This window comes from Nesoenas mayeri, assembly GCF_963082525.1.
Source record: "Nesoenas mayeri genome assembly, chromosome: Z".
In the NCBI taxonomy this organism is placed as follows: Eukaryota; Metazoa; Chordata; class Aves; order Columbiformes; family Columbidae; genus Nesoenas; species Nesoenas mayeri.
In genome coordinates this window covers 59,731,530-60,019,887 of record NC_137542.1, presented here as the reverse complement: position 1 = coordinate 60,019,887, position 288,358 = coordinate 59,731,530, and the positions used below count along the sequence as shown (strand labels likewise).

Genomic DNA, 288,358 nt, shown 5'->3' with positions numbered 1-288,358 from the left:
AAATCCTTCAGCACTCTTACTGGGTAGTTTAGAACCTGGCAAATTGATACATTTTTAGCATTTAGAGGTTATAGGAGCAAGTAGTATGCATGTTTAACAATGTATTCAATTGTTACATGTTATCAACATTAATTTTGTATCATACTTTACTTTTTCTGGATAATTTCTATTGTATGTTATCAGAGTTTTTAAAAAATTACAGCTTCCAAGTGTTAGTATTTATTTTATGTCTACTTCCCCCCCTCCTTTCTCCCAGCTTTGACATAGAAAATAGGGTTCTCAAACTGGCCTTACTATTGTTAAATTTCAGTAATTTTACTTCCCTAATTCTGGCTCAGTGTTAAGGTTCATTATAGTGCAAATAGGAATTCAAATTATATTTATTATATTAATATTAGACTGAAATTCAATTTAAATTCTAATATTCAGTTTTTACAGGTACTTAATTTGAATTCAGTTACTCCTGGTTATCTATAGTTTGAGTATAAAAAGTCATTTCTCTGTTCAAACTAGTCTTTACAAAGACTCTTCTGTGTTCCTTCTTGGTTTTCAGTCTAAAATATTTAGATAGTACACCTTAATAAAAAACATTCTAGTACATTCTCAAGATGATAGGGGAAATAACTTGAGATATTATAATTGAGAGAATGTGTATATATACAGAATTGTATATAGTAATTGCCATTGATCTTCTTTTGCTGAAAAATATGTGAGCATGTTTATAACTTCATTGAGGTATTTGGCTTTGATTTTTTTAGAATTGCTTATTGTGAGCGTTTTTGCATAATTGCAGGTTTGGGAGGGCCACTTAGGCCTTACACAACAGAACATATGAAAGGATATCGCACACACGTGATAGGATAAAGGCTTGTAATTAATCAAGCATTTTATTAAGAGACAGTGTCTTCAAATCGCTATATTCCAAAAAAAAAGATAAGAGTAATAAGTATCTGGCATTTAATCTTTACAGTAAAGATGAGCCATTTTGTTGCAGCTATTGTGTTGCACAAATATATGGCAGTTGTGGTGTTTTGAGGTGGAGTGTGTGAGACATGCATGGTTGTACTATGAATTGTGGAGCTTTTGTTAAACCCCCACATTTTTGTGTTAAGAGAAAAAAAAAAAAAATGTTTGAAAGAATTGAAATAAATGTTTTAAATCCATTTAAGAATAATGGCCTAACTGTATTCTGTATAGCTTATACTGTTTTTCAGCAAGTCAATTCTATGAGGACCAGGTAGCCTCTCTTTATTTTATGATCTGTTCCCAGAGCTGCTTTTACTAGCTGAATAAGGAAGTGAGTCACAGCTTTATAAATAAATAAGTGAAATTATACTTCTATTGAGAATCTGGTGACTTTTTTTTTTTTTTTTCTTGTAAGTTGCAATTCAGTGTCTGGAGAGTGTGTTTAAGATTAACCTGGAAGATACTCATCTTGCACCTCCACAGCATTTGATAGAAATGTTCACAAATTCTTTTCAGAAGGTAAGAGTTTAATTTTTATTCTAGAGTTGCTCTGCCAATATGTACTAACATTTCATGTTGTGTTCCCAATCTTGAAGAGCTGTATTGGTCAAAATGACATAGAAACTTAAAGAAAACATGAAAAAAGTGAAATTTCCATAATAGCTAGCAGAATGAGAACCTTTTGGGGCAGAGGGAGGAATTAATTTCAGCTAAACAAGGAAAATTCCATATAGAAAATTACTAAACAGTGAATGTCTCATTCTCACTTGAAGGATTTTATCCTTCAGTTAAGCATTTTGCAATTCCCAGAGATAAATGTCTGTGAAATGCAGACCTCAACTCCTTTGCAGTTTGCTGATGCTTCTTATGCCCTTCTGGAAATAATGTAGTTTTCCAGTGTTAAAAACACTAACCTTAAAATAGGAGCTTCGAAAATGTGTACTCATTATACATGTTATATGGGATCCCGAGTACAGGAAGAACAAGAACTACCAGGATGGCAAAGAGGAGAGTGAGAAGGAAGAAAACCAAGACTGTAGAAACATATCAGCGCTTTTTCCCCTTGGCTTCCTTAAAGTGTGTGAGCCATAAGGTTTTTTGAGTAGTAGAAAGCAAGTCATCTTTCTCTTCTAAGGATATTTTAGTGATGTGTAGTTCTTTCATACTTCCTGTGCTCTACAGGAAATCTGGTTGCTTGTTGATATGATGCTGCCCAGGGCATATATTTTGTTGAAAAAAATCTTGGTTTGTTTACATACAGAATGACATGCTGCCTCTCTCAGATCCTTTTCCAGAGGATGTGCTAAAGGCTGACCAACTGAAGGATGAAGGTTTGTAATAAACATAGGAATTAACATCTTATGCCTTTATTAAGATTTTTGGTTATCATGGATAGTGGTAGTACAGCAGCTGAGCAACACACAAATGGCACAAAACATTAAACTTATATTCTCTGTTGATTGTTATGTTGTAAGAGGCCTAAGTGATTTAGGGTTTAAGAAAATATAGTCTATTGTCTTCCTCACTCAGGAGGTTGCTTAAAAACTAAGGGATAACACGTGAAGTCCTGGGCAACATTCCTGAGTAGTAGAATGAACAATTATTGTTCGGTATACTATAGACGTATATGTTTGTCCATAGAACTTGTATACAAGTTTCTACTTTATATTGAAAAGGTTATGGGATGTCAAGTATTATGTGCCAGCTGAATATTAAAACTTTGGTAAAAAGCTGACCCAGCTGAAGCCAACAGACAAATTCTTGTGAACTTATGAGGGTTAGTATTTCACATATGTGAAGTAATTTGTATGCTCTGTAAAAACTGCAGAAAAGCCATTTGTTTATTTTCCCTTTGATATATGTTATTGCTGTTATGTGAGGAAAAACAGCTGTAGCATAGAAATCTTCACTAATGCTACCCAAGGAGGAATCCATTTTATTTCCCCCAGAAAAGAAGCGGGGGGAAAAAGCATGTACTAATAACGGATATGAATTATTATCAGGTGGATTGATGCTCAATAGATCATGTTTTTATGACCTGTTGGATTTTCAGATATTTAAGTTTTATAGAAAAAATAAGTAAGTTTCTAATTGCAAAGAAGATGGAATCCTCTTAGAAATACCTATAGAAATTGGCTAATGAATAGCAAAACAGAATAAGATAGCTGATTTTTCTTTATTGGTCATTATGAAGCCAGGAAATAATATAATTTACTTGCCTATCATTGTATATCACTTTACACTTTGGCTTCATGTAAGCTATGTAAGAGCACATATTATGTGTAAGTTTGTATAGTGTAACAGTGGCTTGATACTAAAAAGTTCTGGGTATTACCACAGACGATAGGTAGTATTTTTGTTATAGAGGACACACATTCATAAGTATAACCATTTGTGGGTTTATTTTTTCTTAAGAATTTTTGTCTGGTGCTAAAATAAAATATTACAGTTGCTTTTCCCTCTGTCCTGAATTGTGTAATCTCAGCAGAAATAGTAAGTCTAGCTATTTTCTGTTTTCCTTTAGCCAATATTGAGCTGGAGAGAGAGAGCAAGAAAGGTACCCACTGACAGTAGTTCTAACTTAGTCCTGTACCCCAGGTCATCTTTAGTTCAGAGCAGTATCAGAAATTCCAGCTTTGATAGTCATTGATGGCAGTTTTGTTGTAGAGAAATGTTAACTGCTTCAATCTTGTTGAGTGCAGCGAACTTGCAAGTCTTTATCTGACAACATGGTTTAGTGTACAGACCTTTACCTTAGACCAAAGGAATGATGTGTCGATGGTGGGCCTGTGGAAATGAGACAGATATGGTTAAATTATGTGTGTATTTTTTAATTGTGCAATTACAGTTTCACTTTGCCTTCTCATTGCCAGGGATTGCTGACTATAATTACAGTCTAGTATACCACTATTGGGAAGAGGTGATTTTGTAATACCTTGATGATAACTTAGTTATTTAAATCTGGTTTTGTTTGTTGAGCTCTCCATGTTCACAAAAACATTCAAGAATAGTTGTTTTCAGTTAGCACAGCTTGCTCCACAGTCTTTTGCTTTCTATCAGAGACAAAACATTGCACTGACTGAATTTTAGCAGTCTGTCTTTGTGCAGTTGCCTACATCTGTAGTAATCTGTTGACTTACCTCTTCTGTTGCTTGTTTTGGGAGAAGGCTGAAATATTGTACCAAAATTAAAGTAAGTCAGTGGAAGTCTGTCATTTTCCTGATGATTTCTTGTCATTTCTGGGAAACAACAGCTTCTTTAAGATCTATCAGGCTGAAGATCTGTAGTCACAGGATCAGGGACAACCTTAAACTTGGGCATTCTGAACTAGGAATTTTTCTCTACTATTCTGTCATCAGGAAAGAAAGAAACTACCAGGACTGCCCTGTATTGGAAAGGAAAGAATGTGTAAGATATCTTTTGTTTTGAAAGACTTTACTCTAGAATTTTCTTTCTATAGAAAAGTTATATTTTTCTAGTTTCTTCACCAGACTTAAATAATATAAAATATAAAACTTCATTGGACTAGAAGTTATGAGCTTTGTGGATGAAAAATGTTACCTCTGAATCATTTTAGATTGCCTGTGCTATGTATAATTTTCATTATCTTAATGAATGAAATACGTAGCATCACAAGGGCCTTATGTGCTTTGTTTTGCTTTTGTTTGATTTTCCGTGTTATATGGATAGTTACAAGCAAGTTGTTGAGACATGTGAGAAAATGAGACCAAAAAGGAATTGACACATAGCCTATTGGATTATGAGGCTTTCAAAGATGATAGCTAAGACTGATTAATCTATATTAGAGTGGAACTGCAATTAAAATTATACTTCTGAACAAAGTGATCTTTGCTTAACAGCAGAAACTAGCTGGAAACGATGAAATAGCAAGATGAGAAGGGGAAAGTGTATGTGGTAGACTACAATGTACATTAAAAAATAGTAGATATTTTATTTGCATTATTTCATGCCAGTTCTATTTAAAATAACTTATCTATCTCAAAAGAGTGCAGTCATAACAACCTCATATAGAGGCTATATTGTGGCTGCTTTATTTCTTTCATGCATAGCACTGTATCTTTTGACTACTTAAGAGCTTTTTATAATTTATTTCAGGTAATAATCACATGAAAGAAGAAAATTATGGTGCTGCAGTGGATTGTTACACTAGGGCTATAGAACTGGATCCAAACAATGCAGTCTATTACTGCAACAGGTAAAAACAAAATAATACACACTTTTTGTTCCCGAACTTCATTATTTTAAAGATAAATTGTGAAGTAATTCAAAACAACATGAGGCTGGAAACCCCCACTATTCAGAAATGTATTATGTTGAATTTGTAAAAGACCTAAAGTGAAAATAAGCTCATTCAGCATATCTGTATGAGTTGAAGGTGTAATATGGGCTTTTAAATTACTTGTAGCACTTGAGATCAGGTTTTTGAGACTTAGGTTGTCCATATCAAATCATTATGTAAGCTATGATTCCCAGTCTCCTGAGAGTGGTAAGAGCCGTTTTTTCTGTTTTTCTAGTGACGCAGCTGCCATCTCTATCTCCACTAGTATTTACTTTCCCTGGAAAAAAAATCATCCATGTAGGAATATCATTTTTATGAAGACATGCTGAAAAGTAACAAGGCTGCTGTTGTAGTTTCATTGCATAATCTATTCTTCACCATAGTGAAGACACAGTGACATGGGAGCAGATGAAGTCTGGAAGGGCACATTAACCCAGTAGTAGAAATATGCTCTTTCAGTACATGGACCTGAAGACCAGCGTGAGAACAAAGGCAATATAGTCTATGAGCCCTACTGGAACTACCCTGCCTCTAGAGCCACTCTGCTCTACACCCTTCAGTGCGTCCGTTACCAGAAGGATATATTAATTTAAGTGCTGTCAATCTGGCCTTGTGACACTGTACCCAGTGGATTTTTCTATTTTTGGAGCTGTACTTCCATTACTCTGGAGTTTAGTGAGTGATAAATAGAGGTGAAAGCTTCAGTGTTATGTGGCAAGCACAAAGAGAAAGGAAATGCACAGTTTACTAATATTTTATGTCTTTAAGATGGCAGTTCAAAGTGTATATAATCTCTCTTCCTTGAGAAAACTGATCACAAAAGTGATTTTAGGTACAAAATGGAAATGTAAGACCAAATTCAAAAGCCTTCCAAAATCACTGAATGCTTCCTCTGCAGAATGGGCTTAAGCACCAAACTGGGAAGAGTAGAAATACTTCACTCTGTGTGTTGTATTGTCACATATCAATTTGTGAGAACCAAAATGAATCTTGATGTCAGTAAGCACAGTACTGCATGAAGTTATTGAAAAGAAGACAGGCAGATGCTTGGAGTTTTGTGGGTGAAGTGGTATTTGAATAAATATAGGCCTTATCTTTCTTGAGCTAGTTTGGGAGCAATGGAAATATACTGTCTTCAACAGTATTGCTTTTTACTCACAGCAGTGAGAAAAAGAGGGCTGAGATGCTCTTAAAGTTTTAACTAGCTTAATAATCTTTCTGTAAACATGGAAAAAACATTTTCTGTTCAAACACCTGAGAGAATAATCATTGTCCACAGCTTTTATCCATACATCTTCACTGGCATCTGTGGAGCTGGACAACTGCTAAACAACCTAAATATTTAAAATATATAAGTAGTCCCATTTGGAAGAAACTTTAATCAGAGTCAGAAAAACCTTGCAATTTGGAGATTATCACAGGAGAAAGGGTTGAATATAGTTATGATTGTAGCATCTGACTTTCCTAATAAGAATGCTTTATGCAGTGGAAATACTGTTATTTCTACCATAGTTTTTTAAATCAAGGAAGAACAAACTAGAGTGTTTCGAGACCTTCCGAACTGGGCAAGTTTTTATTATTAATCTGTCCAATGTCCTTTTTAATTTGGGCAAGTCTTAAATCTGGTTATAGAAAAGTCTGCAGCACTTAGTAATTCTCTAGTATAGAGATGGAATTGTAATTTAGTAATTCAGAGATTATTGAGAAGTGTTATCCTGATTTACCTGCAAGCATGAGTAGCCTGATAAGAAAATACGTAGGGGAAAATCACAGCATTCCTTTGAAAGGCAGTAAAACTATACTTCTTGATGGAAAACCCCAACTGTGTAAAATACTTCTGCTTAATGATTTTATGTAAACTACTACTTGAGAGTTTCATTTTTTGTAACAGGTTTTATGTATTTTGTGCCGAGTCATATACTGGATCTAAAACAGTTCCTTATAATTATCTATGCTTTGTGTCCTTAAAGGTGAATGTGTGTTCTCCAGAGCACTTGAGCACATACTTAATTCAGAACATTTGCCTGTCCGACTTAATTGAGGAAAGCTGAGGCATTGCTTAAATAGTGAATGAAAAGTCAGTAAGGTTAAACAAGTCTAAAGTTAAGTCATGGACATGTGAATATCTAAGCTTCGTCTTTGGTTCTGGGGTTTTTTTGTGTGTGTGTTTTTGACAAAATTCTCTCCCTTCCCTCCCTTCTTCCTCTTAGGGCTGCTGCTCAAAGTAAGCTCAACAATTACCGGGAAGCAATAAAGGATTGTGAGAGAGCCATAGCTATAGATCCAAAGTACAGCAAAGCATATGGGAGAATGGGGTAAGCTAATACAAATCTGAGTAAACATTGAAAACCCAAGTGTAAATCCTCATAGGTGTTCTGAAATAAGTGGAGCTAGGTTGTTTTACTTAGCTGACATTCTGGTTCTGAAAGTGTAGCAATTTTCTGAATATGACCCTATCAAGCTGTCAGTTTTAAGTTTTATACATGGTTGATCTCAGCATGTTCAGATCATATTTCATCAGTTTATGTTTTTTTTAATTTCAGTTTATCAATTTCGCAAATTTAGTTTAGAAAGTCATTATGTGTTTTTTTTCTACCTCCTACATAGTTATGAGTAATCAAAATTCTGCGGCTGGAATAGTGGAAGTGTTAATGATGCTGTTAGATAACAGAATCCTGAAAGTACAGGGATAGCAGGAATAGAAGCTTAATTTTTCGGTTCAATAGCTCTTTGGAAGCAGATAGTTTAGCACAACTAAGCTATGTCTCTTCGGTAGTTTTCTTTGTCCTGGCTGTTAACAGTATAGCCTCTCTAGGCTGTGGGTCTGATTAAGTACTACCTGAAAAAAAAAAAGGCAGGAATGTTCTGAATGGTTGTCCTGGTTAAAAACCAGGACAATGGGATATCTATTTGAGTGAAGGACCGTTTTTATAAGATGTGTAGCTTTAGATTTTCAATAATCAAACATATTGTGGGTGTATGGCTTCATGCTGCATAAGGCTTTTGAGGTCATATCTATACTAGTAAGTTAAAAAATGCTTGGGATTGTTTGGTAGGTCAGCTGGCACAAAATGGCTAATATCTATGCTATGAAAGTCTGGTTTGCAGTATAGAGCAGCCACATCATGCCTATTGCTAAATTGCATTGGTCTGTGTTAAATTCTGAACCATGCCCTGAAATCGTCTGGGTAATGCTTGTTTGGCTGGAACAAAATCATGCCAAGGGACATTCATTTAAGATAAATGATGGTTGAATTCTATCACTTGAAAACTTTTCCCAGGACAGTTTATTTTACTAATACAAATGTAGCCTGTCTTTGAGATGAATAATTCACTTGAAATTCTAGGGACTGTTGAAGTGGTTTTGTTGTATTTAACTGTCATTAGATAGTTTCTTCATATAGGATAATCCGAGATCCCCTGATTTCTATGAGGTGGAGCGAAGTTACAGGCTGATTTAATTGGAAACTGGAGGTTATCTTAGATTTTAGGTGTAAGACCAGCATGCCTTTTGATACACAATATAAGTGGGATCATTCTTGGGCAATCACGCTTCTCATTTTTTGATTGTCTAGTTGTTTTATAGAGGATATATTTTGAGCTACAAACCATTGTTTAAATTAGCAGATGGATACAATAATACATTTGGTGTAGACTGAATGAGGAAACTGTGCTTTTTTAGTAATAACTGGGAAAGAAAAAAAGTGCAGTATTCACCTTCTGAACAAAAAATCCTTATGAGAAAGCTGTGGTTTCTGACTGCATTATGCAGGCATATCAGTTTTTCTCAGGGTTAGACAGAACTCTTTTTATGTCACAGAAAGATGCAGAAGTGCCACAGAAATATGCAGAGAATGGGAGCCATGTAGACAGTTACAGTGTTACTTCCAGCATGACCCCAAGAGAGGACTGTCTGGGTAGGAATTGTGAGCAAAGAAACTGTCACCCACTCTTCTGACTTGTACTGTGTTCCAAGAAGCAGAATTTTACATACTAGCTCTGTAAAAGAGCCACTATTGCATCACAGAAATACCTGATTGCATTTCTTGTCTGGTCAGAAACTATTTGGGCAAGTTAATGGGCCAAAAGTGAGAGTGTTTTTTATGGGAGTAACTGTGTTAAGACAGAAAACATCAATATTGTGTGGGTGCCTCCAGGAGCTTTACTGGAAACTCCTGGAGTTTCATACTGTTAGTGGGTTCATCATCACTGAAAGTAATGACTCTGACTGATACATTGAGGTCTCTTGCCTGAGGTAAGACTGAAGTCTTGTTAGTGGGCATTATTAGCACAGGCTTATCAACACAGTCTGTGTAGCTCAGCACATACCAAACAGGGACTGGAGCTGAATGTAGGTTACACAGATCTTCCACAAAATGTGGAAAAGATCTGTTTAGTTTTGTGGTCAGTATAAATTGAAAATACAGTAGAAGATAGAACTGCAACTGCAATCAGATGGACTTCTGGAATAGCCCCAAGAAAGATGATGTTTTAAATGTAGTAGCTAATTGAATCTGAAAACAAATATTGTTTCAAAAGTAGTAGATCTTTCCTGTGCTCTCCTGAACTGCTGGAGAAGAATCTTTTTCAGAACATTAAGCAGACTTCCTTGATACAAGGGTTTCTTACAGCATATTACAGATGTTACTGCTATCCTATATAACCCATTTGTCAAGCTGTTGAAGATCCAAAAAGAGAATCTTGCACTGATCCTAAGACAAAAGTTGATTATGCTGAAACTTGTAGGTCCAGTAATTAATTTCTTGAAGCTGCAGAATTCACGTTGAGAGTATCTTCACCCTACTTACCGATGTACCCTTCTGAATAAGCTCTTGGATCAAAAGGACTGGAGGAAACATTTAGAGGAATTCCTGAGCTTAGGCAAAAAAGTCATGGATGCTGGATCCAGCTTGTGCTTTCAAAAACAGACTAAATCACTTGGTGATGCCAAGGAGTTTTTAATGTAACTTGCACATATATGGAACTGACAATGCAACAATAATTCTTGAGATATCATATCTTCTGCAAAAATAAGTGCATCCACTAAGTGGTAGTAACACAATAGCAAAACTTGTTTTAACTTAGTTCTTAAGCTAAAAACTAGTTTTGAGATACTGTTTTACTTAGAACAGAAAATATCATTGTCTTTTGATGGTCATTTATGTTCTACCCAGGGTTTATTTATTTCACATTAGGTTGGCTCTGACCTCAGTGAATAAATATGAAGAAGCAGTTACCAGTTACCAAAAAGCACTGGACCTCGATCCAGAGAATGACTCTTATAAGTCAAATTTGAAAATAGCAGAACAGAAACTAAGAGACATGTCCAGTCCTGTAAGTTCTCTCTGTATCTTTATTTACAGTAGTTTTAACTGAGATTTTGTAGGTGAACTTATTTTCAATTGCCCTTTTTTCATTTGTAGACTGGAACTGGACTTAGTTTTGACATGGCAAGCTTGATAAACAATCCTGCCTTCATTAGCATGGTGAGTATATTTAAAGCTTTACATTATACTGTTTTTACAACTGAAGTTTTAAGAACAGTTCTTGTTTAATAACACAAGCAACTTTAATGCTTATTATTATAATGGCAATGGTTTCATTATACTGAATTTAAACTTTTCTAATTCATTTTACACTCAAAACAAGAAGTATCAATCTCCTATAATGCCTCTTATTTCCAATTCATTCTATCTTACTTATGAAAAATAATACGCATAAATTAGATATGCTGTTTTTATAGATGGCATAATAGTAAAACACTTGTCAACAGTGTGGTGAAAATGTCTTTTCTATTTTCCACATAGCAGTTAACAATTAATACCAAGAAGTCATATCTTAAGTTGATTCAGATGCAGTCTACCCAAGAGTAAAGTAACTCTACTTAGGGACAACTACCCAAGAGCACTTTCCCTTCTTACTCTTTCACATGATTCCTGACATCCTTAAGCATGCAAAACTTCATGAGATGTGCACACAGTGAATATAAATAATATATAGTGCATTCTTTTACTTCCAGTATAATGGCAAATTGTGGTTTTGATCCTCAGAAGTTTTTCTTAGCTCAATGGTATGAATTAACTTTGAAGAATGAAATTTGGAGAGAAGAATGTAAAAATAATGTATTTCCTTTGAGAACTCAGTGAAAACTTTACTGCCTCTCTGGCAGCTTCATTAGGTCAGGATATTTCAACTAGTGTTTCTGTGTGGAAAAGCAGTCCTTGAAATCAATACATCTGGTCCGATACCATGGTCCAAACAATAGAGATGGTAGGCAAAGAAGCAGTGAGCGAGTTCTCTAATGGGTTTAGTGATTAAGTAGCACTGGAACTCTGTGTTCACTGGCCACATAACTTACTCAGTCTGTATCTTTTTAGAGTCCAAGATATACTTTTAAATATGGAGCTAACTATGGAGAAAGGATTTTTTTGCATCATTTCCAAACAACCCCTGGTCAAGTGCATATAACACAGAGCATTCAGCCATGAACAAATGCATTATTTTCCTGTGGTGTAGTTTTTTGGTTTGATTTTAAGGGAAAAAAAAAATGACTCACTGTATGACCTTGAGAAAGTTATTTCTAGCCTCCATTTTGGGCATATAAGCTACATCAGATTTGTTACTGATGGAAAGAAATGAAAGATCCTATATTACCCATAGAATTGACCTGAATTTGGCATTTCATATCATTTCATATCCAACTGTAGACCAGAGAAAAGAGTTGATTAATTTTTAAGACATATAAATGTGGAGATATATCAACCAATAAAGTGAATATTTGTATATATAACTTTTTTTGTAATTCCCTTAAAAAGATAGTGAATAAGCAGATACTGCATTGTGCCTATTGATCTTGTATTCACACAGACACTGATTTCTGTAAGGAATTATGGTACTAGCTTTAAAACATGAATAGAATAGAATAGAATAGAATAGAATAGAATAGAATAGAATAGAATAGAATAGAATAGAATAGAATAGAACAGAACAGAACAGAATAGAATCATAGAGTTGTTTTGGTTGGAAAATACCTTTGAGTCTAACTGTTAACAACACTGCCATGTCTACCTCTAGGCCATGTCCCTAAGAGCCTCATCTACACATCTTTTAAACACCTCCAGGGATGGTGACTCCACCACTTCCCTGGGCAGCCTGTTCCAATGGTTGACAACCCTCTCCAGGAAGAATTTTTTCCTAATATCCAATCTGAACCTCCCCAGGCACAACTTGGGGCAATTTCCTCTTGTCCTATCACATGCTACTTGGGAGAAGAGATCAACATCCACCTCATTAAAACCTCCTTTCAGGTAGTTGTAGACAGAGATAAGGTCTCCCCTCAGCCTCCTTTTCTCCAGGCTGAACAGCCCCAGTTTCATCAGCTGTTCCTCATAAGATTTGTTGTCCAGACCCCTCACCAGCTTCATTGCCCTTCTCTGAACTTTCTCCAGCACCTCAATGTCTTTCCTCTAGTGAGGGGCCCAAAACTGAACACAGGATTCAAGGTGGGGCTTCACCAGTGCTGAGTAGAGGGGGACAATCACTGCCAGGGTCCTGCTGGCCACACTATTCCTGATACAAGCCAGGGTGCTGTTTGGTTTATTTTATAGTATCTGTCCATAAACACTCTTACACTATGGTAAATACAAAGTGATTTTTGAGGTATGTTACGAGAAATTTAAATAGCCTTATGCTTACTACAAAGTAAGAAGACCTGTAGTTACCACAGAAGATATACATTACCACAAACCATGCTACAAAAAAAGTCCACACTCTGGTTTGCTCTGCACTATTTTGTGGCTACAATATTAGCAGCTGATAGTCAGTGGTAACAGTAGTTGCAAACCCGATTTATCCAGGCTGGGAATCAAAAAAAGACAGACCTTCCTGCAAAAAGCCAAGTAGAACACCTTTGTCCTTAGAAGCCTTAAGTTTGTGGGGTTTTTTGGGTTGGTTGGGTTGGGGTTGTTTGGTTTTTTTTAGTTTTTTTGGTACCAGAGTTTTATGTTTAATGTCATATTTTTCACGTCTGAATCTGTAATCACTATTTTTTATCTAATATGTAACAAATTGTCTCAGCTTCATATCCTTGAAATATTTTTTGCTGGGGACCATGTATGTCTGTGCACATAAACTTAGCTTAATTTTGTAATAAAACATAGAATACAGCATGTGGATTTTTTTGTTTCTAGTACAACCTAAGTAGTAAATGTGTTATAATTTCAACTATATATTGTCTATTCTAGGCAGCAAGCTTAATGCAGAATCCTCAAGTTCAACAGTTGTAAGTATTTAAATGGACTAATGTTGAAATAAATGTCTTTTAGGAGTTTGGTAAGATGAAAGGTGGATAGTACTGTATTCCTGAAAATGTAGTTTTAGTTTTGCATGCTGTAAATAAGACCTACTGCAGTTTCTTCTTGCAGCTTATTTCTTCCCAGCAATTCAGAAAAGAAGTACAGTTTATTGCATATTGTAAAGGTCCATGTATATCCCAATGCCAACACTGTGCTAACTGTTCCAGGATGTCGGGGATGATGTCAAATGCCATTGGTGGCCCTGCTGCGGGTGTTGGTGGCCTGTCAGATTTGTCCAGCCTGATCCATGCGTAAGTGTCATGAATTACAGTTTTAACTGTTCCATTTATAGAAGCATCATTGTTCAACATCTATTTAAAAGGGATAGTGTCCAGCCAATTATACTGTGGCCTGTCCCTATTGTATGCCTGATTATTATTAAAAGAGAGAACTTGAAGACTCATTTTCCAAGATCTTTTTTGTTTGCTTTGTACAATTCCATCAATTGGAATGACTGAACTGTGTGCTCAGTTCCAATTTCTGTTTCTCATACACTGCTTAGTTTCTAAATGCCACTTATTAAAAATGCTCCTTTAAACCTTTAAGTACTCCTACACATGCTTGCAATTTGTGTTGATAAATTTACTATCTGATGTCCTAGACACTAGTTAGAAAAGCTACAGATTTATTTAGCACAGGTTGCAACAATTTCTGCTTTGGCATTCCTCCATTTTGAGGCTTCAGAGAACTCAGTAGTGTCCACAAAAAACAGGACCCAAGTCTTTTATAGTATAATGATGGTAATCCATCTGGAAAAATCTGTACAAAAACACGCAATTTGTTTATATGGCATGACTTCTTAAAAGGCATACAATTTTACTTTATTTCAGCATTCCAGTCTATTTCAAACTGTCTTTAGGTTTTACTCCTTCAGGGCAAGAGGTAATTTATAATTCACATCACAGACAGGAATGTGCCCCTACAAAATCATGGACTGTTTTCACAAAAAAAACATGTACTACACCTAGATCTGTGAAAATGGTGGCTTGCCTTCATCCTGCACTGTGGTTTGAAGAAGTCTTGATAATTTGCTATTTGGGCAAAATACAGAAGTTACCGAGAAGCCATGCCAGGCTATTCATGAAGTAGTATGTTTTACTTACCTGCTATTTCTAGTAAACTCGTGTGATGCTTGTCTTTTTACATAGAATTAATCTCACCTATTAATTTAACTCTTAACCTACAACAGTTATGGAGATGGATCTATCATTATTTCTGTCATACAGGACATAAAGATGTAATTTTATGCTTGCTTTCTAATGATGTCTTGCTCACAAGTACAAGTTGGCAGCTCCACACTGTATTTCTGGAAAAAATAATAGAAGGTTGCACTTCAACTGCAAGAGTAGTTTTCTTAAACAACTAGAATGGATCCTCTCAAAAAGAAGGGAGTAAATCACTGTGGTAGATTTGTTATTCAATTCTAGTTTGATCAAGTAAAGCAATACTTTGTCCTTCATATGATTAAACAGAAGTAATAGTCTGAAATAATGAAAATGAAGATCTGATGTTAATCCTGTTTGGAGGGACTTTAACTAGATAAATTCATAACACTATAGATATCTCAATTAAGACTATATAGCAAGTTATCTTTAGTCTTAACTTCCATATAATGCAACCTTTCTGTTGTATTAGGTTATCCTGTTTTCTAACAAATGCTGCTTGTCAGTTTTTTTCTCCTGTTGACTTTACTTAAAACTGTTCAACACAGGGGGCAGCAGTTTGCACAGCAGATACAGCAGCAGAATCCTGAGCTCATAGAGCAACTGAGAAATCATGTCCGGAGCAGATCTTTTAGTGGCAGCACTGAAGAGCATTCCTGACTTACAGAAGGCATGTGAATTGAAATGGTATATAACCCCCAAATGCATACCATAGTTAGTAGCAAAAGCACCATTGTAACTCTTCTGCTTGAATAGAAGACAGAAAATTCTTTGTGCGTGTTTGCAAATGAGAATAAATCTGTTAAACAGATCTATTGCACATAACTCAGAACATATCATTTATGTATAGTTAACTCCTCTGAAAATTAATACACTAAATAGGTGGTTTATTGAAATCTCTTTAAGTAAAAGTGATTTTCAGTATGTGCATTAGATTGGTCTCCAGGGCTACTGAGTGTGGAGTTTTGCAGTGGGTGATCTTGCATAACAGCTTGATTCTAACATCCTAGTGTAAAAGGCATAGTATTCTTATGCTGAAAATCTTATAGCTGTACTCCTTGTCAAATATTGAAACAATAGGCCCATCTGGTGTGCCCTTTCATAATGAGCATAAATCAGTGGTGGAGTATAGAGTGTACTTAAAACTAATGATTAAAAAGCTTTTCTTTAAGCCTGTGGGAGGGGCTGTTGTTAGTAACATGAAATAATATTCAACTTCATTGGGCAGGAGGGAGGGAGATGATTGCATTTGAAGGAGTACCACAAATTGTAGAGAAAGAGGACACTAATCCCAAGTAGGACAATACAGATAAACCAAAAATGGAACTTGGCTTGGGAAAGAGTATTAAGAAGTTTTAGGCTTTTCTACTGCCATGTATACCCTCAAATCATGATGGTAGCCCTGGAGGTCAGCATTATGGCACTATTTTCCTAGGCATGGCAAACTGTATTACATTCTGTATGTATGCAGTGTTTAACATAAGCTTAAAATTCTTAACTGTAATAAGCTGAAACTGATCCTATGACTGTACAAATAACTAGTACTGAAAATTTATCAGAAAAATAACTGCCTTAGAAAGAACGATTCTCTTTCTATTCTTGTGCGATAAATCACTGGCTTAAATAAGGAATTTTTTTGTTTGTTTCATTACACATACCCATTTTAAGTGATGGTTATATGGCCAAGTTAAAGATTTTTCCACTCTGGTATTTCTGTTCCTATCTATCTGCATATTTCTGTTCTGGTACAAGGCACATTTGTTTTTACTCCAAGGAAGTTCTTAACACTCACACATTTTTCTTGGTTTATCAAAACTAATTTGAGATGCTTGCTTTGGTTCCTAAGACAAGGTGACCTCTCCTGGCCAGTTAGACTGGAGAAGGTATGTGGAGAAGAAACAATAGACTGCCAAACAGAGAAACGCACAGGAACTCCTGGACCTCCGACATGATAGCTGACTCATCTTGTGGTCAAAAAAAAGCACCTCAGGTAGAAACAATTGCAAAAATTTGGGGATAACTTATGTACTTGACTCTAACAAATGCTACTTGTGCATCTATTATATTAGTCTTCCCCTACTAAAAAGGGGGAGCAATGTTGGAGGAATGCAGCTGGATCAAGAAAAAATGAAAACTGAAGAAAACACAAAAAGAAAAAATCCGTATTACCATCTGTTGAATAAAGACATAAAGCTTAATAGAGCAACTCAAACAACTTTAAGACATTTCATACTTTATTCAATAGAGCTTGCCTACACACAGCATTAAAATACTTTTTAGAATTCTCTATGTAAGTTGATGTAGCTGCCTTTTTGAGGCTGTAGAGATACTTAAGCTTTACATTAAATGCATTTCCAAGCAACGGCTTCTGACAACATGTGAGGACAAAGAAAAAAATCTTAACAGGCTTTTTTTTTCAGAGGTAGTTCAGATCCTGAATCTAATCCATTTAAGAGAACTGCTACTTAAGTTCAGTTACATTTATTACGATTTACAAGAAAAGTCTATGGAGACTGTAGGTGGGATACAACTACTGTATAACATTGCTTGGAGTAGTGTGTTGTGTCAGGAGAGAAGCACTGCTCCTAGCATATCTCCTGTTAAGTTTCACGGTTCCTCTTAGTTCTATTTAACACTTTCAACTGCTCAAAGTGAGCTTTACTAACTTTGATAAGGGGAACCAATAAATCCACAGTAGACTGGACAGCACTGCAGTCTCTCTCACTGAACTTATCTCTACTTTGTGAGAGAAATCTTCAAGCGGTCAGTTGCTCTTCTACTTTAAGATGAGAAGAGTGTGAAGACCCTCTTGAGACTTCCTTGAGAACTACAAAATATGGTAATATTCAAAGACTGGCTGTAGAAGCTGTACTGTCAAGTACAAGCGCTATAGCTTACTGGATTTGTGGGATAACTATCCCCAAGGTTAAATGGATGGAAAGCATTGGTTAGTTATCTGAAAACTGCTACTGAAATCAATGTTATAGAGTGATAACTTTCATTTCATGTGCTACAATATTGTCATGTTCAGGTTTTATTCCGGTACAGATAATATGTAACCAGAGTATTTATTAAAACATTGATGGCATTAGCTAACCAATTAGGAATGTGCTGCAACTGGCACAACACTTAACTTGTAAACATTCTTTGTTTCTTGTATATTGTCAGAAAGGGCTTTATTGCCTAAATAGAAAACAGTGAAACCAATAACAGGAGCTGTCATTACATGCTTTTCCATTTAAATCAGGAACAGAGGGATCATTTATGCTTAAGTCTATTTTGCCTTGAATAAGCTAAATTGTTTCTCAGTCATGCAATATGTCTTAATCACAGGGTGAGGAAGGAATCTTTTCCTGTGTAATAACTGCACTTTGTTTTGCACTAAAATTTTTCATCCTGCTAGATCAAATGGTAAACCACAAACTCTCTAATTTAATTTTATTTTAAGGTCAATTGCCGTTTATCATTCAACTGAACAAACAGGCATTTAACACCTTGTTAGTTTTGTGTTATCACTGTGCCATCAGCATATAAGTGTGATAATTGTTAGAGAAGAAAATGTTTTGCACTTAAATTGTAAACTCTTGTAACCTACTTGCATGGAAATATATTCTTCTAACTATGCCTGATTGTAAAAACACCTAATGGAATATTTGGCTTAGAAATTGTTTCAGTTGAACTTTTCGTTTTGTAAGAAGTACAAAGTAAAATCATTCATGCATACTGTGAAAGAACTAAGTCTGCAGCTTTGGATTCATACACTGTTACAAGGCTACAGAAAGTCATACTGGCAAAATGCAACTTGTCTACTATTTCTGTATCTCTCCTACCTCTTAACTAACATGGTTACATCTCCTTCAACTTGTGTCAGTTTAACTTGAAAATAGATTATAAATAAAGTTATTTCCATTTTTTTGTGTGGATAGTTGTTTTACTGTTTTAGTTTGTTGATGTTATCTAGAGTAACAGGCAAATAACATTATTTAAAATACCTGTTTAGGTTGGTTGCTCTGTATTTTATTAGATGTGGAAGATATAGTTGCGTTTGGGGGTGGTGTTGTTTGTTGTTGTTTGGTTTGTTTTCCCCTGTATGGACTCATTCCCTCAATTTAGTAAGCTGGTCCTAAATTTATCCAATATTATAAGATTTAATTTTATACTTAATGATTTTATACACAGGAAAGCCTTAAGTAAAATACTGTCAAAACTAAGGTCACCAGTATGGTAGCTGAGAAATATGACAAGCCACTGAGTAGAATCTTTCACGCTAGTTTAACTAGTGTTAAACCTTTGTGTGAACTTAGATATTTCAGCAAAAAATATTTCCGTCTTTTGCCAAAAGAAAGCTGGAGAAAAATCCATTTCAGTGCTTAAACAAGTCCTGAATTCTTTCCTGCATATGCTTTGGAGAACTTGATGTAGGGTGGCCATGCAGGGCTTTTCTCCTCATTTTCCTAAAAATCTACTTAAATGCCTCTGGCATGGGAAGAATAATTTGCACCACCTCAATTTAACAATTAAAAAAAAGTCTTGAGTTCTGCCATTTTAGTTTTCAGTTCCCTACTAATTGGGAAGGAACGTCCCTGTTCACAGCATGCCCTGTATTGCAGGCATGCACGCACAACTCTGCAGCTCATGGCGACAGATTTGCTGTGTCTGAAGACTGAGCCATAACCAGCACATGCACTTTCTAGCTGCTGGCACCTCAGCAGTGCCAGCTGTACTCTCACCTCATGCCTTTATCAGGCTCTGCTTCCTATGGCCATGCATGTATCATGCAAATACACACCATACCCCATACCCTGAAGTATTTCCTTTAGGGGTTTGGGTTCTAGGAACTTGTCTGTAAAAGGCCACTTCCTTCAAACTGAAGCAGTCTTGTCAGAACCACAGTTTTAAAACTGTTTAAATATTTTAAAAATAACTAAATAACAAAAACAAGTAAAAAATGCTACTATTTTGTATCAATCTCAACCACCTGCCCCAAGTTTATGCAATACAATTTGCTGGAGCTACATTTTTTTCAAAGGCTTTATTTTCAGTAGACAAAATGCATATGCATGTTTTTATAAGATTAAGAACATTCAAAAAATTATCTGAGAAATTAAATATGCATAGTTACATTTATAGATGTATAGGGATTTGGGTTTATTTGTACACATTTTAATATGACTTGGCTGCAAAAACATCGAGGTTGGTCCAATTGAAAAAAAAAAAAGCCCGGCAGAAACACAGAATATTTTCTTCAGCTTTGTTTGACTTCTGAAGAAACTACACAGACTTGTGCAATATCATCGTACTCATATGTTCTCTTCAAAAACGTGTCTGTAAGTCTTAAGCCAGAGACACTCTAGAAAGGGAAAATATTTGTAAGAGTCGTTATTAGAAAGAATTGCTAAGCTTATAATACAGCTATTTTATAACAAAACTATGCTACAGAGACTTACTTGCAATCCCTGCACTGAAGACAGCAACGTAAGTGCAAGATGGAGGGATGAACTTGGGTGCAGCTTTCCAAGTTGCCTTCCTGAAACTCCACACCAGTGGATGGAATTGGTATTGCACATTTCTAAAACCAGATCCATAGTCCTTTCACTGCTAGAGAAAATTGAAAAAAGAAGAATAAACCCGTGGGCTTTTTCTAAGCATTCAAGGACTGCAGACATGTAAAAGCTTGATTAAGTAATTCAAGTTATTATTCGGGCACTTACACATAATTATAAGGCAGCAAGCAGGATTTACTGTGATGCACAGTAGTTCAGTTGCATATGGCTTTGTCTGACACGAGCGTTCATAAAGCTGCTCACATTTTGGATGGAGCACAAGATTTTAATGAGAAGTATCTGCAGACTAGATACATGCTTTAGTACCTAGCTTCAACTTCTGTTTAAAATTACTTTATTTAAATGTCACTCTTGCAACCCTTTTATAAAAGTTACGGTAGATCCTACTGTAGACACAAATCAAGTCAAAACGTGGGAAAAGACGTACAAAAAACTACGGTAACAATGTTTAGCTGGCATCCTAGCAGTGGTCCAAAACCAGCAGTAGAATCAGACTCGATAGAACTGGTGTTGTTTATTCTGCTAAAATGACTTGTATTTAAGAAAAATTCTATATATATAAATATATAAAAATATATATTAATATAATATAATATAATATAATATAATATAATATTATATTATATTATATTATATTATATTATATTATATTATATTATATTATATTATATTATATTATATTATATTATATTATATTATATTATATTATATTTATAATAAATATAAATATAACATATATATATAAAAATAAAAATAAAAATATTGCAGTCAGTTCCATTGAATTCCACTACAGATTTTTGGCAATCACCTAGTTCAAATAGTATGAACAGATCATGATGGAAGTTTGTTTGTTTCGAGTTTTTAAAAATAATTGTGGTCCAAAAGATGTGTTTCAAGTAATAGACCAGTAGTTTAATGTTGCTGCAACTCACAATAAAGACCAGGTTTGAGTTGTTTCAGGTGAGAGTATTGAAAAATAAACAAAGACAGCCACAACTTACCCACTTAGGAAAAAGCACAAGAATCACATAACGTCATTACCTGCAATTTGTTATTTTACATGTAATGTCAAAAGGTTCTTCCAAATTTACGGTGTCTGGTATTGTCTCCAAAGAAAGCCTTACATCCCCATAACCAGGAGCCTGAGAAGGTACAAGAATGCATATTCTCACATGCCAAATAGTGAAGTTTTTACTATTCAAGTTTTTGTTTACTGAAACAAGGTTAGAATAACAGGAATTTGAACAAGATGATTGACTCTTTGTGCTTTTGATTTGTACCCAAATGACAGCAGTGCTCCATCCACTAGTGATGACCACCTTCTTGATGGGTTTAACAATTCATTAGACAAAGATGATCTGTGCAGTTTATTTATAGGAAATTATACACACTTTATTACTAAGTTTTTCAGATAGTTTACATCCCTAAATTTTCAATACCCATATACAATTCTTGGAAAGATCAGCTTTCTTCTAAGACAACTCTCTCAGATCACAGACATACTGTGGACAATGTAAGTATAGTTTTCCTGCATAAACCATTATTCCACATTCTAAGTAAGAGATTGTTCATTCTCCTTGCCATTTCAGTCCTCTAAGCCTCTGCCAAAATAATTTATTTCCACCAGTTAGAAAGGCACATGATATGAACACTTGTCAACTATCCAATTCTGTCAAGAGCTGAACATGTTTCAGATGGTCTACTAACAGATGTATGATGAATACCCTAATTACTACCAACAAGGGCTAGTTCAAGATGGTAACCTGTACATAAAAGGGTTTAGATTTTCAATCCCCACAGATGGTCAATTGTAAGGAAAGAAACGAGAAAAATTTGTCCTGCCTGACAAGGCTTAGTTGTGACACACGTTCCAATTCTGCTGATAGAAGGATACTGCAGTAAAAGTTATATTTACAGCTTTTAAAAATATATTCCTGAAGAGAAAAGCTGGTGACTGACAGGCTGGGAACAGGTTTTAGTCATATATAGTTCATCACAGACTGAAGACAGATGACATTTTAGAAAGCGTATTAAACCGGACATTAGGAGGAATAACCGCAGGCACCAGTACAGGTTAGGGGCGGACCTGCTGGAAAGCAGCTCTACAGAGAAGGACTTGGGAGTTCTGGTCGACAACAGGTTGACCACGAGCCAACAACGTGCCCTTGTGGTCAAGAAGGCCAAGGCTATCCTGGGGTGCGTTAGGAAAAGTGTGACCAGCAGGTTGTGGGAGGTTCTCCTTCCCCTCTACTCTGCCCTGGTGAGGCCACATCTGAAGTATTGCGTCCAGTTCTGGGCTCCCCAGTGTAAGAAGGACAAGGAGTTACTGGAGTCCAGCAATGGGCTACAAAGATGATGAGAGGTCTGGAGCATCTTATGAGATAGAGAGAGCTGGGTCTGTTCAGCCTGGAGAAGGCTGAGAGGGGATCTCATTAATGTTTATAAATATCTCATCGGTGAGTGTCAAGAGAATGGGACCAGAGTCCTTTCAGTGGTGCCTAGCAACAGAATGAGGGGCAATGGGCACAGACTGAAGCATAGGAGGTTCCATCTGAATATGAGGAGAAACTTCTTTACTTTGAGTGTGCCAGAGCACTGGAACAGGCTGCCCAGAGAAGTTGTGGAGTCTCCTTCTCTGGAAACATTCAAAACCCACCTGGACACATTCCTGTGTGATCTGCTCTAGGTGAACCTGCTTTAGCAGGTGGGTTGGACTGGATGATCTCCAGAGGTCCCTTCCAACCCCAGCCATTCTGTGATTAGAGTAAGCAAAGGGATGTCAAATGGATGGAGATTTCAGACCAGTCACAGAACAAAAGTTCGGAACCTTTAATGAAAGTAATTATCCAGTAGTGGAAAAAGGCACATATATTCAGCTGTATTAGGTGACGGGAAGAAATCTACTGGAACAATTAAACCCAGCTCCCTAAACAACAGGTAGTTTGCCATAAGTTTAGACTCTTCTTTTTAAGAAAACTTTTTTGTTAAGAAAAAACCAAAACAAACCACCTCCCCTCTTCCCACGCCCCCGCCCCCTCAACAAAAAACAACAATAAAAGCAGCGTTTTACAAAATAAACTTAGCAGAAATTGACCAAGTCAAAACAGGATCAGAGTAGATGAGAAGGCCTAAACCAGCACATGCTTACTGGCCTTAACAATGAGATATTTGCAAGAACTGATGGCTAGAGGTAAAGGCCTTACAAAATACTAGAAGGAATGTAGTTTTCATCCAAAATGAACTGATTGCTCAAGAGTATAGAATCAAATAGACCATTCCTTACTTGTGCTACTCAATAATAATGTTCTTTAACTTCAGACTGGTTCTAATCTAGTCCTGCATTGAATGCTTGTGAGCAGGTGGACCACCCTTGGCATACTGTGGACATGCATCTGTCTGGTTTAATGTCACCCAAAAAGAATGTAGCTGTGAATTCCAAAACCACTCCACAAAAACCCCTGCATTATGGTACATGGGGGTGATCCAGGATACTTGTTTCAGAAGCGCGTTCCTGATCTGAACCAAAACAATGACAGAGGGGCACAGTACAGGTAAAGTTCTGGTCCTGTGGTAACAGGGCTGGTAAATGGGTTAGGAGGAAAATTATGGAAGGTGAACGGAGCCTAGAGATGAAATAATGTGATAGCACTTAAAAGATGAGAAGACGAGAGGGAGTGGCACTGCAACTCAAAGGGAAAAAAAAAAGAGCCAAAAAATTGTTTGCTGCTCTTCCGAACACAGTACACAAAATAGCTCATATTTCTCTGTTAATCACTAGCACAATACAATGATGAATGACTAAAACTAATCCTGGAGTGTGGAGGTGTGTTAATCACCACAGTGTTTCTCAAAAGTTCAATAAGAACGAATGCAGTGAGAGACCACTGATTCAGGGAGGGAAAAAAACCTGTCTTTAAAGAGAAATGATAGAAAAGGTCAGCTGAAAATGAGATAGCTTATTAATTACAAAACAAGCAACGAGTTTCAAAGCAACAGGAGTAACTAAGTTTAGAAAAAAGGCAGTTTCTAATTTGATGGGGTTGTACAGATACTTAACACCTCAATTGAAAAAAAAAGAGAAGTTTTAGTGACTTAGCTGTGAATTTCCAGGATCCAAGTTCACTTGCCTAGTTCCAAGTCAATGTGATTTCCTTAAAAAATTGCTTGATTTACAAGAAGATGGAAGTGGGAGGAAGAGACAGAGGCAGAAACCCACTTGGAAGCTTTGTAAACTCAGACTAAGATTCAGTTGTCAAAGCTTTTTCACTTCTCTCCCACATTACACCATCCTCAATTGAAAAAATACAAGCAAGGTTTAGGCGTTAGAGTAGACAGGCTGTGCAGCTAACTTAGCGAGCTAGTAATTACAACTTAAAATAAATAAGCAACTGATAAATCAACTACAATAGAATAGTTTGAATCAAAACTGTGGACAAGAAACATAAATAGTGTTATCCTATACATAAAAATTGTTACTCGAAGAAGATTAAATGTTTGTATGAATTAGGGAGCAGACTTCCGTGTCAACAGCTAGCATACTTAGAAGAGTTCTTTTGTCAATGCTTTTTTCAGTTTGTTGCCAAATGGCATCCAAGAAGTCAATTTGATTATAACCAATAATACATAGGTTACTTGATGCTGGCAATTTAAGTGCACAATCCATTAAGTTATGTTTTCCAGTGCTGTGAAAAAAGGAGGCATGTTATGTGCCAGAAAACAAATCCTCAAGAAAACAAAAAATGTTGCCATTCACATGTCCAAAAGGAACAAGAATGCTTTTATTGAGATACAGTCCCTTGGAATAGTGTTTTTTCCACACTTCACTGACTAAATGTATTAAATACCTTTTTCAAATATATTTAGAAACATGTGAATTCAGAATGAAGTCCACAAAGGAAGCAGCTTGAAATTTTCCTTCAAGTCATTATTAAATTGCTCATTGAGTTGCCTTAAAAACAGATGCTGAGTCAGACTGATGCCTAAGTTACACTTACCATTCTTTGGAGCTGGCTAGTTTGCAGCCTTCCTCGTTCACCCAAATTAGTTTTCCATACAATGTCTAGTTTACCAATCACTGTTACACCTTTTATTACTCCAGCTTTCTCTGCAAATTCTTGCTTTGGTTTTAGGCAGTATAAGTATTGACGTGTATCCATAGGTTGTAAATAAGTTCTTGAGCCGAAAGTAGACTCACTGAAAGAAAAAAAGCGTTGGGTCTTAATTTAAACAGTTATTTTTTAAGAAGACTTAAGAACCCAACTGTATTATCATCCATCACCAGTCTTACTGTGTGTGTGTATTTTATTCCTGGCAAGACACAGAATATTTTTGTTTTTTCACATCAGAAAACAATTCTAACATTTATGTAGTACCAGAGACCAAAGTGAAAAAAGGAACCATCCGAGCCAGAGAGAAGTGAGGTGGAAATCCATTTTCCTACATCATAAATTATTATCTGGCATCTTAGCATTTAAACACTGCAGGAAATTTTACTTCTACTATTTGGTTCCCTCCCAGTAAATCTCAGTGTCATGAGCCTAAGACTCCCACTCGGGACAAGAACCATTACAGCAGCTGCAAACTCCTTTTAAGAACAATGTTCCACTGCTCTGCAGGTGAACCATTCCACAGGCAAGGAGCTTCAGCCCACACTGCAGAGCACCCAAACATCACCTCTTCCAAAAACTAGAGCAACTGCAAAGCACAAACAGCCCAAGTTAACTCCTACCCAGATATCATAAGCTCTTGTATCCACAACAGTTTACTGAACACAGCAGACAAGTCCTCTGGTATTTGGCATTTTACTAATGGACAATATTCATTTCAGCATGGCAAATTTTTCTTTTCTAATATCCTATAAGGGCACTCCACTGATTCACCCTGACTGCTGCCTTCCTAGATCATGATTAGAACAACTGAATGCAGCTACCATTCTACTAGAAAGAAGCAAGGACAAGTCAGATGGGTCCTGTAAGGCTAAATATGTATACACAGATCAAGTCAGAACCAGATGTGGACTGAATTTTATATGGGAGATACTGAAGAAATAGTACGTTTTCACGTAACCATGTGATCCCTATTATTAATGATTTGAGGCTTAAGCTGGGCATTTCTCTACTAGGTAGAATCACAAAGTTTTAATAATAGTTTCTATAAAAAGAAAACTATAACAGTTTTTCCACCCGAATATGTAACAGGAATTTGATCTTTTTAATCAACCAAAGAAGTACAGTCCTTCCGTTACAGTCAACCCACTAACTATAATGGTTATATCTCATGAAATTCTAATACAATTTCAAAATCAAATGTCCAAAATCTGAACATACCTTTCCCCTGCTGTGTCAACTGTGTTCAGTTCTGCAACGTTGTACATCATAGATGGCTCTAAAGAAACCTTCTCCATAAACATTGGAGAGGTAGTGATATTCTGAATCTGAGCTTCCAGAAACACTTCATCTGTCTGAAAAAGAAAAAAGTGCGATTTCATGAAAATGTGATTAGAGCTATTAAAAAGAGTAGACAGTCCTATTGTTACAAAAAAAATAAAGTCACATGTGTTTAGTTCATGCCTGCAAATCAAATTAAAGTAATTAATGCAAGAAAAACCTCAATCCCAGTAACAACAGGAGCAAAAGTGTTAGTCAACAGATATCTTGCCAAACAATGGATGTGGGATAATTTTGCTATGTTCTGGCTATTCCTTATTTGTAATGCATCAGATCACCAGTTTCCAAGACTTTTGTCAAGTCAATAGCAACTCAAGTTTTAACTATGTTATTAAAAAAGTAAAAATACAATAAATGGTAAAGAATTGCAGTGCACAACGACATGCCATGCCAGATTACTAGTGCATCAAGCTGTATAAAAAAATTAAAATGTGTGTGGCTTTCTTTAACTGAAGTAAAATAGTTCAGGTACATGCTCTGAGATGTTATGATTATTCTGAAACATTTATGTACTGGCTAAAAAGAAAAACCAGGCTCCTCTCTCACTCAGCTGCATCATGCCAATGGTTACCAACACTATGCTCATCCAACAATTTAACTGGTGTGCTACCTTCAAAACATCCTGTGTCTGTTTAATGAAGCCAATACCTGAAGATGGTACATAGGGACCAATTCTAGTACAGGAATGAAAGCAACAGGCTGTTAAACCTCAGAAGATGAAAAAACACGGAACTAGGGGTGTTTTTTTCCTCACTGCTTCTGTGGAATTGCAGACCAGTGAGGTCACTTTGCAGACCGAAAAATCTCAGGATAGAATAATTATGGAAGGCTCAGTCTACTAGAGATACGAGCTCCTGGAGAAGGAAAAACAATCCAAGGAAGTGCCAATTGAAAAAAAATAAGGTATGTGTGTACCAAATCTGCATTTACAAGAGAGTTACTGATTGAGGCAGCTGGACTTGATGGTCATTGCAGGTCCCTTCTGACTGAAATATTCCATTCTATAAGTTAAGTATGAAACAGTTTAGATATTTTGATACGATAAATCTAAAAAAAAAGAAATATTTTTATGGGGAAGATGGAAGAAAGCTTACAGTTTCTTTTTAATCAGCGTAAATAATTGACTTCATTATACAAAGGGAGTCCTGCTTGTAAATTACAAAATAAAAGGGGGACAAAATAGTAAAAAATATTTTTAGTCTCAAAAGGCATTGTGTTAGGAGAAATACAGAATGTCACTGGAACTATTTGTTGTGTCTTATAAACATGTTAAACACAAAATAGATTATACTATATACATAGTAATGAAAACTGTGCAAGCTCCACGATTTACGGACAGACCTTACACTTGCAGAAGGAGCTGGAAATAACCTCAACTAAAACACAGCTCTTTGTAATAATTACTCCTGCCACCTGACTGTCACTTAAATTGATACTGCTTATATCCCATAAATCCATTGCTCAAAGTGTCCATTTACCCAAATTTTAGTCGTTTTCAATGCAGCAACCGTAGGCAGAAATTTAGAAAAAGCTAATTTGAAAGTGAAAAGAAAAAAACAAGCAGCATAATGAAAAAGCAAGTTAGTTCTGTGTTATTCCTAAGTTGGTTTAATATCACTTTGTGTTTGTTGTGGTTTTGTTTGTTTGTTTCGATAACCTTAAGTACTTCAGAAGAATGCAGTTTATTTTAATACAGGGCACACGTTACAGTGCAATCAGACTGCAGAGGTATCACACTGACTAAGCAACTGCTCCATGCAGTTAAAAGGCAGACAGTGCAGTTCCAGCCAGCAAAAGGAAGGAAGAACATCCAACTGCTGCTCTCTCCTCAAACCCACTGTCTCCACCAACCAGACACAAAAAGTCTTGTCACGGCTTACACCAGCACTGCTATAGTAAAACCTACATTTCCATGGGTCAAAAGCAGGAAAATTTTAGCAGGGATTAACTCTCGTTTTCAAATTATGAATCCAGTCAGATTTGGATGAGGTATTTTATAGGAGACCACCACAAGCAAGAGTCTGTAATAATAAACTTTCAGTTTCAACAATGGGTATTAAAGAAAGAGCTAACCATTTAAGTGATTAGCTGCACATTTAAAGATGAGAAAACATCAGTTCATGATATGCAGAACAAACATTGCTTTTCCGTTATGTTTTTAAAAGAATGTCAACAACAAGCACAGAGACAAATAGGCAATTAAAAAAGCATACATATTTATAAAAAAATAAATAAAAATTACCACAGAACTGAGGTCACTCTAATGGGAAAATAAAAAAAGAACACATTAGAGAAATTAGGGTTAAATGTTAAAGAAAAAGGAGGCTAACTTTCAAACAAAATGCATTTCTGCATTTTTTTGCACCATCTAAACAAGATAGCATTAGTAAGACAGAAACATAAATAAAAATGGATGCAAACAAAGATGACAACTACGTTTCTAATAAGTTATAGCTATTATGTTTACATGGTTTACTAGCTTTGCTTAAGAACCAATCCAAAGTAGAGCCTAAGGTACAAAAGTCGCAGATAAGATATGTCAGAACAAACGAACCCCCAAAAAAAGAGTTAGTTTTGAGCAAGGTTGCAGTTTGTCCTGAATTTAAATCCATGTAATGGGTTGTATATAAAATGGAAAAACAGTCCTTGTCATTTTACAGATAATTTGAAGTATTCACATATATAAGGTCTCAAAATAAAAATAATGTGGTAACATGTTCTAGGGAAGCTACACTACTGCAGCTTGTAACAAAATCTAGCATAACATAATTGGGAAAAACTATTTTTTGAATATCCATTATTCAAAAAACCCAACTTTAATTGCAAGCATTGTTTTCTTAAATGTCTGTATATTTGCCTCCCTATGCATGTTTGCAGGAAAATAACCTTTTACAGAGCCTTTTCCAAGTCACACCAGGGTCAGTGAGAGTCTTTCTATAGGTCGAGGCGACTAATTCACCCTCAGGATTTCAGCAGGTTAGGGTGACAGGGCATGCATTCTACGCACAAATGTTGGTGATCAACTTGATTTGATTACTACTGCAATATGAGCAACAAGCAAGAAAATTAAGATTCAGCATCATTCCTTGTCTTAGAAAAAATGAAATTATGGATTAAAATTTCTAGTAGAAAATCATTTTAGTGACAGACTTCATTAATAGATAGCATCACATCTGTAATATTAATGGTAACAGTTTAACTGGTTAGTGAACCTTTAATGACCTTTAGTTAACTAATAATGGATACATACTGATTTTTTTTCTCCCTTGCTCCCAAGGATAACAACAGTTCTTCTTACTACTCAGGATTAAGGTCTCAGTGCTTTGATAGCAATGTAGTATCACATACAAACATCTAACCAAATACTAATTTCTAGGTTTTTAAATTTTATTTAACTTCTGTGGTTACACCACATAGCAGCACTTCATATACATATGAATGGTACTATATCAGTTTGTTAGGCAAACTAAAATTGCTCAATTACTACCATCCAAAATATTTTTTTTCTATCAATTATATGAATACAATGGTAATGGGAGTTGCATAAATTCCTAAACAGGAAGAAAAAAAGACATCAGAGCAGGCTTTAAAAATCTTTATGGGGGAAAAAAACTCAAAACCAAAAAAACACAAGTACCAGCTGAGACACCAAAACTTCTCATAGGTCTTTATGATGAGAAACTGGTGGCTAATTAAGGAATGGAGTTTATGAAGTCCCTTATCAAGGCGAGTCAGTAAAACAATTTTGTAAGAAAATAATATTTTTTATTTATGCCAAAAGTTTGCTGAGAATTTACCTTAAAGAGATTTTATTTCCATTTGTTACAAAGTGTTTCAGCACAAACCAAAATTTACATATGAAATACAGAGAGACAGCAACATTGAAGATATTTGTCCCTCTTTCCCCTATCACGTATTTTCTACCTGAAACAATAATAGAATCTATTATTTTTTATCTTAAATCACACCAGAAGACATTTCCAGACATTCCCATCTATGGGTAACACCAATTCCATAAAGCACTCAACCAGTGGTATGTGCTTATATTCCAACCCTACTCAGGTATCTCACAGCTGGTCAACTTAAGGACTGAAGCCTGTGGCCCAGATATATGTACCAAGATATTTTTAGGATTTTTTTTTCTTTTGTGCTATGGTATTTGAATTGCTTATGACCTATGCCTTGATTTGCTCTACATTATATATATTAAATGTATCATAATTTACACGCTATGAATGATATTAACTCTTCGTGGAAAGTTTCCTGCATAACTCTGAACAAGACAGAGCTTTGCATCTGTAGTCCTAATTTGTGGAGCAGAAATTCTTATCTGTTATTTCTTCTTTCTGTTTTCTCTATTGATACTGTCAGGAAGGGAAAGAAACATACCTTTCACATCTCTGCAAGTATCAGTCTGCATTTCATACAAAAAATACAGATTATGATGCTCACAAAATTAAGCTACTTGCTCCCTGTCACAAAACAGTTAAGTGACAGTGATGGAAACAAATGTCCTAACTTCCTATGTAATGAGATATTGCTGACGTTTACACTACAACAGGCCTCTATAATACATATATCCACAGGGAATGTCTACAAATAAAAATAATGCTGTATATAATTTGTAAGAGATTTCACTATCTGTGTTACCTTCAGCTAAAATTCTTCCCACAAATAGCCAAAGACAGATGCCTAAGTATGTACAAATAAATATATGAGACATATATAAGGTCATTTAGTTTTGAAACACCATGTATAAATTCCAGAAACCTAAAAATTAAATTATTTAATTATTATCTGTTCAATAATTTAGATTTAAATTCCCCCTATCTGGTAAATTATTATCTGGTTTGTGAATAATTAATGTCCCTTACGGTAAGGACTCTATCAGACTAAACATACAAGCAAAAACTGAAAGCGTTTGAATTCATGGGGAAACAGAAAATATGCAAAATTGACAGTCATTTGCATTAACGTCCTGATGTCTGCCTTAGTTACCATCTCTTTCCACTCTTCATCAAAAGTATATCTATTTTTAAACTAAATTATATAAACCCATCTCCTATTTTTTCCCCTTTAGAACTGATTATCTTTCTCAGAAACACGTATACTTAAGAAGCTGTTCGAGTTAAATCTAACCGCCTAATGTGAAGTAATAAACCCAGGACACAAAACCAAACCCAAATACACACAGCTCTCACTTACCTCAGCATTGTAGAATTTAGTTTTCACATCTAGTGGTTTAAGAACCTGAATGAAATGGAAAAAAAAAACAGATTGGCAATTGGTTTCTGAGACAACTTCAACATAAACCGTTTATAAGCAGTAAGATATTTACTGAAGTCTTATTCTTCTTTTTGATCTTACACAGGACAGGTGCATGATGGAATATATGATACAATCAATGCAGCTAAAATCTCACAATTCAGAGTATACACACATTGATTCTTATTTGCACCCTTGACTGCTTTGCTACCAAGCAGCTTTTTCAGATTGAAAACAAATACTTCTCCATATAAACATTGATCTCTTATGAAAACAGGCAAATCCAGTGCACTAAGTAGATTTATGTCTTTAAAATAACACTACATCCATATTGTATCCTGAAGTGGTCTGCACTTGCTTTGAAGAGTGAGCAAGAATCATGTAATATATACAAGTCCCTCAGTATTCTGCAGCAAACAAAAGTTGCTGAGGGCTTCTCTAAAAATAAATGAGAGAACTATTCATGTGATTAGTTTAAGCAACAAACCATTACAGGCTTCACTTCCTTCTTGAAAATGCAACTGTTACAAGAAACAAAAAAGCCAAAAAGTAATTTTAATTGCATGAGTTTAAATCAGCAAGATAAAACAATTCGATGATATGAAAGGTGGTAATAAAGTATTGGTTCTTAAGCACTTGAATTTTGTGCATAAAGCCACCACAGTTAATACATCCAAATATGAAATGGATATATACTGGTGTAACTGAAATAATATTCTGTTATGCTTTTAAGGAAATATATTTAAATTATCTTCCTGGAGACATTTACTTCCCTCTACACAGAGAAAATTTTCCTTTAAGTAAGTGTACTGCATCCTGAGAGACCACTAAAGGTCCAATCATGAACAAATTTTTTAACAGCGAAGAATTCAAGATTTAAAACTAGTCTTCACAGATATTTTTGCACTGTAGCAGGCATAATGTTCAAATCTTTCAGATAATCATAACTCTCTAACCAGGAAAAAGTCAGAATATTAATTTCGGTGTTTCTTGGCTGAGTGGGGTTTTTTTCCACCAAATATTTTGCTTCAGTGAGCTTCTTATTAATCTCCCTAAATGCTGATGTTTTCTCTCTCTTTCTAATAAGCAATGTCTTTAAATTGATTCTAGTAAATTTTAAGCGGTTTACAACCCACCTCCCAAAGCCAAACAACCACCAAACCCTAGAAAGAATCATAATGGTGTTAATTAATCAGGGGAAGCTTTGGACCAAAAAGGTACTACACATTATTAAACCACGTATATAGGTTGAAAAAGAAGCTGTTTAAAATCAACTGTAACACCAATTCAACTGAAAAGACCCTAGAAAACATAACTGAAAAAGTTGGAAATGTCCAAGAGAAAATTTTTCTTTTTTGTTGTAAAATGGAAGGTGGCACCTCAATCACTAGCAGTCATCAACTCCCATTGTAAAGACATTGTTCAGTTTTCTGTACTATTTCTTCTTGTTTGTTCTCAGATTTTTAGCTGGTATCTCCATGTCAAATTTCAAAACTAACAAGCAAAATTGCTCAGTGAAGTGTTTTTCTCATAATGAATCAGAGAATCGTTACAGAATGGTGTTAAGCATATTATACTTTTGAGAAGCTCTTATGCTTCCTCTTTTGAAGGAAGAGCTTCAAATTTGAGAGACAGCTGGCCTTAGCTATTTTTACATTAAAGTTGGGTTCAGTTAAAAACCACAGAAATTACAATATGCCTGCAGACCCCTGAAAAATGTGCACAAATACATTTATATATCAAATCTGAAGGAGACAAATCCATATCTTGAACAAGGTAGGGAATGGAGAGAAGATGAGAAGTGGAAGCCTGCAGATGCTTACGTTAGTGACCCAAGAAAGCGTGATGGGGGCAGAAGGGAAGAATACTGAACTCCTTGGGGACAAGGAATGGAGAAATTGAAAGGGAAGCATTTTCACAAGGGGAGCAAGGCAAAACACACAAAGTTGAAAATCAGCTTCAGTAAAGATGAAGAAACACTGCAGAGTTTCTGGGTTCAGAGGAGAGTATAACATGAAAATGGATAAGGAATGATTTTCCCTAGGATGGTCTGGAAACAGCTGCCATTTCAGGACCCACAAGTACCAACAGCGCTCGGGTGTTCTTTGTCAGTAGCACATGGAAATTTAGCCTTCTAAAGACTGAAATTATTTTGTCTGAAGTATCTAGATGTGAAGTTTGAAGCAACGTTTTTTATCACTTTTCAAAGTCAAATGGATTTTTAGTACTTAAAAGTGCTTTTGGAGTATAAAATATTTTAAAATGGTTCTCCAGATTCACCCGTTTATTAAAAGTACAGTACTTTGTGCAATACCTGAAATTTGAAGAACTTTCTGAAGTACATCTTCTCTCCTGTCTGCGTAGTGTAACTTACTGCACAAACTAAGCTGAAAGAAACAATTAAAAAAAAAAAAAAAAATTTTGAATTCCTTAAAATTTTGTGCTTATATTTAATCATAGAAAAATTTAAAGCCTTACATGTGTGTTCCTATCTCCTTTACTTCATGATGGATCACATCATCAATGCAACAGTCAGGTTTAAGTTCTGCCACTGCAGCACTAGAAGCTGAAAGGTTCAGGCGCTGAGAACTTGTCTGAAGATCGGCCTAGGGATGGAAAAATAAAGCATTGGCTAGAACTGCAGCTGCTTACAGCAACCTAAAGAAAAATAATTTATGTTATGAAGTACTAGGTTTCACTGAGCATTTTGTACCCTGCATGGTTTCATACTTGTAACTAAGATATGTTAAGATGATGAGATACATGTCAAAGCTAAAGACAAGTTCTAAAATAGATATAAGCAGTCCAATCCTTTAATATGCAGCTCATAAAATCTCTGTCTACTTTTCACATCGAGTTCCACAACGACTTCTGGAATTTCTATTTTCAACATATTATTTGTTAAACAGAAAATGAAAAAAAAAAAATGCACTAGAAAAGAATGCATTTGAAATATAAGCAAAATACAAGTCAAAGAATGCTTTACAGAGACTTGCTTTGATGACCTCATTAAAAGTGCAAGCAAGTAAATATAACTCACTTTTTTAGCTGTGGAAGTTTTGCTACACCAGTTTTCCAGAGAAGCTTTATAACACACCATTTGTTTTAATCCAATCCTAGTTTTTCACTTCAATCTTTAAAAATTTCAATAATAATTTCTATTTTTACAACTTATTGTTTACAATTTCCAGGTATATTTTCTAGACTGGAAAAACTGACAGGTGTTTCCTCAAGTCTATGTATTAGCATTAAACATAGGATACTGCCAGAAAACATACTCGACATATTTTATCTTTTTATAAATCCAGCAAGTAGATTCATCTTCACATACCTTCACCAGTATGTCCTTGACAACTTGATTACTGTCATTGTGTACACTAATGTAACTGGAAAAGGTCTCTCCGAGAAATATGTTTCTGTGTTTTAAAAAAATATATGTAGGTTTAGTAAGTTATTTTTAAAAATACAGAATATTTCACTGAAACCCCTTAAAGTTCTATTTAGCATATATGTATACATATACATCACACATGTGTTTTCCAGATGCAACTTCCATTGGCAATTTCAAACCCATACTTCTAAATGTCATTCCTCTAAGAGAAACAACTTTGAAAGAGAACAAACAAATCAGAATTATTTCTAGACAACAATGTGAGAAGAAATATATGTACCCACAAAAATCTCTGTAGTAAACTAGTGTAAGATGTGATTTATAGTAAGTGCATTACATTAAAAATTTGCCTACAGGTGCAACTTTCTTTCAACTTGCAATCCTTATTACATTCAGAATCAGGCTACAGACAAAGATCAGGCAGCACACATTTCTATATGGTGTCACATTACATATCAAGTGACAGATTATCTTAAAAATGATTGAGCATCTCAGTGCGTAACAATGAAAAGTAAATGAAAGAAGATTAATAAACACAGTATCACAAAATGAATCCTAAACCTTATGTATTATAGTTACAATAATTCATTCTTACCCAAAATTTTGAGGCAAAGTCAGCATTTCTCCTAGCATCAAAGTTTCTGCTCCCTTTACAGTAGAAGGATCATCTTTCATGAGCTGGTTAAACAGATTACCTGTAGAAATACCAAATTGGTAATATCTAAATATTTGCTAAGTCTAAAGCTTTGTCTACATTTAAAGTTATGACTCTTAATCACTTATTTAGACGTAATATATTTTAGACATACTTACTTTACAAGCAACTTGTTAGGGGATGAGATACATATCTATAGGCCTGCCTATACATTGTAACTTACTTTCAGGCACTTTGTGTCCAATAAATCATTCAGTATGCATACTGGATGGCACAATCCCAAAGGCATTGCTCAAATAAACATCAAACTTCAAGTGAAATTCTGCCCAAGTAAAGCACACTACATAACAGAACTAAATACCACAATTTCTTCTTGCTTGCTTTGTATTTCCACAAAATCCTCATTTCATTATCTTTCCTTTGCCTCTTTCTTAACCTGGACTTCTAGACTGCAACTCTTACTGGGGAACAACCCAGGACTTCCAATTTATGACTGTACACCACACATAACACAATTCAGAATCAGTGATTCTTGCAAAATAATTTTCCAGAGAACAGTCACATATTGGTTCTAGTTACCAGGGCATTTCCTCCAGATGAAGATGACAGTAACACCAAACTTTCTACAACCACACACCTCTCACAACTGCCTTCTATCTTGTGTGTTAATTGCTCAGACTTTGAGCTGACATGACTGCAGTATCATCACCAAGCTTTCAAAGTTGTAGGTCAAGCACTGTAGAGTGCACCTTGGTATTTTGCTATAGCTACCAACAAACATAAAATATATTCTGTTTCAGATTACTGTCTATGGGAGGTCATAAGATGCCTCTGATATCTAAGTCTCAGAGGCTCACATTTCTTAAACCTGGTAATACATACATAATAATCAGTCAGTAGAAAACACATACCTGGCAAATCTCTTTCTTCACAAGTCACCGGAATATTAGTGAATAAAGTAGGTTTGGTTAGCCTCATCACTGCAAAAATCAGAAAATAAAGCATAGATCAATGAAACAAGTATTTTTAAATTCCTTTTTTTTTGCACAACCACTAAAACTTAGCCTGGAAAAGGGTAGCACATTTTGGATCACCTGGTCTTTTTTCAATGTAACAAATTCCCTGCTAATCTGAGATCCAAGAGCACTGGTGATGCTATTGTTCCCTCTTGTTTTATTCCCCTGATGCACTAACATCTACTGCTTTCAATCTTACATGTTGAAGGTCTTAACACCTGTTAGAACGTTAAGTGCTTTGTGGACTTCAGGAGGAGTGTACTGGTTTCATTTTTTTGGTGGACTTTTCTAGGCTAAGTGCCTGTTCTGTGATCCTGGTTGCACTAGAATGGGACATGATGACTAGTACAGACCCTTTCAGGCGAACTCCAGGCTATGAAAAGTTGCATTTACACCCTAATCTTCAAAACATACACAAGATAGAGCCTAAATTATTTATGCAACTGCTTTTTCTTTTAGTCACAGAGTTTAAACTCAAACCAGAAAAAAACATCACAAAACCTCAGGAACATACAAAAAGCCTGTTTTATTGATACTGACAAAATAAAAATAACGGAGATCTTGCTATTAAAAAATCTCTACTTCAAGAAAGAGGTATTTTCAAAGGCTACTTTAACCCAGAATACTCAAAATTACATTTCTGTTTGTATTACAGATTTAAGATACTGCTTCTTAAAACAATTCCTCCCCTTTCATATAAAGCAATGGCCCTAATCTTGCATATAGCTTCTCATGAAAGCATGCACATGAAACAATGTTGACCATTTGTAACTTTAGGCACTGACCTGAATATGTAAAAATCACTGATTTACTTTTCTTTGAAATTCAGCAAACATAAACCCGTATAATTTCTGAAAACTAAAACTAAAACTATTTCTCTCAACTGCCACAAGTTAATCAACATCCTTGCACTGGCACGTGTATGACACTTTTATTTTTATTGTACTTTTGTAAATCTTAAATGTCTGGTCAGCATTCACTATTTCCACTTGTGTAAAATATCCAATTATTTCAATATACATTTGGGTGTAGTGGACTGTATTTGTTCAAAAGAAATTACACTACCATACAGCAGACCTATGCAAGTTAACATCAGCTGAAACAAACCTCTGTTTTCACATGAAAAGGGTGATACATTCTCTTTCTTACGGTATAAAGTTGAAAAACATGACTTCTGAATGCTTAGGTAAATAAAAAGCCCCAAAATATACAAAACAGAGTAAATGGGAAACCAGATTCAAAATCGAAAATGAATTGTACATGCATATGAACTAAGCATTTCTGAAACAATTAAAAATGAGAGTCTGGATTTCAGCTTGTACCTTGGTGCTACCCAGGAGCATAATAATTCTGTAGAGAAACCAAATGTGGTGTTCACTTTTCATTAGACAACAGTTAACCAACTGGGGCACTCACAGCTGGCAGCACAGGTAACATTATTTGTATACAGGCCAAGATAAAGCAGCAGAACATGGACAGCTGTCACTGAATAGGGACACCAACCTCTCCCTCTGTTTAGGAAAATGTTTGTTTAGCTCTGTTGTCGGTATATGAAATAAATATAGTTTTGTATTATTGTATTATGGCAATTACCCAATTTTACTCTTTCTACAGTAAGCCTACATAAGCTAGTACTTGTTGACTGTTTCTAAAGGAACACTTAGAGATAAAGTTTAGTCACATTCAAGATGATGAATGAATAAAAAAAATAACTGAATGAAGTCAAAACGCGCACACACAAAAAAAAAGATATGCAGATTATCATATTTAATGGGACTACTAAATAAATATTATAAAATATTGTATTTTTGCAGGACAACCTCTCATCTATTTTCTCCTAAATTCCTAGACCCAAAATACATTAGCTAAAACTCAAATCACACTGCATTTTACTACATTATATGTTTTAAAATGCTGATGCACAAATGAACTTTGTTACTATCAGTGTTAAGCTCAGAACAATAATTTCAGTGAAATTATTTGGCTATACATGCTAATAACGACTCTCAGCTACTCTAGACAGCATTTTACATCAGTTTTGCTATGTGGTAATACTAAATGTCACAAACACCTCAAACGTCAACATAGGAACCTCTTAACCTTCAGTCAAAGTTTAGAAATACATATTGACGATTCATATTGAGCAACATCCTTAATCTTCAACTACAAAAAGATATGCAATGTCTATAATAAAATATAATTATTCCAACATAAGGATATCACCAGAAGAAAAACGTATGTAAAAGTTCATGGGGATTTTTAGTTTTTACACAGAGGAATCTCCATTATGCTTATGTACACTTTTATTTGATCACTGTTAATGATAATGGAATAGTCTGCAACTACCATTTGCTTATTTCCCCCTTTTCCAGATGCCACAGATCTTGAACTCCACCTGCAGCAAAATTGGGTGGAAGTAGGAAGGCTCTATAGAGAGAATGTCAGGAAGATGTGCCAGGGGAGGTTTAGGTTGGACATTAGGAAAAGGTTCTTTGCCCAGAGGGTGGTGGAGCACTGAACAGGCTCCCCAAGGAGGTGTCACAGCCCCAAGCCTGACAGTGCTCAAGAAGAGACTGGACAACACCCTCAGACACATGGTGTGAACTGTGGGGTTGTCACATGCAGGGACAGGAGCTGGACTCGATCTTTGTAGGTCCCTTCCAGCTCAGGACATTCTATGACTTCTGTGATTCTGTGATCTGGACAGGATGGTTCGTTGGGCTGAGGCCAGTTTTATGAGGTTAAACAGAACGAAGTGCCCGGTCCTGCATTTGGGTCACAACAACCCCAGGCAGCGCTACAGGCTCCGGGAACAGTGGCTGGAAAGCTGCCTGGAGGAAAAGAATCTGGGGGTGTTGATTCACAGCTGGCTGAACATGAGCCAGCAGTGTGCCCAGGTGGCCAAAAGGCCAACAGCATCCAGGTTTACATAAAGAATTCTGTGGCCAGCAGGACTAGGGAAGTTTGTCCCCTGTACTTGGCACTGGTGAGGCCCCACCTTGAATAGTGTTCAGTTTTGGGCTCCTCACTGCAGGAAAGGCATTGAGATGCTGGAGAGAGTTCAGAGAAGGACAACGAAGCAGGTGAAGGGTCTGGAGCACAAGTCTGATGAGGAGCAGCTGAGGGAACTGGGGCTGTTCAGCCTGGAGAAAAGGAGGCTGAGGGGAGACCTTATCACTGTCTACAACTATCTGAAGGGAGGTTGTAGCATGGAGGGTGTTGGTCTCTTCTCCCAAGTAGCAAGTGATAGGACAAGAGGAAATGGACTCAAGTTGTGCCAGGGGAGGTTCGGCTTGGATACCAGGAAAAGGTTCTTCATGGAAAGGGTTGTGTGGTGGAGTCACCATCCCTGGAGGTGTTTAAAAGATATGTGGATGAGGTTCTTAGGGACATGGTTTAGTGTTAGAGTTAGGTTATGAATGGACTGGATGATCTTGAGGGTCTCTTCTAACCAAAATGATTCTAGGATTATCTGTAGTTAGTAGCTGTCCCTAGGAGAAATACATAAGTGTAATCATATAGATCCCAGTTTAACTGCTCTACTGACCCTCCAAACATTGAATTGAGCAGGAACAACATGACCTTGAAACACTTCATGCTTTCAGGTGACAAAAAGTCATGCTGAAGTCAGTCTTTTACCACCATGAAAGACATTCAAATTCTCAGAGAGCTTTACCTTCCATGACAACGGAGGTTTATGGATAGAAGTTTGATTTCTTAACTTCCTGACCTGTAGCTGGAAGTTAGTGTTTTCTTGTTCCCCAATATAATTAGAGACAAAAGACCAGAAATATCAGGAGAAAGGAAATCTTATTATCCACGTCATAAAACAGCAAATGCTAAGTTGTTCACTTTTTCAGCTGACAACTTCCATTGAAACTTTCATTATTATTTCTGGGAAAACATTGCTAAAGGTACCAAGACAGCCTATACATGCAATAGAAAGCAAGTCTGTATTGCATGAGAGGGCTATGCCTTCATTAAAAAAACCCCACACACTAATTTCAGGAAATGATCAAAACTCAAAAGTCTCAGTGTCAAAAATAATTACAGATCCTTACAGTGATTGTAATAACTCACTTTAAAACATTTTTCCTTCTCCTAATTTCAAACAAAGAAGCACAGTGAGGATGTACTTTGCTGGACTGAAAGCATAAATTTTATTATCTGACACAGCTTGCCTTAATACTCTGGAATTTTTATTTTATTTTTTTTCCTTCAGAACACCAACATAGGGAAAAGCTATAAAATGTACTACTAAGCCAAACAGAAACTTGCTAATCCTAATACAACCATTCATAAGTCTCCTGGCAAAACAAAGTTAAATTAATGCATTATTACTGTTAAAAAAAACTGTGGCAAAGTAATATTGCGTAGTTTTCTGCTCATTAATTCATCAGTTCTAAAGTTTGTATATTCTAAGCTGCTTAAAAACTCTGGTACTCAGACAGCAATTTTATTGTGAAATTCTATCTTACCATTACAAACTAAATATAATTCCGAATTTATGTACAAGCAAATTCATTTTATCAGTTAGGCTTAGCTTTTCCCTAAGAATATTTCTAACATATTCACAGTATAATATATCACAGAAAATCCATATCTGCCCCACAGATCTTTGGATAGTAGCATTGCAAGATGGCAATTCATTCTGCTTGATGAGTCTATTCAATTTTATCCAGATGTCTTCCAAATTCTGATTATTACAAATAGACCGTTCAATTGTCCACTTTGCTCTATAAAATGCATGTAGTTTTAGTCTTTCCAAATTATTTTGCAGTTCTTGAGATAAAGGAAGAATCTTTTCTTTAAGCTTAGGGCTAGGAACAGAGACACTCCAAGACCTTTTCAACTTTTGTTTTCCATTAGATGGTGGTTGTTCTTGATCCTCCAAGTTAATTATTCTGTGAACAGTTTGTGCTCGGATTAAATTTTGCTCATGTTTCATGTTAGACTGAAACTCAGAAAGATTTTTTGTGCAGTCATAATCAGGAGATCCTGTAACATATTCTGAAGGTGTAGAAATTTGCTTCAATTCTTCTGCTTCCTCATGAGAAATAACAGGTGGCAGCTTTTTTGGTTTGAGGGGAAGTCTGTACAAATCATTTGGAAACCAGGGTGCAAATCTTGGTAATCGACGAATAGGAAACTCCTTCACTGCTGCTTCTGCAAATTTCTGCAGTTTTATTAGATCTCTCTGATGTGGTCGATAATGCAAGACCACTTCCATGCTTGTAGAGTAGGAATCCATTTATTGTTAAGAAAAGGAACAGCTTCTTGATTGGGATTCTCAAATACAGATTGAAACATCTTATTTACTAGAATTTCCTTGCCCCATGCTGCAAAGATCAGTAGAAAACAGGACCTAAAGCAGAAGTGTTATAAAAAATAAGAGACTACCATATTAAGAAAAACATGACTAGGATATTTTACAAAAAAGCAACATGTAGTAAAAATAGGCTAGAACATTCTACTTTATTCAGGCTGAATGTAAGTGACTGTCTTCCACCATTACCAGTGTAACTTCAGTACACTGAACATTACCCATATGCACACAGTCCCTCCCTAGAGTACCCATCATCTCCTACTTGCCACCCGCCATTATTATTTCGGTATTTTTGTGATGCTCATTAAAAGACATATACTTACTACTGCCTAGTTTCTTAAACTTACCAGACAAATCTACCTTTTTAAAGGCGTCTTCCTCCTACACTTCAACATTTTAAGCCAGGGCATATAAAGCTACTAGAAAACATGTGTTACAAAAACCCTACCTGAAATAGTACTGACCAATACAGCAGTTTTTAAAATCACAAGTTAAAAAAGAAGCACTACAGGCACACTAAATTTCTCATATCAGAATTACACATTTAGTTTTAGTCTCAGAGCTTCTGAGTAATACATGTGGCTATCCTTTCAGTCCTTAAGGACTTGATAACTCCTTAATTTATTAGACTTTTAGAACAATTAAAGGACTTGCTAAGTACTTAAAGACTTTATACTTTCATACATCAATGCTTTCTTTCATACAAAGATTACATTAAATGGGAGGGAGAGGAAGAAGAACTACAAACACAACATAACATAACATAACATATAACATAACATAGAACATATAACAGAACATAACATGCACACTCTTGCTGTCCCGTTTTTCCCCTCAAACAAGTTTGCAATCATTTCAGGTTCTCTGGGAGAGATCAGCAATACACAATAATACTAAAATCAATAAAATCTAGGATTGCTTAATCATTGCACTGTCAAGATTTAGTTTAAAATAGTCACAATGCAAAGAAAGCCTGACACCTTTCTCACTTCTTTTGCAAAATCTACAGCCTGGACACTGCACCAAGTTCAATACAAGCCCAAGGATTCTATTGGTTTCTTACAAATGATGCATCAAAACCTTTTTGCATTGAATTAATTACTATAAAAATGCATTTGTAGTGTCAGCTGATGATGTTTCACATTCACAGGATTTGTGTGCCAACGGCAAGTTGACCACAAGCCAACAGTGTGCCCCGGCAGCCAAGAGGGCAACTGTGTCCTGGGTGCATCCAGCACAGCATTGCCAGCCAGGCAGGGAGGTGATTGTCCCGCTCTGCTCTGCACTGGTGCGGCCTCACCTGGAGCTCTGTGTGCAGGTCTGGGTGCCACAAGATGACAAGATATAAAGCTACTGGAGAGTGTTCAGAAGAGGCCTATGAAGTTGGTGAAGGGTTTGGAGAGGAAGCTGTATGAGGAGTGGCTAAAGTCACTGGGTTTGTTCAGCCTGGAGAAGAGGAGACTTAGAGGAGACCTCATGGCAGCCACAGCTTCCTCACAAGGGGAGGAGAAGGTGCAGGCACCAACTCTTCTCTCTGGTGACCAATGACAGAACCCAAGGGAATGGCAGGAACATGTGCCAGGGGAGGTTTAGGTTGGACATTAGGAAAAGGTTCTTTGCCCAGAGGGTGGTGGAGCACTGGAACAGGCTCCCCAGGGAGGTGTCACAGCTCCAAACCTGACAGTGTTCAAGAAGAGACTGGACAACACCCTCAGACACATGGGGTGAACTGTGGGGTTGTCATGTGCAGAGACAGGAGTTGGACTCGATGATCCTTGTGGGCCCCTTCCAACTCAGGACATTCTATGATTCTATCTGTGTGTGTGCACATACATACATGAAAAAGGCCTTGTCGATCTTTGAATTATGGGTAACATTAATTTTTATTGTGGCATGCAGAGACCATTAAAAATTCGCTCTTAGAGTGCTTTGAAACTAGTAAATGGGCAGAAGATGGGCTCTGAAACCATCTACATACCTGCACTACTTTATCCATCTGAGCAGCCTCAGTGATTTAGAATGCTTGCAGAATTGAGGTTATAACCAACTCTTAATTACTCCTACTTAACTAGAAGCATTTATTTTATAAATAAACATGGTTAGAAACAAAGAAAGCAAATATTATGTCTGTTAAGTGAAACAAAGTGAAAGAAGATTCAGGCTTTTCTGCGTATCATTGCTGACTTGTGCAACTGGTATGCAGCTGCCAGCACAAAAGATGAAATTCTTTACAGAGCTTCTTTAATTTCTGTATTAACTCTGCAACGTATGCGAGAGACATCCACATTTTTGTTTTCGTGATTCGTGAATCAACGCTGCAAACCCAGTAGTTATGCATTAAGGACGAGGTTAAAGGGGCACAAACCATTAAAGGGGGAAAAAACAACCAAATGAAAAAAGACAGCAGGGAACTGGAAAGTTTTTTAAAATATCTGCTTGTAACTGCTGTAAGCCTTGTGCAAACCTCAAAGGGATCGAACCGCTCCGATGGCGCCACGGGGCAGGACGCACAGCTGTGCGCAGGGCTCTCCCGCGGGCCCCTTCCGCCCGCCGGGCGCTCCTCCCGGGCCGCTCCCCTCTCCGCCGCCTCCTCAAGCGGAGCGAAGAGGCGGCCTCGCTCCCGGAACGGACACGCCGTTTCACGGCCGGATCGCGCCCCGGATCCCCCGCCGCCTCGGCTCCCCGCTCCCGCCCGCGGCGCCAGGCCCGACCGCAGCGCCCCGCAGGGCCGGCCCCAGGGCAAGGAGGGGGCCGAGGGCAGGGCGGGCGGAGGCGCCGCGGCAGCAGCGGCCCGACAGGGCGGGTGGCACCGGCGGGCCCAGCGGGCCGCGCTGTCCGTACCTTTCAGAGCCAGCAAGTGCTCCTGCTTGGGCTGGTTCACGTCCATGGCGCCGACCTTCACCCTACGGGAGGACAGACGGGCCAAAACGCTGCTGGCGGTGGAAAACGCGAAGCCGGGAGAGCAGAGGTGCACCTAGGCGCAACGCCCGGCCGCCGTGCGCACCGCCGCTCCCGGAAACAGCTGTCCCAGCATGCAACGCGGCACCGTCACGGCAGCGTCGCGGCGGGAGAAACTACAGAGCCCAGAAGGCACTGCCTCCCGCTCCCCGCGGAGGGCGGGCACCCCGCGGGCGTCCTGAGGAGCCACCGCCTCCTCCTGTGCGTGCCGGGACGTGCGCTGCTCCGGAAACCCCAGGGACGTCTGTGCGGCGCGATGGGAACCGTAGTTCTGCTGTGCGAGCCACAGGCGGCGGGCGCAGACAGCGCCGCGGCGGCGGCCGGGCCGCGCATGAGCCAGCGGGCGGGGCCGGCGGGGCGGGGCCGGAGGGCGGCTGCCGGCTCCGTACTTCTTCCTGCCGGCTCCGTGCTTCTTCCTGCCGGTGGCCGCTGCGCTCCCCCCTCCCCAAGATGGCGGCCCTGGGTGTAAACAAGGTCGGGGCTGGCGCGGGGCCAGACGGCAGCCGCGGGCCCGGCGGCAACGGCCGCGGTCCGGCTGGTGCCGCAGTGAAGGTGAGATAGGCTGCCCGGCCCTTCGCGCCGTCCTGGCAGAGCAGGCTGTGGTGGCCGGGGCTGCGCCGTCAGTGGCCCGGCTGGAGGAACGGGGAGCGCGGGGTCTTGGGTACAGGGGGCGTCCCCTGAAGCCGGGCCAGGAGTCCGCTTCGGAGGCTCTTGGCCCTCCTCGTCTGCCTGCAGCCGCGATGCCGTGGATGCCTCGGGGCGGGAGGCCTGCGAGTGAGGGGAAGGGAAGGGCGGCTGCCTCATGGCGAGGGGCTATCTCGGGAAAAACGGAACGAATGGGCTCCCAGAGGCTGCTGCCTTATGGATTGTAGTTTGGATTATTTTTTTTTTCGCCTGAACGGCAATAAATGTTGCTTTTATTAGCGGTTTAAGACGTTCCGGTCCCCGACTGATTGTTCCTGCTACCTCGATCTGTTGGTAGCTTTGTAAATGCTAACTTGTTATGACTGACTTTTTGTGTGCATCGGCTATGAATGGAAACTTTCTCCACCGGGTACCAGTCTGCTTTGGCAAGGTCTTGCCCCTTGTTTCTTTTCCCGGCAAGGACGTTTCTGCTTACTTAGTTGTGCTGCTTGATCCGTGGGCTTTTCCTATAAAAGTGCATAAATGAAGTGGGCAAGAGCCAGCGGTGATCAAGGGAGACGCTGAAGAATTAAAATGTTTTGTTGATGTCTCTTTAAATGTCCTTATGGTCATTATTTGTGTGTACAAAGCAAAATTAGTGACTCAGCCTATCTGCTATGATTGCAGGAACTTCTGTAAAATAAACTGTATGATTTACTATATGAAGTTTTGCTTTTTTATCAGCTCAAAAACAAATATAGTCTCTTTATAAATTATAGGTTCTTGAGTGTGGAGTCTGTGAAGATGTATTTTCTTTGCAAGGTGACAAAGTTCCTCGTCTGCTTTTGTGTGGCCATACTGTCTGCCACGACTGTCTTACCCGGCTTCCCCTTCATGGCAGAGCAGTTCGTTGTCCTTTTGATCGACAAGTTACTGAACTAGGTAAGAAAATGTAAGGCTGAAGTTCTTAAAACCTACTTAGCCAAGGATATTAGAAGATAATTCTAGATATAGGTTCTTAACGCTTCACTTGGTGATAATATTTTCAATTAATGAATGTTCAGTTTTCCTTTTAATTCTAAGAAGCTCATAGCACTGTTCAGCACTAGTGAAATAGGTATCTTAGAAAATGAAAGTCAGGATCTTGTCTTTATCGTCTTCAACCTGGGCTTGCAAGCTTTATACCTTGGAGTCTTCTTGTACACCCATATTTACAAAGGTATTACTCTCTTTTAAATCAGTGTCTGTGGGTTCCTGAAGGGTTATGAGTTTCTTCTTGTCCTAAACACAAAATTAAACATGCAATTAAATAGATAGTTTCTTCGACTAACAGATTGGGGGATTGGACTAGATGATCTTTTGAGGTCCCTTCCAATCCCTAACACTCAGTGATTCTGTGATTTGTCTGGATTTATGGTGAAGTGATATAGAGGGAAGTAACAGTGGTAACAAACCTGGTTTGTAAATGTAAAGTAATACTCTATATGCAATAACTGATAGTGGCAGGCTATCAACAGGAATTCCTCTGATGTGGGAGTGTCTGCAAACAGTATACAAAAGGATAAGATATAGCTTTTATCCAACAGTGATGGTTTATATTAGGCAAAAGATGACACATGCTTATGATTCCTTCAGAACAGGAATTGCCTTTTCAATGTAGGGTTACAGAGAAGACAAGTTATCAGAAGAATTTGTACTGAGAACTTGTTAATAGCACTGGCTCCTGCCATTTTGAATAGCACAGGGTAAAAAAAGCTGTTGGAAGGAGAAGAATCCTTAGAGGAGATCTTTAATATAGTAATCAACAAAATAAATGTTTAAATATCAGATTCAGTCAAATAAGAATTTACTGTGCAGTAGGAGAATCTTCTAGAGTCTAGACCAAGCTGAGATTAATATTAAGGCACTCTGTGGGATGCTTTCATGGAGATAGGAGCCAGGAAGAGAAATAACAGTCTCATATCAAAGGGGGGTTTGTTTTTGGTGGAGAGGGAGGTGGTTAGTCTGAGCGTCATGACTGATTGCTGATCTAGAAGATGTGGTTAAAAGAGTCATGAGTTTTACTCTTTATCTATGACTATAGCTACACAAGATTTTTGAAGTATACTTTTAAGGAGGAGAATGTTGAAGCATAAGTCCTGCTTTTGTGAAACATTTCTGTCCAAGACCACTTCTTGTATATTGTAAAGTAAAAGTAGCATTTTTATTATGATAAGGAACTTGTCAGTTTGAAGATTTTATTGTGCTTCCCCCCCCGCCCCACTATCCTATAATATTTTTTGTGGGTTTCAGATTTAACAAAAATGAAGCTTCATAAAGACATTTTATTTTTTCCATTTTATGTAATACTGAGGAGCTTCTGGTGAAACACCATGAAATGTTATTAAACTTTTGTAAGGCTACTACAGAAAGGAAGAAGGAAGAAAAGCTTCAGCTTTTGTGTCTAGGATAACAGACTTGCTTCCTGCTGGCTACTATTAGAAAGAGGGATGATATGTTGTGACCAGCAGTTGCTCAGAAAACTGATACGTAGAAAATTTTAGCAGAACAGCTTGAAAGTAAAAATGCTTCTGTGAATAAAAATGTTCTGCCTGGTGATTTGAGCTGGCAGAGGGTTGTAGCCTCTTTTCCTCTTACCAGGTCTGTAAGAATTGTCTTAAGAACTATTCTTGCTTCCAGCATGTAAAAATAGGGGTGAGGGTGTGGAGTGTAGCTTGTCATGGCCCCTCTTGGAGGAGTCTGTGCTTTTGTTGTCTTGCTCTAATCACCTGGTAGTTACTACTGTTGGTTAAATCTGCTGTGCTTTTATTTCTGTTGGAGTGTAGCTGTGGGGGAGACATGGAAACTCTAGCCCCAAGTAGCTTCTCATCTTTCCCTCCATTTGAGGGCATGTGAGAAAGCAAGCTCCATTTTCACCCATTCCTGCAATTGCTATTCTGCCATTTAATGAAGCTGTTCAGTATCTGAATCTAGGTTATAGAATCACTGCCAAGAAAAAATACTGTTGAAAGAAAAGCTGTATAATCAGGGCATAAAGCTGCCTGTGTTGAACAAAGTTCCTTAGTCAGTAACTGGATTTTACAGTTGTTTTTATTTGGTCATTTAACCTGTAACGTTCAGCAGATAGACTTGCTTGTTTTCCTTTGCTCTTGTTACTAACTCACATAATCCTATATTCATCCAAGTACTCCCCAGGAATTTTGGGAACTTTTTAAAATAAATACTCAGAGATCTGTCTGTCTGTCTGTCTATCTATCTGTTTATTTCTTGTGTTCTGAAGTGGACACTTGATTTAAACTTACTGGCCTGTCTCTTTTATATATACGTATTTATATGTATGTATGCAACTGTATGAGAAGGTAGGGTTAGAAGTACTTTGTCAATCAGGATTCCTGGGAATATGAAGTCCGCAAGTGAAAATTGACAGCACACCATTTACATGTTTATCAAAATCTTCTAATAGTTCATAAAATTTTGCTATGAGAGATAGTATTCAGCAATGAACTAGTGAGACTAACGCCTGCCCAAACCATACTACTTTGCAGAGTAGACTAAACATAGATTTTTGAAGGTTTTTTTTGAGGCTTCTTTAACAAAGTTGCCTGTGATTAATCTTCCAATGGGTAATTTTAAATTAGTATATACATGTTGAAGGCACGTGAGCTGTCTGGTGGCTATCTTTAACTAGGTTAATGTTCTCTAACCAAAAAGATGTAATGGAAAAGCTTTTTTGATTTTCAGAATTTTGAAGCCATATATTCTGGAGATTGTGTTAACCTGGGAAATATATTTAGGGGAAAATCTATGAAATGGTCTTTGTAGAAGAAGAAACTCCTCTTAAAGCATTCTCCTTAAAGAATCTTGATTTGGGAGAGAAGCTGGATCATTTATTGCAAACTGCTTTCTCTTTTCTTCCTGTGTTAGATTAGTGTTTTGTTTGTTTGTTTTGTGGGATTTTTTTTTAATACGTGGACCAGGGAGCTGTTGGGAAGGGTGTGCTTATGTAACACCTTTGGAGGCTCTGGCTTTTGACTTAGGCTGAGCAGCTCTGCTAAGGAAGTCTTTAACAGTTTATGGCCCAGGTGAACTCTCCCTACCCATCATCACATTACAGGGCTGAAACTATTTTCTGTCATTAGAACTTGTTGAACTGATGTATCCTTCATGGAATCCATCCCATTGGAATTGTTTACATTTATATATTCTATTGCTAGTGTTTGAGTGCTAAGACAAAACTTTAAAACATTGTGTGAGAAAATGTGGCTATAACGTAACATTCTCTCAGCGTTGTTCAGACATTTAGACAAAACTTGCCCTTTTTTTCCTTGCTTTATTTATAATGCTTTTGCAGACAAGCCTCATAGTTTTGAAAATGACATTTGTATTGTTGGCTGGAGTCAGTCTTAATATCTTCACTCTGTCACTATTTCATTCTTGGCTGACACACTTCCTGCTATTTGTGTCTTATTCTCCTTTTGAGAAGAGACAGTCAGATTGTGTAGTGGTTTTGTAATGGGCACAGACATCCCTTTTAGGCACAAGGATGAGATCACTAGACTCTTTTACATTTGTGAACCAAAGCAGAATTTGAGCTGAAGTCAAAGAGATTAAATAGATCTATTTATATGATTCATCTTGTAGTGTTTTTAAATATAAAATAAACACTTTATTAGATGTGTTGAGAATATGTATGTTGAGTATGTAGTAATTTTGTAGTAGGCTTAGGGTAGAAAGAAGCAAAGTGGCTTTTTCTCAAATATGTGAACTTTATGGTAGATACCAGTGAAATGGGACATGACTTTCTGTATGATAACATATGTTTTGTAGGGTGCTTACTGGTTATAAATACTACTTTAGTAGATTAATAGTTGATGTGTAGGCTTTGCCTTTTTTTCCATCTGTGTCCAAGACTGACAGTGCACTGACAATGTATTACATGTTTTAGCAAATCTCAGCATATATTATAAAAAGTTAAAAAACGTAAAAGCAACGTAGCTTTGTTTCTCCTGACAGCTTTAAGTTATGAACTAGAAAATAAATGCAGAATATCTAAAGGGGTATCTTTTCTGATCTTTTCTGTTGATTGCATGTCAATAAATTAGTTCTGCTTTGACGTTTCTGGCTTGGCTTTCTCTTCATGTTAGACATGGAACAGAACTGACCTGATTAAAATCAGATACAAGAATGTAAACTGAGGAGAGCACTTCTTAGTTTGTTTTTTATAATAAATATGTTAAAACCTGTGAAAGAAAATACCTTTTTAAGAAACTCCGTAGTAATGATTGAATAGCTTTTTCCTCTCAGCCTTTTTCAACATTTGTTTAAATGCTAAGACAATATTTGCTTAAAGGCTAATTTGCTGTAATCTGTTTCATAAGTAGATTTCTCCTTTTGGTGTGTGTACATCCACATATACTCTGCTATTAATGGCTATCCGGATTAGTGGCTTATCTGGAGATATGAGGTCTGCATTAGTATCAACAGTCATTATATTGGTGTTTTGTTAATGTGGTATTTTGCATACTATAGTAACTGAAGGTTATATATGGCTAGTTTGCTACAGGACAGCGCTATTCTAAACACTGTAGGAGAGAACCTCTAGCCACTTTTCTATCCTTTGCTTTCCAGTAGTTACTATCTAGAAATCTGCCTAGAGACAATGTCAGCAAATCCAGACTCCATTTACAAACTGGTTTGACATAATTTAGGAGGTCTCTTGCTCTCTGTGTTTCTTCATCTTGTAACAGGGGGTGACTCTTCCATGCTCTATGTTATGAAAAACACTGTGATCCTGCTAGGAATGCTAGAGCTAAAAAATAACTAAGTGCTGAAGTCAGAATTTATCAAGGCAGATAGCTGTGGTATTGTTAACTGTAATTGTGAAGGACCAGAACATAACATCTGTAAACTCCTTCAAGATCTGTGGCAAACAAAAGTTAAAATACTTATTTTCTGTCTTCAATTTAGTTTGTCGAGTGCACTGAGCTTAAACTGGTTTTTGATAATGCTATCTGTATCAGAGAAGGCTTTAACTGTGGAACTGATAACTGCAGAGAGACTGTCATGCCTTTACTTTACACCTAACTTCAAAGATACTAACCAGTACCTTGATAGGCCCATTTTCAGAAACAGCAGATTCCCCCAAATGAATGGTCTTTTACTGGTAAGCATCTTTTAAACCACATAGTCAGTTTGTTTTGTACCAGTTGAGGATGTTGAAGGGGAGAATAGCTATAGCTAGAAGCATGTGTAAGCTATTGGAAGACAATATTCATCCATTTACCTGTTCTCTGAACTCTGCTTTTTGCCCATGATGTGCATAATTTCCATTTGGAGTTTAGCTACTGAGATTTTTATGTTTGATGATTTAAACTGTGGGGGAAAATGGCTAGGAAAGAATGTTTCATGTAGCAAACCTGGAAGCTGTACAAACTGGTAATGTATACAGTGTGGATATGTTGATTCCTGTTCATATCCCTCTTCAGAGGTGCTATAGCATTGTTGCCTTTGCTTTACCTAGATGTGGCATGCATCTAGCAAAACTAAGTATTCTGCTTCCCTTAATGGGAAAACAGCTGGCATGTGGGCACTCCAGTCTTCCACTTATTTGTGCCTAGCTGTGTAGTGGAGCTCTGCTATTTGAAACAGTACTGCAGGAAAAATGTTGTCAGATGGTGAAAGCACTTGAATGTATTTCAAGCAAGTTTTGAAGCCTTAAGATTGAAAGCCAGTCTCATGTTTCTTGTTTCATAACTCTGGAAGTAAAAGAGAATGTTGAGGTTTAACCCCAGTGGACAGCTCAGCTGCACACAGCTGCTCACTTACTCCCCTGCAGTGGGACACAGGAGAGAAGTGGAAGGGCAAAAGCGGGTTGAGGTAAAGACAGTTTAATAGGTTAAAAAAAAGCCATGCATGCAAGTGAAACAATACAAGGGTTTCATTCACCTCTTCTCATCAGCAGGCAGGTGTTCAGCATCTCCAGGAAAGCAGAACTTCGTTGCCAGTAACTGTTACTTGGTAAAACAAATGCCATCATTTCAAATGGTCTCCCCCCTTCCTCCTTCACCCTGGCTTTTATTGCTGAGCATGTTATTGGCTACAAAATATCCTTTTGATCAGTTGGGGTCAGCTGTCCCAGCTGTGTCCCCTTCCAACTTCTTGTGCATCCCCAGCCTATGGGGCAGTGTGAGAAACAGAAAAAGGCCTCAATGCTGTGTAAGCATTGCTCAGCAATAACTAAAACACAGGTATGTTGTCATCACTGTTTTGGTCATACATCCAAAACGTAGCTCCATACCAGCTACTATGAAGAAATTAACTCAGTCCCAGTCAAAACCAATACAGAGAATAGTTCTTAACGAGCTAAAGCTGAAGACAGGAAAGCTTGCAGTTCAGTTTTTGGTTGGTATTTTGTTATTTTGCTTTTGTGTACACTTCTTTAAAAACAATATTGTAACATATCTAGCTCATAAAAGTGTTGCCTTTTATGCAGTGAATATATTTGAACAATGTTTCTGTAACTCTGCAAAGAGTCTTTCTAGCAGTGTGTACTCTATGTGTTGCAAGTCTAGACTCCTGTGGTAACTGAAGATCCATGTTCTTAAAACCATAAAAAAGCTGATTGTTGTGTGTACCAAGTACACCTGTACTCATGTGAAACGTGACTGACTATTTGAGATGGCTACTTTGTTTTGCTTGTTTTCATAACTGCCTGCTGGTCATAGTTTGGAGCAGCACTTTTGCTGTAATGATACACCAAAGTCTGTCGTATGTTAAATCTCAGTATTGAAGAAGGAAGACCTAGTGTCTGTATAGGATCACTGGGATGACTTCTGAATTCCAGAAGGATTCAGAGGGCATATAGAATCATAGAATCATAGAATTATTTCGGTTGGAAGAGACCCTCAGGATCATCGTGTCCAACCACAATCTAATCTTAAGACTCAACAAGGATTGTGACAAAAGATGCCTTCTGGACTACCACAGGGCAGCATAATTTAGGAGATATGAAACAACACTCAGGAGAACTAGACAGCTGATGTAGCCTGGTCTTTCTCTTTGGGAAAATGAGTGGAATACATTTTCTGTGAGTTCCTGTCCGATGCAGACTTCTGTCAGACACCAGATGTGAGGACTGAAAATATGAAGAGTTTTTAGGCATCATGTGGAACAAGCCTTGGGGTCCAGTTGCTGTTCTGTTAGTCTTTGCGTCTGGGTTATGAGAGGCAGCCCAGCCTTTTTCCAGATGCGGCATTGTTTTCTAAAATTGTGTTTTCCAGATCATGCGTGAAGCAAAGCATAAACTGAATAAAGCAGTTACTTGAACTTAATCAAGAACTGTAGGTTGTAGGCGTTTTGTTTTTGTTTTTTACGGTGAATAGCAAAACTTCAGTGAAGGTTTGGCTCATATTTATAGATGGGTATGTTTACTTGAAGTATGGAACAAATATTTGAATTACAGAAGCAGCATGCATGTACAGTTTTGTCCAGATAGTGGTGTCCTACACTCCAAAAAGTAATTGCAGCAAACTTTTCTTGTCTTACACAGTTCAAAAGTTCCCTCATTAAGACAGATTAGTCAATTTCAGGCCTACAGATTCTGTTTAAATACAGTGTGGCATTTCCAGTGTGGCACCTTCTTTGCTCCATAAGTGTATGTCTGTCACTACCCTGGGCACTACTGGTAATATACCTTCTATCATTCTGCTCAATGAAGTTAGGAGATTCTGTACAGTAATGTAAACATCTGACAAAGAAATAAAGGCAATGCTATGTGATGAAACTAATGTCCACATCTTGCCTTCCTTTCAGTGCAGTAAAGAAGTGCTCTGTTAGTATTCAGCAGTAATGTTGGATATAATTAAGTAATTACTTGAGGTTGTTTTTCTTCTCAGATATGTTATTTCAAGAGCTGGTAAAAATAATGTTACAAGATTGTAGGTGTTCATGGCGTTAACTCAGTGGTATCTGTTAGGAAAACAGGATGTTTGGAGGTTTACTGAGTATTGGTTAATGCATCTATTTTCTACCGATTTTGGTGAACTCATTGTAATAAAATCCCTGTGACAACAACAGAAGAGCTCATCATAGCATTGGGGTGGAGGAAAAGCTCATGCATTTCTTTACTTGTCCTTTCCAAGTTAGGAATTGTTAGCAACTGGCATGTATTGATACGACGTATGAACAGCCTTGTTAGTGTCAATTAAGAGTTAAACTGATTATAAACTGTGCAATAATAAGGATTTAGTTTGGGCAGTAAACAACTTCAGAAGTTGGTCAGCCTCTGATTTCAAAGAATGAAAAAAAAAAAAACCCAAACCTACTCACAGAAGTGACACTTATTCTGAAAATTCATCTTGAATTCAACATTAAGCTCCATTTAAAAACAGCTCTTTGTTACCAGATCATCCGTCTGTAATTTCTGATTTCCAAAAGTATGTAGTTGTGATTCAGTGATGGTAGTCAGCCTATTGCAGTGCCGAGGGTTTAGATTGCAGAGTGACAACAAAAACCCTGGCAGATATATTGTTAACCTCCTCTCCCCGCCCCCATTTCCCCCTTTTGCCCCTCCCTCTCCCCACTCCCCACTAAAGACAGGCGATCGGGAGGGAAAGAAGGATAGAGAGAAGAGAGTTGGAAAAATTAACAATGTTTTACTAATGCTACTAATAAGAATAGAGAAAATAATACAAAATATACAAAACCAATCTTGAAAGTCTCAGCAACTGCAGAGCCGGCACCCAAAGTCCTGGATTGGACTCTGCAGCCAACCGGAGCTGGATTCAGTCTCTCACTAGGCCTCAGTTTGCAGGGACGACTAGCAAGGTCCTCTCCTAATGTCGGCCATAAGCAGAAGGGAAAAGGAAAAAGGGACAAGATCCTCGTGATCTCCCACTTTTATATGAAGTATTCCTGTGAATGGAATGTTATACACAGTTGGTCAGTTTCTTGGTCACTTGTTTCTCGTCGCCCCTCTTGCGAGATGTCCATTCGTGCTTATCAATAAGTTTGCCTTCCATTGCTAGGTTTACCAAAACATGTGTCTGGTTCTCCAGGAAAATGCAGCTAATATGAAGGCTTTAGCTGACAGGCAAATTCACTAAAAGAGAAACTTGTTTTTAACAAAACCAGGACATGCAGTTAATGAAATAGAACTTTCTAGATGTTTTATACTGAGGAAAACCTCAGATTCTGTGCATGCAGTCCTTGAAAATGGCAAACATCTCATTTGAGGAATGTCTGACAGCATTCTACTAAAATATGGTTTTTTTTCTTTTATATATCTCCAGAGGTCACTTCCAACCTCAACCCTTCTGTGATTCTGTAATACTAAAAAGTAATGATCCAGTACTCAGAGATGATGCTTCATCTCTTGAGGCACCTTCACCTTGCAACGGAGAAAATGTCTTTATGTTTATGGCAATGATGCTGGTAAAAGTCAAGTGATGATACTTCAATGAAAAAGCAATCATTAGAGTTCTCATATGCTACATGGCCTATGCAGGTAGCATTTAGCAACAGTCATTGGGAATCAGTTCTGGTTTTGTTTCTCACATTGCTGCATGTTAACCTCTATAAAATTAGGATATTGCAAGAATAGACGACTTCAGCTTTGCTCTGGGGAGTATGAGATATATTCTTTTTTGCTACTATATCAAATAGCCTTGTATGTGGGTCTCTCTTTCTGAGTGTTGTTTTAACTCTTATTCCAGTTTTTACTGGACCATGATCTGCAGTAGATGTTGCGTCTTTTGATTCAGGGGAATATGAGGTTTGTCAGTGTGAATGCTTCACAGCTTCTGTTAGTACAGTAGAAATGTTCACTGTATGTAGTTATGCAAAATATTAGTTTTTATGATACACATTAGAGTTTGTGTGTTCCTTGTAGTCTTTAGTTATTGCTATTGCAGATTATTTTACAGCTGTTTTCACCAAGATTTTTGTAAATTTTTAATAATAGAACTTTCTAGATGTTTTATACATATAGTGGCATCATTTAAGTAGGGAAAATCTGCATAAATATTAAATAGTTCCATAATGGAAGGAAGGAAGAAGATGTAAAGGTAGTGTGAGATTACATAGAAAAAGTGGTAGTTGTATCTTACTCTAGTTAGTATCTCTGTAGTTTTAATATTTGTCAGAATCTCCACTGTTGTTTGTGAAACTTCTCATGATGGAATTTGCTTTTTCTTCCTCTTATCCCCTTCATTTAATTCTTCCTCAAATACAGGAGATTCTGGTGTCTGGGGCTTGAAAAAGAATTTTGCTTTGTTGGAGCTCCTGGAACGGTTGCAGAATGGACCTACTGGGCAGTGTGGGGTGGCAGAGGAAGCCATTGGTCTATCTGGAGAGGTACTGAATATATTTTAAAAAAAAAAAAAGTTTGTTACATTTGTTGAAAATTATCTCTAGATAGAAAAAAGTGAAAGTAATTTCTTTGCCAAATGTGATTTCACTAATAATGCTGTTGTTTCCTTTCAGTATATAATATTAAGGCTTCAAATAATTGCTTCATAATTAAATGCTAATATGTACCTACTAAAGCAGAAAATAAAAAGGTATTGCCAAGCATGCATACTCTTTCTCCCTTTTTTAGGCTTTAAAAGATTTCTTTATAAAGGGTTACTCATTTAGATATTTCACTTATAGTGATTTAAGGACAGTTTTCTAAAACTTAGAAACTCTTCCTAAAGACTTCAACTCTTCTCCCAGAGTAATTGCTTTTTATAGTCATCTGATATCACTACATCATGTGATAGTACTTCATTACCAAAACTATCTGCTTTAATCATTTCAGTATTAACTGGTACACAAAAAGTATCATGCGGTGCCATTCTAGGAGTAGATAAGTGTTCTAATTACCTATTTGCCTATTGGTGTTTTGTCTCTCTGTAACTTTGTACTTCTTTGTTCTCTGATGGCTGCCTTGGAGGAAATTACTGGAGCTTGAACTATTTTAGCCTCTAAACCTCTACAACTTCTACTGAAGTTTGGATTTATAAAATCGCTGAACATCTCTAGAATAATTTATTGGAATTGACTGTAAATGAAACAGGATTTTATTTTTAAAAAATTTATTGGGACCTTAAAATCAAGTTTTCAAAGTAGTCTAAATTTTTACTAGCATGTAACCTTCTAAGGGAAATCTGTTTTCAGGGTTATATTGGTGGCAGGTATTCTGATTTTCCTCAGTTGTTGGGATTAAATGTTAACCTCAGTTTTATCGTTTTCGTTGTTGTTGTTAGAGTATCATTCGTTGTGATGAAGATGAAGCCCATGTTGCATCTGTATATTGCACTGTTTGTGCCACTCACCTGTGCGCAGACTGTTCACAGCTGACTCATTCTACAAAGACGCTAGCGAAACACAGGCGCGTACCTCTTGCTGATAAGCCTCACGAGAAGACCATGTGCTCCCAACACCAAGTACATGCTATTGAGTTTGTTTGTTTAGAAGAGGGCTGTCAGGCGAGTCCGCTTATGTGTTGTGTCTGCAAAGAATACGGGAAGCATCAAGGTCATAAGGTACTGCCAAAAATCTGTTTCTAGTTATGCTGTGGGGTGGCTTGCATAATGATTTATCTAATTAAAGTATGAAATATTATCAAGAAAGGAGGCTGGATTCTTGATATATCTTTATATGAGTAACTTTGTACTGTTCTTTCATTATCCCATTCCATCCCATCTTTCATTATCTGCCATTACAAGAGAAAAAACATTCTTTATAAGACCACAATAAGTTATTTATATATTAAGATGGACAGTCTCTTTATCTGATGCATTTCTGAACTTCTCACAGCATTGAGTCACCAACTTGGTGCAGTCCAACCACCTGTCTTTTTAATAGTTCATAATAGTAAATAGACAAATTTGTGTTTACTTGTATAATTGCTAGATGCCTATCTTAGTCTCAGCATAAGCTGTTACTACTGATGGCGTTTTAAATTGCAAGATGGTTTTAAATTTTTACTTGCCTTTCCTATATATACATATGCATTTGCACATATACATGGAAACACATATATATTAAATATGTAGTAAACCAGAAAATATTATTAAGGAAGATATTTATGATTAATCTTTATGTTGCTTTTAATTCATAGCATTCTGTCTTGGAACCAGTAGCAAACCAGATTCGTGCATCCATTTTAGACATGGCTCACTGTATAAGAACTTTCACAGAAGAAATATCAGATTATTCCAGAAAATTAGTTGGAATTGTTCAGCATATAGAAGGAGGAGAACAAGTAGTTGAAGATGGAGTTGGAATGGCCCATACTGAACACGTATGCTTGCTTTTCTTTTTTTTTTTTGCCAATAACCAAGATAAGGAATTTCTTTTAAAAGTATACATAGGTTTTATAAGACAAGGCCTTAACTTCTTATCTCTACCAAATCAATATTGAGGATTAGGACAGCAGATAGAAGGGAACTTGTAGTCTGTTACACTGGTTTTAGGCTACTCAAAAGTAAGAAGGGAGTAGGGGAAGTTGTATAACTGCTAGTACAGCATTGAAGTACTGTAACAGGTTGCATCTGTTCTCAGGTGTTGTGGTACTGTTGAGGCTCTTTTCCCTGGTCGTTTTTAGTAAGATGTGTATGCATATGGGTAAGCTGCTTGATTATTGGAGTAATTTCTTGGAGGATGTTATTCTCAGGGTTGATAAGACTTTCTGTATAATGAGGGCTTGAACTGTGATGTAGCCAAGCAGATGTGAACATAAGTTAGAAACTGGAATAAAATGAAAAATATTCTTCTGTAATTAACTGGTGTCCTTAATCCTCTGGATCTCCTGACTGCAACATTGTAGGTACCAGGGACTGCAGAGAATGCTCGCTCATGTGTCCGAGCCTACTTTTCAGATCTTCATGAAACCCTTTGTCGTCAGGAGGAGATGGCTCTCAGTGTTGTTGATGCTCACGTGAGAGAGAAGTTGATTTGGCTTAAGCAACAGCAAGAAGACATGACAATCCTCTTGTCACAGGTTTCAACAGCTTGCCTTCATTGTGAGAAGACTTTACAACAGGTAGGTTGGCAAGTGAGCTGTTACATATGACAGAATATGTGGAACTGCAAATTAAGTTTAGGTTACAAAGGAAAAAGTTAGGTGGTACTCTTGATTTATATTTCCTTTACAATGTTAAAACAATAATGATGTAACATGAGATTGAAGTATTAATTACAAGGACATACTAGATAAGGGTAATCAGTATGAAAGCATCAAGTGTTCCAGTTGCTGGAAATCCTGTGGCATGATTCTCTTGTCTAGAATAACTTCTGGTTATTTGTGAGGTTAGTGGGAAGGAGAGATGAAAATGAAGCAAAAAAAGACAAGATGTGTGGAAAGGGTTTTATAGTTGCAGTTACCAGTATAAATGTTTGAAGATAGTTGTCAAATGAGGCTGATAGGAAAAAGAATATTTTTAGGACTGAATAACTTTCTGCAGCACTTGCAATATGGTGAACTCAATATATTAAATGTGTGAAGAAACCGGCTATATTAAATTATCTGGTTAGTCTGTTACTCATTTAATTTAGTGGCAGCAAAAAGTAAATACGTATGTAGTGAGCAGTAAACTGTGTGAGAAATCACCTCATTAATAGGTTATTTCTACTTTTTTTTTTTTTTTAGAGTGTCTGAGTGCTTAGTCAGATGTACTTTTAACTATGCAAATGTTTCCATCCTTAATGCATGTATATTAATCTGTGTTAAGTGTGTTGCTTGTATGCTGCAAAGCAGCAGCTCTACTTCAGCAGCTGGAATGATATATGTATGATATAAATAGTCTTGATATATAACATAACTGTTTCATATAATTTATATTCTTATTCCTACAGGATTAAGAGGGATCAAAGAAAATGCTTTTTAAAACTGCAGGACTATTTAGTATCTATTAGTATCAAGGAAGAATGACAAGGCCTTCCCATTTGTATTGCAATTTTAAATAAATCTATTTTGTAAATGTGAGTTTCTTTAACTAGAGCATTTCTATTTAAAATGCTTTATTTACAGCCATCATATTTACATTTGTTTAGTTATTTTAAGTAATTTACTAAAGGAAAGGCGTATTTTTGTTTTCTTTGTCTGTTTAGGATGACTGCAGAGTAGTGTTGGCCAAGCAGGAAATTACAAGATTGTTAGAGACATTACAGAAACAGCAGCAGCAGTTTACAGAACTTGCGGATCACATACAGCTGGATGCTAGCATACCTGTCACTTTTACAAAGGTATTCTTAATATAGCTAACTACTTTATGACATCCCAACTATAATTTTAAAGAAAGCAGGAATAATGTATATTCATTATGATGCTGTATTTTTTGCAGCAAATGTAGGCAGTCCAGTATCAGTTAGAGCCAGAGTGTCTTATCATATGATGATGTCATCAAGTATTTGAGCAACAAAACCACTGCTGTTATAATTAGTGTGAGAAACATTTGTTTGACTGCATCAGTAGCTTTGCTGGAACCTTAGCTGCTTTCTTTTAAATATGTAAGATAGTATCTGTGAGCTCTGGAAACACCTTTCTTTGAAAACATCCCTGATTTGTTTTGCATTCAACTCAGAACGGGAATCTATCTCTTGTTTTTCCATGTCTTTTTGGCTTTTTCATGAGGACAGCATAACTTCTGCAGAATTTTTATTATTTTATTTCCTCAAAATTGCACACTTATTTTTAAATGGAATAATGCTACTATAACTTTCAGGTTATAATATTAAAAATAATTTAATTTCAATTAATTAAATTATAATTTGTCTTATAGTTGCTTTGTATTCATTGGTAGTTTAGACACAGTTAATCTTCTAAGTAGGTTCTTTATTGCTTTAATTTCATTTCAATGGCACCTGTTCTTTGAAAGAGATTAAATTATTTGGAGTTTGATAATGGTGATCCTTTTCACATAGGAGAGTAAATAAGTTTGAAACTCTAAAGAATAGGAAGTACTTTGATACCTGGGTTTTTTGGATCTGAATGGGTGAAAAATAAATAGGATCATTGCTGAGATGAAACTGACGGGATTTAATTGTTGCTGTTGAAGCTTTTATTATAAGGAAATGGATGCTTCCATGGAGATTCTGTGGTGATCCTTGTTGATGTCAGAAATTCGATTTCTTCCAGATAATTTGTTTTGTAACCTTAGTATATTTGAATTTCCATGTAATAACTGCATTGCCAATGCGACATTTTCACCTCTGCCCCTCCTTTCACTATCCAGCAGAGTTCACAGGGTCAGGAAAACCTTTTCTGCAAGTCCTCATTGTTCCATGAATGAAGCAGCATTTAAATTTCATAGATGATTAATTGGATTCTGTGTATTCAGAGTTTGATGATGCTGCCATCTGACAGGACTGAGTCAGAGAGGCATTTTGGATGTCTGGTTTTGCCTTTAGGAGCTGTTAATCTGACTTGGAAAAATTTGATTGTGCATTTCTGAGCACTTGGAAAGTGAATGGTTGCAGCCAGCTAGGCTGTAACAGAAGATCTGTAATAGTTCTTGGCTTGGAGGACCCAGAATTCTTCCAGTGTCTCTCTACACCTCAGCTTTCTTCAGAAAGAAATGGGGCTTCTATTGTTTTTCTCCTGTGACAAATTGGTATTTTTGTGAAATCTTCTGAAGCTTAGTTTCTGAATTTCAGAGGAGCCAAAGCAAATGTGTTTTTTCACAAAACCCACAGCAACCATGACAAAGTAAGATGAAAATGAGTACTTCAATCTTTCATTTTTTATGTTTTCTCACTTAGAAATTTGAGGGGTGGGAGAAGTCCTTTTCACTATTGAAAGTGAGTAAGTTTTGTCTACTTTTTTTGTTTCCTTGGTGATGCAAAAACATGGATAGTGCTATGTCCTCCTCCTAAACCATCAAGGGAAATGCCACATACAAATCTTTGAGAGCAGGATTTGGAGCATTCCAGGACAAGATGCTGAAAATGTTTCAATAAATATGTTACTATAGAATAATTTATTTCCCCAAATGTTGTTAATAGATTGTTTCCAATGGATCCGCCTTTACCTGTGTATTTATGAGGACTTCAACCAAAGAAGATTGACATGTCTCCATGTACTTAGCTTGTGTCAAGGAAGTGGCTCCTATCCAGGAGTCCAGTGGCTCCTATCCTTACTTGAAGAGAGAGAGTGCTGTTTTTTCCGGGTCAAATGAGAGCAGTGGCTGCGGCATGTTATATACAGGAATAGCAATTGGACATCCTAAATATTTGTGTGTACGTACTGGCGAGAAGGAAAATGATTAAGACGACAGTACCTGAGATAGTAAAGAGTGCTTATCTATCAATGTTGAAGCAAGTATGGGGAACTGTTAACCCTTACCAGCACCAAGAGTACCAAGAAAGAAGATGGTAATTTATCAGAGGGAAAGCACTTAACAGAATCTTTAAACCTATATACAGCTTTTGTCACAGCAACAAATTTCTTGAGAGAGAAAGGGCAAGGACAAAAAAAAAAGACATCACAGTTGCCGTGTGAGTTTTTCTTCTGCACTTTCTGTACTGACATGTAAGAAAACACCAAGTCTTACTTGAACAGAAGTCACAGGTTACCTGTTTTTAAGTAAGCTATCAAGTTATACACCTGCCAGAAATGCAGTCATGATGGGGCTTTACTGGCCAGATGTTTTTAAATAACATTTTTGATTAAAGGTGCTGATATAGTTGTTGCAGGAAGATTTTTTTTTTTCATGAGTCATTTTCTAGTTATAAGCAATAGTCAGTTTTTCCTGACTTGTACTACAGGTGCTATACATTGTTCTGTGAGTAGGAACTTTTCATTGAATCATAGAATCATTTTGGTTGGAAGAGACTCTCAAGATCATAGAGTCCAGCCATAACCTAACTCTGGCACTAAACCTTGTCCCTAAGAACCTCATTTATGTGTCTTTTAAACCCCTCCGGGGATGGTGACTCCACCATTTCTCTCAGCAGCCTGTCGCAATGCCTGATGACCCTTTCGGGGAAGAAATTTTTCCTAATATCCAATCTAAACCTCCCCTGGTGCACCTTGAGGCTATTTCCTCTTGCCCTATCACTTGCTACTTGGGAGAAGAGACCAACCGTGCTGTGTTCCAGCTCAAGTGGCTAGGTACCTGGAGCACAACTGTTCTGACTATTGAAGACTGAGGCAAGGAAGGCATTTAGCACCTCAGCCTTTCCCTCATCTTCCGTCACTGTTTCCCCAACCCTGCTTCCACCAGAGCGTGGAGATTCTCCTGAGCCCTTCTTTTGCTGCTGATTTATTTATAGTAGCAAGTCCATGACCTGCAAGCTGCTAGACACAATGAGAGTATTTAGGGGAGTTATCACTATGTGCTTTCTTTGTTCCTTACTTTTACATGTACCCATGTTTACCTAGTTTCAGACAACATGCTAGATTAGGTGGACATTTGATCTGACTCTTAATGCTTAAAATCTTGATGTTGCTGACCTTTGCATTGTGCTATTTGCATATTTTTAATTTTTTTTTAGAAAGTAGTTTCTCAAGTTGTTTTTACTCTCTTTGGAGATTGCAATGGCATAAGGTTATCGAATTAATCTGTATTGAGTGTTCTGGAAGTATGCTACTTCATCTGTGACAGAGGGTAGAATTGAGGGTAACTCTCTTAATGCCATATATCCAGGTATATAATGGATCCTGTATATATTTCTCTATGTGTTTGTATAAGTGTATGTCTCTCAAGTCACATGATGTAGAAGTGTATACATCTGATCACACTGGTGCATGTTGATCTTGTACCAGGAGAGGCTGTGGCATGTTTGCACTCAATAAATGGCATTTCTAATGCAAGAGGAAATAAAAAGCTGTGTATAGAGCAGACACAGGGTTTTGTGTACTGGTTGCTCAGCACAGTGCTGTCCAGATTTTTGCAAGGAAACAAATGTATTGCCACATAGTTCTGATGATGGAAAGTCTGGTATTTCATCAGGATAGCATTTCTAAGTACTTCAAAATATGTTTCAGATACACATAGTAATCTTTACCTATGTTGTTTATTTTACTATTTATAGTTTGCTGCTTTATATGAGTTGTACCACTTGATCTCATTGTTAGCATCAGCTTGTTCAATATACGTGTTTGCTTGGTCTAAACTACCAATAGGAAAATTATTCTCTTTCCTTGCCTCTAAGCAAGACTTGTGGACTTTTCTTTGTTTTTCTTCACTATTTCAGATTACTGCTTAATGCTAATAATGCTACTGTCGTAATGTGGTAAAGGGAGTGGCAGTGGCTTTAGGTGAAGAGGCGTAGCTATAGAGTCTCTAGCAAGAAAATAGTTCTGTAGGTGGGTGCATTAATAACGTGGCAAAACACAGTGGAAATCAACAGAGTTCTCTGGTCAGAGAATTCTGACTAATTGTGACAAACAACTCATGTGGCTTGAGCCAATAGTGATGAAAGAATTTGAAATTTTATCAGGTAGAGACATACTAACATGAGACTGGCTGTCTTTCAAAAAGGTGTGTGGTAACTCAGGCAAAAGCTACAGGTTCACTACAGAGATTATTGGATATTTTAGTTTAAATTATTGCCTGAGGTAGCTGATAATTGTGGCTTGTGTTTTTGGAGTCCATCCATTTCACTTTACAAATAGTGACAAGGTAACTCCTTAAACATAAGGATTTTGTATTTTGAATTGCCTAAACCTGCTTTTGTTTTGAGTATGCTCTTTCTTCCAGGACAACAGGGTACATATTGGACCAAAAATGGAAATTCGAGTTGTCACTCTAGGCTTAGATGGAGCTGGCAAAACAACTATTTTGTTTAAGTTAAAGCAAGATGAATTCATGCAGCCAATTCCAACAATAGGTTAGTAAGAACAATTTCATTGTAATGATTTTTTTAAATGTTTGACTTAGTGGTACAATGTTATTATTTTATATTCATATAGAACAAGAGTATAAAACATAATTATTTTCATTCTAGGTTTTAATGTTGAAACAGTAGAATACAAGAATTTGAAGTTTACTATTTGGGATGTAGGAGGAAAGCACAAATTGAGGCCCTTGTGGAAACATTACTATCTCAATACACAAGGTGAGACTAATATAACTTTTAAACTGCATTTGTCTTCTTTTTGGCTTTGAAATGCAACCTAGATTATGAATAGAAAAAATTTATAACTGCAGAAAATTGTTCATCTAATGAAAAATACAGCTGCCAGATTCATGAGCTAAGACATTTTAATACAGTTGGTCATACTGTCCACTTCGTGGTAAAGGTACATTCTCCATAAATCCATCAGACAGTTCATGGAGCCAAGTAAAATTAGAATCTCCATTGAACTGGTTCTAGCTGACAACAGACAAGGTGCAGCTTTCCAAAGTTTGCATAGTGAGAAGTAGTACTTGCCAGGTATGAAATTTAAATAGCACTTGAAAACAGTCAGCCTTTAGGAGCCTTTATTTGGCCATGGAAAAAAATCTACAAAGTTCTGTAACTTCTGACATAGTATTGCGGTGTAATATCTGGTCATAGACTCGATAGAGTAGATTTCTACTGATTTTGAAAACTGATGGAAATGGTGCACATCTTCCTGCCATTCCCTTGGGTTCTGTCTTTGGTCACCAGACAGAAGAGTTTGGTGCCTGCCCTTCTTCTCCCCTTGTGGGGAAGCTGTTGACTTTGATGAGGTCTCCTCTCAGTCTCCTCCACGCTGAACAAACCCAGAGACTTTAGCTGCTCCTGTTAAGGTTTCCCCTCCAAACCCTTCACCAACTTCCTAGCCCTCTTCTGGACACTCTCCAGTAGCTTTGTATCCTTTTTATCCTGCGGTGCCCAGACCTGCACACAGTGCTCCAGGTGAGGCCGCACCAGTGCAGAGCAGAGCAGGACAATCACCTCCCTGCCCAGCTGGCAATGCTGTGCTGGATGCACCCAGGACACAGTTGCCCTCTTGGCTGCTGGGGCACACTGGCTCGTGGTCAACTTGCCATCAACCAGAACCCCCAGATCCTTCTCCACACAGCTGCTCTCCAGCCTCTCGTTCCCCACTCTGTATGTACAGCCAGGGTTGCTGTGTCCCAGGTGCAAAATCCAGCACTTGCCCTTGCTGAACTTCATGTGGTTGGTGATCGCCCAGTTCTCCACTTTGTCCAGATCCCTCTGCAGGACCTCACTGCCCTCAAGAGTGTCAGCAGCTCCTCCCAGTTTTGGGTCATCGACAAACTAACTTACTATTCCATTGAGCCCTGAGTCTAAGTCATTTATGAAGACACTGAAGGGTGCCAGCCCTGCAGAACCTCACTAGTCACTGATTGTTGCCAGCCCAACATAACTCTGTTTACTAGAACCCTTTGAGCCCATCCCATCAGCCAATTGCTCACCCACTGCACTGTGTGTTTACCCAGCCGTGTGCTGGACATTTTGTCCAGGAGGATACTGTGACAGACAGTATCAAAGGCTTTACTGAAATCCAAAAACATTGCATTGATGGCCTTCCCTTGGTCAACTGGGGAATTCAGAATTACCAGAAGTACTTTGGCATGACAAACATAAGTTTGTACTTAACTTTGTGCATTATTTCAGCCTTCATTGTAAACTTTTAATGTTTCAGATTGTTTAGCTTTTCAAACTTTTAAAAATTGTATTTTGGGGTTTCTGTTGTCCTCCTAAAATGTTCTGTGTAAGCACCAGTAGCCTGGAATCCTGTGTGCCTTAAAGAATTTTATGTTGGAGGGAAAGTCTAAGCAGTTAACCTGGTGCATACCTGCAGGAAGTGTTGTTTAGTTTTGGTGGTGGGGTTTTTTTATTGCAAAATACATGAGTTTAAATTCTGTCCTCTAGCTCTGCCTCCCTGACTCTCCAGTCTTTGTGGCATCTTGGTTACTCTCTGTAGTGGACACCAAAATCTGCTGCTGCGGTGTCAAGCCCATGGCAATGCTCCTTGGACTGCATAGTCTGTAGCTGAAGGGAGCTGTGTTGATTTGGCTAAACCTGTGAATTTTACAGCCAGTTAAGGGAAACTAGAGTAGTTGTGTGGGAGCTGATTGAGTGTAAATGGATAATGGTTAATGAGAGACTCAATCCACACATAGTAAATCTGATTTTAGACCTAAGTATTTAAAATATTACAGCATTTATGTTAGGCTAGACAAAAAGCTTCAGATTTTTTTCCCTGTTTTAGGATGAATTCTAGATTTTTGTCAGAAGTGTAGAGGTATGTAAGACATTTCTCAGTCCTCTTGGATTTGAAATTGAAGATATGCACTGCTGAAAAACTTCATATAGAATACTGCTAGAAAAAAAAATAGAATTGTGGAAGTTGAAAGCTAATTTTACAGAGTTTATATTTGAATGTGTGTTAAACATTTTTCTCTTTCTTTCATAGCGGTGGTGTTTGTCATTGATAGCAGTTACAGAGACAGGGTCAGTGAAGCACACAGTGAACTTGCAAAATTGTTAACAGAGAAGGAATTGCGGGATGCCTTGCTCTTAATCTTTGCTAATAAACAGGTACTTGTGATTTTTTTTTTTCTTTTTTCTTTCATTCTGTTACTCTTTTCCTCAGTTTGTGTATCAAGTTCCAGCTTTCTGAACCCTCTGCTATGGGTAGAGACTGGTAATGTGTAAAGCATTAAAAAGTAGATGTTTTCCTTATGTTTAATGTGCATAAAATACATGATGCTACAGTTCTTGTTTTGTGGTAAGAAGTAGAGAAGGCATAACTTTCATTTGGCTTTTGTGTTTGGAAAGCTTGATTATGATCTGCAGCTACAGTCTGAGCCATCAGTTTAAAAAGCTTCAGACTAACACAGAAGAATAATTGAGTCTTTGTATCTGATTCTGTTGCAGGATGTTGCAGGTGCACTTTCAGTGGAAGAAATCACAGATCTGCTGAGTCTCCACAAGCTCTGCTGTGGCCGTAGCTGGTTTATTCAGGGTTGTGATGCCCGAAGTGGTACAGGACTTTATGAAGGACTGGACTGGCTTTCGAGGCAGTTAGTAGCTGCTGGTGTCCTGGATGTGGCTTAATTTTACAGCAGCTGCAATTTAAGGTTGTAGTTTACTGTTTTGTGTTGTTTGCACGATTTAGGATGTTGTAGCCAGGTCTGCTGTCTGAAGAGGCGACTTTACTTAAGTTGGTGGTTACAGAAAAATATAAGCCTTTATCCTAGATTGGATAATTGGTTTAGTAAACTTGTGGAGTTATAGTGGTTTTGAAATGCTATACGTTTACAAGTAATCGAATGGGCTAGTTACAAGGGTGCCTTGAAATTCTTTTTGGTGAAATTAGGTTGTTCCCATTTAAAATTATTTCCTGACAAGATATGCATTGGAGTTAATATAACAACTATAACAAAGTTACAGTAGTTAATTGGCGTCAGAAAAATTTTATGTGGTTTAGATGTATTTTCCCAGGAAGCTATTCCGAAATCCATCTCAAGTTGTTAGGACAGCCGTCTCTCTCTATTAGTCAGAAATAAATGGTGCTACTCTTTAATATCTAAAGAATTGACCTAAAGGTGGCATTGAAAATTACATGCAAATACACCACAGAAAGAGAATGTTTCCCTCCATTATTTATTAGCTTCCCTGTTTGTTAATAGAAGGCAGCATAACTGGGCAAAGAAAACTTCAGAATGGGAAACAGTGTTACAGGGCTAGGGGGCTGTGGCATTGTTTAGCTAGTTGTTTTCTGGTTGTGGGGGTAGAGGTTAGTTTGTTGTTGTTGTTTTTGTTATTGTAGCACATGCTAAGTTATTTATGGACAGACTATAGTGATATTGAGATGAAACTGTTTTGTGCATGCCTGAGGACATTATCTGCCTTTAGAGATTAAGCTTACTCCTCAAGAAGTCAAATAAAGAAAAAAACTTCTTAAAGAAGTAGTGTGGTGTAATGTCAATCCAGCTGTATACTCTTATGTAGAAGTCGTGCTTCCAGATTAAGGTAGTGGCCTTAAAGTACTAAATAACACAATGTAAGAGCAGTGTACACTAACTATAACTCTTACTTAGAAGAGCAAATGATAAAATGTGGTATAAACCTTCCATAATTAGATTTTCAAATCTTAGATGTTCCTGCTCTGGCAGGGGGATTGGACTAAGATGATCTTTTGAGGTCCCTTCCAGTCGCTAACATTCTGTGATTCTATATGGAACTGTCAACAAAGCCTCCATTTTTGAAGATTACTTGTGCACAAACCTCTAAAATATAGGTGTAGCGCTATTCAAAGACAGTTATGACTTAGTGATATCTCTTTTTCTGCTGCACATGCAACTGAGATAACAATTTTACCTGTCTGGAATGCGCATCACAATCTTCTGACCTCCTCTTTAAGTGCACAGCCATTGCCTGTTGAAGAAGCTGTGCCATGGACCGCTTCATGTTGGTAGAGGAGCTCTGAGGAGCATAGCCAGTAGATAAAAACTGCATATCATCACCTTTCTTACTGGAGCAGAGGTGAATAGGGAGGACCAGACAGTGGAAGTGAGCAGTGTGATTTCACAGATGGGGAGATATTTGTGTCATGCTGAAAAGTGTGTTTACCTGTGTGAGCTCTGAACCTCACCTGGCAAAGAAAATGCATCCCGTTATCTGTGGCTATGGCTTGTATTGTAATGTTATCAATTTTATTATGTTTTCCCACTACATACCTTAGGTAAAGCCAAGAATGTATAAACAAATAATTTAGTACGTTTGCACCTTTCTTCAAGAAGAAGCAGTTAACTATTTCTCTTAATGACACTTATTTGTAGTTTTCTGTTGTTACTTACATTTTGTGCAAATGGTGTTAAATGCAGTTTCAGTTTTGGCAAATCTGATGAATAGTAGCAGAAAGAACACTAAGTTTTAGAAGTAGTTAAATGTTTGTGAAATGGGATTCTATGCCAACAAAGGGGGTTTACTCTTTCTTCAGACAACCTGATAAATTTGGAAATAGTTTTCAGCAGAATGAAGGGTGTGTTCTTGCACCTACTGAACTAAAAATGGTTCATCCTTCCCAGTCTGTAACTTCGAGCACAACAGAGAGCTGGCTGCTGTGACTTCAGCATCTGCTTAGCCTGTACTGCAGAGCAGTCCCAGACCACAGCTCTTTTTAAGATGAACAAGTTCTGCTAAGTACAGTGGATACCTTTTCCTGGAATATTTTTAACAGAGAAGACATGCATTCTTGAAAAAAAATCCTGGTTCTGTAATTTTATTTTAGCAGGCTTATGCTTCAGTTTTATGTGCCTCTCTGTGTAGTTCTACTTTAAGATGTTTGGGGTGACCAGTTTTGGCTTTTTGTACTAGGTTGGTGCAAAAGTAACAGTGGTATTGGGCTGTGGATTTTAAATCATTTTAGCTAGGCTTAAACACATCTTTATTAATCAAAATAGGAACCATTACAATCAACACATTTTTGCCCATGAAAAATAAGGTTTTTTTATTCCTGTAGCATAAAAATCTGTGCTTTTGGATTCAACAAACTCTTGGAAAGCATTTTCTGCATCCTGCTGGGTGTGGAAGCATTTTCTCTGCAAAAAGTGGTTGAGAGGCTTGAAGAAGTGGTAGTCAGTTGGCAAGAGGTCAGGGGAATATGGCACACGAGGCAAAACTTTGTAGCCCAATTTGTTTAGCTTTGGAAGCCTTGGTTGTGTGACATGCTGTCAGGTGTTGTCATGGAGAAGAACTGGGCCCTTCCTGTTGACCAATGCTGCCAGCAGGCATTGCAGTTTTCACTGCAACTCATCGATTTGCCGAGCATCCTTCTCAGACGGAATGGTTTTGCTGGGATTCTGGAAGCTGTAGTGGATCAGACTAGCAGCAGACCACCAAACAGTGACTGTGACCTTTTTTTTGGTGCAAGTTTGGCTTTGGGAAGTGCTTTGGAAGTTCTCAGTCCAGCCACTGAGCTGGTCACTGCCGGCTGTCATATAAAATGCACTTTTTGTCACACCGCAATCTGGTAGAGACACGGTTTGTTGTTGCTGTGTAGAGTAAGAGAACATGACACTTCAAAAGGATGATTTTTTTTATTTTTGGTCAGTTCATAAGGCAGCCACTTATTGAGCTTTTGCACCTTTCCAATTTGCTTCAAATGTGCCGCGACCATAGAATGGTCAATGTTGAGTTCTTTGGCAACTTCTCATGCAGCTATAAGAGGATCAGCTGCGATGATTGCCCTCAGTTGGTCATTATCAATGTCCAATGGCCACCACTATGCTCCTCATCTGCAAGGCTCTTATCTCCATTGTGAAGCCTCTTGACCCACCCCTGCACAGTCAGTTCATTAGCAGTTCTTGGGACAAATACGTTGTTGATGTTGTGAGTTGTCTCTCCTGCTTTACAGCCCATTTTGAACTCAAATAAGAAAATTGCTTGAATTTGCTTTTTGTCTAATATTATTTCCGTAGTCTAAAATAAATATGAAATAAACAGCAAGTAGTAAGTAATTAGAAAAAAAAAAAGGGCAAGAAAAGCACATTATGTATAACCACCACGTTTATATGAGAATGTATTCAAACATTAAATGGCAAATTTCAACAATACGAAAACTGCTATTGCTTTTGTACCAACCTCATTGCATTTGAGTGCAGAGGAAAAATGCTCACTTGTGCATATTTTTTACTACAAAGGGTTGCTTGTAACACATGGAATGCTACCACAAAAGTGTTTTTAAATGGAATTTATTTAAAATGACTTGAAGTAACTGTGACTGTGTTGCATTTGTCTGTGAACTCTTCAGTGTAAACAGGTACACTAAGAGGTTTATTTGTATTATAAATTAATACTACATATAAACTGCTTCAGTTGTAAATCTAAGCTTGTTTCACCAGTTTTACTGAACTTTATTTTTTAGTGTACTAACTTACGCTATATGTAATTGGAATATTTCCTCAACTAGGAACTCATTCAAGCATTACTAACTATGGGGATTATTTGAAAAGCCTGAATAACTTTTCATAGGATTTTGACTTAATTGTGAAATTGAGTAAATACAACATCCTGTGACTGTGTTGTGGCTTTCTATAAAGAATTTCAGCTCAGTATGTCTAGACTAACTGAAAAATCATGTTTTATCACTTTATATGGTGTTACTGTATGCTACCTTCAAATTTATTGTGGAATATGTGGTACATGAGGATTGTATTCTGAAACAGTTTTATTCTGAACTGTTGGATGTTATGAAAAGATTTCTTGAAAGAAAGTGCTCTTTTAGTGGAAACAATTCATGAGCTGCTGCAACTTGAGTTGCCCAGAAAATGAGTTATTTTCAATAAAAGTATCTAAAACTTTGAAAATTAATTTTAATAAACTTGCCTTTTTTGTTAAGTTTATCTCAGAATAGAGGTGTGCCTCATTTAACTTGCTGCAGAATTTTTCTTACAGATCCCTGAAGATAACCCTTTATCTCACTGAAGCTTCTTAAGGGTAGCAGCTTTCGAGGAACTCAATTTGATTAGTGTGCATCGCATCTCACTTCCTGGATGCAGTTACCAGAACTGTGATCTCCTGAGTCTTTTATGAGTGCAGTAGTGTTACATGAGCATAAATGTTAGTGTATTTAGACTAGACTTAGCCGTTCAACATAGTAACAGAACCATATCTAGCCCCAGGTTCACAGCAGCTTGAGGAGCTGTGTGAGCTCTCATTGCAGACTGCATCAGAAACACCTGATGTGAATGGCATCATTTATTTTAAGCTAAGTATTTCAGCTAAGAAGTAGAAATGTTTGAAGGACTTTGGGTAATGTTGAAGCCAGAAGTAGACTCCTTAAGCTAAAACAATGAGAAAACAAACACTGGGGGGGGCAAAAAGAAAAAAAAAAGTATTATTGGCAATGCCAAACATATTGCATAGGTCTTCATACACTGGCATTGTAAGAGTTGATTGCCAGCGGTGGAGGAACAAGCCAGGACGACTCAATGCGAGTGATAACGCATTGTTCAACTTTATTGCCGTTAACGACACCTATTTATAACAGGTTACAGTAATTATGCATACTTGTCACCTGCTGATTGGCTTAGATCCAAAGGTTACATTTGCCTGACCCTCCTATTTGCGGTTAGCTAGCCGTGTTTTGCACCTCCTCAGCTCCCACCTCCCCAAAGTTGTTTCCAATACTTGTCAAGGTCACTGTGCCCTTGCCGTTTCTCCTAATGACCAGCAGTTTCCACTGAGGCCTCATTATGCTAAGCTCCTAAATTATGACAAACCGCTAACTTATCAGAACACAGCTCTTATTAGAACAAACATTAGAACAAAACTCTTCTTAGAACAAACTCTGGTCGTGCAACTGCTCCATGGATTCATGTCCTTTATCTTTAAGCCACTCCCTAACAGTTGATCATTGCTCTTCAACACAGAAGGTATGTATGTCCACAGCCTTTTTTAAAGGACAGAGGTGGATTACATACCTTGTCATAGCAAACACTATCATAACTTAATCTCATGTTTGATGCATGTACGTATGATGGAAGAGTTCTCTCAGGCTTTCTGACCTTTTCCTCTGTCAAAGATTTCAATGCTGTGAAAAGGTTTAATTAACTATGAAAGATGCAAATGAAACATGAGAAAGATACAAACTATACCATGATCCCCTTTTATAAATGGTATCATGAGACAGGGTGTGGGGTTTTATATTGAGTTTTGCATAGAAGCAGGGGAAGAAAACCAGTAGACATAGTAAGAAACAAGCAGAGGTTTTTATTTTAAAAATACAAAGTTACCAGAAATACAGACATTGGGTACTTCAGGTACATTAAAAATAGTAAAACTGGTGATTGCTCTGTGTGGCAGGTACACTCACTCAACACCACCAGAAACTTACAGACACCATGGTGTCCAGCATCAGGCACATGCCCCTTGGTTGACAGACACGTCCCTTAGCCAATGAAATGCCCCAGTCAAGAGACATTTCTAGACCACTGACCACAGATCAGATTTGACCAGGGTATAAATGAAGCCCCACTGGTGACTTCCTCAAAGCAGCAGGTCTGCAGCTGGGGACTTCCCCCATAGGATGGGACACCACCTAAGGAAACACCTCAGGGTTGAGCACAAAGTTTGAGGCTCCTCGGAGGCTCCTCCTCTTGAACCTGCTGTTTACTAAATATGTGTCAGAGCCTAAAGCAATTTTGCTTGAGAACACATTTGATTATTGGTTAATCAACAGTTACACAATTTTGGTCAGAAAGAAAAATAAAATCCCCTTTGAGTTTGCCATCTGCCTAATTTGATTTTAGCGTGCCTCTGAAACACTCTGTCCCGGCACTTCTCAAAAACATTTCTGTTCTTTCTAGGTCCTTTTTGGGTCCTATCATGTGGAGTTTTTTTCTGCTTAAGGCTGGAACCTTTGAATCCTTGCTTACTTCACTGTGATATTAATGATGCTGATATCCTCGTAGGGTTTGTCCGTTTTGGGATTGACTTTTACATTCGAGATTCTTTGAACAACTTCCATTCCTTTAGTCACCCGTCCAAACACACTGTGTTTGTTGTCCAGCCATGGCTGTTTGAGGGCACATAAGAAAAGAGAAAACAAAAGAAAAAGCAACTTATTAAAACAGAAAGCAGCCTCTAGTTTAGGTACCAAACCAGAAAGAGACTGATGTAGAGTAAGCATGGATACATTTTGTATGTTCAGACTATGAAACTTAACACCATATAAATACTAGCATGTCAATAACTATTAGAGTATGGCTAATACATGTTCATATGCATTTAAACTCACTTTCTCAATTCTTTTCTTAAAGTACTACAGGGGTCAAGTCCTAGCAATGCAGTAGAATTTCATAATTTATTTTAAAGTGTATTCTCAGTTCACAGAAATGCCTTTTCTGTCTCTATCTCATGGTATTTTCACAGCTGAACTTTTAAGTGCCAGTCCAGAATACTATTTAATTCAAAGTAATATACAGTATGCCCAATTAACAACCTGAATACAGGCACTGATACAACGTAGTAAGCTTCAAAATTATGGCAGATGACTGCTTTCTAAAAAAAGGCACATGATTTTGAAATAAGTGCTCTAAGAATGCAGTGTCTACAAATGTTACCTCTAAGGATTTGGTTTTTATTTGCTAAATTCATATAGCAGTGTTTACCTTTTTTTTTACTCTGAAATGGTACACAGATGAAAGGAAACCTGAACACTGGCTTCTTTGCATAGCTATAATTAGGCAATATTAAGGAATCATCCCGGCACCATATCCAAAAATTTCAAACAATCTAAGCAATAGATAGATTTCCATCATCTTTAAAACAGTATATTAATACAAAATACTCTAGTAATACACAATTAAAATGAATCTGATTTACTAAGAATTTGATATTGCCCTTACTCCAATTAAAGGCAAAAGGCCTCTTGATCACAACTGACAAAAATACTTTTCTGTTTCTTCAAAGACTGTTTCAGTGAAGCCTACACAACACACATAGTTATGTGCAGTGTTCATTTGCAAAATAACAAGAAAATATTATTTAGATAGTGCTGTGTTCCTTTTTTCACCAGAGGAAAAAACCAATATTTTGCTATCTAAGTTACCATCTCAAGCCATAAATCAAGCTTTTAATATTACTCACAGTTGGAACTACTGTTATAAAAAACTGGGATCCATTGGTATTTGGTCCTGCGTTAGCCATGCTGAGCGTGTATGGTCTGTCATGTCGTAAAGTTGAATGAAACTCATCTTCAAATTCTCCTCCCCAAATACTTTCACCGCCCATTCCTGTACCAGTTGGGTCACCAGTCTGAATCATGAAACCCTGCACAGAAATTAAGTTTTATTATGTCATCACATAGAATAAATAAGCAAAAATATTTTATACCAGGTGGCATTTCTTCAAACATTTCAACAAAATGTGTTAAAAGAAGCCCTTATCCACAGCATTTAAGTGATAATGGAGTACCTGTGAAGAAACAAGCTTACTCATAGTTCCTACTAGTGAGGAACAGAAACCTGATTATCTGTACCTCCTGCAACCACTTAGGCTCTATCAACTTGACTCTGGTGCAAGAGAAATAAGGCAGCTTTAAAGAAATGCCTTCTGATATAAAATAAAGTCTTAGTTCAAGCAGGATTGCTGAATTGATATTTCTCTCAGTTTCAGATTTCTTCCACTCTGTCAGTTCCAGAACAACTATTAAACAACTTCAAGTAAATGATAAAGCTGTTAAAAGCCTCAGAGTCGTTCAGACTTTACAGAGAATTCTGAAGCCATTACAGAAATTCCTTGTGCAAAAGGGAAAGGAAAAGATTAACAAAGAGGACCAACCACAAAGCTACATTATCTAAAACAACAAAAAAAATAGTTCTGTACATGTTACCTTGATGATACGGTGAAATATGTGTCCATTGTAATAACCATTTCTGCTGTGCACACAGAAGTTTTCCACTGTTTTGGGGCACCTAAAATTGTGTAGCAGAAAACACAAGCTACAATAAATATTTAATTGTATGGTGGCAAGGCTGTAAACATTTCAGCTGAGATCGAGATCCCGTTGTAATGAGCAGCGTTTCAGCACACTGTAGAAAGAGCTTTCAACAAGTAAGGAAAAAAAGAAAAAAATCCCCACCTCCTCAAAGCCAGAGATAAAAACAAAAAACCCTTGAGAGTTGCACGATGACACAGAAAGGCAGCAGCAATGTTGATAACGCCGCAGTATTTTAGCTATTGCTGAGCAGTGCTCACACGGCGTGAAGGCCTTTTCTACTTCGCACCCCACCCACCAGCGAGGAGGCTGAGGTGCACAAGGGGTTGAGAGGGGACACAGCTGGGACAGCTGACCCCAACTAATGCCAGGGATATTCCATACCAAATGATGTCAAGCTCAGTAATGAAAGCTGGCGGAAAAAGAAGGAATGGGGGAACATTCTTAGGGATGGCGTTTGTCTTTCCAAGTCACCACTACATGTGATGGAGCCCTGCTGTCCTGGAGATGCTGAACACCCGTCTGCCCAGGGGAAGTGTGAATGAATCCCTGGTTTTGCTTTGCTTTGTGTGCGGATTTTGCTTTGCCTGTTAAACTGCCTTTATCTCAACCCACGAGTTTTCTCATTTTTACTCTTCTGAGTCTCCCACTCCACAGAGGGGGAGCAAGTGAGTGGCTGTGTGGTGCTTAGTTGCCAGCCAGGGTTAGACCATGAGTCAGGAACCAAATATATTTCCTCAAAGCCTAGTCCAAGGCACCACTCTTTAGATGTTCCTTCTCCAGCCTTCTACTTAGAAACAGTTGGTTTACAAAATCAATTAAGGAGTGTATGCTGCATAAGCAGAGAGTTGTTCACTCCTTTACTGCTACAATTCTGTTCAGTTTCATATGTAAGGAGTCCAGTCTCGCAAACAAGTAACATCTAAAAACACAACGTTACAGAACTTGCATTCAGCAGAGTCAGTTACCCTCCTCTGAAACTACTCACAAACATTGCTTGGAAGCGGAGTGAAGAGGCAAAACATTACTTCTGATGGAATAAAAAGAGGAAAAAAACAACCAAACAACCTTCCACTTCTGTGACTTGATTATTTACTTCTAAGAGATTTGCTACCAGGGTGAAAATTCTTTGCAATAGCTCCTTCACTAGTTTTAGATAACTGATTAGTAGCCAGAGTAGATCTACATTGACATGTTTATGCAGTAACACACATTTTCCCAGCAAATGAGAAAACAGCCAAGTGGAGTCCACAGCTGTAGAGTTCAGCGGTGACAAGGAACATTAGCTTGGGCTTAGTGATATTCTAAACTGAGTCAGAAACAGAGTGCCAGTGGACTAAGTAATAGAACAGACAAGATTATAGTCTGAGCAGTACACAGTCATTCACAACTTGATTCCATGAGCACATGGCCAAAGATTTAAGGGCCATACAATGCCACATCCTATATGCTCTTCTTTAATTTTTTAATCACTTTCATCTTGAAAAAAATTTAAATTCAAAGCTAAGCTGGCTGGAAATACTAGAACAAAAAAGGACAAACCTAACAATAACCAAGCCTGACAACAATGTATTTAATTGAAAACTGCATATGAAACACTGTAGTGAAGCACCTAGCAATACTATCCCTGCAAACATAGTGACACACTGACATGAGAATTAAAAAAAAAAGTCAGATAACATGTAGCTTGGCCTGTCACTTACTAATAAGGGCTGTACCGTTACTTCAACCAATGTGCTACAATTCCAGAAACTAGGGCCTGATGCAAGGAGACACTGGTGAAAAACTGGCAGCCCTACAGGGTAGAACTGAAGTTGTACTGCCTTACCTATGTTTATGATACAACAGGAACTTGGGTTTAGAGAAGCATGGACTACACTTACACCGTTTAAGTTCAAATGTATAGCAATATTAAGATATATAATAATAAACAGATCTGTTTCATAATAAAATGTTTGCATATATTAGCATCACAAAGAAGAGATTCTGACACAATAACTTTAGCAACTGTCATGCATAAAACTCTTCCAATTATATGTCTGGTTTTGGATATATACAGCACTAATATTATATGCTGGTACAAACTTCATGTTGCACTTGAAGGAGCTGCAATAACATCAAATGTAGTACAATGGCCACATTTGGAAGTTGCAAACTGCACTACTTCTCTGGCTTCCACAGTCCTACTGTCAACATCATCATTCTCTTTCATGACAGAATCGAACAGCACTGACTTACAATAATATGTAGCATACACAGAATCACGCAACCTATTCACATACACTGTTTAGAAAAAGAATAAAAGCTAAGAAAGGAATAACCCCCCTGAACCTGTAATTAAGTAAAAATAAAAATAATTTTTAAAAAATAATAAAATAATAATAAAATACAGACTTGTACCCACAACTGTTCCTTATATCTGTTTTGCCCTATTTTATTTGTGTTTGTAAAGAGTCACAGTCCTAGCTTGATGTATTAAGAAACTGTTGGGAAAAACGGACAGTAGAAAAAGGGGAAGAGAACTATTCCTGACTTTAAATACAAGTCTTGAACACTGCTACCATAAAGTGTAGAAGAAAGTAAAAACTAAAGAACAGAAGAAAACTACTGAATACGTACTCAACAGGAAAAAGCTTGACATGAATATCTCCCATGCTTGTGTGGATGATGGCGCTGTCTGAAACTCTTTTGGGACCTTCTGCTTGAGTAGCTGCCATGACCTCTTCTTTAGAAGGTTTCTCATTAAATACGTCTCTGTCAGAATCTGCACTCTTTGTATCTTCTGGTTCACGTTTAGTAAACTAAGAACAAAAGAACAGAAGGCTGTTTGGTTTTTCTCTTTCCCCCTCCCCTTATCTTACACACTAGTGTCAATATGATTATTCACACTGTGAAAAACTAATAGATTTAAAATATAGGAAGAGAATTCATAGACAGTCTGTTCTTGCATTTCAGTGTCGTGCATTACCAGTCACGAATTCCAGTACAGCTATGTGCAAATCCAAGTAACTTTTTTATAACTGTTAAATTAAACTTCTCCCTCTTTTTAACAGAAACTTCTCCCTCTTTTTAACAGAAAGCCCACAGTAGCTCAGCATCTTTTCTTTAAAAAAAACAGTGGAGAATATCAATGTGTACTGTCACATTCAGACGAAAACAGCAGGTTTCATCATAAAACTTTTAGTTTCACTACAAAGGAAAACTTAATCCTCTTATTCCGATACCCCATTAATGTAAGACTATAGAAAACCATCAAACTTAACCGAAAACAATGAAAAAACCTCAGAAATGTAGTTTTATAGTACTTATAGCAAAAACATAGGAGTACAGAAGCATCTGCTTAAGTGAGTAGTACACTTACTTGTCAAATGACAATCACTAATCTCTCTGCATGCATATAGCCATGTTTTAGATTTTGCCTAACTTCTCCTCCTCACTTGTCCTACCGTTCAGAGTAGTATATTCCCTTATGTACTACACACTAACCACACAAAGCTTTAGAAAATATACCATCTTGGTCCAACAAAAAACATGATCAAATTCAGACAGACCGATCTCTAACCACTATGGTGATCACATCCCAACTGACTACTAACTGCTCTGGAACTACTTGTCCGTTTGCCTTATTCACTGCATCTCACCTAAAATCTAAATTGTGAACAGGAAGATGACTCTTTGTCTTAGCTAGTTGCCCAGAACGTCCTTGATGCTACTGAGTCCTGATGCTGCTCTGAATTTAATTTTTTTTAATTACATAATGAAGGAACGCCTCTGGAAAGTTGTGTTTGAAAATATTCAGGACAAAAAGCACTGGAAAGGTGCAAGGAGAAAAGTAAAAATAATATAGGAAAAACATCAGTACATGCATGGAGTTATTTAAATAGAAACTACACTCACCATGTAAAACCTATTTTTTTTAAAAGCTGTGCATATTACTGTTGGATCTGCCTGGATATTCTGGAGAACAGGATTTTCAGATGCCTTCATTTCTATAGTGATGGCAGCACGATGTTTTTTTGCTACTCCTTGGAACAAAGCTAGTTGCATCACTCTGATGTTTTCTTGTTTTCCCAAGATACGAATACACCTGAAGTACAAGATATAAAAAGGTATAACTATTGTTAGCTGCTCACAGTCAGAGATTATCTCCTTTCTGCCTGGAAGACCCAAAACAAAATTCCCAAAACCCTCTCAAATAACTAGTTGGTTTTTTATGATGCTTCTCTATTCAGACTTGCTATGTGATTCACTAGTCAGCCTCCGTATGCAATAAAACCCCAATTGCATGATCCACATTTATGTTATCACACACAATTAGCCAGAGATTACACCTTTTTAATACAAATATGCTTGCCATATTTTCTCATTGTTTTACGAAGCTTTAAACTGCAACAACTCATTATGAATCACAGCATTATCTTATCTACAGTCTAATGTAAGGCTCCCAAATAACAACAAAATAAGGTTAGAGACCCCCACAGACATATCAAGTTTTAAATATACTATAAACTTCACTGAATATAGGCTTTGAAATAAGAATATTTATCTCAAAGTGTGTCACTGGAACGTACCTGTTAGTCTCTACATTTATGACCTTAATGCCCAACATTGTTCCATAGAGAACGAAGTGTCCAGTTTCATCAAAAATAATATTGATTAATCTTACTGCATCCACTTTCTCCAGCTCACGTTCAACTGCCATACGTCGGCCAAACTCCATGTCTGGTAGTTGCTGTCTCATCTGCTGAAGCTCAGTAAACATCTACAGAAAAACAGAAAAAAAACCCCACTTTTATATAAACATATTTTACATCATCCATGCAGCAAAACACTGATCCACATGCTTAGAAAATTCAGAATTCAAATGAGATTACTCTACACAAACTTAACTGAAGAATTAAAATAAATACAAATACTCCTTTTATTTTAATGAACCAATAGGCATGCTGTAGTACTAGCCTTAAGCAAAGACAGAGAAGTATGTAGCCATCTAACAAATTTCTTGAAAGATGACAAGTATAATTTGCTATCGTTATGTTATTTTAAATGGACATTTTGCAGAATTGCTTCCTAGTAAAAAGAAATCTTGCAGTACAAAACCACAGATGAAAAGTGATATCTCCGTTTCACCGCATAACTAACATAAATTGGTAATTAATTTTGTGGCAAAGCTATACAAGAGGCAAGGAAGGGAACAAAGAAAAATTTTCTGCAAGAAAAATACAGCAACGAGGCTCAACTTTAGAAAAAAATGATAACTTAGGTGAATGTGCTGGTAAAGAAATTCAAATACGTAGAAAAAACACCTCATAAAAAGATAAGCAAGACCAAACTTACACTCAGAGATTCATCAAAGACTCTCATGAGCTTCCCTGTCAAAAACCGGAAAATTCTAACTTTTCTGTCGGACCCAAGAGTCGCCATTTTCTTGCCATCAGGTGAAAAACTTATACTGGATGGGTAAGCCTTGCATTTAGCAAATTCATATAGATCGGTATCTGTTTTATACTCCCAATTCACGTTCTTGGGAAATTTATATTCATGAGAAGTTCCAGTCCAGTACTCGATCATTCCAGATTTGTCAGCAGACACTACTACTTTGTAGACAGGGTTCAATCGTATCTGAGTAAGAGAGGATGTGTGGAGTTTATCAAAAACATGAAGTGGCTGGTTATTCCCTCGTCCATCATATATGAATATTTTTCCTGTGCTCTTCTCAGATGTGGCAACAGAAGATATGGCATCTCCAGGGCAATATACCCATTCACATTGGCCAGGGTGGTAGCTGCAACAGAGGATAAAAAAAAAAAAAAGGACTGATGTTACTTAGATAAGGATCGAGTCATGCTATAAACTTGAAATCAAATATCAGAAGCAAATTTTGAACTTCATGTACTAGTCTTACTAATATCTGTCTTGCCAAAGTTCAGGGTTATAACCAACCTTTTCCGAGCAACACAATTCAGTGGATGGCTTGGCCAATTTTTGTTGCTCCCGTATTGTTTTATAAAGAGGGTCTGATAGAAAGCAAAGGTAGAAGGCAGCTATAAAAGAATAAGGATGGAAATCCAGCTAAATCACACCAGTGGCATTAATAATTCCTATTCAACTTCTGCAATTCAATAGCACTTCTCTTCCATATGTTACATGATTAATGCTTTTACCTCAGTTTTCTCCGAATTCTCAAACAGAAAATACACCTTCTATTGTAACATCAAATTCAATTTTTCTTAATAATATTAAGTCTTTTTCATACTACAATTTTACTACTTTCGTAGTGACAATACAGGGCTGCTAAGTAGAAAAGACCAGTAAAAACAAAATAGTAAGGTTAACTAGAATTTTTCCACAGCAGACAGCCAAGAGGGAATCAATTCCTATAGGTTAAATACATTATCTGGAGGAGGATACTACAACTATAACCAGCAAAGCACGTCACATAAGCTTTTATATAGGTATCTGAAAAGCTCTTTTTTTTTTTTTAAACTTATGCTTCTATTCAGTTTCAGAACTAAACAACAAATAGTGGACTATGAGGAATCACTTTTCCAGTTCTAAAAGGCTTGTGGAAACATCAGTACTTCTACTACTCTTGGTATAGCATTAATTGAACCTCCAATCCTCCAAACTCACCCTTGTAACAGCATGGGGCTTGTTTTCCTCTAGTATTGTTATAATTCAAATAACAACCATTCCCATTTCTCCCACATTCTTTAGCTACATACTGTATAACTACAGAAATCCTACAACAGCACGACTAAGAAAAACAATATTCTTTATAACAGAAGGAGGAAATTTCTATCCCTATGACAACAAATAAGACAACACATACAGGACAAATTCCTTCTTTACTGGAAATATTAGTTGGCTATGATTCTTAAATTCAGTTCCAAACAAGAGAAAAAAAAATGTCTAGCTAAGTATTTTGAGAAACCCCACATCTTTGTGCATAATATTTTACACTGAGGGAAGGCACAGACCTGCTACATTCACATACTAGGCATATAATCATAAATTTTTCTATTCAGTCAGGCAGACCACAGCCACTGGATGCACTTCAGATAATGCCATTTACTCAGCTTCATCTGATTGGGGTTAAAAAAACCTCAAAAAACACAAATTATTGATTTACCTCTTAGCAAAATAACCCCCATTTATAATCCCAAACAAACATTTTCAAGAACTATGTAACTTACCCAAGTTTCAGCATGTTGATCATATCAAAGTTGACGACATCAAACACTTTCATTGCTTTGTCATCTCCAACTGAACAGAATAATGCCCCCTCTGAACTAACAGCAATACTCTCAATAACACCTATTAAAAAAGTTAACATACTATTAAGACACAAGAAAGGGACATCCTTCATTTCAATATTCCACAGGAAAAATATAAAGAGGTTTAAACCTGTTTCTCAGCTGTTTCTTCACCTTTCAGACTTAAAAACCTGTCTGACTTTCATAATAAGAAACGCCAAAAAACTCACAAAACAACAGTTTGTATCCTATCACTGGTCACAATCAGGTACATTATACTGAACTACTTACTATATACTTAAATGAAAGATTATAATGTCAATTATTTTCATTTAAAATGTTCATTTAAATAAATTTAGAACAATATCAAGATATGTTAAAAAAATAACATGCTCTTCAGCTTGCACCTCTCAAGAGAGAAAAAGCAGAACTCTACAGACTATTACAGTCTTGCTATTAGCACATATGTTACTCAAAATTACTCCACAATATCTATTTTTGCTTGGTAGCCTTTGTTCTCACATTTTGTTTCTGTATATAATGAAAAGCTGATAGTTAAGATTGAGAGCCCACCGTAACATCTTTTTAAAGTCTAAGAAGAAACAGTTCTTCTACTATATATTATTAAATATTTTTCTAACAGTCTGCATCTTGAACTGGTTTTTTCCCCAGGAGGCACGTGATCACTTCTTCTAATAGCAATGAGAATGCCATTTTCCGTCTAGCCTGTTTAATGCTTAGCATAATAGGGAAGAGCTATGTGTACTTACCAACTTTGAAAATTCGGTTAAAATTATTAATTCTTAATTGGAATTCAGCTGATAGTCATGACAATGATGCAGAATTTACTCTACACTTGCAATAATACAAGATGAAAATTACAATTTTTTTCGACACTGCAGGAGGTGGGGAGGACATCAGGGATTCAGGTAACTACTTAGAGTACCATTTTCTTAACTTCTCTGGATTTTATGAATCTTGTTATGCACATTGTTTACTTATTTTTAAATAGACAGCTTTTTAATGCCCTTGACATTCTCCCCACAGGATGGTCACAAAGTAATGTAAAGGATGTAGAGGATCTGTGCAGGAGGCGTCTCACATGTTTTATTTTCACCCTAACCCTCCTGCAGTTCCAGAGCTAAGTGTAACAGGGCAGGGGAATAAAGAAAGACAGGTAGGTATCATGCAATATCTAACTGCAGTAAATTAATCCCAGAATCCCTCTTCTCTTTATTTGTACTCTCTGTTCAAATGCTTAAGAGCAAGGGTGAAGAAATAGTGAGGTCCTTTATAGAAGAAAAACCAAGTTCTTACCCAGGTGACTCCGGAAGTGTTTAACAAACTCAATCCCTTCTTCTATTTTTTTCCAGAATTTTACATGCCCATCATGACTGGCTGTTATGATAAAATCTGTCCTAAAATTACAAAAGAAAAACAAGAAACAAAGAAACAAAAAGTTACACATATTAAAGACTTTCACATCACTCTGGGGCAGTAATTTTCACTATCCTTAGTGCTGTGTAAAGAATTACCTTTAAACAAATTACTGTGATAATCTGTCTGAATGAGTACTATGACTCCGGGAAAAGTAAACAAGTATTTCCGTGCACTCTGGATTAATTTACAAAAAGCCAACGGCCTGAATTGAATAAATATATAATACTATCTCATTTGACTACGTAAATTTTACTTCTGTTTTAGCTTTGCTTTCACAATAGGTGCTATTTACTAATGTACGTGTGTGCATATACACAAAAAAAAGAGAAGAAAGCTATCTCCTAAATCTGAGCAGCTCTGCTGAATCACATTTTGTTCAGATGCAGTCAGTTGCTCATGGGATACTGCCCACTCCAATAAGGATTTTAAGACTTTCTTTCATTCTATTTAAACAATCTTTGCAGTAAGCCCTTTTCTTTGCACTTAGTTTTGTTGGATTTTTTAAAATTAGAATACCACTTCTAGACTCAGTCTTCCCATTACTGAAGTTCTACAATGAAAACTTTCTAGCATATACAAAAATACATCTCTGACAACGAGATACAGTGAAAAAAAAAAAGAAGACACTTACTTAGTAGATGCTACATGTGTAATGACATCTCTGTGCATGTAGCTGCGTTCATACATCGAAGCACATGGTAGATTTTCAAGATAAACGTGTTCAAATTCAAGGACTAAACAGAATAAAAAAAAAAATCAGGAAATTTTTTTTTTTCATAAAGTACATCTGGCTTCTCTTCTCCCTTGAAGAGCTTACTCCCATTGTAGTCAAGAATACGCTAATATTTTCTGCAAAGATAATCAAAGGGAATTCTGCTGTGGCTTTCTACTCAGACTGATAAATTAGAGCCACTCAAACTCTGCTTTAAGACACACAGATGCCCTGTTTAAAGCAACTATTACCTTGGCTGTCTGAATGTAATAAGAAAAAATTCAGTATCACAATTTTTAAGTTACTGCCAGAAAGCAGAAGATTATCTGCACCTGATTTTCTTCCAAAACCAAACATATTCCTGACACTGTTGTTAAGAGATTTGAGGTGCCACACAAGTATTGCAGCTTAAATTCTAAGTGCTAGCACCTACCTATTTCACTGTTTAACTAGTCCAACTAAAATAATGTGATTTTCTACTTTTGTCTCCAATGTTTACATCCTAACTGTTGACATCTGTGCAATGGTATTTGTTACTGAACCAGCAGGTTTGAACATCCTTAAACCTGCATTTACTTTACAACCGATGCTCAGAGAGCTGTGAGTTGCCGCACACAGCAACACCATGTATCAAAACACAACCTAGAGGCTCCTCCACCTTAGGGCAGAGCCCTAGAAGCCATTTCGTTCCACATTTGTGGGCAGCACGGTCTCAGCGCTGCCGGCACTACCAAGCAGAGCCTCTTTTCCTGAGGGCATCTCCCAGATGAAGCAGAAATAGGGCGTCCACGACCTGTAATTCTGCGCCCAAGAGGTCCCTCCACAGTCCGGCCATTCTACGTACGAGCCGCTGCTTCAGGCAAAGGGGTCCGCCCGCCCGCCCGCCCGTCCTGGGGCACGGGGAACCGCCCGAGGGCGACCCAGCTGCCCGGCGCCCCCACCTCGTGGTGGGGGCCGCGCTCCTGGCGGGGCCTGCGGCCGAGCAACGACCCCAGCGGTCTAGACCGGGCCCGGGGTAGCGCCCGCGGAGAAGGGGTAGGCAAGCGAAGGCTCCGCTCCTCCCGTTACCTCTCCTCTTTTTCGCTTGCGCGGCCTCCCCCGCCCGTCCTGGGGCACGGGGAACCACCGAGGGCGACCCAGCTGCCCGGCGCCCCCACCTCGTGGTGGGGGCCGCGCTCCTGGCGGGGCCTGCGGCCGAGCAGCGACCCCAGCGCTCCAGACGGGGCCCGGGGTAGCGCCCGCGGAGAAGGGGCAGGCAAGCGAAGGCTCCGCTCTTCCCCTTACCTCTCCTCTTCTTCGCTTGCGCGGCCTCCCCCGGGAGCGGCCCGACCCAGCGTTCCTCCTCATCCTCCTCGTCCGCCGCTGCCTCGGGCTCCCGCCGCTTGCGCTCCGACTCCGACGCCGCCATACTGCGCAACGTTACTTTCTCGCGACGCCTCTTCCCCAGCTCTCGCCACGCCCTGCGCCGGGCGCCCTGAAAGTGACGTCTCGGGGCGCAGCCAATAGTTGCGGAGCGCGCGCAGAGCGGGCTGAGAGCTGTGGGCGCCGAGCGCTGAGGGCCGAGAGGAGCCATCATGGTAACGGGCGCGGGGCGGGCGTCACCGGCCCGGGGGTCCTGGGCTGCGGCGGGCGGGCAGGCGGAGCCGCTTTTCTGTCCTGGAGCCCCGGCCGGGCTGGCTGCCGGTGGGGCCGCCGGGAGGGAAGGAAGGAAGGAAAGAAAGAAAGAAAGGGGCGGGCGGGCGGGCCGCGGGAGCGCTGCCTGTGGGGATCAGCCCCTTCCCCGTGTCCTCCCCTCGGGGCTGCAGTGCTGGGGGCTGTGCTAGGGCCGATGGGAGCTTCCGCCTGGTGTCTTTCGTGCCGTTGTTTGTATCTTGCCCTTTTAAAAAATATTTTTTAAGTTACTCATTAGAAGTCCCGGCTTTCTGGCTTTTCCCATCAGTTTTCCCTGGGCTGCTCTTACTTTCTCATCTCAATCTTCCTTTTATAGTTGTTGACGTGAAACATGACCCTTATTTGCTTGGTAATGGCATAAAACCCACAACACGCACTTGTCTCTGTGTCTATTTTTTACCTAATTACGGAGTTCTAAAATGAGGTGAGAAAGGACGTGTTGAAACACATCAAGAAAGACTTTGGTTTTCAGGCGTGGTGTACAAATAGAAGCCTAATTTTACATACAGAAACAAATAAAACTGCAAGCTACGAAGAGAAGAATCTGAACATGATACTTTGATGTATATACTTTGAGAGATAATTAATGGCACAATGTTAGGGACAAGAAGTCAGTTTGGCTTGTGCTACTGGGGCCTGTAGTATCTGTTTGTAATATGTACATTGTATAAAATCGAGCACGGAAATTTTGATGGTCAACAATAATAAAATCACTGTAATCATTTAAACTTTTTTTTTTTTTAGGTATGTGCTCAAAGGTTTATTTGTGTTCATGTGGACAGATTGCATTATTGCGGGCGGACACAGGAGAACAGGACTTTTTATTCCACTCAAAGACCCCTTTCAAATTTCCAAAGGTGTTTTGTTTCAGGCCCTCTTAGTTCTGCTGCTGCTGAGCCTAGTTGCCATGATGAAAATTCCCTGTTCAGGCTTTTTTCTTTGTTTTTCTCCTTGACAGTTTTTGGTCTGAGAAAAAAAAAAAAAAGTACATTGCATCTCAAGACTGCTTAATTTCTTTATTAGCCTTCTGTGGGGGACTTCGCTGGAGGCATTTCAGATGTCTTAATAAATTATGTGAAATAGTTCTCTTTTAAGTAGTGGAGCCATTCCAAGACTCCTAAGAAGACAGTAATTTTCCTTTGCAAAAACTGAACTGTGCCTGTTAGACCTTATCAGATTATGGCAAGCCAGATTTTCTAGTGTTCTGTTTTTAATTACAGATGCAACAACTTTGCCAGGAAGGCTTAGCAGAAGTATTGCTACCTTTCAGTTCTCTAGAGTACTTGCAGTCTCTAGTGAGATATTCTGATTTTTTCCTTAGCCACTCTGCTATGGTATACCTGAACTTTGGAGGTACTGGTTAAATATTTAATTCCCTTTAAATTATTTGGGTTTTCGTAATAAGTTTCTCTGATGCTGTGTTTTCTGAAGGTGAACAAAAGGTTGAGTTAGGAATTTGTGCATCATCAAGAAGGCAGAGATGTTTATTTCTTCTTTACACCTTTATCTTTGTTAATATCGCTTTTAAATCTCTACTTATTTGGTGAACTTAGTGATCCATTTAAGTATTTTTAAAGGCTTCCTGCATCTTGTACATCTAAGAAATTCCTGTTGGTTGTTTTAGCTTAAAAAAAAAAAATCCATTTGAGTGTCGTTTTTTACTTTCTTCTTTTCCCCTCGTAATTGCTGCTGTTGTTCGTTTATCTCTTTGTAGACTTAGATAGGATTAAATTTCTGAATTTGTATGTGTTTCTATCTGATCCAACAGTTTCTCCAACTTTTTCATTTAACTTTGGTTAATTTTTTTCCCTTGGCTGTCCTGATGCCCTCTTTCCTTTGTAGTCGGCCCATCTTTCAGGTTCTTTTGATTGGTTTTCTAGTAACCTCTGAGACACTTTTATTTGTTAATCAAAAAGATTCTGAGTTCAAGTTGTCTCAAGGAGAAATAGACTAGGACATTTATTGGAAGACAGAGCAGAACTAACTATGGTTAAGAACTTTGCAGGTATATAGAAGTGTGGATTTGTAGAAGTGAGGTTCTCTTCTTGTTTCTTTATTAAAGTTATCAGAAAATTTCTAAAAACCCACTATTGCAGATAATCAAAGCAGTTCTGAAAATTTGGGATTTTGTGATTTGATTTTAAAAAATGTTAATAGTGTCTTCAAATTTTATTATGATAATATGGTTAGCCAATTTTACAAAATGATTGAATGCTATCTGGAAATATAGGAGAGTTAACTGAAAGCTTCATATTCAAAGGGGTTGCTCTGTTAAGTATTTGACCTAAACTAACAGGTATGATTCAGTAACCTGTAAATAATTGTTGTAGATCTACATGATAACTGTTTTATTTGCTTGTTAATAGACTGAATGCATACAAGATATCATCAGCAACCCGGTTTCTTCCGTACATGCCAAGGAAGAACTCTTGCGTGAATGTGAGCGTATTTGGAAGCTTCTGGAAGAGGTATGCAAATCACAAGTGTTAGACTAGATTTGTTTTAGACTTTCGTTCCTCAGCATTTGTTTGTTCAACTCCCCAGCCTTCCCTGCATGCTTTCCCCACCTCCTCCAAAGAAACCACCTCAAAAAAAAAAAAAGAAAAAAAACCAGGGGCAGGCAGCAAGGAAAATAAAAGATCTTCAAAAAGGCCAAAGGTGGAACTGCTGTCAGGGGCGAAGAATGCCTTGAAGTGTCAAGCTTTGTTTATAGCATGCTGATGTTAAGATTTAGTTAAGCAGAATAAGAGTATATGTTAAAGCTAGGGAAAGTTAAACAACTGAGACTTGAGATCCTTTAGCCTCATGCAAGACGGGATTCACAAGTGTCATTCTCAAGTACTTTGGATCTTGAAGGAAAGAGAAAATGGGAGGCAAGAGAGGCTTAGAAGGACGATGTTGTTAGCATATGCTTATATAAGCTGACAGTTATGTCCTCAATAATAAAATTTATCTCTCTTGATGTATGGTCCAATATGCTGATAAAAACATTTTAGTGCAAGTTACTAATATTTTTATTTACAGACATCCCAGGAGAGAAAAACTTCTACCAGTTCTGAGGGAGTGCTATGCATCCTATAAGATTCTGCTGAGTCTGATGAAAACACATGTTTTAAATTATTTTTTGAGATTCTTACTTTCTTCACTCAATTTTATTTATTATTAAAGTTAACAATATTTTAATGCTATTTGCTTGACTTCTGAGTTGTAGCTTCAAACTTTAAAAAGTATTGGAAACTGAAGGAAAAATACTTCCAGACTTAAGGCAGAACAAAGTATAGACAACCCACAGTGCAGTGATTTTACGGAATTAGCTTTTGAAAGACTAATGTGAGTTTATATGTTGTTACGTGTAAACTTATCTTGGTATTGAACAGGTGGCAGGGAATCCTGTGTTTAGGTTTCTGGAGTACTGTAATAAATTATCAAAAGAAGTTTTGCTTCACAGCACTTCAAAGGATGCAAACTTTCATTGAAATTTTCAGATAAGAAGGGTCATTAGAATGTTTATTATTATGAATTTAATTGAAAATCTCTGATATCTTGTATGTCATTCCCAGCAGCCTCAAAACAATACAGGAAGTGATAATGTGTGTTATATTTGGAAGTTGATAAAAACAGTAGGATTTTTATTAATTTTGTGATTGTTGCATCCTGGATGCAAGCATGTTTCAGCAAAAAGTTTAAACAGCCAATAGTCATTGAATTAGCTCCTAGGTTATATGGTTTATGATGTGATGTTCCAACGATTGTGTGTCAGCTTTAGCAGATTTTATTGGAGAAATCCTGTATTGTGCTTTAGTTCCAAACACTATAAAACAAGAAGGAGCTTAGCAGGTGTCTCCCGATGAAGCCTGGGATATCTGTGGTGGCTTGAATTTCTGACTAGATATATATCCCATTGCAGTCATGGGAAGCTGATGTATTGCACTTCTAAAAATCAGAACTTTTCTGAAGTGCACAGTATATTGCTCTAAATGAGTGAAAACTAAAAATGTGTATTATAATGTGATTACTCAGGAGGGCCAGAATAGTAGCAGCAAGTGTGGTAACTTGTCAGCAGCTTCTCTATTCAGTACATGATTCTCCTTTCCTTGTTTCTCATGTTCGTCTGTTCAGTGTCTTTCCACTCACTTTTCTCTCATAACTTCCCTTTTTCTTCAAATCATACATCTTTTGTTAGCTGCTACTTTTCTACTTTGCAATTAATTGAAATTCTATTTTTTTTATTGTGGTTAGAGAAGTTCCTTTCTCCTAGGCTTCCTGTAGCAGAGACATAGGCATGGATTCCACAAATTCCTCTAAAATAATTAATATATTTGCAAGGTACAGTATGGAGCAGGAAAAAACTGAGACAGTTATACCCCCAAGCTGCCACCCCTCACCCATCACTCTGGGCCAATTACGAAATCAGAGTCTGGGGTGTCCCTTTTCTTCATTGGATCTCTTCATTTTCATCAGGTAGCCTGTCAATTAAAGCTCAGACCTTCAGTTGCTACTGTGCAAAATAAGTTCTTGACAACAGCCAAAACATTCTTCTGTTAGGTGTAGTTCTTTTCCTTTACTTATCTCCAGGTCACAGCTCCCATTCTAGGTCGAAGACTCTCAGGCCTCTTTTTTACTTTATAAAGCAGAAAGTTTCAAGGGTTCACAGCTTGCAGAAGTTAATGCTAAGCAAATTTACTTATTCTAAGCAAATTCTATGTTAGCAGTTTCTAAACAAATTCTACAAAAAGCAATATACTAAATAACTCAGTAAGCTAGGGCAGTCTATTCTCTAACAGTATGACTTCAAAATATTTCTTAATTTTGTGTTCTGAGTAAGGCTCTGATGTATGTGCTAGGAGCCAAGTCACAATTCCTTTATTCCTATATTAAACAACTTGTCGGAATTTATAAGCATTGCATTTCTTTCCTACAAAAGGGAGTGTAAGTAAACATTTTTTGGTTTGTTTGTTTTCTACGAAGTGTCAGAGCCAGATACTGCTTCTGGGAACGGAAACGCTGCTAAAATCGAATCCCAAGGTAATGTAGATTTTTTAAATTATTATTATTATTCTCGACAAATTATTTACTTTTCTGTGAATATATGGTATGTTTCCAATTCTTATTAACTTTGAAGCTGTATTCTGAAGTATGTGTCTAGCAAATACCGAGAAGTTGCATTTACATATAGCAAAAAGGTTACATAGAATCATAAAATCATAGGATCATTTGAATTGAAAGAGACCCTCAGGATCACTGAGTCCAACCATAACCTAACCTAACTCTAGCAATAAACCATGTCCCTAAGAACCTAATCTAAATGCCCTTTAAACACCACCTCCCTGGGCAGCCTGTTCCAATGCCTGACAACAGTTTCAGTTAAGAATTTTTTCCTAATCTCCCATCTAAACCTCCCCTGGCACAATTTGAGGCCATTTCCTCTTGTCCTCTCACTTGCTACCTGGGAGAAGGGACCTACACTCTCCATGCTACAACCTCCTTTCAGGTAGTTGTAGACAGTGATAAGGTCTCTCCTCAGCCTCCTTTTCTCCAGGCTGAACAGCCCCAGTTCCCTCAGTTGTTCCTCGTCAGACTTGTGCTCCAGGCCCCTCAGCAGCTGCACTGCCCTTCTCTGAACTCTCTCCAGCACCTCAATGTCTTTCTTATGATGAGGCATGATTCGAGGTGGGGCCTCACCAGTGCTGAGTACAGTGGCACAATCACTTTTCTAGTCCAGCTGGCCACGCTATTCCTGATACAAGACAGGCTGCTGTTGGCCTTTTTGGCCACCTGGGCACACTGCTGGCTCATGTTCAGCCGCTGTCAATCAACATTCCCAGATCCTTTTCTGCCAGGCACCTTTCCAGCCGCTCTTCCCCAAGTCTGTAGCGCTGCCTGGGGTTGTTGTGACAAAAGTGCAGGACCTGGCACTTGGCCTTGTAGGACCTCATACAATTGGCCTCAGACCACCAATCCAGCCAGTTCAGATCCCTCTGTATGGCCTTCCTACCTTCCAGCAGGTCAACACTCTCACCCAACTTGATGTTATCTGCAAACCTACTGAGGGTGCACTCAATCCCCTCATCCAGATCAACGATAAAGAGATTAAACAGAACTGGCCCCAAGACCGAGGCCTGGGAGGCTGTTCAGTTGTTTGTGTATTCTAAATGGGAATCTTTAAAACAGAATTTATATGAGGACCCCAGATTTGCAAGGTATAAACAGACGTTGGGCTGGTTACATGTAATATGTGGGTATTAAATCTCCATCTTATGTTACTTCAATTAGAGTATTCAAATGGTTAGTTCAATACACTTGACTAAATAATTAACCAAAAGAACACTTTGCTTCAGAGATTTATATATTGAATACATTCAGATACTTAATTACTATGCAATTACTGACATCTGCTAGTAATAAACTACATTCTAAACTTGTTAGGGAGTGGCTTAAAGATAAAGGACATGAATCCATGGAGCAGTTGCACGACCAGAGTTTGTTCTAAGAAGAGTTTTGTTCTAATGTTTGTTCTAATAAGAGTTGTGTTCTGATAAGTTAACGGTTTGTCATGATTTAGGAGCTTAGCATAACGAGGCCTCAATGCCTCAACAGGCCTCAGTGGAAACTGCTGGTCATTAGGAGAAATGGCAAGGGCACTGTGACCTTGACAAGTGTTGGAAACAACTTTGGGGAGGTGGGAGCTGAGGAGGCGCGAAACTCGCGCAGCTAGCTAGCCACAGGTAGGAGGGTCAGGCAAATGTAACCTTTGGATCTAAGCCAGTCAGCAGTTGACAAGTATGCATAATTACTGTAACCTGTATAAATAGGTGTCGTTAACAGCAATAAAGTTGAACAATGCGTTATCACTCACACTGAGTCGCCCTGGCTTGTTCCTCCGCATGAATAGTTCGCATGAACTATTATTTAATCAGAATAAAGAAATGAAGATGCATATTCAAATGCATAAAATACAATCTTTTTTCTTCTTGTATGACTCTGGATAAAATCCTATAAGTAGAAATAAATTTTGTATAACTTTGTGTGCAGGCTGAGGTTTTCACCTTTCTTTGCAGCTTTACTGCAGCACATCATACCCTTGTAATTAATACTTAAACTTCTGAGATATGCTTTTCTTGAAAACTGTCATAGCAAGATGGTGACTCAATGGATTTGTCTTTTGAAGATGCACTGTACTGAAGATGCACTTATTTTGAGTAGTCAAAAGCTAAACTTAGGTTGCCAGTTTTTGATATTTTTATTGTAAGAACCTGGCTTATGATTCTTAGCATATTTTTCTCTTTTTAGTTGATGTAAAGACAAATACAATCTGCAGTGCTTTTCTGATATGCTTGACCATATCAGCAGTACTTTTGTATTTAAAATTATGCTTGATTTCTTATCAGAATACTTGTAATATCGTATCAATATGTAATTTATAACGTATTAAAAAAAACTATAGGTGTAGTCCTTGGTTTCAGGAAGTGGAATAGTAATAACTAATGTATTCTTTCTTCAGAACATAGTAAGATAGTAAAATAAGTACATTTTTTAAAAATGTTTAGGGTTTTTTAATAAACTTTCCTGAACAGGTGGGACTTTTTTTGTTACTCCTATATTTTCAGTGATTACAGTGAACTAAAGCACTGGTTTTAAAGCATTTTTGTCGAGTTCACAGATGCAGTTTTGAGAGATTTATTTGGCTACTGTTATTTTTTTGGAAGCCAATCTTCTGTTTAGTCCTCACAAATCAGGCATTTAATCTTAAATTATGAATCAACCATGCATCTAAGAAGGAGTACGGATGTGAAGTATTGTCATTGCTTCTAGAGGCTTATCTTCAGTTGTGATCATTATCTGATAGTACAAATGAAAAGGAGAAAATGTCAACTCTATCTACTTCTGATTTCCTCCTTTTGGGGGAAAAGAAGTGTTTTTTGATCCCTGTGAGTGGTTTTGTAAATCTTTGGGAGGAATGAGTGGTCTATTGTAATAGATGCTATTTTGTTTTCTACTCTATAAACTTAATAACTGAGTTTCTATCTTATTTACTACTTATTCATTTGTCTATCTATTTATTTATTTTGCTTATTTATTTTACTGTCTTATTTTCTACTACTTTTTCTACTATTTTTTACTACTGTTTTTTTCTATCTTATTTTACTCCATTGCAACTCAAGACACTTCAAGAAATGCTTCTTTTCTTGTACAGCTTTCCTTGTTAATGACACGAGTGAGAGCTTTGTCAGTGGAATGTCGTGAATGGCACAACAGATGTCCTGAATGTAAGTATCTGTTTCCATCTAAGGTATACACATATAAATTTCTGTGAAGTCTCTTTCAATTAGGCACCTTAAACTGTGTGTATATATCAAATGTTTGCTGATTGTATTTTTATACTATAGCTACTTAAAAATTAAATACTCCCACAGTAGCATGTATGTTTCATTTCTATATTCTTTTTGCACTTGAGTTCTAAGTGAATTTAGAATTCTAAGTGAATTCTGCTATAGTTTAAAATTATTATTCTGGACAAAGAAATGCATGATTCATATCACCAGTCATCAGTAAGTTAAATGGAAAAATAACTGTTAGCAGATCTCCTAACACAAAAATAAAAGTTCATTATGCAGTGTCAATGGTTTTGATTGCAGGGTGACAATGAAACTGTGGCAGATGTATTGTTAACCTCCTCTCCCCCTTCTCCCTTTGGCTCCCCCTCTCTCCCCTTCCCACTAAGGACAGGCAATCGGGGGGGAAAGAAGGACAGAGAGAAGAGAGTTGGAAAAAATTAAAAATGTTTTACTAATGCTACTAATAAGAATAGAGAAAATAATACAAAATATACAAAACCAATCTTGAAAGTCTCAGCAACTGCAGAGCCGGCACCCAAAGTCCTGGATTGGACTCTGCAGCCAACCGAAGCTGGATTCAGTCTCTCACTAGGCCTCAGTTCGCAGGGACAACTAGCAAGGTCCTCTCCTAATGTTGGCCATAAGCAAAAAGGAAAAAGGGACAAGATCCTCATGATCTCCCACTTTTATATGAAGTATTCCTGTGAATGGGATGTTATACTCAGTTGGTCAGTTTCTTGGTCACCTGTTTCTCATTGCCCCTCTTGCGAGATGTCCATCCATGCTTATCAATAACTTCGCATTCCATTGCTATGTTTACCAAAACATGTGTCTGGTTCTCCAGGAAAATGCAGCTAATATGAAGGCTTTAGCTGACAGGTAAATTCACTAAAAGAGAAACTTGTTCTTAACCAAACCAGGACATGCTCTTAGCTTCAGGTTTCTCCTTTCTGCAATTGTTTCTTCTCCATCTTTCATTTGTATTTCCTTTTTAGGACGGAACTAAAAATGATTTTGTCTTCATTTTCTCTTTTAAGAATCTAAAATATATTTTTTTTTTCTTTGTAAGTCTTGCTAATAAACTAGCAATAATTTGCCCAGACATATTTTTAGCCATACCTCGTATGATTTTTTTTTATTAATACTTCACTTCACAAAAGTGAGCTGTATTGTGATGTACTAGCTGAAACTTGGATGCAAACCTTCAGCAATAAGCCCATTGCACCATAATAGAATATCTAGCTTGGATTTAAGAGGAATAATAGATTTCATGTCAAGAAAAGGTGGTAAAAGACACTTGAGTTTGTTTTAAAAACAAAGGAATCCAGATCATTTATTGATCTCGAGAAGTACAAACCACTGAGTCAAGTGGTAGCTCTTATATTTTTTGGGCATTATCAGTCAAAATATATGAATTCTTCAGTTTTTCAAAATTCTTTTTGTACATAAGCATCAGTTGTGACTGATTTCACTTTGCAAGGCTGATGTGGCCAGACACTGAAAATAAAACCATTCAGAATCTAAGTGTGAGTAAAGTAGTTTGTTTTTTCAGATGTCACACCTGGAGACTCCTAAAACAGTTTACACTACGCTATAAGTATTCTGGTCGCACCCACAGTTTTGTCTCCTGTGAAGAACCCATTAGCACATTTCAACCCAATAAAACTTGTTAATCTTAAAATGGATGCATTGACTAATTTGAATATTATTATGGCAGAGAGGCTTGATTTTTTTTGTTGTTGACAAATTATAGGAATGCATTTTAGACAGCAAATGGTCATTTCCAATACTTTGTCATTTGGCAAAACTGGGATGCATTTTCAGATTAACATTAAAGTCACTTCTCCAGCTTCTTTCAAAGCTCATGTACTTGCTGCCTATTGTGATCAAATAATATGAGCTAGAAAAAAAATCAAAATTTTTCTTTCTTAAAAATAGATATTGTTGCTCTGTTAGAATAAATTCATAGTTCATGTGCTTTGTAAACCCATCTCTAAGAATGGTCAGAAGCTTCTTAGAGGTATGTAGACCAAAAGTATGACATTGAATGAATTTACAAAATACTGGGTCTTGGCTGCTGCTCATGAATAAGCTGCTGGCTTAAGGCAAATGAATTGAAAGCACAGTTTTTTATCTGTGTAAGATACCTGGAGATTTTGGGTTTCCTTACTAAAATATGTAATTATTTTAAACATTAAGCTATTGATTAAAAACATTCTTGGGGCTTGACCTATTTTTATTGGCTTGCTGACTTGCTTTGCTCAACCATTACTTGTTCCCAGGTGATACGATTTATTATTAGAAATCTTAATTTTGTACTAGAGAAATGATGTATGTGTATTATAATGCAAATAGTATTTTGCAGCCAAAGCTTTGCCTTTTTGGCTACCATTCTGAGGGAGAAAAAAAAGAGTTGCTGCTAAGAATTTGAATACGATGTTCATATGAAAATCAGGAGTCTACTGTGCTTACATCTTCTTTGTCCACCTTGGCTCCTTTCTACCTACTGTTTGTTTTGAAGGAAACATTTGAAAACATTATCTGGATTTATCTAAATAGCAGAAATACTCATCTCAGACAATTTACTAATAGAGCATGAATGTCAGTCTGTCTTGTTACTTTGTTTTCTGCTTTTAGTAATAGCCAGCTTACTTCTTGTAAATGAGGGCCTGTCAGCATTTCAATTTTAAACTTTATTTTCAGAGGTTATAACTTGGCAGTTCTCTGTTTCTTTGGGCACAATATTGGCAAACAGACTTGAATCCACGATGCAAATTTTATTTTAGTGAAGTTTTTACTTGATTCTGTTATTCTTTCTCAATTTCTGATACTATTTTTGTAGCTCTAGAGCTGCTAAATCAGCTGAATTAAAATGTTTTAACAAGCGTTTGGCTTTTTGTCATGGTTTAACCCCAGCTGGCGACTAAGCCACCATACAGCTGCTTGCTCACACCCCCACAAACAGCTGCTTGCTCACTCCCTCCCCTACGGTGTGATGGGGAAGAGAATTAAAAAAAACCTGTTGATACAAATGGTTGACATACAGACAGCTTAATAGGACAGTAAAGGAAGATAAAATAATAACAATGATAAAAGAATACATAAAACGTGGTGCACAATGCAATTGCTCACCACTTGTGATGGATACAGAGCTCGTCCCCAAGCCCCCAGAGCCAACTCCCCTAGTTTATAGACTGAGCATGATGTTATATGGTGTGGAATATCCCTTTAGCCAGTTTGGATCAGCTGTCCTGGCTGTGCCCCCTCCAGGCTTCTCGTGTACCTCCTCATTGGCAGAGCATGGAAAGCTGAAAAGTCTGTGATTACCCATCAACAACTAAAACCATCAGTGTATTATCAACATTATCGTCATACTGAATCCAAAACACAGTGCTACACCAGCTACTAGGAAAAAAAATTAACCCTATGCCAGCTGAAATAAAAACAGAATTTGACTGTTAGCTTTGCAAAATAAGGAAGGAGAAGCAACCATAGAACAGTTGTGGTCTCTGCATGATTTTTATTTTCTTTGCAAAATGTCAGTATGCTGCCAAACTCCTCTTATTTTAATATGAGTATCTGTATAAATATGCATAGTAGTTGCTTTTCCATTCCGAACATCTGGTAGTATTTTGCTTAGTAATTGTACTATATATCACTAGGCAATTCTGTTTGACATTTGATTTTTGCAAGTGTAATGATTCATAACTGAAAAAGCTTTAACTGATAGTAGATGGAGCAACCTGTGTTCTTTACAATAGCAGCTGCCATAAATGTGTTGTCCCAGTGTCTTAGATCTGCACTGTCCCTTCACTAAATTAGAGTTAGTGATTTCTCTCCTAGGAAAGAAATCATGTCTACGTAGGATATTTGTGTTATTGAAGAAATCTTGCTCTAATAATTGCAAAGGCCACTACCTCCCACAGCTCTTAAATATAAGCTAAATTTGGGAGCACTCTACTCAAATTTTGTGTTGAGATCTAGAGAAAGTAATTCTCCTAAATAGAAGAGATTTTATTGAGACACATAACTTAAAACATTATGAACACAGTAGTTTTACGGAATTTTGTCTTGAAAAAAAACACTACTTTAAAAACTACTAACTAAGGGTTTCTCAAGGTTTATAGAGATAAAACCAATAAAGATACCTTACAAAAAAAAAAAAAGTACTTTTATCAATTTATGAAATTAACTGAATTGTATTTAGGTCATATTCAATGCTTTTATGAGAGGGTTAAGTGTTTTTCTTTTTGTTAAAATAAGAGCTTTTATTGAAGTAATCATTTTTAAGATTAGCCTTAGCTTGGACAAAAAATATCCCCATCGTATTAAGATTTAAATCTGTTAAAGCAGCTTTCAGTTCTACTATTAATAAATTCAAATGCTTTACTTTTTCAAAAGCCATACATTTATGCAGATGCTGCAAGCTGACATGGAACTGAGAATTGATTGAAGTCCATAGAAGGCTTTCAAATAAAAAAAATTCACTTTTTATTCTGAAAATCCATGAGCCTTTCGCAGAAGCATTTTGGGGAAATATTATCACATCCTTGAATAGTACTGTACTTTCCCTCAAGTACAACCCTTGCTCAGGGTTGGAGTTAAGACACTGGCCTTGCTGGGCCTTTAATCTCCCAACATGTAGCTATTCTTGTGAACAGTAAGATGAGTAACATGATTTTTAGGTTCTTTAAATCTGATAGGTTTTACAAACCTGATGAAGCATTTGTGAGGCTGTTTAACAAAGAGTTCAAGACTGGAAGAATTTGATTGTCCACACTGGTGTTGTTGGTGGAATCTCTTCCACTGGCAAAATCAGGCTTGCTTATCTTGGAGAATGAGTAGACTTCACATTTCAGTATTATGTACCTAAACTAATTCCAGTATAAAAAATAACTCAGAAGCTTTAATACCACACTTCTTTCAGTCCAATTTAACTTGCTGAAAAGTGACAGTAGCTTAGCCCAGCAGGACACCACAAAATGTGGTTAAGCTGCTGCTGGCAGCTACGCTACTTTTTTTAGGCACTACACAAGTTTCTCTCTAGCCAGGCTGCTTTTCAGTATGAATAAGTCTATATCATCCAATGTAAAAAAAAAAAAAAAAAAATTCATTTTATTTTTCAGTAATTTCTACCAATCCAGATGTACTGGTAAAATTAGGAAAACAAGAGGTAAGACTTTTTGTTTGTTAAAAGATAATTTTAAAAATGTTGAAAAAAATGAAAGTATGTAGAATTCCTGCATTTTCCTATGACTACTCCTGTGATGGACTACTGCTAAGATACTGTGTATGTTTCTTCAGGCATTGTTGTTGTTCTAATGTTTTCTAATGTATTATAACTACTAAAATTTCATGGTTGTAATGATCAATCTTTTAAACAAAAAGTTTTTACATATTGCATTTCATACTCGATAAAAAATAATGGAACATTATGTGTTACACAAAAAAGTGAGCATTCTTAGATTTAGAGTTCTGTGACAATAATTTAAAAATAAATTTTTGAGTTCTTCCAGCCTTGGAAGAAAGACCAAATCAAGAATGTCTTAGGGGTAGCTTTACAGTATAGTGATCGGACATATGTATGTGACATGACCTGAGAATATTCCTTTGGGTATGTCTTTAAAACTACTTTCTGGTTTTCTTCTTCCTAGCAGATTGTGTCCCTCTAGCATCACTCACAACAGGGAACCCAGCCACTGTTAACATTATTAACAAGTTACTTGGTTATATATTTTCAATTGACTTTTGTGCTATGGCATGTTTGATCTGATATTCCATTTTGTGGCCTATTTTGTTGAGGATTCCAAATTTTTTTCAGATGTTGCATGTATACAGCGTGTTCCCTTCTGTAGAATATTTTCAAAATTTTGATTTCTTTGAGCTAAAGATTGAAATTCTCGTAGTTTATACAGATGGAAACAAAATACGTCTAAATCATAGTTTTGTATTTTAGACCTGTAAACTATTAGAAATACTGCTTTGTAGAACATAATACACTAAGGAAAGACTTGACTCAGTCCAGTGCTATACATTTTATGTTGGTGCAATTAGCAGGGATTAGCAGCTGCAATGATTTAGACCGCACAGCTCTGGTGCTCTAGATGTTTTCTCCTCAGTCTTCCATCAGATGAGTAGTTCATGTGTGTGCTCCATAATCTGCTTCAGGTAAAGTCGACCATGTTGTTTTACAGAGCTTCAGTTAGACACTAATGAGCAGCTGGTGACAGTAATGTTTTAAATAGCTCCAACTGGATTTAAAAACAGTGTGTCACTATATAACCATGTTTCTTAAGAAATTACAGATAATTTTGGCCCTATTTACCAGATTTATAGATGTAACCTTACATAGAACAAATACTACAGGCTGGACTATCTGCAAACTGTAGGTTTTATTTTTTATAGTTGCAGAAAGTAGAGAATGATCTTAAAATGATGCTGTCAACAGTTGAGTCAAAGAATAGGCAACTGGAAGAAGATCTGAAAAGGTAATGTAATAATTTGGATTTATGGGTGCTGTAAGCTTTTTTACCACACATTATTTTGTTTTTTACTGTCCAGAAAAACTATTTATATGTTGTGCCATTTCCTACTTTTTATGTTTCAAAGAGAGCAGCGATGGCTTGAAGAACAGGAGCAGGTGGTAAATGCTCTTAATGGAATTGAACAAGAGATAAAAGCCCAAGTTGAAGAAATTTCCCAAAAAAGGTATTTCTGCAGTGCTGAGTTTTTATGTTGAAGAACTTAAATATCAACAAAAGCAAATGAGCAAGCAAACTCCTAGAACATACCCTTGTTTTGTTAAGTAGATCAAATAGTAACTCAGTAATTCATGTTTGAAACACAGAAAATACTGCTATCTGCTTATATCCTGTGATTCGAGATGCTGAACTTAAAACAATAGAAAGTAAGGCTCTTTTTAATTAAGAAGAACATTTTAATTACTAGATTGAATTTCATATTGTACTTCTATATTTTTACTATTAGCTCAAAAAAGGAATTATTGTGTGAGCTACAAAATAAGATGTTGCAACTAAAGACATTTAGGAAAGACCTCCTGAATACTTTCCATGAATTCCTAGAAGAACATTTTCCCCTTCCAAAGAAAGATGGAATTGCTGCAAACAAGGTAAGGTTTTCTCAATAACTATTAAATTTGGAATGTTCAGTTTCTATTTAATTAGATGCCATATCTCTTTAAAGTCACTAGTATAGAATTTGCAGTTATATTTTGAAATAAGTATATTTCTTACAGTTGATTCTTTAGGTTAAATTGGTATTTTCAGGTTCGTTTATATTATTTAATGGTGTTCCCAGCTGAGTATTTTCATTTTTAATGCATGTATCCTTTACCCAATGAGATGCATAGCAATGTATTGTATTTCTTACTGAACTGCAAGCTGTGCCAAACTTGGAAATGGTGAGGGGGTTCACTCCAGATTGTTCCACTTCCTTCTTCACTGGGCTAGGCAAGTGGATTCATATTTTCCTTGGCAAAGCAAATTTTAATTGTCTAACAATGTTTTTGGAACAATAATAAGGACAAGTGTTTATAATTACAATGTAGTTTGGAATGTTAGCCATCAGTTTCTGTTCAGGCAAACTAGGCCAAAAATTATGTGAAACTTTAGGGAAAAAAGGCAGTCACAGTATTTTGCATAATAAATTCAAAGTCTGCAATAAAAATAAACTTTTTACCGTTATTATTTGAAAGAATGGTTACAAAAAAGCTACAGAAAAGGCAGAGTTTGATTTTGATTTCAAATACACTTAATAATACAATAACATAAAGGATTTCTTTAATCCAGTTCCCTGTTATTTCAGACAACCACATAATATAATTTCTATAATATTATCATTGAGCTTCATTCTAAAACTAATTATTTTTGTTACTACTGTTTCTATTGGAGTTTGTTCTAGTACCTCAGTACTCTGGTCAGAGACTCCTAACTTCCAGTTTCAATTTATTCACGTTAAATATAGATCTGTATATTCTTATGCCAGTATTGTCCTTAGTATAGCTCTTTTTCTTTCTTGTATTTATTCTTCCTGATATGTTTCTAGACAGCAATCTTATACCCTCTTTCTTTGTTCTGGTAATTGAACTAGCAAAACTTTTTTCTTCTGTAAGATGTTTTTTTTCAATTCCCTGGCTTATCCTCAGGGTGCCCATTTTCTGTATTTGCATCCTCTTGGATTAATCTTGCTTGGAAACTGGTAAAACCCAATATTATTTAAAAAAACAACCTGTTTTTTCACAGAAGTGTATATTTTGCACATAAAAATAACAATTGGAACCTTCAAGGCATGATGTCCATTTTCAAATCTTATTCAGCCATCTTCAAGCATCTTTATTGTGTTTCATTCAGCCTAGTATCAAGATAAAGACAGAAAGACGGGCATTATTGAGCCTTAACTCCATGGTTTGCAAGGTTTCCATGGAGTAGGCAGCATGTCTGCTTTCTGTGGTTTGTGGCTTTCTGAAGGTGAGAATATTAAGACTGTGACTGGACAAAAGAAGCCAGAACTTGCTTTGGATTATTAAAAATCCAAATTTGCCTTTCACAAATTCTTTATTGCTTATATTCTTCTGTTCCAGAAGTGGAATTCGTCTAAGGTGCTGCATAGCTGTTTATATCTTAGGACTTAAGTTGACATGTTCAACAGCAGTGCTGAGTAAGCAGTCACCAGCTCTCTATTATCTGCTTTATTTTGTTGAATGTGAAGTGGATGGGGAAAAAGGATAAAATTCATAGAATCGTAGAATGTTCTGAGTTGGAAGGGACCCACAAGGGTCATTGAGTCCAGTTACTGTCCCTGCATGTGACAACCCCACAGTTCACATCATGTGTCTGAAGGTGTTGTCCAGTCTCTTCTTGAACACTGTCAGGCTTGGGGCTGTGACACCTCCCTGGGAGCCTGTTCCAGTGCTCCACCACCTTCTGGGTGAAGAACCTTTTGCTAATATCCAATTAAAACCTTAACATTTCATTTTAAATTTTTTTTTTTTTTTTAATAATTTTAGAATAATCAGGGACACCACACAACAGAATAAGCAGTTTTGTTGGCATTGCTGACTAAGGAATCCTTATCACTTTATAGGCAAATAGGTTTGGTTTGCTTGCTACAAATGAAAACAGGTTATTTTTGAATTATATCAATAACTTATTTTCTTTTTTTTTTCCACAGTTTTTAGTTATTCTATTTCTTAAGCTTGTCCAGTTTTTTAACTGAAGTCAGAGTAAGAATAAACAAATATTCATTAGTACATCATGAAAAAATATCAAGGCACTATGAATTTAAGTCAAGCTGTGTCAAATGTGCATTGTAAACATTTTTCTGAAGTTCACAAAATAATTTTATTTTTTCCTACAAGATCTTATTTGTAGAATGTTTTGCACTGTACTACATTATAAATATGATGTATTTGATTTTATGTAAAGGTAAACCTAGGTATATATACTATGATCACTTAAGATTAATATTTTAAAATACTTAGTTAAAAAAATGTTATATATAATGTATATGATATTGAACTGGTAGATTTAAGTACTACATTGTATTTCTGTCATCAATAAATCTGAGTAAAAGTCCTCAACTGTTTTATACTATGCAATCAAATAATTGTGTGATTATTTTTCTTTGTCAATTAACATTTTTCCTGACTATTTAGCTTTGAGTTTTTTTTAATTTGGCTGGGGGGGTGGTTATCTTTGCAGAATTCTTCTGAACAGCCAGCTGAACTGATAACACTGAATGAAATCATAGAGGTAAGACTTTTTTTTTTACATAGACATCCGAGGGATTTTTCAATGCTGAGAACTGATTATAATATACTAATAAGATAAAATACTGTATATGACATAGGGTTAAGATAGTTAATTGAAAAGCAGAATGTTTAAGAATGTTATGTCAGATTCCTATTTCAATTCCTATCAAATTAAACCCTCAATTTTTTAAAAGAGATGTGGGAATAGTTTCGATAACTAAATTTTCTCCTTAAGCTGGAGAATTAATATCCCTTATTTTTAATTTTGTAATCATTATTTTAAAGAAGTTTTGTGAGCCTTAGTGGCTCATGGGAGGGGAGAAATGCTACACTTAATAGAAAAATAATTGTTCCATTTCATGCTATATTTTGTACTGTTCAATAAACATTTTTCTGAAATTAATACAATAACAGTTATAAAATGACCAATTAATGTGTAGTCTTGTGTATTAACTGGATTATCTTCTCATGTGAGGAAATCAAATGAATGTGTTTCATGCATTTCTAATTGATTTTTATAAGTATGCCAGCATTGCTTAGTGCGTATTTTAATCACAGTGCAATTTATTAATTTGAATTGCAAAGCATAAATTTGAAGGAGCATTAAAAAATGTTTTCACTAGCGTTCCTTCTTGTCTTAAATGTAGCTTTTGAAGTGAGATTTCCTATTCCTCCTCAATCCTCACTCTTCAGACAGTTTAAGAACTTATGTGTAAGACCTCTCTGGGGGAAGAAGTTTTTTCCTGAGGGAAAACTTGATGAATAACAACTTTCTGGTATTAAGATGCTATGATCTGGTCACTATGACATTGTTGTACTTGAGTTTAAAGCCCAGACTTTGGGCTTACATCATTAAAATCATTTAACATGCTTCAAGTATCTCAGCATGCCTATTAATGCCAAATTAGGCAGAGCTTGAAAATAGATCAGAATTTAAAATAGCCACATTCTCTATGGAATTAAAAGTTTAAAGCTCTTCTAATGCTTTAAAATTACCCTTCATATTTTTCTGATATTGTTAATCTCAAAATGTGAACACATCCATGTAAAGTCTGATTTCCATTTGGAAGAATAAACTACTTCCAAAAATTCAGGCTTATTTTTAATTTTAACTATCTTGGCATAAACTGTCCATGTCCCTTATCTTTGTTTTATGGGAGGTGGTTTTTTTGTTGTTGTTGAGCAACTTGGTTCTAGCTTCAAGTGCCTGTTCAATTTCAAAAGTGTTTTCTTGCATACAGATAGTAGTTTCTTAAAGAGACATGCAAAGTCATTGTTGTATTATAATTACAGATTTAGGCTTTGCTGTTGTACAAGTGTAATTCATTCACAGAATTACAATCAGTGCATGTGTTCCTAACCATGGCTCCTCAGTCTCCATGTGTTTGTTAAATAATGAAAGTGTACATTTTAATAAATCCACTTTGACAAGGCAGCTGTATACGTTTGTATTATTTAGGTATATCAGTATATCAGCGGGCAAGCAGTAAGCTCTTTTCTCATGCAAGCCTCAGAATTTTTATTATACTAATTTTCATTGCAGTGATGAGCTGCAACTTTTTACAAATGTAGTAATTCTTTTCCTTGTACACAGTTTGAGGATTTTTCTTTTCTGCCTGAGAATTTAGGGAACTAGTTTGAGATTTGAAAGGCTGTTTACAATACCGATGTATGTAAGGTTACAGCCATAAAGGCTATTTTGGAATATCAAATGTCAGAAAAAACTAAGTAACAATTCATCTAAAATCATGCATTTGGACTAAATACTCAAAATCAGAGCAGATAAGTACAAAAGATGTAAATTGGAACAATTATTTTGAATGTTCTGAAAAATAACAGTATTTTTTTAAATAGCAGTGATTGAAAAAGGAGTGAAATCTGGTAGTGCAGATTTTGAGCTTTTCTTCAGCAATAAAGAGACAATATTTGGTGCCTACTGAAACTGGGAAAGCTATAACATTTAGAAGTTCTGAGTAGCAAGATTAAATATCTGGGATGAATATGGAGAGAACACCATGGGGTGGGTAATATTATTTAATCCATAATGTGTAAAGTATTCCCCATGAGCAATACTATACGGGCATATTCTTGGTCTCCAAGACAGAAAAACTATGTCAAAACTGACTTTTGTTTTTAACTCCACTAACTAAGTCTGTATTTAGATAAGGAACAAAGAATTGAGAAAGTATCAAGAGGAGCTGAATTGTTGTAAGGTGCTCGCTTGCCATGCCTAAACATGAAGTAATATTAAGAATTTGGATAATCCATTTATGAGATAAGCAGAAAGATTTTATTTGCAAGCATAATGAAGCTAAAGTAGGACTATGATGTTTAATTTTTCGAAGGTGCAAGCTTATTTTGAACATTACCTACAGAAGGACACAAAATACAGGAAAAAAAAATTCTCAGTCTAAGAAGATAGGTATGTTTTTAGCTCATTAGTGAGATGAAATTTAGAAAAATTGTAAGATGGACATTCTTCTCTGCTAAAATCTGAAAGAGTGAGGGAGAAATACTATTTGTTGATACTAATTCATAGTTTGAGGCGATTCCCAACAATCTAGCTTTTCCCTCTTACTTAATGCTTCTAATCTTAAATTAACAGATACCAATTTAAAGATGAATTATAGAAGGATTTACCACTTTCATGTGCAGATTTTTTAGATATTTACAGTTACACTATCTAAAATCTACTAAGAATTTTGACAGATAGTAAAAAGCTTAGTCTGGATAAAAGGAGAATTCAGGTTCTAATTTTTACATCAAAAAAGCTGTAATGAAGTTAATGGGAAGTTCTTTGTTTTACCTTGGCCAGGTCTTGTACTTCTCCTGTAGGCTTGTGTTTCTTATATTGCCTAAGTAAGTGTCTCATTACAATAATTTGTACAAATTTTCCTAAGGAGATAAAAATCTAGCTGTTTTGTTAATTTCCTAAATTTCCTAATTTCGTTTTTGTCTTCCAGATTCTTGTTAGCAAATTAATGGACACACCACATGAACCCTATGTAACAATCAATGACTCATTCTGGGTACCTTATATTGAGCTGCTGCTGCGATATGGAGTAGTCCTGAGACATCCAGAAGATCCAAAGAGAATACGCCTCGAAGCCTTTCACATGTAGCGTGTTTACCTTATAACATAACAGAGCACCAGTACTCTTAGGGGCTAAGACATACATTTTATTCTAAGCTTTTTTAAAAATCAGTACCTTTTTGGTATATAATTTTATTATTTTATTTAATATATTGTGTGCTTTGCCATAGGAAAATAAGACAAAATTTTATGGTTTATGTACTTTTAAGTGCTCACAGTTACAGTTAGCTTTCAGTTTTATGGCAAGTGATGCCAAGATTTCCATTGTGGAGGTTTTTATCAGCTGCTTAATAAGATGCAAATGCAGGTAATAGACAAAGTAAAGAAGTTTAACAGTCCTTTCTACTTTAAAAATTATGCTGCATACATGACTTTTCAATGTTTATTTCTTAGATTGTTTTAACGCTTCTCAATTTCCATTAGTATTTTGTTGTATTCTGTAGAGATAAATCTTGAAATAACAGCTCCTTCTGTACATCGTCTTACAAACATTTGGAACTAACAGTGAAGTATCATCTCAAGAATGTGTTGTTCTGGTTTTTTCTAGAGCCTTTGCAACAAATTTATTGGTTTTAAGATAAACACTTAGGAAAGCCAACACATCTTTCTGTGCAAAGGGCTGCAGATGTTCAGTGTGCAACTGTACAGCTGCATGCTTCCTAAACAGCCCATATTGTGTTAGATACTGTTAAGCAAAACAGCATGTCTGCACTTGTTCAGATCTAGTTTATCAAGATTTATAGCAGATCTCTGTTCTTGATGTAGACATTTACCTTTGAATAAACGGTGGCATACTGTGTTGTACTAATCTGCTTTTCTTATAGCTCTCATTATTGTAGTCCATGGGAGCACAAAATTCTACTCGTGTGTATTTTATGGAGTCTATAACCTTGGAAAATAGAATATGCCTTTTATTAACCAGATTTCAGTTTATTGATGTAGGAACTATAATGATTTTTCAATTCAGAAAAATAAACAGTTGTATAGAATCATTGAATGGTTTGTGTTGGAAAGGACCTTAAAAATTACAGAATCACAGAATGTTTAGGGATTGGAAGGAACCTTGAAAGATCATCTAGTTCCAACCCCCCTGCTATGGGCAGGGACACCTTCCACTAGACCAGGTTGCTCAAAGCCCCGGACAGTATGGCCTTGAACACTTCCAGGGATGGGGCATCCACAGCTTCTCTGGGCAGCCTGTGCCAGTGCCTCACCAGCCTCACAGTAAATAATTTCTTTCTTGTACCTGATATGAATCTACCCTCTTTCCATTTAAAACTGTTATACCTCATCCTGTCGCTACACTTTCTGATAAATAGGCTCTCTCCATCTTTCCTGTAGGCTCCTTTGGAGTCCTGAAAGGCTGCAATAAGGTCTCCCTGTAGCCTTCTCTTCTCCAGGCTGAACAACCCCAGCTCTCTCAGCCTGTCCTTACAGCAGAGCTGTTCCAGCCTCTGATCATTTCTGTGGCTCCTCTGGCCCCTCTCCAACAGGTCCATGTCTTTCCTGTACTGAGGGCTCCAGAGCTGGACACAGGACTCCAGGTGGGTCTCACCAGAGCAGAGCAGAGGGGCAGAATCACCTCCCTAGATCTGCTGGACATGCTGCTTTAGATGCAGCCCAAGATATGATTTGCCTTCTGGACTGTGAGTGCACATTGCCGGCTCATGTCCAATCTTTCATCCACCAGCACCCCCAAGTCCTTCTCAGCAGGGCTGCTCTCAATGCCTTCATCCCCCAACTTGTATTGATACGGGGGGTTGCCCTGATCCAGGTATAGAACCTTGCACTTGGCCTTGTTGAACCTCATGAGATTCACATGGCCCACTTCTCAAGCTTATCCAGGTCCCTCTGGATGGCATTCTGTCCCTCAGGAGTGTCAACTGCACTGCTCAGCTTGGTGTCACCTGCAAACTTGCTTAGCGTGTTCAAATCAAATGCTTTGCACAAGTCCAGGTAGGTGATTTCACTTGTTCTTCCGTTATCCACTAATACTGTTATACCATCACAGGAGGCCACCAGATTTGTCAGAAATTATGTGCCCTTAGTGAAGCTATGTTGGCTGTCACCAATTGCCTCTGTTTTCCATATGCCTTAGTGTAGTTTCCAGGAGGATTTGCTCCATGATCTGGGTGAGCACAGAGGTGAGACTGACTGACTGACTGATTGGCTCCCCCAATCTTTCCTTTTTTTCCTTTTTAAAAATGTGAGCTATGTTTCTCATTTTCAGTCACTGTGAACTTTACAAGACTGCCATGACTTTTCAAATATGATGGATAGTGGGTCAGAAAGTTCATCCATCAGTTCCCTCAGGACCCTCAGTGGGTTGACCTGGACTGGATGCCAGCTGCCTACAAAGCAGCTCTATTGCCCCCTGCCTACTCAGCTGGACAGGGGAGAAGAAATATCATTAAAAGATTCTGGGTCAAGATAAGGACAGGGAGATTACTCACCAGTTGCCATCACTGGCAAAACAGACTTGATCCAGGTAAATTAATTTATTAGCAAACAAATAAACAACTTTCCCCCACCCCTCCATTCTTCCTAGGCTCAAATTTACTCCAGTTTCTCTGCCTTCTCCCCTCAAATGGCAGAGAGGCATAGGGAATGGGGGTTATCAGTTTATCACACGTCTCCGCTGTTCCTTCCTTCTCACGCTCTTCCCCTGCTCCGCTATGGAGTCCCTCCCACAGGAAGCAGTCCTACAGGAACTCCAGCATGGATCCTCCCCATGAGCTGCAGTTCTCACAAACTGGTCCAGTGTGGTTCTCTTCCACAGGGTGCAGTCATACATACAGTTCCAGTGTGGGGCCCTCATGAGGGAACAAGTCTTGACAGCAAACCTTCTCCAGCATGGGTTACAAGGGAAATGGGTACAAACTGGAACACAGGAGATTCCACTTAAATATGAGAAGAAACTTCTTCACAGTGAGGGTGACAGACACCGGAACAGGCTGCCCAGGGAGGTTGTGGAGTCTCCTCTGGAGACATTCAAATCCTGCCTGGACACATTCCTGTGTAACCTCACCTAGGTGTTCCTGCTCTGGCAAGGGAATTGGACTAGATGATCTTTTGAGGTCCCTTCCAATCCCTGACATTCTATGATTCTCCATGGGGCCACAGCTCCCGCCAGGACACTTCTCCAGCATGGGCTCCCTGCAGGGTCACAGCCCTTTCAGGTGCATCCACCTGCTTTGATATGGGATCCTCCCCATGCTGCAGGCGAGTATCTACTCCACCATGGACCTCTGTAGCCTGCAGAGGAACAGCCAGCCTGACCATGGCCTGCACCACAGGCTGCAGGGGAGTCTCTGCTCCAGCACCTGGAGCACCTCCTGCCCTCCTTCTCACTGACCTTGGTGTCTGCAGAGCTGTTTCTCTCAGATATTCTCACTCCTCTCTCCTTGCTGTTGTTGCACAGCAGGTTTTCTTACTCCCTTTCTTATACATGTTATCCCAGAGGTGCTATCACTGTCACTGATGGGTTCAGCCTTGGCCAGTGACATGTCCATCTTGAAGCCAGCTGGCACTGGCTCTGTCGGACATGGGGGAAGCTTCTCGCAGCTTAGAATCATGAAATCATAAAATAATTTTCATTGGAAGAGAACCTCAAAATCATCAAGTCGAACCATAACCTAGCACCAGCACTAGACCGTGTCCATAAGAACCTCATCCACACACCTTTTAAACACCTCCAGGGATGGTCACTCAACCGCTTCCTTGGGCAGCCTGTTTCAGTGCTTGACAACCCTTTCTGTGAAGAAATTTTTCCTAATATCCAATCTAAACTTCCCCTGGCACAACTTGAGGCCATTTCATCTCATTCTGTCACTTGCTTCTTGGGAGAAGAGACTGACCCCACCTCGGCAGAACCTCCTTTCAGGTAGTTGTAGACAGCGATAAGGTCTCCCCTCAGCCTCCTTTTCTCCAGGCTGAACAGCCCCAGTTTCCTCAGCCAGTCCTCATAAGCCACCCCTGCAGCCTGCCCCCACTACCAAAACCTTGTCACGCAAACCCAATACACATCGCATCAGGTCCCATGGACTTGTTTGTATTCAGGTTCCCTAGGTGGTCTTGAACCTGATCTCCTGCAGTGAGCAATTCTTTATTCTCATAGTTGCTGCCTTTGGATTTTGTGAACTGGGTGGCGTGGCGAGAGCACTTGCCTGTGAAGATCAAGGCAAAAAAGTGTTTGAGTACCTCAGCCTTTGCTGTGTCTGTTGTAGCCAGATCTTTTTCACTCATTGGGGGGTACAGTTTCTTTTGTATTCCCTTGTTGTCCTGTGTACCTGAAGAAACTCTTGTTATTTTTCACACCTCTATGCAAGTTCAGCTCTAGATGTGTTTTGGCTTCCTGATCCCCTCCCTATAGTCTCAGGCCACATCCCTACAATCTCCCTGGGATGTAAATCCTTGCCTTCACTGCCTGTGCATTTTGGTTTTGTTTTAGTTCAACTAAGAGGACTTAGCCAAGCTCGCCTCCTGTGTCCCCTACCCAACTTCTCGCACATCAGATTGAGAACTTTGGCACCCTAAGAAAAATGTCTTTAAATATCTCCCAGTGTTGATTTGCTCTTTTGCCTCTGAAAGCATTTTCTCAAGGGATTCCCATGCACTGGCACACTAAACCATAGAAAGTTTGCCTTTCTGAGGTTTAGAGTCCTGACTGTACTTTGTACCCACCCTGTACCCCTCGAGAATGAGAATTCCACCAGGGCATGATTGCTGCAACCCAGACTACCTCCAGTCTTGACGTTTCTGGTAAGTCCTTTGTCATTAGTGAGCAACAGGTCCAGCAGTGCCTCTCCTCTGGCCAGGCTCTCTGTCACCTGTACTGGGAAGGTCTTCTCAACTTCCTAGGTAAGAAACTAAACGAAATGGATGAAATCAGGCTATTTTTTTTTTTTTTTCAGCTAGGTCATGCAGCTACTAAAAATTACTACAAAAGTCCTGAACAGTACTCAACAGAGAATTTCACATGATGACTTTACAAGATGATATAAGGACACGTGGGTGAGGAAGGGGGGACAAATCTTATAGAAGTTCGAGCATAATCGCCTTTTTCAGCCCCACTAAATGCTAACCAAAGAAATCATTGCATCTTTTTGAGTGAATGCTGTTCATTTTACCCACACATTTGTTGATAGGCATGCATATAGATCCCAGAGTGTGCTGTTGTCCACAACCATTGACATTTTTTTGTTCCATACTGCTTGCTCAACTGCCCTCCATTGTTCAAAGTCTAGCTCTACTGTCTGACTAATCTATACATGTTTACCTTACAGTATTTTTCATTAATTATTCAAATAGCTAAGGTCTTTCATAATGCTTTGTTTTCTAGCATTGTCTTGATAGTTTGTTTTTTTTTTCATTTGTTTTTAAATACTTTGCATTCTGCTATTATTTCACCTTATTACAAATACTACAAAGCTCAAATCCTTCATTGACCTTGGATGACTGCTTCTCTGGTAACACTGGTGAGTTGAAGAAAAAGTATTAAACACTAATTAGTTCCTCTAGTTTTAAAAAGGAAAAAAAAAAGCCTACATCACCTCCCAAAAAACCCCAAACCACTGAGATGGAGATAGCATAGTCTATAAATGAATGCTCTAGAGATTATGCTGTATTCATTACTTTTCATAACACAAAATCAAATATCACCCAAGTAAATTATCAAAAGATATTTAAAAGAAAGCACTTCACATAAAGCTTTATATTAAATTATGGAACTCACTGCCATAAAGTGTGTTGTAAAGGTTAAGTAAAAATTTTCCAAAAAATACAAGTTGATAGAATTTAGATTCATGAGTAATTATTAAAGAAAACTGGAAGTCAACTGTTCCAGAAATCCCTGTCCTGCTAATTGCTGGACCCTGAGAAGATACACACAGATATTCCTTGAGACTCTCCTGCAGGTCCACGCTATCTCGTTGCACCCCTTAAAGCCTTTCTGCTCAGGCTTGGGACCTGCTCAGAACCCAAAACTTTGATGTAGAGGTTTTTCTTGGGCTTGATTAAATCACTACAGCAAAAGAAAAGATGTAGAAAAAGATAATCCATTTTCTCTCATGGCTTAAATGCATGATCAGTTTTTAATATAAACTGGTTCAGACTGAAACGGAGCTAGCTGGAAGCTGTAGCTAGAAAACTGGCAACTAAATGGAAGAAGCTCAAGGCTTTAATGAAGAACAGATCTTTCTTATGAGAAAGGCTTGGAACAGGATCTTTCATCAGTAGTATCAACAATTAGGAAGGGTGGGAGCAGACCTAAAGACAGAGTAGGTTAACTTCTCCATTTTTTTTTCCTCTGTGCATGTCTAAGTGATAGTTGTTTAGTTGGAATCAACACTTTGGTAAACGTTAATATTGGGACTCTACCTATGGACATTCTATGAAATAAGGATTTGTTTAGCTTAATAAAAATTTTTACCTCTACAAAGATAATATTAAAAAAAAAAAAGTTTGGCAGTTCAATGAACATGTAAAGCCACCAGTCTGAGTAAGATGAAAATTTGATCTAACCCACTGCCATCCATTCTTTGTGACCTTTTAGTAGATAGTATGAGCACGTATAGTCACAAACTTTCTTAGAGAAGTGGTACTGACAGGTTCAATTATCTGGACCGCTCTGTCACTTTCCAATAATCATCTTGTGGTTGGTTCCAGTCAAGGCCCAACAATGAGCAACCTGTGTTTAATTTCTTCAGATACGTTTATCAAGTACATTTGATAGTCTATAAATAAATACACGGTTATCAAAAGTTTCATTGTGAAAAAGGAGCAGGATCAGAGAAAAGAGGCGAGCTTTCTACCCAGGGTAAATCTATGGCACTAGAACAGCTTAACGGGTGCTTAGCATCCAATGAGTTCTTGAGTTTTCAAAATGAGCCTGTGTGTACCATTTCAGCTGCATGTGCCAGGAAGAGAGCCGAGTCTTCTCGTAATCACCAATGTGAAGTCCTTAACTGACATTCCTATACATTTGTGTAATCACCTTTTGAATCCATGTGCTTTTTTTAGTATGCAGGATGTCCTGTGACAAATAGTTTCACAGTTTAACTACCTGTGACATGAAATAGACTATCCACTTGTTTACCAGACATGATATTGGCCCGTCTTGGATAATATCAGTATATGTTTTCTGTTTGGACACATTTTAACATGGATTAATTACACTGAGCAACTCACAGTATAGAAGTTTACACAGTAGACCTGCTTTAAGGTGTGTTTTGATAACTTTTGTTCCTGCCTTATACTGCTGGTAACGAAGGCTGTGTACCCCATTGCCTCTATTCAGTGTTCCCCAGGCTTCCTTTCTCACTTCCTGCTACTCAGGATAAATCGTCTTTGTGATGAAAAACCTCAGTAGAGAGTGGCAGACCTGCACAGTGGGTTTAAATCTAACACTGGGTATTAAATCTGTCACTTGACTATGCTGTCCTGCCTCTTGGAAAAAAAATACTATTTTGCATGTGATTCAGTGTAGATTCCATTCTACATACCTTTATACCTTAAGTATGCAAATTCATAAACCATTGAATGGCTTTATCTTAAATCTACATATACATCCCTCATACATTAGTGCAAAGGAAAGGTCAGAATGGCATTGAAACTTTCCATCTTATTGCCCATGGCAAGAAGTTGCAGTCAGGATAAATGTAAGTTCAAATCCCACCTTTTAAGAAAAAAAGTACTTCTTCTGTCATAAGCATTTTTTTTTCTGGGTATGTTAGACACTTGCTCCACCAAATAAGTTAGAGACCACTCAGGCACAGACACAGATATTCCCCCTCACCTCCTTCAGCTTATTGAGAATGACTGAAATTAGTCTGTCATAATTGTTTCACATCATTAAGCAATTAATACACCAGGCAAATCTTCTGCCACAAAAGAGTATACAACCCTGACAAATGCTATAGCCTTTGTTCTTTCTCTGTTTCATCTAACACTCAAATGCTCAGATACAGCACTTGAGCTATTCTTATCTGTTGCTGTCCTTCAGCCAAAATTCTAAGAAGCTTTGACATTTACGCTTACTTCAAAATAGGACATCTGTCCTTCCAAGGGGAAGAAATATAAAAAGCGTTGTGACCATTGATACCAGCATGCGTATAATTAGCTGCACCTTGGAGTCTACGACTTTGACATTAGTTTCAACAGCATCAGCTCTGTAACCAAGAGATCACATTTTCAATTTCACATGCTTGATGTTATATTTATAAATTAGTCCAAATGCATCCAACTGATACTGACAAGTCAAGCAAAGACGACTATTTAAAGCATTGTGGAACAATAACAAAAGGCAGGGATAATTAAAAAAAAAAAATAAAAAAGGGTTCACTGCTGAAAACAATATACCAACCTAGACAAGCAAGTTCTTCCTGGTACCAAAATATGCCTTTGAGAACACTGTCCATCTTGGCATATCAGATATGTCAGGAGTAATCACAAAACTAAAATACAGAAAGTACCCTATAGTGAGGTCCAACACAAGTGATGGCAAACAGACCACCTGTGCGTTGTTGTAACTGTTGACATCCTTGAGCTTTCACTTTTTTAAGTCCTGAACTGAAGCTCTGACACACATCTTGGAATAAAAAAACCAAAACAAAACAATGTTTCCCCCCACCTACAGATAGTTTTATTGTATCTAGATTATTGTCCTTTAGTCTCTCGCTGGAAAGAAGTGTGGCTTGGGAGAATATTCATTCCTTCCCATCTTTTTAGGAAACTTAATCTGTCAGGCTGCTGATAATCTACAGATCTTGTAGAAGCGGCTCTTGAAAATTATTTAGAGCTTAAAATTAAGGCAACAGTGATCCAAGAGAATGCACCCAAGTTATTCACATCCTTATTGTCACCTCCTTAGCATTTATATGGATCATCTGTGTAACAACAGAGCTTTTAGCATGCTTGATCTGTGGCTGCAGGAGTCACAATTCAGACACCTATTTAAAGGTGCTTGGGATTCCAGCTGAGGACAGTATCTTATCTGTCTGTTCTTAAAAGAAATTATTGCCTGGACTGCAGTTTCATGACATGAGAATGTATCACATTAAAACCATCCTAGTGCTGACTTTTGGAACCCTGGTTTCCACTGGACACAGTCAGAGACTACAGTCGATACTTGAACAGTAGACATTGCCAGCAACACCAAATGTCTCATTGCATGCTGATATGACATTTTTTGCACCTTCACTGACTCTCATAAAAAGAAGTGGTTTATTTGATTTACTGGATGTCATGATAGCAATAAGCAGTAAGAACAGATTTCACAGTATCACAGTATGTTTGGGATTGGAAGGGACCTCAAAAGATCTAGTCCAATCCCCCTGCTGGAGCAGGAACGCCTAGGTGAGGTCGCACAGGAACATGTCCAGGTGGGTTTTGAATGTCTCCAGGGAAGGAGACTCCACAACCCCCCTGGGCAGCCTGTTCCTGTGTCTGTCACCCTCACTGAGAAGAAGTTTTTTCTCAAATTTACGTGGAACCTCTTGTGTTCCAGCTTGATCCCATTACCCCTTGTCCTATCATTGTTTGCCACTGAGAAGAGCCTGGCTCCATCCTCGTGGCACTCACCCTTTATATATTTATAAACATGAATAAGGTCACCCCTCAGTCTCCTCTTCTCCAAACTAAAGAGACCCAGCTCCCTCAGCCTTTCCTCATAAGGGAGATGCTCCACTCCCTTAATCATCTTCGTTGCCCTGTGCTGGACCCTCTCCAGCAGTTCCCTGTCCTTCTTGAACTGAGGGGCCCAGAACTGGACACAATATTGCAGATGTGGTCTCACCAGGGCAGAGCAGAAGGGAAGGTGGACCTCTCTCGATCTACTAACCACCCCCCTTGTAATACACCCCAGGATGCCATTGGCCTTCCTGGCCACAAGGGCACAGTGCTGGCTCATGGTCATCCTGTTGTCCACCAGGACCCCCAGGTCCCTTTCCCCTACACTCTTTGATTTCAGTCATTACTGAATAAGGTAGTGCTGTATTTGGCTGGGTTTATTTGATTACGCCCATAGCTTTTGGATACTGACACTGCTTAACACCTCTCACAGCTCTAACTCGGCTGAGCATCTGACAAACAGGAGGATTCTCCATGTAACACATTGTGGCAGTGTGCTCGCTTCCCCTGCACCCTGGCCTGACTTTTTACCATAACCCTGCTCAAGGGTGGTGTTCGTGATGGATGCCTCCGTCTCAAAGTGGATTCAAGGGAGACAGATAACAGCGCAACAGCCAAGGGCTAACTGATGGTGATGCTCCCATCTAACTACAGCACTGGTCAATATCTGGCTCAAGGCAAATTTGGAAGAAACTAGCATCTGCAGATGGTATGCAAATATGACTATGAGTCAATAATCTTACTCCATAAATAGTGGACAACTCAGAGTCTTTCAAGCTCTCCTGCACAACCGCAGGCTGCACACCAGGATGTCCCCTTGTGTAGGAACCCCTCCCAAGCTTACTCTTCAAGGCTGAGAGATTCCTTGCCACAACAAATCACTGGTAAGTGACTAATAGCATGCTAAACTTTGAAATCTTAGCTAAGTTATATAAAGGATTGATTGTGCATATATAATCCTTTAGGCATAAACTGTTGACCAAGTCTTGATCCAGCCACACCTAAACTCCTCTCTGAGAAGGACTTTAGAACACAAGGAGGTCCTTTCTGAGTCTCATGAGTCACGGGGAGGGTCTCACTGACAGTTTTGTTTGACCCTGTTCTCTAGGCAGTAAATAATCAAGTCTACCTTGCCACTGAAACTTGTTAAGCTACTGTTGCATTTATTATTGAACTTTGTTACTTTACTGTTTTATATTACAAAAGTTTATTGTTGCTTCTCTCTTAAAGTATTGACATGGTGGTTTTAACTTTGTCAACAAAGAGATGTCAGTCACAACCCTGTCACCACCCAGGGTATAATTAATAGATAAAGAATCACCTCCTGAATGAATCAGAGGCCAAATCTGGGAGAATGATGCTTTCAGTTGTGGCTGATTCATTAGAAAATGTCAGCCTGAAGGAGTGCTAATTGCCGTTCAGATTTGATGAGATCCAAACTGGCACATACATGAAGAGAAAAAGACTACTCATTCTACAGTAATGATTATTCTAGACTGTGTGTACAGCATAGAGCCTCTGACTTTTCTCACTTTTCAGAATACATAGGTACAACAAATTTCATGTTGTGAGGAAACTGAACACCTTCTTGAAGGTAGTATTACAAGGCTGCAAGAAAGCACAGACCACATCTGCCCTCACAAACTCATCTCTGCAATAGGCTGCAATTGGTACAACCTTACTAGTGTCATTTCTTAGCAAACTAACTACATTTTTCTGCAGGTAGATTTGCAACTTTTGATGGTGGCATTAAAGTCAGCTGTCGTATTTGTCTGATAAAGGCAGATAAAAGAATTATAATTTTGAAAGACTGGCATAAAAATTTCTAGATAAAAATTTTTGTCAGAAATACACATAAGGTTTTTGTGTGTGTTTTTGAGAGAGCACAGGTGAGGCTAATGAAGTATGGCTGTACTATGGCTGGTTATATGCATATAACTTTGGAAAAATAAGTCTATTTTAAAACCTTGAATATTCTTTAGGATTTTGGTAAATTGACACTACATTTTTTGTATCCTGTGTTGTGTTTGAAGCTTTTTATTTTTTTTGGAGTCAAATAAACAGCATATAAAACAGTCCGTGAAGGTGTGGCAGTTGCACCTTCCCCTGAGCTCTGGAGCCTTCAATGGGGCAGTTGATGGCTTTTTAGCACCTTTTGTTCCCCACTGTACCTGATCCCACATACACCCCCAGGGTGGCACCAAGGTGCTGCCAGTCACATCCTCCCCTGCCCCAGGGCAGGGTGACTTCTCCACCAGCTGAGGGGCAGGGCGGATGGGACCCTCGGTCGACTTACAGGGCCTTCAACGGGACCCTGAGTCAATTGACAGGGTCCTCAACAAAGGAGGTGCCCAGAGTAGCTGCGAAGCTTCTGGACCATGTTATAATTGCCCACAACCAGATCTGACCAGGCTATAAAACGGGGTCCCTGCCGAATGCCCCCTTTGAGTGGTCTTGTCGGAGCAGCGGGTCTGTGAGCTGGAGCCCGCCCCTTAGACTGGGACGCCGTCTAAGGAGACTTCCTGGGATTGAGAGCGCCTCACCTCCTCATTTGGGCGAGTGGTCATTTACTGGATGTATCCTTGAATGAGTCCTTGCCTAACCCAGGCGAGTGAGAGCCCTTGCCTAACCCAGGCGAGTGATTTTTTCTTGTGGGTACCCTGGATTGAAGGGCCTTCAGTTTTGTCTGTTGTGAGAGTGTGAGTGCACGTTGTGGATCCTCATTATTTTTATGTTGTCGTACCCCAATATTTTCCTCAACTGATAACTGAACCTGTATTTTTCGTTGTTGGAGTGCTAAATAATGGTATAAACCCTGTTTCTAGTCGGTTTATTTGCTGTGCTTTTCCAGCGAGAATAAAGTCTGTTTTGGAACTTGTTGTCTGCCTGAAATTGACTTTGGGGTGCCTCCATGACAGAAGGTATTGCCACATTGCACCTGTTTACTTTAAGTCTACAGTTCATGTTCCATGAGTTATTTATTCACAAAAGATATCCAGTCCATGAGAGAAAGTTATTTTTTTCATTGGTTTGGTTTGGTTTACTGTATTTGGTATGCTGTGTTTTGGTTTTGTTTGTTTGTTTGTGATTGTGTTTATTTGTTAGTTTTTCCTTATTTATTTATCTTGCTTCAAACTGTTTTAGCATAACAACTTTTTGATTACAGTACTTTTACTTATTCCCAAAGGTGAAATTCTAGTGATTAAGCCAGTGAGACTCTTTGTTTTGTGCATATTCTTGGGCAATATTAACACTATGTTTTAGTTCAGACTGTTTCTAGGTTGAACACTGAGCATTCCAAGGTACTTCACTAGTGCTGAACTACATGTAATTATAATCAGCTATGGTTACAAGAAGTTCTTTGTTCTGCAAACATTTTAAGGTCTGTACTTCGGAAAATTTATTATGTCAAATGAAACATCATCTTTCCTTCTCTGTTTGGCAACAAATGCTCCTTGCAGGTGCTTCCAAATGAGCTTTTGGATTATAGTTAGCCAAGACAATGTAATTTTAGTCATATTCCTATTCTAATAATAATTTAGGTTGCATTTAAATTAGTTGCAGTAGACTGTTTCAGGCAGAAAGACTTAAAATACAAATTAAAGCAGATTAATGTTGCAGTTTACTTGCTACTTATAATAAATGCAGTTTACTTTGCTATTTATAATAAATCATTTCCCCAGCATTGGACTGCTCAAATTTCCTTAAGATTGTGAAGTGCTTTTATTTTGTTTAATAGAACACTAAGGAACTTTTTTGAGGAGGCAAACCATTACTTTGGTGTCATAATCTATAGACGTCTCTGCCAGAACACTAAATCATCCACAGAAAAAAAAATACAGTGCTTAAAATGCATATCTCTTATAATAGTTCATCTTTGGTACTTCTTTTGCTTTTATTTAACAGAACTGCTCTATTTTATGTCTATTTGCCAAACTGTAAAGCTCTTGTAGTTAAATTATTAATCTATATTAATAAATGTTTCTGAAGAGCAAGTGTTAGCTTAAAATGCTACTGTGTATGCATAACCTGATGCAGCAGCATCTAGGTTTGTATTTGAATGTGAAACATGCTTTTATTTTAGTATAATTGCCTTTTGGACTATTAGAGGGTTTTGTTTTGTGAAAGCTATTGTATTGAAAGTTGTACTCTGATTAGATCCAGGAACATGTTGGTTATGTTCCTGCAGCACTGAACTGCAGCACTGGAAAACTAGGTTATTAATTTTTTGCATTTAAGAGAAGAATACAAAGGCTAAAGTCAATGTGAATTAAGCTGCTTGATAGAAAGTGAGTAGATCTGTGTTTCATCGTGGAAAGGTGGAACTGTTCGGCTAAGGTGAATTTAAAGTTGATTGGTGTGTTCTGAATAGTCCTTTTATCTGTTCTGCAAATTAAAAATTCAGTTAGACTTTATCAGGCAGTTGTCAGATGACTCTGACTTTGCAGGGCAACCCATGACTGCAAACAGGAGTTTAGTTTTGATGCACTTCACATAAGGGCTAAGGCTGCTCAGCCAATAAATTCTTCGACCGACTGTGCACAAACTTGACGAAAATAGTGTAACATGATCAAAGTCCCTTGTATATGACAGGATTCTGGCAACATTGCACATAGTCTGTTATTTGGGAAGATAAAATATCGGAGAACTGGTGAAGGTATAAAAATAATACTACAACTGCGTATGTGAGCGTCTCAGCAGAATTCTGCTAAGAACAACACACAGATTCAAATGTAACTTTCCTCCTACAGCTAGAACTGATGTAGGCAGTAACAACAAATCAGAATTTTAAAAATATTTGCAAGTGCCTGGACTGCTAACTTTGAGATTATTAGCTCAGAAGTAGAGCTCTTACATATGGGTTATAGTTCAGGAGCACTGAAGCTGAGAATATCAACTGTGTCTTGACTTAGTCAAACAGTGACAGTTGTACATCAACAAAAGTGTAGTTGCAGCACCATTCAAATTTTATAATGCAACACAGAAACTAATTTAATGAAATACTACATCTCTACATCAACTGTGAATTACCTCAAGAGAAGCAGCACTTTTTAGAGAGCCAAGAGTCACATAAACTGAATGGAACTGGGAGAGGACAGATGGAACCCTAGTAGGATGTATGATGAGAACAGCACTTACAATAAGAAGTCTCCTAAACCATGTCAGAAACATCCTAAAACAAAACAGCTAACTCTAGATAGAACTAGCAGGAGTTAGATGTAAATCTTCACCTTAAACCAAGAGAGAGTTATTTCACTCAGCCAAATTATTTCCTGATGCAATTATTTTCCACTGGAGACAGGATTGTCTGTGGGGCTGCAGCAGGGATGATACTGTCCCACCAGCTTGCTGCAGCAGCACTATTTGAAAAAGAAGCATTGTCATGATTGTTGAACAAAGCTATCTTTGCAGCATTTTAGCAAGGTTGTTTTCAAGCTGCTATTATTAAAAATGTAATCTAGAAGGTAGTCAACACAGACATAATTCTGCAAGGAGACACAAACTCACTGCCAATTTTAAAAAGCAGAAGTACTTAGAAAGAAATTAGAGACTGAAATAAACAAACTGAAGTTGATGTGTTTCACTTTCAAAGAGTTTGTGGTAGCAGTTTAGAACTCAATTTAAGAAGTAAATAATATTGAAGTAATATTAGTATGTAGTTTTCCAGTAAACATGCATAGGTGTAGCAGGGATTAGTTTTATGTGAGAAAACATCAGATGTGGATATTTAGCAAATTAGTAGAAAACTACAGTTGTTGGTGAGCAACAAAACAGTCTGAATCAGACCAAGCGGAAAATTGTTAGTATTTTAATTAGTGTTATATTTGCCCATGAAAATGTTCTATTCGAAAGATTTTGTGCCTGCTTTTTGCATGGTTAAGGAAATCCTGACAATAGTAAGAGTGATCCATATTTCATTATTTATTAATAGTATGAAACAGTATGTTTCAACTAAACTGAAGCAGTAAGTAATCATTGCAATGCTTTACTAATGCTCTGTATGACAGCTAGATATTAAAATAGAATTTTTTTTTAAGAATCCCTATTCCTTTCAAAACATTTGATAATTAAAGGATAAGATGAGATATGATCAGTTTTAGAAAGTTGTTTTAGCATTTTGGCGTACAGATACCTAATGAAGAACCCATAGCATGCTACTGGTTTTATATACTACTCAATATATGAAGCAATTGTGTATTCTTCAGTAACCTAAAATGAAAACAAAAAAACACAAGTTGTTTCCTTACATGCTATGATGTTAAAATTTCAGTCCATATATTGCATACAGAATAACTCTAGAGTAAGAATTAAATTTCTTTTTTTCTTTTTTTTTGCTTCTATCATTTTCACTCCATTAGTTCATAGCATTAAAAAAGACTGTATGATCTTGATTTTTTGTGTTTCTTTTACCATCTTCCTCCATGCACATTTTAAATTTTCTTTATGTTTTGTTCTTAATTTTCTCTTCATGTTCTCTATTCCTTTTCTTCTCCCATTTCTCCTTCCAAAATCAGTACCTCCTATGTCAAGCAGTATTCACAATGGGGTGTTCCCTGACCCTATTGTAACTCAAAACAGATCTATCTTTGGCTCCAAGCCTCTACCCAGTTACTTTCTTTGTGGCACAGTGTTCTCTGACGATTTTCTCTTCAAAGATAATACATTTGAAAAACATTTCCATTTGGTTTCTGAGGTGATTCTGAGGGATACATCTCTTTTTTCTTACAAAAGTGTCCAGAGGAAGCTAAGGGGCAAGAAATAGCCCCCTTCCCATCAAGAAGGTTACCAGTTGCAGAGTTTTAGCTGCTTTGTGAGCAGGGCACTACTTGCAGTTGTTCTTCATTCAAATTAATGAAGAATTCTCAGTTCAGGACATGTTTTTCTTTTTTAGATTTTTCCAAAAACTTCCCTATAAACATGGGATTATTAGTACATATATTATTTCTCAATACTAAAAGTATGTGGAACACATTATGTTGTAAAACTGTGAAAGAAAATTTGCAGAATCTCACCAAATCATGTTAGAAGGAAAGCCCTGGTATGAAAAATTAAAACAAACAAACAAACAAACAAACAAACAAATCTAGATCCTTCCTAACACATTAGAAGGTATATGGAAAGAGCATCCTCTTCCAGCAGCTCATAATGTTGTGTCTCATCCAGCGGACAAAGATTCAACCATGTAACAGACCATCAGCTATTGGGAATCACCTTGGGTCTTCAGGTGACTTCTTGTTCTGGGCAGCCAGCCTTCAGCTGATGAGGATGCTGCTGCAAAACACAAAGAAAGAAATACTTCCAGAGAAGGGTAGATGCATCCCCCTTCCCTTTCCAGCCTCCAGGAAACCCAGAGGACCTGGTAAGCCTCCTTAGAAAGGGAAAACTGGTTGCACTCCATGCAGCTACGAAGTCTGTAAAATTTTTAATCCAGGCACCATACGACCTCCTGGTGAGGTAATTCTGAAGACTCTTCAAGCTGACTCCAGAGAAGCAAGTTATCAGCACAAATATCAAACTCTGTGAGGGGTGCACACCTGACCTGCTAAAATGACAAAGAGTTGTGGATGGAGATGACAGTAGCTCTGTGAATCATTCGGCTGGCCCTCTTCCACCTTCAGTGGAACACTTGTCAGAAGTTTAGCAAGTGAAATGGATAGACCATAAGATATTTAGTATTACACAGAAAATCTGCCTTGGGTTCTTCTATCAACATGGAGAAAAGATGAGAGACAACTGACCCTGGTAATCATGTACCTGCACAGCGACAGCATTCTGGACCCTATGGAGGAAATCTGAGAGTGTTGTGAGTGAACCTGTATGTCAGGTCCAGCTGGAAAATGCTAAAACACTACAAAAATTGTTCTCACAGAAGAAAGCTGTGGACCTCTCTTCTAGATGGTCTCAGACACTGTTACGTTTTCCTTCCTACGAGCTTACTGCTTGATGCCAAGCCACTGATAGTGAAAGTATTTTAAAAGCAGATCATGCAAAGAGGCCATAGGGATCCAGGTCACATCTTTTACTGGGCCTTCCAGTCCTTTGTCCCCAGATCATAAGAATTTATTTCCATCAGAAAAAGACATAATTTTCTCAACAATAGATTTTACTATGGGGCAAACTCTGCCAAAAACAAAACTGAGAAGGTAGGAAAAGGAATTGCAGTTGCAAAATTAAATTACTTTTTGTTGGAAGAGGTTGACAAGCAGCATTTTTAAATTGGTGCTGTGCACTTAGCTGTATGTTTAGTCTCTAGCCTAAGTCACCAGATTTTAAAGCATGTTGGATGTCTAGAGCTTCCATTACACTTCAATATCAGGAAAACTGTGGATCAAAGATCAAACACATGCTAGTTACTACATTTCTATTTGCTGTTTATTTATTACTGTTATCTATTCTAACTTATTAAAAACCAAACCAAAACAAACTATTACCAGTTAAGAGTCTGAAAGGGAGCATCTTTTCTTCACAATGGTTTTGTACTTTGCTTGCATTCTTCAGTCCTGGCAGATCAATTTACAGGAGTGTAGTCCAAATTGTACTCCCTCTCTTCAGCTTTCTCAAAAGTAAGAAAACTGTGGAAAAGAGCAACTTTTCAAAAAGTTGAATTTAGAACAAGTTTCTATAAATGTAGTGATGGAATAGTTGGAAATCTTTCAGTGTGAGGTGTGCCAGTTCATTGATTTCTTTGTCTCTCCTTGTAACAGATATACTCTACTGTAGGTGGAACCTATAAGGATATTGTTTTCCCTCCCAATTTTATTAAGATAAAATCCAGGCCATATACTATTGCTTGTTGTAGTCTTTTTACAGAAGGGTTTGTCAGCTCTACAAATATTAAATAACAACAACAAAAAAAAAAAAAAAAAAAAAAAAAAAAAAAAAAAAAAAGAAACAGGAAGAACCACCCCTCCGTCTATTATTAAGGGCCCCTAGGTAGGATAAGTAAAACCTTAGGGCAAGTAAAGCAGAGAACCTTGATTGTGTTACTTGAATGCCAGGACAACAAAAAAATTCACCAGTCAAGCAAAGATCTCACCCTGGTTTTATGTTAGATCAGTTCCAGTTACTCTAAGTGATACTGACTTATTTGAGGCAGGGTCATGAAACTGGGTCTCTCACATGCCAGTTAAGTGCTCTGGATGTACAGTTTAACTGATTGCATTTTGTCTCACTGTTAAATGGGAAGATGCAGTATTTTTTTTAGTTCAAGAAACTACTTCCTTCTCAACTTCACCATCACTATTCTTGAACTCTTAAACCCAAAGCAAGGAAATGAAAACTGTGACCCGTTGTGAGAGACTAGTCACACAGGTTGATATAAGCTTAAAGATTTGGTCATAGCTGGATAAACCGAAATTTGAGGAGTCTTTATGGTCCCAAACACAAATGATATATTGAAGAGGAATGAAACAGCAGTGGAAGCACTGCAACCTGAAAATCATTTGGCTTGGATAAAGACTCTTTCCTGCTGAACTATTACTTTATTCAAGAAAAATTGTGAGTAATATTGACTCTCATTATATTTAGACTTAATATGGAGTAGACATTAGAATATGAACGTCACACAGAAAAAAATCCAAAAATTCTTGGTCTAAAAGTAAAATGTAAAAATCTTTCTTTAGTTTCTATTTAATTTCAGGAACATGCACAAGGATTCTGAACATGCAAACATGATTTTCTTTTTCTGTCAAGTTAGTATACGTTCATCTCAATGTTAGCATACATACTAAGGGTGTCTATAAGAACTTTTAATGGGTTATTCCATCTTGTCTCCACATAAAAAGAGTTTGTAGGAATAATGGCATCTGGAGAGAGTTGCAGAGTCCTATGTGTCAAAATTAAACTAGTAAAACTAAAGCAGCCAATCCTACTTTCAGTGAAACTAAACAAAATTACCTTGAGCTCATTGTTTACAAAATCAGAGAATCATGCTTTTGCTTCTATAATAGTGGTATTTTAGTATTAATTTCTTAAGCCATATTGTTGATATTTGTTCATCTCCTGTCTAGTATCCATCAAGCTTACAACACACATGGGTAGTTTACAACTTAAACTAATTTGAGACAAAGATACTAATTCTGCAATAAAGTTTTCTCTTGAATAACTGGACATCAGAGAACTCATAAACATGTGGGTTAAATAAATGTCTACTGAGCCACACAGTCAACTTTGTTCATTTTAGTGGCACTTTTTTTAAACAATCACAAGAGAGGAATACGAAGACTCTTCCATATGATGTTGGATGAATCTCATGTAGGAACAGTTGAGAACCCTAGATAAAATTTGTTTCTGTTAATGGCAAGGGACTATTCAGACTATTTTCATCTTCTATTTCTTTCTAGAAAATCTTTATTCAGTTCAGATTTGTTGGTTGAACATGCATGTTGCTACAGATGACAGTAATTCATGTGAGAAATGAAGCAGTGCAATCGGATGTGGACTGGCACAGGTAATAGCGCCAAAATGACTTTTGGTGGCATGTTAGGTTGGCTGTACCTGCCACTTTTTCCATCTCACTGGACCTTCTTTTTAGTACTATGAAGGAAACGAAAGCAAAGCGTCATTTTCAGTAAAATTATTGATGGCTAAGATCCCATTCTGAATCTAAGCTGGCCAAATCATAGGAGTTCAGTGTTGAACCAGATAGAAAGCTTAGTATATAGGAGCGAGAGGAATTTAAATTTAGTAGCTGCTGTGTGCCAAGTATATAGTCATTTTTCTTCAGGGAATTGGTTGAGTCCAGCACATTGGCAATGGGTAAGGGGAAACCTATTTTACTTCCAGCTGGCCAGTCTACAACTCTACAGCTCAGGGTTTTAAAGTATTATGCTGCCTGATGTGGGATGATTGTCTGATGACCAAAAGTGAAGTTGGGAAATACAAATTACTTACTCTGACAGAGCTGTAATATTTTTAGAGAGATTCTGATCTTGTTACTAGTAATACGAAAAAAAAAAAAAAAAAAGAAGTATGTTTATTTTAGTAAAATAACAAGAGGATGGGTAAGAAGTATATCCAAAATAAACTGTATTTTCAAAGGATAATTCCTTTTAATTACTCTCATTTTTTCCCCAAAGAGTAAAAAGCAATATTTGCTAATAATGAAAATTACCTTCTAACTATGCAGTTAATTAGTCCAAGTTAAATTTGACTGTGTTTTAAAAAAAGGCATTTGCGTAATCTAAACTTCTTTTATTCAGCCCCAAAAGCAGAACTACTTGCTACAAGGGCCTGTACACCTGTCTGAAAAGCTGAATCTAAACCACATAATCAGCAACAGGAGAGCCCTTTACCCTACTCAGCTATGAGAACTTCTTAATTGTAAATCTATAGTGCTTATAAATTCATTGTTATAAAATAATTTGAATGTTTCAGAAAATGTTTATTCAAAAAGAAAGATGAGAAAAGCTAGGTTTAAACACAGTACTCTAACCATAAGACAAGATTAGTTCTATTTTTTCTTTCTCTCTCCATAGCAAGGCGTTATTTTTTTTGAATTATAAAGAAGTATTTTAAACAGTAGCCCTGCCTCCCCCCAATACCAGCATATACACTTTTTACATTTATGCATACATGTTGCTATATGAAACCAATTTATATTTAAATCTACATAAATAGACCTGAATAAAATCCTTTAAATTTTTTAATATGCATTGAAGCCACTAAGGCTGTGTGACCTTGCCAACTAATATACAGTAAACTGTTTTTCATTTGTGAAAAGTTGTTTACTAAGCTAAGAGACAATGAAGACTGGATTGCACACAATTACCACTAGTATTGCACATACTTACCATTAGTATTCTTAATGCATTGCAGAGGTCAGCGGGAGAATTCACTTGCTCCCTGAACAGCATTAGGGAGGGAGATGGAATTAGGATAGTCCTGACAGACTGTTGATCCCGCTGCTGATGGTAGTTTGTTGTCAATGGACAAATCACCAGATTCATTATTGTTGATGACAGTGCCATTGGCTCACCTGAAAATGCTGTAAGAATCAGTGAGTGTATATTACATACTTAAGTGTTTCATAACCCAGAAAACATAAAATGTAGTGATAATCACCTTTTTCTACAGCTTTTTTCATATTGAGTGTTACAAGGTTCATTCCTGTGTTCCCCGTAAAACACATACATGAAACAACTAGAAGAACTTCTGAAATGCTTAAAGGCCTAAGTATTAGTAAGGAGCAGAAGACACTTTAGTAGCAACATGTCCACCCAGCCACATGTACAAGGACATATATCATGTTTAACAGCATAAGCATGATGAGGGTTTTTTTGAGAAAAACAGTCATAATATCTAATTATATTTTATAGAGAGTGTGTGTTTTTTTGTCAGCCAGTGTTCTGCTATCAAGATGAAAAAATCCTTTTCTGCACATCATATTTCTTTAAGTTACCCAAATTATTGCCCAAAAAAAAAAAATTAAACCACACTTTGTCTCTGTCCTTAGAGTGCAGTGATTAAACAAACAAGCACAAAATTTTTATCTTCAAAACTACCATTGGACTTCAGAAGAATTATAGTAGTGCATTTACACTCCATCTTTGGTAGGAGACCACGCAGCTGGTAAGAGATTTGTGTGTAGTTTTTTTGTAGAGCAGTCCACAAGGAATACTGGGCTGCCCTGCCTATTCTGAAACTTTTGCCTCAGCCATTTCAAGCTTCTAAATTACTTTTTTTTCCATGGAGTCTCAGAAAAAAAAACTTAGCAGATATAGTGCACAAAGTGAATTCCCTGGTATTCTTTCTCAGTTAATTTGTTTCATCCTCCAAAAGAAAGACCCCAATAGAAGAGTATCCATTCATGTGCAAAGCTGAGAATCTGGGGCAGAACAGGAGCAAAGGTTACCCCTGCACCCTCCCCCAAGCCCATTCAGAGAGAATCCCAACTCTGCTTCTCACCTCTGAAAGTCAGACATTGTATCTGGGGATGGAGAAAGAGAATAGCCCAGGGACAGCTATTCAGGAATGAGAAATAAAAATGCTCTGTGTCTAGACTCCAAACAGGAGTGACAGGGTATACCCACAGGTGTTGCGTAAAACTATCAATACTTTAAAAGAAGTATGAGCTTGGGCTAGGGGAATAAGTAGTCTTCCAGTAGTGGAAGTAGTGTTAAATACCTCATTTTTGTGATTACTAAAATGTATTTTGGCCTGATTTAAAGTTTGTGCTAGCTGAACTGAAGGTGTGATGTTGTACAAATTTAAACTATTTGATTTATGCAGATCCTTGAATCATGAAGTAATTGATGGCTAATTGCACCTAGGTTCTTTGTAGTCCAATTTGATCTATTAGCAAATAACAACCATACCTGGCAAAATGCAAAACTAACCTTTCAACTCTTCCATTACTCAGGATGAGCATTAACTGGCCTAGAAAACCGGCAAAGCTTTAAGTCCTTTTAAAGACACCAGAAAAAAATCACTGTAGTTATATACTTGCAGTTGGGATATTTCCATCTGTGTTTGTACTCCTTATGTATGTACCTGATTGCCCTTGTAAATACACTAGTAAATTAAGATGGCTGTAGGTACTTACTGTTAGTCAAATTACTGGCAGTACTGAAAGAGTTGTGTTATGTTTATCATCAAATCTGGGCAGAAAACTGTTCATGCAGTAATTCATGTGGGAGCTTACCCTATTTATTGCCAGCTAACTTAATCTGTGGATGAAATTGTGTAGATTTATAGATGGTTTCAATTGTGGATGCAATGAGCTAAAAATAAATGTCCAGCATTTTCTGCAAGCCTGTAGATTTCTTCAGCTATTACTCCATTTGCTTTGAGTACTTGTGTTTTGGCTGACAAGTCTCTTGATGTACTATTAATTACAAAGTTTACAAAATTGTTAGATAGAAATTATCACCACTAATTGAGTTTCAGGCATGGTGAGAATATAGAGACTGTTTTGCTTGTTTTGTTTTGTTTTGTTTACCAAAAAAAAAAAAGAAAAAAAAAAAGAAAAACTGAAGTTAGGAGAAGTTAGTCTTTCAGGAGCTCAGACAGAAGGTTGTTGCTATAAGCAGCTTGAACTGTATCAGAGTTTCCATCAATGACCACATTTTGACCTCTTTTGATCTTGGCTCATCACGTAAGTATAAACACAGGAACCAGTTGCTTTTCCCTCCTTCTTTGCCCTCAACCATCTGTGAACAGCCACGCGTTGTCGTCTTCATATCCCTGGATGGTTTTATGGTTATTTCATGTTAGAACACAAACCTGATAGCTTGTGCTGTACAAGTCTGTTGAACCATAATATTAAGCAACCTGAAAGTTTTTAAGAAAAGATGAATCTCATCCTTTTCCAGTATAACTTGCGTATTGATGCAAATAATTACTTAATGGCTATTGCAGGAACAGGAGTACACTAAACCCAGTTCATATTTCAATTCACAGATTGTGCCCAGAATATAGGCTTGTAACTAAGAAATGTAATCTTTAGACTCCTTGGAAACAAAAAGTTTCCTGTGATTTTAATGCACAGCTGAGTTTTCAGCAAAATGTAAAGAAGACATTTTTGATGCTGAAAAACTTGTGACCTTTGATCTTTTATTGAAAGTCCTTTATTTTAGTTTTATCTTCAGACTACAGCAGTACCCTTTTAACAAATAATAAACAAAAAAAATATTCCAGACTGAATGTATTTAAAGAATATTTATTGTAGTAACAGAAGATTCATAGGACTAAGTCCCATGAAAGGGTTATACAAATTTCAACCATCTCAACCATTTGCTCTTGCTCCCAAGCATTGTATAAGTGGCAGAGAGCTTTGAGAGGTTCATTTGACAAATAGCTGCAGTCATTACTAGGGGAACAGTAACTGTTCTTTTTTTGGGACTTCTTTTTATTACTGTTCTCTCATGGGAGATGACTACTCTCACAGCAGAGCAGCTAAATACAATATATAGATGCTCCTGAGCTGCCTCAGCGTGAAATACAGCGGTGGATTACAGTGGAAATTAGTGGGAAGTTGGAAATCCTTTTCAGTTAAGCCACTACAATTTGTACTGAAGAAGCTGGAAACTGCTCTTAACATAAAAACAGCTGCTGGATCATACCTAAAGATTCATCTGGCCCTGGAGTTTTTTCCAAGAGTGGCTACAAGGGGATAACTAGGGTTAACTGGGCAAAGAACAGGGCAAGCATAAACGGCAGTTGCCCTTTCCAATCTCCAGTCTCCAGTGTCTAACCAGTTCCAGGTTAGAGACATGCATGAGGGTCAGACCCTTCTACACAAACCATCTTCATGCCAAATCAGCCAATCCTAAATAATCTGGGAAAGGAAAATGCTTGGCTTTTTAAAAGAGGCTTTAATACACCCCTTCAAAGCAGAACACCATCTTTCCCAAACAAGGAGCTGCTAGTGCCGTGATAATCCTGTAAGAAAATGAACCATGAAGTTACTTGTGAGATAAGAGGGAAGAAATGTATTTACTAACCACATTCACATACCACCTTGCTGCATTCACGATAAGTCTTCGCACTTTGGAGGGACACCCAGAAGTTAAAAGGGCAAAGGTGAACATTGTAATTTTTTTTTCAGTTCTTCTTCAAACCATTGGCCTAATGGCTTTTATAAAAGATAGTTCTATTTATAAACTGTTGCAAGATACTCTTGTAGAAAGAATGCCAGAAAAGCATCTAAATTAAACAAAATTGTAATCTGTGTCCAAAGCAGTATGCACCGTGTGCTTTAGAGTCTTTAATAAATCTTTTCCAGCTATAGAGTCCAGGAATATGGAAAGTCCAATTCTTTCCATTCAAAATAAATCTGTGCTCATTTCATGATCCAATTTTACAATCTCTGACACTAGTGTATGTGTTCATGCTTTTATATAAAGCATATCAAGAAAAGGGGAATGACAACATAATTCAGCAGATGCTAAATGAGCAGTCTGTGGTGCTCATTAGTGTGATCACCGTAATTCTCCTTCAATTCAGAAACTAAACAAGTCACTCAGGCACCTGAGACTGAGATGCCTAATTCTGCACTGAGAGTGTCATTCTTAGATCTGAGTGCCAGACTGCATAATGCTGCAGTACTCCACATGGTAATAGCCAAGTCTTGTTAGTTAATTCCAGATTTTTCATTCTAAAATCAAAATAACAGAATTCTTATGTATTTGCTAAGATTTTCTGCATAGCTTTTATATGTTTCTGTGTACACTAATATTTGAGGAATACCATTTGCCAGGTTTTTCTACAGAGATTTTCCATATGCATTTTCCACATATTGTACAATTTGTCACAGCTTTGTTCTCCATAAGTCTTACAGACTGCTCAGATTTTATGAACAACTTTCTCTGGAAACAGGAAAATAGCTAAACAAGAATACACAGAAAAACTACAATACATATAACTGAAAAATGCTCCCTTTAAACAAATCGTTATGCCTCCTGACTTAATCTTCTTTATGGGATCTATCTCTTCACTTGGGAAGTTGGCAATAGATGAAGCAGGAAAAAATACTCTGTCTTTGAAACAAAACAACTCTCTCTACCTCTACTACCTTTTATCCTTACTACTATTCTGGTTCTTGTGTGGAACTGTATTGTTTTTTCTATACTTTCTGCTTTAATCTTAATGAAGATAGGATCAGTTCCATCTTATTTGCCTGAGATATTTAAGAACAACATCCATTCTGCTATAGGAATTCCCTAATCAGCCTGAGTAGTCCCAGATTCTTCATCTCAGGTTTACTAGAGAGATATTTAATCTTACCTCTCCCACTGTCCATCCCTCCCACATTTTGAGGAAGCTCTGAGTGTTACCCTCACCATATTAGTATTCTCTGATATCTTCTTTTTGCCCTGCATCATCTGTGTTCCTTCCACCAGGAAGGAAACTGGCCGGGACAGGCTGGAAGATGTCAAGGTTACATTAAATTTTCCAGTTTTATTTCCAAATCTTATACTAAAATAATTAGGTCGGCCAGCTTCACAAGATCTTGCAGAAACAAGGAGGCTTGGGTGACAATAAGCCCAGCATCAGCATAACACATGCAGCTGCTTGCAGGGAGCACCCTGGAAAAGGATGATCTGCCATCCTGCCTTTGGTAAGACTCTTCATATTTAAATCAAGACATTCTTGGCAATATCAGCACTTCTGGGCAGAAGTAGCCTCCAAGCCATAGTTGAAGCCAAATGCATTGCTGTGAAATTTTTTTTAGAGGGTCATCAAAGACAGCTCAACTCAAAAGGGGTACATTTTCTAATTGAAAGTACATTTTGGCATGCATTCTCCTCTGAAATACAATGCATCAGGCACAATATCTTCTACTTCTGATGGCAAGTGCTTGGTTATTAGGCTGAACACATGGCCAGGGTCATTTCTAGAGAAGTTTTTAGACCTTCTCCTGCAAGGGTAGATAAGATTTGTAAACAATCTGAATTCAGATTATTTACAAGGAAACATCAGTGAAAGATAGTGGATCTCAATGCACCATTACCTTCAAGCACCCCCTAGAACATTTTAGTTCAGGGAACCAAAAATGAAGCCTTTATGCACAGCAAGAACTTTTCTGCCTATAAGTACAGATAAAGCACACAACCTATAGCATGTGTAAGTGCAAGGTTATAATGTATTTTTTTTCAACTACGTGTTAAAACAAAGTACTTTAGCAAGTATATTCATCCAATTTATAGCATCATTTTAGATTTAATTTTTAAAACTATTATTCTCTCCCCAAACACTGCTGGGATATTTCTAAATATGCCAGGTTATTATCCTCAGGTCTTCACAGATCAGGGAAAAATATATCCTGGATAAAAAACCGGTACTTTCAAGTGTGTCCATCCAAATGTACAGATAACAAGAATCTCATCTTACAGAAATACACTGGTCACCAAAGTTTTCTCTTATTTTCATTTCAGTTACAAGCAAGAGCCTAGAATCAACTCCAAATACCTCTGAATATACCAAGCAATGTTAAATTGAAGATTAATATAATTATTTACCCAAACAAAAATGTGTGCTTGCCAATCTTAGCAGTTGTTGACTGACATACTAGAGGTTTCAAAGGCCTGAAGTGGAGAGTGCTTTAGCCACGGTCAGCAAAGACTAACAAATTGGTTAAGACACAGAGTAATACACTCTGTTGTCAATAAATGTGTAATCCTGTCCAGAGCTTGTGAGACACAGCTGCCCAAATGATTTATACATATTATCAGAATTCATAGTAGAATTCCTATCCCTGCTACAAATACTTCTACTTGCAGCGAAGAAAACTTTATGCTAAGAATCTGCATCTTACTTTCCATGCAAATTTATTTTCTAAAAAGTTACGTATCACAAAAATTGTATATAGATATTATTTGGGCTGATAAAACAAAAATAAAAGCCATCAAATAAGCTCACTATTTTTATCTGGATGAGATTCACTCTGAAAAATGGTTTTATGCAATAAAGCCAAACAGGTAAGTCAAACTGTATTGGGAATTCTGTCAAAAATTCTAATCACAAATGGTCAGGAATTTTTTCATTGGAGCCAAAGCTTTTCCTGGTAATATACCAGTTCTGACAAAACTGCTATTGGAAACATTTTCTCAGTTCCAGCAGTGGGTGTAGGCAAAAAATGTAGTTGTCTGGGACAGCGAATGAATAACTTGTTGGTCTTAGCAAGCAGCTGGGTTTTGCAGAGTGCCTATATCTTTGCTTTGCTTGATTTAGATCAGGGAGTTGAACCCACGTGAGGGCCCTAACCAGACAGTGATAAGCTGTCTTTCTTTTTAGCTTGATGAGTATTTAATAAGTTGTACACAGCGGAGCAGTCCCAGCCATGGAGAGGCCAGTCTTCCACACCAGAATAGTCCCCAGCCCAGCCATCAGACAGCAATGTGAGCATTCCTGAGTCTGATTTGGCCTGGGTCTGATTTGAAGGCAGGTCTCCCAAATCCCATGAGGATACCCCAAGCATGAGGCAATTGGCTGTGATAAGTGTCTGTCTGTTCAAAAGGTTATTTTTGGTCCTAATGCAGAATGGGGAAAAAACTCTCTTCACAACCTGTCCTTCAAAAATGATAGGCTCTGCCAGTCCTCCATGTATACCGCTGAGTTTGCAGAACAGGTTGAGCAGAACCTGCCACAATGCCTGTCCATGCAGACAGATGATGTGCTTAAGGTACATCTGGCTGCATCTGCCACAGAGCTTGCCTAGTGAGCGTGGTTTATCCATCTGCCCATCCTACAGGTTAATTCGCCCCAGAAGTAAGCACTTTGGAATATTACGAAAAATACTGATCTCAGCAGCAGAAATGGCCGTTTTAATCAAGCAGATATCCCCAGACGCAGCCGCCCAGGCGGCAGTTACCCACGCAGGTGTGCGATGAAGAGGGCGGGCGGCCGGCGCTCCCCGCGGTGCCCGGGCAGTAGCAGCCCTGCCCGCCCCGGGCGCTCCCGCCCCGCTCGCCGACGCAGGATGGCGCCCGCGGTACGAGCAGTTGCCCCGCGGGGAGCAGGTTGGCGGTGCGTGTCCGGAGAGAAGCGTTTCTCTCCCTGCATGCCCGTATTCCTGCGGAGCACTCGTTTCACAGCTCCAGTTTTCAGTGCGATGAGGTACTCTGCTGCTCGTCGAAGCATTGTGACATTGTTTTGCCCAAAGACTGCAAAAGGATCTCACAAATAAGCGTTTATTTTATTTGGTGTGAAGTTTCGGTATGAATGATGACAAGCGCGACTACCTTTCTTACGGGGTTGTGCTTATTTTGCTAGAACTACTGTTAAAAAGAAATTTCACACACTTATATGTAGAATTCAATTCCACTACAGCAGTGCATATTCACTACAGTCATATTCAAAGATAAGCGTGCAGCATTTATTTGAAACGGTGAATACTGGCCGCCGGTCTGACTTCTCCATCTGACAGCGCACCCTTAGTGACCAGGAGTACTATGTGGACTGTTGACTCTGCAGGCTGATCCTGTTCTTTTGATGCTCTTGGACATTTCCCGGCAAGTCATTTCACAGGCCAGCCAACTATTACAGATTGACCGAAAGAATTACACCTACTACCTCCGGCTTGGGTAGAAAGCGCGCATCCGCACCATTTGGGAAATACTGTTAGCAGAAGCTTGAAATCTTAGAACCCAGATTTAGGGAGTATTTTTTTCCCCCCTCTCTCTTTTTTTGGCTATCGGAAATTAACTTGGCTGGTAGGAGAGCAAGTCTCGGATTCCATCCTCCCCCCCGGCTCCTGCCACCGCCAGCCTCCCGGCACACAAGCGATCCCGCAGACCGCCGGCTACCCTTTGCGATCTCCACCTTCCTGCCGCTTCCAGCCAGTGCTGGCGATGCCGGGACGCGGCCACCACCGCCGGTCGGCCCCGCGGTCCCCGACCCCGGCCAGCGCCTCTCGGTTCCCGCCGCAAAGGGAAGCCAAGGCGCCGCGCGAGCCTGGCCCCGGCGGGATCCCCGGCCGGGTTGGCCCCGGCCCCGCTGCGGTGGGTACCGAGCTGCCGCTCGCTGCCCCGGCCTAAGACACCGCCGTTCCTCGGCGGGACAACAGCCACACGTTAATTTTTTTTAATTTTATTAAGGCCTGTTACGGGGCGGGAGCCGGGCCGCCGGCGGCGAGCGGGGCGGCAGGAGCTCTGGGGGGGGAAGGCCGCCCCTGCTCGGCGCCAGCCGCCTGCACAGCACACCGGCACCGCGGCGGCGGCGGCGCGGCCGTCCCAGCAACTCCCTCCGGCCACACCGGGCTTCCCGGTGGCGGCGCGGCTCGCGGCTCCCGCCTCACCGCGCGGGGGTCGCGCCGGGGACGTTACACCGTTACACCGTTACACCGTTACACTGTTACACCGTTACCCTCATCCCCCCCCCGCGGCCCCTCCGCCGCGAGCTGCGCGCGGCCTCCCCGCCCCCCCCCCGCTTTTCGTTACCCCGACTGTACCCCTGCCCCCCCCCGCCGCCACGTGACGCGGCGCGCATGCGCGGGCACGGCGGCGGCCCGGGGCACATCTGCAGGCTGACGTCAGCGTGCTCCGCGCCGTCCCCCGGGCGAGGCTGCCAAGGCTCCCCGCTGCCGCCGCGCTCGGCTTGGCCGGGGGCCGGCAGCGAGAGGAGGTCTGGGGCTACTTCAACCAAACTTTCCTGAGTCCTTCCTGCTCTGCCTGCCTTCCCTCTCCCCCTCTCTCTCCCCCCTCCTCTCTGTCTCTCGCTCCCCCCCCTCTCCCCCCAACTCAGATGATATTCACATGGTATTTTGCACAGAGGAGGCTGCTCAAGAGGAGGGCACCCACCCCCACCCCAATATAAGCCTGTTTTTCCTTCCTTCCTTCCCCCCCCCCCCCCCTTTTTGTTGGAAAGACAAAATGTGCAGGGTGATAGGTTGGGTGAATTGATGGCATCCTTCCTCCTGCCAAGCCGGCCCGTTTTCTAAAAACCCCTTGTAGGAAGGCTAGAGAACTTTATTCTGTTGGAGAATATAACCCTGATGGTTGCTTGCACAGAGGGGAAAAGCAGAGAGGAATTACGGGGATCGTCCTGTGCAATCTCTATTGTTTGAATCTTACTTTATATCAGAAATTGAAGATGAAAACGGTAAGGAAGATTTCACGCTATTCAATGAAACTTTTTGCTTTTCTTGTGTCCCGAAAAATGGTGCGTGCAGGGCTTTGGGGAGCGGGGGGAGTTTTATTTGCATTAGGCGAGGTGGATTTGGAGTAATTTCAGACAGAAACCTTCGAAGATGGGGGAAGGGGGTGCGAGGATTTTCAGGCGAAAAGAGTAGTGATTTATGAAGTAGCGTCTCGAATAGTGTAATTTTTTTTTAGATTTTTCATACTTTTAATACTAAGTCGTTGGCAGAGAGGGGGGAGAAAAAAAATTATCCAACAACAGATGAAAACCAAAGCAGCCCCCAAACCGCGACAACCCACAGCTATTCTGGATCGCTTTAAGTTTAAGAAGCCCAGCGTCTGGCCGTGCCGTGTCCAGAGTTGTCCGCTGCTGCGGTCAGACAAGTGCATATTTTGTGCGGGGGCTCGGAGGGCCGGCGCGGCCGCCGTCCCGCAGCCCGATGCTGGCGGGGATGTCGGGCTCTCGCCGGGCTCATCAGGAAGATCGAAGCGTCTGGTTTTGATTTACTTCGAGCCGCTTGGGATTTGCCAGACTCTTAACCCTGCGGAGCCGTATTTATCGGTGTGTGTCTGTCTCCGCAGCGGCCCGGGGTTCAAAGGGACTTTGTTTGGTGGGAGGAGGTAAGTGGGCTCTCGCTCCCTGGCGATGCGTGTGCGGATTTTGTCTTCGCTATTTTCTTTCATTGTTGTACAAGAGAGAACAGAGAGGAGAGAGAGAGAGGGAGAGTCAGACTCTTGTTTTTATTTGGGCTGCCGGTGCAACGAGTTTGGGCCAAACGCCAAGTGTCTGGGTCACACGCGTTTTATCCAAATAGATTCAGCGCTGCTGTCTGGAAATGGGCTGCGGAAAGTTAACTTTAGGATCAACTCCACCACAGCAACCAGGCTCTTCCCTTCAGTCTCTCTAAGGAGGAGGGCGCTTTTTTTGTTGTTTTTTCCTTTTGAATTTTCTTTGAGGGATGTGTGTCTGGTGACCTCCGACTTGCTTTAATACTAGGTTTTCAAACTTTTTTGTGAGTGCAGACGTGTGTATGCAATATGCATGTGTATACGTGTTAGACTGCGTGTGTAGCCATCTATTTTTTCTAGTTGTTGACTTTTTTTTTGCGGGGGGGCTGGGGGGAGCGTTTGCTTTTTCTTTGGCATTACTGCCCACCCACCCCCCACTCCCGAAATGTATTGACAGCTGACCCCTTCGGCAGGGCGGGCGGGGAGCCGTCGCGGGGGGAGGCTGTTCGGGGGGTGGCCGGCCCCGCCATTCATCGGGGTACGCACAGCAGCAATTCTGTTAATCACACCTCGGTTTCTCGTTAAGTCCCGGGGAGGAAGGATCCGTTCTTTCCCTTTGTACGTGTCGCCCTCCCCGCCACCCCCTGGCCCCCGTTTCTTTTCACCGAGCCCTTCCCGGCGCGGTCTGCGCGTCGCTGTTTTCGCCTGGGGAGCTCCCAGGGGCACGGCTAATCTCCGGCTTTTGAAGCCCTGCAACGCTTTTCATGGCCAGCCCCGATACCTGTAATTGAATTTGTGTGATTGATGCCCGCCCCCCGCCCTGTCCCCTCCCGCCGCCCTCTCCATTTCCTTAGCAACCACTCGTCCTGCCGGCGCGGACGGCCGCCCCTGGCCGCGCCTCACCGCGGCGCTCCCCGCCGCTCGCCCGGGCCGGGGAGGGCGGGAAAGCGGCGGGCACCTCGCGGCGGCGGGGGCAGCCTGTACTTCCCTCCGCCGGCCCCCCCGACCAGAGGGGTGTGTGCGGTGACTTCCCCCCCCGGGGCCGTTTCCCGCCCTACTGGGAGCTCGACGCATTTGTCGTTCCCGTCGACCCGTCCGTTCCGCCCCGAAGCGTAACCGTGGGTTTATCTGTCTGAGCCGGCGCTGCAGTGTCGTTTCGGCACCTCGGCTGCTACGGGCAGACCTTGTCGTCGCCGCCTCCAAGCCGCGCCAGAGCCTGGTGGTTTTGTTCTGTGGTAGGCGCCCCTGGTGTGGAGACCCCGGGGCCGGTGGGGGCCGAGGCGGCCCGTGCAGTGATGCTCTTGGGATAGAGGTTTCTTGGCAGTTTGCCAATCTCACAACTTCATCTACCTTAATGGACACATTAGTTGCCCAAGGTATCTTTGCTTAGGTGGAGGCTCACACGGCGGCTAGCAGTTTGGCTAGTTACCCCCATAATCCACTTTATGCCTCGAAGTCTTCCAGTGTGTGTTTGTACCCTTTTATCCCCTAGTGGAATTTCAATGGGTAGGAAGCTCATGTCACCAATGAGAGGACTGACACTCTTGTCATCAGTGCCTCCACAGAAGTGGCACTGCTGTGCACCTTGTGCACCTGCCTTGTCATCAGCGTTTTAGGTTTTGAAAAAGTCCTGTTTTGTTGGGTTTTTTTTTTTTTTTTTAATTCTTTTTCTGTTTGGCAGAGCATTTATAATTAGGCAAGAGCTGTGATTTTAGGTAAAGGTTCAGGACATGAAACACCCTTACCAGTGGGTGAACATGTAGTTCAACCACAAGACGGAAGAAACGCTTCTTGTTGTAAGCTTAGTGTTGACAAAATGTGTCATCTTGACAACAGTCAAAAGTGCAATACCTAAGAAGATGGAAAGAGAAAAGGGTATAGACAGTGGATACTTTGAGGTTCATACTGGAAGTACTATGTCTGGAGTTACAGTGCTTTTATCCTTTAGGTTCATTACTACTCCTTAATCTGGAGCATTAAGGTCTGCTTGTATCAGGGCTCAAGATGGCTATAATACTTTTGGAAAGGAGGTTAAAAATTCTGCTGAAGCTTCTAGTAAGCTTAACATGACAGGAGATCATTCTTGTGTGAAGCTTGGAGTGAGTTGACCATTTCACACAGACCCCTGCAAAGGCACTAGACATGGGTGACTATTGGACACTGTTGACCAAGGACCACCATGTGGGCCGTTGATGTCTAAATAACGGGCACTGTAGTCCATGTTCAGTATTCTGAGCTACCTAGCTCCTAAGGTACTACAGTTTCAGGAGATCTTAATGTTGGGATAACTTCTTATCAGCTTGACAAGCTGAATATGAGCTCCCCATTATGATTTTCTGGCTAAGTAAAAGCTGTTGGGCAATGTTACCTCTAAATGTGGCAGTAATGAGCTGTTACTGGACTACAGTGTCCAGTTCTGGTGCCTGTGCATGAAAAGGGATGCTGATGAATTGGCAAGGGTTCAGAAAAAAACCTGCAGAAGTAACTAGACTTTGGGAAACTGGATTGCAGAGTGAGGTAAACCAAATAGGTTGAGCTGCTTATCAAGAAGTGTCAAAATGTGCTTTTATATCCATGCAAGGAGAAGAAAACAGCTCATTGGCAGGCAGGGATAAAGCAAGATTCAGTGTCAGGAATTTGAAACGAGATGTTCTCAGATTAGTACACTAAATATTGTGCCTTATTTCTAATGTAGCTGAAGAGTATGGGATTGATTATGTCTTTTAAAAACAGTGACTAAATATTAGCTAGGAAATATAGGTTTTACATGGAAGACCAGACCAGAGATTTTATTAATATGCTTTGAGACCTTGCCACATGTGAGTGGCATAACTAAATTCTTATACCGCCCCAGGAAAAAATACCACCAAGCCCAAAGAAAGCTTGCAAAGTGTCTTTTATTCCTGCTACAAACCTGATTGAATTCTGTGTGTTGTCTTTAAAAGTAGGTATTGAAATGAATAGATTAACTTCATTTATGTGGTAATAAGTAGATGCGTTTCAAATTGACTGAGAAGTTTCCTAATATTTACTGTGATGTTAATAAGTAGGATTTGCATGGTGTTGATTTTTCCTTAGATGACAGGCTACAGCTCTTTAACCTTTGCAAATAATCCACTGTCTGCAGGGGTATTATCTGTCTTAATGAATGTTGCAAATAATTCTCAGAATTTTAGAAAGGCAAATTTATATAGTGCATATGTGACTATGTATGCTTTAGAAATTTTTTTTAAACAGTTTTCCCTTGTTAGGTATTCTGTTTCTCCATTGTCTGCTTCACCAGAGTTTATTCTATGCACAGGTGTGCTGGGAGAGCTTAAGAGGACTGATTAGTACCAGCTGACACAACACATGGTGTGGTATCCCATGATACTGGATGGTTAGCAGACTGCATAGATCTTCCATTTAATCCCTGGTTGCAGCTAGACCAGCTTTTTAATATTACAAAGGAAAAGAAAGTAACATTATTTACTCAATCTTGTGACATGCAGAATGAAAATAAAAATATGTTCTACTACATAAAATTGTAGTTAAGATATATACAAAATATTTTTGACAAAAAAGATTTGAAAAATTAGAATGTGTGTGATGAATAGCTTCAGATGCCGAAATTTGTCCTTTGGTATTAGAATCTGCAGCATTCCTATTTAAGTGAATGAGAATTCAGTCTGCATAAGCAGAACCCAGGTCCAAGTATTAAGAAAATACATGCTGCAGGAAGATCAGATAACTGTACTCTGGATTTTTTCCCAGGTCCTTCCTTTGTCTACCAGTGTATTGGGTCTAGTTACTCACCACTGAAATCAATGAGTGCATAGCATTGATTATAGCTGGAACAAGTCTGAACACAGTATTTGAGCAACAAGAAACTTTAGTTTTATGAGCTCTATGCCTATTTAATGTAAAGTCCATATGTGCATCTTAAGTTGCATGGATCTGCTGTTCATGTTTTTTGTAAGATTGTGACATTGGGCCATAAAAGTGATAATGTTTGAATATTATTTCAAAATGTTATGTTAGCTCACTATGATGGCTTAGTGTTTTGCAGTATAGATCTCTTTCAGTAGAAAGAACTTGCTTTGACTCATTTTGTTTTGTTTTTCAGGAGAAGAAATGGAGCAAGTTCAGTAACTATCCAGTCTAACATCTTAACTGATATCTTAAGGAATCTTACAAATACTTATTTTGAATTGAGAAAATGACTGCAGATATAGAAGAAAGTACAGGTTGTTGGAAAAGAATACCTGTCAAAAGGTGGAACATCCAGTAGTTAATTTGGAAGTACTATAAAATAAATATACCTGTTATGGTGCGATACTGGAGTGGAGTGAACTCCATAGCACACAGGTAGCTCTCCAAGGACAAAACCAATAATAATTAAAAAAATAAAAGCTTTCTGTTTTTCTAAATTATGGATTTTTTTTGGAAGATGTGGACATGGATTTTGAGTCTAGTCATGGTTTCATCGGAATTTCACAGTGGAAACAGGCTTTCATATAGTTCTCAAGGTAGGGTTCCGACCTCTGTATCTGACAAGGAACATCTATTTTTGCTATTTTTGCATTGCAATGGGTAATATTTTCTTAACCACATTTATCTAGTTCATGAGATCATATGGGTTGTACTCTTAGTTTTATCATGATTCATTGTCATGGAAGTTAAAATACAGCAGATCTGATTAGATTTTTATTTTAATTTCTTTCTGTCTACTTTTAACTGTAGGAAAGTCTTTCAAATTCAATCTAGTAAAATCTTGTACTTGATAATAGTTTAGAGACTTGCCATAAAGCAATGAACATTTTTTCAGACTAGGAAGTAAGGATTTAATATTACTTCGATCCATTAACATTTATAGATTTTTAATGAAATAAAGAGCTGTTTACATGTTTTTACAATGTAATTATTTTCATTACTACTGTTCTTATTCTTGCAGGTGGATCTAATAGCTTTTTTCTTTGAATGCTATCACTGGGAAGAATATGTCCTTCTTAGGTTAGAATGTAGATCCAAATGCTTACACATTTTGGGTAAATAGGAAAAGATACCTATTTAAAAACTGTTGCTTTTTCAGTGACATCAAGTTAATAGGAAACCAAATACATTTTCTTGACTTAAAAAGAAAGAAAATATTATTTTATCGTATTCAGTAAAACACTACATCTTGTGTTTACTTGAAAATGATTTTTACTCATAAAGGTGATGAGATTTAGCCAAGTATGGTTTATGTTTATACTACTACTTGTTGTTTCCTGTTATATTTTCTTCTCTTCTATGCCCACTCCCTGGACTGTCTTACCTTGTGATTACAAAGAGGAATTCCTGTCTTACCTTGAACACTACCAACTAACAATCCCAATAAGGGTTGATCAAAATGGAGCCTTCCTCAGCTTTACTGTGAAAAATGCTAAACCCTCAAGAAGGAGGAGGAGCACAGACCCTTATGACCAAGAACTGGCAGCATCTAAGTTATTTTTTAAACTTTCTGCCTATGGCAAGCACTTTCATTTAAACCTGACTCTCAACACAGATTTGGTGTCCAGACATTTTACAGTAGAATACTGGGGGAAAGATGGACCGCAATGGAAGCATGATTTTTTAGACCACTGTCATTACACAGGATATTTGCAAGACCAACACAGTACAACTAAAGTGGCTTTAAGCAACTGCAATGGTCTGGTAAGTGCACATTACATGTTCTACTGTAATATTGTGTTTGTCCCTTTTAATTTACGGAAGAAGAACTTAACTGGCAGATCTTTAAGTTTTTTCGGTCCTTGTGGAAAGCAAGCAGACAGGAAGGTGTAGAAAACTCCTAAAATCTGGTCTGGGTCATGGGGAAATGTAGTCATCAGTTTTTCAAGCTTGATTGTAAGTACCAGGACCCAGTTATGTAGTCCTTTAGCAGGCAACATTTTCAGTGTTTACAGTGTCTGCACAAGGGCTGCAAGATTAGGTCTGTACTGAGATCCTTACAGGCTATAAAATTTTTGCAATCTTGAGGGGTGGGATGAGGAAACAGTGGATCCTTTAGGATGCTGAGTCTCTCCAGAGAGGTGTTGGTTGAACTGAACACCTGCTTGCTGTTTTTGAGAATTTTGAGTAAATAGAACTTTGAGTAAATAACAGAGAATAGGAATTGCGTGGTGTAGATCTCATCACTGCTATAAATTCGAAGAGTGTAGAGGAAAGTAAATCTTATGCAAGTAATAATTTACCATTTTTTAGAAATATTTCATTCACAAATTGTAAGCAGTTGCATTTAAAAGTAGGATTAGAAAGTCTTGTATTTTTATTTCTTCTTTTACTGTTGATCTTCTGATTATGATGGAAGTACTGGCATGGGAAAAAGATTCTTTTATTCCCAAGAGAAATTAGAAAACAAACATAAAAATTAAAAAACCAACAACAAGAACAAAAAAACCCAAACAAAACAACAACCCAGACTACTGAGTAACAAAATACTAAAATAGAGGGGCATCACTAGGAAATTTAAATCAAGAGCCAGTAATTTATCTAGTGAAAATATATGTATATCTTATGGTTATTTGTTCTGGTTTTAATTATACTAGCACACTGGTCAATCTTCTTGTTAGGAATAGGCAGATCTAACTAATTACTATGGGAAAAAGAAAGTTACACAGACATGCTAAGCTAATTCCTATTTGTCCTTGAAAATGCTGTTGAATAATGCATCTTGGGTTGTTATTTACAAACAAAAGCCAGCTGCTTCAGACCTAGATAGGTTGAACTACACCCAACTACTTTTGGAATACTCTTGAGGAAAAAACAATTTAATGGGGATTTCCATGGCTAAGTGAACACTTTCAAAGAAATGTAGTTAAAATGGCAGTCTGTTGAATGTAGTATCACGGTTTGGTTAATGCAGACTTGTAGCGGATAGGTCTGAATTTAGTACAATTTTTGCTTTGATTTTGCAGTTCCCATAAAATAACTTTTCTGTTACAGTTATTTAAGCTCTTAAACTAATACACATAATCATTTTGCTTTTGAGTTCTTTTCAGCTAAAAATACTAGAGAGACTAAATCGTGGCTTTCAGGATGCATGCCTCTGTCCCCAGAGTTTCTGCCAGTTGAGGCAGAGGCTGGTTGTCTTCCTCAGAGCCTGCAGTCAGTGCCATTGTGCTCCCATTTCAGTTCCTTTCTGACCTCAGCCAGGGGGTGAGCCAAGAACCCCTGCCCTTGCCTTTGCTGACTCTTGTTTTCCTTTCATGTTAGGAAGACAAGAGTGGGATGAATCAGGAAGAAGTCTGGGTTTTCCTGTCAGCTTTGCCCATCTCTAACTCCTCATGGCCCTTTTTTCTCTTCAAAGAATTTAGCAATATGGAAGGTGCCTCACACCATGAGGTGACATTTAGTGTTCCCATTGCTGCTTGTTTTCCCTCAGCCTTGCTGTTTTGCTGGAGTGAAACTGCTTGCTGTTATGTCGTTCTAGGTGTGAATACATTACCATAGGATCTGTAAGCTAACTTTAGGGTGAAATGTTTCCCAGTTAAGTCATCATCTTCAGTGATTTTAGTTGCTGTCAGCCCTTATGTGTTTCTTCCAGGTATTAAGACAGTCTTAGTCTAGTCTCTGGCCATACCATGACTGGCGCTCTCGAGTTCTTCATGATCATGCCTCTTACATGTCAGGTGTCCAGTACATGCTCTAGAAAGCCCAAGTCACAAGCGTGTGAGGCTCCTGTTGTGTTCCACAAGTAGCAGCAAGGGGTGACATGAGGCTGTTCCTCAGAGAGGTAGGAATCCTGAAGAGGGGTGGAGCGAAGGCTTGACTTGGTATCATCCTCTACTGTTCAGAAATTCCACTGTCATCCAGTGTTGGCAGGGCCTTCTGAATCACCGAGTAGAGGAGTTACCTCTCCATTCAAATAAATCCATCACAGAGTTATTTTTAAATGATGATTCCTACTGACAAATATTTTGTTATACAGCTGCTGGTTAGAACACGTTTAATAAAGCAATTGGCAATGAATATTGAAGACAATATTTCTTGTTTTACAATCAGTGATAGTTCAGAATATGTTGTGCTTAAGGCATTTGTTGTATTTTCCAGTCTGACTGTTGGGAGACCATCAGTCACATTCTGCATAGTTGTTGATTAACATCTGTCTCAAAGTCAGCCATTTTAAGTGTAACTCTAAAACAAGCAGTAGTATTTAACAGTGAGTGTTGCTCACAGTGAAATTTAAGCGTTCAGTTTATTCCAGTTATCCTTTTAACCTTCAGTAAAGTGAGTAAAATTTCTTCCTCTTAGTGAATGTTTGAGTTAGCTGTTTAGTTATTCATGATGGGCAAGTTAGACCATGATCTAATCAACATAAGTTGTATGACTTTGAAGAGCACTTGTAGTATCTGAGATGAGTTCTAGTCCAAGAAGGGCTTTCTTGGGGTTTCATTATAATAAAAGTGACGAGCAGTCAGTTAGTTTCCCTGCCACTGTTTCCTGTTTCAGCCTCTCCTTCTCTATTTCTCATTACCAAGTACCCTAGAATTACAGGCTGCTACTTACTGAACTTTCATTGCAGCAGTTTCCCTCTGCTGGGCCCTGATTGTGCTATAAATTGTCTGAAGTTATGAGGAAAGGTCTATAATCCAGTGAGCAGTCCTGTGAGGAAATTGAAGGTCTTGTCCGGCAGGCTTGCTGACTGCCAAACTCATATTTAGTTTGTGGATGTTACATTTGTGGGTAGATTGCAGGTTTGGCCTTCTCATGAAAGGACCTACAACAAGCAGTGTTTTGGGGCCTTTGGATGTTGAGTGCACGGCAACAAGGCTGAGGCATTGCCTAAGCTGAAAACATCGTACTGAAAGAAAGAATAAGCTGGTAGACTGGCTGAAGAGAGCACTTCACCTCCAGGGAAGGAAATTTGTCTAATTCTGATCAGAGTAAGTCTTAAAGAAGAAAAGTTTTGAAGGTCATGATAGTGAAATTGGGCAGAAACTATACTTTTGCATTCTGACCAACATATGTCCTCTGCCAGGTGTCAAAGCTTTTAAATGAGTGCCCAAACAAGTTTTCCACTGTAGCAGATTTTCTCATTGTCAAGGTTTAATGCAAGGTGACAATAAACCATGGTAGATGCTCTGTTAATCCCCCCCACCCTTTCCTTAGATAGGAAAAAGTGACCAGAAGGAAGAAGGGAGAGAGACTTCAAGTTGGAAAGGGTTTAAAGCTTTACTAATGCTACTAGTAAATAGAGAAAATGATACAAAATATACAAAACCAATCTTGAATGTCCTGAAGTAGCAGCTTTGCCCACATGGAGTTGGCATCACTCCAGCAGCTGCAGGGCAGGCACCCAGAAGCCCTAGGCAGAATTTCACAGCAAACCGGAACTGGATTCAGGTGTGCAGGGCCTGCAAGCAGTCCTAGGATGGCAAGTACGACAGGTAGGGTCCTCTTCAGATGCTGGCCATGGTCAAAGAGAGTGAGACCCTCGTGATCTCCCTCTTATATAAGGTGTGTGGTGCATATGGGATGAAATACTTGGTTGGTTGGTTTTAGTCACCTGTCCTGTCCACCCCTCCTTGCAAATACACCCCTCTTGCAATGGAACATGTGAAATCTTGTCAGTCTTCTTGGCTGTCATAGCAATAGATCTAAATGTGGGTCTTCTCCATTTCATTGACCACTCTTATCTGTCTTGGAGGGAACAGTGTCTCAAAAAACAAGCAGTTACTTAGAAGGTACTTAGAATAACTTAGCTGAAAGGAAAATTCACTAAAAGAGAACTTGTCTTGTTTATAACAAAACCAGGGCACACATTTTGGCCTGAAAAGCTCAGTAGTGGGAAATACTTTAAAATGTGTAGAAAGTGAATATTATTTGGAAAGTGAACGAGAGGTTAAATCACATTTTGAGGCTACTATGGTTCCAAGGAAATGTTTAGTGTAAAAGGCCAAGTGTTTCCATGGCATATGAAGTTCCATACACTGAGTAACATTTGTGCTGGGTAGCACAGATGTCTCTATCCAAACAGAAATGATAAAGAAAGCACAAGAAGTAGGCTGTGGCTAAAAACATGACCTTACTTGGTTAAAAGAGGAATTATTTTGCTGGAAGACTGCATGTTTGTTTCATGTATTCCTAGATTCATAGATGTATACATTAATCATATTCTTCTTAAATTAGATCATTTGAAAGCTGATTCTACCATAAAGAATGCATCTACTTTTATAGATTATAAATTGCATATAGTATGGTATTATTGAATTGTGTGTAAAATAATGTCTAATTTATAAAGAACAGAAATGATATTGAAGAGAATTTAATGTTCTAGATCAGTATCTTCGGAGTTCTCTTTGGTACTAATATATATTTTCAGTATGGACTTCATATTCAGAAAATTATATGTAAGCTGTCTCTGTCCTAGTTTTAAGGTGTCATTTTAGTTTCCATGATGTACTGCCTCAGGCCAGATCACTATTTTTTTTTGTCTTTAGGAACACAGTAAGCTAATGCAATTGTTTTCATCAGTCATGAAACCACCCTGAAGTGTATAGCCGGATGTAGATATACTGAACAACACTGGCATGTTTTCAGAAGTTTCCATTACTACTAGTTTATATTAAAAATGAATTAAAGCATAAAGTCTAGAAAGATTCAAGGCATGGAGAAATTGTAAACTAGTAGTATTGTGTGGAAAAGGCACACACTTGTCCTCCATAAATCAGTTTGCTTCTGCGACTGATGGGCATCCCCCATCTGAAGGAGGCTAAGGCCCCAGTTGGACAGCCTGGCAGAAAAAGATTGCTTTTCACAAATTCAAGGGAACTCCATGTGGATTCACAGATTTGTCTGAGTATGTCAAACTGCTGGATCCAAACCTTATATATGTTAGCAGGAGTTGGCAACCTGTAGTGGGATTGGATAGCACAGGACCTCAAACAATCTGTTTCATATAATAATCCTGGGAATGTTGCTTGTAGTAATCTACTTGGGGCATTCAGCTTGTATCTTAAATTCATGGTATTTTGTCAAGACCTTTTGCTGATCATTCTTACATCTTAATGGTCTTTATTTTGCTTTGGAGCAGAAGTTTGATTTACAAACTGTTCAAATACAATAGCAAAACTAAAAAAAAATGAACATGAATTCTTTTTAATGCTTTAAAAGATGTTATTTCAATCTCCTTTTTCAACTATAATTATGTTTTGCTCACATAGTAGATTATAAGCCAAAACTGGGGTTTAGAGTGTTGGTTTGGATGTAACAGTGTAATTCCCACTATTTATTAATCAGGCATTGCTGAATGCATATACAATGGAAGTATCTCTAGCCACATGAATTTCTTAAACTCGTAATTATAATAAATGTTGCTTGTCACTGACCTAGGTATTTTTTATGTACACAATTCAAAGTGCTTCTTAAAATCAGTTACAGTGGTTAAACAAGACCACTTACATCAGTTTAATATTGGAAGAACAGTTTTGTTTGCAAGCAAAATTAATGTGTTATGTTTAAGATTATATGCTGGGCTTATGTGAAGGGCATATGCAGGGCAAGTGTGTCTCCAGTGTTAGCAAGTCACTTGGCTAGCTGCAGCAACTGATCAAATACATATTCTGTCTACCTGGTGGTAGTGTAAGCTAAAATTTATTTATGGTTCCTCAACTAAATATTACTAAAATATCTCTTAAACCACCATAATGTTCAGGCAGATGATATTAGATGTCAGCTAGGCACAGGAAAGACTAGCGATAGTCCCCTAAACCTTTTTTATGGCTGGTACCTGAAGGAACTATGATGATAGTTTGCAGACATTCATACTGGGTTTTGCATATTTGGGTTTGCAAATATGCAATTTATATAGAGAATTAATGCTGCAATTAAGTATTGCTTATGGCATATGAATTGACTCACTCTCACTAAGGTCATATCACTGCTTAAAACTGTCACTTTCAATATCTGATATAAATGTTCATGTTTACACTTAAGCGGGCTGGACTTGAGTATGGACATGAAGAATGTATGCTCTAGAGTAATCAGATTTAGGTTAAGACCTGCTGCGTTCCAGAGATGGAGCTGCAGTTTGGATGGTACCTGTGTCTCCCCAGGCTTGGCAAGAAGTGGACAGCCTGATGGTGTTGGCCAGAACCACTCTGCAGGACTCTTTTCCTGTGGCAACATAATACCAGAGCTTATAATGGCTCAGGATTCGCCTGAACCCAGATGTCTGACGTTCAGACTGGATGCAGTCCAGACTGTCAAGGTTCTTTCTGCACATCTGGCAAACCTAGTTACAATTTAGTTTATATTTTCAATACTATTTAAGCAGCAGTGTACCAGTAAATGATTTATATTCTAGTAAAGTCTAAGACTCCCAAGTAACAAGAAGGCATTGTGAGAGGAATTTGATACCAGCATCTTCCAGGTGAATATAGACCCTGATGTTAACTTCTTGAGTAAGTAATTGAGTTCATAATGAAAAATACCACTGAAGAGGAACACTTACTGTTGTAGTCACTATGTATGGAATGTGTAATTGAAAGCTGCAGTGTGTTCATATATTTATTTTAAAAATTTATAATAGAGTTATATTTGAAAAACACTATTCATTCTGATATGTTATACAGGATTTTTTATTTTGTAAGTTTTATGTTGTTACTGAAATCCGCTTATTCCAGGAGTAAAGAACAGCAGGCATTTGATGTACAAAGCAGCAGCAGGACAGGAGCTTTGACCAAGAGTACAATGGCAAGCCTTTAGAAAAGGCTTTAGCATATTTAGAGCAGATGTGGAGCAAGTGGTTTTGTAGCTGATCATAGAGGTCTCATCAGAGGAAAAAATAACGCCTTTAAAAATGGCTCATGCATAATACTTGCCTTACAGATCAAAGATGTGGTAGAAATTTGAGAGTCATCAAATGAGGATATGAATGTAGAAGTTCCTGCTTCCATTCTTCTACCTGATAAGTAGCTCTTTCTCCTGGTAGAAAGTTCATACATTCAAAATTTTCTAGATATAGATACCAGAATTTTTTATTTAGGAAATACAGGTATAGGAGTCTGTCAGGGCTTATTCCCCAGTGTTTCTATATCTGAAAGGATCCCAAAGCTGGATTTTTTGCTGAAGTTCAGTTTTAATTGCTGAAGGTTCAGGAAATTGCATAGTTGGCCTGAAATCTCCCTTTTCTTCCATAAACCACTTCCTGTTTGGAAGAAGCTGAGTTCACAAATGTGAAAGTTATGAGAACAGAATATCTACTATTCTGCACTGCAGTATGAGGAAAAAAATATTCATCTGCTATGGAGAATGAGGTCTAATGCACAGTCTGCAACAACTCGGATTTGCCAGATTTGTGGCAAGATCTTTTGTGCTGGTTCGACTGAAAATGAGTTAATTTTCCTTCACACAGTTAGAAACCTTTCTTTATTGTAGCTAGCACGATCATTATTTGGATTTAGTTTGAGGACAAGAAGACAACACCCCAGGACAGAGTTGTCTGGGAGCCAAGGCCTCTGAGCTCTGCTCACAGGTGTGGGCATCAAGGAAGCAGGGCTGAGTTTGACTGACATCCAGACTGATCAATAAGAGTATTCCATCCCATTAGTGTCATGCTCCATATTTAAGGAGAATCAGGATCTTCCAGTTGAGTTATTTCCTCGTTTGGTTGGAGCCAGGGTGGAGACCTGTTGGGGGAAGTTCTGTTGGGGAACTTCTTTAGTTCAGCTTTTTGCCATCCTGCTGTTCTGCAGAGGCCTCTGGGTCTTTCTGCCTTTTTCTCTCTTCTCTCTCCGGGATCGGCTGTTGGGACCAGGTGCTGCTCCCTGGTGTGAATACTGCTAGGTGTGAGTGGTGTTCGTGAGGAATTGCCTTGAGTATCTTTTTTTTTATATTCTGTTTCTATTATACATATATATATATATTTACTAGCAGTGTATTAGTATTTTGTTATTTTATTGAACCGTGTTTATCTCAATCCAGGTTTCTCCCTTCCCTTTTGATTCTCTCCCCTAGTTGGGGAGGAAAGAGCGAGTGAGTGGCTATTGTCATTGTATTGCTAGCTCAGGTCAAACCACGACACCTTTTAAAGAATAGATGCTTTGTAGATACTGTATCCTAAATTAACATTAATAATTTGATTTTAATTACTAGCTCATTTTTGGAATTAAGCATCTGAATGTAAAATGCTGAACATTTTCCCTGAATATATGTTTTTAAATGAATCCTTCGTGCCCTTTTCTTTGGTGCAGTATATGGCTTTAAGCATCCACAAGTATGGTGTCACATACTGGTCTCACTATTGGAGCAATACCATTTTGGCTTGGTGTCGCTTTTAATGGATATGTATCATGATTCTGGAACATCTCTGTGAAGAGATTTTTTGTCGTATATTGAGAGTATCTCTTCCTTTCTTACCACATCACAAAAAATGATGGGAAAGGACTCCATAAATGGGGTTTTTATTTTTTTATGATGTTTTTATTTTTTTTCTCATTGTGTTGCCTATGGGCACTTACTCCTGTTCCCACTAAAGTCTGTGCAGATGAGCTGCCTCATGTATTGTTTTATATGTTGACTTACAGTTGTGGATTTCTTTGCAGAGATCGTAGTCAAATGTTTTTTAAAATTAAGCTTTTTAATAGGAGTTCTATCTTTTGTGAGTTTTCATTTTCTTATTTTCTTCTTTAAGCATGGAGTCATTGCTACAGAAGATGAAGAGTATTTTATTGAGCCTTTAAGGAATATAACCGAAGATTCTAGTAACTTTAATTATGAGAATGGTCATCCTCATGTTATATACAAAAAATCTACCATGCACCAGCAACACCTCTATGATCACAGTCACTGTGGAATCTCAGGTAAATGAGTACAAGTGTCATTCCTTTTGAAAAATTACAACTCTTTTAAAATCCTGCTTGGTTCACATGTCAGACAGTGGAAAATGTAGCAAGGGGAATCCTCCTTCTGGGTGATGCAATGTGCCCTGTTGAAAAGTAGCTTTGTTTTATTTTCAGAATCAGAGTATAGTGTCTTTCAAAAACTGAGACACTGGGAGTAAGTCTTGTTTTATATCTGTGTTGTGTACAGTGGTAGTAGTGCTCAAAATGTGTTATGAAATGTACTTTGTTTCCCACTTGAAAGCATGACAGCTCAATGTTTAATACAGGTTCCATCTCATTTGAGGAAACTTGACATGCAATAAATGTGTTAGTATTATGATTAGTAATGTATTTGGAACTAGAGTCAACACCTTTCTTGTTTACAGAAGTTTATAGTGTTTTGATACTGGCTTTTGGGTCAGTGGATTAATTTAATAATAGTCACATATGTGATTTACAGGTGCCTTATGAGAAGGATTATCTAGTTTTGATTGAAAGATATTTTCCTTGTGTATTCCACAACAACACTTTTCAAGTACTCCTTGATGTGCTTTTCACTTGCTTAAACAGAAAACTAACTTTTTGAGACATCATGGAGTAAACCTGACAAGTTGTTTTAGAGCACTAAAATAGTGAATTTTTTCCATAATAGAAAAATGTTCTAACCTTATACTTTTTTTTTTTTTTTTTTAATATCTCAGAAATAGCTTGTTCTTGAAAGTTTGGTCCTGGACAGTTGTATTCTGTGAGATTCAGTGCACAGGCTGGGCTGACAAATACTAATATTAAAATAAAATAATATCACTGCTCATTGATGTAACTTATTTCAGCTTCTTTTGGAGGTTGTGACTTTACTGGCACCTGCTGACTGAATTTACAGTACAGATTGTGTGGAAAGGTCCATGCTTGGGAGACAGTTGTTCCTGAGTGTTTCAGTTAACTGTGTTTAGGGAGTGTCAGACTTTATGTATGTAACTTCTGTTTTAGTTTGGAAGTATTATTCCATCTACATGCTCCTAATATTGCAAAACAAGTGTCCTAACTATTACTGCCTGCTAAATGATTGCAAAATCAGACTACTAATGTATTTTCATTTTGTAGGGAACGCTGTCACTTAAGTCTCTTGAAATAAGTGGAAGGCTTGTGAAATGTAGGATGATGCGATTTTTACTGTTATTATATCCCTAGAAAAAGAAAGAATATTGGCCTCTGTCAGATGTTATCTCCCAGATCAATGCTTAGGAAGTAGTTCTCCAAGTGAGGATGAAGCAGTGGCAGCTAGTTTGGTCAGGTTGCATTCAATCATTCTGATGGTATCTGTTGTGTGGATCATAGGCTGATCAGTGCTATGCATCTTGCATGCATTTTTTGTGAAATCTGACGTAATCTTTAGCATTTATTCCTTTGCATATTTGATGCTACATGTGTTCTTGGAAGCTCCTGTGTGTGTTCTTGGAAGATCCTGTGCATGTTCTGAGGTTTAGATCTGTCATATGCCGAGGAGGGTTGTGGAGTCTCCTACTCTGGAGACATTCTAAACCCACCTGGACACATTCCTGCGTAACCTCATCTAGGTGTTCCTGCTCCAGCAGGGGGATTTGGACTAGATGATCTTTTGAGGTCTCTTCCAATCCCTAATATTCTGTGATTCTGTGATATCCTGAAGTCTTAAATTATTGAAATACTAAAGCATTGCTTTTTAAAGCCTGTGACTAATATCATGCTCATTCATCTCAGTTTCTGCTTTTTTTTTGTTGTTCTGTATACTACTTCCACTCGATGAAGATATCTGAAAGAAATTTGCTGTCCCACAAAACTCAAGGTCTCAGTTTTCCAGATGATGTACTATTTTAATGTTCTCCCCATGGGTACCAAAAATCTTTCAAACCCATTTTCTGAGTGGTGTTGGAGATTTATCCTAAAGTGGTATGGAATCTCTGGAATATCAAAAAAGTAAAATAAAATATTACTTTTCAATTTCACAGGTTTCAGACCCTAGGACTAAAGCCAGGTTTACAGTAATAACTTATTTTGCTGGTAGAATAAATCTTCAGGGTTTTAGAAGTTTTGAGTAGTCTAATTTTGTGTTTTGAAATGTGGTTGTAACAAACCTGTAGGTGCTTTTTGGCAGTATATAATTTATTTTGTCTGGAGACTGATTTTAGCTTTACCTTCAGAACAATATTACCAGTATAATATGCTGGGAGGAATCTGCTTTTGTAGCAGTGCCACTATTCACAGTCTGGCAAATTTCCCCTACTGTAATCTAGACCTAGATTTATTGTGTGCCTTTTCTCTATTAGGGAAGTGGTAAGGATCTTGAAGTGCTGATTGAGACACGCATGTCCACGCATTTTTTTTATTTCTTTTTAAATTTTAAAGCTAATCTCTGCTTTTGTAATCATTATCTTTGAGTTTTCCATTTTGGTGTGTGATTTCCACGCCCCCTTGCCTATCCCCCCCTTTCTGCTTTTCCTTTTTTACTTCCTGATAGCTGTGTTCAATGTTAATGAAATTCTTTTTTTTTTTTCTTTTTTAATCTATGAATGTTCTGAAAAAATGTCATAACTTGACACAGAACTATTTCTTTTAGATGTATTGCAAAGGTTAATTGACATGTTTTAGCTTTATAAAGAAAATCCAATCACCATTTTCTTGTGTTTTTAAAGTAAAACAGCATAAGCATTAATAGATCCTGGAGTGTGAGCCTAAGTACTCAGGATTGTTTTCAGCTTTACTCTTACTTTGAGACCAGCATGAAGTCTAAGCTTCTCATCTGATAAGAAACTGGGAAATATTTGTTTTTGTGAAGTCTTTGGAGACCTTTGTTTGAATGATACTATCACGATGGGTCCAAAAAAATGTTTTGTTTGTTTATCTGAAGGTTTTCTGCATGAGATAATTTGTTTTCATATGTTTAGAATAGATTTGCATCTTTGGGTGAAAAATTATGAATGAATGTGGAAGCTGTATTGCACTTCTAAAGTACTTCTAGCAAATATAAGAGCATCAGAAACCCTCAGATGTCACCATTTGTTATTTTAAAATTAAGAGCAGATTTTAAAAAAATTAATAGAGAAGCTGTCAGACAAAATTCCAGACATTCCTAAATCACTTCTTAAGTGAGACGAAAATCTTTGAACCATTAAAGCAACTTTGAATTGCTTACAATAGACGTGAAAAACAGGAAAAAGCTTAATGTTCATATAGAATCCTCAACAGGCTTTAATACTTGATATAGTTTTTTAGAATGAATTGTATCCATTTCAGAATTAGGACAGTTGTATCACCAGCATTTTTTTCAACTACCAGCTTTATTTTCATTTTTTGAGTTTTCTAAAATATGCACCTTTTAAAGCCAACACAATGGCCTCAGAAATTATCAAGCACTGCAATAGTGGAAATGCTGAAGCTTTGTATTCTTGGTTTTGACCTGAACATATGTTCTTAGTGGTGTAATTATTGCTTTGAAAATACCATTCTACTTAGGTGAAACTGGACTAATAATATACTTAGATAAACTTAAGGTTGAGACCTGTGTGGGCCTTTCTGGAAAAGGGGTATTTAATGCACACAAAAGTGCCAGTTTTGCAGGGAAGGGTGGGTTCAATTTTGTCCTGAGGACAGGAATTAAAAATCAAAGTCTGTAGTGTTTGTTTTGGTGATAATTAATTACAGCTGTTTGAATTTTTAATAATCAATCTCTTGCATGCAAAAAATATTTTTTTCTGTAGTAAAACAAATACAAAAAAATCAACATATTTAAACTAAAATTAGTGTTAAAAATACCTATAGCAATTATCCAATGTCAATTCCCATTATAGTTAATTCATGAGATAGGTAAAACATAGCGGATAGCTTTCTGAAGAAAAAGTTAGTTTGTTTGGCCTGAAAATTATTAGGCAGGTAAGCATAATTACCTAATCATTACAGAGTTTCACATGAGGGAAAAAGCTTTTTTTGATGCATTTATCAGCATATTTAATTCTTCAGTATATTTTGATACCTTTTAGCTTGAATTTTGAATTTTTTATTTCCACTCTGTTTTTTTCAAATGTTCTATCTGTCTTGTTGTTAGCCATAAAATTCTGAAGTGTTGTTGTGGCTAATTTTAACTAACCTTTAGTATTAACATAGATGTGAAGAATCAGATCTATTAAGAGAATATTGATCATTTATGTTCCCAAGTCAATTTAGGGAGAGTTGAGAATATAAGAGCTCAAAGCTGGTTTTCCATTATGTAAGGTATTTTAAATAAATGTTTAAAAAACATAATAGATTTAACTTTGCCTCAAGAAAGACTTCTTTTTAGAAGCCTGAAGATAGTAATCTCAACATAAACCAGCTGCATTTGAATGAGTTTTACTAGTGAACCCTCTGAACTGTGTATTTATTTTGGCTCCTAGAAGACCTCGCAAGAAGTGGTAAACCTTGGTGGATGAGTGATGCATCTGCTTTTCCAGCTTCACTGCCAGTCAATGACACTCTAAGTGGTCATAGTCGACAAAAGAGATCAGTAAGCCTTGAACGGTTTGTGGAAACGCTGGTAGTAGCAGACAAAATGATGGTGGGATACCATGGTCGCAAAGACATTGAACACTACATTTTGAGTGTAATGAATATTGTAAGTTTCATCCCTCTCTGTGTTCATAACAATAAGCATGTAGTGAAATGATAAAGCAACTGTATTTATTTATTGGCATGAATAATGCTTTAAAATATGTATCAGTGTGCAGGAATGAATAATTGAAATATCACAAATGTTGGCATTGTGGGGGAAAATGCAGTACTGTTTCTGTCAAGAAGTATGCTGTGATCACTTTAAAATTGTTTGTCTTTAAATGTAATCATATGAATTTAAAATTAAATTATACAGTTCTATTCTGTTTAAATCAACAGTCTAAGTGCTCCTTGTGTTGGATGAATTATGAAACAAGGTATAAATGGTTTTGATCAAAAAGTGTGACCCAAGAAGTTTGTTTTATTGAATGGTCATTTTTTGGTCCATTAATAACTCTTATTCAGGTGATAATGTTAATTAACATTACAAAATTACTTTGAGTGAGAGGTTAATTTTTAAGCGTTTAGAAACAAGTAGTGTTTCTTGTCTGACTTTGTGCCTTTTCTTATTTTCTGGAGGTCAGGTTGCCAAACTTTATCGTGATTCCAGTCTAGGAAACGTTGTGAATATTATAGTGACACGTTTAATTGTCCTCACTGAAGATCAGGTAAGAGCTGTTGCACTAATCTTCATATCCTTGAAATATAACTTACATTATTGTGTAATATAGATTTCATTTAATTATTGCTTGAAATGACTGCATCTGAGTACAAAATCTATCTTGTAATCTTTCACTACTTTAATCAAGATGAAACAGTTCAAAGGAATATTCCTCATGTGTCATTTCAAATATATCTGTTCTTACTCCAGATGATTATTAATACACCTTTGGGAATGTCAGTTTTATTTTTAGATCTATATTCTGATATTCTGATTTTTTTTTTTTTTTTTTAATTGACACAGAACTATTAAAGTTGGAACTGAAAGAATGCCTGTTCAGTAATACACAACTGAACTTGGGTCAGATTTTATAGAGATAAAATTTGGCAAGAAGAGTTTATTCCTAGAAATCACTGCTTCTAATTATAGTCCCATTTTAGTTTTCAAAAGGCTTAACAACTGACCTTAGTAATTTGTTTGGAACATTTCTGGTATGCATGTTGTATTGCAGCCAAACTTGGAGATAAACCACCATGCAGACAAGTCCCTCGATAGCTTCTGTAAGTGGCAGAAATCCATTCTCTCCCACCAAAGTGATGGAAACACCATTCCAGAAAATGGGATTGCCCACCATGATAATGCCGTTCTTATTACTAGGTATGGTCACTATAAGTATTGTGTTTATTTTATTTTATTTCTGTAGCTTTCTTGTTCTTGCCTTACATATATATGTAGAGAGAGGCTCGTTGTAAAGTACTATAATTGGCAGGTAATCTTAAGAGGAGAAAAATTAATAGATGGCTTGTCTTAAATATATCAAACTATTAAACAAAAGATTAAGAATTTGGAAAAGTAAGATCTGCAAATTATTTGCTTCTGCTGTAATTTTCACTTCATAATGGGCAATGCAAAATATTTCAGTAGAACAGATGGATCCTATTGAACATTTTATACTTTTATAATTGAAAAGAATTAATAAGATTATGGAGTATGAAACAGTGTGGAAAACGTTTTATTAACTGTATATAATCTTTTTTTATAAGAATTTCAAGCCAGAACCTCAACTAATGTATTAGTATTTCTGCTGAAAAACAGCTTCTTACAGATTCAGGCAATGTGAGAATCTACTTTATAGCTGTTTGGATATATTGCACTTAATTAAGATGAGAACTGACAGTTTTAATAGGTAGTTTCAAAGCCCGCATATGTACCCATTTGTTTGCTTCAATTCCACAAAGCTTGCACTTTAATTTTGAAATTCTGATAAATGTATTCCTGTTTGTCCTTTGCAGTTATGGGTAGGCAACTGTACTTCATTAGGAGATTGCTTTTCTCATTGCTTATTTTTTCATCTCTGTTTTGTTTGAATAGCAGCAAGTGCAGCAGCACTAATTTGGATTAGGATCTTTTATTATAGTTTCTGGTTTCCAGGACAAATTGTGTACTGCTTTGTATGTGACCTAGTTGTGGAATCATTGTTTTCACTGCAGAAAATCTTTACCTATTGATTAAAATAATGGGTATTTTCAGGAATTTGTGTAGAAGATGTAAAAGTGTCCGGGTTTTTTTTTTTTGGATGGGTGTGTTTTGTTGGTTTTGTTTTGTATAAGGAGCATTTTTGGGGGGCAGGAAAGAAAAGCTAATGAATTGCATGTATTTTTGTATTCATATTTCAAATTTAATTGTAACATGGGGTCATTAATACTACATAGTAATAATTAGGATAATTAAATGCCAGAATCATTTAGAGCTCAGTTATGGTCTGAGAAGTTTGAAAATTAAAATATCTTATTTTGAATTTCATTCCTTTTTGTTTATTAAATACAGTCCAAGATCTTGATTTTTCACAAAGGCCTTCATTTATGCTCAATTTTTTCATATGAGTACTTCCTTCACTAGGGCTGCTTATGTGTGAAATTAAATATATCTTTACAGCTGTGCTACGTGTCAGGCTTTTACTAACATAATCTAGGCAGTGAATGTAATCCATAGGTGGTATGGCTGTGTCAGTTGAAGCTCCCCTACATGTATTACCTACCTTGGCAACACTGTATTTTTACTGTCATGACTGAATAACCTGATGTTTTATTAGTGTTATTCTGGCACTTCAAAGCACAGTTGTTTATTTTCTTTCACTGTTGTGCTTTATTACTGTATAGTTTCTGCTGTCTTCCCTGTTCAGGTAGCATGGTCCCAGCATAATTATGAACAGTTCTGTGTTCCAGACGAAGGCTTAAGTCAGTGCTAACTTGAAGGTCTTTAACTGCAGAAGGAGCAAATTTTCAGAGAACATGAACAATACCCAGTGAAAATTAAGTTTTTTCAGTAAGAAGTAGTAAATATTAAGGACTTATTTTATTACTCATTATGGGAGCTTAGTAATTGTATAAATATGCATGGAGGCATGCCAGGCTAATCTAAGAAGTCTCATGGAGACGTTACCATGTCTGCTAAGCCACTGGTCTTTGGGCAAGAGATTACCTTTGTTCAGTGTGCCTGGTGTATGAGCTTCTCTGTTGTGGTCTTGCAGGCACCCTGCAGCCTGCTGAGCGCTTACTTTTACTGTGTGGGTGGGGGGTTGCAGAAAACTTCATAGCTCATAATAAGAAATAAGGCAAGTAAGAGACTGGTCCAACCAAGAGCCTCATTTCCAGTCAGGAGAGCAAAGTGGTGGTTATGGAAATATGGTATTACTTGCATGAATATGATTTAAATAAAAAAAGTAATGTGAATTCTTAACTAAGTCTGGTGAGTATTTGGTCTGGTTTAGCTTCTTTAAGTCTGAGAGACTCCATAATTTACCTTTAAAACACAAAACTTCAGAGATCACAATGTACCCTGATATTGCTACTTATTTGTGAAGAGCACTTAACTCAGCTTCCCTTCTGTTTCAATCATTTGTTTCCCTTTCTTGATCTTATAGATCATACAGTAGGAGTTATGGAATTCCTCAGCAATACTTTGATTAACTTGCAAGCATATAAGTTATGAACAAAACTATTACTTTTCCTGTGCACCTACACAGAATGATGAGGGCCAGAGGGTTGCATTCTAGGTTATGCTTTGTGGCAGAGGTGGAAGATGACAAAATTTAAAACATGCCATTAATTTTTTTTTTTTTTTTTACCCTAAGAGTTCTCTAGTACTACATTTCTATATAGCTTAAGATGTTAATTTGATTTGTCCAGGTACTAAATAGTTGTTTTTCTAGACGATATATGTGACTGACTCTCTAAACTTTGCAGCAATGGGGTCTTTTCCTGCTGGGAAGGAAGATCCAGAGCTATTAGTTTACCTCCTGTTCTGTCAGTAGATCAAGTTAAAGGTGTACCAAACAACCCATAGAGAAGAAGGCTTCAGGGGGAAGCAGGAGTGCCCATGTGTGTATCTCTAAGGGGGCAGAACTTAGTCTTTGAGATACAAATGTTTTGAACGGGTGCATGAAATGTCATCCTCTGTTGATAGCATCACATACCAGGAGTTTGGTTTATGTTTTTTAAAAAGAAAACCAAATCCACTATGCTTGACAAAAGCATTAAGATCTCTTTGATGCTTTTATAGGAGCATAAGTGATTCCATGCAAAAAACTTCATGAAGTTTTAGTTCTGAGACTGTAAACCTTGATCCTTTTTCCCCCTCCCGTCTTGCCCTACAGTGCTTGTAGAGATGCACTTATGTAGGTAGAGCTTCAGAAATTAAGGACTTACAACATCTTAAAATACAAAAATCTTTTACTTGGAGTGCACTTGAGTTAGTTTTAGGAGTGGTTTAGTGCTTTAGCAAGTTTATTCCACAACCCCACTTTACTGATATACTCTGAAGAATCTTTGTTTGCTTGAGGCCAGAAGATGTTTTTACTGATGAAGCCAAATACATCTTGATTTGTAGATTAGACTGGTGTCAGTAAAAATGTTCAGTACCACAGATGGTAACATTTTTTTCTCTGGATTTTAAATGGGCTTGTACATGTTGAGACAGTGAATGAGCTCAGTCTTAATACAGACTCATCTATTTTTGCTAAGTACTGCTGTACTCGTAATTCAGAAAATGTATTGCTAAGCTATGTGATATGGCTGCTGTTAGCATTAACCCTGGTATTAGTACGCAACATCTCTCTAGCAACAGTGCTGAAGCCCATGTGGGAGGCATTAGCAATACAACAGAATTGGTGGATTTTTCAAATCTTTCAAGGAGAGAAGTTTAAGAGAGAGAGAGAAGTTTTTCGTACATGTTTATTGTACATGTACAAAATTCACTTCACAGTGCTTCAGTTTGCTGTTCATCATTCATGTTCCCTCATGTGCAAGGTATACTCTCTTTTGTGAGATATGCATCCCTTGTGCAGGCCAGTGCTGGCAGTTCTTCTAAGGGAGCAGAAGGTGTATGTATATTGTAGCAATCCTAAACCCTTGTAAATCTTGTGGTTCCTAATCTAAAGAGCTGAAATGCTTCTGGCGTTGCTGTAGATACTTGAGAGGGGCAAAAGGTTTCTTGTTTCATTTTTGCATACCTGTGTAGAGCTGACCACAATCATGCCTTGAATTTTTTTTATAACATGAAGGGGTTGTAGGCAGCCTGGGATGATTTAGTATTTGCATTGTCCTGATAGCAGTCCTAAAAGAAAATGTATTTTATGGACACATTTGCCCTTTTGCATGTCACTTGCTTATAGGTTGGGAATATACTTGTATTGTGTAATAGCAAGTAACATTTCTCCATCAGGTTTTGTACTAGTTGAGCCCTTGGTGGTAAGCTGGGGCCAGCCAGGACTGCACATTCCTTTTCTCCTGCAGCTCTAATATTGTTAGGCGTCTTTCTGAGATACTTTTCCACTTTTTTTCTGGGCTTCTTAACTTGTTGCAAAGATTTCTATACAACACACTCTCACGTTGCTCTGTCAGGACAGTTTTCTAGCCTTGTCCAATAAATTTGGACATCTCAAGCACTTCTGTTCCCATGAAATCCTGCCTCTGATCCTCACCCTTTGGTTTCTCCCTCTGTTAATAAGAATGGCTCTGATTACAAGAAGTAATTTTGATGTCAGTTGTGTCTGTTTGCATTTTACTTCCTTGACTTGTAGTCCATTAAGAGATTTTTCACCCTTGTGTTTTTATATAGCCTTTCAACTTGTTCTGCTGAATTCCTTGCAATGACTTTAAGCCCCTGACAGGAGGCTGTTTTTCCTTAGTTGTTATTTTGTGCCAGAATTGTAAGACTGTACATTGATTTAGTGTCCTGGAGACCACATGTATAAGACTACTCCTCTGAGATGTAGGGTTGAAAAACTGAGATGTATATGTTGCCCTAAATGTCTGTCTCTGTAGGTGCTTAAAGTCCACTTTCCAAATAATAACACTAAATTCCCCATGCCTCTTTGTTTTCAGGGAATTAAAGGTGTTTAAGTGAAAAAATCTATCTGCATATTCAAAATGATGTGTTTGGAAAAAATCCCAACAAACTTGAAATGTACTAGGACTGTGCTGCAGCAGATTGAGGAAAGTAAGGTATTACAAGTTGTTTGCACCGTGCTTTGCATTAGAGGGATATTTGTACCTGGGTACCTGTGTATGACATGCTCCTTTACTCCATTTTAGAGATCTGCTGCTGACCACTGACAGAACCAGTATGTTGCTAGATACCATGCCAGTACCACAGTTCTTACACTCTTCCCTCAAAACACATTTTGTGGGTCTTCACTATCCTAAGGCAATTCTTTGAAATTACTGCTATAAGACTGACAAAAGAAGAGTTGTGGCTGAGGGATGCAGCGTAACAACCGTGAGCCATTACAGCAATACAGCATCTCTGTGTGTAGATGATTTGCTTTAGATACATATGGGTCTAGAGCCATGTTCCAAGGTTGCAAGCCCTGCTTGTTCAGTGGAGGGAAAACATATACAAAGATTGCAGTGGATAATTCTCCCTCACTGATTTTCTGTATCCTTTTGTGAGCTGAGAGGCTGTAGGCTGTGAAATGATGGTAGAAAATCCACTCTGATAACACAGACAATAGAGAAAAATATGAAATAGTTGGAAAGTAATAAAATCAGTTGGCATATTACATTATTCCTCTTTATATGACAGTTATACACTTACTTGTTGAATGTTTTTTGGGTTTTTTTTTTTTCCTCCCTTACCCCACCCCCTCCTGAATAAAGACTGAAATGTTGTTCAGGTTTCCACTCTTGGCTGTGAATTTTTTTTTGGTTTTTGGGGGAGGAGGTTAGTGTAAATTGTATCTTTAAAATTTATTCCTAGATTTTGTAGCTGAAAGGAATCAAATAGACTCTGTGGGATTTGAGGGAACTCACATGGAACCATAAAGTAGCTAGAATGTGAATCTGAAAAACTGGTTATTGCATGGTAAATGTCAACCAGCAGGTGATTTGCAGCTAATTAACAAGCACACTATGTGAGTGGAATGCTTTCTAATAAATAAAAAGGCTGTTATTTTTAATTTCTGATGCCATTAGTTGATTCTTAGCTTACAGTTGTTTAGTTAGAAGATGTATATTCTGATTTAGTTTGTAAAATTTGAGTCTGTGGGGGTGGAAGGGTGGAAAAGGTATAAGGTATACCCAGAGTTTGCCTAATCCATTCCAGATGGACAAAATGTGTTCAAAATGTGTTTTATTTAATACCAAATCCAGAAGACTGACCAGTGTCATGGAGTAAAGCTCAGACTTTCATGCTCTGACTGGAGACTTCGAATCTGAAAGCTGGTTTTGGTTGGGTGGTTGTTGTTGTTGTGGTGGTGGTGTTTTTGTTTTTTTGTTTTTTTTTTGTTTTTTTTAGATGATTGAAATACTTGTTACTTAGTAAAAAGACAAATAACATTCTCCTATCTCAACTGAAGACAGAAATTATGAGTGTAATGCCACAAACATCTCCTTAGGATGTGCTCACTGTGTGGAACTGGTTACACACCTAATGATTTCCTGAACTGGAAAACTTGAGAATACTTACCAGCACAAACATGGGCAGTGCAACTCCTTACTGCCCCCAGTTAAAGTCTTTCCCTAAATGAGGCAATGAACCCTTTAGTAATCAAAAATGTGTTGGGATAAATCCATAAAGTATCAAACTACATTTCCTATTGATAGTTATGGTATATTAATGCCTGCTGTAGTTTACAAATAAAACTTTTCATTTTAGACATGATAGTTACTACAGAAGAAAAAAAATGAATGAAAAATACTTTAGTATGCTCTATTTCACCCCTCCCCCTTGTTTTTTTTTTATTTTTCTCTAGGCATTTACCTTCTGAGTTACACAAAGGGTCATAAAACTATTCAAATTATAGTTTTTCCAGGAAATGTTTGGTGGCAATAGTTTGGGATATCTGTTAGAACACTCAGTTACTGCTTGGCCAGATATCTGAGGAAGGGCTTTCTAGCAGTTTAAAATGTCATATTTTGCCTTTTTTTTTTTTTTTTTTCCTCCTTCTTATAAAGAACATAGACTTGTTCAAAAACCTCTCACTTTAATTTTTCTTACTAGTCTGAACAGAATCCTAGCATTCTCTTTTTTTTTTTTTTTTTTTTGCCTCTTTCCCCCCTCTCTTGCTTAAGTACAGTATCAGGGCTGTTATTATTTTCACAGCTTACAATGACTGGCAGAATAATATATATCCAAGTGAGTAGCTGTACTCCTCATTCTTAACAATCTAGAAAAACATATTAGGCCAGTTTCTACCCTAGATTTTCACCAGTTTTGGGTTTCGTCTGTGATCTGTTGCATAAATTCTCTCTCCACCACACATGACTATATACTACATTTTCATGTTTTCTTCACATTTTAAACATTGGTTCTGAGTATTTATCTCAACTTTATAGTTACATTTTATGACATTGCTTCTATGTAAGAATACCTTAAAAACATGTGCTTGTAATTAAGACACAGATGGTAAATTAATTATTTTAGTGGTAGCATCATATCAATTTAATTGTAGTATTCAGTATTCTTCAGTTTCTGCTAGTTTGCACCAATCTGTCTTAACAAAGGGCATGATTATTTATGCTTTGAGGTCAATGGCAGCATGCCCATTATTTCAGTAGGATCTGGATAAGATTTCAATTTGAGCTCATGGCTTGTTCATTTTAATTATGGAAACAGTCATGTAAAACCTAAAGTGAGCATTGTTTGTTCCATGCTACTTAAACTTTTTGAACTATTTTGCAGCTTTAAATGTGGATTAATGAAGTTAGGTGCATGAGTGTCTTAGCTGTTTTCAACTTAGGAATGGTATTTTCTCTGAAGTAGTACCCATATATGTATGAAATTAATTACTTTTATAATCATCCGTGATGCACACAAGTAGATTGCTTCCTAACTAATTTAGGTATATTCAGTGGGTTAAAAGTAGTTTCCAAAGTGAGTAGCATTATTTACAGGTGTGATATGTTTTTGGTGTTGGTTTTGTTTGTTTGGTTGGTTGGTTTTTGTTTTGTTTTTTTGTTGCTTTATTAATGAATTTACAGCAAAGAAGTGACACTTGCAACAAAATGTCTGAAAATTTTCCAGTGAAAGGGCAGTTGTGAAAAGGCAGATGATACTACAGAATTGTCCCAAGTAGAGAAGTAAGTTGTAGTCCATGTCTGCAGTTGTAGCTGTTGAGTTTCACTTCCTTAATGCATGATGAAATGCAGCTTATAAGGTTATTAAAAATTGGAAAGAACTGGATGATGGAGGCAAAGTAAAAATCCCATGCTGGTCTGATTGCGTGTGCTCAGGTAATTGGTACTAAAGTTGATCCTGAAATCAGATCTGCTGGACAACAAATACATTTTTTCTTTAAACTCAAATGAAATCAAACTCTCTTGTTTTCAACTCGAATAAAAACATTTTTATGAGTAATAAATTTGATGAAGAAAATAAGAGATCACATTTGTTTACATTTAATATGTTCATAATTAAGTTAGCACCTGTGCTGCATTCTCAGTTACATTTTAACTGACACTTTTACTTTTCTAAAGATATGTGTTTACCAGTCTTTATTATATGAAGTGAACACTGGAAAATATGGTTGCTGAAAATCAAACACTGAGAAAAAACCCTGAGAATTAACTGAATATCTGGTCAAACATTTATTTTGCAGCAGCATGTGAAGAAACGATGGTCTGGCTAACTGTAAAGAATTAAATATGAAACTGTAAACGCGTTTAGTGACTAGGAAGTATAGTGTAGATTTACTCTTTCACACACTGTATTCCAGTTCTTCCAACCATTGTTTGTTTTCTGTTCTCTTCTGTTGCCATATTGACCTGTTATCAGCAGGTGAAACTGTAGCATGTGGGAATGCGACATATGGGAAAATACTCGGCAACTGTAACAATTTCTGCTTTGTATGCTTTATCTGTTACTTATTTCTAGACTTGCAACTCTTCCTACTTTACTAGCTGTATTTGTACTGGCTAGGCTAATACAGGACAGCAGTTACAACATTACCAACAGTGTGAGTAAGAAAAAAAAGTCTTTTAATACTGCATAATCAAGTATCTTTCTTAGATCACCAGTTATTAATTGTACACACATGTACTTAAGCAAAATTCTTCACATTCCTAGTTTAAGCTCTAAATATACATACTCCTATTATTTCAAAACCGTATTGAAGTAGTCTGTGAACCTGATGGAGACAGGCAAAAGCTACTGCATATGCATGACCAGGGACCATGGACACATGTGCTAATGGCACCTCAAGCTAATAAATTTAATCAGGATTTTTTTTTTTTTTTCAAGTTATATGCAGTTGTCTTATTTTGAGAAATGACTGATCACTTCTTCAACAGACAATACTCTTATTCAAGCAATTCTGTATGTTTTAGTGTTAGTTTGTCAATAGTGACAGGTATTCTAATATTTGATACTTTGGCACAGTATTGCATGTAGATCCTTTGTACAGGATATTTCATATGCTTTTCTTCCCTTGCATTTTCTAATTTATATAGCAAGAGAGAAGTGCCTTTCAGTTGTAAGTACTGCTGAACTAGACTTGAAGAATGGTCAAGATCAGTTGCAACTATTTAACTAAAATAATAAAAGACTTCTCTATATAAAAATACTTCTATGTTAAAGAAGCTTCTTTTTACTTATGTTTTGCATATTATGTATAAACAGTAAGTTTTATGTAAGTGCAGCAACTTGTAAAATTAGTAGGGATGTGCATCCTTTACTTTTACATGTATTATCACGTATAGTTAGAATGGTAAATTCCAGACAGAAAATATTAGATTTACTGAAGGGAGCCATTGGGTGATGTCAGCCCATGAAGTCAACTGCCATGTATGTTGTTGCTGTTAGTTTGACTTGCAAAATTGTACCAGCAGTCACTAAGTTTTGAGCACACATTACAATAGTGCATTTTCTCGATATTGCGTTATGTCAGAATTGTTCTGTTTAATTAGTGGAAACAAGCTGAAATTTATGGTGCAAACATTATTTTGGATGTGTTTTAAGTACCTGATTTGCACCTTGCGAATTACCCCTCAAGTATGCTGTACTTACTTTTGTATACAAAGTGAGTAATGTCCTGCAAAGACCAGTCTTACCCAGGTATAAAACATAGAAGTTTTTCATCACCTTTGCATCTGTTTCTTGTCATTGATTTTTCATCATGCATGTTGAAAGCATTCTTAATTTGGTCTGAAAGTCCTTCTGTACCTGCTCCTCTGCTGCTCCTCTGCTGCTCCTCTGCTGCTCCTCTGCTGCTCCTCTGCTGCTCCTCTGCTGCTCCTCTGCTGCTCCTCTGCTGCTCCTCTGCTGCTCCTCTGCTGCTCCTCTGCTTGGACTAGGTGATCACTGTAGGGTCCTTCCAACTGAAATATTCTGTTCTATTCTTAATGGTTTATTGAAGCTTTCAGATGAAGCAATTGATTTATATGTATTAATATATTAATATACCAAGAGTTTTAAGGTGGAAGTACGTTGTATTGAACACACTTTCTTTCAGAGAGAGGGGAGGTACTTATTTTCAGTATGTGTTTGCCTGCCTGAAGGTTAAGACTTCCTTTAGTACTCTGTATACCACAGTATGAAATTTTTTTTTGGTAGTAGCACAATGCAGTGAAATATACTGCATTCTAATTGCAGGAAAGTCACTATTTGTTACATGTAGCAGTTTATTTCAATAAATTAGATATGTTTATTTATGTTTAATGGAGAAATTACAACTGTTCTGACCTTTAGAAACATCCAGAACGTAATCTAAAAACATCTAGCTGTTAGATATCAGACACATTATATAATGGGGCATCCAAGATGATTTTAATCTTCCTCAGCCTCATCCAAAAGACCTTTCTGCCATCAGAATAATTTATGTTTTTGTCTTCCTCTATCTATGGCCTCCATACATTTAACTTCTCTTCAAGTGGTTCTGCTAAGTGAGTTATCAAGAAGAGTGTTTTCTATGGCTGCAGTCCTGCAGTGTGTTCTATAAGTCAAACTCTCATGTTTATGCCAAGTACCTTAAATATCAACTTGGCTCTGCACGATTATATATATAAAAAAACCCCAACCTTGCACAAGTATTTCATATTGAAGGATTTAGGCCATAAAGAGGACAGAGTACTTTCTTATTCTTGCTTACAGGTGATAACAACTAGATTTAGTGTACGGGAGGGAGGGGACAGAGCAGGAGGACATTGTGTGTGTGCATGCATGTGTGGGGAGCAACAACCAAAACCTCTCTTTCTTTCCACTCTTCAAAGCAAACAATCAGCCTGAAACATCGAAGAGTCGCTTTTTAGAACTGTAGTACTTTAGGACTTCTTTTACAATATCATAGTATTAATTTCAAAAGGCAATTTATCCTGACACTGCTTGATTTTTTTTCCTGCCACATGGATGTTGTGACTTTAGTTAGTAATATGACTTTTGTAGAACTAGAAAGGAAACTAAGAATGTTAATGATGTTTTATTTAAACCTGCAAAATAATTTTTGCTACTTTAGTGACCTAACTTCGAGCTATGTCTTCTGGTAAAGGTCACTGTTACTGGTCTGCTTATATGTTACAAATGATGTGTGCCATTAAGATTTTTCCATTATCCTTGAGGTTCAGGTGCATCCTCTGTTCCCCTGCTACATGTTAAAGAGATTCTTCTTCCACACAGATCTTGAATCACTTGTTCCCCAAGTGTCCAGTGCAGCTGTATGGAAGTATTTTCTGTGAGGTGGTCTGGAGCTATGTTCTGTGGGACTGGTGATACAGATGTGTTTTAGTGTCCTATTTCTAAAATCACCTAATCTGTAGTAACAGAATGCTCTGTTGTTAAACAGTTATTGTTAAACAGACCCATAGCAGTGTAAAATAAATGTATAGTTTAAATATATATATATATATATATATATTTTAAATGTTAAGACAATAGATATATAATAAGTGGTACTTGAATTAATTCCAAAGTTATCTCTCACTTCACATATATATCAAGCTAACAAAGCTGAAGGGTTCATCAAGCCCCTTTGCCTGAGAGTTTAGTTCTTGTGCTACCCTATAGTCCTGTGGAAGATTTGGCAATCGGGACCCATGCTCCACTGTTAAAGATTTTTCTCATTCAAAATTCTTTCGATCCCCATAGGGTATTTTATTAAGGAATTTCAACCTTTCTGTTGCTATACCATTGTCTTCACCTTTGGAAATGCTGGCGTCCCTTGATTGGATGTAGTTAGAAATTGTGCAGTCTGTAAAGTCTGTTCAGAGGCTCAGAGGGAAAATGTTTTCATACTTAGTGTACATACAGTCCTCATTGTGTGAACCTTCTTCCTATATATGTACATTAATTTTGTATTTCGTACACAGTTGTAAATTTATTTGATGCTTGTAAATGACAAGCATATGATGAAATTAATGTATTTTCAGAGTGTATTTTCAGAGACAAGATGCTTTGGTAATAGATTTGAAATTAGCTTTTTCCCCAAGTTGTCCTTTAGCATTACTGTGTTTGTGTTTAGTTTTTTCTAACACACAACAAAACACTAAATTTCTGGAATCAGTGCTTCCATTGTGTCAAATACTGTGATTTTTGCTGATAAAGTACTTTGAAAGTTACTAGGTTAAAAACTGGTTGCAAATGAAGGAAAAGGGTAGAATGAAACAAAAAATTGTCTGATATCAAAACGTCAAAGATACTTGCATATGTGAAGTGGCTCTTCAGTGTAATATTTGAAGGGAAAGGGATTATAAAGACATAACAGAGGAAAGGGCATGACTATCTCTTGATAGGCTTGTGCAACTCTGCAAAATCAGGAGGAAAATGAGATTGAAACCGTGAGTGTAGTAGAAATGCTTACATAAATTATGGTTCGCAGGATCAGATGCTCTATTTGTGGGTGTTTCTTGGCTGTTAAGCACGTAAGCTTGAACTGTGTGGAGGGGAGAATGCTTCTTTCTAAATCACTTGTTTGGTATATGTTAAAGTCTGCTTTTCTGTTGAAAATCATATTAATATAGTATAAAATATTTAATTTTCTTGCAGTTTTCTTTCTTTGGGCCAGAACTGTCCTTGTTTCACACTGATTTTTATACCGTGAACATAGAAGCTCCAAATCATCTTGATCTAAGTCTTTTCCTTGCATTTCTTTACCCAGAAAACCTTAAGCACTCCAGTTCTAGCCTTTTTGCGTTCAGTGTATCTGTATTGTATAAGACCCTCCATTCATAAATAGCCGGCTGTCTATCCTTAATTGCCCTTGGTTGAGATTGACTGTTCTCTTCTTTGCAGTGGGCCAAACCTCCCTTCTCCAAGCCTGCTAGCTGTTTTGTTATAACCCCTTTCGCTTAATTGGTGTAAAGAGTTTCACTTGCATATGATTAAAATTCTTATTAAAAATGAGCAAATTAACTTGCTCACTGCTACTTAGCTGAAAGATCCGAACTAGCAGCAGTTTAGTAAAAATTACCAAAAGGATAACAGCCTGCTAAGGAAGGCCTTGCCTTAATCTTCAGAGCTCATTCTACAATGCTTGCTGTGGTAGCTTTGTTGAAAAAGATTTCTGTGCCTGACATCTTTGAGACAGGCATCAGCATTCACAGCAAGCATTGGATGATGGATTGGTATTGATGGGTGATGGATGCAGCTCTGCACGGAGGTGTGCAGTTGCTGTCACCCTGGATCCCAGTGACCAGAATTTATCTTGATGCACCATGCTTTCCCATCTTCCTTTCTGCTTCCTCAGTCTCTACACAACCTGAGTTTTGAAGATGAGAGGAAATGGTGTGGGTGAGTATGAGTGTGAATATATGTGTGTATGGAGGGGAAGGAAAATCATACCATGTCAGTGCAGAGCAGGAAGAGAGAGAATGGTTGGCTGTCAGTACTACATCAAAAAAAGGTACTTCAGTACTACATCAGTAAACTATCATAATGGTTTTATGATTTTTATGAAAATGCGCATTTGGACTCTGTATCTTGAAGAACGTAAACTGTTGGTAAGTAACTTCATTTATACAATCCACTAACATCTCCTTTTTTTTTTTTTTTTTTCCAACTGTCATTTTGACCTTAAGGCTGTCACAGCATGTGTGGTTCCTAGGAATTGTGTCAGTTTTATATGCTGAAACCAAGCTTGAGAAACTTGTGTTTTTCAATAGTATAGACTCCTTGAACATTGTGTGAGATATAATTTTATACTTGTCAAAACAAAATCTTGGTGTTTTCTTACTCCTCGCATCTATCTGTTTTTCCCAAATAGTTACCAAGTAACTTCTTGTTACATGTGGTGAGGTCAAATCCAAGACTGCCAGCTCATGTTTGCTTCATATTTTCAAATACAACTTTCTGGAGAAAAGTTTAGAAACAAGGTCAGATGTTTCTAAAGTTTTGCTTTCCACAGATGAGTTATTTGGAAACAAGAGTTGATATTTAACTTTTTTTTTTTTTTTTTTTTTAAAGTAGCTGTCATAAAACTGCTGTTGAGTAAACTGTTCTCTGTATGTATTTGAATGTGTTTTCCCACTAAGATAGTAAAACTCAAGTGAGACTGAGCTATTTGATTGAAAAATGTAATGAGAGAGCTGAAGGACTGGAAAGGAAATGCTATGCAAGTACTGTAATAGTCATTACACAGCTTTTACGTTCTGCAGGGGTTCCAGTAAGGCAGTTTCCTATTGTTTTACTATGCTGTATTTGTAGTAAGTATATGAAAATTTCCTAACCAAGCTTTTAAAAACAAAGGATCTCTATACCATGCTGTTTTGTAAAATATTTCAACATTTCCACCTCCGCTGGACTTGAGGAAAGCTGCGTAAGTCTTAGCACTTTTAAAGCTTATTTCTGCTTTTAACATTGCCAGTGTGGAAAGTGTTTTATTTTGAGAGTTCCTTATTCTTAGAAACACTACTGGCAAATAGGAAATTAAGATTGTGATTTTGTCAAATATTCAGTAGTTAAAATTGTCAAATCTGAAAGGTGATTTTAGTAAGCAATTAGGGCATATCAGAAGTACTAGTGCCTAAGCTCCATATCCAACTGATTACTCAGATCCTCCAGTTACTGTAATGTGACTTCTTTGTGGAAGACAAACTGTTTACAAGGAAGCACTGTCCATATGAAAGAGCCATATTTTTAAGGTCCAGAAGCTTGCAGAGTCTATGTCTGATTTTCTACTCCCTTCTGTATGTTCTTCCTCTGTCTTGCTGTTTCACTGCTGCATATTGTGTGGAAATAAAGTTTTGATTTTTGTGTGGTATAGCAGCTTGGAGCACTTATTGACAAAATCAGTTTCTGTATCTATTCTTAAATGTTTGGGAGTAAGAGTGATAGTGTCAGTTCACTCCTTGTAAATATTGATTTTACAAACATCACTGAGGAAGAGATACTTTTTTAGAGCTTGTATGGTGGGGTGGTTTTCTGCTTTCATTAATCTCTCTACTGAAATAGCTCTTGAGCATTTTTTAAAGAGGAGGTAATTTCTGAGAGTAAATTTGAAGCAAATTTAAGGTACACCCATGTCTTTCAAAGATACACTGGCAATGCTGGTTATGCTCCATTTCTAATAATTTTCACTGACTAGATTCCAGCAACAAAGCTGATGAGGGGCCAGGAGCACAATGAGGAGCAGCTGAGGGAACTGGGGCTGTTCAGCCTGGAGAAAAGGAGGCTGAGGGGAGACCTTATCGCTGTCTACAACTACTTGGAAGGAGGTTATAGCATGGAGGGTGTTGGTCTCTTTTCCCGAGGAGCAAGTGACAAGAGGAAATGGCCTCAAGTTGTGTCAGAGGAGGTTTAGATTGGATATTAGGAAGAATTTCTTCACAGAAAGAGTTGTCAGGCATTGGAACAGGCTGCCCAGGGAAGTGGTGGAGTCATCCTCCCTGGAGGTGTTTAAAAGATGCATAGATGATTTTTTTTAGGGACATGGTTTAGTGGTGGATTTGACAGTGTTAGGTTAATATTTGTACTCTATCTTAAAGGTCTTCTCCAACCAGAACAATTCTATGATTCTATGTGTACTCCACATTATGCAAATGTATAAAGGGTACAACGGGAATTGGTTCACAAACATCCAGAACTCATCACTTGTGTTCTACAATTCACATTAAAAAATTTGGAATCCAGAGGTAAATACTTTCTTCTATATTTGATAAAAAGTGAGACACAGAACACATGTAAGGGTTAAATACTTCCTTTGACTACTACATATTTCCAGAAGTAGCTAATTTTTCTGCAAAGGTCTGGTTTTGTATGTTACAGGTTGATTATCAATAAGTTTGTTAACCCAAAGGTCAGTTTAAGTTAAGAATATCTTCTGTAACTAGTTCTTCATTATTTTCTTCTTTCAATATTTTGTCCTCCAACATATGTAAACCCATATTCCAGTATATTTTAAAAATATATATTTTTTTTAGAGGAACAAAGGCATATTTCCAAACATATTTTTGAGCATCTTCATGATTCAGTGTCCAGCTATGAGGGATTTTAAAGAAGCAGAATATTCAGAAAATGTTGTCTTCCATTTGGAAACTAAAGCTCTTAAATTGTTTAAAAGTGGAGGTGTCAGAAGCCTTTCAGAAATATTTTAGGTCTAAGTATTAATTTGGCTAAAATATTTGCTCACTTTTATAGAAACATAGAATCACTGTAGCATAAATTGCAGTAATATTTCAAAATAAAAAAGCTTTAATGGATTTTTTAAAATTTCTTAAAATGTCACTTAAAACTTCATTTTCAGTTTCATGGCAAATAATGTGATTAGGTTTTATTATAATTAAGATATTGACTCAGTAGATGGCACTCTTCCCTCTGAGTCACCAAGGTGCTTAAGTCATCTGTATTTAAGGTTCCCTTTTTAAAATACCCTATAGTTTCGATCCTGACTACTTATGCTCATTAGAACAAGAATATCAGTTTTCATACTCCGACAAAATGTCTGTTTAATTGTTACATTCTTGCTTGTCTCAGTGTTGGTTGTTACTGCTGCTGGATAACATTTTTTTTTCCTCTATACTGTTGTGTGTGTTACTGTTAAAATTGTTGTAACACCCCCACATATGTACCTTCCTTCACTCCCCAGCTTGCACCTATCAAGGCCCAATTGTCAAATCTTTATTCTCATAACTAAGTCTTATGACTTCAGTAGAGTTGTTTTAATGCTAAGATGAAAATTCACAGTGTAAAACTTGTCAGTGAGTTACCTTTCAGTAAATGTTATGCGAGACTCGGTGGCATGCTGATAGTCTGTGCTCATAGTATTAAAACAGGATCTCTTGCTATGGATTTTTATCTGCTTAATGGTCTGATTGTGCTGCTACAGACAAATGCAAATCATCAGTAAACCATTTCAGCTGTAAAATGCAGTCTTTAAATACATACCCTTTATGTGTATGTTATTGGATTTGGTTTAAAATTGCATTTTCCCACCAGTATGTGTGGGTCGTATAAAGTTACAATCTTATAATTTTGAGTGTCAGTACCTTTGTCTGTGCCATGCTGTGAATGTCTGTGTCTCCTGAACCCATGGCAACAAGGGAAATAGGCTGTCGCTCTCTCTTTAATTATTCTTAGTACTTTTATCAGAGATACTGAACTCTTACATGATCTGCAGATTTGTACACCATGTGCGTTTTCTTTCAGTGTTTTATATGGCAGGTCAGGTTGTTTGGGTGTTGTTTTTTTTTTTTTTGTTTTTGGTTTTTTTTCTGGATTTATGAAGCCTGGTTATTGAAAAACAAAACTATACCGTCTTCATACCTTTTCTCTAGTTTCCACAGTAAGGAGAATGTAGCTAGTTATAAATGGAAATAAGAACCAGTTTTTGAAATCTGCCCTTCTTGTAATACAGCTTATTCCATTTTATGAAACAAATTTGAAGTGGCATTATTGGACACATTTTTATTTTCTTTTTTAGAGAAGACAGAAAAAACAAGGAAGTCCATCTGAAGCTTTTTATAGTATTCAGTGAGAGCTTCCTTAAAGCAGGAAAGAATGCTAGCTTATGCTCAACAGGCATCTTCTGCTAGTCCTACATTTTTTCTTGGTCTTTAAAAGTGATTTTTTCCTTTTCCTTGGGATCTGGTAAACAATAAATTCTCTTCAGTCTCTGAAACAGAATGCAGTTTACAACTCAGATGTGTTCCTCTGATGTTTTGTGGCACTTTGGTCCTGATACCTGTGATATGTTCTCAACCAGCAACCCATAGCTGCTTTAGTAAAAGCCTTCAGTTATCAGTGCCCTCAGGGTCAGTGATACCCCCAGAACCAAATTTCCTTCTGTGGTTACTTTAAAAACAGGATCATTGTTTTGTGTCCTTTGCCGTTTTAATGCTCTTTAAATGCACTACCAGTCACAACTTCTGTTGTTCTCCAGCTTGGATGGGAAAAGACTCATCCTTCTGTAGATTTTTAGATTATATTTCTAGATTTTTGTATTTTGAGGTTTGTTTTTTTTTTTTCTTTCTCTAGAATAAAAATGCTTGTTTTCTTCCTCTCTTCTAAATAACACAAGGAATCTTCATGTGACTTGAAATAAATAATAGATAGTTACTTACTCTTTTGCCAAAGCCTTACTGGTCCAATAGATTATCCTGAAAATTGCCCTACGTTCTAAGCCTATAAGAGTTTTGAATGGATACCTACATAAGTATTCAGAGTTTTCACAGTTTACTGCTTCTCTGTAGTCTGAGTCTTTGTCCATGTGTTATGCAGCTTGCTAGGAAGATACACTCCACAGAAAAAGGATGCTTCTACACATGTGCGCTTAACAGTATATTTTTCAGTTAATGAATAACCATTGTGAATTTTTAAAATAAATTGGAATTGAAAGTTTTTGTATTATCTCTCAGAACATAGTTACTGTTCTGGAGAATTCTCTGTGTCTATCTTGAATTTAATCATTAGCGTTTCTCCAAGTGGAAGAAGAAACATGTCCATATTACAAAAGTTGCTAGAGTGACTGGCATTCTTTCAGCAGTCAGACTGCACAAACATATTAATCATCTTTGATACTTGAGTCTCGTATCGGTTTTGGAGGGGTCTTCTGAAATCATTAGCACTGGCCTTACAGGTAGTGAAAGTGTTCTCTGGATAAATGAGGAGACTGTTTTCCTCTGTAAAACCAAATTATGAGTAGTTCTTATGAATAACAGATTTAATTAGGAATACTCAAAATGTAGAAACTAAAAAAACTGAAATATTGCCTTGTTTCAAGGCAAATACTTCTTTGATTTACATTCTGGTTTTAATTCTGCCAAAAAAAACCCCACCTAAATTCAAAATATCTAGATGTGATTTGCAAAAAATTATGGTAACTTCTGGTTTATTGTAATTTTAAAAGTTCTGAAACATTGACAGTAAGATTTTTCCGTTTTGTTGTGAGATGTAATTTTTGTAGTCTGGAATTCAAGTAATCTTGATAGTTACTCATTTAAGAATGAGGAAACTTAAGAGCTCTTTCAGTAATGGTTTTAGATACTGTATAAGACTAACTGGAGTGTCAAATCATGGCCTTAGTCTGTGGAGAAGGGCAAATGCACAGATCATGTAATGAAAGTATTTTTTTCATGTGTTTTATTGTTTGGGTTATTTTCAAAGTTGCTATATAGTTCTTAAATGACTGCAGCTGATATGTTTTGGTTTTTTAAGACCTGTTTGATTTTTGTGGGAAGACTCCTAGACTTACATAGAGTAACACCAACGGCAAGAGAAATGCAAGAGTCTGTGTAACGGTTTAGACATAGGAGCAACTTAGTACAAAGTACCAGCAAGATGCTACAAGTTAGCTTAGTCTTGTTTTGTTGCACATTAAGTTGACTCAACTGATCTTTCCTTGTCAATAAGCTCAAAGTTAAGCAGTTATGGTCTTGAAGGAAAAGGTGCTTTAATGTCAGAACTACAAGGATGGAAACTATCAAAATTCTTGGTTTATTTCCCATGTAGGCACTTACAAATCTTTGTTTTAAAATCAGCTTTATACCAAGTTGCTGGAGGGATCTTGCTCCATGACTACCCAGTGCTGCTGTAGGAGTCAAACCTCTGTTGTAGGTATTTGTAAAATTATGATAGGGCATCGGGTGTTCATTATTGAATATAGTATAATCATTATTTTAGTTATTTCTGAACATTTTGTTCAGTTTGTGTTCTGAAAACTGTGGAACTTGGTATTTTATAGAGCTGATCACATTCAGCTTCCAGATGAGCATGATTCTTTTCCAGACCTTTTAAGATGGCTCTTTGGATAGCACTGAAGTTGCACTTGGATGGCATTCACACTACTTCAGCCAGACCCATGGCAAATCTCTCGTTTATTACCCTCAGCAGCTTGAAGAAGGGAGTGCTAAGTGATGGAATAAATAGGGAGGAAGAGGTACAGGCAGTTCCTTAGCTTGCACATTAATTTAGCTGTAATGAAAGGTATTTGCTTACATTGTAATTCTAGGACAGTTAGTCCTGCTTAAAAATTGCAAGGTCATAAGTAATGCTGACAAATATTAATTGTCCAGACTCTTTCAGAAGAAATGACTACCCTGTGAGCTCTTTCAACCACCTGCCAAAGTGGAGTGAAATGTATTTTGCAATTCTGAATAATATGTTTGGAAACACTAAAGAACAAGAAATTGTACTCCAAACACCAGAAAAACCAAGGAATTTTTCAGATGTGTGAAATGCAATCTGTTAAGCTATTAAAGTGTTTATGAGTCTTTGACCGAGATTGGTTTTGAAGCTATTCCATTTTAGTCATATTTTGGCTAATATTGTTAGTTATTTAGTGGTTAAAATTAGCAGCAAACAATAGCAGTAGTAAAAGGTGCAGCTGGTCAGGAGAATTTTGCAAATCTGCTTTCGGTTATGTCTTGAGTCAATTAAACAGATTGTTTAGCAATCCAAAGAACTTTGTTACTGTGTGTGACTCTTCTTAAAAAGGGGGTTCTAAAATAGCATGATTCTGTGCTCGGCATAGTAACTTCACTGAAATGCTTGGCTCTTCTTTGTAGTCTTTCCTCTCTCTCCCTGCATTACTGGAAGGAAGCTCTACTTCTGCACATTCTTTAAAGTATCTCTAGAACTTAAATACACTTGTTCATCTTAATATTTTACATTTTTAACTAACAAAAAGAATTCTTTACTTCAGATGTTTTGCTTTAGGCTTTTACAAGTTCTAAGCAAAAGTGAGAATTTGATTAAAGTATTTATATTTGTAAATTACTTGTATTTATTGAATAAAGCCACAGTTAACATTAATAGAAATACTAAAGTAACTAAAACTGAACTACACTGTTTGGCACAGCAGAAAATAAAGTTAATACATTGTGAAAAGAATACTGGTATTTTCTGCATGTTGTCCAGCGTCTTTCTGAGCATCCTTACTTTATTAAACTACTATATTGATCCTTATTTCCATTTAATTCAGGTAGAAGTTTAGTATTTCTAATCACTAACTTTGGTCTGTGTAAAGTAATAACATAGTTTTGTCATTTTTAAAACAATGACAATCTTCCTATTTTTTTTTTTGGCCACGGTGGAGAGAAATGTTTTACTGGATGTTAACTTTACTTGTTTGCAGATCTTATGGTACTTACTTGCATTTATTTATAATGGTTTAACTACATTATTGCCAAAATATTCTGAGCTTTCAGCTTGAACTTCTTACAGTTAGTGCTTTAGGCAGTTGTTTTGGCATTGCAGAAGAGAACACATTCTACAGGACAATGTTAGACGCTTAAAACTTAACAGGCAACTAACTGGTGAAAGTAGCTCAAGAGGTTTCATGTGTAGTTATTAGTAAGATGTAGGACTGTTCCAGATCTGGATAGGATGAGGTGGGAGACTTTTCCCACAGTTTTCTCTGTTGATAAAATATTTAGACTACAATAACTATTACTATAATTAAGCTTCCATTTTGAGTATGTGTTTCACTTTCTTTTTCAATTAATATTCTGAAAAGTTTTATTAAAATATAATTTTTATTGCTCCATGATTATTACGTAAATATTTGAGGATTTTCTGATAAGGTTTACTTAAATTCTACAGGATTCAGGTTGGGAGGGACATCTAGAGATCTTCAGTCCCATGTCCTCCTCTAAGCAGGGTGAACTGTGAGATCAAAACAGGTTACACAAGGCTTTATTGAATCAAGTCTTGCAATACCTGTTTGGGCAATCCACTTTACTGCTCAGCTGCCCTCATGGGCAAAAAGTTCCTCCTTATAGCCAAAATTTCTGCTCAGCATTTAAAATTTTATAAGACTTTCAGGAATCATTATTTTAATAGTCTAATGCTAATATTCAGTGTGGTAAAAATTAAAAAAAAAAAAAAGGAAACATGAGTTCAGGTAAATTTTAATATGACAGAGTAGTCTGTTGATTCAAAAAATAATACAATAATTTTTTAATAACATTTGTAGAGGAAATCAGACTAGTTTCAGAAATAAACTGCAAGTTTTTGTTGTGGTATGCTGTTGTTTTAATTTGTTTTTCTCTTTGTTTTTTTATGTTGTTTTTGTTTTGTTTTTGTCCTTAAAAAGAAGTCAACAAATAGATTTTATTTATTTATTTATTTATTTTTAAAATTTCATTGGCTGAAGAAGCTTTCATTACTGTGTTAAGCTACTGAAATTTAGCTCCTTGTGTAAATACAACTCTGTGATTACCCAGATACTTTGTGATTGTTTAACCGTGACAAGCATAGGGCATATTGTTCTCACTGCATTCAGGAAAAATAGGTTGTAACAGAACATGCTTAGGAGTTTCAATCCTTTTCTCAGAACTTTTTGTAAAAGTATGAATCAGAAGTAACAAAAAAAAATCACTGCTCTTCTTTCCTCTTTTGATTCTATTATTTGATAATATTATGATTTTACTGAAAGGATTTAGCCTACATGTAAAATACACATTCTAAATCCAGCAGATTTAGTATTAATTTTGGGGATAAGAATAAAGATCTTTATTATGCCATTGAGTAAACTGGGCTTGATATGCCTGCAACTAGAATACTTCTTGTAATTTGTGTCATTCTCACCTTGATGTCTCAGAAAGTTTTAGATAATTGGGAGAGAGAAGCAAGTGTGATCAAAAAAATATGGGCTTTTCTTTACAAGCAGTTACCAAGTTGAGGACTGTCTTACTTGGAGGAGTCAAATTTTGGAAAAGTCAAATTTGGGAGTGTATTACAGTGATCTATAAAGTTACAGATTGTATAAAGGGCATAAATAAGGAATAATCATTCATTGCATCTTTCATTACATGAACTGGAGGCTGCCCAATAAACTTAGCAGAATAAAGGCTCAGTACAAGGAGAAAGGAGGCAGCCCTTTATGCAAGAGTCAGCTGATGTTGAAACTCCTAGGCAAGACACTTTATTGAAGCTGGAAATATGCATGGGTCAAAAGGTTGGTTAGGCAAGTTCACTGAAGAAAAATCCATTCAGTTACTGAATACTCAGAAGCACATCTGTCTCAAAAAATTTGGGCTGAACATGGTTGAAGTTGGGAGAGTATTGAGGTAATTGTCATTTTATGCTTGCACTGGTGTTTTGTGGTAGTTTTTTTTCTTTTTTTTTTTTTCCTTGGGTATTCTCTTAGATGATTGTGAAGGCAGAGTGCTGGGATATTGGAATCTTTGGTTTGGCTCATGTTACAAGTCTTATGTTCTTATTTTTGTAGCAGGTGTAATCTGTCATCTTAATGAACTGCCGCTCTTTACAATCGACCTAAAGTACCAAGTCTTTTATCCCGTATGCAATGTGAGTAAGGGCAGATAAAGTGCACATTTTGTATATAAGGACATGTGTGAACTTTTGAGAGACTTGTAAACTAATAATTTAGAATATTCAGAAAACTAGAAAATGGAGAATGGCCACATCCGCAGCAAACTTATAAATATATTTGCAATATGTTATTGCTATAATTTCTATCATTTATGTCGATACAACAGAACTAAAACTTGGTTTGTAATCATAGCTCCTAGCTGTGTTTCCCTTCTGCCAAAGGTCTAGACTAGTGGCTTCTTATAAATGGTTTAGCATAATATTTTCTGCTGTGTGGCAGGATGCCCCTGGCCACGCCTATGTAATTAGTTTTTCTAGTCTTCCTTTTTCCCAGACTTTGTTGCATTAGCACACTCTAAAATAGCATTGCCCTGCAAGCTGCTTGAGCTGCTCTGAGTAAATGTCCTTTGAACAAAGGCTTTATGTATTCGTTGCCAGACTTTTCCTGAATGCACTGATAGAAAAATTATTAGCAGTGTACTTGGAGTAGATATGCAAAAATTTCTGTTCTGTTCTCTAGGCCAGCTTTAGCTAGTCCCATCCATGTAACTCCAGCTAAATTTTGGCTCAGTTCTGAGAATGCAGTAAAACAATGGAATTGCTTCTGAGGAAAAGAATACAGTGAGTCAAGTATTACCTATGTTCTGGTGATACTGTAAATGCTGAAGCTCTTCATTGTCTCTGAATGGTAATGAAGTCACAATTGTCACTCAGGTAGGTAGCTCCACATTTCTAATGTGGTAGTATAATTTTTTTTTTCTGTGGATCAGGAACTAGCCCATAGAAAGAAAAATAGTTATGCCACAGAAGATATTTCATAGAATCATAGGATCACTTCATTTGGAAGAGATCCTGAGGATCATTGAGTCCAACCATAACCTAACTCTAGCACTAAACCGTGTCCCTAAGAACCTCATCTACACGTCTTTTAAACATCTCCAGGGATGGTGACTCCACCACTTCCCTGTGCAGCCTGTTCCAATGCCTGACAACCCATTCCATGAAGAATTTTTTCCTAATATCCAATCTATACTTTCCCTGGCACAACCTGAGGCCATTTCCTCTTGTCTTGTCAGTCGGTACGTGGGAGAAGAGACCAACACCCTCCATGCTACAACCTCCTTTCAAGTAGTTGTAGAGAGTGATAAGGTCAGCCTCCTTTTCTCAAGGCTAAGCAGCCCCAGATCCCTCAACTATTCCTCATAAGACCTTTGAAACACTCCTTATAGTTCTGCTGGATTTAAACTCTGCTGGATTTATACTCTCTGATTATTTTTATGGGTTCAGAGTATTCCAGCTTGCAAGCTTTTGTGCCTTACTATCATAATTAATTTTAAAAGTTTGAAATCGACATATGGTTTGTCCAACAGGGGTTTTAAAAATTATTTTCATAGAATCATGGGATACTAGGTTGGAAGGGACCACAGGGATAATTTGGTCCAAACTTTCTTGGCAAAAGCATGATCTAGACAAGATGGCCCAGCACCCTATCCCGCTTTGAAAGATATGTGCTTGAGGAGACTCAGTGTTGAAATAGAATGTTTTGAAGAAGAAAGGCAGATTTATCTGAGATAGGGATATAACTGCTATTAGGCCTGGAGCTCCTTCTCTGTGGTGGCTTATGCTTTCTGTACTGCTGTCAGTAAAGTGATTCTAGTATTCTGAAAGTCAAGCTCTTTTAGCTAGGCTAGGTGCTGATTTTAAGTGTGTTAACACAGATCTTGGTGCAGGGTATAAAACTGGAAAGAAGCAAGATGGATCTTTGGGTAGCTACCCAAGGCTGAGCCTGTGTGGTGCTGTGACTGCCATGTTGATGTCCCTCAATGTTATGTTTATAGTAGGATAGACCTATTTGCATAAGCTAATTGAGAAAAGCTTGAGCCATCAGTGAGTCCCTGTTAGTCTTAAAGCTGTGAAGAGAGGACTCTGTAACTTATATTCACTGAGAATCACAGAAGGAAATACATGGAGGAGGAAGGAATGAGTTAATGCAGCAAGACTGTATGTGTTGGATACAAAACAGAAAAAAGTAAGAGTTAATTGCTAATGAAGAAGAAATGAAGACAGAGCAGAGAGTGAAGTAACATTGCTAGTCCAAGGCTTGCTAGGGACAGGCTTTGGAACAACAAGTGCCTGGTTGTTTCTCCAGTGCTAGTTTGCTTATAAAGCCCTCTCTAGAGTAATTCTAGAGTCTATGTTGTCAACTGAAATAGTCTAGTGAATTTGTACAATGTTCATTTGTCTTCATGATATTGTGGTTGAGCTGATACTTTCTTACTTTGTAGTCGTGTATGGTCTACAGAAAGGTTCTGATTAGAAGAAGAATGTGGGAAAGGGAAGTATTCTGCCTTTTCCAGAGTTTGAAATTATGTTAACAATACATCAAACAGTGGATGGCGAGGAATTACCTGTGTTTTTATGCTATCTAATTTTAATTCACTTAATAGCACTATCATAGAAGCAAAGATTGTGATGTCATAGCTGAATCAATCAGCAGTACTGATGCCGTTTGAGGGGTTTTTTGGTGTTTTGTTTGGTGGTGTTTTTTTTCATTTGGTTTGGTTGTTTGTGGCTTTGTTTTTGTTTTGTTTTGTGTTGTTTTTTTAATACTAGCAGAATACTGACATTTTTCTTCTAAGTTTTTGTGGGTGTCTGTCTCAGATACCTAACTAGATCATGATCTGAAAGTTTGTAGCACTTGTTATTCTGTACTTTCCATTACTTTATTCTCTTCTCATTGCTGTAGCTGGGAAGGACATGTTTCTATATGAGGATCATGGCTTCCATTGGAAAAGGAAGCTTTTAGTCTAGATAGTTGTAGAATAAACCCTGAAAAGGGTCAAAAATGTACATAAATACAGATAGCCTTTGGATCGATTTTTGTTTACTAACTTATCTACAGAGTCCTCTATTTGCATGTAATAAGTATCTTTTGCAATAGTTCTGCTATATGCTTGCATGGCACACCAACATAGTATTGAAGAAAAACCTGTCTGTTGATATATTTTTCATGAAGTTCATTGAAGATTTTTTTTATACAGTTTAGGAGGTGAATTTGCAATTAGAGAGTCTTTTATAAAATCATAATTTCAAAATCAGCTTTGTACATCTGTACTAAGTACACCGATAATAATGATTATAGTAAATTTGAATCTGCTGTTCTAATGTTACATTGCCAAAATTGATGAGATAAATGACAGCATTTAAAAAAAAATGTTTTTAAAAAAAATGTTTGTTTATACTATTCTGACTGCATTCGCAGTTTAGAAAAAGTAATATGGAAATGTTTCATCTGCAGTACAATTATTTCACTTATTTATTTTCATATAAGTCAGGAGAATTAGAACTTATAACAGTAGTGGTTTTTCTAACTCTAACTCAGTATTTCATTTATCCACCTATGGTAAGTATCGAAAGAAAGTCCAATAGAGCCAGACTTTGGTTGTCCATGGCAGTTTTAAAGACACGGAAAACTAATAATAGAAAAAGCTATTTCTGTTGAGTGATGTGTAACATATATATTATACTTTTCCTTCCTTAGTTTAAATAGCTCTTTTTGGTTTGAGGTTTTTGGGGAGGAAACCAAATAAGACGTGTACTTTATTTTAAGGCAGAATGCTGTTGTGGTGTACCACTTTCAGTAAGGCTAAAGACATGCTGTAGTAAAGCTTTTAGAAAGACATAAAAAAATACTGTGTTATAAAGAGTATTGCTGTTTGTAACCTGTGCAAATCTAATGAATGACCGAATTATATTAAGAGTGATGATCTGTTGAAGAATTATGATACAAAGTTTTTTGTAAAAGTTGACCTAAAGTCAGTATTTGTTTTATAACTATTTTTTTCCACACACTTTTCTAGCATCAGTGACATTGTCTGCACTTGCAAAATAACTGCTTTTTAATCGTAGCCAAGTATATGTATGCAAAAGAATCTTGTGAAACTACGAGCCACTTACTATTTTTATTTTCTATTACTTAGAAATAAGAGTTGGAATTGTCAGATAGCTTGAGGTTTTTGATCCCTTTAAGGGAAGTCTGAGATGCCGGTTTTATTCAGCAGTAGTTCAGTTTATAGTTCTAGGTGCTGGAACTACATTAACTTTATTGGTCTGTTTTTTTTAACACTTATTCAAATATGAGACAAATGATTTGGTGCATAGGTGAATCGTGAACTGGTGTGAAGAATAAAAAGTAAAAATGTACCTCTAATGTACCTCTTATGTTTATTGTTGAGCAAGGGTATATGAAAAGGACAGGTCTTATTTTAATAGCTTACTGTCAAAATTAATAATAAAAAACAAGTGTCTAAAAGCATAATTTGGTTTAAAACTTTTGAAAAATTAAACCTTCCTTTTGGAGATAACACATTTGTAAATGTTCCCTAAAAAGGAAATCTTAATTTGTTGTAGTTAGCTCTGTTTCCTCTTAGTCGGGGCAGAGCCAATTCTTAGGCTTTGTTTTGTTTTCTGACAACATTGTCAAGCAGGTTAATTGGCAAGTCCTGTAGTATTATATATATGAAGTACATGTTCAGCTGTCTCAAAGTTATGAGGAGCTTTTTATCTAGTCATACCTGTTTGGTTTTTTTTGTCTAGACTGAATTTTCTTACATTCATGTATTTTTAACGTTTATATTCCAGTCATCTTGTTAGGGTTTTCCCTAGAATTTTGCTGTCATAATAGTAATTTTTTTTGTTTGTTTCCTAAATTCCTTTCCATTAAGAAATATTTGTTCGAAAGCCTCATTTACTTCTGTCAATAACTATCTGAAATATTGCTCAGGCATATTGGTATCTTTCAGGTAATTTTAGAGTGGCATTATGTGCTTTTAAGTAAGTAGCTTGTGTTTCATGCTGATTTTGAACAGTTTGCATTTCTAATAAGCTCACAAGCTGACAGGTTGCAGGGATCAGGAAGAATCCTCTCACCTTTCCCTGCAATGTACAGGTAGGTAGGAGAGAAATGTCTATCTTCTCCTAAAATGTCTGTGACTGGCTGTAGCTGCAAATAACTCATCTGACAGGACTGAGCAGTGCTTACACTATTTACAGAGAATTCATCTTTCTTATATATTTGTCTTAAGTGTCCTACTCAAATGATCAGGATCATACTCCTCATAAGATTTGCAAAGGAAAGGAATTTTTCTGCACGTCAGAGTTGCAGATAACTGAGACTTCTTCAAGAGATAATCCATAGCTTACATCTACACTAACAAATTAAACAAACGTGTCAGTGAATTTTTTGTTTCACTGAGGACTGCTGCCACAGAACTTTTTACATCCACACTAGTAAGTTGACTTCTCCAGAACAGAGTATCTTCATATGTTTTGCATGTACGTAATTGTGTGCGGCCACCTTCTGAACTACTTCTGTGAATTCTTTGAGATTAGTTGTTGTTATGGGCCAAATCCATGCAAGGAACTTTTTTTTTTAACAATTTGGTGGATTTTAGAACAGTTTGATAGTACAGATAATAGAATTTCACCGTCCAGGAGTGTGGTCGCTTTCAATTTTTAATTCAGTGGTATAGATGTGTATTTTAGCATGGGGTATGCTTGTATCCTGCAAAAAAGACTGGAAATTTTTCCTTGTTAAGTACCCTTGAATGGCACACTTGCACTTCATGTTTGATTCACGACCTGACAGGAGGCTATTGCTGCTCCAGTGCTTCACCATCCTGGTGGACTGATAATAGTCTACCTCTGCAGTTTCCTTCTGGCTGATACATTGGTCTTAGTTGTCAGTGACAGCTGTATGTCCATCATGCATTTCCCACCTGTCTTCAGCAGCCCTGCAGGTGTGCCCAGGTGTCCCAGGCCTCTTCCACATCTGCCTCATCAAATTACTTCTGGTCCATTCAGGGTAGGAATGGACTCGTAATCAACAATCTTGCTTCATATGTCTTTCCACACTTCTCTTGACCACCCTGGTTGCATTCGAAGGACATATGCACCCACTTAATTAGGAGGCATATGATCCACCTTGGGCAAAGGATTTCCTTGGCTGTCTCAAAATGATCAAGCTGCCATCGCATCCTGAGGTTTTTTGCAACCTGCATATCTGTATTCTTATATTCAAATTTTGTGTGGCAGCCCTCTTTCACATTCAGTCAATGAATAAAAAAGAAAATACATTAATATCTTACAAACTACATTTTTGCATATCTCTTGTGACTGTTGTAATTTTCAATGGTTGAGATAATAATTGTTGGTTTAAGAATTTGTCTTTGGCTCGTGAAGTATTTACTGAGGTCCTGGTAACGCTAGTGACAAGTAGGACCCATCTTCACCTTTTTGGAGTGTGGTGTGTTGTGTGTGTGTGGGATTTTTTTTGTTTATTGTTTTGTTTGTTTGTTTTGGTTTTTGTTTGTTTGTTTTGTTTTGTTCAGGTTTTTTTTGTCTAATTGGTGTTTATTTGGTTCTGTTGTGTTTTTGATTGTTGTTGGGGGGGGGGGGTTTTGTTTGTTTGGTTGGTTTTTGTTTTTTTTTTCTTTTTTTTTTTTTTTTTTTTTAATATATATCAATTAGACCTTTCTAATCTCATGGTTAGTCTGGATGACCTGTCATTTCAGGGGTTTCTTGGTTTGAAGCTACTATTTGGGAAATATTGACTCTGCAGTCTTTGCATTATGGAACCCAACATCTGTGGGCTTAATGGATTCATTGGAAATTCAAAATAAAGTTAGAGGAAGTGTTGTAAAAACAAACCCCCACAATTTAGAATAATATGTTTAAGTCATATAGAGAAGCAAATGATGGAATCAAGTAGTTTGGTACATAAAAATGGTAAGAGGTTTCAATCAATTCACAAGCAGAGACCATCCATATGAAAGGAAGTGGAAAAAATGGAGCTTGAAGCTGATGTAGGTAAAGTAAGTCACTGAACACTGAAAACTTCAGAGTGGTTGTTTTTTTTTTTTTTTTCTGCTAAACATAGCCATAAGAGAGTGTATGAATGCTCCTTACAGGAAATTAATTACTGCCTATAAATTGTGAATATTTCATGAAGACTTAATTAGAACACATTACTGCCTGGATATGTTCTTGCAAAAATATTAGTGTATGGGAAAATAAAATTGTGTTTTCTTTAGTTTTATTTTCTAATTTACGTTTCATTATCATCATGTTTTCTTACAAATGTTAGCCTATGCATACTGAAAATACTCTGTACCCAGCTTAAACAGAGGATACCAAGGTCTTTGTTTTTCAAATATATAACAGGAAAAGGGGACTTAATTTGTAGCATTCTTTCCTATCACAGTTCCTTGTGAAACTTAACTGGAGGTGAGGAGTAGCTTCATATTCATACCTGTATGACAGTAAGCAGGTTGAGGCCGTAAGGGCCAGTTTGCAACTCTGCAGAAGTTGGTGACAACATTTTATTTGAATTTAGTGGGACTGGCTTGCTTCTTAAACTTCCATTTGATCTAAGGATATATACCTTTAGTTTTTTTGTAATTAGCATTGGATATTAAAAAAATGTTAGAAGACCAGTACTTCCTGTGTATTGTACTGTCTTCCTTGTGTTCAGCTTTAAACTACATTTTAAAGAATTCGAGGAAGTTTAGGAACTTGAGCAGGATTAGGTTTAGGCTCCGTCCTAAATGCAGAAATAGGAAGTTTACTTCCTTACATGTATAAAAGGCAGGAAATACTCAGTGCAGTTCTTTCTCTCTGTACCTATGTCATCTTAAAGCTTCGTGACATACAAAGCCTAGTGATATTCCACCACATTTTGTATAAGAATACTGATTTCATTACCTCCCCCTTTCCTCACAGCAAATGGGAAATCAGTGAGAGCTTTATGTGCATATAGGATGGCAGAATATGAACCATATTGATGAGATCAGTACATATGAACATTTAAGTTCAAAATTAGAGCTTAATCCTACAAACTGCTCAATGCTCAGTACCTTTAAATATCACAGGAATCCTATGTGGTCACAGCAGTCTACATGTATAGAGAGTTTACTGGATTTGTTCCAAATTTTAAGCTTTGCTATTTTGTCCCTGGATTTGGCTTACAGACAGGCCTCAACTCTGTTAGCACTGAAAGGTATACATCTTATGATCAGACTCCTACAGGGGAACAGGCCCTAGGTTATATTTAACAGAAATGTTAAGTGGCCTTAAATTAGTAACTCTTTGGGTTAAAAATTTAAGCATAAATACGGTATATTTTAATCTTGTTTTGATTCACCCTTCAAAAGAATAGAAATTACTCTGAAGCATACTGCAAGGAAGTCAGTATAAATCCTTGAATATCAGAGGTGTTGTAGGAGTGCTCTCATGTCACTAGCCATATAATCAAATTTCAAATTCAAAATCTGAAGGTGTAATTAAAGAGTTGACTGCTGCATGACCACTGCTGCAGAAAACATTTTAAAATCCATTTTCAGCTCCAGAGTTTCTTTGAGCTTCTGTATTTGAAGGAATGTATCAAAGATGATGGTAATTGTCCTTTAAAGGCATTATTTAGCTTATTGAAAAGATGTTTTTCATTTTGGTTTGTCATGGTACTCTTAAGACACTTATAATAATTGGAAGATAATGAGAAGGAAACTATAATGGCAATTAATAAGATTTTCATATATAGTTGTTAGTGTAATACTTCAGAGTTATAGTTTTTAATCAGAATAAAATATTAAATAGGAATAACAATATTGTTTAGTTGATAAGTGTGAGACAATAAGAGGATTCTGACTGTTCAAAAAGTAAAAGTTGAGTGTTTTGAATCAGCAGCAGCCCATAGAGATGCTGCTCTAAGTTCAGAACAGCCTGGTAGACTGCTTTATGGAGTTGGTGATTACAAAGATCCACTTTAACCATTTTTTTCTTACTGGCAGGTGTCCCACTGGCCTGAGGCCAGCAGCTGTACTGCAGCTTGCGGTTTACACCAGAGTGCAGAAAATGCCGACACCAGCTGGCTGCACTTAATTAAGCTGATTGCGGTCTGACAACTTGAACTATGATAGAGATATGTGATAAATATACAAAATATCTTACAACTTTGGTTCTCTGACATATCTACTTTTTTTTTTTCCCCCGCTTAACAGATATGATATCTGCACGTATAAAAACAAGCCTTGTGGAACACTGGGTAAGTTTTTAAAGATAAATTTCAGCTTATATTTGCTCTTGCCTTGCTTAATACTCAGCTGTTGATTTGTTGACTGATTAGATCTTTTTAGTTTTATTATTTCAAAATTTTTCAGTTTTATAAGCATGAAAAATAAAAAGTAACCTAGGTGTGGTTTTGTTTTAATACATTGCTGGAAGTTTAAATTAAGTGAGCTGCTCCTGTGTGTTTCTTCTCTGGCAGCTGTAGTTGTGATGAAACCTGGCAGATGACTCAAACTTACTTATTACAGAGGTGAACTTGCTGCTTATTTCTATTTAACCTGACTCCATGATCTAGTTGAAAAAATACAAGTAAAAGACCTCAGGAAAGTTAAAAACCAAACCCAACAACAAGAGCTAAAAAAATCCCCAAGCAACAACAACCCCCAACAAAAAAAGTCCACAAACCACATTACAAAAGAAGCAGGCTTTGAGGTTTACACTGTTGCTCTGTTGTACACAGGGAGTAGAGCTTCAGGTTGTTACTTTCACAGACTTAGAGAAAAATAGCACAGTGATATAAATTACAGTAACATTTAAACTCCTTAAAATGATACTTTGACAATGGAGGAGCACACAGCAACCTCATGTGTAAAAAAGGAGAGCTGTTGTTCTCTCCACTCCTAAACTTGTTGCTGAAAGTTATTAAATACACTAATTACCTTTAATAGTGCTTTAACATACGAAATAAACATCAAAGACATAACATTTTTTTTTTTTCTCCAATTTGCATACTTTCATAAAACTCTTCCTCAGAAATAATTTAAGATACAATTCGAGTTCAGCTAGTTCAGGTTATTAATACTTTTCTCAGTCAGAACCCATAATTGTATTTGCTTTGTCTTTCTCTGTATTACTGTATTCTTTGATAGCCTTAACTCTTGTTAATTTTTCTACAAGTCCCACTCATGTCAGCAGCGCTTTTGGCAGAGAGATGTAGTTTACATAGGGAAAGGTACTTGCTGTAAATATAAACAATTTTCACAGCATGTTTTAGTAAAAGGCAAATGATGCTGATGAATGTGTAAATGTAATTGATTTTCTTTGACATCTGTGTGGAGAAGAAAAAACTAAAGAGACCATCGGTTTTCCTGTCATAGAATTGTCTTTGCAAGTGTTAAAAGAAGAAAGTTTGAAAGAGTGTACATTCACGCACGAACTATTTGATATTTTTACGTGATATTTTTAACACAGATCATTATTGTACTAGTTCTTACTGTATCAGACTTTGGCATAAAGTCAAATTATGCTTCACTTGAATCCAGCATAATAGAGGATAGACTTTGGCAAATGTTTTATTAAAGAAAAGGTTTGATTTTTAAATTTTATTTATTGATTTTTTAAAAATAAAAATTTAATGTAGTATCAGTTCCAACTCAGTTTTAAAGGACCCTTGGCAATACACAACCATGACAATTTATTTGCATTATAGGCACTGAACTGAAGAGATAAGGCCCTGTGGCCCTCTTTTGCAAGGCCTTTAATATGCTTAAGTCCCACTGACCTCCAGTAACTACAGTTAAGTGTATATTTAAAGAGTCTCTGAACAAAAGTCTCAGGGAGGTCTCAAAAGGTCAAAAGAAACCTGAGTCATTGGTGTTCTAGGAAGAAACAGAAGTAAAGGATTTTATGTGGCCTAGAAATCTCTCTCCTATTCCAGTTTCCTAAAACAGGGAATCTTTCATGGAACCTCTTAGAATAGATAAACCTCAGATGTCTTTGCAACACCTCTGTGGCTCCAGAGAAGGACAACTCCTTTTTAAAATCTGAGCCATAGACTGAGTTCTTGACCTGAGCTCTGTCGCTTTCTGAAAGCATGATATGGAATTGCATTAATCTGGTCCTGTAAGTCACTGAAGCAAGTGCTCAGTTATGAAGTCTGAAGATAGAGATGACTTTATCACTCAAAGGTGGTGGACTTTGCAGGGGAACATGACAGTTGCTGTGTAAGTATTACCATGTTGTCTTCAGAATATCCTGCTCAATTAAAATAGCATAGATGAACTACAATAATTGTATTTTTTACTGGTTTCAGGCTTCAAAAAAATATACATTTTTATCTTCATGGCTAGTCTTTTTTTCTTCTGATGTTTTATCTGGTTCTCTGTGGGTGTGTCTATGCTGGTGATTTGATTTATAGCAGTAGTACTGTTTTGATGCAAATTCTACAGAGACACATTGTCACCTTTTGCCCATGCCAGTTTGGTTATCAGAGTAGCTTTGGTCTGCACAAACTAGATTTGTTTTGAGGAAAAGTAAATCAGAACATGTACTCTCCAAATGCTCCTTATGTACCTATGGGAGACATTAGTGTCTAAATCTCTACTTGGGCTGTATTCTCATTATATCCTGTAATATTTTTCTTCCTTTAGAAAGCTTTGAACCACATGTATAGTGAATATGTTCAGCCTATGGGATTAAATTAGTCTAGAGTGTCCACCCCACATACAAAGATATGTGAGGAGCCTCAGTGTCAGTGCTTCACTCTGCTGACCAGTTCCTACAGCTCCAAATTACTTGCTAAATGTGGACACAGGCAGGAAGCACTTGCCATTTTACTATTTGTTTACTTTTAGTCCAAACAAAATGATTTGAGGTGCCTGCTCATATAAAAAGTATGATTTCTCTCTTCCTCCCTCCCTGCCCTGTTTTTTCAGTCGTTTTTCTGTTATAGTGTAGTTATCTAAGCAAGTAATTTCCTTAAAGAAAAGATTGCTGCTTCTTTCAGATAAGAAACTCTAGGGAGGAATACATTAAATAAATCTGATGTTTAGACCTTTCTCTAGTGGCACTAAATTATGACTGCAATATGTTGTGTGATAATCTGTTGCTGAAGAATGTGTAAGATACAGAAGAGCCATAGCCATATTCTGTAAATGCCAGTGACTTAAAGTTTTTAAGTGTGTTTGTAATATAATAAGGTTTTAATTCCAGAAGATAATGGGTGATAAATGGAAAATACTTCATGGTTAAATGAATGCTTGTTATTAACATGTCTCCGTTCTCTTCATTGATGCATTCAGTTTTGTTTTTTTAATTTTTTTAACATACCATGTGGGGCTTTTCATAGCTTAAAAAAAGTTGCTTGTATGTTTTTATGAACCCACTAAACTTAAACAGATTTCTTTAGAAAAATAATGTGGATACATTTTGCTTTCTTCAGGCTCAAGAATGTTAAAATAGAAATGCTTTCTTGAATTCCCTCTCCTGGCTCAAGTTACTAGGTGGTCCCAAGTTACCAGAAGTAAAATTTATAAATCTAACCCCTAGTCTAGACATTTTCCAGCACTGACTGCAGTTCAAAAAATATTAATGTCTAGCCGGCAAAGTGAAATTCCCCCCAGTGATTTTGCAAATGACTAGAAAGTTAACCTTTTGCCAACTGCTCCTTCTGTGCATAGAGGTTATTAAAAAGAATCCAGGCATTTATAACTAGGGTTTTAAGACTGAAACACCTTGGCATGACCCTTTGTGTCTCCTTCTGTTTATTCAGGCTTGGCCTCTGTGGCTGGAATGTGTGAGCCTGAAAGGAGCTGCAGCATTAATGAAGACATTGGCCTAGGTTCAGCTTTTACCATTGCACATGAGATTGGTCACAAGTGAGTGAGTTTAAAAAAAAGAATATGTTTTAATGTATCACCTTTTTAATATTAGTTTAATAACAGATTTTTTTTTTTTCCTGCATGGCCGTACCATCTCTATTCTGGTACTCCATGTTTCTGTATATAGTATTCATGAGTGGCAATACATTTTATTTAGTATGTATTACCAAGGGCTTTAAATTTAGAACTGAAGACTCACTGTTTACCATTTGATTTTAGATTGCAGTTAAATCTGTGCTTCTGAGATTTGACTCACAACTTTCCTACTCTGTTACATATTTTTAAATTTTTCACTTCAAAATTTTTTTCTTCCTCTTTTGTCTACCTTTCTTTATGAAACAAAAGTGATGAAAAGGTAATTTTTTTGCTTATTGTTATTTTGTCTTAAATATAATTCAAACTATTTTCATTAAAACATTGATTCTCTTGTCAATATTCATATACTATTCATATACATCTTTCACTCAAGCCTGAAGTATATAAAACAATTCATAGAGCAGTCATACCATAACTTCTCACATTTTAAGCATCAGCATATAATTTTAAAGAACAAGATGTTGTTACCCTGATAGAACCTGAGTAGAATTTGGTCTGGAAATATTTCAGGTGTTCCTTCAAAATAAAGCGTTTTTAGTACATCGTGATATTTCTAAAAAGACTAGGCACCTTCATTATCAACAGGTTTCATTTGTTTACATGGGTTGACCAACACTGAGTTATGGATGACATGTTTTTCGAATCATTAGTTGATGCAACTGCTAAAAGCTTGAATACAATCTGAAATGGAAACTATCAATCTGCTGATCAAAAAAGGTAGTTGGAAGTGAACAATTATTTCCACCCCACCTATCATGGAGATAATGATTGGGCAAGTATGATCTCATTTGTATTCAGTATGAAAAAAAAACACTGTTGCACTGAAGTAGACAAATTTTAGAATCCATAAGCAATTGTATAAGATCTGAACAAAAATAATTTAAACCACATGTAATTCTCCTCATCTTTATTTCCTTCCTTTTTTTCCTTCATTTGCATGAGATGAAAAAGATAGGGTAAAGGAAAATATATTTCTACTGTTGAGCAAAGAGCTCTTCCAAATTACTCATAGTTCTGAAATTCTTGTTAATAACATCTCTTATAGTAATAGATGATCGATGACCTTGGTGTGAATCAGTCACATGTTTAATAAGAGAATCAATCTTCCAATACTACATCTTCATTCTAATCTCTATGTCATGCAGCTTGTTCCACAGATACCTGAAAACAATTTAAATATATGCAGCTTTTTTTATCATGCGAAGCTAGCATGATGACAAGAATTGATTTGAGGAACTTAGTCTTTGGTTAGAATCCAAGAAAAACAATATAGCAATAGCATATATCCTATGATCACAGGATTTTTTTTTTAACCATCTGTGTTTTTTACATTCCATATCTTTTGGTTTCTTATATGTAAGGTCTTTTAAATTTCTGAAAACTCAGCTTTTTGAGGATTTCACCTCTTCCTGTAGGTTGGAAAAGAAAGTAGAAATCATATTCCTTTAGTTTTTGTCCGGTGCGCAGTGATTAAATAAAGTTGCACTGCAAGCTTGATTTTAAAAATGAACGCGCGATGTAGATACCTTCAGTATAAGCTGGGAAGAATATGTGGGCAAAAGATCTTCAATGCTTATAATGTTTTGTGCTATCCACGCATCACCTTCAATTTGCCCACACTGTGACTGAATTCCTCTACAACCAAATCAAAGTTATTTCTTCTCAACTTCCTGCTTCCCAGTACCTACTAAAAGTTACTTGAATATGTGAGTAAAGTAATAGTTTCGTGGAGCCTTGTAAACTTTTTTCTTTGGCTGTACTGTGATTACTGCTTTTCTCTTCAGACATACATGAGAAATAATAAACTGGCTTCATTGTCAAATGAAAAATAGAATCATTTAAGGGTCATGTCTACACTGAATATGTGACATAAAACAAAAAAACAGTGGATTAAATAAGAATGAGAGGATTGCTCTTAGAAAGGTCATGTTTTTTAAAAATTATTTATTTCCCATGGAATACTGAGGGGTTTTTTCATTTTTGTTTGTTTGTTTGTTTTTTAAGTTGAACTGAGAAATAAAATTATCTTGTGATAAAAAGAAAATGGTAATCATAATACAGATATTTTGATAGGTTATCCACAGTTTATTCAAAACTGGATTTATGAGATTCCCTGATGGAAGTATGGCTCAATGTGTTGTTAGTGTATAGTAGTTTATTAAATTATACAGTGGTGAGAAGTCATTAGATCATTCAGTCTGATGCTTTGTATATCATAGTGTATTAAATTTAACTCATTTAACCTTGTAGTGATCCAAGTAACTTCCATTTGGTTGAAGAATACTATCCAGAAAAACACTTGGTCTTGAATACATAGACCAAGAATATGAGTTTCATTATTACGGCCAGTCTTCTTTTCTTTTAAGTACTTCTAACTATTTTAAAAATATTTTGGGGGGTTTCCATTCTTGCCATTTGTCGTTTTTTATGTGTATAGCCTAGCTTTGGTGCAGATAAGCTGTGTGCAGTTGAGACTCATAACCAGCTGGTTTTGTTGAAGATTACTCTAAACTGTGTTTGACTTTGTTTCTTTCTTGAGGGCATAAGGAATGGTGTTAGACTAAGAGTTTTATGGTTTTTTTCTTCTTATGCATGGTTCTGAGAACAGCCTTGTATTACTCTTAATATAAGATAAAATTCAGAATGGGTCCTTTAGCCTTCATAATTATGTCTCTAAAAATTTGATTTGTGATGCTTGACTTCGAATGCTTTCTTTCACAGTGAAGAAATGCTTAAGATTTCTGGTAAAGCAAAAATTACAACCAGTGATTTTTCATGGCAGGAGTGAGAATTGAATGTGTATTTCCTGCACTGTCAAGGAAAGTTTGACTTCTTTGTGGAGAAAGGAAGTATTTGAATCTTGAATATGCATGCTCCTATGCTCGGACAAGTTGTAAGAGTTAAGATCCAGTTCCATTTTTTGTTTCCTTACCAGATGAGTTATGTGGCTTTCCAATCTATGCTTTTTAATTTGGGTACTTTATGAAATGCCTAGCTGTACAGCCCCATGCATGCTGTACATGATGCATAGTTGAACTGGTAAGAAATTCCAGGTTCTACTGAAAGGGATATATCCCTGAAAGAAATGCGTTGTGTCATTCATTGTTGTGGTCCTGTGGAGTCAGATGAGTTCCTGAAACTAAATATCAAAGTGAAAAAGAACAATTAAAATAAAAGAGGGTGTTGGAGGGGAAGGAAATATCAAAATGTGAGGCTTGTGGACTAGGCTTAGAACAGAGAGCTGCCCATAAAACTTGGAGTTGAGGAAAGAATTTACTAGTGACAGCTATTGAGGGCTGTATGGAAGGAGTAGGGAGAAAGATTGGTGGCTAAAGTTGGAATTGTCTTAACTTACAGAAGGTGTAACGAATTGGAATTCAGAGCAGTTTGACAGTCATGTCTTGATGAAAAAAAAAAGATGTAAAAAATAATGAGATGGATTATAATCTAACAGACTAAATTGGCTTCAAGATGAAGAATAAGAACAATATATTCAAGCATGCATTTAGTTCTGAATTAGTTCATACAGTTGAAATGTACCAGCAATTCTAGCAATTTTTTAAAGTCTTGGTTTTTAGTCTCTGTGCAAAGTAGAAAAATAGCAGGAATATCTCTTCTCCCGTATAAGGAAGTTAATCTTGAGTGTCAGAGTAGAAATTTCTAATCTAGGAAATTCTAAAGGTACTTTCAGAAGCTAGTTATCTTTTCCTCATTCTTCAGTGATCAGTGGGCTTCATGTTTCATCAGTCAAACCTCATCTGCATTATAGGACCTGAGTTTGAGTGAGATGCTCTCTAGATTACAGGCATGTCAAGGAATGTGTGTGTTGTAAAACTAGAAGGAAACTACTCCAATCTGAGGTAATAGGGACACAGACACCAGACTTCAAAATAGTTGAAACACTACTTGGATTAATTGTACTAACACAACATCCAGTTAGGTCTCCAGTGAACAGATGTCCACTTCAGGCTGTCATAATTTTATCCATGATGATGATGTCTTCCAGCTTCAGCTGTAGCAGGACTGACAGACTGTCTCAAATCTACAGTGTATGAACACCTTCTCACCAGTCAGAACAAGTTAAAACTTGTCCCTGCTAGATGCCCAGGGTCCTTCTAGATTCCTAGAATTGACTGAGAATGATGCCTTAATTTTTTATGGACAGTTGAAGTAACTCTTTTTAGTTAAAAAATGAAACAAAACAAAACCCAAAACTAAACCCCAAACCCGCAAAACCAACCAACCAACAAACAAAAATGACAGGATCCCCCAAACCAACAAACAAACCCAAACAAAACAGACACCTGGACAAGCCACTTAAGACCATACATAATCACATTCTCTCTCTCACTCATCCCATCACCCACTGCTCTGGTTCTTTTTGGTAACATAGTTTTTTGTCTGCCTTTATAATACTGCAGGTATAAAAGCATGCAATTTCTATAAAGTCTTCATTGGCACTTCAGTTTTAATGGTTTTGTGCATATAAAACCAAATGTCATAAAAATAAGTCTATAAGAAAACCTATTTTCTTTGGCATGTTTATATTTACAATATAGAGAAGGCTTGGGTCTAAATATCTGTGAAATATTGATTGAACTTTAGAATTAACTAAATAATTTGTTTAACATTCAAGCATTCTAATTACGGAAAAGGAATGTAATAACTCTCAACAGTTCTTAACAAAATTATAAGAAGTATAAATGGGGTGAAGAGGAAGGTTATAATAATCTTTAGGGCATCATGAATTTCCGAAGGAAATCTGAACTCAGAAGTTTGCTTTCTGATTGGAGGCAATACTTTCCAATTTGAACTACATTGTAGAGACATAATGCATCCCCATTCTGGTTTTGCATAGCGTACAAACCTTACTTGATGTTGCTCTTGTGGAATGAAAGTTGAATACCTATGGTACTATAAACCAGGAGGAGAAATTTGTGCTCTACTTTTTCTAATATTCCCATAGAAGTCTGTCATTTTCCCATAAGAAAGCTTGGGTTTCTGAATAAACTGCATTTTTTTTTTAGTAAATTAGAATTTGCTGTGCTTTTAAGAGCTTCATATGTTATTTAATATGAAATTATGCTAATATTTAAAAATTGTATTTGATGGGGATCATCAGCCATAACTCAGAGAAGAAGGATGCTTAGGAAGTGGGAAAAATGTTATGACAAAAGCATGCTAAAATTGCATGTTATTTCATGGCAGATGTACTTGTTGAATAGCTACCATTATTCAATTAGTTTGTTTCCCAAGTTCAGGGAAGTAAAATGTTTCACCAAAGTCAAAGTTTTAAATTCTGCATTACTTCAGAATAAAGGATTAGGAATGCTCTAGACCATATAGTCATTTCCAAATAGAGGAAATCAGCAGTTAAGGTTAAAATCCACCTTAAGATGTGGAAATAGAAAGTGAAGTAACTTATTAATGTTGTTTCCTCCCTTGAGGGGAATAATGCAATATTAGGTATTCGCAAGAAATGCTGTCAGTGTGTGTGATCCTAAACTAAAATAATAGAAAATTATGGTCTTGAAAAATCAGTTTATTTTTTCTTTTATTTGTAGTGTCATTTAAGGTTGAGTTACAATTTGTATGCTGGTATGAAGCTATAAGCAATAATTTAATAACATTGGCTAAAAATATATGGAGGACTACATAAAGGAGAACTTGGTAGGAGAGATATGGTTAAAATGTAAAGGAAAAAATGCCAACCTTCTATTACTATAAAACCATAAAATAATAAAAAACTTCTCAAATAATTTACCATAACATCGTATCAATTGATGAATACCCCTCTGCTAGCACACATGAGAATAACTAAGAAAATTACCATGTATGTCCACACAGAAATTGTGTTTTGCTACATGTAGTTCATAGCTCTGACGTTGTGTGTGTGTGTGTGGGGAGGGAATATTTAATAGTAGATATTTTTCACATTCATGCACTTTTTGTTGAACAAAATAATGCTGAAACATGCTTGTTTTCCCTTTCTTCCCGCCTCGTACATGTTCTACCATCATTAAAAAAGGCAATTTAAAGCCATGGTAACATTTACAGGTATATGAATATGACAGTTTTTTTTTTTTTTTTTTTTTCTATATAGGCTATAAATAGACATTCTAAGCTGTATGAAATATATGTATTTAAATGACACCTTTTTAATAATTATGAGAATTAGTAAAATATACTACAAAAAATAAATCAATACAAAGTTTATGAAAAAGTTGGTATCTACTAAAATAAACTGGCAGTTCTTAAAAGCCATTTATAATCCAGCCTTTAGGTCTTATATCTAATACAAGAATACTTGTTCAGGCATGCCTTCCATTTTCTCACAATTGCAGATATTTACTGTTAGACATTTTAAAAGTGTTATTCACTCACTGGTGCACTTTATGGGCCTTCCCTGCCCTTTCCTTCGTTCTTTGCAGATGTTGTGAGAACAGTGTCTAACTAACATGCTGATACACTGGAGGACGTTGTAGCAATGTTCCTGGGTCAAGATTCTTAGCTCGAAAATGACCCATTTCACTCTTAGTACGTATGTCTATTTTGTCTCTCCTAGTGCAAATAATTAGCGTAATAAAAATTCTTAGGGTTCAAGTTTCTTTTCTCTCTTAGAAAGCTTTATTTTTTCTAAAGAGTTACAAGTAGTTATGCAGCTGTAAATCAGTCTCAGATAATGGACAAGAATGTCAAGTGCTTGATTTTATGGTATTTCTGTTGCTTGGGTTCCTATAACTTTCTTGTCTCACCTGGCTCAAGATTCATAGTCCCTGGTACGTTTCTTCCTTATGCTAACAAATAAGTGGCAGAGCAAAGTAAGAGCCACTGCTTTAGAAGATTTAGGTCACATTCATATAACTCATGAATCAGTAAGTGACTAAAAAATGAACATATGCTATTGTATTTAAAGAAAAACATTAGCATTCTCTGCAGTTCTGAACACTCCAAGTCCTGAGAAAGCTAGGAAATGGTTAGATATGCTGAACATTAGTACTACAGTTGGAAAGCAGGGATCATTGCTTGTTAATGAGAAAAAGCAGTTAATTTGATTAGCACATTGTAGATTACTTCAGTGCCATAAAAGTATGTGATCTACAAAATAAACCTCAGCAAACAGTATTGAGGAACACTTAGATTGGTTTGGATCTGTTTTCTCTGAATCTTAAGTGTTTGGGTAATAAATAAGGACAGAAGCATCCTGGCTGTCTCACAAAAATAACTGCTGTCATTTCAGATACATCAGCAATAAGTGTTTTGGCAACTATGACCATCATAGTTTAGAACCACCCAACAGATTGGTAGCCTAATTTTAAATATAAATAAAACTGTAGGAACCTGCAGAACTGTTCCTTTGTAAGAAAAAGGAAGGGTAGATGAGAAGTTTACATTCCCATCCTTCCCTCTGCTTATACTTCAGGGCCTCTGTTTATTTATTGCTATTTATTCTGGGCAGCTGAGGCTACTTATCTCCCCTGTGATTCCTGAGGTCAGGTCTTAAGTTGGATGTGTATTACAAATAATTCCTTCAGATAATTTTTGAGATATAAGGAAAAACAGATTGCCAAAGAAAAAACAATCTGTTGCATTAACGATGTTAGTAAATGAAACAGGCACAGAGCAGTAGTCAGATGTATTGCCTTCTCAGTATTTTTTAAGAAGTGTACAAACTATAGAGAAATTGCAGGAGAGTTTCAGTTATGACAAAGGTCTTAGGCTTGATGCTTTGCACAGTTTTTTAATGTAGGTGCTCTCTTGGGAGAAGAGGAGCCGTAATTCTTGAAAAAAGGGAGCTGCTGGGCTAAATAGCTTTCCTTGAGATGGTAGGTGGAAGGGTAACTCCATAAAGAAACTGCTGCATTGCCTGAGAAAAATTGTCTCTCTCTTTGCACTCATCTGGCTGTTCTTCTAAAGGCAGAAATATACTGCTAGTTTTAGACAGGCCCGTTAAGCCAGTGAAAGAAATATAGCCTGCCTCTGTTTAGTGAGTTTGAAAAAGGTACGTAAACCATAACAGTGGCTCCACAAAGAGTATTTTATGTTGCTTCCTTTCTTCCCTGCCTTCCTACCTCAATCTAATTGCAAACATGCTTTTGTAAAAGACATAGCTTTAATGTAATGATGGCCGAATATAACCATCATGTTCTGATGGAAATAAAACTGGTACTTTGGACAGAAATGTGTTTTTGTCTGCAATCCTGGCCATAGGAGTGCAAGTTACTGGGCTATAATGGCATGCTGCCACTACCGTCTTTGGAAACAGATGACAGTAATTGCAAAACCCCTTGCCAAGCATCAGAAAAAACTACCTAGACCTAATGATCAGTTTCCTCCTAAATTCAGAAGCAGGGGCAAGTAGAAGAGCCTTATTGGAATGGAATAGATGATTTAGGTGTATGAATATTTATAAAAAACGAGAAAACCGTAAGCTCATGAAATAGTATTGAATTCCTGTCTGCATCAGGAATCGGAGCTTCCATTCACAGACACGCTTATTATCAAGCATACCGTTGCCACCATTAGCAACATCATCTTTTTCACAAGGAGAGCTGGTAGAAGAAGGAAAACTATTCAACTACAAAGTTTTATCTTTTTTTTTTTTTTTTTTTTTTTAAATAGGCCCAAAAGATACAGATTTCATTTCCAAGACAGTTGAAGTCTGGCATTTCTTTGACAAATGGAATACACTAACAAGGGATTAGCTGGATATCGGATATAGTCAGCATGATCCAGTTCAGGTCTTTCCCACATACCCAAATGCCTGTTTCTGTAAAAGAGTAATTCATAGAGATTATTAAAAACTAACATTTTCTATTTTAAGATATTGTACATTGGCAATTCGAAAGAAATTGTTTCAGTTTGAAGTATACCACTTGAGAATTAGGTGAATAGAGTACGTTTTTCATTATTGGACATCTAAGTTCTTCCCTCCTGAAAAATATATCTATATATACATAAATATCGAAGGTCATAATAATTTACACTGGTCTGAAAGTTGCATTGCAATACATACATTGCTCAGATGAGTTGTTTTTAAAGCTGTGTTTTTTTATATATGAGGGCTATTCTTCAGCTGATGATACAATAATTTGTGTCAGTCAGACTATTCACAGATACAATATAGCATATGGTTCTCTGCATTTATGAGATATCACACACTGAACTAGATACATGCAGGCATTGCTACATACCATAAGGAGACATCCCATAGGCAAAGAAGTGGGGTTTTTTTGTTGTTAATGAAGTCGTTTCCCAGCTTGTAGGCATTCACTGATGTTTCTTTTCTTGTATCCACGTGGTTACTGGGATTTGGGAAGAATGGTTGGCCATACCTTGTGCTTGTAGGTTGTCATGATCTGTTGAAGAGAGGGAATGGTACTCAATATATTGAAGCTCAGTGTAGTGTGAAGGTCTTGTATTTTTGTGTCACATTCTGTAGCAATATGTTCAGATTAATATAACACCACTATTGCCATTTTCACTAAAGTGGCGTGAAGTGGTGGCCAGCGTCTAATCTACCACCATTTCTATCTTCCGACACTCAGTCCTCCAAGTTTTTAAAAAATGAAAACTGGAGTGTCTCAACATATTTGCATTCCTAAATGATAAGTAAGAAACCAAGGAGTCAGTCTTTTTAGCGTTTGTAATACAGAAGGCTCCAAAGACTGACCTTTTTGCATTATACATCAAGAAGTGACAGTTTTGCTGCCTGGGTGTGGAGAAGCTCAGTTTTGGCATTCTCTTTAACTACTTCTCTCTCTCATAGTCAAGGAGGCTCCTGTGTGTCTCACTACCTGTCCCTCTGATTTCATAAGTCTTGTGCCATGTTTGGGTGTAAGGAATGAATCTGACCAAAGGTTAATATTTAAAGAAATATGTTTTTTTTTTTCCCCAAGTGATTCAATGGAAATTAATAAAAGGCAGACTAAGAAAACTTGAGTTTTAGAAAAATACATACCACTAAGAAATACCCTGTTTGGGTGTATAATTTATGTTGGCTAGTCAAGTATACAATCTTGATTGTTTAGCAATAACAGGAATAATTTAACTAAAGGTAGTCTGTAATGGAAGTTTTTCCAAATAGGTGCTCTGTGAATTTGCTTCTAGTTTTAATTAGATGGTTATTTTGATGATTTTTAGCTCCAAGGGTGTATTTCAGTAGTTCAGGATTTCTAAGACATAAGGATTCTTCTGCCATATTTCTTCTTCCAGAGTCATATCATTTTTGTTGAAAGTTCATTTGTTGGCTGGAAATCTCTGTTGGCCAAGTGCCCCCCAGAGGTTTTTTACTGTGTTTTGTTCATTCTGATGTTCCATGACAAAGCAGAGCTCTAATAGAAGAGCACCGAGTTGGTCTGTGAGTGGATATGGAGAAGGGGGTGTGCATACAGCATAACCCTAGGAATCGCAAAACCCATGTTCTGCTTGAATTATCATTGACTGCTCTGTACCTATACTGTAATGTTACAACAACATCACCTATTCTCTATTTGTCTTTGTTTACTAATCCAGATGTCAGTGCCACAATGTATGTTCCTTATCCAAGTATAATGCCAGATAAGGACTGAGTGCTCTGTATTTATCTTGCAAGAATATTGTTAAATTTAAAAGCTTTAGAAAACAAGTAAAATGCTTTCACAAGTCTGTGGGAGGAAAGAAGGTGCAGTATTTTGAGATCTTAATAAACTGATCCTGTTTCTTCACTTAAGAGTTCACCTCTACTAACTCTGTTCTTATAGGTCCAACATGATTTCCGTAAATGTGACGTTAAGTTTTAAGATATGTCTGATGCTGTACAAAAGTAACGGGCTGTTTCTTTCCTCCCCTTTTGGGCAGTTTTGGTATGAATCATGATGGAATTGGAAATTCCTGTGGGACCAAAGGTCATGAAGCAGCAAAGCTAATGGCAGCTCATATTACAGCAAACACCAACCCCTTCTCTTGGTCAGCCTGCAGTCGGGATTACATCACCAGTTTTTTAGAGTAAGTAATCTCTCAAGAAAAATAATGAGTTTTCAAAAAATTGACACCTTTCAGGTTAAACAGTAGAGATACACTGACCTGTTCTGATGGCTTATGTTTTTAGAATCAACAGACAGAAATACAGCTAGTTACTTAAGACTTTTATTTTGTTGAGCACTTTTTCTATGTAATGGCAAAAGCTTCTTCGGCTCCATTCTGCATTTCACAGTTTTCATCTTTAATCTATTCAAAATATTTTGAAGTTCTGATCATATCTCATTACTTCATTAACCTGAGGGTGAGAAATAAAGAGGCTTGTTGTCTATGAATGATGAGAGTTGGTTTTTTTAAATAAATGCATGATGTTAGGGAATCTAATGAAGGGAACAAGGTTGTAGCCCTCTTCCTTGTACATTTCGTTCTCTAGATTTTTTTATGCAGTCTTGTGGGTTTTAATCTGTCAATGTTCTTTGGCACCTTTGCTGACAATAGAAATATTATAGGAGAGGATAGTATAGATCTTTATACTGATGCCTTAAAATTGTGCTAACCCATACTTTTGTAGTGATTTTTATCCAGAAGTAAATTGCTACCTGAAATTTTACTTCTGTATGAAACAAATTAAACAGTCAAAATATGCTAGTCTCAAAAATGGGCCCATATCAATGTATACATTGGTATATGATGCATAACAAAGCCTTTGTTTATATTTTAAGCTGTGGAAGACAAACAGAGCTATGAGTTCAGTGAGAACAGATTAATAATAGGATTTTTTTTTAATGTCATAAGACAGGCTTTATGGGAGCAAATAGCAGTTGGTTGGTAGGTTCAGTGTCATCAGTGCAATCATTCCTTTAAGAAATGTTGTTCAATAATTCAGACACTTTCTGTATTTTAGGAGATGGGCTTAAACTAGTCAAGTGCTCTAACCATGAGGCAACTAAGAACGAAGTGAGCTTCTCCTGCTCTTTGAGAGCTGTAACCTCAGAATAAACTGGTATATTCTGAATCTTACCTGAAGGGATCCATCCAGACCAATAAACTTACTTCAGGCTAGTTCAAATGTAGCTTCCACACAATGTAGAGGATCACAGAATTGGTCAGAAGAGGTCTTTAAGCTCCCTATAGAATCAGAGAGCAGAGACAGATGTTTAATGCTGGTGCTGTTCAGAGGAAAAAAGCTTCAGTTACTATGTTAGGTTAAGGTACTTTGTGTCAGCCCACTGAACTGTGCCACCACCCAATTTTATGCACTGGAGCATTTGAGTGTCTAAACTGAAGCACACTGAATTAAGTCTTCTGTATCTGTGTCTGTGATACTGGTGTCTCACAACACAGATTTATTTTCTCAGGAGAGATACATGTATTCATCTAACACTGCCACTATAAAAAATATACAGGGTAGTTTTATTTTATCATTACCAGTAATTTCTTTTAATTTAACACTGTTCCTGCTAGAAGTCTTTCTAGTGTGTCACACAGCCTACTTTTAACTATGAAAAAGAATATGGTTTTTGCATCTCTCTTCTGAGAGATTGTTTTACAGCTTAATAGTTCTGACTGTAAGTATACAGTTCAGGAATTTTCTTGTAGCATTTGGAGGTTTGTTTCTTACTGTTACAGTTCTGCTACTGTCCATCTCATTTACTTCTATTTGTTACTCTCACCTGAACTCCATTTTGATCCTATAATTGTCCTGACAATAGGTTTTCTATTGACGAAGACATAATTCAACAGATAGCTAAGAAGTAGTTTCTCATTTATGAACTTATGGAAAGAAACGTGGTGAGGTTTTGTGACTTGTGTTATGCTGCAAGTAGAGCTTAAGATCTGTTCATAATGTTTCTGCACAGTTTTAGGTTTCAGCAGGAAGAAACTTTCTTGTTTCTCTACTTGATACGTATGCATTGATGCTTCAAATTTGTACTGCCCATTAAAAACATATTTAGCTTGTGCCTCCTCCGCTTTTGTGTTTTATTTTTAAAATTTATTTTATTATTTACTGCTAGTATCTCCATTATTCTTTTCCATTTGCTAGGTTTGATTCACTGTTAAGTTATGGTTTTAAGTCTGTAGGATGCTGGTGAAATTGTAGTTCTATTAGGATAAAGCCAAAATAGTACTCTGGTAAAACTGTTCCCATATTTCTAATTTCTTTAGGTTTTTTGAGCCATTTCCTGATCATTGCTAGTGTTTACAACTCCACTCAAATTACTACCATCTGCATATTTCTTAAAAAAATTGTTACTGAAGATACTAAGTGATAGTTGAGCTCGAATAAAAAGAATCAACACATAGCATCTTCAATAATAAATTATCTTTTATCATATTTTAGCTGTATTTTTGTAACACAGAATATAGATGTTTTTTTTTTTTTTTTTCCAAAGCCACCTTGGATAAACATTATTTTATGCATTGCAATTGTGAATAGATTTATCAAGTCTATAGGATAATGTGTTAAACAATGTACTAAGAACCAAAGATAACTTCTCTTTCATCTATTAATTTTGCAACCTATTTTTAGAAATGTTACATTTCTCAAACACTATCTGTTTATTATAAATCTTTACTTCTTATTGTTAGTGGTTCTAATATCCTATATATAAATTGATACTTTTTTTCTTAATATGGTTGTTGTATTATTTCATAAAACAACTGCAAAACTGTAGATTTTTTTTTTCTCCAGTTGCTAGTTTTCTTCCCAGTTTTTCATGCCATCTGCTTAATGACAGCAGGAAGTTGTTGAGATAGAGTTACACAGATACCTACAAGAAAACTGTCACAAGCTTATATCACTTCTTCTTACCCATTCACCCCTTTAGTTAAGGCAGAACAGCTTTAAGAATGGTACAATTCTATTGCAGGTACTGATCAGTGAGCAAGAAGAGAAGAAAAATAGCAAGTTTCATGCGGTAGCAATTCTCTGACTGCTCGTATAAGAACAGAACAGTCTACATCCAGACAGGAAAAATCTTTGTTTTTTTCTGATACTTCATGATGTAGCAACAGATGAGGAAAATGCTGATTTAGAGCTTTAGAGGCAAAGCCTCAAAATGTTTTCTTGTGCCTCCAGATGTTTATTCTAGATACATTAGACTCTGCCCCTTTTTCTGCTATGTTGTGAAAGCAGCTGGGACAGGACCCAGTAGACTACAAACAAGGAGGACAAGTGGATTTTTTTTCCTGTGCTGAAAGAGTATAGCTACTTTAGGATTCATTTAGCTATATCTAACAAGAAAGAAAGAACATGATAGCGTGAAATGCAAATATCCAAGCAGAAACCTGAGGCTGTGAGTCTGTATGGTATACCACAATACTTTTACGTTATTGGCTTGGATCTGGATACAAGCTTGGGCAGGGCTGTCCTGGTACCAGGACAGTGCAGCTGGAAAGAATTTCACTAGAAGCTCATTATATGTTCACAGTATTGTATGGTGAGGTAGATAATGTGTGGATTTACTAGTTTACCAGCTTGGGTCACCACTTACTACTGCAGTTTTGCACAGTATGCAGTTTTGTTGTGTAGATACCATATTGTCCTTTATCATCAGAAGTCATCCTGGTGACACCCAAAGTAGAGCCCCACCTTCATCCTTCTCTTTCTGAAGACTTTCTTAAAACAACACATGGGAACAAATTTTCCAGACTTAGGCTACTGGGGAGCAGTCATCAAGTGTCACTTGGAAGGTATCAGTTCAGCCAAGCACTAGTTGGGAAAGCACTTTATTTTGCAGGGTGGATGCATAAAGCATGAATATGGCTCAAAGGATGACAATAAGACAAATAAAATATATATGTATTACAAATAGATCTATCAAAACTCTTAAGAAGTATGACCAGCCAGCATAGACTCTGAAATGGGCAAAGAAAATTTAATTTTTTTCTGAGGAAAACATTCCTTCTAGGCCGTAATAGTTGTTGTCTGTTGAGCTTTATTTTAGAGTGACTGATTGAATTCAGTTTATCAACTAAATTGTTTGTAAGTGGTTTACAATGGCTTTAACATTTTGTAGAAATACTCGCTGAACATTGAAGGGCTGGAAAGCAGTATCAGGGAACAGAAATTCCTGTGAGAGAAATAAAAACCCTTAATGTCTGTTTACAGGAGAAATGAACCAAGCCTAAAAATATTGTTTGTGACTGAAAAGCAATTAGTATAAATTGTATTCTATGCAGCACACATATGTGTATATACATTAAAAAAAATGTATCTATATGCTGGATATAATGAAACTTTCATGTTATACAGTGTGCCTATAGAGCCATGCAGACACCTAGATAGAAAGAAGATAACTTTCTGCTTAGAATTATTTGTTCAGTTACTTTTATGTTTTGTAATAACAAAATCTGAGTGATTCTGGAATCATAGTTCGTTAATCTTGTCAGTATCAGATATGAGAAGGTGTTAGAAAGAGACAGATGGCCAGCTCTGTCTTTGAAAGGCAGGATTGCCTTTTGAAGGTGAATGGAGAAGTACCAACAGTCTTTAAAACTATTTGTAATAAGTAAGATCTATTGCAGGAAATTCTTGGAGAGTCTCTACGATTGCTATACAGCAGGATTTAGATCTGAGACTACACCTTTCTAACTCTGGAAAGGAGCCAAAACTACCTTGATCCAAGCAAGCCCATGTAGACTATATAAAATTCATCCAATATCTGGACTCAGACAACATCTGCCCAAGAATCTTGAATGTACGAGTGGATATGTAAGATAAATATAGAATATGTCTATATATGCCTCATATCCTGTCTATGGCAGATTTGCCAGTCCTCTAGTGCTCCAGAAATATAAGTTATTAAAAAAAAATTACAAGGCAAGACTAGGTTTGAAAGATAAGATCACATCAATCATATCAAAATTTCATTTCTTTTCCTACAAATCAGTAGAGAAAATTTACGTTCATTATTATCTCCTGACCTACACTTTGGATTATAATATGCTTCTTTTTTCTTTAAAGTTTAGTGGGTAATTTTTTTTTAGCAGACATCATTGAATAAAGAGCACATGTTCCCAATAACTCTGGATTTCTGGAACTTTTGAAAGTCTTGTGTTTTGTTCAAAAGGCTACCCACTTTAGAAAAACCCCACAACCAACCAACTACAACAACAACAAAAAACAACAACAAAACCCAAACAAATCAGTTTCTGTAATCATGGGCTGGCAATATTTTTTTGAGTGTTTACTTTACAAGTATTACTTTTTGTCTACCGCTTGTTTGATTTAAATTTAAAGAAACTGTAAAGGACAGAATCAGCAGCAGATTCCTATTAACTTATTTATAGAATGTTTGAAGAAATACGTATAGAACAAGAAAGTGACCCAATATTTTATAGCTTAGTATCTCCCGATAGATTTTGGTAGGCACTTGATTTTGATAGAATGACCAATAGATTCTTTCCTATTATGGCTACTGGATAATTATTCAAATGAATAAAAGAACACTTTGAAACACAGACCATATTGTGGAGGAAAGTATATCCTAAAGAAATAGCAAATTATCTACTAATAAATTGAAGTCAAGTAATATGCAAAATTAGAGTATTTGCTGTGAAACAGGTAATAAGACATAGAGACAGCCTTGTGTGAAAGATTGGAAAGAAGTGGAATTTATCATGAGAGTGAGTGGTAAATCCACATAAATGTTTGAATTTCCCTACATTAATCAATGTTTTAATTTTGTAGTCCTATTCTGGTTCATTTTAATTTTAAACATACCACTTCAAATCACACTTCCATTACTTATGCCCTGATTCTACAAATATTTGTTATTATCTGTAGACTATTGAGCAAGCTGCAGAGTTTATTCATTAATGTCAAGTTAAGCAACTTTTGTAACCCGTACAGAAATATATCCTGATAACACTCCAGAAGTCATTTTTTACTCAGGAAAAGTGTATAATAAATATGAAGTAAGGATTCTGTTAGGATCCAGATGTTATATATAGGCATGCAGATAATTCATATTTTTATAAGTAAGTATTTGCATAAAATGGACTGTGTTTATAGTTAATAAATGATACTATTTTTTCCATATTTGTGGGTAATTTGGTAACATCATAAAATATTAGGTATACTATCCATACATTTATGTATATGATTGTTTAGGTATAACAGATAATTACAAATATATATATAACACATTTAATTTATGATCGTTAATCATAGCTTGCATTCACATACTTATGAATGAGCCAAGTCTGTAACATTAAAAAATATTTTCAGTGCCAATGCTCTGGTATATTTTCTTCAACGATTGAAGGAGCTGTGTTGTACTGTGCATGCTGCTGAGATATTTGGGAATAGATACTTTAATAGGAGCATAAACCCTGAAAGTTCTATATCCATGGTTTTTGCTTTTTCTCCTTACTTTACTTGGATACAACAGTGATGTTTGTACAGAGGTGATGATCCGCAGTTTTGCATTGTTCAGTCTGTAAAGATTGTAACATGGACCCCCTGGTTGATGTTATTTTGATCGAGCATGTCTGACATCTTAAGTTTTCAGAGAATACTTGAGTATCGTTGATATCCTTCCCAACAGAAGATTAATTTGCTGTCCTGTGATATTTAAATACAAACCAATGTTTAAATTATATTGTAGTGTTTAGAAACATCTCTTGAGGTACTGCACTGGCATAATGGGATAAAATGACATTAAGATTAGGTATTTTGTAATTGAAGTCAGTCCCACTGTGTCCCATAAAACCACATGAAATCAACCTGAATGATGAAAATCAGAAAATCTTTGAGTACTAGTAGTTTCTTGTAGAGTAAATAGAACGTATGGTGAGTTTGAGATTGTCTTATTTCTATTGCAGACACTAAAGATTTATCCACTCCCTATTCGAAAATATAAATTCTGTGCAGGGATGTCATGTAGGTTTTTTGACTTTGTATATGTGTCCTAACATAAGATAAAATCACAAAGCACGACAGCCTTTGTAAGTTGGAATTTTCTAAAATTGCAGAGTTGAAGGTATGTGGGCATTCTTCTCCTTTTCACATGTACACAAAGGGCTTTTTTCACTGCTGTAGACCTGTAGACTCTGTTTATAAAGTGCTCTGATAAGATTACTCTTCTTGCACCGCTCTGGTCCATTCCCCGAGATTTAGCAGATTTTTTATTTTTTTTCTGAAATATCTCAGTTTTGGTTTGATGGAGGAAAGAGAAAGGGAGAAGAATGAGAACATTCCTGAGTCCAGTAGAAGTTGTCTGGAAAGGTTTAATGGTCCTCAGCCTGTATTCATCCTTTGCACAGCTTTGGTGAGACTTTTCGTTACCAATGGAAAGTCCCTGGGTTTATTAATGTGTTTTATAACACATACTATTTCTTTTCCAAGAGACTTCAATTCACACAATACGGTACTAGGTCCTAACACTAGATTTATAAAATGTGTCAATTTTGTTCAGCTACTAGAACTGAAGTGGAAAGAAAGAGAAAATCAATTTCTTGGTCTGAGAGGTTTTGATGTAATGTAGCTAGTAGGTGAATGACTGCTTTGTAGTAATTTTCCTGCTTTTTTACTACTACAACAACACTTCATTATGGTGGAAATACTGTCATTAGAGCAGAGGAAGCATGTTTTTGTATTTACTACAAGGATTTTGACTAACATTTCTGCATTTATATGTTTCCTAGAGTAGGCATAGACTTTAATTTACAAGTTTGGTGAATTTGAAGATTTAGATCTGATTTGATAATCAAATCCGTGGAGAGGTACATATGCCTATGGAGAGAGTCACCAGATTTAAAGCGTGTTTTTAAATGCCATGCCCTTGGCTGTCTGTTTACAGGATTGCAATTTACAGGCCAAACTCTGCACTATTGGAATCTACGGAAATGTTCCCATCATATGCAATACTAGCTCAAGCTGATGTTGAATGGTAAACTTCACAGTGCTTGTTTAAGCAAAGTTCCTATCTGCAGTCTGGTCCAAACAATGCAGAAAAATCAGATAGTATTTGAGTTATTTTCATACATACAAAACACAACAGTGAAATATTTAGATTCAGAAGAATGTAGGATAGTTTCCCTGCTTCTGCTGTTAGAAAATATATATGCTTGCAGTAATTAAAACTGAATAAAGGGGCAAGTACATAATTTTCTCTTCCAGAACAGTTGATATTTTAAAGGTAGATTTCAGCTGAAGGGGTGTGTGTGCACGCAGGTGAATCACATTAAATTAATTGTGATTAGTAACCGAATATCATATTTTTTTCTGTATTTACCTGGTTATTGCCTCATTTGCCATTTACCATCTTCTTCAATGGTTGGCATTTGTTTGTTTCTTTGCTTTTTCAGAGTGTTTATTGTAGTATTCCAAAGAATTGAAAAAAAGGGGTTAAAATCAGAATATAAAGCATGTAGTTAAAAGAGGCTTTTTGCTCTTTTTTTTATCTGCAGATGAAAAGTATAGAAAACTGGAGATCTCCAAAAAACAGTGTAGAACATTCACTTCAAAATTATGTTCCTTTGGCAAGGTGCATGGAAAAGATTTGGGAAAAAAACCATAAGTGCTGGCAAAATTTGTAGGAATGTTGGAAAAAATTTGAAGTGTTGGCATAAGAATTCTTTAAAAATCCTCACTTATTCACATATGAAATGAAAGTAAAAAAACATATATCCACTTTTATGCATACTATGACTAAATAAAGCTGAATAATTATATTTAGCGAAGTACAAAGTTTTCTAAACAGAACTCTGCATTTGGCTTTCTTTGTTATTTATTCCACTACTCTAAAATATTGTGGTTGAATAGGGATGTATCTTGGAAAAAAACCTCACCAACCACCAAATAAAACAGTAAATACAAAAGAAGAAAATATTTAAGTTTTCAAAGATGATGATCTTAGTTCTAGCATGAAATTTTTAAGACTAAATAATACTATAGAAAAGATCTTGGATCCATACTTTTTTTTTTACTCATTCTAGTATAGGTGCATCTGAAGATCCTGCAGAATTTTTACCACTGTGACTATTTTGTTCACTCAAATATATAAAACCCATGCATGTTAAGGTCCTAATCCTATAAACACTCAGTCATATTGAAATTTAAATGTATTTTATATAAACCAATTGAACTACTTATATCTATAAGATTGTACTTAGCTGTTTGAAGGATCAGAAGGGTTATTAAGAATTGTAAACTTGATTTCTATTATTTGCTTAATTTGTTTTTTTTTCATTCTATGACCAAATGTAGCTATTCTTCAGCGAAAACAAACAGGAATCCTAAAACAAAAATGAAAATCAGTCTTGTGTGGCTCAGAAATTATCGCAGTTTAAAAAAGGATAATATATGAAATCTATTTCACGATTAAAATAAGCTTTTTTTTCTTTGTTAAGAATAATGATGAAAAAATATTTTAATCTCTGAATTCCCTCATTATTTTTTATTTTTACTATGGGTGTACCATCTTACTGTTTGTTTATTGCAATCACCTTTGTTTCACACCCAGTGCTGTTAAAAGTAAGAACTAGATACATGATATCATTACTGTGATTTACAGTCAGTAGAATACCTAATTGATTTGGTCCTTTATGTTGAACAGTTCGGGCCGTGGTACTTGCCTTGATAATGAGCCTCCCAAGCGTGACTTTCTTTATCCAGCTGTGGCCCCAGGTCAGGTGTATGATGCTGATGAACAGTGTCGCTTCCAGTATGGAGCAACATCCCGCCAATGTAAATATGGGGTAAGAAGTCTTCATCCTTATGCTGAGTGTTCTGCTTAGTCATTTGTATATATTCCTTTATAACATGAATCTTTAGTTAGATGCAGTAGTGGGTTACAGATTTCCGATAGCATGTCTGATGCCATCATACATAAGCAAAGGGTACATTTTAATCCTTATGCTGCATCTTTTGCTTGAGTCATTTGTGTGTACTGTACACCAAAATCTGTGGGTAACAATGAGCTGGGGTAAACATTCTTTAATTTTAGGAATAAAAGGGGCCCAGAATACTTGATCCTGTTCCTTGTGAAGTTTACTACAGAATTTTCTCTGTTTTCAGTTAAATGAGATCAGGTTCATGTGTTTTAATCTTGAAACATGTAATCTGTTTAGTTGGCTTAAACTTTTCAATTTAAAGCTACATTTTGAAGTTACTTTTGTACTTTTATTGATTTGTCAGGTCTGGGTTTTTTGTTTTTTCTGTCTCTGACATTAAGTTTATTGTTTCTGACATTGTTCAGATCTCTTTTTGGAAAGATGAATTAGATGAATTATGGTTGTGGGAACAGAGGAACATGAAGCTAGATAGCTGAATAGAATACTGAATAGCTAAGTACTAGCAAAGCTGTGGCTGCAAGTACCAGTCTGCAATAATTAAGGTAAATAAATTTACAGGATAAATTAAAACCTGCACACTTAAGCTGTTATGCAATAAACTTATAAATACTTAATGTAAAATCATGCAACCCAAAGTTTATAGTAAAAAGATGCATTCTGCTGTGCTTCTCATCAAATGATCAGCTGAGACTAAATTAAATAAACTTTGAAAACATATGTAGTGCTTTAAAAGTTAATAGTTTTAATAAATTTTAATTTTTAGATTATTCAAATAAAACAATCTAATAATTGAATTTATACTCTATATACTTCTCCAAAGACCAGCTACAAAGAAAATCCATTTTTAATATGCCTGGAGTGATAAATACAATATTATTCTTGGGATGCCTCTTTGGCAGATTGAGTTGTGCAAAGGATTTAAAAGCTGTACGTAGCTGGCTGACTATCTCGTTGGGTCTTGTACTCCTGATCCCTCATCGAACCTCTTTTGGCCTTTATTGTTCCTCTTTAAATTCTCACTTCCACCAGTGTTCTTTAAGGGTCCTGTTTTCAGTCACTACATCCGACTCAGACCTTTTTTTTTTTTTTTTTTTTTTTTTAACAGCATAGCCTTTGGAGATATGCTGCATTTTAAGTGAAACTGAAAAGTTAATAATGTGCAAAACATGGCTTTTTTACATGTATGTTATTTTTTTCAAACACTGTTAAAACTATGTAATCATTGTTGTGATGATCATGCTGTGCAGTACACTTTTTTCTTAAACCAGTTTCTAAACCACAATTGGAAGTAATTAAGATGTGTAGGTAATATTGGCTTTCTGCTTTCATTTAGATTTAAAATTTTTGTTGGGATTCCTTTATAGTTACAAAAAAGAGGTTGACACTTAATTGAGGCAATAGTTAAAAGAAGTTACATCTTCATGTGACATCACCAGTCCTCAGAATTTATATACTGTATTGTGTTCCACCAGTGTGCCTTCAATGTGAGCATAATTTAAGTGTTTCAGAAGAAAACCTATTTTTAATAATAGAGTTCAGAATCCATATATAGCAGATTATTGTAGAAGTCTGGTAATATCCACTCTTAGAAATGATATGCATTTAAAATGATGTCTACATTTAAAAATATTATCCACCATGGCCGTGATCAAGATGATTATCATCGTACAGATTTCAGGTGATAATTTCGAAGGGGAGCAAAAAAAAAGTATTTGGAAGCTGGTAGTGCAGATGAAAAATATCCATATAAGAAAGACATATTAATATATGAAAGGTATTTTAGAACTGAGTAGTGGAACTAGATCTAAATAGCAGGAAAAGCTGAATTGAATATTCTTTCCAACTCTTTATCAAAAATAAATAGTTACTGTTTTAAATATTCCTATTTGATGTACTGTTCACATGAAGATGCCATTAATAGTTTATTGATCTTATTCTAACAGACACATGTGCAACTATGGATGGAAAAACATAGTAAAAATTCCCTAATTAACAGTGGGCGTAGTTTGTATACTAACTTCTCTTTAGCATTTCATTTAGCACTTTTTATTTGAAGTGTTTATTAAAAAAGGGGTAGAACAGGTTTTCCAACATGGAGTTTAGTGACCCAGAAAGAAATAAATTCTAAATCAAAGGGAAACGTTGGAGAAAATTACTCGCCTTTTTCTCTTGCTCATGTTATTTTTTTGGTCACATGACAAGAGAAACAGTCAAATTCTCAAATCTAAGGCAAAAAAATTACAAGTCTCCTTTGGGCTCTGATATAGCTGTCAGGATAGTCGGTGCTATTAAAGTAACTTGGAAAATCTTTATGTTCTTTAAACTTTGTAATTCTGCCGTAATGTCTTATTAGCCTTTAGAAAAATCACCTCTTTCAACCCTCTAACTTTAATGTTAATCTGTGTTCATTGCCTTTTCTTCCATATTTCCTCATCCCTTCCCCCTGTATGCTTATTTTAAATTGTTTGTTGCTTTTGATCAGAGACCATGTCCTATTCCTGAAAAGAATATTGCTCATTTAAGTACCTGAAGTGTTTTCTCACTTAGAAACTTGAAGTTAAATACATAGAAAGGTGTTTGAATGATTAAGGCATCAGAACTGAAGTGCTAAAGGAGCTGTATGTTTCCACCTTTCTGTGTGTTTACTAACAAGGACCCAATTTGACCTTAAAAGGAAATCTTTGTAGTTGTTGTGATACTATTGTAAACACTAGGCCTAATGAAGCTTTTTAGTTACTTACAGACAGAACTCTTCCAGCAAAAGCATTGTAGCTATTGGCCAGATTTCCCTGTATTGTTTAGCACCTTGAGTCGACCAAGAATTCAAAGATACGCTTTAGCTGGCTGATTTAGCTCTTTGAGATGAGAAAATGAAACGACATGTTAGCAAGTAGACAGTGATCCTCCTATTGTATTGTTCTTTGTAGTGTACTTTCCACCATTACTGACACAGGGATAATTTTAGAGAATTTAAGTGAAGAAATAGTTACTTTGAACGAAGAATTTGAGAGGCTATGTCTCAGACTACTTTAAATATTTCATTTTTAGGATACGCTTTCAGATTCAGGAGAATGTTAAATTTGTGACTTACAGTGAGCCAAATTGTACTGGTGGAAATTTCACTAAATAATACTGACACATAGCTTTTCCCTAAAGGCAATATATTTTTTCCAGGTTACCTTACTGGTTTCATAGCAGTGGGAGATTTTGAGGTTATTAGGAACAGTGCTAGTTCCTGTTCCTTGATGTAGCTAATGACTGTGCTACATCTTCTAGAGTGATGCAGTGTGAATTCTCTTCTACTGATTGTCAAGTGTGTCTCAGTTCTTTGTTCTTTTTGTATGCCAGTTCTCCTGATAGTTCAGGCCTTTTTCAATACTTTTGCTTAGGTGAATGTAAAGAACTTTTTTCATTGGCTCCTTACCTCCTTAACTTTCGAGTATCTGCCTAATAACAGTTGGCTTTTCACTGTTTCTGGGTTAACTCAGGAAAGAATTCTAGCCTTGACTTTGAATTTCTCCATTTTATGAGTTCAAATAATACCTGGAATATGCCTGACTGTAACTTGCAGATTTTTGGTTCAAAATAGTGCTTTCCTCTAGAGCTGGTCCCCACATTTTTAGGATGGAGGGTAAAAACCTCAGACATTTTACTAGCAGTTAATACTTTATGCATATGGTTGATATTGCTGTGGTGCATTTTATGATCTGTGAAGCAGTTGGCTGCTAGCATGGGTTTCAGAGATAGTGCCTTGCAATTTCTTTGGTAGATTTTTTTTTTGATTTTATGCTTTTCTATCATCATTTGTATCAGTAAATACTTCGAGTAATGGGAAAAGGGAACAAACTCCTTTTGGATACATGGCTTCACTGAAATCAGTAGGACCAGTCCTGATATTTCACACTAGAGTTTAACACATCAGATAACGTATTTTAGTTGATGACAGGTAGCTCTCGTCTTTGTCATGGTCTTATGTTTGCAATTAAATTCTCCAGTTAGTTTGCCAATAAAAAATAGCTTTAAACTCAAATACCAGTTTTTATTCACATTTTGTTAGTGCATTTTGGAGGACAGATAGAGTTCAAGCTATGAACTTACTGCTTGTAAACAGGCAGAATCAAGATACATTCTCAGAATACAGTGTCTTCCTGCTGCCTTCCATAGTTTCCTTATATTAGTTGTCTCTAGGAGATTTGTCATCAGTTATGGGGAGTGGGCATAAAGTTAATTACCATTAATGGAAAGTTGCTGGGAAAGCATTGCCTTCACAAAATCAGGATATAGAGTTACCATGCCTTCACTGCTTCCTAGTTTACCACATGCCAGTTCAGAAATAGGTTAGTTAAACTGAATTAATTAGTAATGACCGAAACAAACCAGCATTGGTCAGCTAACTCTCAAGTCCAGGAAAGTAAACAAATTGCCATACAGAATGGTTCCAAAATATTTCTTCTAGGGCAAAATAGCCTGAATTACAATTGACCCTTGTAGTCACGTGATACAAGCTTCAATATTAGTGAATTAAACTGTTTTTTCATGAAACACTGATGTTATTTTTTCAAGTTAAATAAATGGTGGTATTAAGCTTGATGTAGGGATTTTATAGGAAAGTGGAAGCAGATTCTGGAAGCTGTTTTTTCAGAAGGAAAGGCAGAAAAGCAACTGGGCTATCTTTGCACCAGAACTACTGGTTCCCTTTTGTTCCCTCACTCATGGATACTGTGACTAGGGTTGTATATTAATTTGAATCTGTGCATAGTAACTCACTGAAAAGTGACTTTTTTCCCCCCAGGTTCTTATGTCATACCATGGCTGGTGCTTTATGCTTGGTGTTTGTTAGCAGAGCATGAGTAGTTTGATCTGATGGATTTATATTATGTTGCTCACAAATTGGTGTTAAAAGTATGCGTAGGGAAAGAGAGGAACCGAAGATCCTGGTATTATACTCTGTCATTTTTACCAACATTTCCATTGTTTTTTTATTTCATAAGGACTTGCTGGTCAAGTGCAAAACCTCTCATCGCAGTTGTGCAGGCCTTTTGCATTTAGAATGATTACAGTTTCTAGCTTTTCTTGTGTAAGGACTTATTGGATCATGCTGTAATGAAGAACATTGGAAACACTTTCAGCTTTATTCTTGAAGTGAATTTTGTTCCCTCTTCCTTTTAAGATTAGGATGTGTACAGCCAAGGAAAATCCCACAAGTATTCCTCAATCTGCATCCCAGATTAGTTTTATGTACTTCCTGTATCTTTTTTCTAACAATTTCCAATAGTCCCCTTCTTTATTAGGACTGTCTTGTCTCCAAACTCCCTTTCTCCTTCTCTCTTTTTCTTTTTGTCTTTCACAAGAGACACAGATGGACCAATGTGCCTGGATGTTATGAAAGCTGTTTAAAAAATTCAAGGGGAAGCCATTGATCAGAGCAGGAGGAGTGCATTAGATTACAATAGAAGCAATAATGAGGTTCCAGATGCTGGAACGTGGTTTGAATAAAGTTGAGACAGGTTGCATGGGTTTGAAAGCGAAGATGCTACTTGGACGTGATTGACATTTTGAGGCTTCTGTAGTTGCCATAAGGTTCACATAAGCACCCAATATTTAGGAAAGAATGCTGGCAGCATAATAAGAGTATACCACTTAAGTTTCGGATTCTATTTTACATTCTTTCAGCATGTTGTGATACGTAACATGCTGCACCACTTAATGAGCATTTGGTAGTGGAGCACTAAAATGGTAATTTTTGGGTGCTTATCTGAACTAAACTTCTACCTTCTGAAGTTCACCCATAATTAGAGTCTTCTAGTTTTAATTGTGGTGCCAGGAGTATTTCAGCCGTGAGGCTGAAAACACTCTAGGTTGATGCTCTTCAGGCCTGAATTGTAAGTTACAATTCAAGCTAATTTTTGTTATGCTCTATTTTAGCAAATGCTCATCAAGAGGTGCAGCATATTAGAAATTAAACCGCTGAAAAAAAATTATGAACAAAAAATTATACTCCCAAATTATCACAGTTTAATGTGTATTGTGAATGTATTTCCCATCTTTTTTTTTTTTTTTTTTTTTTTTTTTTAAATATTACAGGCCAAACTGCTAACTTTTGTTGGAGGCTTTCAGTAGTGTTGAAAACATTAAGAACAGCACAATGATTTCACCTTTGCTCATATTACTGAGTTTTCATTGTGCTGTATTGTTACCATTTATGGTGATTATGATATAGGATGCTTAGATGTTACATAATCTGAAATGCCTATATGTAAGTGTGCATGACACAACAGAAGAGGCTCCATCATTGATAACACTTAGGCAAAAGGAAGATAATTTGATTTGCTGTTTTTTTTCTCTAGATGGGTTCAGCTTTGTTTAATTTACTGCAAATACAAGCATCCGAATTCCAAACTGAAGTCATGGAGTCCTAAGATACACCGTTACAGGTTGTCATCTATCTTGTCTTGATCTTGTGAAAGGCCTCAGCTTCAGTTTATGTTTCCTGGATTTTTAAAACACTTTCCCTTGTTTGCTTTACCAGTTCATAGTTATAATATCCACACATTTGGAGATTGACTTTGAGGTCATTGATTAATTTTGAGATTATGTTTCTTTCTCTTAGTTTCACTAAATTATTCACACAAGTTTAATGTTGGCAAAAAGGTATCTTAGCTTCATCCTATGTCTGCCAATAAAGAAAAGGCTACCCTAAAGGGTCCCCTTATGTTGGTGTGTGGGTGGGAGGGTGGGCGGATGTGCATGCGTATGCGTGTGTGTTAGTGTGTGGAAAAAAGCAGTATGCTTTCTAGTAATGATTTTGGGCTTGACCTTTCCAGGGCAGCTTCTCATATGTTTTTAAGGCTGGTGTATTAAAACCAGAGAGATGTTATAGATGGGATGGTGGTGGTAAGGAAATAGCTCAAATCAATAACTGTGAAACAAAGGTAGTACCAGGTGTAGGGTTGAGTTGGAGAACAGAAAGCTGTATGCACCTAAGTCAGAATTTCTCTGTTGACTTTCCAAAATCAGCTGAAAATAAAGAAGACATAGCCCTAATAGTATCTGATATAATTCCATTTTCATTTAACGAAATAACAGCACAGATAGATTTTCCACTTCTTTTTACGTATCTTATTTATTTTCAAATGACTATTAATGTTTTTTTTTTTTCCTTTCACATAGAGAGTGATGGAGAATGTACTTGAGATTCTACTCTTTCTTTTAAATGCAAAACTGCAGAGGAAAATAAACAACTTTAAAGATATCTTTGGATATATTTAAAATAAATTACGAAAATACTTTATTGTTTTCAATATAAATTACTTATACAAATTGATACATTGTGTTATTTTAGTTAATATATCCTCTGTGTTTTCCCTAGTTTTCCATAAGGAAATATTCTATTGATTTTAGAGTATTGCATGTCTGTCTCAAACAGAACTCTTTTCTGATTTAGGCAGAGGTTTTTTGCTCAAATGTTAATAGCATGATGCAGCCCATAGTAATTTTACATTACTTTTGTCTTTAGGGATTTACTGAGCCAAAGTTCAGCTGAAGTTAAGGTCTGAATAAGGACTACCAGACTGTGTCAACAACAATAATATCTAGTTTTGATGTACTGCTTTTCATTCTACCTCCTAAAGCAATGTAGGAAGAAGGAGAGTATTTCATTTTGTGGAGCAGAGAGATGAGCTGACATGCTTAGAAACATGCTGCAAATACATGAATGACTAAAATAGTTTTGGAGTCCTGTAACCAGTAGTTCACACAGTTCAGCTGAGTGTTTGGCATTAAAATGTCTAGGTGATATCAGTTCAGTGCATTTGGAGAAATCTGGTGTGACAAAAAAGCCTGAATACAGAGATAGATTCCTGTTGGAAGGGACTTGTTAAATACTCTCATTTGTGGATATGTTAGCCTGGCAGGAAAACACATGTTTTAGTTATTACTTCACCGTATATATTAATATATAGACGGTATACTTGTATGGGCATATCAAAAGTGAAATTCCCCATGTAAACTCTGGAGTACAAACCAGAATTTTGGGTTTAAATCACTCCAAAGTATAGATGTTTTCAAATTCCAGACTGTTATCCAGATCTGATTTTTTTTTTTTTTCCTTCTGTCTGTACTGTAATGATTGAAATCTTTGTTTCTTTTCAATGCAATTTGATTTTTGGCTTTTCAGCACATTGAAACATGCTTCACAAAATCAGCACAGCTATTAATTTAAACATTTGTCCTTGATTGCATGCAAAGTAAATACAAGGTCACAAGTAGAGCCCTCATAGTCTGACATGTTTAATCATAGAATCATGGAATGCCAGGTTAGAAGGGACCACAAGGATCATCTGGTCCAACCTTTCTCGGAAAAGCACGGTCTAGACAAGATGACCCAGATTTGACAGTGTAAAACACACATGAAACATACGCAAGTAAATCACACTAATTTTCCTCAAAAAAATCAGCAAGTAAATTAAATGTAAGAATAACTAAGGCAATATTATGACAGGAGCACCTCATACTGTGTCTGAAAGGAGCCAATTTCAGGTTTTTTTACTTTGAAATCCATGCTATATTGAAGTTTGGATTCATGGTTGATTTAGATATGAAGTTGATTTAGTGTTGAATTTTAACACCTTGATGGATGTTGCATTTGTAATCTAATTAGATTTTTAAAGAATCTTTGTCATATATCTTCTCTTTCCCTGTTCTATTTGATACATTAAACCCAATATCTATTTGTGTGTATTTTAATCTGAAAATTTTATCAGCCGAGTGGCAAAAGCAAATGTTTTATTTGGAGATTTAAGTAAGTAAACATTTATACTGTTTGCATTTCTTCAATGAAAAATTCTGATCTGAAAAGTAGAATAGTTCTGCATTGGCTGCAGGTATGCTTTTATAAGTGGCAATATTTCTTCTAAAAAGAGGCTCAACAATTTGCTTAGAGCCACTCACCAAATAGGATGAAATAGCTTGAAAATTATACAGAAACTCCAGAAATCTTCAGCACTCATTCCTCATAATTTCAGACCTTTCTAATATGGTATGTTTTTAGTTATTTTTTAAAAAGATAACTTGCTTCTGCCAGTCGTGCTGTCTTAACAGTCCTGCAAGAACGGCATCAGCTGATTTTGAACTTTGGAAATAATTTTGCATTATTTAAGAGAAGGCTGTACTGTCGATCTGTTACTGCACCTGCTAGTGAATAATGTATAAATAAATGAATTTGTATATGCAGTAAAATGCAAGAAACATGAATCTTCAGGTAAAACTTAACAGTTGTTCCTCTTTATGTGTATAGAAAGCCTAGGTCCCAAATACTCTTTTGTTTCCTCAGATAAACAATTAACTTTTTTGGGGGAGCACCTCATAATTTTAATTTGATCATACTGTCTTTTCCTTTTTGCTCTTTGTACCAAGGTTCAGCCATAGAATCTATACAAGGATTATTTGTAGAATATGATTTTAAGCAGCAGTTAAATAAAATGAAATAGTAATGACTATTGTAAGATCATTTCAAAGATCTGAATGTTTCAAATTTAGAAAAATACTTTAAAATAGAAAGTATCTACAATCAGATTGTGAACTCTTGCACAGATCTCAAAGTAATACAGCAAAGATTATCATGTAAGTCATTTACTGTAAAAGCAAAACACTTCTGATTCGATTCTGTATACATAGCTGAATCCAAGGGCAACTGAGGCAACTATGAAGATTTCCAATTTTCAGGCAATTTAGATCATTATGAATTTCAACCCTTAGATAGTTTTAACAAGAAATCTCAGCAGAATTGGCTTAATTTAAATGAGTAAATGTGCAAAACCAAATGAGAAAATATGTTAGGGAAAAAGATTATTTGAAAACCTGTGTTTGTTTGACACTGACAACATAGGGAAATAGGGTAGGATAAATAATTTATGAAATATCAGCCACAAATCTAAAAAACATAAAGGAAATATTTTAGTACATAGCTCTATAAGTATTAAATACATGTGAACTGTTCTAGCAAAAGTTACAGGGGTGCAAGTAGTTCAAGCTCAGAAACTTTGGTTTTAACTAAAGGAAACAAAAATAATTGTTGCTGTTTCATATTTCAAAATTAATGGGATCCTTTTACCATGTAATTTTGAGGCAGATAATTACAGTAATGGAGATACTACAGCACACCTGAAGAATGCTTTTACAGCAACACTAAAATATACTAAGAGCAGTATTAGCACTAATCAAGAAAAAAGCAACTAATAAAACATTACTTCCATGGCAGGTGTGAAAAACACATTCTTGTAGTCTGCAATTTTTTGCTTCCAGATATTTTTTTTGGCAGAATATCTTACGTAAAATATGGTAGCTTTGAAATTGCTCCCAAATATTTCACAACTATCTGTAGATTTATGTCACCAGCCCAGTTCTTAGCAGTCTCTGTTCAAAACAAATCTGTGTATACCTGTGTGTATGAGGATGGACACAATTTTAGGCTTTTATTCTGATCAACTTGCTTCTGCCTTCTTTCCTAGGAAGTGTGTAGAGAGCTCTGGTGCCTCAGCAAAAGTAACCGCTGTGTTACCAACAGCATTCCAGCAGCTGAAGGTACTCTTTGCCAAACAGGGAGCATTGAAAAGGGGGTGAGTACAAACAATTTATTGCTTGAAGAGGCGATTTATTGTTAAAAGCCTACAGGAAGAAAGAACTAGAAGTACTTATGTGCAATTATAGGAGTTCAAAAATTAGTTACTTCAGAATGCATTTGCATCCTAATGGAAGTGTCCTACAGATCTATTTCACAATTATTTTATATATGTAATTTCATAAAACATTTTTCTTATCTGTAAAATTCTATAGCTGGGAGGCAAGAGGTGGGGGGGAAGGGAACCAAGCAACCAAACACCACATGCACTCACACACACAAACCCCCCAAAACCACAACAACAAGCAAAAAAACCACAACACACATGCACACACAAAACCAACAAAAAACCAAAACAAACCAAACAAAAATACCCTGATACATACTTTCTTGTGTATTTTTTGATTATTTATTGTAAAAACTCTTCAGTTTAACCTTTTAATGAATTTTATAGCATTCTTCTGCAAAGGACTGTAACAAGTGTAGGTCTGGCATGGACTTTGAAAATGTGTAACATAGATCTAGAGCCTGAACTCTGTTGTTTTGTTAGAATATAAAAAAATCTTTATTCTTTCAGATATAAGCTGAATTGTACAGGCATATAGAAAAAATGTTGCCTTAATAAAAAGGTTTTCTCAATGTCCATATTTCCCAATGATCTTTCTGTTTTCACTTTGAATTATTTTTGTAGTATTCAGTTATACTTGCGTAACCTTTTAGCTTTAAAGGACTTTTCTGTGCAGTCTGCTAAACTCTTCTACCTTATAGAAAGTCGATGTTGCAATAGATAAGTCCGGTGCTATTTTATCTGTTTGAACATTTGAATTTTGATTTTAAAACAGTGCCTGTGTATCAGTAGTTTCAGACAAAGTTCTGAAACTTAGTTTTAGATTAAGGATAGTAACAGAGTATTTATGAATAACAAGGCAAAATCTATACAGATCTTAAAGAGAAGATTTTAATGATTAATTTACAGGACATGTACTGGGGAAAAAAGTGAATTCCATATATGTTTTTTCAAGATACTCTGTTTTATGCAGGTTTGTACGAAGTGAAGAGAGGTTATTATATTAATTTCCAGTATCTGTCTGAGAGTTGCTTCATCTGTCCATAAGATTTACTGCTCCAGAATGGATTTTTTCCTAACAATGACTACTGACATCTATTCTCATCCTTACTTTTGACACGCTAGCTGGGCTAGTTTCAACAAAGATTAAACTGCATTTTGACTTGCAATCTGATGTTTAAACAAAAAGAATGAAAGCTTTTGGGCAGCTGTCACAGTTTATTAATGCTTGTTAACGGGTTCTTTTAGGGCCCATGACCTAGCGTCATTTTGATGTCTTTTCCATGCTGAGTTTGGAAATATTGGTAAACCATGTTAAATAAATTTGTTGAAGCGGTCATTAAAAAAAATGGAGTGCTTCAAGTTGGCCACTGAAAACAGAGAGAGCTTCACATTCTACCAAAATGTTACCTTTTATTAGAGTAATAGAAAATGTTAGAAGCCCTGCTCTTAAATCAACAGTCTAGGTTTATTTTGGAACCACCACTCCTTGCCAATGACAAGGAGCAATGTACCTCAATTTATATTTTTAAATCATGAGACTACAGTGAACAAGTTGAGATGCTTTAAGATGCTGTTGCTATGTCCACTTGCCAGAGGCTTCTATCAGCTTGCTCTCTACAAAAAATCTTTTCATAGTCATCTGTATCTCCTTCCATCATTAGATTTTAGAGGGAAATGAGAGAATACATACTGTTTTACAGAGGTAAACTGTTCATGCCTGTTAACAGCAGAGAATTGTGTCTGTAAACTGCAGCTTCAAATATTCCTGTAAATTAATATCTCCTGATAGCAAAAAAACAAGAGACATGAGCTCTTTGCAAGTATGGTTCTATTTACCACATACTAAGGAGAAAATAATATGTTACAATTCTGTAACACTTTATTACTACTACTACTACGACTACTACCACTACTGCATTTGTGTAGCAATCACACCTAAAGGCCCCAACCAAATTAGGCCACGTTTTGCTGGGTTCTGTCCAAATATGAAATAAATTATGTTCCCTGCTCTAAAAGAATAACAAGATCTTGGAGTAATTCTTCATATTTGTAGGGTCAATTTCTGCTTTTATTTACATTAACGTAAACTCAATGTAACTATTAAAGCAAAATCTGGTGCAGTGTGCATTAATATCTTATTGGCAGAGTTGGGAGGGATTTCTACAATTAAAATGGCCTTAACACTCTGTTATGAAACCTTCTTTCAATTGCTTATATAAATGTGCCAAACATTTAACTCTTTGGTTTGAAATTTTCCAGAGTAGATGTCTTGCCTATGCTTGAAGGTTTTTGGAGTGTTTTCCATAAAAGTTACTCAGCTGTTTTCTGCATACAGGGAAAGAGAATAGAGTGGTTTCTTGCTACTGATGGAACTTGTATATCTGTTCTGTTTTGAAGCTTTTATATGTTCATGCTTTGGTGAAGGGTTTTACATATCGGCTGAGTTCAAAAAGGTACTCTTTTTCCTAACTTGTAATAATAATTTTCAATATACATGAAGTTTCTCAGCTATTCCCAGAGATGTGTTTGTGAAGGTAAACTAACTGATAGATTTTTATAAATACTCTGATGAGTATAAAAATCAATAAGACAAAACTAGTAGGAATGTTTATTTTGTCTTTGAATTTAAAGTAATAGAAAAGGTGACCTTTTCTAACATCGTTGTTAGATTCATACTAGGTATGTAAATGAGGGCTGAGTGGGCAAAAAGTGATAATTCAATGTCCTGAAAGGACAGTTTAAATAGCTAGGTTGTGTGATAATTTAAGTTGTTATTGGACATTAAGTTTTCTTGCAAGATATTTGTAGAGGCAGTTATTAAAAATACATTATTAAAACTGAGATGGCAAATTTAAATTGATTTTTTTTTTTTCCCTCTACAAAGCATGAAATCAGTTTCCCTGCAATATTAGAGTACTTGCTGCTTGAGTTTCCTATAAGCAGACTATCATAAATCTTAGTTCTGTTGAAAAGCTTATGTTCATATAAAAGCGATCTCAAATGTGTCACAATGTCATGTTTTATTTTGTTGTTAATGATCTCTATACAAAACATTTTGGACTGCTTACCTTATTCAGAGTTTTTTGCACATTTTATGCATATTCAAGTGCATCACCTAGTTGAACTAATTGAATGTAATTTATTGAGTGTTAGAGAAGAATTAACATTTCAGTTCTAAGCCTTTCATGAAGCATTGTTCTTTTAAAACCGTTGTCACCTTCTTGTTTCTTCATGTACTGGTTACTTAATAGTCCTTACCTCATCATACCAGATGAGGTTGCTATAATTTGTGGAGGAAGCATATTTCTGTAGTCCCATTAGAGTAATGAAGATTTTTATAATTTTGAATTACTCTAACAGATTTTGTATATCAATGGCTTCTGGTGAAAGATACATTTTCACTAGAAAGTTAAGTCCTCAGATTTAATTTCAGTAGAGGAGTAAAAACATCACCTGAGGAGTTTTTACCGGGAACTATGGGAATGTGGAAGACAATGCATGACATTGGAAATCATAGAGTACAGGTGTTTTACACAGCTTTGGAAAAATAAAGCAGGTAAAATGCACCTGCATATTGTATACAGTCATAGTAGTATAGAGTTGGGGGTTTTTTGCATGTTACGTTTTACTTATGTGATATTCTTGTGGGTTTAACTTTAACTGAGTGTCTTGCATTTATTTGGTTTTGACGTGTTTGTAATATATAGAATGTATTTTTAAGTAATTAGCCTACATTTTTACTCTTAGAAGCATTTCAATTTTTAGCTTTTGACTTTAGTGTTAGATTACTGTTTATGTACTTCTGTTGCATCTTTAAAAGAAGGCTGCAAGGAGATTACTGTCTTTAGTTAATAAATTCATTATCACTAATTTTATAACTGTAATGAGAAGAAAACCAGAAGATTTTAATCCCTCATGTGTAATTCACATAAATACTTCATTCTCCATCATAATTGTACCATTAGAGGCATTGCAAAATGCTGTGCTCTGTAGATATATCTATAATAGCTAAAAATGCACGTTTACTAAAGAGACTGCATTATGTGTTATGCAGGCATTCAGTGATAGTCTGGATTTAAAAGAAGCTCCATATGAAGTGTACGTTCACCTAATGGATGCCTGCTTATTGGCATAAACTTCCAAATTGTAAATTTAGAACTCCACGAAGGGTAGCCTTACTTTTTTTCTGTGAAGCCTTGTGTCCTTGTTTTTTTCTCTGAAGAAGGGTGTGTTGGGCTGACCCCATCCATCAGCCAGGCCCCCACCCAACTGCTTGCTCGCTGCCCACCCAGGGAAGGGAAGAGACTCAGAAGGGCAAAAGTATGGAAAAAGGCAGTTTAGTAAGTGAAAGGAAAAGAGAAAAAGTGAACAGGAGTTCAGAGGCAAATCACTTACTACCTCCCATCAGCAGCCTGTAGCACAGCCAGTCTCTTAGCAGTGGCTACTTTGGAAACACTTCCACCCCCAGTTTCACTGCTGAATAATGATGCTATAGGGCATGGTATATTGCTTTTGTCAATTTGGGTCAGCTGTCTGTGCTGTGTCTCCTCCCAACCTCCCTCCCACCCCCAGCTTGCTCACTTGAGCAGCAAGTTGAGAAACCAAGAAAGCCCTGATGGTGTGCAAGCACTGTTCAGCAACAGTCAAAACATCTGTGCCTTGTCCACACTGGTCACAAACCTAAAATGCAGCACCACATGGGCTGCTATGAGGAAAGCTCTGTCCTGGCCAGACCTGGTAGAAAAGGTAGTGCATTTTGTACTTCAGATTTGAAATAGTCTGCTTTATCTGTTCTGTAAACACATTAGTGCTTGCTTTTTGAGAGGATGAGGCTTATAAGAAAATGTGCTGGATTATAACAGGTACAGCACATACAGAGAAAAGAAGAAGTCATGGAGGAAAAAAAACATTTGGTCATGGATGATGATAAAAACATTTTGAGTGGAGAAAAAAGAATGAATATGGCTAGAAAAATAATGCTACAGGTTTCACTTATTACTGTGGTATATTCAGTGGTAGCCTCTGTTCATATCCAAAACCATGTTGTGTCTGGGTGCATTTACTGATAAGCTACACATTTTAATGTTAATATATCATTTTAATGTACATTACTGAGATCTACACACTTAGATTCTGGCACATTTGACAGTCTATCATAGAAGTACCTTTTCTTCAAAGTGAAATTTCTAATTTAAAAAAAATATATATTTTTATTATTTTTCTTTAACTGACACTCTGTACAACTCGTTGTAATACCAAACCCCTACTTTTCTGATCAACGAGTGAAAGTCAAATTATCTTTTCAGTTGCATTCAGAAAAATCTATAGTAATTCAGGTCATCGTGAATGGCTGTATTTACTTGTCTACGTATGTCCCACATTGCTGAGACCGAGTCTTTAAGTAAGCCTTAGGACTCAAGAGAAAACTTAGCTTTTCTGTACCTATTAATATTACTGTAAAGTCAACACTGAGTGTTCCAGTAGTGCTTATGGGTGCACAGAGATATGTCTAACTTTCCATGTCTTCCACACATTTCTCAGTGCTTTTGTCAAATTCATATGGCTCATTCTGGACACAGAAGTTATCTGGTTCTCTTTTCAGAAACGGTCAGTACCGTGTCTGTTATGGGAATTCGAGGGAGATGAACAGCATATGACCATGTTTTGGAAGTTAAATTTACAGGCTCAGGGCACTGTAGACCTGAGGCCATGCTCAACTCTGCTGCCTAAGCCTATTGTGGGAAGGGTTTATCTAACTAACATACTCCAGATTCTCAGTGGTGCAGTAGACACCAGAATATGGATCAAACTATGGACTCTAGGTTTATTTCTGAATGGTTTAAAAAAGGTGTCTGACCAAGGAAATGATAAACCTATTTTAACAATTAGCCATTTGTGTGAATTGTCTGTCATTTTGTAAATTGGATGTAAGTAACAATATTGCAAATTTAAATGTTTGCATGAGTGAAATATGCATGTTAATTCTGTCTCTGAACAACTGGCCAGTCACTGTTATATAATGATTTTCTGTACCATGTCTAATGCTTTGGCACTACTATTATTATGTCTGTAGGGTTAGTATAAATGAAGTTAGTATAAATGAAGTACTGCAACAAATTCTTCCTCCATTGTAGCCTCATCCAGATATAAATTTTTAAAATATAAGAGAATGCATTCTAAGAAATACTATCGGGGGGAATTTTTCATTTTGCTTAATGAAGACCCGACATGAATCCTAAGTGGAGGGTGTTTTACTGAACGAATCTTAGAAATGAATCTTAATGTTTAAAAGAATGTAAGTAACTTGCAGTTCTTTTAGTGTGTAACGTTAAGGAGGATGTATGACCAAAAAAATAAAATCTTTATTTTAAGCATACTTTAACTTCTGGTGTGTGTTAGGGACCTATAATTCAGGACTTAGTGAAGACAATTAACAAATCACACACACCCTCACCAATGTCTAAACAAGGCTAGAAGTAGTAAAATATTAGTCTTGTTATCTATACAGAGAATGCTAATGCCTATAATTGGTCATTGCCTCACCCTTTTATTTTTCTGTCCTGATAACTCTGTCAGCCTGGAAGCTAATTTTGTGGTTTTTTTGTGAAATCTTTCAGTGGTGTTATCAAGGAGAGTGCGTACCTTTTGGCACTTGGCCCCAGAGCATAGATGGGGATTGGGGTCCGTGGTCAATATGGGGAGAGTGCAGCAGGACCTGCGGGGGAGGAGTCTCCTCATCTATAAGACACTGTGACAGTCCAGCGTAAGTAGCTAAAGTAAGCCGAAGCCAACAAAAAGACATTTGGAAATTATTCAAAACTGTGGTTTCACATGTTATCTGTTAAAATGTTTTGCTAGTTTGCCAACATTTGTCTTCAAAATAGCAGACAGAAACACTTAAACAGGAGAAGTTCACTAGACATATTTCTGACATTTTTAGTGTCTTATGTACTGTGAAGATAGCTGGATTTATGTTTATATTTAGCAGTAACCAGGATGGTTTTCTTTCTGCAACTTGCTCTTCATGCAAAATATATTTAAATTATGCCTTATATAGATTCCCCCCTCCGCTTTCTTAAGACATATTACCTCTAATGCTTGCCCAGGATCTAAAATAACTGTTGTCAGTAACTTATTAAAAAACCCCAACATGGTATTGCAAGCTTTTGCATAGAGCTGCTTACATAGAAAACATAGTAATAATATGTTGCATATGATACTTTTACATGTTGTTGTGCCAAACACTTAGTTGTGACTTCCCACTGACTCTTAAAACAATTCAGTGAATTCTCTCCTTGCCACTACTCCCTATTGGTCCATCTACTCTCTCTCAAGAGGGGCCAGCTTCTCCATTACCGCTTGATCTGTTGTGTTTATCTGTACTGGTCCTGTCATCTGTCTGCTTTCCAGTGTGCTGAGCACTGTTCCAAAAAGGGTCAGTCAGGTAAGTACTCCTCTGTCTGTCACTAGCACTTCTCAGATGAGGACCACTTACTTATTTCTATTGACATTTGTTGCTGAGTTTTTCTTTTTCCTGCTCTTTTTCCTGCTTTTTTCTGTTGTTCTTTTCCTTGTTCTGTTTACCTTGTCACAGCTATAGGTCTTTGTGAAAGAGTAGTTTTATTACTCAATACTTTGCTCTTGTCATGTTCCCTAATCACTATTTCCATCACCGTTATTAGTTTTTAAGAGCACTTTTTCTTGAAAACATTAGGTTTCTGTGGTTCTTTTATGAAAATCTGTTCTGTGGCTTTTGTCAATCCTTTCTAATCTTTTCTCTGTACACTTAGGTTCTTGGTTGCTTGTACCCGTGTTTTGCAAGCCAGTCTGTACATCAGTTTTCTGCTGTACTCTGAAATACAGACACCATAATGTTGCATTACTGCTGCTTAAGGTGGTCTGTTCACCTCCTATAATTTGCAATAACTATCAAATCTGCGAAATAGAACTACTCACTGAATGGATTCAAAAGCAAAAACTATCCATATGCATTAATAACATCTCAGACTATATTACTGAGAGAATAATAAATTCCTTATTTTTTTCACAGCAATATGTAAAAATGCTAGTGAAATGTTTGTTTGGAGCATGAGTAATTTCATAAGATTTTTTTAACTACTCCTGTCACCATTTATATTGGTTGATATGTTGAAAGGTGACTAAATTTTAAATGTTTAACAGTACAGCAAGCAAACGCATGGAGGGATGTATACTTGCATTAGGAAAAAAAATCCTTTAGGTTTAAGGATAACGTTGCCTGGCTATGTATCGGTAATGTGAAAAGTAGTGTTGATTTTATTTTTAGTTAATTGTAAGTTATTTTATTTTTTTATTACAAAACAAATACAAATACCTTTCCCCCCCCTGCCCCCGTCTGCTTATTAGTTATGACTCCAAGAGCTGGTATCTAATTAATCTTCCATTTAACTCAATATTAATTCATTATTTGACCTCTGTCGAAAATAGATAAGGTTCTTGAACAGTTCAAGAATTTAAGAGCCAATATCTGATTCACGCTAATAGAAACCTTCTTACTTGGAGTTTCCTCAGATTTAATACTACTTAATTTAAATCAGAATCAGATTCTTGAAATAGAAAAGGCAGCCTTTGGCTCTGCTATTTAAGAGGCAGTGTTTCTTAATTTTGTTAGATTTTCAAGTGTAATATGAGAAGATAAAATAAAAAAGTATCATATAGATTGTTTACACATTTCTCATGCTCATTTTACAAAGCAAGCAAATAATTAAAACCAATGCCCTTTTATAATGTTCAAAATACAGTTAAAGTGTAGTGCTTGGAATCTTTGCAAACTAGATAAACACTGCATAAGTGATGATTTTCAAGTGCCCACTATTGTTTTGTATCTGGTCTAATTCAAGTGAATACTACAATTCTTATTAACAAAATATTTTAAAATTTCAACTTAAAACTTCCATGTGCTTTTAATTTTATTTGTACATTATATGATATATATCTCTTGGACTTGTATTTATACTGATACTGCATTAGTATACCTCAGGAACCTGTGTTTGTACTAATACATACACTAACATGTAAAACATGTTTTTCCAGGCCTTCAGGTGGAGGCAAATATTGTCTTGGAGAAAGGAAGCGGTATCGCTCCTGTAATACTGATGTAAGTAAATTTTCTTCCACTGTAACAGTATAATAATCTTCCTGTTGTTAATTTTAGCAGCAATGGATGCATTTTTTCCCAGTTTAGAAAAGCTGTGAATGCTGCATCCGTGTTAAAGGTGAATATTTACATTCCACATCACCCCAAAGGTCTCTCTAGCCCAGGGTCTTGCCACCCAGCAGTGGCCAATAACAGGCATGTAAGGAGAAATTATAAACTTTTGCAGCCAAGGCATAACTTTTCTGTGGATATACTATATGAGTTTCTGGAATATGAATGTCTAAAGATTTCTTGAGCTCCATGTTGTACTTGTACCACATTAACTACCACAAATGAGGTATCCTCCGTTAATCCACTTTTTAAAACTATTACCCTTTTTATACCTCTATAACTTCCAGTACTAATGTGTTATACAATCCTCTTATACAGTCTGGGAAAATGTTATTTCTTTTGGTGTGTTTTAAACGTTCTATTTTGATGGTTCTTATATTACCAAAATGATCATGTTGTTTTATTTTAGAGTTGAGTCCATCAGATAATGAACTACCACTGAGGGGGTGGGGCAGATTATGTATGTATAAAATCAAATTATGAACCTAAATTAGAAATTCAAGCGAGTTAAAAATTGATCCAGAAAAAAATGCACACCAACAAAGAATTTCACTACTAAGTCTCCAAGTCGTTAACACTACAAACATAAAGAGGCTTTCAAATTATTTTATCTTCAAATTTGTCTTAATTTTCTTCTTAAATCAAGAAAGTTTGTAACAGTAGGAGTGTTTGTGCCTAAAGGTGATATTTCACCAGTTTATCTTTTGATATATTTCAGGAAAAAATACAATAGTTAATATTCTGATCCCTTGAAAAATACTTGGTTTTATGATTGTTACTAATTATCATAAGTATTAACTCTGGAGACTTCTCGGTGGAGGTTATTATTAGGAAATATTACAAGTTTCCCAGTTAAAAATTACTTTCTTACTGCCAATCACAGCTGTTCTCTTCACACATCCAAGAAGTGTGATAGGCCTTTTGATCACAGTGTTGTAAGACAAACTGAAGCTGAGCTGCTTGTCCAGTAGGAGCTGTAAAACTTTTCCAGTCATAGAGGTTTCCAGATTACAGTGCACCATTCTACAACTTTGGCCATCTGTCACGCGAGTGTTGAGTGCATCACCCATGCTATCTTATTTTTTTCTGTAGATATATATCTTTGCGCTTGACTGTCTTTGCGCAGTTTTCATTTGAATGGACTCAGCTTTTCAGGTGATCTACTGTCATTCATATTTCCTCTTTATTTCACTCAAATGTGTTTTTTTGGTAATTGAAAGACTTTGTGAGGCATTTTTCCATAGTTCAAATTCACAAACAAAAAGATGAGTAGCACTGAGTGTGCTTCTTATTCGTACAGTTGATAGGAAATTCACCTGTGAATTCACCAAGTGATAATTCCTTATTCAAATATGTCTATTGAAATCTGTCAGTCAATATTTAATAAATTGAATCTATGCTCTCCTGAAGTACTACAGGTTTATTCCTGGTTTTCTTTTTTCAGGATTTTGTGTACTCCTAAGTTAAGTGCCTTGAAAAACTCAAATTATATTTTGTATTCTACTGTCCTTTCAGTTTAGCCAGAAACTGTAAAAGGGTTTAGTTGATAAAAGCTATTCTTATACAAAATACTGTTCTATATATACTCATATTTCTTTTAAACCTGTATCAATCAAGTCTCTGCCAACTTTTCTGTTTATTTGGAATTGATATCAGGCAAACTGTATCCTAGAATATCCTATTTGTCCTTTTAAAATAATGACCTTTTTACATTAGCACTGTTTCAGTTTATACATGCAGTTTAAGATTTGTTAAAAAAAATTCATATTGGCACACTGGTGTCCTTCTCCTTTGACTCTTTGATGACTCTTGTGAGATAATTGTCCAAGCATTCCTATTTAAAATGTTTATATCCAGTAGATATTCTTTAGCATCTGCCACAGTATCTAGTACACAAGAAAGTATACACGATATATAATCCTGCTCCCTCACAAATATACATTAATTTTTTTTAATATAATTAACAATCATATCGCTACCTAATTATACTATTGAAATGTCACTAGAATATTTTTCATTCTTATATTTTATTTCTTATTGTCAGACACTTTTCAGGCAGTTTTATTCTTAGATGGTTTTGCTTCCCATATTCCCTCTTTGTTTAATACTGAGAGGAACTTCATAGGGTCACAGATGGAACATCTAGAAGGTATCTGAGAGAGGCCTTCAGGCTATTGCCTGGATCAAAGGAAAATCATCTGTTATTAAATGATTCCTAACTGATGGTTAGGAAGCTGACCTGTTTTGAAGTAAGTTCCAGTGCAGGAGATACCACTAGGATTCTTCAATATCCTTACAGTAAGGACTGTTTTCAGAAATGATAGTGTATGTTTTCCCATCCTTTAAGTCCTTTACTTAACTCTTTCCCTAGTAAGAAGGCAGCTGATAGTGTTCCCTCCACAGGAGCCTCTCCTGTGTTTGCAGGCTACTGTCATATCTATTCTTAGTCTTCTTTACACTAGACAGTCTCTTTGTTAGTAGCGTTTGGGATCCCAGTGGTGCACATCATCTTGAAGTGTGGTGACCAAACCTCTGCCTAGGATTCTAGCTGAGGCCTGACAGAGCTAAGTATAACCTCAAATTCAACAGTCATTTTAGTGATAGGATTCAACTTATTAGTTTTACTATTGTGTTAATTTTTCTTACAGGAGTGACAGTATTTATTTAGTCAGTGTTTGTCCATAATGCCCAAATCTCCTTCTAAAAAGCTGCTATTTAAAAAGTCATCTCTTAGCTCATTCTTGTGCAGCTGATTGTTCCTGCTCAAGTGTAGCAATTTGCATCCATTGCTTAATTTCAAACCACTGCTCCAATATGTAAAAATCTTCTAAAATTATAGTCCTTTATTCTAAACTGTTCACTCCCTACCTATAGTTAGATTTCAATCAATAGTTTAAATAAACTATTGGAAAGGAAACTTTGCATTTGATTGACTAGGTCTTAAAAGAATTGCAGACTTTGGCCAAGCCATTTGGAAATGCTATTCTTACAGTTTGACTGTGAATAATTTTTTTAGTATATTTTGAGGGTAAGGTTTTCCAGTGCATAAACATATTGTTACTTGTAGAAGTTCAAATTTACTGCCTTAATGGTTTTGACAATTGTAGTCTACTTCTTTTATAGTAATATTTAGGGTTCTACATAACTAAGAATTGCTGAGACTAGTAAATTTTGTTTCAAGATTTATGATAGTCCTTAGTGCTTGACATTTTTAATGGAATAGTATGTTTGATTAATGTAAGTGTTAAGAGCATGCAAGTCTATCATTGTTTTTATGAAAAATGTGTTTGTACATCTTTTCTGTTGAAGCTTTTTTTTTTTTTTTTGCAGTGTCAACATTCATTGCACATCTGTAATTTTCAATGTAGCACTCCCTAAAGCTTCTGCTATTCATAAACCAAAAAAGCCCCTCATTTTGACTTCATTTTTGTTTCAGAGATAAGTTATTCTGTTGCCCTTTCTTTTGACCATTTTAATTCTTTGGAAACAGCACACATACTCCTACTAGGCTTATTTCTCTTCAAACACTTCCAAAACCATATATGACTTCTTAATTCAAAAGGCATCGCTAATGGAAACATTGAGATCAGCAGAAAAGAACATTAGCTAATGAGTTCTGGAAACAAAAGGGTGGCAGAAAGAACAAGCTCATCAGAAGCTTATTTTCTATGACCAGCCACACCATCTTTAACAAAAAATACATGTATTTTCCCAGCCAAAGTATTTTTAATTAAAAAAAAAAAAACAAATGCTAATAGAATTGCAAAGCACATAGTGACTCAATTAAAGTAACTCTGTCTGATATAAAATATGTATAGGATGTGAAGCTTAATTTGATACACACCTAAAACTCTAAAAGCCTCCAAATTTTTTTATATATAGGAAACATGTTTTGTTTACAAGTTCTGTGAATGGTTTATCTATGTACAAGTATGTGGTGTGTATGCATAATTTGAAAAGATTATTGTTCTTCAGTCTTTTCTCTAAATAGAATGTAAGCAAAGGGCTTTTGTTGGTTCCTTGCATTATGCGTACATTCATATATATTGTTTTTTGCTTTCATAATTTTAATATTTTCAAGCTTTTTTTTTTTTTTTTTTCTAAAATGCACTCATGTGAGGAGCTACATCTTGGAACAATACCTGAATTTCAACTGTCACCCTTTTGGCTGTTTCTCATCTTCTGTGAGATGTATTAGAGCCATTTGTTAATAGGAAACACAATGAGTTAAATTACTGGAGTCTGCCTGACTTCAAGCTTCAAGATAAACAGATTTCTGTGAGAAAAGATGTTTTATGTCATGTCAACATTAGTTCCATGATTCATTAACACTCTTTAGACAATGTAATTTTGCTTCAGTCCTAGTTTTTTTATGTTCTTATTAAACTAAATGTTTTTTTTAAACTCAATTTCAATTATTTCACCATCATTTTCTTGGGACCTTCTGCAGACTCATTTTTAAGTTGTGATACATTTGTTAGGTTCCTGCCTCATGATTTGCGGTCTCCTAAAAGTATATTTGGAAATGCAATCAAGCTGTTGCTTGACAAGAGTTATCCATGTACTGTAACTGCATGAAAAAAGTGAAATACCTTACCCAATAAAGAGAAACATTTATTGCACATTTACTTTGGGAGAAGAGTACATACACAAAGAGGCAGTGCCAAAGAGCACAAATATTGTAACTGCAAATTTTTGCTTACCTTTCAGTAATGTTTTTGCATTTCTATACCTAGGATTTCTAATGCATTTCTTGAGGTCATAGCCAGTATTTATACTTCCTCTCAGGTATTGGTGAGATACTAAAAAAGACAGGAAAATTGTACAACAACGAATCCACAGGTTGCATTTTTGCTTCAGATTGCATAAAGGTGCAGGTCTCAGGCTACCATTTGGTAATTGCAGTCATCAAAAGGACTGCCTGAAAACTTCATTGAATCTACCTGAAACCTGAATTCAAATTAAGGATTTGGAGAAAGAGCAAGATCCTAAGACTAAGGGTCAGCCTTTGTCAGTATTCACTGAGAGGACATAGCCACTAAACTGTCAAATTATTTCGTTGCTAAGGTCGCCAAATCTGCCTATGGATTGATGGATTTACATTTTTTAAGCCAAAACCACCGGGATATGTAAAAACTTTGGTATCATTGATGTATCAGTTTGTGAAACTAATTTAACAGTACTTGAAGTATCGGAAACCAGAATTTAATCTGCAGGACTAGGAAAACCAGATAAAATATCAAGAAGGCAGGAACATTGTATTGAGGAGCTTTGCTCCATGGTCACCTTTAGGTGCTCCCAGGTATTCGCAGTTTTGTCTGCAGTTCTTGGCGGCAATGAGATTCCAGACTATGGATACCTATGTGTAATTGGTTTTCTTTCAGACTGCCAGACCTGTGTTCGAAAAGAAAAGAGGATACAAACAGTGATTTCAGCCATTTAAATTGTTGTGGAAACTGAATTGATATTTAGTAGACTGAAAGAAAGACTTGACTTCGCTTAGGAGGGCATCTCTGGACATCGACTTGTACAGCCCCTCTTGCTCAAATTTGTTGCCCAGGATTGTGGCCAGACAGGTTTTGAATACCTCCAAGGAGGGAGATTTCACCACCTCTTTGGGCACCCTGTACAAGTGCTCGGTCACCCTCACAGTAAAAAAATGTTTCCTGATGTTCAGGAGGAAACTCCTGTGTTTCCATTTGTGCCCATTGCCTCTGGTCTCATCATTGGGCACCACTGGAAAGAGCCTGACTCCATCTGCTTTACACTCTCCCTTCAAATATTTGTACATATCGATGAGATCGCCCTAAGCCTTCTCTACTTCAGGCTGAGCAGTCCCAGCTCTCTCAGCCTTTCCTCCTATGAGAGGTGATCCAGGCTCTTTGTGGCCCTTCATTGGACTCTCTCTAGCATGGTCATGTCTCTCTTGTACTGAGGAGCCCAAAAGTGAACACAGTACTGTTGTTTTGACCTCACCACTGCTGAGTAGAGGGGAAGGATCACCCCATGAGACCTGCTGTTGACACTCCTAATGCAGGCAGGATACCATTAACTTTCTTTTCCACAAGAGCATATTTCTGGCTGATGTTCAACCTGGTGTCCACCAGGGCCTCTAGGACCTTTTCTGCAAAGCTGCTTTCCGGCTGGTTACCCCTAGCGTGTATGTACTGGTCCATGGGGGCTGTTCCTCCTCAGGTGTGGGACTTTGCACTTCTACTTGATGAACTTAATGAGGTTCTGTGGGCCTGTTTTTCCAGCCTATCAAAGTCCCCCTGGATGGGACACAACCCTCTGGTGTATCAACTACTCCTTCCTGTTTTGTGTTATCAGCAAATTTGTTGAGGGTATACTCTTTACCATCATCAAGATCACTTATGAAGTTATATTGTTGCCTCAAAATATACCCAAGGTCAGCATCAAACAGGAGAACTAAGATTGTATCTCAAAGATCAGACTGCAAGAATTTTTTTTTGAGACTGTAAATATGGGAGTCTTAATCCTTCTTTACGAGTTTTCATGTTTTATTGTTTTGTCCTAGTATAACTATTTAGAGAAAGGATTTTGTGGATGAGGTGGGGAGAGAAGAGGGTGATTCAATTCACTTTTAACGGGAAATTGATACAGTTAAACTAGCAACCATGAATTTGTACCTAAGCAAGTGGGACTGAAGAATAGGGTGCAGTGGCCAATATCAGAGAGGTTCAGACTTAAGTGCTAAGGTAGATCAAGGCTGGTCATTCTACTGCTTGGAGAATATGATGCAAAGAGGCAAATTTAATTTGTGTTACTATTAAAAAATTGAATAAAATTCTTTTTATTTTATTTACATACAGTTACTTTGTATTGTCACTGTTAAGATCTGAAGGATTATTGAATCAAACCAGTAACACTACTTTTTTTTTACTGGTAAATGTATTATATTTAAAAAGGTATTTTTAATTAGAAGAACATAATAGAATGATTTATAAAGAAAGTTTAAAGTTTAAATACTGTCTCATGTCCACTATTTTAACTTATATCACAACAGCTTCAAAATTGCAGAAAAAAATTTGCAATTTCTGAATGAAATGAAAATGGACTGTCTGTTACAGGAGCTTGAATAATATATACTGAGAATCATAATTTCTCTATTAATATTTTCATTGTGCAGTACATTTTTATCATCCATGTTTATAATGACCCTCTCACTTGAATGCATTTCAGATTCCTGAAAAGTGCTAACTGGCTTAGATATATATGAAGACAAGTAAAGCTGGCATAAAATGAACTCTTGCTCATAAAATAGTAATATTTATTAACACCTCTAATTCCTGGCAAACATTTTTTTTCCTCCTTCAGAACAAAAATTATTTTAATCTGTATTTCAAATATTTTGTGTGATGAAGCTTGCAATTTCAGCAGGTTCTTAAAATATTGATAACGATGTTTAATGTGCTATCTAAATTCTGAGTGTATTCAAGATGGTCATCTTTATTAGTTTGAACCTGCTGATGAAAAATATGAGAAATAGCAAAGAGTCCTCTTTTTCCTACAATTCCTTCCAAGATGAATTTCACATCTACCCTTATGCCAAGTAAAAAAGATATTTTGCAGTTCTGTAATTGGTAATGCAAAGAAATGAAAATTTAGATGAAGGCAGTTTTTACTTCTCTGTGCTCAGAGACTGTTAAAAATCCGAGTCAAACATGACATCTATTCCCATTCTCAATCTTAGCACAATCCTTTTGCAAGGCTACAATAAGCAGAGATTATATAGCTCTCTAGAAAGTGTCTTAATTTTTTTTCTTAATGATTTAATAACATGTCTCAGTACAGCTGCTTGGTACAGTATCACTGAGCCTTAAAGTCTTTTTTGATTTTTTTTTTTCAACTGTTTTTAATGTGTGTTTATAAGGACGTAGCTGATGGATTGATCATGAAGCATAGTTTACATGATTCTGATTGTCCAGTGTTATGGAAACTGTTTAGTTACTTCATGCCAGACTAAGTATGCAAAGTAGAATCTTCAACTGTAAAGCAATAAATCAAGTTTCAGAATCAGAGCCATGAGCTAAAGCTTAGAACCACCTCCTAGTCTCTTGCATGATTATGTTTGCAATATAAAAATATAAGCATTTCTTTTTATGTTGATATTTGGAAGAAAGTAAGCTTTTTTTGTTTGGTTGTTTTTTCTTTTGTTTTTGTTTGTTTTTGTCTTTGTTATTTTAGCCATGTCCTTCAGGATCCCGTGATTTTCGAGAAAAACAATGTGCGGATTTTGACAATATGCCTTTCCGGGGAAAGTATTATAATTGGAAGCCCTACACTGGAGGTAATGGTTAGTTTTGCAAAACTGTTATTGTATGTGAAGTCTTCAAAATTATAAATGTGTTATATAGAGAGTAATGTTTGTAAATATAATGTTTTGATTAAAATGTAATGAGCTAAGCTTGCTAAGCTTGTACTTTTGTCAATTGCTGAAAATGTTTTAGGAGAGCCATCTCTATTCTGGTAGAGTTTTGTATTACTGTGAAGGTGGATGAGCATTGCTGTAGGGACTCCACTTTAAAAATACAGAGCCCTTCTCCACCTGCAGCTGCAGTGGAAGTAGAGATTACATAGGTGATCTCTAAGTGCCTTTCATACTGCAGTGATGATTTCAGTATAGAAAAATCTCACAATGTTAATGTTTTCCTTTGTTAATGTCAGAATATTAGCAAAAGGAGAAAGACGTAAAAGCATTTATAAAAGTCTTTAAAGACTACTTCAATAACTGAATAATAGATAATTGCACTGTAAAACAAAACGATATTTTGCAGCAGGGAAGACGGCTGTAATTACTTTTTGAGACTGTTTAATCAAGTTTAGTTATGTATCTGTTGTTCGAAGTTCGAAGGTTGCCCCTTTATCATTAGTTTGGTGGTTTTTTTTTTTCCTGTTCTAAACCCTGAGGGAGTAAGTCCATGTTTTTGCTTGTGTTTTTGTATTTCATTGACTTGAATGGTTTTACTCTTAGTTTTTTATATTAAAAGCCTAAAAAGGATCATTGTGAGCATGTGCTCTGAGCTGTAGTGTAATTCAATAGGACTAAATTCCTCACTGAAATAATCTGATAGTGGTTTTGAAATTTACCCTGATATACTTCTAGCTCTACGTTATTTTGTTATTCTTGTTTTTCAAATGGTGAAGTGGTATCCTTATTGTTTTAAATTGTTCAATAATCATTAGGATTGTATTAACATAATGGAATCGTTATGGAGCGAGCCAACCTTGCCATACCTTACTTTGCGAAATAATCTTTTTTGCAAGAAAGAAGAGTCAAGTAGAGAAATCAATAAAGGGAAGTTAAATAAAGTGTATACATTATATGTGTCAGGTATGAGATAAGATTATAAATTTTGGATCTGTTTATGCATATATATTTTTAACTAATTGTAAACTTTTCAAGACTTATGCTGGGTTTTTTTTCATTTGTTTCTGTTATCCAGGTGGGGTTAAACCGTGTGCTTTAAACTGCTTGGCTGAAGGTTATAATTTTTACACTGAACGTGCTCCTGCAGTAATAGATGGGACTCAGTGCAATGCTGATTCACTGGATATCTGTATCAATGGAGAATGCAAGGTTACAAATGTTTTATAAGTGCTTATAGATTACATTCTTGTGTCTGCTGCCTCCTATATTTAATTACAGTACTTGGTTTTTTACTTCTATGAAACAGGAGTTTTGACAGGTCAAGTTGTTGCTGAAAAAGTAAGATTGAGACTAAAATATAGAATAGATATTTGCATAAATTAGACAAATAATTTGAATTTCAGTAGCTTCTCACAGACATTTGTAGAATCCTTCATTTTGCCTTCTTTTTCTTGCTTTATGTTTTCTGTTGAATTGGTGGAAAGAGCAGTAGCACATCACTCTGGCTGAAAGGCAGAAAATGTGAATGTATAAATATGATTTTCTCTAATTAGTTCATCCTGTTTCAAATAATTCTGCTGTTAATATAATTGAAACAAAAAATTGTCATTATTGCTCTGTAGTTCTAGGAAAATATGTATGAAGATGCAAGTGTTTGTCATTTACTAAAAATCGGATTGTTTTTAAAGTTTCCTGTAGAACTGCATTCCATGAATTTGAATAGAGTTGGAGGTCTGTGCCACATTTTTGGTTATATACACCTCACTGCTTCACTTAAGTCTAGAAATCTCAACAGTTCTGGTGACTCTAAAAATTATTTGATTTCACTGAAACCACTAACATAACTAAAGCTTAACCTGATGCCTAATTATTTGCTAAATGAAGGGCTGAAGATGTATGTTTATTGAATAACATAATGAGAACAAAAGCATTTGCCATGTATTAGTAAGATAACAAAAAAAAAATGCTCAAGAAATAACCTATGGAATTCTAGTGTACTTTATACAGAAGATTGTAGTAGTTCTGAAAAATATTTTCAAACTAAGAATCAGACTAAATCTCAAGTGGAGAAGAGCCATGTAATAAAGTTGAGCCTCGGTCTTTTTGGTCAATCAGAAAGTCAAAGTGTAAATGTTTAGAATAATATTATTTTGTCAATTATTTTATGTATGTTAACTTATGACCTATGTATTACCTGTTTGTAAGATGGTAGATAATAGTGCTAGACAGTAAACATAGTTATGTAGCTACATCCTTTTTTGTATAAATCCTGGAAAAGATTGGCAAGCTGCAGCATTCATTCTGTTTACATCCTACTCTTTCATTCTCTTTTTTACAAGGATCCAGCTGCCTCTGTTTTCATTATCTTTGTAATGGGTTGAATCAATAAGTTATGGGCAATCAATAATTGTTCACTGTACTTATATTTCTCAAGTAGATAATCAGAAATGTAATGTACTTTTTATGATCAATTATAGGCAACTCTTTTCTCCAAAGGCTTTTGAATCCTATCTAATACAGCATGTAATTCAGCCTTTCACTAAATTTCGTTCTGTATTCATTCTTACAGTGAAGCCATTTACACTTTACATTCGAACTTACAAAAACAATTGCGAGTTTTGCCTGGAGGATGTGGAAATATGGTCTATGAAGCTGAAAATTGTTTTGGGAACAATAGTACTATCTATGTTGCGTAAATGTTTAAGTAACACGTGGCAAAGGTTTACCTTAACAAAGCAATAGATAGAACACAGTTAGCTGCTGTAGTATCAAATAAAACCATCAGTAATTGTTTATTGATAACTTTAGTAACTATATTGTTTGTAGACCACTGTGACATCCCTTCCTGAAAGTCACAGCAGAAATACAAAGTACTTATTAATCAAGATTTGGTAACAACACAAGATGTGCATTGTTCTCCTTTCAAAATTTCTTGATTTGGTAAGGGAAAGCCCACTTAATGGTAACAACTATCAAAAAAGGAGTAGATAAAAAGAAGAACTGAATATTTCAGACTTGAGAGAAACACTTCAAAAAAACTATGTAGATAGTGATGCAATAAACCATAATCCTGTTAAAATATTTGTTCCTATCTGTTCTCAGCATGTAGGTTGTGACAATATTTTGGGGTCTGATGCTAAGGAAGATAGATGCCGTGTTTGTGGGGGAGATGGGAGTACATGTGAAGCCATTGAAGGTTTCTTCAATGATTCATTGCCCAGAGGAGGTATGCACATATATGTCCATTCTATTGCGCAATACATTTAGATGACTGGTTAGCAAATAACAGTGCCGCATTGATTTCCAGCATGGCATCATAGCTGATCATTCACTTTGACTCCTTTTGCCTCATTGTTTATATTTTCCATATTAGTTTGGATTTATGTCAAATACAACAAGTTTCATTACTGAACACTTGGTGTTTAATGCACTTTATGAGTAATGCTGTGTATGATTTTAATGTGTATGGTATAATCTGATATTTAGTCATACATGAAATTTTAGAATAGAAAGAATCCAGAAATGTCTCTTTAAGTTCATCTTTTTAAGAGCTCAGAGACTGTGTATGGGCAATTCAGTTGAATCTGAGCTCAAAAAAGACAATATTATCAGTTTTGGGCTCCCAAATACAGGAAAAGGATTGTTGCATTGGATCAGTGAGGGACCACAGAGATGATTGGCGTCTGGAGCTTGCACCTCCATGAGGAAAGGTTGAGAGAACTGGGCTTATTTAGCCTGAAGAAGAGGAGATTTGTGGGAACCTAGATGGTATCGGCCTTCCAATATCTATGAGGAGTTTATGGAGAAGTTAGAGCCAGGCTTTTCACAGTGATGTGTACATGGTGGGAGAAGAGGCAATGGCTATAAATGGACAGGTGCTGAGTGAATGGAAGGAAAGCTTTTTCCCCAGGAAGACAATCCAGCAGTGGATCACATTGCCCAGAATGGTGTTACAGTTCCATCTTCAGAGTTTTTGATGACCCAGCAAGATAAAATGCTGAGTAACTGGGTCTGGTCTCCTAGCTGGCCCTGCTCATTGCAGGAAGTTGGACTAAATTACTCTCCAAGGTCCACTCTAACCTGAATTATCTGGTGATTCTATGGTCATTTTAATGTTAATTACTTGTGATACACTGTTTGAAAGACTTTGTTAGCACTTAAAAAAAGGAATTCCTGAGTACATGGTAAGTTCTTGCTCTTGCTTTCAAATTTTTGTATGAAATTTAAAGAGTTTTTCTTTATATTGCATGAAAGAAAATGTTCAACTACATTTGAAACCTATATCTCATATTAATTTTTTGGTAGTAAATAATTTAGTAATGATTCATTTCATGACTAATATTGATTAATGTAAACAACAACAAATAAAATTTACCTTCGTCCTGTAGGCTATATGGAAGTGGTTCAAATTCCAAGAGGTTCTGTGCATATTGAAATAAGAGAAGTGGCAATGTCAAAGAACTATATTGGTAAGAACATAGTTTAAATAGCAGACTGTTTTTAAGTTAATGTTGTGATTTTAAGTTACATTTTCTGGTTTGGCCAAACCATACATGCTGTAGAAGCAGCAGAGGAAATAATTAGTGGTTAATATTAGGTTGTGATCAGACAGTTACAGTAGTTGGTTAGGATGTATTCTCTCCAATGGAGCTAATGAAATGCATTGCTATGGTTATGGTGTTAGGCTTGAGCTGAAGTGGATGCGGAACTCTCAAATGATCTACTGTCCCACTCTGAGGTAACGTCTTCCATCTGGGAAGTCTCTGATCTTGGGGGATTATAAACTTTCTAAACCACAATTTTATTATTGGAATGATTATTCATCCACAGCCATAGTTACTAAGTTACTTAAATGCTAACAATACTGTCTCCATATCTTCAGGCAATTTAATGTATTAATTACTCAGTATTTCTGTGTTGCTATGTTGCTAGATGCTGTCCCTGTTTTATAGATAAGGCAAATGAGGTGCAGAAAAACTAGGTGCTTAACTGAGCTCATTCAGGAAGCCTGTTGTAAAGCACAGAATTAACTTAAAATTCCCATATTATTCCTTTATTTAAAGACAGCTAAATTTGCTTTCTGTTTTTTGTTTTGATTTGTTTTGCTTTTATTACTGATATGTACAAATCTGGCTTTGTTGAACTCAAGACATGCATTTCTGAAAGTCTCTGTACCCTGATTTGTATATAGGTCAGCTCAAAGTAGTGCAGAAACACCCATTTCCTAGTAAAAAATAGATGTGAGAGCTGATTAATCGTACAACAAATTTAACAGATTAGCACAACCAAAAGCTATAACCTGTTTAGGCTGAACAGCAGCTGATGAGGCTATTTTGTCAGTATGTACTCCATGTAGTCAGTATATATGTATGTATATATAATACTAACATGTTGGAAAGGATTGATGCTTGTGTGAGTTAGAAGGGCAATTATCCTCCTACATACATTTAGTCCTAAATTGATTCTATTGATAATAATTATACCTGTTGTTGTTGGATGCCTACTTTTCTTTCTTCCTGCCTCCACCCTTCTGTAATTCAAGTAGATAATGAGTCAGGAAAAGCATTTAGATTGGCACCATCTGTATAAAATGAATGAAAAATGTAATTTTCTTTCTTATATAAATAATACAGGCAACTTAATTGTTATTTAATCTGTCCACAGATCCAGAAATCTAAAGTGGTACATACACACTTTTTTTTTTATGTGCTTGTCACAATTTCAAGGGGTTTCCTCAGTTTCAGGCTCTCCCTTCACAGCCTTACTTCATGTCACAGAAGCCCTGACTACACAAATGGGGGATTCTTCTCCACTAGTTTTGTTGTGTTTCCAACTTTCAAAGGTGCCACTATAGCCTAATGAAAGATAATCTTACTAAGTCACAGAGACCATTTAATTTTGCAATGGGATGTTTTATTTTGTAAGTGTGGACCAGATCCTGGTTTAGTATCACCTATTTCTGGGAAAAGGAAGGCTTCTAATTTGTCTGCTCCCTTAAAAGAACTATACAAGAGCAATGGTAGTTAAAAATCCCTGTATTATGTTAAAATAAATACCTCAAGGATGTTTTATGGATATTTCTTTAGTGGCAGTGTCCACTTCACAGCTCCTTCCCTGTCTTTATGGAGTTGCTTCTGTTCCAGGACAACTGCTTGTGTGGCCACATCATGAACCAGATTAGAGAACTGACTCAGCTGAAAATAACCATTTGCACTTATTATTATATTTTATGTGTAGTGCTGCCAAATATGTGATCACAGTCTAAGAAATCAATTTTTCCTTTTGGATACACACACAAAAAAAAGAAAAAAACAACTCTGTTCTTCTGTAGCTGTCATGTTGACTTCTTTGTTAATTTCAGTTAGCAGGCTTTAAATTAACTTGCAATAAACATCTCATGGTTCCATAGAAACTAAGATCCAATTCTTTTGCAAGCCATGACCTCAAGTTTAGGCTGCAGGTAGACAGCTGGCAATTCAGTTAGCCCAGTCAATGCCTGTCCTCTCTTCCCATCTCTGGCTAATAATAATTCAGCATTTTAAACTGATCTGTCCAAAAAATAACACAGCAACAACAAAATACCTATTTCCAGAGCTGCTGAAAAGGTGTGTATTTAGTAATGCTGTTATCTTCCCTTAAATGTCTTGATCTGGGGTGATGTCTTCCCTTATATTCCCCTTATGCAACAGGGTGTTGTGTGCTAATATTCTATGGGCTTCCTCCATTCTGATGTTCTCACAAAGGACTCAATTAGGACATTAACTTGTTCATTCTGTCTCATATGCTAATAGCATTATGCCACTGCATCACCATTGTCATGTAATTATATTATTGGAATCCTATTCACAATGGTGTGGCCTTCACCTATGCGTGACAACTGACATTAGGTAAATCTGTTTACAGAATGCAAATATACTTTTCTTTGGAAGTCAGAGAGGTGAAAAAGGAACTTCTTTGCTTCTGGGTATTCATTGGTTTAAGTGTTAATAACATACATATAACTGATACCATATAATTTCAGAATTATTAAGTATGGAAAAATAGGATGTTGACTTGTGTTCATTTATATATCTCACTGTTGTTTGTATGCCTCAAATAATATAATTAAATAATTCACTTTGTATTTGCTCTTAGTAGATATTAGACATGCTGACAAGAAAATGTTTGGGATTGAGTGGCACAGTAAGAGAGACTTTAATATGTCCTAGTACTTTTGGGAGACTCTGTGGCCTTTTAATTAAGCTAGATTTTGTAAAAGCAGGTTGGATAGAAATTTTGGCCATGTGGAAACAGGACCACTAATAAAACAAAATGCTGGTGTTCAGCTGTAACAGTTATTTCATATACCCATGTAAAATAGTGAAGTACCGTTCCTTTCTGTGGTACATTACTGATTGCAATTTGTCTTGTTCTCCTATATTAACTTTTTTCACTATCTCCTCCTTGTACTACAAAACCTATACAGACAATAAGAAATCTGATTACTTTGAGACTTCCAGATAAGTGAATGTGTCAGCACTAGTTTCTTCACCCAAAGCACATGACTGTTTCCAAAGTAAACCCAGGGAAGTCAGTGGAATAAAATTCATGCTATGGAAAGACAGTACTTTTCAGACCTTATGTTACTGATGGAAATGGTTACTAATCCCTGCTGAATATGGCTGTCACCAACAGAAAAATACTGCCTCCCCAGCTATCTCCTATTCATATAAATGCTCTCTGATCTGTTTTAAAAAATTTGAGCATCAAGACATTTTCCCTAACTATTTAAGATAAACCATCTGTTCACACAGATGTAGTTGAGAAAAAAGCTTGACTGTAAGTTGTTTTATTCCCTATGATTGTGATGTTTGTTCCCTTCCTAGTAATGTCAGTTATTTGTCTCAACAGAACATGACATGGCTGTTTGATCATATATTTCCAACCATAACTTTGCCTTTAAGAACATGTTTTATTTAAAGTAAATATGAATACTGACTAACTTGATAATCTTCACCTTAAGCCAAGAAGTCAATATCTAATTAACAGAACAGTCACCTTAAGATACAAAGTTATTTTCACATTTAGAAACTTAATTTAATATTATTAATAAAATATCATATATAGATCCCTGAACAGTATGTGCTTGTCCAGCCTAATTGATTGGTTAGCTAAATAATTAATGTTTTGTCTGCAGTATTTTTGTGGTTTAAGGCTGAAAATTAGGGATAATACAACGTTTTATAATATTTAAGTATCTAGTATTTGGGTTTGTAGTAGAAATGTCTTAGACTTACACTTTAAGAAGAGAAAAAGAACCAGTGGACAAAGACAACAAAGCACCAGCTGATTGGGACCATACGTCAGATTCAAATTTCCTTCTCTTTTTTACCTCTGCACATTATCTGAGTTACATATCCCATACCTGCACTTATTAATCCAAAGACTAGATTGATAATTGATTACACATTTGAGACCTGCATATACCTTACATAGCATACATTGCACATGTTTGGAAATTGAAGGTGCATGAGGCATTCTGTTTTGTTCCATATAGCACCTGTATCTTTAAATCTGCATAGTATACCTGCACATTGGTGGTTATTGCAGGGACAATATTGTCAAACTGCATGAGAGATATTTTGACCAAGACTGAAGAAGAGGTTTTATATTGCTTGAAAAAATAGTGATGTTGAGCTAAGCTCACATAGTTCTAACAGATTAGTAGATTAATTTGAAATGGCTTCTCCATTATAAATGCTGCTTCCAATTTTTAGGTGGCTTGTATTTTTTTTTAAGCTTTAAAATCTGAAGAGGATGACTACTATATTAATGGTGCCTGGACTATTGACTGGCCAAGAAAGTTTGATGTTGCTGGAACAGCTTTCCATTACAAGAGGCCAACAGATGAACCAGAGTCATTGGAAGCGCTGGGCCCTACTTCAGAAAATCTCATAGTCATGGTAAAGTTATAATTAACATGTTTCTGATATTTGAAATATCTATTTGTGTTATGAGAAAAGACAAGACAGTGAATAAAATGTTTTCTCAAACAGCATACAACTTACGTAGCTGGGACTTGGCATTTGTGTTTTAATGCAGCTTTCCTACCTTTCAAAACTGACTGGCAAACATTGTGATGAAAAAAGTTGATGAAAGAAGTCAGAAAAGCCCCAGGAAATCTCACAGAAAACTCCCCTTCTCTGTCAAGTGTGTTTCAGAAAATGGTAGCAAACATTGTGAATGGGGCATATAGTGTGTCTCTGCATAATGCTGATAGATTGAAGTGTTGAGATATAGCATGACAGTTCTTGGCAGCTGTGTAGATGTCAGTGGTTTTAAGCCTGGTCTGAGTGTGAACCACATTCACAGCACAAAAAGTATCATGATTTGACCCGTGTTAAAGTGTGTTACTGTGACACACATTGCTCTGAACAGATTCTACAAAGTATATGAATGTAACAGAAGATGTGACCAGAGTCCTTATACCCTGTCTCTGATAGCAGGCCATAGTAAGCCCACTGTTTTGCTACTGTGTTGAATATAAGAACAAGGTGATACTTGCCCAGTATATTCTTTTAGCTTCTAGATTTGCAGTTCAGGGATTCTTGAGCCACATGGGATATTTTTATATATGGAATGCTTGTTGCCTGGTTATTCACATTTTAAGTAGCATTTTCAAACACCCGAATCCTCATTTTCCTGCTGTAGCTGTGGATAAGTTGGAGAGTCCATTCGCTCAGTGCCACTGACTTCCTTACTGAAAGTTCTCTACTCTTTTGTCCAGTGCAGACAGGCAAATATGCCCCTGCAAAATATCACGGAAGGTAGAAGGGGGTGAGAAGAAGCTCAGAGACATGTCAGATTACTGCCTCTAATATGAAATATATTATTAGCAACAGAAAGAATGTGAGGGTAGACAAAAACTCATGGCGATTGTTGCAATTCTGTATCACCTGCAGGGACATGGCTGCAGTGACAGTTTTGATATTCCTTTAAAAGAATCACTCATGATTCCACCAAGTTGTGCTGTTGGCTATTGCATTAGGGGAAAACAATTATTTCAACAACAGTCTGTTACTGTTAGTATTATCACTATTATTGTAGTCAATAGAAGTGCAGACAAGGGCAGAGCTAGGTTCATAACTACTGTTAATAGCTCCTCTCAAGATTTCAGTGGAGAATGCTGCATGTTTGCACAGTGATGTCCTTAAACAACTTTTGACTTCACATAATTATCCAGCTATCAAATTAATTTCCATTAAGAGAGTAATTTTATGAAAAATGGCTTTTTAGAACAATAAAATAAATATTTAATAGAATTATGAAGTTATGTTAAGGGGGGTGAAGACAAAAAGACAAAATTTGCCTTAGACAATAACACTTTTGTATATGTTTTAAAAGTTCAGATTCTTTTGGGAATACCTGAATGATCTACTATGGCTTTATTACTTTTTTCCTTTTGCCGAGGACATAACACATACCTAGATTAAATGTCACTGTAGTTGCCCTCTGCTTGCCTGTTTTAATGGTATAACCAGTTGTTTTCAACTACAGATTCTGCTACAGGAACAAAATTTGGGTATAAGATATAAATTCAATGTTCCCATCTCTCGCACTGGCAGTGGAGACAATGAAGTTGGCTTTGCATGGAATCATCTGCCTTGGTCAGAATGTTCTGCCACTTGTGCTGGAGGTAAGATACCAGGCAGTCAAGCTCCAGGGTAAACTGAATTGCAAGATACAGTTTACTACATTATTACCTAGGTAACTAATTGAAAACATTTCTTTCAGATGTGCTTCAAACCTTAATTTAGTGAAAGAACATTTATCACAACAGATTTTGTTGTTTTCAAGTACGTCTAATATGTTTGAGTGTTTTTGTTAAATAGAGGGTATCAACATGGTGTGTCTGTCTGCTGATGCTTCTTCTGAGATCCTCTTGAAGCTGGCATATTTCCTTTTCGTAGGAACTTTCTTGATAAAGGACATCAGAAGTTTTAAGTAAGGAAATTTAAAACCGTAAGGCAAATAACACAACTGTAAATAAAGGGATTTATCTATCTTTATGTGTCTGTAGGTGTGCTTCACATGATTCTAGTCTGCCCTCCTATCCTCTGGCCACCAAAGTTTAGGATGCATACTGGCAGTTCCTCTGTAGCAGATGATAATGACTACCCAGCTCATAGCAGTATCTGAGAATTGTTGCCCTTTGGCAACAGTGGGGGATTTGTGGGTTGTCCCATGTGATTCATCATGGGTGCCTTTTGCCCACAATTTACTATATTCCTAATCCTCCCTCTAGTGGCCACCAATGCAATTCTTTACCTCTGGCTGGGAGAGCAGGACAGTTGGCTTCCTTCAAAGCCAACATCATTGCTGCTGCAAGGACTGGTGAGTAGAAGTGCTGTATGAACAGTATCTTTCTTCTCTCTGGAGATGGAATGCATCTTCTCCCCAGCATACCTTGTTTTCAGAAGACACGGAAGAGTGCTTGAAATCCACCTTAGAATTTCAGTTTTCTATTACACTGTGCACTCTTCGTAGAAAGAAGAAGACACCATCTTTTTTTAAAGAAACTTTGGATCAAATATTTGTCTCTTCCCCCCCCCCCCCCCCCCGGCTACTGGAGGTATCAAAGGTATCAATGTTTAGAACCTTCTTGACTCTTCTTTCTGCTGGAACCTGCTGTGTCTGTTTGCTGTTTAAATACAGCTATTTGCTTAGCCATATGTAATACACAAAGGACAGCACAAATTATCTTCTGTGCAGCTAAATAGGGCAAGTCTTGAAACAAAATAGAGGAAAGTGCCAACTTTCTCCAATATTTTTATTATTCATTTGTTGGATTCCTGAGTGACAAGATTGCTTTTTAAACTACTATTTTAGTAATGATGAGTCTGGTAGGAAAAGGAAGATTTTAAAGATGTATAAAGAGAGGAAGTGCCTAGCTCATAGCAACAGATTATACCAAGAACTTTAAGAGTACTGCCCAATCCTATTTTTATGATGACAATGAGTTAATTATCTTTTTGAAGTCATGGGAAAATTCCCACTGATTTAGATAAATGTAAGATTTTAGCCCTAGATCTTCTGTCATACAGATCATTGTCATTTCACAGATTTGACAATATGCAATGGAAAAAGTAATTGGCTCTGAAGGAGTAGGCACTTGTCTAGGATAAAACATTTAACTTAATTGATTAACTTCTAAGGGAAGATTTGTGACTCCCTGAAAACTACATACTTCTGTTCATTTGAAACCTTGTTTTGGGAAATATTTTCTTCAGTAACTTATGGTGGTTAAACCAGGCACTTTCCTTTCTTTCAACTTAATATGAGAATATACTATGGTCACTAATTTTCACTGAGCTGCATGCTCAAGGAATTTTGTTGTCACTATAGTTCAAGTTAAAAACTGTATCTACTTTTTCCATATGGGTACCTGCTATTCCTCCACATTTTATGAAACACCTTTCACCATGTGCCAAAAGAAGACACAATTCTAAAAAGGAGCTGAGTCAGGGAAAAAGGGAGACAAAAGTTGTAGAGACAGAGACTGTAGCTGGAAAATTTGGTTATTATAAATATGCATTGTTGAGAGAACTTGGAAATTAAACCACTACATGGCTTTGTTTCCTATAGGATTCATTATGAAGTCTGTTATTGAAGTTTTGCTTACTTGAACTCTGTCTTTAGAAGAGGCATTTTGCTCTACATCTAAGGATAACAAAATATAAAACAGTTAATTTCTCAATGAAAGTCAAAAAAGAACAATAAGCATGTGAGAAATACTAGTGTGGAAATTACTTTTTTATTTATGAGGTATAAAATAATTATATAGTGACTCTGGGACAGACTGTGAACAGGTTAAAGCCATCAGCATTTTCCCGCCTCTTACTGTAGTTGGTGTGTCCCACCTGTAGTGCAAGAACTGATCAAGGTTTGGTCATACGGTAACTCATCTTGATCCATGAAAGCTCCAGATGATGTAGAGCCAGATATATTTTTATATCAAAGCATAGGGTTTATGTCAGAGCTGTAAGCAAATCTAAAAATTCTAATTAACATATTTAACATCTGAATTTTAATGTCATGCCTTTTTGTCTAGGTTTATGTTACACTTAAAAAGCTGTTCTTAAAAGAACATAAAATATGCACCTCCCTTCTAGCATGTCTTAGTTTTGCAGAGTAGGAAGAGCATGGCAAATGGAATAGTAGTAAGTAGGACAGCTCAGTACAGTGCCAGAGCTCCCTTGTGTGACTCCCGTGTGGTGCTGAGCAGCTAAAAGCACATGTTGCAGTCTTACTTGCTAATTACCAATTCATCATTATATGGGTACCTTTCTGGAATGTCTGACCTCTGAAGCATGCAATGAATTTCATTGTTGCATGGAGTGTGTGTAGAGCAAAGTATTCTGAAAACTCAGCCAGGCACCTGAAATTAATGGACTCTTTCTACAGTAGACATTATACCTCTTCTCCCCTTGTATTTTTATAGAGTGATCTAAGAGAGAAATTAAAGTCTGTGAAACCAACACTTACATGTTTAGATTGCCTCTAAAAACCAGAAGGAAGTTAGTCTTTCATGAGAGATTGTCAGATGTGTATTTAGTAGAGTGATTCATGTTAATGGGGAAAATAACAAAATATTCCGTAGTTTCTGTGCCATGGAGCATCATGTTACATATAGTGAACCAAGCAGAAATCAAGTCACAAAGTCTGAGATTTATTTTGGTATTTTCTTAAGTTTTTCTAAAAATAAGTTATTCAGATTTACCAGGTAGTTAAAAAGGCTTGCCTGGTAACAGACAACCCTTTTGTCTTCCTGGATTCATGTACTCGTATGTAGGATGAGAATATAATTTTGTTTATTTTTAATATCTCTTCGTGTCTGTTCTTAGGCATGGAAATCTAGAATTGCAGCTTTTCTTTTTGCACACTAGAACCAGTATTTTTTATATTTAAAAACTTTTCTTTAAAATGCAAATTTATAATATCTGAGCTAGTTCTTCCTCTATGGGAACATTATGTACAACTGAAGTATGTGTATTCTCCGTACTGATTCCCTTTTTTTCCCTGAAAGTCCACTATTCTACTCTGAGTCAAGTGTTTTCAGAAGGAAATTTTGTTACTATCTCATATAGGTCTTTATAGCTGATGGACAAGACTCGGACAAGACAATAAAACAATGCTGGAGAATACCAAAATGCACAGCGCAAATTCATCTATACAGAGAAGTGTGGGAAAGTAGGGAACACAGGGAATTCAGAAGGATGAACAGTTCACTGAAATTCAGAAAAAATGACAAAACCAGAAGATTTTCTAAAAGAACCTGATTACTTTGTAATTTAATGAGAAAGTCTGAGGGAAAACTACAATACATAGAAATGGGAAATAAAACAATAACATGAGGCCTGGAAATAGAATAAAGTGATAAAATAGGAAAGGATTATATCACTCGCATATCATAGAATTGCAGTTTATTTACTCTTGTGCCTGTCCTTTCTTTTATGTTTTCTTGTAGCTTTCCAAGGGTAAGTGTATGACTTTGTCCAGATCCAGTATTCTTAGCAAGAAAGGGAACAGTTAGTGATGATTTTTTTTTAAATCCAACAAAGGAAAAAAAGAAAAAAAATCCTTCTGTGTCATTTTACTTTTGTATACGCTTAAAAATAAACTTCAATAAGTGCATACCCCCCTTTTAAAATTTCTTCCATGCTTAATAAATTCTAGCAGTAAATGGCAACAAATGACATCATTTGTTATCTGAAATTTACCAGGTATTCCAAGCATTGGTCTTGATGTCATTCATTCTATTAGAGTTCATCTCCAGATGAGTTAAATGTCTTAGATATTAACATTTGTGGTTTGGTTTGGTTTGGTTTGGTTGTTTGGGGTTTTTTTGTTGTTGTTGTTGTTTTTTTTTTTTTCTGAAATAGTCAGTATAGTATTATAAGTGAACTTGCTGCCCAGTTTTCTTTGCTGCTCATCACTCTTGTAGAGTGGTGCCTACTGTGTTTTTCTTTCATGCCCTCAGATGAATTATGGAACTGTCTTTAGACAAATAAAACATACTTGTCCTCATCAAGGCAAAAGTTTGGCTCTGTGATGAACATCTTGTGATCTGATGAGTGAGCTCAGAAAGTATGTCTGGGTTAACCAGCATGCACTAGTTTTAGTGATGCAGGTTTCACTATGTATTGGTACTGGCATCTTTGTAATTAATTGTTGCAATCACAAACCACAATTTTTGTTTTACTTTTAAAAATAGAGATAGCATTTACATGCCTGCAATTTTAATTTAAGAATAAAATATGCTCCATGTAATTTAAAAATTGGCTGCTGAAAGTCATGCAGACTATTTGTTAGTTGAAATCTGCAAAACATCCCAGGTCTCTGGAGATTATGGTAACTAAACCACTGGAGTTTTGTTTTCTCTTAGAATTGCATTGACCAGTCATGAGGACATTTTATGCCTTCTATTATAAACTATAAATCTGTAGATTTGAAAGCAGAATGTTTCTGTCTAACTGCTTGTAATTATTCCCGCAAGAGTTTAAATGAACTTGATTAGCTGTGCTTTTTAGGTTATTTTAAGAGAGACCATATACTCAGGGAAGAGTTGATAATTTAAAAGTATTTTTTCAAGGCCCACAGGGCTTAACCAAGATGTACCTGTCATTTGAGTAAAAAAGTACATTTTTCCATTTCTTTTTCTTGTCTTAAAGTTAGAAGCTGAATTTTGTTTCTGAGATTTTGTTTTAAATAGCACTGTAATTAGACAGCCATGATGCAAAGTTTATGTGTTGTGTGGAAAGATGCTGCAGAACATTTTAAAACTGGATTAATACATCTCCTGACATGGATTAAAGATTCTTCACTGTGTGAGTGAGAAGTGGTGAATATCTTACGGGTGATATGCTACTTGACCAGTGTTCAATAAATAACACGTCTGACTTAAATTCTTTTGAAAATGAGGCAGTGATACCTTGTGTTCATAGTACTTCAGAATACTTTCCTAGTACATAGATCCTCAGAAATTAGTTTACTGAGGCTGCCAATTTTTAGTGAAAGCCTAGAAGGAAATGTGTCTGAAGCCAGCAGAAAATCTAGTGAAAACATAACATTAATATCAATGCTATCACATAATTATATTTGTGAGAATGGTATGCATCATTAAAATGCTAAATTCTGAAGTATTTATAAATTATTATTTTAAAGCAATTATATTTGAGGGAAATATCATTATGAAGGCAACATGCAACTTATTTTATCTGCCACAAAAAGAATTCAGGCAGCTTGTGATATAAAGGATGAGTGATTATTCATCAGTTGGAGATGAACACAAATTGTATGCCAGCTAGCTGTGCCATGTTACTAGTATTGCTGTTTGCCTAGACCCTTTAAATACTATTTCTAATCATGTTCAAGTTTAAGTAGAAATTTGCAAAAGAAATACTCCTGCTCGGGTTGTCAGATGTGATTTTATATCTGTTGCCAGTGTTTGCATAGATTATAGAATTTAAAGTGAATTACCTTGTCATAGCTTCTCAGATATTTAGATCTTCCACTTACTTGTCAAGAACCAAAGGAAGTGATTATAAATCTGGTAAACTTTTTTTTTTTTTCTCTTTTATGCTGCAATTGTTATGTCTATTAAAATAGTACTAAACGAGTAGAGTACTGAGGAAAATAATCTCTCACTCTGTGTGTCTTTATATATATAAATATACTTGTATATAAATAACAACATTGAGCTACTAACTGATTTGAAATTTTGAAAAAAAGTATAAAGATCTAGAAATAAGTGACAAATGGGGCCAAGAGTAGCATGATAGATCATGCTTGGCTAGCCAGATATATTTTAATACATAACTAATTTTCTAGACCAAGGAAATGTAGTAGATTAATTGATCTAGACTTAAGGTTTTTGTTGTAATCTAAACCTAAAAGATATAATAAATTATTACTGAACAAGAGGCATGTTTAAAATGTAAATTACCAGGCCAAAAGGCAATGAGCCTAGTGGGCTTCTTAACGATGTTTCACATGACTCATGAGATTTCAGTTTTTCTTGTTTTGATGGCAGCATAAAAAGTAGAAAGCTCTGATGAAATTTGGTGACAGTGCAGCACTAGGAGACATGTGGGGAAGACTGGGATATGTTGTAGTCATTATAAAGGCAGATTTGAATTTAGGATGTGTTTATTTAAAAGTGCTAATGGCACTGGATAAAACACTAGTAAAATCCCTCTGGAGTACTGGGGACAATTATTATTGTGGCTGTAATAAACCCAGATGTGAGGAGATGTACAGAAGGGTGGTGAGGAACGTTGCATCTAACAGCACAGAAACTGCAAGAGTTAACTTTATTGTGTTAACCAAGTAATTTGAAAGAAAGTTTTGACTTGGGCAGCCACAGGTGTGAAGTTCAGAGGAAAAAAAAATGCACCTGGGCATAAAGTGGAACTTCATCAGTTCAGCAATGGAAGGGTGTTGCTTCTAGCTGTGTGTTCAAAGTTCCTGTGTTCCAAGGTTATTTAATTGCCCTTATAGTGCAAGATCTCACTGAATTTCAGTCTTGTATTATTTCGTATAATTGAAATATTAAGTGCTGAGGATGCTATAAATGGAACATCTTTACGTGAAGCTCTAAAATCTTTGATACCTGATGAATATCTGATAGAAAATATCTGTATATTAACAGAATTGACCAACAGATGTGGAGGCATGTACTTCAGGCCCTTGAGAGTCCTCCATGCTAATGGTTTGAGTTGTTTATCAGTTCCAGCTGGACCTAACTATCTAGCAAAATTACTGCATCATTTAAAGTACAAAAATTGAAAATTAGCAAATAAAAAAAGAGAGATTGAATACTGTTGAAAATGGTATTTTCTTTTTAGCTTGATCATATAGATTTTGGTATGTCGGATACACTTGCAAAACAGTCTGGCAGCCTTCTATACTGCTTAGTGGTACCTACTGTTGTCTAATGTTGTGGCATTCAGAAATATGTAGAAAAAGAGCAAAATGAAAAGGCTGATTGGTTTACTTGGCTCACCTGTAAGACGTCATGTACTAATCGCTATCTTTTTAATAAATAAAGCTTACTTTAAAATTATTGTGGTGTTTATGGATAACCTGATATATCAGATGTGTGAAATGGTTTACAACCCGATTTGAAGTGTCTATGTTGTGAAGGTTAAGTGTAGCTTTAATCAAAAAGGAAATATCCCAGCAGCAAAGCTACAAACTCTGGATTTAAGTACTACAGTAGAGGGAAGACTCCAGCATTAGGCACATTTGGTCTCAACATGTCTCATCTCCTACACAAGCAGACTGTAAGAAAGGATATGATATGAATCTGATTCCTCTCCTGCTTGTCAGAACCATGACCATTAAGAGCTGAGGACAAATGGAACATTCTTCTGTGCTTAGGATGCAGACTGCTGGGTTTTTGTGAGAATAATTTGAATTAACAAATCTCTATTTTTATGTGAGAGATAATATCCACATTTTGCAGGATGTCATGACAGTTGTCTATTAAATAACAATTCCCTATTGCAGAGTGATTTCAGCTGAGGGTACATCTCCAGAAGAGTGCTTTTAACTGTGTGCCATAGAAATTTGAGAAGTCTAAGAGGGCAGGGAGAGGGAAGACTTTTTAATAAGCTTTTGGGTTACAATGCAGCCAGGGATGCAAGATTCATGGGTCCCATGGCAGGAGGACAAGGAAAAGTTGAACCTGTATCCAGAATATAAGGCATTCATCTAGCACAGAGACAGGTATGGTTTCTCATCCTTTGGTCTCAAGATACTTAAGATATATTACATCAGACTGTAATTGAATAAAAACTAGAAATAACCTACAGACTAGAAACCACAGTCTTGCCACCTTACCTAAATTAATCCGTAAGTCACAGAAGTTATTGTGTCCTCATGGGAATCCACAATCCCCTCAGAATGAGAAAGGATCCTACCTACTCCTGCATCTGCAGCCTCATGGAGGGGTGCATGCCACCCCAATGCTCATGCAAAAGGAGGCTACCGTCTTTTCCTGTGTTCTTTGCACAAAACATCATGAAGACATTTCATATGCCTGTGTGTGTAGACTGAGGGACTTCAGTTTGTAGCTGAGCAGGATGCTTTGTGGGCCACATTCAAGACATCTCAAGGCTAGGTTTGACTCACTGTTGGGATCAAATACCTGGATTCTGTGTAGGTCACATCTGAGGAACCAAAGTAGGAAATTTGACTCTTGTCCATCATGAGCAACAAAAGAGGCAATTGCAAAAGTAATTTGATTAGCTTGTTTATAGTGAACAAAAGGACTACAAATATTTGGTGAAAGAAATTCCATGTTTTTAGTGGGATGTTTAGTGTCTGAAAAACATACAATTAATTATATTATTGCACATCTACCTCCTATAAAAAGCTTGTCTTAAAATGAAGAGAGCACTGTAAAGTCAAGTTGGCAGATATTTGAAGACAGGATGTTTTAATCCCAATTTAATTGTATGCATTTCACAATTTGGGAAAAGTAAAATAATTACTTTTATTTTTAAGAAAGGTTCAGGGCTTTTTGCCACTTTTATCATACAGATAATCCTATTATTTCAGTCTAATGACTACTCATGTTCAATAAGAACTGTATATGAATTGCAGATCCACAGTCTTTTTATGCTAGCAAACATCATGCAGCTTGTTCTAAAAAGAGAGGTGGAGACCATGTGTACTACTCTTTACAGCAATACTCTGAGTTGAACTGTTGTCATACCAATGATTCTTTAATGCTTTTCTTTAGATCCTGCTCTTTTAAAAATCAGAAAATCTGCTTAATACACTAACTTGCAATGTTGTCTTGGCAGCGATATGTCATGATGTTTTGGGAATAATAATCAATTCTAAATTGCCCTGTTGATGATTAACAATGAAAAAGGAGATGGAAGTGCCAGACAAAATGAGTGTTCACAGAGACAAGCTGCATCTTTCAGAATGAATAATACTTCTATTATTTTAATGAAGACAATGTTTATAGGATGACATGTATAAAAATGCAACACTGTTTCCCACTATTGCTGGTTTATTTTAAACCAGAACACATAAACAATAATTCTGCATTGAAGTGTGACCACATTCTATTTGGTGATGTTTTCTTTGGAAATTTAAGTGTCTTTTACTAGGAGAAGGAGTAGACAGAAAATGGATTTTGTGCAATATACAAATAAAAACAATCTGTTAGTAAATCTATAAATATATTCCCTTTGTTTTAGAAAACAACAGCAATTTAAAAACCTCTCTCAGTTGGGTGGCCTAAAATTGAAGGAAAATAAAATATCTAGTGTGGTCAAGGGGCGTTCTGTCAATTGGAACTCACACCCCTGCAGCATTCAGCCAATTAAAGTGGGATGCTAGGATTAGTAATCGATAGGTAAAATGCACTCTTACTCAACAAGTAGAAGAGCAAGAATGGTTAATTAATGGTGTTTCATTTCATCTCAAGGTGTGCAGAAACAAGAGGTGGTGTGTAAAAGGCTGGATGACAGCTCCATTGTACAAAACAACTACTGTGACCCTGACAGTAAGCCTCCAGAAAACCAAAGAGCCTGCAACACTGAGCCTTGCCCACCTGAGTAAGTCATTAATCACTAAGATGGACATGTGTTTTGCATAGGTAGAGAAGTCTTTGTAATCTATAATAAATCCTGTTGACCAAATGTGTATAAAATTCTTACCTAGTTTTATGGTCCTGTTGATTTATCAGACAGAATATTTGGGTTTGGTTTTTGATTTTAGTTTCAGTTGTGGAAAATACATACTTTGACCTAGAGGAGGCCTATTTTGACTGAGGATCAGTGGTGTTTAAACTACACAAAGCAGATCTTGTAATTAAAAAAAAACAAACAAACAAACTTTCCATAGATATTTACATTACATATTAAATGTTTGCTGTATTTTTAAGTATATTAAATGAAAATCTGGGTTGAAATGTTCACTTGAGAAATGGCAAATATAGAAACTGCTTAGGAGACCAAACTACTGGTAATAGTTTTGTCAAATAACTTTCTTTTCAGGATACTCATTGGTGTACAGTAATACTGTGTGCCTGTAGGATTAGATCCCTACTTGGTTACATCTATTTAGTCATAGTTTTAAAGATAGCTGCATGCTATAATAAAAAACACAGCAGCTCATTTGTTCAAGAATGAAACTTGGCAAGGACCTATAGCATAGCTTGGTCTTACTACAAAAACTGTTTAGAAAGAGTTGTGATATTTTACCCTAGAAAATAATTTCAGTATGTGCATAACTCCTTCTTACATTTTGAGACGAATAAAACTTGTGTAAAAAAGGAAAGAGTTACAACAGTTTATTGGTTCACAAGCTCTGAATAATTTAAGTTCGATGATAGTCTGTAGTTCTATTCTAATTGGACATGAAAATCATTAATGCTGATTACATGAAGATATTACACAATAAAGAAATACTGTGGTCTTTTCTAAGTGTCTCTTAGAAACTGTAAAATTGTAGCATGAGGGACATCAGGAGGAATGAGACAAGACTATAATGCATTAAAATCCCAACAGGTCTTCAGGAAGCCAGTATCTTCCTAGAATATCATCCACTTCTCTGGAGTGGTGACTGGTTGCAGGATGACAGAGCAGTGTCTTCCACAGGTACTCTACCTGTGTCACATACTGTACTCATTTGACATAAACAGAAGTGATTACACTGCTCTCACCTTGTGCATGTTTGAATGTTAATATAGTGTCTCACAAAGAGGTCAGATCATTGTCCCCACAGTCTATATGTAAATATATATTTAGCCTACAAGGATATGCACTTAGATTCTGTTTAGATAACACTGTTTAGCATGGCTAAAAGTGCCTAAACTCTCACACCATGTACCTGATAGCAGAACTTGCTAAGTGGTTGTGTTTGGTCAGTTCCTTTTTACCAAATGCATCTGTATCCCTTCTTTTGTGTGGCTTACCCAGTAACAAATTAGCACTTTAAAAAGTAATGTTAACATAGTTATTCCAAACTAGTTAATTTTTTTTTTTGCATTGGCATTATTAAAACAAAACAAAATAAAACCACACAAAAATACACCAAAACCAAGGAAAAACAAACAAAAACAGCCCACAAAGCAGGACACTTCTGCATTCTCCATCCAGTACAGCAGGGACATTGATGAATATGGTGAAACTCAAGTCATTAAGATTCAGGAACTGGGTAGTGTATATTAATCAGCATCTGATTTAATATATCAGAGCCCATGTCTACCTCCATTCTAATGTTGCCCACAAGATGAGCACAAAATGCCAGACACTTAAGGAAGGGTTCTTGATTTCTGATCGTGTAAGTAGTATAGAAGAAGGCTGTTCTAACTGAATGCCAGCTACATTATACTTGAGGTCCCTGAGCAGCAGAAAAGACTTTGTTCACAATATTTGGTTTGTTATTGCAATAAGTAACTCTTAAATTTCCATGTTGCAAGAAATTACACAGATAACACATAGTTCTGTGAATACTATAAATAGTACTGTCCTGTCAGACAGTATAAACATAAAAGGTACCTCAGAATGCACTTGAGTAAATCATAGAACCAACTAAAAATTCACACTTAGCCTCTCCAAAGCTCTGAAGACTTTCTAATTCCCCCTACTGTGGTAAAAATGTAGGTTTGGTATTGAAGAATCACAAATTAATTCTCTTGCACTGGGAAATTAATGACAGAATATGGCATATTTGTTTGCATCTCTGTATTGATCTGGCTTCATATTAGAATATATTACACATTCTGTAATATAAGAATGGCGTTTTTGCCATGTTGGTGACATGTGATAGCACACTAGCCTTCACCTTCATCCTTTGCAACGATGATTCAGGTGAGTGTATCTAATCGACATATGAAATATTGAAGACCAAATGTTTTCGACGATGTGAAGAGATATTTACAGTGAATTGAGCTGCATTAACTATTCATCAGTAGTAAAAAACAAACAAACAAACAAACATTATAGCCAGATTAACAGCTACATTAATCTCTGCGGCAGCACAAAATAATCTAAATATACTGTACAGTTCCTGACTTTTACTACATACATGCGAACACTCAGAAATTCCCTCTAGCAGCTATCATGCAATGCTTTAATATTTTAAAATATTTGTCAACATAATTTCTATGTGCTGAATTCTTGTTTTACTAGTGTTTGCTTCACTTACTCTAATAAATAATATTTTTCATTCCACTATAGTAGTTTATTAAAAAAATATAAATCTTTCATAATCATATGAGAATTAACTCTCAGAAAACCCAATTTTGAGACTGAATTATTTTAGAAAGGCAACCATCCTGGCTTTTAACTTGTGGTATAACCTACAGCAGTGGTTTCCAAACATTTCCAGTTGCAAACCACTTTCAGAGAAACAATTTCAGGCACATTCATTACGAATCTACTTATATAGCTGCAGTTTTTTTCAGACTTAACACTCCTTTCTAACTACTAGAGCCTAGACTGGAAATCACTGCTCTAGAAAAATACAAAGTAGTATTATTGCTGGAAGATAAGATTACAGTGAGGAACAAATTAAAATGCTCAGTAAAAAGACCCATAAGTTTCTACTTAATTTCACTGTGAATATGTGTATTGTTAACAGTGACTTAGGTTTCGTAATTTAAACTATTTGGATTCTGGGTTTGTGCAATTATCTATGGTTTCTGAAATGCATTAAGTCCTCTAACTTTTTTTTTATCCAGATGGTTTATAGGAGATTGGTCAGAATGCAGTAAGACCTGTGATGGAGGAATGCGTTCACGAACAGTTCTCTGTATCAGAAAGATTGGACCTTCTGAGGAGGAGACACTGGACAATACCAACTGTTTAACGCACCGGCCTATTGAAAAAGAGCCCTGTAACAATCAGTCCTGTCCCCCACAGTGGGTCGCTTTGGACTGGTCAGAAGTAAGAAAATTTTGCCGTGTTTGCTCATTGGTAGTAGTGGAGACAAGAGCTCTGCCATAGAATATTAGTACGTTTTCAATCAGTGCTTGCTAAGTCAAACATTAATAAGAAATTCAAAACTTCATAGATTTAGTATAAAAGTGTTTGGGTTTTTTTTCTTTGTTATTTACTTCTATGTTGTTAGTTCTGTTGTTTTGTCAAATGATTCTGACCTGTTTTGATTAAATGTAGTAGAAATATAGTAAAAACCAAAATAGATTAGTAAAGTAGTACAAAAACCCAGTGAAACAAAAAAGTCTTTAGAATAGCTGTTTGATGTGCGATAATAGTCTCATAGAAAAAAGCAATTTCCATTTCCTTTTTTTTTGAATAAGCAAATAGCTGGAGAGTAGAGCTGATAGGTTTGGAATATCAGAAACCACAATAAACTGCGCTTTTTTTTTCTGCTGAAGTAACCATACTGATGTAAAACATCACTGTTCTTAACAACATACCTCAAGAAGCAGACTTGAAAATTGGTATTCTCTTTATTAAAGAACATTTTTCATTAAGAATGGCAGGCTTATACTGTACCTTATACTGATTCAAGTATTAAATTTGAAGAATGTGAACCAGTGCAGATGAAAGGAAAAGCAGATACATTTGAATGGGACTGCATCATATGCACATCAGAGTGCAAAAATGTCATTATGCTTTTTCACATCCTTGCTCTCCTGGACTCCCACCTCACCGCAATTTTTATCTCAAAGTGCGCTATGAAGTACCTATGAGTTAGGATATCTTGAGTTTCCATGTCTGTGTCCTCACTGTCAAATGCAGCCATATCATACAAGGGATGTCATAAATTGATTACACTATGTTTTAAAGTAATTTTGGGGGTTTGTCCTACTTCTTCTTGGAAAACTATATTTCTGAATTTCAGTCTTTTAATTGCAAGTGTTCTAATGTTTTAGTTTTATGCCAGTTTATACCTGTTTACTTCTGTTATCTGAAACAGTCCTCCTTCCTTTCCAGCTATTTTTCATGAGAAAGGAATTAATCTTGATCACATTCTGCTTTTATATTTCAATTTGAAGTTGTCTTTTTGAGAATAAATGACTAGAGTTAATGTATATATTATCCCAGAGGTTTCACATGTGCCTCATTTGTTTCCTGCCTCAATTATTATGTCCTCACGGTTGTCCAGTTCTTTCTGTAGAACATACCTCTGTAGCATCAAGGTCAGTTAGTCACCTGTCCTATCTGCTAATTTCAGTAATTTTAGAAATACTGAAAAACTGAAATATCATTAAATAAACTGTAAAGAAATATTAATCAGATCAGTCCTATGACTGATCCTAGAAGGTCATTGTTATCTCCCTTTCAAATACTTTACTGAAGCCCAAGCAGGTTACAACTGTCCTACTTCCTTTGTCTAAAAACATTGAAGGAGACTCTAAGAATAAACTGAGATGATCTACCAGTGATACACCCATTAGTAGTGTACCCCATATTCTGTGTACTTGCTTGCCTTTCACAACAATCTTTAGTTCAAAGTAAATTATAAATCACCAGATACCATAAAGAAGTTTTAAAGTGCCTGTAGTTGCATAGATCTCTTCTGTACACAGATACTTTTAGCTCTTAAAGTTGTTAGAGTCTCTGGAAACTGAAAGCATAAAGAAGGAAGGCTACTAGCATCACTGTGAGCACTCATAGAAGTGACAAGAACAACTTTTACCATAATTTGTTAATACAGGTAATATACTTCACTAAATCACGGAATGGTTGAGGTTGGAAGGGACCTCTGGAGGTCATCTTGCCCAGTTCTGCCCTGCTCAAGCAGTGTCCTAGAGCCAGTTACCCAGGGCCATGTTCAGACAGCTTTTTGATATCTCCGAGGATGGAGACTCCATCCTCTATTAGTTAGTAATAGTCTGAGCGTTATGGTAGTACTTAAAGTAGTAATGTCTGTGTGTTAAATTACAATGCTCTGAGCTGCTGTGGAAGCTGCTGCTGTTCATCTTACTGCCTTCTATAATCTCCATTTGTTCTTCCTAGCTCAAGAAACTAGTTTATTTGAACAAAAGAAAAATGTCATTTTGCTGTGCTGTCCAGCTGGTTTTGTTCTGTAAGGAATTACGAACAGAATGCCATTTCATTTAGCTTTTGTATCAAAGAAAAATATTCTGAAACATAATGTGAATTTCTGATATTTTTTGTTTTCATTAATTTATAAGACAGATGCTTTTTCTTATATTCTGAATTTCCTCTTAATTATACCAGGTTTTGTTAATAATCCACCATCATAAAACAGATAGTCATTCCCAGACTAAACCTCAATCTATCTCTAGTTTTCTATCTTTTTGAATCAGTTTTATAAAAAGTTGTCAGCTTTATATCCTGAAACCTTTAGAAAAGCAGTTTCTTTCAGTGGCTTTTCTTGGTGTAGATCAGGACCTGAAGAAACCTGGAAATGGCACAGTGAATCTTGAGGTGTGTTTTGTTCTACATGCAGGACAATATTTTTTACTCCACTGTTAGCCAGCATTTCATGAAAGAAGTAGGGCAACAAAATCAAGGCAGAAAAGGTACTCAGTGGTCTTTGTCCCTACCTGAAAAGGTGCAGTCTATTCCAGCCCTTTGAAAATTAATCTGACTTGGAGCAGAACAGAAAGGAGTGAAAAGGAAAGATGGATGAGTGGGAAGGGATGCTCAGTTGAAGACTCCATCATTGTGGCATTGATAGGTTGTGAGCATCCATTATCATAGCACTTTATTTCTGATTGTAATATCTAGGCATCATCTCAGTACTAGCAAACTATATTATCCATGTGACAAGTTATAGAGTCATAGATACATGTTCCCCCTATGCCTCCTTGAGACATTGCTCACTAAGACGTTGTCCTTAAAGTTGTCAGCACTGCCACCAACGTTAAGAAGCTTGAAGAATTTTTTAACCCATCATATCCAGCCTTTATACAGAAAGAGCATGTTACAATTTTGAAAAAAATAATTATAAGATAAATGAATTATTCAAACTCTGCTGAGCTTCTGGTTGTGATGATGCTTAATCAGGATTGTGAAAAAGTGCCAACTTATTTCTGGTATGAATTTTGCCTGGTGTAGCTTGGAAAACTTTTTGACTTACGATACCATTTACATATAACAAGGTTTTTTTTTTTTTTCTGTTCAGCATTTCCAGAAATATAATATATTAAAGTTCATATCGTAGTATACATAAAACCATTTTTATATATGTATTTATATGATTTTCTGACAGAAGCATTAAAATGAAAACAAGAGTGGCCTCAGAAAGTGAAGAGTTGAATACTGCTTCCATTGAAAACAATGGCAAACCTTGCTACTTTCCTCTGGAATGCAAGTTCCAAAGTTTTGTTTTGATACTCAATATAAGCAGTATGTGAAACAAGTTAAACCATTAACCATTAACACCATTAGCACTCTTTTATATCCTAATGTACTTCTTGAGCATTAATGTATTGTAGTTACATATTTTTTAGTCTTGAATGATAATTAACAAGAAGTTTTTTCTCTTTTCAGTCAGAGAAATGAGAACATTTTGTTAAATATAGAGATTAAATCAAGTCCTTAAGAGAATGTAGAAGTGCTTTTATGAAATAGTAATTAAAGCTAACAGTGTCTTGCACAGTGGAATGCAGTTGTTCTCAGGTAATGTCAGTTTTGCCATAAATTTTTTCACACTTAGTGGTTGTTGAGCTCTGACTGAATTATGCTGCCCACAACAAATTAATTCTTTCATATTTTTCCAGATAATAAGCTGGCAAAAAATAATCTAAGGATTTCTTGAGAAGAGCCTTATCAGACAGGCACATGTAATTTGCATTCAGATTACCTTTAGTCATGACTTCCACTGAGTCAAAAATTCTAGAATCATGCAGCAATGGTAGACACTGTTTCCTGTTTTAATTTGTCTGGGTATTTTGTCTTGCATTTGCTCTGGAGACTTTTTTTTTTTTTTTTTAAATTCTACTAATGCTTTTTATTTTTGGGGATTCAGTATTGTTGTAGGCAACCTATTTTGTTACTTCACTTTCATTTTGGAGGATGGGGTGTAGTCCATCTCATTTAGTGGCATTTTGACTATGACTCTGAAAAATTGTTGGTTTGTTTTTAAGGGATGTTGTTTTCTTCTGATACTAGTAGCTGAAAGATTTTTCTCAGATGGCAGCTTAAACATAGATACAGGAACATGTCTTCAAGCAGGACTAGAAAATGCATGCACTGAAACTCAAATTTTGATCCTCAAACTCTTGCTTATTTGCTAACACATTCTAGAGATTATGAAACAGCATAGACACATTGGACTTTGACGTTTTTGACAAGATCCTTTCAACCTTGTATCTTTTCTGTTTGTTTTTGACAGAATGTTCAGTCACTGAGAAGAGATTGAGTGCAAGTTATTTTTGTAGCACTCAGATACTAATTCTAGTTCCTGCTTAAAAGGAATGCATTTTACATGAAATAGTTGTGGAAGAAAACACACACAACATTCCATGGAGTTTGGATCAGAACTGAGGATTCAATGAACATGATGCTGAAGACCGCATGTATTTGTTGTCATTTGGTTTTGGTCTCCATTTAGTGTTAATATTCTTTTTGCAGTGCAGCTAGAGAGAGAGAGAGATCTCTTCTCTTGCTTTGTTCCCCAAGCTTTCCAGTAGACAGGTACTTAGGGTACACAGGATTTGGGGTTGAAGGCCCTTCAGTATGAGGACAATTGAACCTAGCTATTCTGTATCAGAATTCTGAACACTAAGCTACAGTAGATCAGGAAGTGGTACCTTGGTAGGGAAGGATAGCATAGCATAGCATAGCATAGAGAAAGAAAGGTTGAATTTTAGGGAAAGTGGTTATATACCCATTTTGCAGTTCCAGACTATAAATTCCAAATAAACTCCCATCTCTTTGCAGCCCAGTTTAAGATCCTAAATCTAAGTAGAGGTAAGTTTTAGGATAATTGTGTCGATTCTGTGTTGGCTAGTTTAGTTTAGTTTGACTGAAAGATCTTTTTTTGACGTGTATAAATACAGATATATATATATATATATGTATACACACACACCTTTACGTATGTATAAGGAATATTGGTACCTTCAATAGTGCTGTGGAACTGTTTTAAAGTTTCTTTAAGTTAAGCTAAGATGCTTCGTAATTAGGCATACAACAGTGAAGTTTGGATCACTCAAGTAATTTTTTTGAAAGTTAATCTTAGGTGATGTTTGGTTTTTTTGTTTGGGTGTTTTGTTTTGTTTTTTTTTACTAATTATATACTCACCCATTTTGGATGTGTGGAAAACCTCTGGTGTGCAACCTCTCGAATGTTTCTCCAGTTCCACAAAGTATTATTTCTCAGGCAGTTTTGTCTCTACAGCTGCTTTTCTATGAAAGGCAGTTCCACTCTTGACAGGTTTAGCATAATCTGCATGTAAGGTTTATGCTATCAAAAACTGATTCTGGGCCAAATACTTCAGATTTGCTTACAGGATAAAGGTTAATATACCAACTCTGCTTGCAAAACGTCCTGGTCAGATGCTAAAGAGGGACTGATTTGGGGAAGGTCTCAAGTTTTAATTTTGTTGGCATTTATCTGTTCCCCGTTCTGCAGTTGTGCTAATATAAATTAAATGACAGTTAACAGTCAATAGCAAAAAGGAAGGAGAAGAGGAGGAACCAGTGTGAAGAAAGAGAAGGAAAAGCAGAGGTCATCAGACCTTACTGTCAAATCACTCTTTGATTATCTGCTTGCTCTTAGAACGAGCAGAGGAGTGATAAAAGGAGCAAAACCAAGAACTGTGTGAAAACAGAATTAGAGTTTAAATAGAAAAGGAGACAAAAGCATGCATCAAAAGAGAGGATACAGTATTTCTGTCTGAACAGTCTGGTTTCTGTGGAGTTGAGTAAAGCATTTATCCTCCCATATGTTTTTTGAGGAAAAAATGTGTTCATTGTAGCTTAGTTGTCTGTAAGTGAGGTGGAAAAAGACTGTACTAAGGTCATATATGAAGAACAGAGAGTTGAACTTCTGGTTTCTGAAATGCATACTCAAGTTTGTTTCATGATTGCGCTGCATGTGGCAGACCTTACTACTTTGCAGCAAAGCACTTTTCTTAAACCTAACCTAAAGGCTCTTAGATATAAGAGTAAATAGTAACACCGTAGCCTAAATATGAATAGCAAAGAAAATCTACTTCTATGAAATTAACAATTATAAAAACTTGAACTTCATAATATTTGTGTTTCTAGACATTTTAAAATTATAATTATCATCTTGGGGAAATTGTGATTATAGTTTAACTGTAAGACCATAAACACATTCTTCTGTTTTCCATAACAACATTTTTGACACTTTATTGACTTTTTACAGAGATTTCATTATTTATTTATTCGTGTCAATATTTTTTTCAGTGCACACCGAAGTGTGGCCCAGGATTCAAACACCGAATTGTTCTGTGCAAAAGCAGCGACCTTTTAAAAACTTTTCCAGCTGCTCAATGCCAAGAGGAAAGCAAGCCGCCAGTCCGCATCCGATGTAGTTTAGGCCGATGTCCTCCTCCTCGCTGGGTTGCAGGAGACTGGGGACAGGTAAGATAGTTCATTTAAGTATTTATCGCTGTTAGTCTCCTACTCATTAGCACCTTTTCAGGATAAGATGTTGCTGGAAATGGATAGGAGATGCTTTTGTCTGAGTCATGGAAACTATCTCACTCTGTCTCAGTTTGAAATGTGATTCTGAATGACAGTTGTCTGCTAAACTATAAAGGGTTTGCTGACAGCAATCTAATTTCTACTTGACGAATTCCTTCATGCATTTTAAAAAAAAATAAATAGTCCTTATTACAGTATTTTTGGAAGGGGATTTTGGGATACCACAATGTTGCAAGGTTTAAAATTTTTAAAAATGTGTTTAACTTCCTTAACAAACATGATGGAAATACAAAGGCCATTCCTATTTTAGTAAGAGAGATATATGTAGCCACCCAAAAATCTTCAAGATCTATCAAATCTTACATAAAATAGTCTGAATTACCAGACAGGGAGCAAAATTATTACGTGACAGGCTGAATAGTGCTGCTGTTTCTAAATACAATATACTGAGTTTCCTTCTTTGTGTTTTTATGTCTCAATTATGATTAGTGGCCTGGTTTTAAAACAATAAATGGATATTTCACTTTCTGAGTTCGCCGAGTAGTTTTCCACTAATAAAAATAAAACACTTTAGCTTAACTAGCCAAAGGACAGCCATTTGTGGCAGTGCAGTCTAAGTGACTGCTCCTTTATGGTAGTTTTTCAGTTGCACTTTCGTCTTAAATTGATACTGTGCTAAAACCACTATAGAGATTAAAAATGTTTTGAAATAACAAATTATTTTTGTTTGAAATATAGTTTTCTTTTTCCTTAAAAAAAGTCCTGTAGGAGATTTGACTTCTTGATTGCCTTAGTTTTTCTTCTTTATTCTAAAATGATTATTTCTCTCTTGAAAACATGCACTTAAGTTCAGATATGATATATGAAATACTGTAAATTATAGTCTTATACCTTAAATCTGTGCTACTCAGGGAGCCAATATTACATTGTGTTTTGTTTTCTTTGAAAGACAAGTGCTCAGGTATGCTGTCAAAATCCCAAATTTCTAAACAATGTTATGAAAACTATTTTCTGTATTAACCAAATATTTTCAGATGCCTGTCTTCTTTAAAATGTGTGCATGTGTACTTTTCCAAATTGCTTTCCTATTATCTTGGTGTATATTTTAAAATTGTATCCAAATTGTTTTACCTTTTTATCTTTCTTATTTTTAGTGTTCTGCACAGTGTGGTCTTGGGCAACAGATGAGAACAGTACAGTGCCTCTCATACACTGGACAAGCATCCAGCGAGTGTCCAGAAACACTTAGACCTCCATCAATGCAGCAGTGTGAAAGTAAATGTGACAGTACTCCCATTTCCAACACAGAAGGTAAGCTTGCCATCTTAATAGAATATATTCTGGAAGGAGTAATGCAACACAGTCAGTATTACTACATTAATTTATTAGTAATAATTTACATGATGTCATCTCTCAGCCTGTGAGTGATTTTTTTTACAATTATTTTCAAATTAGTTGTCAACAAAAAACACAATGCAGATGCTTTGTTTAAAAAAAAAAAAACACTGTTAAAGTGTAAGGCCAAGTCATGAACAAAATACTATTGTTTTGTGTCATTAATTTTCCAGTCTCTTTATTGGTTCAATGGAAATGTCTGTAGTAGCAGCGGGTGCATGATATGCTTCTCATCCACTGACTTTCTGCCTGCTCCATTAGTGGTTAACATAACAACGTAGTGGCAAAAATACTTAATTACATGGTCATTGAAAGACTGGGTCCACAGATTTAATGCTACACTGTGCTACAAGCCTATTCTTACACTTTGACCTACTTGTCAGATTCTTCTAATTAACTTCTAATTTCTTGGATTTGTAATGCCTGTTTGAAAGAATTACAGTATTTTTTACATGATACAGTCTACTTGTTCATCACAACGTATTTTTACTAGAGGATATACTAGATAATCATGTAAAAATAAGCTTATTGTGAAAGGTTCCAGATCTGAACTCATAAATTGTCCAAGAAAACCTATTAAGAAATTATGTCTTCCAAGTAGAATTAGAGGGTCAAGCAGTAAAATTAAAAACAAAAACAAAAAAACCCACAACCTTATTGATTGTAAAAAAAAAAATAGAATAGTTGCTCACAGGAAGAATAAATTTTGTATAGGGAAAAGGAATTAAAAAATTACTAAAATGTACAAGTCCAAAAATCAGGAAATTTTCCATGGCAACTATAGGTCTTTTAAAACAATTATTCCCTAAGTTTTGACAACTTGACTATGACATCACTAATGCTACTCCTTTTAATATATCTTATCTCTGTGTAGTGTATAATAGAGTATCTTTTACACAAGTTCTCCAACTACATTGAAGTTTAATATCCTAGTTATATGGAATAAGGACTATGAATTTACATTTTTTTTTAAAAGGCAAACTTATGCTACAGTTTACCCCGATTTGTTGGTCATTCAGTACCTACGGTATCCCTTCAAGTTCTCACCATAGACTTCAAGTTGTCATAAAAGTCTCTCAAATTGAGAAGTCTGGGATGAAATGTGAGCATACTGGTCTTCCAAGAAATACACTGATGATTTAATGTTTGAGCACCATAATTTACAGTATTGAAGCTTTATTTTTAAATAGGGCTTATCATCCCATGTTGTTATTTGAAAAACATCTTTGTAATACAATTTTCCTTATAATTTTAATTCTCATTTTTCTGTTTAGTACTCTCAAGCAATCTTTATATGATGATTTTCAATCTAGGAAACTTTCTACCCTTTAAAGCTTGAAGGCTAAATGATATTTTATTTCCAAACATAGATATTGTCTATTTCCAAAGGAAGGAAGGCAATAAAATACTTATTAAGTGGGCATGATTTAGTCCCAGTCTCCTCTTAATTTCAAGATGATGAGACCATGTTGTTATTTATAGTAATTATGTTAGTAATTCTTCAATATTATCTGGAAAATAAGCTAATCTCCCATAGATGACTACAGTCAGGGGTCTTCTGTATGTCATCTGTGTACACTGGATAGCCATGGACTTCTTAACAGTGGAGCTGTGCAGGGTAACAATGAAAAGTAAGGCTGTTGATAATAGCAGTTTTCAAGGACCTACATCTTCACTGGAAAATTTTTGGGTTCCACAAATAAGAAATGTTGAAAATCACTTACATAGTATTCCAGATGGACTTCAGCTCTCTGGCCTGCACTCTGAGTTGGCTGGGCATGAGCCAGCTGCTTACTGACAGCCATGAAGCCTCATTAGCACAGTTAGGAACAATCAAGATATAGCAGTTAATTCCAACAGATACAGTTCCCACCACATTGCCACTTAGCACCCCATTTTTGTTTATATCCCATGTTGAAGGTATTTGCTGGAAACCACTGATTATTTGTTAGTGATTAAGTGGCTTAAATGACTTAAAAGTGTAATCTCAAAGTTCATTTAGCAATTTAATATACATCCTTTCAGAAGAACCTTGTTACAATTACAGAATCGTGGAATTATTTTGTTTGGAGAAGACATTTAAGATCATTGACTCCAACCCTTAACCTAACACTGCTGAGTCCACCTCTAGTCCATGTCCCTAAGAGCCTCAGCTACATGTCTTTTAAACACGTCCAGGGATGGTGACTCCACCACTTCCCTGGGCAGCCTGTTCCAATGCCTGACAACCCTTCCCATGAAGAATTTTTTTCTAATATCCAAACTAAACCTCCTCTGGTGCAATTTGAGGCCATTTCCTCTTGTCTTTTCACTTGTTACTTGGGAGAAGAGACCAACACCCTCTATGCTATAGCCTTCTTTCAGGTAGTTGTAGACAGTGATAAGGTCTCCCCTCAGCCTCCTTTTCCACAGGCTGAACAGCCCCAGTTCCCTCAGCTGCTCCTCATCAGACTTGTGCTCCAGACCCCTCATCAGCCTCACTGCCCATCTCTGAACTCTTTCCAGCACCTCAATGCCTTTCCTGTGGTGAGGGGCCCAAAACTGAACACAGGATTCAAGGTGGGGCCTCACCAGTGCTGAGTACAAGAGGACAATCACTTCTTCAGCCCTGCTGGCCACACTAGTTCTGATACAAGCCAGGATGCTGGTGGTCTTCTTGTCCAACTGGGCACACTGCTGGCTCATGTTCAGCCACTGTCAATCAACACCCTCGGTCCTTTTCCTGCAGGCAGCTTTCCAGCCACTCTTCCCTGAGCCTGTAGCACTGCCTGGGGTTGTTGTGACCCAAGTGCAGGACCCGACACTTGGCTTTGTTGAACCTCACACAATTGGCCTCAGCCTATCGATCCAGATGGTCCAGATCCCTCTGTATGGCCTTTCTGCCCTCCAGCAGATCAACATGCCCACCCAGCTTGGTGTCATCTGCAAACTTACTAAGGGTGCACTCAATCCCCTCATCCAGATCATTTATTAAGATATTAAACAGAACTGTCCCCAGTACTGAGCCCTGGGGAACACCACTCGTGACTGGCCAACAACTGGATTTGACTCCTTTCACCACAACTCTTTGGGCCCAGCCATCAAGCCAGTTCTTTATCCAGTGAAGAAAATGACCATCCAGGCCATGAGCTGCCAGCTTCTCCAGGAGAATGCTGTGGAATACAGTGTCAAACACTTTACTGGAGTCCAAGTACACAACATCCACAACCTTTTCTTCAGCCACTGCACAGGTCACTTTGTCATAGAATGATATCAGGTTGGTCAAGCAGGACCTGCCTTTCATAAACCCATGCTGACTGGGCCTGATCACCTAGTTGTCCTGCACATGCTGTGTGATGTCACTCAGGACAGTCTGCTCCATAACCTTCCTTGGCACTGAGGTCAGACTGACAAGCATGTAATTCCCCGGATCCTCCTTCTGTCCTTTCTTGTAGATGGGTGTCACATTTGCAAACCTCAAGTCAACTGGGACCTGCCCAGTTAACCAGGCCTGCTGATAAGTAATTGAAAGTGACTTATTGACCACCTCCACCATCTCCCCGAGTACCCTTGAATGGATCCCATCTGGCCCCATAGACTTATGTGTACATAAGTGGTGTAGCATGTCACCAACCATTTCTCCTTGGATTATTGGGGCTTCATTCTGTTCTCCATCCCTATCTTCTGGCTCAGAGGGATGGGTACCTGGAGCACAATGGATTTTACTATTAAAGACTGAGGCAAAGAAGGCTTTTAGCGCCTCAGTCTTTCTCTCATCCCCTGTCACTATGTTTTCCCCTGCATCCACCAGAGGGTGGAGATTCTACTGAGCCCTACTATTGTTGCCTATTCCAAAACTAGACAAAAAATTTGTCTTCAAGGTATTTTTTTGAAGTATTTCTTAAAAATATATTCTAATTTATACACATTTCAGAGTTGCTATTAAATACTGAATATTAGAAGCACTAACTATTTGCAAGAAAAATGTACATATATTGCACATTTTCTCTCTTAAAATAACATCTTAGACACAAAAGGAGGGGACATCTCTTGTGTTAGTAAAGTGTTAGCCTTTAAAGAGGGAGGCATATCTTTTCCAACATACTAGAGATGCTGGAAAACTTGTAAGATTTAAGAACTAACTAATCCTAAAGAACACAACTGATTTTGGAAAGGTAATACTTTCTCAGAAAGAAATATTTGAGTTCTGGTGTCCCCTTGTGAATGTATTTGTGAGAGGGGTGTACTGTGACTGTGCATTCGCTTTTGTCTCTCTCCAAGTGCAGTGGGATGTGAACTGTGTATCAGTATTTCGGAATCAGGGACGACATCTCTCAGAGCAAGGGTTCTGCCCCTCAAGACCACTGGTCAAGCAGAGCACATGTGCTGGCACACAGAGACTTGTCCCCATGCCACCTGGTAGCACTGCTTTGTGCTTTGAGCCCCACTGTGGGGCAAAGGCATCTCTAACAACAACTCACTGGTTTGCAGTGGGGCTAGACTTGCCGAGGGGATACCCTTCCCATTTCAAACCCCAGCAAGCAACCTGATTCCTATCACTTGCCAAACTCTAGTGCTTGCACCCTATAGAACCCATTCAGCAATTGCTGGACAACTAAATTTTGCTAACCCAAGATAAGAACATACAGGTTTTTGAGGGACCTTGAGCCACTCTGCAGTATAATGGTCATGTTGGTAAAGTTTAGAAGCACTTTCTTGGGGAAAGTATGGCTTGTTTACATAAAAGAAAAGTCAACATTTTTGGCATACAGAAATAGTAAAAGAAAGTTACAATATATCTTGTCAAATTTTACGTCTGCTTGGCTCTTAATTTTCTTTAAACTCTTCATTGGTGTCTTACAATATTGTAGATGGGGCTTTTGACAAGCTGCCACTGATGAGGGTAACATTACATTTGCTACTGGAAGTGAGCTACAGGCAGCATGTACTACACAATTTGAAATGTATTCAGAATTATTTTATTCTCTGAAGTGTATGTATGTCTGCTGAATCCAGACAGCTAAAGGCCTACTGAAACTTTGACTGAAAAACTGTTTTATCTATTTAAATATCATTTCAGTTTTCTTTTTATTTTGCATTATATGTCTCTGCAGTCTCTTTAGCTGAAGGCACAATGACATTTTGTGATTTTATTACTGTAACATGATACTTAATATCATAATATTGTCTGATCTAGCCACAAAGTTCAGGAAAGGAGAGTTTAATACATGCAGCTTACTGCAATTTATTAACATTAGTTTCTAGGAACAAAAAGGGCTCTGCTAAACCTCTTCCATTCAACCACAGTCCTATGAAGAATAGGCTACTTCATCAGCCACCATATTTATTTCAAAACTGATTTTTAAAACAGAAGTTGTGGGCAACTTCTGGAATATTGTCTCAATGCTGTCCAAATGACATTGGCTGAACAGCATCCAGTTTTAGTCAAGAGGAAGAATAACTTTAAGAACATGAAATATGATAATTTCAAATCCTACTTTTAGCAAAAATGCAGTTCGTGGCTTTACCTATGTTTAACTAATACGATGTGTATGAGGGTTATTTTTGCAACTGGGTGAACTTCTTACATCTTGTCAAGATCAAGTGAACCTTTTTATTCCTCACTTCATTAATATTTCACCATCTGTCTCTCTTATACTTCCAGTCTCCACAAGCATGAGGACCCAAAATATTTCTGAAAGGTATTTTGGGAAGAGTTTTTGAAACTCAGTGAAACACAGTGACCATGTGCTGCTGATAGATATGTCTATTTCAACAAGCTACCCCCGATGTCTTTTGTCCTGGCATTGAACTATGTTTCAAATTGACATTTAAAAAGTGAGAAAAATAATACATAAAAGATTGGGTAGGTAGAGTAAAAAATTATAGTAAAAGCACTATATCTGTGTTAATGAAATTACAGTTTAAATAATTTCATGACCTCTACTTATCTAGCTAAAAAACATCAATATTGCCATCATCAGAAATACTGTTCAGTACACACCCCTGAAGTTCAGCCTCACTAATGCTTTCCTAGGTTCAAATACTAAAGCTTGTCATCTGCATTTGTTAACTACAGTGTGCTTGCAGGATGAACTCACTGTCCATAACTACCTATTCCAGAGCAAAAATAATGTCCTAGGAGATTGTATGTAGAAGGAAGACAAATAGGAATAGCTGAAGGATTCTACATGCTGGTTGTGTTTGTTTCACTATTACTTTTTTATTTTCTCACCTGCTTGGTGTGTCTATTGTCTCTTTCATATTTGGCTTGCAGACATCTCGGAGTCAAGGATTATTGTTCTGTCAGGCCTTGGAGCAACAGCATCCAGACTTCCAGTCTTCACAGATACCAGTTCAATACAAAATATGATAATGGTCAAAGTGCTGCTAGTTTACCTCCTTTTTATTCATGTTTTGCTTATAGCTGGTTGTAATTTGAGAAAGATTGTAGGAGGAAGCCAGTATCAAATGCAGCCTTTAAACAGTAAAAACTTACAGCATTCACTGGAGACAAATTATTGTCTAATAAATTAATTTCATTCTTCCCATCACTTAATTTTTGTACTTTAAAGTTGTGGAGTTTACATTTTCACCATACACGTCTCTTCCATCTTCCTACACATGAAGCAAGGTTCCTTCCCAAAGTCATATTTTTATGTCAGTCTGGAAGGAACTGTGCAAATGCTTTTAACTAAAAATCCTGTATCAGGCGTTCTATCACAATACTCACTCCATTCAAAATGAAATCTGCGGTAGCAGCAGCTGAGCTGTAGAACCTGAGTGTACCCCTGAGCTCTCAGCTACAGCTGGTATCTCCAGCTATATTAGAATAAGAGCTGGTCATGGACCAAACTGTTCCATTCCCTATTCCCACCTTCTTTCTACAGACAAGAAGCTAAGCTAGAGGAGAGCCACAAGGTATTCAATAGTGTTCCTATAATGTACCCTCACAAGTCACTTTAGAAACAACCTGTGTGGGATGGAAAAGAAGGAATCCTTCCTCTGTGTGGTTGAATGCATTGTTTTCCCTTTCTGGGAGAGTTACCTGCTGATATGATAAGGGCTTGCTGAGCATATAGGGAAAACACGGCTACAAAATAAAACTCCTACATGTCTATTACAGGCATAAAATTGGCTTTCCCTCTTGCATAAGAGAAAGTATGAATGTGTGGAATCAAGCCTAAAGTACAATTCACCATTCAGTCCAGCCACCAAACTCACACTGTTACTGTTTTTATTTGTAACACTTTTTCTTCATCCCTGTTAGCTGCAATGCACATTCTGTTTCAAGAATTCTTACAAATGCAAAGGCATGGTACCAAATAGTGCGAATCATGTTAGATTTTGGATAACCTCTCATGGATGGATAAAATAACTCCTGAGAAAGAAGCTATAAAAGTATTGTAAGAAAAATGGTTCACATTTCCTAGCTGTCCAAAGTGATCATTTATCCCAATAAATGATAATTCTTCCAAGACAAAGTGGACACACTTGTAAATGTCTGGGAGAGAAGCCCTGCAAACATTTTAATGGCTTTTTAAAATATATTGTGTGCACTCAGCTGGACTAGAAAGAGAAGTTACAAAGAGGGCAAGGTGGATGGATATAGAAGAAGCATGTTAAATGTCAAATTTTCTCTGTACTTTAATTTTTCTTTTTTCTTTTTTTCTTTTTTTTTCTTTTTTTTTCTTTTTTTTTCTTTTTTTTTCTCCTTTTTTTTTTTTTTTTTTCTTTTCCCCCTTCTCTTTAATGCTCTTAACTATTAGAGTGCAAAGATGTGAACAAAGTGGCATATTGCCCACTGGTGCTGAAGTTCAAGTTCTGCAGTCGAGCATACTTCAGACAGATGTGCTGCAAGACCTGCCAAGGACACTGACCCACAGAAAGCAGAAGAATGTGCCTTGTTATTATCATTGTGGAAGAGTGTCCATCAAAGAGAGCCACACAGCGGAATGAGGTTGTCGTCCTTGCAAATGCATTACCCTGTGGAAAACGTAACCACTGGTCAGCCCCAGCTGACAGGATTTCAATATTATTTTAACTTCTGTGAAGTGGGATTTATTAATCCAAAGTGCTGGACACAGTATAAGGAGGGCATGCCAAATTGGAAAGATCCACAAAACACATATAGAATAGCTTACTGTGGAACATTTGTGTTCTTTTGACTAAATCCAATAGTCTGTTTACCTCCTTGGACCATTAAAATAATTTTTATTATGGACTTAGCAATGACACTGAATCCATTTGTATTTAAAACTGTTTAAAATGTAGCTGTTATGACTTGGTCTACTATGGAAGTAAAGAAGAATCAAAAAAATGTTAAGTCATAGCTTAAAAATGTTAACTATTTTATCTCATGACACAGCACCACAATTTAAATTATAAAATGAGCTTGGAAACGTTATTTAAGGAGCATAATTTTTTTTTTTTTTTAAAGTATTTTTCCTTCATTCCACCTAATTCTCTTTGGAGTAATCCATATTTCCTGAACACTGCTGTGAGCCATATATAAAGCTATACTAAATAGAACAACCATAAGGGACTTAGTTTTAAGAGGTGCAACAGTTATTGCAGTGGTGCATGAA

General features: G+C 36.7%; 7 protein-coding genes across 11 annotated transcripts in view; 4 read left to right on the top strand and 3 right to left on the bottom strand.

Annotated features, from left to right (window-relative positions):
• The window catches only part of SGTB (small glutamine rich tetratricopeptide repeat co-chaperone beta), a gene marked incomplete at both ends in the record, with an annotated part of 20,395 nt that extends 4,952 nt beyond the window's left edge, over positions 1–15,443 (top strand). Inside the window, 9 exons of the mRNA XM_080362486.1 lie at positions 1,382–1,485; positions 2,228–2,297; positions 5,083–5,182; positions 7,477–7,581; positions 10,462–10,600; positions 10,690–10,752; positions 13,510–13,547; positions 13,788–13,871; positions 15,332–15,443. Coding sequence (XP_080218612.1) covers positions 1,382–1,485; positions 2,228–2,297; positions 5,083–5,182; positions 7,477–7,581; positions 10,462–10,600; positions 10,690–10,752; positions 13,510–13,547; positions 13,788–13,871; positions 15,332–15,443 — 815 coding nt within the window. The remainder of the gene's footprint in view (positions 1–1,381; positions 1,486–2,227; positions 2,298–5,082; positions 5,183–7,476; positions 7,582–10,461; positions 10,601–10,689; positions 10,753–13,509; positions 13,548–13,787; positions 13,872–15,331) is intronic.
• A 4,445-nt stretch (positions 15,444–19,888) lies between these two features.
• Positions 19,889–45,640, bottom strand: TRAPPC13 (trafficking protein particle complex subunit 13). Of its 4 annotated transcripts, none has more exons than XM_080362117.1 (13): positions 45,288–45,640; positions 37,016–37,084; positions 36,045–36,144; positions 35,390–35,474; positions 34,537–34,664; positions 34,373–34,445; positions 31,999–32,043; positions 29,036–29,053; positions 26,674–26,807; positions 25,342–25,540; positions 21,389–21,489; positions 20,231–20,381; positions 19,889–20,133 (listed from the first exon to the last, which is right to left on the bottom strand). In XM_080362117.1, exons 1-13 carry the CDS (start codon positions 45,331–45,333, stop codon positions 20,029–20,031), a joined length of 1,254 nt encoding a protein of 417 aa, XP_080218243.1. In that variant the 5' UTR covers positions 45,334–45,640; the 3' UTR covers positions 19,889–20,028. The 4 variants fall into 4 exon arrangements, with proteins under 4 accessions (XP_080218243.1, XP_080218244.1, XP_080218245.1 ...); XM_080362118.1 differs by having other exon boundaries at positions 20,231–20,378; XM_080362119.1 differs by lacking the exon at positions 29,036–29,053.
• Positions 40,945–45,233, bottom strand: SHLD3 (shieldin complex subunit 3). 2 transcript variants are annotated; one of them, XM_080362122.1, is made up of 2 exons: positions 44,911–45,233; positions 40,945–42,485 (listed from the first exon to the last, which is right to left on the bottom strand). In XM_080362122.1, the coding sequence occupies exon 2, from the start codon at positions 42,369–42,371 to the stop codon at positions 41,601–41,603; it is 771 nt and encodes a 256-aa protein (XP_080218248.1). In that variant the 5' UTR covers positions 42,372–42,485; positions 44,911–45,233; the 3' UTR covers positions 40,945–41,600. The 2 variants fall into 2 exon arrangements, with proteins under 2 accessions (XP_080218248.1, XP_080218247.1); XM_080362121.1 differs by lacking the exon at positions 44,911–45,233 and adding an exon at positions 42,794–44,868.
• Positions 45,641–45,731: 91 nt separating the features above from the next.
• On the top strand, positions 45,732–73,183 carry TRIM23 (tripartite motif containing 23). The gene is made up of 11 exons (XM_080363017.1): positions 45,732–45,956; positions 46,808–46,970; positions 57,259–57,380; positions 58,274–58,552; positions 59,131–59,313; positions 59,839–60,054; positions 61,122–61,256; positions 65,714–65,843; positions 65,961–66,071; positions 68,365–68,489; positions 68,829–73,183. The coding sequence occupies exons 1-11, from the start codon at positions 45,855–45,857 to the stop codon at positions 69,006–69,008; spliced, it is 1,746 nt and encodes a 581-aa protein (XP_080219143.1). The 5' UTR covers positions 45,732–45,854; the 3' UTR covers positions 69,009–73,183.
• Positions 73,184–74,655: 1,472 nt separating this feature from the next.
• PPWD1 (peptidylprolyl isomerase domain and WD repeat containing 1) lies at positions 74,656–88,213 on the bottom strand (the record flags this gene model as incomplete). Its single annotated transcript, XM_080363052.1, has 11 exons — positions 74,656–75,474; positions 76,548–76,730; positions 77,293–77,374; positions 80,017–80,198; positions 81,295–81,484; positions 81,969–82,159; positions 82,735–83,182; positions 84,594–84,714; positions 85,971–86,071; positions 86,725–86,827; positions 88,090–88,213. The coding sequence occupies 11 exons, from the start codon at positions 88,211–88,213 to the stop codon at positions 75,331–75,333; spliced, it is 1,869 nt and encodes a 622-aa protein (XP_080219178.1). The 3' UTR covers positions 74,656–75,330.
• Positions 88,214–88,379: 166 nt separating this feature from the next.
• On the top strand, positions 88,380–109,703 carry CENPK (centromere protein K; the record flags this gene model as incomplete). Its single annotated transcript, XM_080362530.1, has 10 exons — positions 88,380–88,488; positions 89,221–89,333; positions 90,843–90,944; positions 93,445–93,501; positions 96,671–96,743; positions 101,939–101,985; positions 103,218–103,300; positions 103,422–103,520; positions 103,800–103,941; positions 109,545–109,703. 10 exons carry the CDS (start codon positions 88,380–88,382, stop codon positions 109,701–109,703), a joined length of 984 nt encoding a protein of 327 aa, XP_080218656.1.
• A 36,317-nt stretch (positions 109,704–146,020) lies between these two features.
• On the top strand, positions 146,021–287,776 carry ADAMTS6 (ADAM metallopeptidase with thrombospondin type 1 motif 6; the record flags this gene model as incomplete). Its single annotated transcript, XM_080362255.1, has 24 exons — positions 146,021–146,117; positions 146,921–147,285; positions 156,266–156,434; positions 160,862–161,079; positions 161,600–161,683; positions 162,188–162,333; positions 194,928–194,971; positions 198,485–198,590; positions 209,529–209,675; positions 219,212–219,353; positions 229,958–230,065; positions 236,755–236,900; positions 239,210–239,273; positions 247,593–247,695; positions 248,852–248,985; positions 250,879–251,002; positions 252,165–252,245; positions 256,555–256,718; positions 258,313–258,451; positions 268,262–268,391; positions 271,523–271,727; positions 278,157–278,333; positions 279,551–279,707; positions 287,540–287,776. The coding sequence occupies 24 exons, from the start codon at positions 146,021–146,023 to the stop codon at positions 287,647–287,649; spliced, it is 3,360 nt and encodes a 1,119-aa protein (XP_080218381.1). The 3' UTR covers positions 287,650–287,776.
• Between the last annotated feature and the right edge of the window lie 582 nt (positions 287,777–288,358).

Coding starts and splice junctions, on each gene's coding strand:
- SHLD3 (XM_080362122.1), bottom strand. CDS start 42,371: ATGGATTCCTACTCTACAAGCATGGAAGTGGTCTTGCATTATCGACCA.
- TRAPPC13 (XM_080362117.1), bottom strand. CDS start 45,333: ATGGACGTGAACCAGCCCAAGCAGGAGCACTTGCTGGCTCTGAAAG. Junction 34,446..34,536: donor AAGGAGATAGGAACACACAT/GTAAGGCTTTAA, acceptor TGTTTCTTTCAG/CTTAGTTTGTGCAGTAAGTT. Junction 21,490..25,341: donor CTAGCCAGCTCCAAAGAATG/GTAAGTGTAACT, acceptor GTACCTTCTCAG/GCTCCTGGTTATGGGGATGT.
- TRIM23 (XM_080363017.1), top strand. CDS start 45,855: ATGGCGGCCCTGGGTGTAAACAAGGTCGGGGCTGGCGCGGGGCCAGAC. Junction 60,055..61,121: donor GTGAGAAGACTTTACAACAG/GTAGGTTGGCAA, acceptor TTGTCTGTTTAG/GATGACTGCAGAGTAGTGTT. Junction 66,072..68,364: donor TTACTATCTCAATACACAAG/GTGAGACTAATA, acceptor TTTCTTTCATAG/CGGTGGTGTTTGTCATTGAT.